The sequence below is a fragment of the Dermacentor albipictus genome, chromosome 6 (assembly GCF_038994185.2).
Source record: "Dermacentor albipictus isolate Rhodes 1998 colony chromosome 6, USDA_Dalb.pri_finalv2, whole genome shotgun sequence".
NCBI lineage: Eukaryota > Metazoa > Arthropoda > Arachnida > Ixodida > Ixodidae > Dermacentor > Dermacentor albipictus.
In genome coordinates this window covers 52,709,617-52,997,974 of record NC_091826.1, presented here as the reverse complement: position 1 = coordinate 52,997,974, position 288,358 = coordinate 52,709,617, and the positions used below count along the sequence as shown (strand labels likewise).

The 288,358-nt window shown below is 44.6% G+C and overlaps 1 protein-coding gene and 1 long non-coding RNA gene across 3 annotated transcripts; one reads left to right on the top strand and one right to left on the bottom strand.

Annotated features, from left to right (window-relative positions):
* Window positions 1–89,369: 89,369 nt before the first annotated feature.
* LOC135911387 (orexin receptor type 2-like) lies at window positions 89,370–234,028 on the top strand. Of its 2 annotated transcripts, XM_070540571.1 has the most exons (6): window positions 89,370–89,682; window positions 221,702–222,174; window positions 224,354–224,546; window positions 225,712–226,006; window positions 229,202–229,314; window positions 230,380–234,028. In XM_070540571.1, exons 2-6 carry the CDS (start codon window positions 221,782–221,784, stop codon window positions 230,484–230,486), a joined length of 1,101 nt encoding a protein of 366 aa, XP_070396672.1. In that variant the 5' UTR covers window positions 89,370–89,682; window positions 221,702–221,781; the 3' UTR covers window positions 230,487–234,028. The 2 variants fall into 2 exon arrangements, with proteins under 2 accessions (XP_070396672.1, XP_065299713.1); XM_065443641.1 differs by lacking the exon at window positions 89,370–89,682 and having other exon boundaries at window positions 221,639–222,174.
* On the bottom strand, window positions 161,565–258,985 carry LOC135911388 (uncharacterized). The gene is made up of 3 exons (XR_010567301.1): window positions 258,385–258,985; window positions 192,812–192,938; window positions 161,565–161,813 (listed from the first exon to the last, which is right to left on the bottom strand). It is a non-coding gene; the product is annotated as an uncharacterized lncRNA (long non-coding RNA).
* Window positions 258,986–288,358: the final 29,373 nt, after the last annotated feature.

The window sequence follows — 288,358 nt, the reverse complement described above, 5'->3', positions numbered from 1 at the left end:
TTTCCCGAGCACATGACACCGATTTGCCGTCGTCACAACAGAGGCAGCTTTATTGCGACAACAGCACCTCGGGCAATACCATCTTCTGTGGCGGCTAGAACTATTTGATGTCACAAAGATCGGTCTCAAAATAGGAGTTGAATTTATCTTGTACAGAAATGTACCCAATCTTCTGTTCGCTTTTCCACTAGCTTCGTATTGCTGGGTGTAGTTTAGCTCTTCTTCTTACTCGTTTTGCTATTCCCTTCGTTCCCGCAAGGGCACCTTGAGATTCAAGGTGATGGTGCTTGGCGCCACCACGGACCCTTAGCCCCCATACCGAAGCTGTAATCCGCACCGTGGCGACAGGTTGTAAGGTGAAGGGTAGAAACCATGAACGGTGGCGGTCGGAGCCATGGTCAAGCCCCGGCCGACGGGCTCCCCGTCTGTTTACCAGGCGGGGGACTCCGGGACCTTCTTGTGTCTATAAGGGTGAAACACAAGTGACACAATAGGAACCCTTAACCCATAGATGCCACATGGATTCTCAATTTCCCCCTCTAAAGAAAAACGATCGGAACCGGAAACGGTACCGCACCGAAGCTATCAAAGTTGCAACTCAGAAATGTGCTGAAAATTTTCCACAGTTCCTGGTTGTCCACGCTGTTGAGCAAAACGCTCCCGTGGCCACTCTATCAGTGTTTGTGATACAGAAATGGCTAGTAGCTAACATAGGCGAAGAATATGAAGCAAAGAAACTGTCCTCAGGAGATCTGCTTGTAGAAGTCAAATCCAAAAAGCAAAGTGATGCGCTACTCGCGCAAAAGAAGCTTGCTGACCTTACCATTACTGTAACCCCTCACAGAAGCCTGAATAGCGTTCAGGGAGTAATTTCTGAGCGGCTGCTAATGACAGAGAACGAAAATGAGCTCCTCGAGAATTTGCGAGACCAAGGAGTAACGTCCCTTCGCCGCATAAATATAAGGCGCAACGGCGAAGAAAAAACAACACCTCACATCGTAATAACATTCGGCAGAACTCGCTTACCCGAGTCTGTCCGGGTTGCATTCATCAGGTGCCCAGTGCGCCCATACATCCCTAACCCCAGGAGATGTTTCAAATGCCAAAGGTATCGGCATGGCAGCAACACATGTAGAGGCAAGGAGACCTGTGCCAAATGCGCCAAAACCGAGCACAATACTGACAACTGCCAAGCAAGTGAAACAAAGTGTGCAAATTGCAACGGTCCACATGCAGCGTACTCACGAACCTGTGAAGTATTCAAAAAAGAAAAAAACAAATAATCAATCTGAAAGTACGAGAAAACATATCTTACCCTGAGGCAAGGAAAAAGTTCACTCAAGAGTCATCCAGGTCATATGTTGACGCCGTGCGCCGGGGGGCCGAGCGGCGTCTGGTGACAGTGGGCACACAGTACACCATTGTTGATGTGTGCCTGCCCCGTCCCCCACCCGAACGGCACTCCGGTGTCGGCACCATTGACATCCCGGAGGTGCACCTGACGGCGGCCTCTGGCGCAACCAAAGTTAGTGGGAGTGGCGACACACCACTCCAACTTCAGGCCACTGCCCAGGCAGGGCCATCCACAAATATGACAGGAGCAGCCAAGGCTGCCATACTACCACACAAGAAAGGCTCACTGGCCCCTGAGCCGGTAGGCCAAAGGGCTTCCCCCCATCGGGAGAAGCCACAAATCCGTACCCCCGCGGGTTCCCCGCGGAAACCCATCACCTCGCTGGAGGCGATGGATATCAGCAGTAGCCCGCCTCCGCAGCAGCGGCGGCGCAACTCCCTTGAATACAAAAAGGGAGGAAAAACTCCAATAACGGGCCCCACAAAACCGGGAGCATAGCTTTTGAAATACATCCATCAAAGTTATTCGATATGGCGTTCCTAATTCACTGGAACTGTCGAGGTATATTAAAAAACTACGGTGACATAAAAGATATTCTTTCGGTATATTCCCCGGTTGTTTTGTGTCTCCAGGAGACAAACTTGGGATCAAAACATAAAAATATTTTAAGTAAATATAAAGTCTTTCGTCACGACCGAGAGCAAGCAAACAGGCTCTCTGGAGGCACCGCCATAGTTGTTCAAAGTAGTGTCGCTACTCGTGAAGTCAAGCTTCAGACTACATTTGAAGCCGTTGCAGTGTCTGTAGTACACTTTAAAACAATTACAGTATGCTCCGTATTTATCCAACCACACCTGACAGTAACACTCCATGACTTAGAAGACCTTTTAAAACAATTACCAGAGCCATATCGGTTAGTCGGCGATTTTAATGCTCACTCCAGTTTGTGGGGAAGCGAACAAACGAACACTAGAGGCCGTATTTTAGAAGATTTTATTCTCTGTAATAATATATGCCTGCTCAACAGGGGCAAACACACATACTGCTCTCCAAGCTCAGGAAAATGGAGCTCCATAGATTTGTCTCTTACATCGCCATCTGTTTTTAACGCTTTTAAATGGGATGTCTTGGACAACCCGTATGGTAGCGATCATTTACCTGTTCTTATCAACCTAACATCATCTCCGCAAATCATTCCTACAAAACCACAACGTTGGAAGCTCCATTTGGCCGACTGGGCGCTGTTTCAAGAAAATGCCAGCTTAGAAAAAATAGATCTACATAATTTAGGTATAGATGAACTTAATGAAATTGTCACACACTACATTATTTCTGCCGCGCTCCTGGCCATACCTCAATCTTCCGGAGCAGTGAAACAAAACCACAAAATTTGGTATACAAAAGAATGTAGATTAGCGAAAAAGAAACAGAACAAAGCATGGGGAAACTTTCGAAGGTACCCCACGCAGAAAAATCTCATAGACTTTAAAAAGGCAAGAGCACAAGCCCGATATATCCGTCGTAGAACCGAAAGGACTTCGTGGCAAAATTACGTGACTTCCATAAATAGCTCAACCACATCAAAAGAAATGTGGGAGAAGGTACGGAAGCTAGATGGTAAATACTCCCCTTTCACACTTCCCTTTCTAACAGCCCCTGGTAAACAGACAAACATTGAAGAACAGGCAGACATTTTAGGTGAATATTTTTCAGCAGTTACCAGCTCATCAAACTACACAGAATCATTTCTTACGTACAAAAACACAGCCGAGAAACAAAGACTCCCTACAAGTGGATATACAAATGAACCACATAATAAATTATTAACAGTTCAAGAAATCAACACAGTCTTGTCCGCTGGTAAACAGACTGCACCCGGCCCTGACAGAATACACTATCAAATGCTGTCCCACCTCTCTGAACCAGCCATAGAAGCACTCTTAAGTTTTTTTAATAAGGTGTGGGTATCGGGTAAACTACCCGAAGCCTGGAAGAAGGCCATCATCGTTCCATTTTTAAAGCCCGAAAAACCACCAACCTCTCCCAGTAGTTACAGGCCCATAGCGCTCACCAGCTGCCTCGCAAAATCCTTTGAGAGTATCGTGAATATGAGATTAACCTTCGTGCTAGAAGTCCGTGAGCTTCTCGATGTCCACCAGTGCGGTTTCAAAAAGGCATGCTCCACAACAGACCACCTGGTTCGTCTTGAGAATACTGTCCGTGAAGCCTTTATACACAAACAACAATGTCTCGCTGTATTTTTCGATTTAGAGAAGGCTTATGACACAACCTGGAGGTACGGAATTCTTCACGATTTGGCTGAACTTGGCATTCGTGGCAGGATGCTGAACTGCCTAAAAGACTTCCTTTCAAACCGTTCATTCCATGTACGCCTCGGTTCAACCCTGTCGAGAATTTTCATTGAAGAAAATGGAGTGCCCCAAGGGAGTGTTTTAAGCACGACCCTTTTTGTTGTTAAAATGAATTCGATCAGTAAAATAATCCCAAGGTCAATTATGTATTCAATCTATGTCGACGATCTTCAGATAGCTTGCACATCCTCAAACATAACAACATGCGAAAGACAACTGCAGTTAACAATAAATAAACTTTCAACGTGGGCTGACCGAAATGGTTTCCGGTTCTCCCCACAGAAAACAGTGGCCATCCTTTTTTCACTCAAACGTGGCCTACAGACAGATCCTAGACTATACCTGAACGAAGCGGAATTGCCAGTAAAAAGTGAACACAAATTTCTGGGCATAACTTTTGACAGAAAACTGACCTTCTTGCCACACATAAAGAACCTGAAGAAGAAAACTTCCCAATCATTAAACATATTAAAGGTGCTTTCACATAAACGCTGGGGGGCTGATAGGACCTGCCTTTTACACATCTACCGCAGTATAGTTCGCTCTCGCCTCGATTACGGGTGCATAGTATACAACTCAGCTCGACCGTCCTACCTGAAGCAACTAGATCCAGTTCATAACTCAGGTCTGCGCCTTGCAAGTGGGGCATACAGGACATCACCCATAAACAGCCTATATGTCGAATGTAATGAACCAGCCCTCGCAGATAGAAGAGCCATGCTCACATGTGCATATGTCCTAAAAACACGCTCACTACCAAAACATCTCTGCTACTCCATAGTTACCAAGTGCCCGTCTAAGCAGCTTTTCAACAATAAACCGAATGCGACGAGACCCCTTATTCTCAGATTTGAAGAAATTTGCCAGGAATTAGGTATTCTAGACACACTACCTGATGTTGCCCAGAGACCCGAACCACTACCACCTTGGCACACCTTTCCTAGTGTAGGTGACTACACACTGACACAATTTCATAAAAAGCAAACTCCACGTGAACATATAATACAAGAATTTTTGGCGCTAGACAAAAAGTACAAAGAACACACAGCATTTTACACTGACGGTTCTAAAACACCACTTTACGTCGGAAGTGCGGTAGTGCAAGATAAATGGGAAAAGGTAGTAAGGTTGCCTCAGTGCGCGTCAATTTTCTCAGCCGAATGTCATGCCATTTCGGTGGCTGTATCAAAAATAGTCGAGATGAACATTCAAAAGAGCATTATGTACACGGACTCGCTAAGTGCAATCACCGCACTGAAAGCTAATAACGTAAGGAAACCTTTATTAGGAAATATAATCCATAACATAATAACTGCTCAAACGCGAGGACACGAAATTAAGCTGTGTTGGGTACCAAGCCATCAAGGAATTAGAGGCAACGAGAGAGCTGACGCGTGCGCCGCTCAAGCCTGCCATAAGGATGTCAGTACTGTAAATATACCCTATGCAGATTGCATGAAGTTAGTAAAAAACAACCTTAAAGAAAAATGGCAGCGTACATGGAATAGAGAACAAAACAACAAACTACATTTAGTAAAACCTATTCTAGGAGAATGGAGATCATGCAGGCATCAGGAACGTTTTATTGAAGTAATTTTATGCCGCCTGCGCATCGGACACACCCACTTAACACACAACTTTCTACTGAAAAAACAAGACAAACCCTTATGTGAGAAATGTGGCAATGAACTCACTGTAAATCACATTTTATTCTCGTGCACACAACTCGAACGGCTAAGGAAAAAACATTTTACTGTATTTTACAATGAACGCATTCCCTTCCATCCCAGTCTGCTTTTAGGAGATAACCCACTAGTAGAAACCTCAGGTCTTCAATTGGTTTGTTGGGCTCCTCAGAGTCCTTGTCTGGACAAGGACCTCGCTAAGGACACCCAACTTTTGAAATAAGTTATACCATGTGTTTGGCGCATGATAGCCTAAGTTGCTTATGCGCCATAAAACCCAATACAATACAATACAATATTCCCTTCGTCTTGAATGATCGTCGTTCTTCTTTAGAACATTGGCTAAATGCTTCACAAAGTTCAGATTTTTCTTATTCTTTAATTGGAAGTCGCTCATAGATAACGCGACCTACTGTGTTCAGTCGATTCCCTTACGCAAGACGCTTCTTTTCAAATTTTACCATTATTACGGAATTTTTCTCTATCACTCGAACAAGATGGTAGACGTCGTTTTTTTTCCCCGAAACTCTACGCAAATGTCAACCACGCGATTTACTTGGAGTCATTTTCCAATTCTATTTCACTACGTTTACTTGGTCGTCCAGTTCACAGCAATGCGGGAAAGCAGCCAGTTTCTAGAAAGTTCTCGGAGACAGAGATTCGAGAACTGTGGTCTTATGGGCGGCGGTCTATGAAAGAAACGCAGGGATTGTTGAAATTTCTGAAATAGACTATCTGCGGCAGCGACCATTCTAAGGGGCAATGGTCAGTTGCGTAGGAGCATGCATCATGTGATCCTTCACTCCTCATTCTGTTTGTATCTTCCGCACCTGCATTCGTCCTGTGGGGGGTAGCACACCGGACCCACTTCTGGTTGACTTGCACAACTGTCTTATATCCCTTATCTCTACACACAACGCTGTCCGAGACCATGAAGCGGAGCGTTCAGAGGCGGAACAGTTTACTGAACGTTCGAAGAATCATAAACTTGAAGAAGGCGATGCTCGTGCCGGAAGGTTCTGTTACGCCGGTGCTGCTCTAACAACTTCGTTCGCTCCGCTTTTTTCCTACGTAGTAGCATCTTCAACACCAACTAACCAAGCTACCACATATCGTGCGAGCACTGACGAAAATTCCCATAAGAAACGCCAAAGCGGATGCTTTCACAGCAGCCAAGGATATTGCTCTCACATACGGTTTCACGTGAGCAGGTCGTTGAGCTCATGCATAACCACGCAAAAGTTCGACACATATTAGCTGAATCGTGAGGTTTAGCGTAACTATGAAGTGGGTTTTGAGGGACGCCTGTGGCGGAAGGCTCCGGATCAAATATTTTAGTACTAGGGTTTCTTTAACCAGCGTGCTTAAGCCCGCGGTGCGCGAACGCTGTGGACGGGAGTGTAAATAGAAAGATGAGTCAATGCCAAAAACACATGCATAAGAACAAAGCAAGAAAAAAAAAGAAGTCAGAATCATGTTCATCGTGATTGCTTAACAGCCGTGGAATTGTGCACCACAAATTTGTACCTTAAAGTCAAAGCGTCAATCAAGCGTTTACGTCCTGTTGTTAACAGCGCAAAATGCTGACAAGAGACGAGACAAGAAGGCTGCGACACGTGATTGCATCACGTGTGGGCAATGGTTATAAGAAGCCGTGTTTATTTCAAAATAAAAGTTGTTGAAAGTCAGCGCCTGTGGTGCCTTCTTGTCTCGTCTCTTGTCTGCATTTTGCGCTGTTAACAGCAGGATGGAAAACCAACAAGCCCAAGCTGCTATTCTAGCGTTTACGTAGGGAATCATGTGCGCCACTGCGCGACCAAATTTGTCGAAACAGGGCGCCTGGATTCTGCAACGCGATCATGCCCCTGCCCACTCTGCGGTGCTAGTGCGTGAGTCTTTGGAACGGAATTCCATGACTGTGCTTGAACGACCTCTCTATACACCAGGTTTAGCTGATTGTGCTACCCGCTCCTCTCGCCTTCCAGTCTCGGCCAAATGCAAACTGGTGCTCTGGGAACGCCACAAATCAAAAAGAAAAAGGACACTGCTGTTGAAAAGTTTAGCAGGAGAGTACCCCCAAGGGTTCTTCAAGCAATACAAGAGGAGGCGCAAGCATTTATACAAACTAATGAGAAGTATTTTGAAGGCTACTACCTTGAAACGTCTGAAAGTTTCAGAAATATTTTTTTTTCAACATACTGCACGAAATTTTGGGGTAGTCGCAGAAGTACATCTGGCTATCATAAATGATGTAATTGGGTGTTCTGATCAACAATGCTGGCAATCAGTGTGTCAGCAGGAATACAGTTCCGTAGACACGTATTGCATTGTAATGGGTAATTTGACCCACCTTCATGCGGCCTTTGGCCGTTTCTGCTATCACTGGCGCTACATTTCAGCTTTACCAGCAAACTTGTATCACAAATGTGTAAAGTTCTGGGAAGTGAGAGCTTGTGGACTGTCAGATGAGGAAACAGTTTCTTTTGAACGTTGGGGCAAATAGTTCGTCGGAAGCTATTAACAAAGGCTTTGTCCCGCCTCAGCTGCTCATTAGTCCAAGCAATGGCTTATACTGTTGGCAAGATCGAGAGAAATAAATGCTTCAAGGTTAAGAGGATCGCATCCAATTTGAAACCATGCACCAAGGGAGGGAAACACAGGAAGAAATGGGGAAAATGAAAAAGAATGACAGATGATGCGCGCACAAGCAATAGTGTTAGCTGCGCAACCACGCTCAAACATCTAGTCGTCCTAAGAAAACAAAAACTGCAACAGGACTGTGGTGACGTTTGCCGCGTGTAACGGGTTTTGGTTAGCAGTATTTTTTTGTCGGTGACCACTCTGTCGTCCCTTAGGCTTAGGGAAGCACGAAGAGTCAGTATATTGTCATCGAAACGAGGGAAGTCGGAGAAGATGTGTCCGAAGTTCTCGTGGCGACCGCAAAAGTGGCACCAAGCAATGTCCGTCACACCGATAAGAGAATAGGAGGACTTTGCAAATGCAACGCACAGCCCTAACTAGCACAGTCAAGTCGAAAGAAGAGCAGTTATTCTTTGCTTCAAGCTTCATGAATTTGGCCCCAAGTTCATATAATATGCCATGGTATACACAACGTAGCAGTGGCATTATTTACGGGATGAAGGTACTAGATATAACTGGGGGCTGCAAAGTGTACGTGAATTTGCTACACTTCAAGAAGTCTTCATGTGTACTCTAGTGGCACATCGTCAAAAAGAAAGCGTAGGAAATTAGGATGAAGTCCCAGGCGCTGTCATTTTACGACACTCTGCGAGCATATGTGAAGCCCCACCATCAGGTGTCCTGTGGTGCTTTCGGTGTGGAAACAAACACTGAGCCTCTTCGATCATCCTGTCCCGGACAGTCCGCTAACCATCTGCGGCTTCCGGCCTGACTAGCCCTAATATAAGGGCACGTCCCAGTCACGGGATTCAGCTTTTGGGGGTTGTTGGACGTTTCGCTCAAAAGCACCATGGACTGAAGTAACTCTCCTGACTGCCGCCATCTGCTCGTAGCTAACCGAAATACCCAGCGAATTCATTAAGGCGGCCTCTGAGATGGTGCCGTCTCGGAGGCAATGTCGCCGACAGAACTGCAAAGCTTGCCCAGTAGAATCGCTTCTCGAGCGCATAGAACGTTTTCACAAAAGGTGTTCACAAAGCTCAGTTTAACGTCGCGCTCACGACCTTCGTGCCGCTTAACCGCTGTACTCAAGCAAGCTCATTGCTTGCACAAAGGCGAAATTCCCATAAGAACGTGAGAAAAATCGCGATCTAGCTCCGTCGCTGTTCGCGCAGAAAGCTCCAGCCGATATACTGAAATCTCGTGAGACAGTCTACGAAACGCCCGTCGAGTATCTAGTACGCATGTTCACCATCTAAAACTCCTGCACGTCAAAACGCGAGTGCTCGAACTTGGCAGCAGAAGGGTTCATCGACGAATCCTCGATTTTGTACCAACCCAGCTACCATCGTAAGATAGCCACTTGCGATACGATATGCTTCCTCGCCCACCAGCCTCGCTCACCTGAAAAGCGAAACCCACCTGTTTACTACACATATAGCAACGAGTATGACAGATTTAGCGAAACGCATCAAGAAAAGCAAGCTTGTGCACCTGATCGCTGTGTTTGTCTCATAAAGAAACACAAAGACTAAAGCTGCAGCACTTTCACGGCTCATGGAAAGGTCGCATGATGGCACACAAAGCATCGATTGCAACAGACGCGATATCTGAGTGCACAATACTTGCCGTCTGGAACGGGCAAGGTGCACTGAAGCAGACGGTGTCTTTCACAACATAGCGGCAAACGCCGTGCGCATCTTTTTCGTACAGCCATCGACTGCTAGCTGTTTGCGCTGGTCCGAGCGAAAATCTGCTGACAGCTTCGAGTTCGCGAATAACGAACGAAATTCTGGCAGCTCTCGGACATGTGGGCGGAGCTTCCGAAGCTGTCCGAGCAAAATAGAATGCGTCACAGCAGCCCCAAGCCGTCCAGGACTGTCAGGGTCTGATAATCGAAGCGGCCCACTGTCAAACGCGTCGGATAAGAATATGAATATTTATAAGGCGAACGTGTGGCGAGAAACACGAAGAAGACTAAAAACATTACGGCAGGATCGAGCACCGCCGTCGGTAGCGAATATGAACTCAATAATTGCCTGCTTGAGCCATTTATACACGTATGACTATACACTTCGGAGCGAGCACTATTGCTGGTGTGGACTAATTGCCAATACGTTTTCGAAATGCAAACGCTCACCGGCCAAATAAAAAACAAAGCACGTGTGGCAATCATGAAATCATCAGCTGCCAGTATACAGTGCGGTGTACAGCCTGTGCTCAAATTTCGCAACAGTGGCCTGCGCCTGGAAGCATATCTAATGGAAGGAAAATAACCAACACAAGAAACGTGATGCAGGTTTAGAACAGAACAAAAATAATAATTTTGTTCCATCACCTCTGACAGAGGTAACTTGGAGCACCATCGATGGCACATAACTGCGCTAACTAGAACTCCATGCAAATGAGGGTCTTTGGGGAACGGGCTTTGGGCAGTCTATACTCCGCCGACTATGAGTGAACAAAGTGAACGAAAACTATGTTACCTATCACGCCCACGCCATGGCGACGTGGGAGCGCAAAGTAATTATGGTGGGTTTGTTGAGCGGGTAGTGGGAAAGTGCTGCGTCTGTGTTTTCTTTATTTAACTCCTGCTTTCGTTAATGTTCATTGCAACGTTTCTAACTGAATTTTTCTCTTCGCTTTTTGTCTAGTTGGCAGCGGCATTTTCAGTTTGTGTTTTCATAAGGCCCTGAAGTATGTTTCAAGATGAGCTGTGATTCTTCAAGTAGCTTTGCAAATTATGTGCGGATTACCCTAATGCGGCGCGCTGTCTAGACGTCGCTTAGATGAAAAGAAGCAGTGGGAAGCTTCTTTCCAAGTTCGATTTTGTTTCTAAATAGGATTTTTAGACGACAAAATATAAGGTGGTAGTTCTGGAACTAAGGGACATACACTGAAGAAGAGAAACAGAAAAGACAGCACTTGCCTTTCATCTTTTTCACGTCCCCCCCCCCCCCGCTGCTTTTCTGTCGGCGCGTTTAATGTCACCGAAACAATGACTCACATATTCTAGTTCCCCAATTACTTCATCTATCGCGATTCGATTGCATAGGATCTCCGTAATTTTCAGAAGAAAACTAATCGAAAAACGTATCGATACTGATTTCTTTTTCTAGTTTTCTTATTCCTTGACGTGGACAGCTGCATGGCACAACCCACGTCAAGATGTCACTGATGACGTCATCGTTGAAAGAGAATGAGAATAGACCTGCCAATTCAGCTATAAAATTTAGTTGTACCTCGAACGACGTGATGAGTCACGACTTGTCTGTTCCTTCTGCAGGGTCGATCACCTGGCGTCGGCGAAACAGAGACACAACAGGGACGCTTGTCGACTCCAGGGGAGGTACACATTATCGATGACGATCTAGTACCAGGATGAAACTCGCACCCGGACGCCATTTTGTTATTTCTCTCCATGTCTTCCTGTATGGAATTCTCGATAGCAAGTGATGAGCATTCCTACTTCCAAGTGCACTTCGACAGCAGACGCTGTTCTTTTTGACTGTTACTGTTTTACCGGATCCTTTGCGTTTTCTCATTAATGAAGCGAACTTTCTTTAACCCTTCCCCTCGCCTCACCCCGATGGTAGCTGTTCACGAGACACGAATCCACTGTTTTGATCGTGAGATAAGTGAACAGTCGAAGGAATGGAGGCAAAGTGGTTCTCCCTTGCCGAATAAGTTCCGTGTGCAAAGGTTGGCGCACAAGGAAATGGTGAAATTTTGTTTGAGACACAGAGCAAATCCTGCTGGTTGTTTACTTCCAACAGGACTCAATCATCAGCGGAGAATGCGACCGTGTTTCACTGACGAAGTTGAGGCAGAATGTCAAGAAACAAACGCCACCAAGTGCTCTGCAAAGGTGTCATTCTGTTGCATTTTGTTGCAGTGTTGTTGGACGTAGACCACTAACAACACTCAATCACCAATGCGCACTCAATCACCAATGCGGAATATGACCATGTTTTACTGACGAAGTTGAAGTGCATGGGCTTAAGAGGCCGCTTATAGTGTCATTGTGTACGGTGTCCCTCCCACACGTACTCAGTGCTTACTCTCTCCCTTTCTTCCTCTTTTTATTCCCCTTTCCCCCACCCCCAGTGTAGGGTAGCAAACCGCATGCTGTTCTGGTTGACCTCCCTGCCTTTCCTACCCTTGCTTTCTCTTTTCTCCCTTGAGGCAGAATGTCAAGAAAAAAATTGGAGGACGCTTAAGCTTCGCCTTCAAGAGTGGAACGCGATAGCGTTATCGCATCCCGTTCGCACCGCCTACTCAAACGCGCGACGCCAGCCAAACTTCGCGATCGGCAGAGATAGCCGGGCCTCGACGCACCATGAAGGCGGACGCGGTCATGGGGCGAGTTACGCGCCACGTGTCGGGGCAGCGCCGTACATTGCGAGGAGGGGGTCTTCTGTGTTTGCCGCAAGATGGCTCTGCGTGTGCGCAGAGCGCAGGAGAAATTCAGCGGAAACGTACTTCGCTACTCGTGAAACTGCGACTTCTGTAAGTTACATGGTCGTAATTACCGATATACACCGCAGTATAAATTTCTACGGCATGTTTCTAAGGCAGCACCACATTCACTAGAGGCGATTGTGTCCCCTTTGAAGGAACGAACTCGTGGCTGAGTGGTAGCGTCTCCGCCTCACACGCCGGAGACCCTGGTTCGATTCGCACGAAGACCTTTTTTTATTTATGAAGTGCCTTCTGGGATTTATCGCTCGCGGCCAACGCCGCTGACGCCGACGACACCGGCTTTTCAGCGACATGAGCTCCTTAACGCTGTCGCGTTAAAACGTGACGAAGTGCTCTCCGAAGGGGTAATTCTGTTGCATACCCAGGGCCTTGTGACACAGTGCAGGTCAAACAATAGCAACAATGACCTGCTCAGGCTTTAAAGCGATGTGTCATTCACGCTGTCGGCCCACCGGGCTCCTTCCTACAATATCTCTTCGCCAATTTCAATGAACACCTACGCGGACAAGGATATGGGTGTTTTAAAAGCAATTAATGCTGCAAATGAGTCTTTACATCAGCTGTGGGAATAATTTTATTTGAAGCGATTTAAGAAGCTGCAGCACACGAGCCGTGAGTGCATTTAGTTCGTGGGGGAATATGTAGAATATCGGGGAAGTTGCAGCTTCCTAGATCAATTTCCTTTCTATGGAAGCTCAATACTTATAAGCAGGCGCTCGTACTCAAAATATATCAACATTATTTTCACTGCTTTTATAATATCTCTTTCTTTTCAAACAGGTGAGTTGCCTTGTAAAAAAAAACCTTTCCAGGAAAGCGTTCATGTATCTCCTTAGTGAATTTTTCTGCTCATCCGCCTTGCTCTTTTTATGCACTTCAATAGAGTGTGTGAAGTGAGGGCCGAGAGGAAGGAGAACAAAACGCATGCCCCGCTTGCCACCCTGTACTGATATGAAAATGAATACAGGGGCAAAAATAGAGATAAAAGGGGTGAGAAAAAGCACTCCACTTCATATCACAACTCGCTTGCAACACTGCCGAATGTACGAGGCGATTACAGGTAATATCCTTGAGCGTCGGAATGTAGTTCCGGGCGTAACTGTCTGATTATTGGTGGGATTAGAGTGCTTTATTTATTTATTTTATTTTTTTATTTAACAATGTCCTTACAGGCCTCGTATGAGGCAATGGGTAAGGGGGGCGTTACAATAAGATTAACAGAGTATATAGAACATATAAAAACATAATAGACATACATTATTAATTGACAGTGAAAAACTATATGCCTGGTACATGGTGCGTTACTGCGACACGTGGCATTTCAAGACCTTTGCGTGTGCACGTCATGTACCACGAATTATGGCGCCGGTGAGCAGACGACATGCTGCGGATGAAGACTTATCCACGGTCATTCGGTCTTCCTGTTGCATAAGGAGTCCTACACCTTCCGCAACGCTGTAAGCAACTTGTGAGGTGAAATATAGTTTCGCGCACACGTAAAGGCGAGAACCTAGCCAGTGATGGTCGCCGGGGAAGGTGAACTTCTGGTACGGCAGCGATGCCCTCACTGCTTTCTGCGACAGCAGTCAGCATGGCCAGATCCGGACGGCTTTGCTTCCGACGTAATCAGTGTACTTATAAAATTACTGTCAGTAACAATTAAGCTCTTCGCATACTTTGACAATCATCTGAAATCATCTGGGTTTATCGAACACTTTTGAGGAGATAGAACACGTGGCGCTGTTGATGTGTTGGTTTTATGCTGGAATCCTCTTCGTAATTTCCGTGGAGGGCGTCACAAGCGTCAGGTTTTCGAGTCAACAAACATCGCAAAACAACACACTCAGCGTGAACGCAACAGCCAGAATCGTCCCCACGCAGCTCCCACTAAGCCGCGTTCCACGACCTCTGTAATAATGCAAATTTTTCATCTGCTTTTGCAAAAGTAATTTTTAGAGTATTGGCAGCTTCGAAAACAAAACCAAGGATTACAAAATACTTTCTTATGAAGCATAGGGTTGGTAATGTAATACTTTTGGTCGTGGAAGTACAAGGCAATTAGATATGTTTTCATTGAGCTTAATGACTTTAAATTTCATGTACGTCGAATTGCAGGAACCACCAGATTCAGACAAATTCTGCGCCGGGAAGCCTAGTCGTAGTTCGTTAGAAGCTTCTACATGGTAGTGTAGTAATGACCAAGCTCAGCGCATGTGGTGCGGTGATGACGATGATGATAGAAAACTTTATTGAAAATCATAAAGGTCTCGGATTACGGGAAAACTGGTGGGGTCCCTTGTCCGCGACACCGTTGGCTAAAGCCGCTCCACGAGCTCTCCCGACGAGGTGAGAAATTGGGGCCGTAGGTCATCCACTTTAACGCAACAGTAGAGACACTATGATAAGCGTAGAGTGATGCACACTAGTCGTAATTCCAGTCTTTATCAATTGTTTAGCCAAATGTGCTGGTGATCGGCGATCAAGGAAAACGGAAGAGAAGCTTCCCATACGTGTACTTGAGGAAGAAAAAGAAAACGCGGTGAGCGTTTGCAATTGCAACGTAGAGAAATAACTGCGCAAGCTCACGTGAAATTCAGAGGTAAGGTTTGTTTGGTTTGTTTTGACACCATTTTAGTGTTTACGCGCAGTAATAAGCATTGCTGACTTGAATCCTACATTTGCTGGTGACGAAGAGAATATAAGGTTGCAACAGCCTGCAAATATTCGGAACCCTCTAAGTTGCACCAGTTTTGCTGCACTGTAAAATGTAGATTGGTAAAGAAATTTTACCCTGAAATGCAAGGGAAAGTTACACAGATGATATCGATGCACATGACGTGTTGCTTTAAAGCTATCGTAAAGAACACGTGCTCACAGCCGAATAGAGGACGAAATACTTTTGCGTTGTAGTATATATTCCCGTTAAAAAGAACTCGACAGTACCGTGAACATCTATTCGTCTAGTCGTTTGCCTTGAAGAAGCGGGTTGGATATCTAAACCTTCATTATTAATGGTGGACGCCAAGAAATCCACGTCGCAAAACAACAAATCGAACATCATTAAAGCCGAAAAGCAGCTATAAGAAACATATATTTATTGCATGTGAAAATGCAAACCTTCGTTTGGAGGATTCACTAATTTCATTTGTTACAAAAATACTGAGTGGTCATTAGCTTACCAGCAGCGAATTTTTATGTAGAGTTAAGCCACTGAGTAAGCGTTGTTCACTGCTACAGTGCAACCGGCGCGCTCTCACAAAAGCAGAGATTCCACCTAGCTTGCTAAAATTCTCCAGGTGCGTTGCCTTGTTCAAAAATGCAAAAAAAGAATGATTCGGGGTGTTATCAACTGCTTTGTGTATTAGCACCACTGGTTCTTGTGGTCATTACGAAGTGTCATAAGCGTAAGGGATTAAACCGCAGATGCACCTCATGAAACTGAAGTGTCAACCATGCAGGTTTTCATGCATACCATCGTCAACGCTGACTTCGCTTTATGTTACTCAGGAAACTGAATTTTCTTGCCGTGTAGCTATCACAATCACCTTATAAAAGGCTGTCAACCCAAGCTTCTCACTGAGCCAATTACCAGGCATCTGCGGCAGCCGCGAACGTTCGCTTTAACCAAATTATTAAACATTAAGGGGTTTTACGTGCCAAAACCACTTTCTGATTATGAGGCACGCCGTAGCGGAGGACTCGGGAAATTTCGGCCACCTGGAGTTCTTTGACGTGCACCTAAATCTAAGCACACGGGTGTTTTCGCATTTCGCCCCCATCGAAATGTGGCCTCGGTGGCCGGGATTCGATCCCGCGACCTCGTGCTCAGCAGCCAAACACCATAGCCACTGAGCAACCACGGCGGGTAAACCAAATTACTGAATCATGTTCATCAAATTTCTTTTGTACTGTCCCTATTGGGAACGAACGAAACGTTCATACAGTATTTCTAATATCTGAAAGTTCATCTTAACCGGGTTAACACCCGGGTGCCGAATACTTGCAACCTGAACATTTTCCGGGGTGACAAACGCACTGATTTCACAACGCGGAGAACGGACATCAAAAAAAAAACCCAAGAATGAAGTTTCTAGCAGTGAGCTGAAGCTCTATGGCCACTATGTAATGTGTGCTCCTGAGTTCGAATCCTACTTGGTTGTACACTGTACGAGTCTGTTCAGCTATGTACTGCAACCTGGAAATACTGGTTAACGACGTCATTCTGCACCATTCGGTAAAAGCTTGTCAGGTGACACACTAAGTAAGAGGACTGACGGAACACGACCCTCTTTATTAGCTTTCTTAGAACACGACTGGTGCCATGCGATAGAGCCTTTACGATCCAATAAACGAGAAACACTGTAATCAACTTTCAGACAGATTGCTGAAACTCGCAGCCCAAGTGTTAGACAAAGGTAAAACAGTGATAAAAAATGGCAACGCCGAAGCGAATACAATTAGGAAGGACCGTACCGGCCGCATCAAAAAGAAAAGATCTCAGAGGCGTTCCTCAACCGCCCGTCTTGACGGGGAAAAAAATTGAGAGCTCCGTCGGAGGTGTTCCCGAGGATAGCTCTAATGCGAGCGGCATGCAAATGAGGGCCCTTGGCAAGAGGGTACTTGCGGCCTCCAGTGTGCCGACGAACCGAATGTAATGAAGTGAAATTACGCTTCACTTCATCACGTCCCCGCCCATTCCCAGTGACGAAGCGAGGTGTAAAAGAGGACCCACTTTCCCGATTGGGCAATTACGGGCTGAAGCGCGCCCACCCTTACATATACATCCCCTGCGGCCATGTGCAACGGAGCAAATGACCTCTTGTTTTATCCTTGCAATTATTTCTCATTCATTCGTCGCCCGCTCTCCTGACCTTAACTCGATTCTTTCTGGACGGTACGGAACTTTTGCCGTTTGTTCAGCCTCTTTTTTTTTCACGCTCTTCGCTAGTGAGATAGCGCTGCGGCTGTTTAAGCTTTGCGCAATGGCTGTGCTTGTCAGCCATCTTGATTCCAGGGCAATGATTATGACACTCATAAAAAGGAGTTGGGACACTCTGTAGAACGTTTCTGGATATACTGGCGTTCTTGCTAAGAAGCCTGCAGAAAATCCATTCGAAGACAGTGGAACAGCGACCTTACATTTTTTTTTGTCGTTGACTAGGGCAACCTTAAGAGCAACTTGTTCTGAAATCTATGCTTAAGAGTAAAGCGCAATGAAATAGACTTGCCAACGCGTTTTGTCCCGGCACCCTATGCACACATTTAATAAAGAAACGCAGCAGTTTACCTTGATTCTAAAGATATGCGATTTCGCAGGCATAAATTTACGTGCAGTGGGCGACATTTCGCAAAGGACGACGAACGTGAGCCTGCGTCAGCGCCTGGGTGCTTCAAAATCCCAGATCGCCTCACTTCCCGTTAGGTGCTTGAGTGTGACAACTCGCATGCATCCTGGTGAATCGGAAAAGTCTAATAAAAGCTCTAAAATTCTCGAGTGTAAACAAACCAACGCAAACAAGACAGATGCTAACACATATGGAGGTTTGTTTCGAGAAACAGGGGTCGAAGAAGAATTTTAGCTGAAGCCACACTGTAAAAAATTTCCGTAATTTTATGGAGGATTTCTGTCATTATACGGAGAACTGCAGATAAAAATACGGAAAGTATGTCATATTTCAAAAATACTGCAAAATCTGCCGTTAATATACGGAAAGTGCTCTCCGTATTCAGCTTTACGGACAATTGAACTGTAATCATATAACGGCTATACACTGTTTTGGACGAAACAGAGAGAATTCCGTATTTTTGTTATGTGAACATCCGTATATTGTGAGAAAATTTAAGCTGTCTGAATGAGCGCTCGTACTCATAAAGTTTCAGCTAACAATACTTTATTGAACACGGAAACTGTACGCATTATGAAGATGCGTACAAAATGTGAGAGCTAGCCTTCTACCAAAAGCTGCAATAACAGATCGTATAAATATATATACGCAGCTTCTATTCCGGTCGCAGTTTGCCGCGCATATGGGCTTAGTAACGCTGATCATATTCGCAAATATATGCGTGTTCTCGCAATGTTCTCAAATTAAGCGCTTCGTACTTAATAACACACCATATATGTTTAAGTGAATGAAGAGCCGGGGACATACGTGCATACGTAAACAAGCTTGCGGCACTCAGGTGCTGGTGCACTGGGAATGACATTGGTGCTCTATGTGCGCACTCTAAATCAGTACCGAAACGCAGGGAGTGGTATAATGACCCTAATTGCGTTTACATTTTGCAACAAATGGTCTCGAAGGGGACTGGCGGCCAATAGATCCAAGTACTACGGTCGGAGGAAATTTTCGAATGCGGCAAGCAATTAACCCAAGTGTCAAAGGGCACTGCTGAACTGCAATGTAGTTGGTTGAACTCATTCCCATGATATTTACAAAATATCTCGTCTCTGACAGTAGCTGCCCATTCATTGAGACAAATCGATTACGCATAATCTTCACTGTCCATCTGCTAATTCTTGCGATAAGATGTAAGCGCAAACATTTGGCGCTTCATCTTGAAACAAGACCGGTAAGCGCGCTCGTTCTTGTACGGTAGAATAAAGAACGCGAACATGCACCGACATGCGTGTAAACTACTGGAAGGTGACTGAAGATGAAGGACCTATTACCGTGCTAGTACTGTGTGTACTGTCAAAAAGAAGAAAATAATACGGAAAGAAAGAATGCCCAGTGCCGAGATGTAACGATTCAAGCTTTATTTCTTTTTGACCTAGGATGCAACACCATTAGTTCCATGTGCTTTATGCATGGGTAATGTTATGACACAACTCATTATTTACCCGTTCATTACATGCACCAACCAGCCCAAATTATCCCTGTACTAGAGCTTATGGACGCATCGCAGTGCACTGCTTTGCATTTCATTGTAGCACAGGGGTTTGCTATCGCCAGTAGCGAATGCTTTGGTTGACCTCTCTGCCTTTCTGCTTTTTGAATTCTCTCTCCCTTTGTATAAAACGCACTAACTTGTGGGAGAGAAAGCGTTTTGCTACTTTAGAATTCAATTAATTGTCAAGCAATTGTTTTGCAGTTCCAGTAACTAAAGCAGAAATGCGAAAACGAAACCGAATCTGTTCTGTTCTCCGCGCTCACAGAGTGCGGCACCAGGGGGCAGCGCGCGCTGCGCGGCCGTTAGGAGTTGCTGACGGAGGTGCAGATGTGTAGGCAGCCGGCATTTTTCGAGTTGTGTTGTAAATGTTGTTAATTCGCCGTAAATATCTCTTGATTTGTGCTCAAGAGTGGAGCAAGACCCCAAGAAAGAGAGATTGACGCATCGGGAGCGAAGAACAGAAACGATGGATGTTTACGCTGCTTGGGTCTCGGCACGTTCGAATTGGCAAAGTTCCGAATTTGTCGCTGTGTTGTGTACGCTTGTGCGCTCGTCATTTGCCGTCATCGTGCGGAGATATTTGCGCTGGATGTCTTTCACTTCGTGTACAAAACTCTGCACGCTGCGGCATCGAAGAAGTTGTGCTGTGTTTGGGTGCACGTATGCGCTTGGACACGGATAGTCTGCTTGCTCTCAACGGGTGTTCAACAGTCTACGCGCGCTCGTAACTTGCTCATGAGGTAAGCCTATTTTAATCTTATTTGGTTTCCATAACGTAGGTGTTAAAATGATGTGTGGTAAGCCGGTGTCGCGAACAGAAATATTGTTTCAAAAGACCACTATGCAACGTCTTAGGGCAAAAATGACGCATGAATGGGGAAAGGGATCACCCTATCTTTTCAGATCGATTCCAGTCGTAGCGCGATTGGCTCGATGGCAATTTCCGTGAGGTACTTCTAACCTTTTGTTCACTCGCGTTAAAAGCGTAGAATAAAACTGCGTTCAGTTGAGCTCTTGTATTGACGCTTGTATTGGCTTGAGAGCATACTGTATCCGATACACGAACTTCTGTTAAAATACGGAAATAAACGTTCGAGGCAATAGCAGTCGCTCACTACCTGTGATCGTTACTTTCTTGCTTGGGTGCACGTTTTAATTGTGACCAGAAAAAAAAGTTCTTTGCTCTGGCTGCCCTGCTGTGTTTCCTCGGTGCAACTTTTTGCGGTGCAGCAAGACGTGTTGCTTCGAATGATGTCTGGGCAGTCAAGGCATTCGTGTCAGTAAGCAAGCAGTAAACGGGGTATCAGTGCGAAAAAATATGGACATACAAGAGAAGCGAATGGTATTATCATAGACTCTTTTATTTGACGAATAATTCAGTTGTATTACTAAAGCGGAGAGTGGATATGCATGAAAGCCAGATTGTATTGATACTCAGCAAAAACAAGGTAACTTATCATTACTAATCAATCCTTTTCTTTTACTGAAAGGCAAGTTGCTGTTGTGCTGGAGCTGAGAAGAGGTCTGCCGCCTCTAATGGGTCCATATCTCTCAAGTTATTGCAGTATTGTAGCTCACAAGGTGAGTGGATTTTTTTTCTCTTAGCTGTTTGCCACCTGAATCATGACCATTTACTTAGCTGTGTAGGTGATCACTGTTAGTGGCATTGGAGTGCTGGTGGACCAGCACTCCTTTATGATTGCAACGCATATGACAGAGTGCAGCTGTGGCAGTATGCAAAGGTGTTAATCTATAAGCCAAATTAGGTTCTTTGAGGTAATATGGTAATATATTGATGACATTGGATTGTGGTCTAGCAGGCAAAAATGCTAAACAAGAAGAAATTTTAATTTGCACTTGGTAAGATGTGCAAGCAATTCAGGCTGTTATGCATGAAATGAGACATTTGTAGATGTCTTCTACAGTGCTGCAGTCCTGAATTGCTTCAGAGTTGAGTGATACCACTATAATTTCTCTGTAGAACATGCAGCACAGTTTAGCATTGGGGGAGGCTGGCATCAACAGGTGTCTACTTACTGTGAAGTTCAAGTGAGGTGTTACTGTTAGGGTGACTATATATAATTTATGGTTTAATTCTAATTTTGTGTCAGGCAGACATAGTTTACCCACTTGGTTAAACAATAGAGATGTAATATCTATGTATACAAGTATTACCCATTCATTTATGCCATTTAGACAATGGCAGAAATGTGTGGGTAATACTTGTGTACATAGACAATACATCACTATTTAACCAAGCGGTGCCCCTGCATGCTAAATTTTATAGGGCTATTATTAAGTAATGTCAGCTTTTGTTGTAACATTAAGGCACCTTTTATATTATTACAGATTACCACCATTGTGCACCATCATAGTGTGATATTTACACTAAATGTATTTGACTTTGCTATAAAACCCTGCACAGCAGTGCATCATGAAATTTTTTTTTTATAGTTTCTGGCCTCGGAATGCATTTCACGTTATATTCTTGTTTGCAACAAGACTATAATGCAGGTTTCTCTCCTTATGTTTTGTGGCACTTCTAACTGCGGCGAGCTAAACCACTGGGCAGCAGTACTGGAATCGCTACTGCGTGTGGAGCTGTCTTCAAACACACACAAGGAATACATCATTGCTTTTTTAGCACAAAACAACGGACACAAGAAAGACGACAGAACAAGGCGCTACTCTCAACTGACATCACTTTATTGCGTCCCTCCTTTGTAGACAGCAGAATCTAGAATTAAATGTGCTGTGAACACCATGTGCAGGAACCACCAACATCTGATCAAAAAAGCACACTCATGCGACAGAATAAAAAAAAACATATTGAGCACTGTACAAGGTTAAAGAAAGCACACTAATGCACTGTGACCCCAATGACTGTATGAAGAAAACTTCCCATAACTCTCTGGCGGTGGTATCACGGCTCTTTTTCAAAATCGTAGTATCATGAAACATTGCGAACCTAAGCGATCCATACCAACAGGCACAGGTTCCCATTTGGCTCAACATTGTGAAATATGGAAGTGCAAAGCCATGTTTTGTGATACTACGATTTTGAAAAAGTGCTGTGATACCACCGCCCGAGAGTTATCGGTAGCTTTCTTCATACAGTCATTGGGGTCACAGTGCATTAGTGTGCCTTCTTTAACCTTGTGCAGTGCTCAATATGGTTTTTTGGATCCCGTCGCATGAGTACGCTCTTGTGATTGGTTGTTGGTGGTCTCTGCACATGGTGCTCACTGCGCATGTTCTAGATTCTACTATTTATAAAGGAGCGACGCAATAGAGTGATGTCAGTTGAGTGTAGCGCCTTGTGCCGGTCGTCTTTCTTGTGTCCATTGTTTTGCGCTTAACAAAGTATTTATGGATTCACACCAACTAGCCCGCCAACACATTGTGTTGCGGGCACTTCTGAAGTACTGTCTGTCCAATAACCTTGGTGGCATGGAAGCGCCGTCCACTTCTATGCGTTGCTTTCTGTTTCATTGTGGCATCACATCACATTAATGTGTATGTACTTTTTCCAAGAGACCCATATTCCTATCCTTTTGTTATATTTGCTGTCGCATTATTTATGTGCAAATGACCAGTGCTCCAAGTTCCATTTTATCGCAAAGTAAACTACTGGTACCTAAACAGTTCTGTATATCAGAAAACCAAAGCTGAACTGCCGCACAGTACCAAGCGGCAGCCTTAGTGCAGTGTCAAGTAGTCAGATTTTATTGGTCATGCAGAGGTGCACAGGATAGCTCTTTATTACTTGCTGAATAAATAAGCTGTGTGAAAACTGAGTATTTATGTAGCTTCAACCACATGCTATTGGCCATTGCTCCTGCCCTCATCAAATGTGGAAGATTATCACGGCATTTCCTATTCTCTTTTTCCTTATTACAGTGGGATTACTGCATGCGTAAGTAGGAAACGGATCACATAGGCAATCAAAAGCCAACAATGTGTAAACTTGGAACATCGTACAGTTTGATGACCCAGAATAAGCAGAAATACACCATAAATGATTGACAATTAACTTTTACTTGACACATGGCTAGAGCATACAGTAAGCATACTGTATGCTCATACAGTGTCACATCAATTTAAATTTTAGGGTAGCTTTACAGTGTACGCTTCTATTGTTGCATTCTGTCAGAGGAATGGTAATGTTTCGCATGTATAGCAACTAGACTGTCTATATACAGTAGTAAAAATGTGTTAACTATTTTTTAATCATTTGATAGAATGTGTAGAACAATAAAGCCATACAATCAATGCACAGTGATGTGACTTTCTCTGCACATGTTGCAGGTTCAAAAAAAGTATGGTGGAAGCTGTTGCCAAGGTTCCGGCCAGAAAAGACAGCCAGTATGAAAGGGTCCACGCCACTGATCTCTACTACAGGGGATGAGCAGCACATCGAGCGCCCTCGACTAAAGCCGGCCTTGTCCCGGAAGTTGGTGCTTCACAACTTTGTGGCACCACTTTGTTGCACGGGTGTGTGGCATTTCTTCCCCTAACATGCCTGCCTGATGTGCCATAAACTACACAAGCAGTGTTTCGAGGTGTCCAGAATTTTTCCATTGTAGTGTCTACAGTGTCGCTAACATAAGTGGCGTGCAATGGAAACACTGGTAAATCAGAAAAAACTTGATGTAAGAGAACACTATCGTATACGGGTTCAGATTGTCATAAAAGCGCTTGCCAGACATGTAGAGACCTCCTAGAATGTGAAAAACCACGAAGAAAAGTTTTTCGGCAGCAATATTATCTGATCGCACGCACTAGTTAGTCCACCATATGCCCTGCTTCCAGGACAAGCGACTGCATGACCTCGCATTTCCACTGGCTACACCTGCATCCGGTGCGGTGTGCTGCATCCAGCGAAACATGTTAGAAATCAGTGGTGCACAGTGTTTTCTGTCCCCTTTCTCGACGCCAACTGAACACATGTTAAACTGTTTCCAAAGCAGAAAAAGAGAGGGAAAGGGCTCTGAACACATTGCATTTTAAAGTGGCTGGTACTGGGTAACGCAAGTACTGTGGCATAATAGATTTGCACCAGGCAACCTGGGCGCCCAAAAAGGCTGCTGTGTACTTGCAAATGGCCAACGTATTGCGAGCATGTTGAAGTTCTTTTTTTATTCTCATCGCTTATTTAGCTAGTGGAGACAGCTTTCACAACTGAAGAAGCCTTGGAAGCATGAAACATTTCACAAAACCAGCTTCAATATATCGTGTCTGCATCACAATTTCATGGCTGCATGAGTGAACCCTGTGGTTAACATGTAAGAGAGTTCATAATGTTTGCCATGCATTATCCACTTTATTTACAGGTCAACCCTATCTTGAGATTTAAGCTGATGTTGCATTTAGAGAAATAATGGCCGAGAGCCAGCTTTTGAGAATACAGATTGAGCTTGACAGATTAAACGCCAGAACAAGTCGTTGAGGATTTCAGATCAAGAATCTTCAAAGGCCAGTTCATTTAGTGGTGTTAATATTCTGCTCGAAGTTGTTGATTGTTACGTTCATATGGTGCCCAAGCATTGCGGTAACAACTTCACTTGGAGTACATAGCAAGGGTGTATTCAATGTAAGCTGCTGGCTTTTTTTCTGTGTTTTCAAAAACTGGTTTCTTGTTCAATTTAAATTTTCAAATTTTGCATTGTTTATTAGGTGTTGTGTCCTGTTTCCTTTTCCTGCAGCTTCTTAGTTAAACATCTGAATAGTGAACACAACTTGACCTTTTGCTTGATTGTCTAGATTGCATGCCCTCGATGCAAAACAATTTCACTTCAAAACTGCTTGTACCATACTGAAAGAATAACTTGAAGCAGCCATAGCCACCAATAACACGCAAGAGATGATTATGAAAATTTTAATATTGTTTTTTGATCTACAGTGTGGCTTAACTATCATGCACCAAGATTTAGAAATATGTAAATGCGATGTAACTAGACAAAATGAAGGTAATCTTTGCCATCGCTTGAAGATACTCTGATTATTTTGTGCATTCTGCCTAATTACATAATTCTTAATTAGTTATTAAATATCTCAAATAATTAAATGAAATGTGTCAATCAAAAGTTGTAGAGCAATATGAAAGCCTCCTCATACACTTTTTTGTTACTGTTACTCATTGTGTGCTACATAAAAGTGTTTTTCCAAGGAATAAGCCTGCGAATACACAAAGTGTCTTGAATGGCCAGTCATGTGTCAGTTTTGTGGTGCAAAGCCACGAATACAACTTAAATGGGTTCTTTTAAGAAAAAGACTTAGCTCAGCACATTATCTTTCTTTGTGCAGCCTGTGGAGACAAGGTTTCTTAGACATGGCCATGGCCCTCAAGGAAGATGCCGAGGCCACAGGCAGTTCCTCCAGTGACCGTGAAAAGGTCCCCTGGGGCACAAGTCTGATTTGGCACCCCCACCTTTCTCCTGCAGCTTTTCTGTCTACTTAGCTAACCAGGTGGGTCAATGATGGCAAAGGGAAAAAAGAATCAACAGCATCAAACACAGAACTTGCTCAAGCTCAATGCATTTTTGGTGTGAAGTTTTTCCCTTATCATTTATCAAAAAACGGGTAATGGTCTTCGTACGGACACCTCTTTCCCACAGAGAATTTGCAGTAAAAAAAGCAGCTTATGAAGGCTTGAATATTAGCTAGGATGATGTGGCATAGATAGAATAATGATTATGAATGTTCCTAATGAAGGTAGTGGTAGTAGAGTGAATAATCAGAGTTTATGTATACATTAAAAGACGTTTCTTTCCAATGCCAGAATTTTAATTCATCCCAAATAATTCTTGTGTTTGATAGTCTATGCACATTGAGTGACAGTGCTATTTGATGCTTGCTTCTTGCTGACATCATTCTTATGCTGCATAATTCACCTGTTATAAGTTCCCTATTTCTCCCGTTCAAGCAACTTTACATTCATCATAAGAAACCTCGTAGATGAGTTCCAGAAAATTGCTGATGAGATTAGGGGGCGGCGTCTACTCCAGGCTTAGATATGCATTCAAGAGCCTCATATCTTGCAAATATTAGAAATACTCCTGCTAAGCAAGTTCTTGGTGTCATACAAGGTTATTTGCAAATACGAGTTTGCCTAAATTTAGAAAACAGTGAATCTAAAACATGTCAAGCGATATCGCTGACGATACACACACATTCCAACTGAACTAAATACAAATAAATATAGCACCAAATGCAGAATCATTGGTATGATGCCATTCTTTCAGTGGAATAAAATCTGTCCTGCGTTGTAAATCTGGAATCCCTTGTAATCCAGACTACTAAATACTTATGAGGGTTGTGACGTAAAATATGCATGTATTTATTCCTCGTTTTTTTACTTTAAGACCCGATAATGCTTAAACAGCAGTGAAAGAACTGAGATCACAGTACCTAATACTTTATATTGCTCCAGAAATCCGTTTCTCTGCCGATCGCAGCATTCGACACTAACAAGAAGGCACATAACACTTAGGTTGGTGCTATTCACTTTGATTGTTTGGGAACGAAACCCATAATGTATATGTTATGGCCCTACGTGTCATTACGTTTGAACAACAAAAAGTTAGGGGGTTTGCATTTTGCAAAACTGCATGGAGGTTTTTACTGTGTGCAATTAAAATTAGGAACCTTCCCAGCTCATACTAAATGCATTCTCCAAAGCTTTAGGTTATACAGGTGCACTGCTTTACACAGAACACACACTTTTCCCTCGTCACGGCCCACACTCTTAGGCAGAGTTACACCCTTTGAAGTGCCCCTTCTTCCGCACATCGATAATTGTCATCTGCCTTTATGCATTTCCTTTCTTTAACGCTGCGAGCCCTGTGCTTTCCAGTAACGAACGGCATGCGCGTTATCAGCATGATAGCATTCCCAACAGCAAAGTAGCGGGCGTGGCGTTTTCAAGAAAGGAAACGCATCAAGGCAGATAACGAATATTGTTGTGTGGCAGAAGGGACACTCCAAAGGGTGTAACTTTGCCTAAGAGTGCAGGTGGTGATTCAGATTCTTCAAAGGTGTTTCATTGTATGGGATGGCACATCGCGCTTCACTTATTTGCAGAATATTGCATTCCAATTGTGTCATATGAGATAAATCCATTAGAGAGCTTTAGCTTCCCCTAAATTTATTACAGCTGTGTACTGGTAAACTGGCCGCAGCTTGCAGTGCTTGTGGAAAAACAATTGTAACTGCCATATTATATGTAACTGCTAGTGCACAGGCATCGGCAACAGCAGTGGTTAGGGTACACTTGTTTCTTCTATTCTAGGGTATGCATCCTCCACCAGAAAGTAGTTTTTTTCGTCTTCCTCTTCTACCATATTGGAATGTGAAATGGGGTGCAATTTGTAGGGTATACTCTTGCACAAACTTCATGAGCATTTATTCTTGTCTGTGCCACAGATCATTGTTGCTACCACTGTAAAAGCAGGGTGCCTGTTTACAGCACCCGTAGGGAACAATCTGTGAATCTTTAACGAACAGTAAGGATAATGAATAATCGAATAATTTTTTGTAATTTTCAACACATTTAGCACTCTTTGCTTTCCACTACGGTGTTTTTCAACCTCTAATGTTGGCACAAGGTTTGACTGCAGGATGTCATTTTGTGTGAAAGAGTGCACTTGTGCGCATAACACCTCATCGTAAAGATTCTGCTGCACAGAATGTCATTAGCTTTCGTATGCATTGGTCACTATCTCACAAACCGGTTGCTCCTTTGTTAGTTGGAATGTAGCATTTATGTAAAGCACATTTGATGTTCTAACAAAAAGCATTGTGCCCTCTTATCCCCTAATTCTCCTCACTTGATGCCTAGTCTTGTAATAGCATGGTTGACACCATGAGAGTCAGTGTGGTGAATAATTGTGTCTGGTGGGGTAGGGGGTGTACGTTAACTTAAGCAACTTTTCCAGACGACTTGAATCAGTATTGTGGAATGCTGTTTTTTTTTTCAATCACTGTTACCAAGTTTCACTTTGTTGTGGCAACAAGTATAATGTAGTTCGCTAGCATTCCTGCCAACACATAATGTGCAGGCATCTGTGTTGAAAAAAAGACCAGCTAATGGTTTGCCAAGAGCTAAGGTCCATTTAGACCAGTGAATTTTGAACTCAAACCGGTGGAAATAACTGGTGAATGAAAGCACACTCAGAACTGGCCATAATATTTTCTTCTATATAACACTGCTGAAACTTTGAACTGCATTTGAACTGGCTTGTTTAAAAAATGACCCATTTCCTTGTTCAAGTAAGACAAAGGTTCCACAGGAAGACAGAAACTTGAAGCTGTCAACAGCAGCATGAATACAAACAGTGCTCGACGTTTTGCAATCTTGCACCTGGTTATATTATCCATCCCATTTTTTTTCCACAGGCTGTTCTTTACTGTTTTATGGTCATACCCAGTTTAATTTTAATGTCCCTATTTTTTAATGTTTGGTTAATATATCTTTTCTTCATCGGCTTTCAACCAAATATATATTCATAATGCGCCTTCATTTACCACTTGCAGTGAGCTTAACCAGATGCATCTTGATACAAAATTTATTTTCCTTAATTCTTCGTTTTCCTTTTCCAAAAGTGCAAACTGTTTATCTTGATACCTATTTTGTCTTCTGGGAAGGTTAGGTCTACTGGATTAATGACTGCTTACATGGGTACATCGTTTTCTGTTTTGGTCACCCCTACTCTTGGCAAGTACTGACAGCATCGCTCATACCCGCTCCATCACAATCACCACTGCTAAACACACCCTTCCTTCCTTTATTTTAACACTTTGGCTTCTCTTGACCTATTATATGCACCAGTTACTTCTCCCCCAATGAGGCTAGGGGCCAGTGAGATATGCAAAATCCAAAACAACAGAGCCAGGGAAAACATTTGCTACCCTAATGACAAGCACCTATGTCGAAATGTTGGCTACAGCAACATCCCTTGTTCCAACAATGTTGATCTACTTACATGTTTTTCTAACACCGAAGTTACTGCTTTGTCGTGTTCTGTGATTATACTTTTTTGCCGCTTTCTTTAGGATGGATCTTCACGAATACTATTTGTTTCTCCTAACAGCAGCAAGTTTATCCTTGCAAGCGTTTGGAGTCAAGAACAACTTTCACCAGGAAGATGTGCGAGACGAGTGATTGAAGAAAATAAAGTTGCTTCTGTGATCTAAGAACTTGAGGACTGAAATGTTGCACCTTTTTGTATATATGCTATGCAGTGCATTCATATCACAAAGTGCAAAGTGTTTTATCTCTGCAGCCATGTCAGTGTGTTGGCAAGACAATTTTCTCAATGGTGACCTGCTGCTTTGACTATGAGCTGCGTTCATGACATTTGCATTAAAGGAGATGTACTATCGTGGACAAAAGTACCCTGGAAGTGCGAGTGATGACCAAATTGCATTTCTGCTCAAGACCGCTGAAAACAGTGGGTCGCAAATGCACATTCTGAACGCAGATGGTGGCACGGCTGATCCCAGCAAATAGCACTCCAATAAAATTCGGTCGACTCTCGTACGTCCTGGGCAATTTTGTCCCCGATGGCACATTCTTCGAATAATGGATATGCTCTGCAAGATGAAATACGGGAAGCACCGGTACTTTAACGGATATAGTACAGATTTAGCATAAGGAGTCTTTCATTTTCTGAATACGGCAAGCACCTGTATTTTAACGGTTATAGTACAGATTCAGCATACAGTGTGTTCTGTTTTCTGAATACGAGAAGCGCTGTACTTTAACGGTCATAGTACAGATTCAGAATACAGAGTCTTCCGTTTTCTAGATACAGAAGCACTCGTATCTTGTATTACGGTCTCTCTTTTATAGTTGTCCGTTCTACGGAAATGACCGTTCTTAATTTACGTTCTGTTTCTGAATACGAGAAGCACCGTACTTTAACGGTCACAGTACAGATTCAAAATACAGAGTCTTCCGTTTTCTAGATACAGAAGCACTCGTATCTTGTATTACGGTCTCTCTTTTACAGTTGTCCGTTCTACGGAAATGACCGTTCTTAATTTACGGAAGAGTGTTCGGTCACAAATTACCAGCAAATTTTCTGTAAAGTAAGGAAAATTTTTTTTACAGTGCAGGCGAACATAGGTATTTCCGTCTGTTGCGTGATATATTGTTACCTGTGCCGAAGCAATTATGCTCATGCTTTTCCGACATTGTCCATTTACGAGGGGCACGCACGATAAGTAATCATGGAACATGCATCGCGCATGTTTTTCTCCACAGAACCAATAGAGTGTGGAACATCAAAACAGGAAAATGCGATTCTTTCAGTTCAGTTTCGTATGCTGCAGTTGGCAGTTCTGTGCCGGAGGCGGCTCTTGGAAAAACTGCAAGTTGAGAATTTCGACAGTTCTTTCGATAAGCGGGCCTGCCAGAAGCGAAATATAAGTTATTGCTTATTACAAATAGTTTGTAGCAGTTCTTTTTCCTGTCTGTATTCGCTTCAAAGAATTTGTTACTTGCATACCGGGGCGCAAAAATCCTTCTGTATGTTTGCAGTGCTACCGAAAAAGACGAATGAACGCTGGTTCTCTAAATATGAAATGGAAATAAACAACCAGATAGGTTGTGTTGCACTGAGCAAAACTATAAAAATACAAACTCGCGCTCTTTCCCTCGGCCAAGCCAAGTGCTACCAGACCAAATCAAACACCTGAACTCCACATCATTTATTTGAAACAAGGAAAAAGAAGCGCCTCAGGCAAAGGTTTTTCGGCGGCCTCGACGTTGCAGAAGTGCCCACTTGGTTCAACTTAGTTTATTTCCGCATTTCGTTCAACCGAAGGAATGCAGTGAGCTGCTAGAAACGGTAGGCTTGCCATACTAGAGATTGACGAGGTTCTCATACCTTTGCCAACAGCTTCCGACAGAAAGCAAACAATGTTGTAGTTCACAAGAATAAAAATAGACAGTACAATATAGCATAAACGTGGGAGCAACATATTTATAATACAATTACATGTATACATTGTTGCTTTCTTTCCTTAAGAATAAGTAGCTGAGGCACTGTGTTGGGCTCTGAAAGTGTACTTTTCTCTGTGTTTGTTACAGGGCTCGACAGCGTTGTTCCACCAAAGCCATATAGGTTTCCTTCGTAGCCTCGTGCCACATTTCAAATGGATGACAATTTTTTACCTTTTAAACTCCTGAAATGAAGGCGTAACGCCCCAAGGCATCTTACCTGCAGTGTATAAGTTAAATAAAGGTTTCTAAAGCGAATTAGCCAAACTGAAACCCTGAAGGAGAAGGAGAACTTGTGTCCCAGGGCAGGTAGGTGTAGTCTAGTCACTTTTGCGTGTGCGCCCAAGGTTTCGCACTCCATCAAGATGAATATGAAAAAAAAGACCTATATCTGCACATTTGGTTTCCCTTTAAAGATTTGGAAGGTGTGTGGAAGGTTAGCAAACAAGCTAAGCGAAGGAAGTGAACAGAGCATAAACAAGTGACGCTTTCAGACACGTCGATTTCTAGAGCAAATTTCGTGTGATGGTCACTTACATTGTTTACATTGCTACGTGGGTAGGCAGGCGAGTGTTCTTCGTATAAAGTGCCCGAAGGTGCGCTGTGACACTGAAACGAATGCCCAAGAATGGCCCTTGAGAAACGTCGCCAGCAATGGCCCAGTCTGCAGGCTGCTTCCTACTAGTTAAAGCCTGACATATTGGTATAAACACTTGTGAGCAGAAGGCACGTGAGATTGGTGAGGCGTTCCTAATCCTCGGGATTTAACATGTACGTGTGTGCTGAGCCATCTCTTATAAGACTGACAACACTTTAAATCTAAAGTGCAATTTGACATTTCAAAATACGGAGCTTTGGAATAAATATCCTGTTTCATTGCATCATCCGTATCGTGCGTGTCATCGCGGCGCATTTGAACTTGTTATCGCTTGTTTAGCCTTTACTGAGCTTGGACTGAAGGTGCTAATAGCCAAAGAAAGTAAGCATGATCCATCGAGACGTTTCTTTAATCGACATTCCGGCCGGAAAACACAGTTTAATAAAGCATGCACATATGAGGTTGCGCTTATAGAGTTCTAGCTGAGGGTGCAGCGAGAACGCGCCATCATTCAGGACTGAGATTGTAATATAAAGGGAAGTGAAAGTACTTACGAGAGCAGTGGAAAACGTGGGGAAAAAAATAGGAAAGATAATCATAGCACAACGTCGAGTAAACAAATACCTCTCAATGGATCATGCTCTGTTTTTTCAATAAGCTGGGAAACGAGCAAGGACGCGTTCTTTCATGACTAGTGTGTGCATATATGTATCCCGTAGGAGCTATAGCGTTTCTATGCTGGGCCAGTCGAAATAATCTCATCAAGGTAGAGCTGCACCTGAGAAGAGCCATTTCTCGGCAGCGGGTCTTACTGCTTCAGACCCAGTGACACTCCCGTCAGCAACAACATTCATTAGTTTGAATGTTAAACTAGGAATGATTAAGCTATAGTAACCTGGTGTATAGGTAGTTGCCGAAAACACCACACGTCAAGCATGTAATATTTTTGCTCTGCTGGTTTTCCAGAAAATGTATACTTTCTGGGAGACGTGCATTTAAATTACCACCAGATAACGCAGCAGTCAGGGATGAAAAGTGAAGGCGAGAGGCCTTCATGTGACGTTAAAACTGCATCGATTCGTTTATAAAAACATAAGACTCCTTTGGGGGAACTGGAGAAAAGGGCTATCCGCATGTAATGCCAGAACGTTGCCGTGTAATCTGATGAATTAAGAGCTTTTCTTCAGAGTTGAAACAGACTGGTTGACAATAAGAACTGGCTTTAAAAGATGTTGCTTCACAAGGATTTTGTAGGGTCTGTGGATGGTGTAGACAGGTGAGAAGTGTTCTTACCACAGAGTGGTTCTTAGCTAGGCACGACTGAGTTTTCTTTTTGAAGTATTGTTATAAAAGCAAGAGAGACGAATGCCACGCAGAGGTGCAAAAAATCCACACAGAAACTCCTCTAGGAGTAGTCTAAGTACGTGTTAGCATTCGGCCACTTATCCATATCTACGCATCCCAGTGTCATTATGAACGCTATGAAACTTGGTCCGACCAGTATAAAGCCTTGTCAGCCCTTATCGGTCGTTATCAACCTTATTGGACTAGATCCAAGTCTTTGAACCCTTACCGGATGGTATCAACCTTATCGCAATGGATTCAATCCTTGTCAACAGTCACCTGTCCATACCAACCTTATCGGACTTGATACAACCATTCTCATGCCCTTATCAGTGATTTAAACTCATCAGAATTGCTCAGACCATAATAAGCCCTAATCGCTCTTTAGCACGTTATCCGTGCACCTCGAACCATTACCAAACGTGATGAAACTCACATAACTCCTCATAACTTCTTATCATCCTTATCAACTCATTGGCAGCTTATCTGCCTGCGTTATGCGCCGTAAAGCGTATGAGCCCTCGGATCGGGTGGAATTTCTGTCGGTGAAGGAACGCCCCAACGGAAAGCGTGTCCAGCGATCACCGAAACGTATCAGCGATATGGCGCGTTTGGCACAAAATGTTTGCAGAATTGTAGTTTTCCTGATGACTGCGATGCTCCGAGACGGCGCTACGTGTTGATGTTTATGTTTTTATTTATCACAGAGAAAAAGGCTCAGGAGGAAGGCAGCACACAAACAGCTTGCCGTGGCCCATAGCCCTGGGTTGATGTTCCAGTTATGTTCGTGCTTCAATGCATAAATAGCATTTTCTTATATTGAAGTAACTGCACCACCAATGCACTTTGTCGGATACCTTGAAAATGAATATCCTGAGACTGGTGCAGCCCTAAGAATTCGGTTCAAGGGGATCCGCCTTGCGAACTCACCAATCATAATTCGTGGATTTATATATGCGTCGTAGGGTTATTAACTAAAAGTCGGTAAGCGTAATTGTGTTAATTATAGAATAAAGCATTTTATATTTTTTCCTGGAACTAATGGCCTCCGCGGCGAGTAATTTAGATCAAGGTTTGGAATTTCGTTACCTGCCACAGGCAATACTGAAAAATTTTGGACCTCAAAATTAACACTTGATATATGCGTATATAATATGCGTAAGTATACCCACAAATATAGCAGCTGAGATACCGACCGAACCAGCAGCGGAAGCAACCAGATAAAATCAATGCTAATGTACGAAGAAAGCTCTGCTTTAAAAACAGACTTCATTCCTCCTATGCTATCACTCGCTTCCACGAAGCTTCTATGGCTTCGATGCCTTGGAGGCAACGAACGCCGAAAGCATCTGTCGGCTTCGAGTGTGTACAACAAAGAGGATTGGTCGAAGCTAGCGATATTTACAAGAATGAAAGGGACCCTGAGCAGTGCGCCTATAAAAGAACCTACGGCAGAAAGCGGTGATGTCCAGTCTGTCTTTCCTCTTGTGAAGTTCGTTTCTCGCCCACAGCGCTGGGAACTTCTCAAATGACCATGCGCAGGCACCGGAAGAAAACGTGATACGTCGTATCGGAGGACCTCCACGCTGTGTCATTGTTCATGGTTCATTCTCAATAGGAGGTCCGCAGAGGACAACATAAAGTTCCCGATTCCACTGTCAGGAAAAAAAATGTAAGAAAAGATAACACATACAAGGCGGCGAACATCCTACGCATCCTGTGATGAAAAGGAGAATGTGACACAGACATTCGAAACTCTCGTGACTGCTGCCCAGCTACGTACGGTTCTCGGGCCCGAGGTTGTTGCGAAACAAATGCTGTGTTTGGATAAGCAATCATTTGAAGATGTCGATCGTTCGTAAGGTATGGTTGACCAGTACACGCGATGAGGAAAATAAGAGAAAAGGACAAAAGGTGTTAACGGTGACATAATCTTTATGTGGCTTCTTTTCCATGTTCGCAGATGTCTGAGTCACTGAACTTCGACGATTCTTCATCTGGGCGAGACGCGAGTCTCCAGTTTCCTCAGAATGACTGCCGAAGACAAAAATAATGTGGTGCTGTCCGAAAACGTTACGTCGGTGTATTAGAGGCACGGAGCAAATTGTAGCCCGGGCCACTCTTTGTCTCTTATGGTGCTGCCGTGGCGAAGGCTGCTTTATCGCCCTGTGTTTTCGGTGTCAATAAGTATCAAGTTGGAGGTTTGCTGTTCCTGAGTGTCATTTTCCTGTCGCCAGAACCGCAATGAATCTAACAAAACTCTATGGGACCAGATTGCTAATAACGTGACAGTTTGCTCTGCGATCTTCCTTTTACGATATTCGGCACTATTCCTGCGTTCACCGCTTGGCATGTTTGGCTGATATTTCACCACTTTGAAATAGGCTTTCTGAAGGAGGCCACTGTAGCAGAAGGCGATTTACATTGCAATACATTGCTTTCCCATGAAGAAGGAGGGGTTTTTTGAGGCAAAAAAAAAGATTTACTATGGCTATAGAAAGACGTTACTTTCAATTCGATGTACATACTTTAGATCTTGTGGTGGGGCTACAAACGTACGAAAAGTATGACGAGGTTTATACATGTAGCATATCTATATTTTGGCTAGTCTATATGGTCGAAGAGAAGCACGCACATCTTCAAGACGGCGCCCCGTAACACTGGACTTCTCCTGTGGGCACCGCGCTGTCACGACGCCAAATAGCCTGTCATCCGACGGAAAGGCCAACTTAACTGAAGACCAAATTTGCCTCCTCACCGAGGCGAAGTACTCGATACAGCCAGTGCCCCTTCTTGACTAATCAAAGGAATCACTATCGCAACTGACGAAAAAGGAACTGTTTCTTCTGAAAAGGGCACACAATATTCGCGGGGAAACTGCACGTTAAACTATCAACAGCGCAGCGCAGATTGGCCAAGTGTTCCCTTGGCGCTGATTTAGATTTTTATATTCATACCATTCATTCATTCATTCATAAGCGTACCTAAGGCGTCTAAAAATACGTTATTGTAGGGAGGTTACATTGCTACAATGTTGACAATAAAAGTGGTAAGCACCAATAAAAAGTAAATAGATGCAAAAAGTGCCACAAGAATAAAAAAAGACATTTAGAGATTTTCTGAAAAACGAAACGAGTAAGAAGACCTGTGCAAGCAAAATCACATGCTCTACAACATATTTTCTACAGTAGTGAAAATATTGAAGGTATCAATTACTTCCAGTGGTAACACGTTCGGTTCGTTATACGTGCGGGTAATAAATGAACTTATTACGCGCCTGATTGCAACACATACATGCACATATATCTACTACGGAAGCTTCTGGTCGAAACATAAAGTAGTGGCTTGAGATGAATATTTTTAGTCACTACCGGTTGGATTACCGTATAGGCACGAAATAGGTATTTCAGGCATAATGCCTTTCTTAGTGAGGCCAGCGGCTTCCAGCGAAGATCACTCCCGATTCGACAGCTTCAGTTATCAAAAATTCAAATTACCGCTGCGGAAAATCTAGCGGAGCACTTTTTAAACCTCCATAATCTGTCTACAGGGGCATCTGTAAGTGGACACCATGACTTACACACATGTTGAACTATCCGCTTTAAAATACTGTAGTGCGGCGTCTCGTTTAACCTACTCTATTTTGTCGCTTGCAACTATTTTGACAGTTTTGCATCCGTGTTCTTGGTAGAGCTCTCGAAGCTGTGTTGGCGAATGGGGCTGTGTAATGACCCAGAGAATAGCATCGAAGGTGGCAGCCCATCAGTGGGCACGGAAAATGGCGGTCGTAAACACAGGCTGACTGCTCATGTATCCAGATGTACCAACGAAACACCGTATTGTCAATGCGCTGGTTTATGCGTCCATTGGAAAGTTGCCGGGCCGACGCTGAGGCAAGGTCTCCCAGAACAACTCACCAAAACAACCGGATTTGCGAAAGAAACACAAGCAATCATTGCTTCGCTTATTGATGCGAGAGTTCGTATTCCTTTTTTTAATACGTACAGTCTTTCTGTAAAAGCTCGCAGAGGGTAACGCGGCAGACTTGCAGGAAACTCGGACGCTGTCACGTAGAACCCAGATGGCAGCGATCCGATTGCCGCGGGGCCCCTCAAAGCGGGGTTGTCCTGAATTAATATTTCAAGACAACCCCGCTTTTTTGAAAGCGGTGGAGGACGCATCGTTCGAGAAATAGCACCGTAGCACGAAGGCAATTACGTGACAACAGTAAGTATTGCCTGTTCCGTTTCTTCAGTTTGACGTACTTGTTTGGAAAGACAGCTTACGAGTGCGCTTTTTTTTTTCTTGCAGGAAGCTTGGGTCTTTCGAAACACGGGATTCGGTGATCCCAGTGTGTTTCGGAACCGATTTATATGCATAGCGAAGAAGAAAGCGTGGGCAAATGACGGGATTCCGGCGGAAGTGCGGAAGCTTCACTCGCTCTCAATGTTTGACAATGGTGTACGGCTAGGAGAATTGAATTCGGAGGAACGCAAGCCGGGGTAGGGAAAAACTCTGTGTTCCTTTCGAACCACTCAATTATGCCACCATAATATCGTTCTTTTTTGTCATCTGGAACTGAATCTTGCCAATTCATGGGCCATCGTCGGGATATGCTAATGGTAATTCTTTGTGCTTGTGAAACATTGAAACGCCATAAATTTTGTATTGTGATGTACCAAGTGCCCGGAAAGATTTATGCTTCTTCTAATTTATTTGTTTTTCCTCCCATACGCAGACTGAAAAGCAAACGCATTAGAGACCCGCAAACTTCATTTGCGACGAATGTTTTTTTACAATGGTAGGAACAACCCTTTCTGTTCATTCCTATAACTGCATGTTATTCGAAGGTTGTAAAAGAGGGAGTTGATTAAAGCAGAAGACAAGACGATGAAATTAGCAACTTTGTGTTGTTTGTATTATTTGCAATAAATTTGAATATGAAATGCAGAAGACTCATTTATCTGCTGTGATACGCGAAAGACAAGGAGCAGCAAAACTCTCCACGCACGCAGGCCGTAGAGAGTAAACTGCGTTTCCTCTTCGGGTTTTGTGTGACTCGGTCGGTCGGTCGGTCGGTCGGTCGGTCGGTCGGTCGGTCGGTCAGAAGAAGAAGAAGCGCCGAGCAGTGCAGACGTGGAAGCATCGGCTCCGTTTCTTTTTCTATGCTCCGCTCGCCAATTTTGAGAGTACAACGAAAAGAAGCATACCACTGGATCCACGAAGCGATGGCGAATCGACTGACACCAAGATTCGAGGTGGGGCTCCTATTTTCACAATTTTACAGAACCTTTTCTGCTCCTAGACGCCGACTTGAGCTTAGCGGAGCTAAGCTTAGTGAGGAGTAGGGCCCTTGTTGGGCCTAGTAAGCCCACCTGCCCGCAGGCATGGCGGATACAAGCATGGAAGATGAAGATGTTTCTGGAAATGAAAGAAACAATGCTCAGGAAGACTTCGGCTGGCAAGTCGTGGCTGGCCGAAGATCACGAGCTAGCACAAAGGCTGTGGATGAAGAGAGCACATTGCCACGCAGTCAGCGAGATCATGGCGCCAAGAAAACCGCCGTCGGTGGAATGATTAAGAATCGGGTTATCAGAGCTTCGAGAATGCCTCAACTGCCTGAGGAGCACAGCAAGATCATTATACGGCCTCGAGGAGGGCTCAATTTGAACAAGGTGAGCACCACCACGATTGGTTCTGCAGTCATTGAGGCGTCCGGCCTAACGGAAGACGAGGCCCGTGAAGATGTTGTCTGCCCAAACTTCACGCAAAATATCATCGTAGTTAGCACACCTAAGCCCGAACATGCTGCGAAGTACGTCAGAATCAAGTCTTTCAAGATCATGGCAGCGGAATACGAGGTAAATGCATACGAAGCGGCACCGCATGCCACATGCAAAGGCGTCATCCGAAGAGTGGACATCAGAGACTCCCAAGCTATGATAACAAGAAATACCGTGCATGACTTGAACCCGCTTGCGCTGGCTGCTAAGCGCATCAAGACGTCGGAATCGGTCATAGTACTTTTCGATGGACTCAAAGTGCCCAATTTTGTCAGGTATGGATCCACACTAGTGAGATGCTACCTTTACAGGAAGCAATTCGACGTCTGCTTCACCTGCGGAAGGGTCGGGCACCGCTCTGATGTGTGTCCAACACCTGACTTTGTTCAGTGCAGAGGTTGTGGAACTCGCAACCCAGGAGATGAACATGTGTGTGTACCTAGGTGTAAATTTTGTGACGGCGATCACCCTACCGGTGACAAATTTTGTAAGAAAAGATTTCAAGTCCCTTACGTCGTACGACTCCGTCGAAGAGAGCGTAACAGGACTCGGTCGTCAACAAGAACGCAGTCGGAGGCGCATCAGCTGGCGCCCAACCATCGCCCCGAGGACAGGGAGCACTCGCGCTCCAGAAGTCGCACCAGATCCAGGCATCGTTCGCTATCCAGGGAGAGAAGGCGCTCCAAGTCAAGGGACGCGCAGGTGCACTTCGTGCAAAGAGACTCAATCCCTGGCGAGAAGACGACGCCAGGAACCACCTGGGCTGACAAAGTCAAAGGTATGGCGAGGGTTGCTGTGGGCGCCTCGGCGACTGGGGGTGATGACAATGATGCCAGAATAGAGCAATTAATTAAAGAAGTAGCCTCTTTAAGGAAAGCTAATGAAGAATTGACCAGGCAGGTAGTAGAGCTTCGTAAAAAAGAGCAGTCAAGCCCTGCTAGTGTAGAGATAGATAGACCTGTGAGCAAGAGCAACGATCCAGGGGAATCCAGCTCCCCTGCCCCTAAAAAGAGAGCGGTGAGTTCCGAGGGTGATTCAGTCTTCTCAGCCCTCAGTGAAATAAAAGAGGCAATTAAAGCGTTAAGAGAGACAGTGGAAACGACCAACTTTAAAGTGGACAAATTGTGGAAATGGAGGCTAACGGCAGAGAAAAGACTTAGGAAAATGGAGGCGCGAGGGGATGACGACGATGAGTATCTGCCATCGGAGGCGGATAGTATAAAGTCCATTCCTGGATTGTCGGGGGCCACCACAAAGAGGAAAATAGCAGGTAATAGAAAGGCATCCTCACCTAATAACAATGGACAGTAATCATGGATTTAACGTGTGGCAATGGAATTGTCGTGGGTTCCAACACAAAAAAGCAGCACTGGAACAGGTGATCAGGTCATCTGAGGCCAGGCCAAATGTAAATATGCTGCAGGAAACCTTAGCGGACAAAATTATGCTCACTGGGTACAAAGTTATATGTAGAGACAAAAGAATGGGGAGGGGGTTGGCGATCCTCATTGACAAAAAGTTGCCGTACATTGAGCATGAGATTCACCTTAGACATTCCAGGTTTGAATTTATTCTAGTTGAGATTATACTTAAAAGAAACAGAGGTAAGACGCAAAGCATTTTCTGCTTGAATATTTACAGCAGTCCTAACGACATGAGACAAAGGTTTAGAGCACTCTTCAACAAGGTGCTTTCGGTTGCCAAAAACTCCCCTCTCATTATTGGAGGGGACTTTAATGCTCCCTATCCTACATGGGGATACGCTTGGAACACAAAGAAGGGAGAGGAGCTATGGAGTCTTGCCATGGATCTGGGATTATGCTTGATTACTGATCCTGCGTATCCCACCCGTTGTGGCACTTCCACAAGCAGGGACTCCACGCCAGATCTTACTTTTGTGAACAATTCAAGAGGAGCCAATTGGGAAAATTCAAACTTGGATCTCGGAAGCGATCATTACATCATACACATAACCATACGCATACCGAGACAGGAAACAAGAATCTTCAAATTCACTGATTGGGATCACTTCAGAAAAATTAGGGCGAACAGAGGGACAGTGGGGCCTCCACATGCCGAGCAGGAGCCCCTTCAGACATGGGTCATCCAGCTCAGAGAGGACGTCAAGGAGGCCACTAAAGAAATCAGGAGAGAGGAAAATATTGAAGCTATGGACAGCAGGCTGGCGCATCTGATTGAGGCCAAACAGGCTATATTACAGAGATGGAAAACGCAGAGAATTAACAGAAGGCTAAGAAAAAAAATAGCGCAATTAAACAGAGAAATTAATGATCATTCGAAGACCCTCGTGAAGCAACAGTGGGATGAGATCTGTAATTCGGCTGATGGTAGACTCAAACATGGAGGTAGCTGGAACCTCCTCAAGCACTTGCTCAACGAGAATGAAACAAGGACAAGCAAGAGAACAGCTATAGCTAAGTTGGTTCATCAGGAAAGGCAAGATAAAACAGAGAAAGATATCATGGATAGTCTCGCAGCCAAATATCTCCCACTTAAACAACCAAACGAAGGAGAGGAGAGCCCCGAGTATACCGGAGGCATATGTGAAGAACTTGACCGGGACTTCACTGAGAGTGAAGTGAGGGCCGCTCTTCACAGTCTTAATGGTAGATCGGCGGCTGGACCTGACGGAATAACTAACAAGATGTTAAGAAATCTAGATGATGCATCAATCTATTATCTAACTGAACACGTCAATGAATGTTGGAGAAAAGGGGTATACTCAGAGGAATGGAGGGTGGACAATACTATCCTCATACCAAAGCCAGGCAAACAACTCACTCTAGACAACCTCCGTCCTATTTCCTTAACGTCATGTCTAGGCAAAGCTATGGAACATGTCATCCTAAATCGACTCACGAAATACGTTGAGCAGAACGAGATCCTCCCATACAACTTGATCGGCTTTCGTCCAGGGCTGTCAACTCAGGATGCTATGCTGCTGATCAAACATCAACTTATACAGGCTAGCCCAGCGCATACGAAAGCTCTTTTGGGGTTGGATGTGGAAAAAGCTTTTGATCGTATAAAGCATAAGGCAATACTTGACGTTCTCTCGGAGATGGGTTTGGGTAAGAGACTTTTTAACATGATTAAGGACTTTCTTAGAAATAGAACTGCACAACTCATGCTGGGTGAGCTTAAATCAGAAGCTAAGAATTTGGGAAATAGGGGCACTCCACAAGGGGCTGTGCTCTCACCCATGCTATTCAATTTAGCAATGTCCAAGGTTGCAAGAAATCTGGAGAAAATTGAGGGTATACGTTATGTGATATATGCCGACGACATAACCATATGGAGTGCCAAGGGCAATATAGGACAGACAGAGAACAGATTACAGGAAAGTTTATACGTTGTAGAGAACACGCTGAAAGCCATGGGGTTGAAATGCTCGGCAGCCAAATCAGAACTCTTAGTCATTAAACATTGCAGAAAAGGCCGTAAACCAAGAGGTTACATTCCGGAAGATGAGCCAAGAGTGTGCTTGTATACTCATGAAGGATCCGCAATCAGGCTAGTTGAAAAAATGAAGGTTCTTGGGTATCACATAGACGCAAACAATACTAACTACAGAACAATACAACATATCTCGAATAAAACAGATGAGGTCATTAGGTTACTAAGGAGAATTACCAATAGACGCAGAGGCCTGGGAGAAGACAGCGCTTTGAGGATAATACATGCCTTTGCTCTCTGTCACTTCACTTATGTGGCTGGATTATTCAAATGGAAGCAGGCAGAACTTAACAAACTTAATGTGATGCTCAGGAAGCTCGTTAAAGTAGCCCTAGGTATACCCAGTAACGCTGCAACCGACAAACTGATGAGTCTAGGGGTGCACAATACAATGCAAGAAATTGCGGAGGCCCAACAGCTAGCGCAGCACGAAAGATTGACAAAGTCACGAGCTGGCAGGAACATATTACAGGCAATAGGTGCAGAACTGAATACATCGAGGAGTCCAATAGAGGCTGAAGTAGAATTAATGACTGAAGTTAGGAGCAAGATCAGAACCAACCCTCTCCCCAGAAACATGCATCCAGAATATAATGCCGAAAGGAGAAAGGCAAGAGCTAAAGCACTCTTGAAGGAAATAGAGCAGCAGAACCAACTGGCAGCTATAGTTGATGCCGCCTGGGTGAACGGTAAAGAAGCCTATACGGCCATTGTATCAAATTATCAAGGGAAGGTGCAAGACGCTCTCACAATTTTTGCCAAGGACCCCACGGTGGCGGAACAAGCGGCAATTGCTCTAGCCATCAGGAGTAATAAGTGGGCCTTCATTTACAGTGATTCAAAAACCGCTGTAAAGTGTTTTCATAAAGGCTACGTAGCTGGAGTTGCAGCGAAACTTTTTGAAAACATTGTGATTATGACAACTGAAATCCGATGGTTTCCTGCGCATATGGGGAAAGTGGACGAGACTCGGGTAAACCTCAATGAGGTTGCTCATGACTTGGCACGAGGACTTGCTAACCGTGACAGTCACAACCGAGCCGTTCACCATCAAGCGAGGGAATCCAGAGATCATTTATTAACATACAATGATGTTACCAAACATTACTATTTAGGACGCTGACAATTCCCATTGCCACATTCAAAACTGAACACGGATCAGGCAGTCTCACTGCGCTTTTTGCAAACGGGTACATATCCCATACCGTACACCATTAATAAAATATATTCAGAGAGGGAGAGTAAGATGGAATGCAATGATTCTAATGGCATCATTGGAATCAGACATATGCTGGTGGGGTGTCCCGCGACTCTCCCCAACCTCGTTGAAGAATGGACACAGTGGGAGAAAAGGATTCAAAGCCCATTGTTTCAGGACCAACTAAGGGCAGTCCAGAGGGCCCATGATGTCGCTGAAAGGCTTGGCCTGACAGTGCCAACGTGGGAGCGGCCCGCCTTGGCTTGAGCAGTCGAGCCTCCGGACCTCAGTACAATAAACGTTTTCACACACACACTGTGTTGGGCTCTGAAAGTGTACTTTTCTCTGTGTTTGTTACAGGGCTCGACAGCGTTGTTCCACCAAACCCATATAGGTTTCCTTTGTAGCCTCGTGCCACATTTCAAATGGATGACCATTTTTTTTCCTTTCAAACTCCTGAAATGAAGGCGTAATGCCACAAGGCATCTTACCTGCAGTGTATAAGTTAAATAAAGGTTTCTAAAACGAATAAGCCAAACTACATACCTTAAAGGAGCACTTGTGTCCCAGGACACGTAGGTGTAGTCTAGTCACTTTCGCGTGTGTGCCAAAGTTTCGCACTCCATCAAGATGACAATGAAAAAAACAACCTATATCTGCACATTTGGTTTCCCTTCAAAGACTTGGAAGCTGTGTGGAAGGTTAGCAAACAAGCTAAGCGAAGGAAGTGAACAGAGCATAAACAAGTGACGCTTTCAGACAATAGGAAAATTTGGTTGCGCTTTCTAGACAATCACATGTAAGAAGACAGGAAAGGCGCAATGTCCTGTCTGTCTTGTCCTGTCTTCTTACATGTGATTGTCTAGAAAGCCCAACCAAATTTTCCTATTACAATGAACCAACTTGCCCAACAACGCATCCTGCTAAGCTTTCAGACACGTCGATTTCTAGAGCAAATTCCGTGTGATGGTCAAATACACTGTTTACATTGCTACGTGGGTAGGAAGGCGAGTGCTCTTCGTAGAAATTGTCCGAAGGCGCGCTATGGAACTGAAACGAATGCCCAAGGTTGGCCCTTGACAAACGCCGCCAGCAATGGCCCGGTCTGCAGGCTGCTTCTTACTCGTCAAAGCCTGACATATTGACATAAACACTTGTGAGCAGAAGGCACGTGAGTTTGGTGAGGCGTTCCTAATCCACGGGATTTAACATGTGTGTGCGGAGCCATCTTTCATAAGGCTGCTTACACTTTAAATTCAAAGTGCAATTTTATATTTCAAGATACGGAGCTTTGAAATAAATACCCTGTTTCATTCTATCATCCGTATCGTGCGTGTCATCGCGGCGCATTTGAACTTGTTATCGCTTGTTTATCCTTTGCTACGCTTGGACTGTAGGTGCTGATAGCCAAAGTAAGTAAGCATGATTCATCGAGACGTTTCTTTAATCGACGTTTCGGCCGGAGACTCAGGTTTAATCAAGCATGCGTATATGAGGTTGCGCTAAACCAATAAGGGACACAAACCTAGTCAAGCCGATTTTATGGCTTTTTGTCTGTGCCCCTGCTATCTGTACGTTGTATAGATACAAATAAAGTTCAAAGTTCAAAGTTCAGAGTTCTAGCTGAGGGTGGGTCGAGAACGCGCCATCATTCAGGCCTGAGATTGTAAAATAAAGGGAGGAGAAAGCGCTCACGAGAGCAGTCGAAAAAGTGGGGGAAAGAGAGGAAAGATAATCAATGCACAACGTCGAGTAAAGAAATACCTCAATGGATCATGCTCCCTTTTTTCAATAAGCTGGGAAGCGAGCAAGGACACGTTCCATCATGACTAGTGGATTTATATATATATATATATATATATATATATATATATATATATATATATATATATATATATATATATATATATATATAGTCCGTAGGAGCTAAAGCGCTTCTACGCTGGGCCAGTCGAACTCATCTCATCAAGGTAGAGCTGCACCTGAGAAGAGCCATTTCTCGGCGGCCGGTCTTGTTACTTCAGACCCAGTGACACCCCGTCAGCAACAGCATTCATTAGTTTGAATGTTAACCTAGGAATGACTAAGCTATAGTAATCTGGTGTATAGCTAGTTGCAGACAACACCACAGGTCAAGCACGTAATATTTTTGTTCTGCTGGTTTTCTAGGAAACGTATACTTTCTGGGAGACGTGCATTTAAATTACCACCAGATAACGCAGCAGTCAAGGATGAAAAGTGAAGGCGAGAAGCCTTCATGTGACGTTAAAACTGCACCTATTCGTTTATAAAAACAGAAGACGGTTTTGGGTGAACTGGGCAAAAGGGCCATCCGTATGTAATGCCAGAACATTCTCGTGTAATCTGACCAATTAAGAGCTTTTCTTCAGAAATGGAACAGATCGGTTGACAGTAAGAACTGGCTTTAAAAGATGTTGCTTCACATGGATTTTGTAGGGTCTGTGGATGGTGTAGCCAGGTGAGAAGTGTTGTTACCACAGAGTGATTCTTAGCTAGGGACGACTGAGTTTTCCTTTTGAAGTATTGTTATAAAAGCAAGAGAGACGAATGCCACGCAGAGGTGCGAAAAAAGTACGCAGAAACTCCTCTGGGAGTAGTCTTAGTACGTGTTAGCATTCGGCCACTTATCCATATCCACGCAGCCCAGTGTCATTATCAACGCTATGAAGCTTGGTCCGACCAGTATAAAGCCTTGTCAGCCCTTATCGGTCGGTATCAGCCTTATTGGACTAGATCCAAGTTTTTCAACCCTTACCGGTGGGTATCAACCTCATCACAATCGATTCAATCCTTGTCAACAGTCACCTGGCTATACCAACCTTATCGGACTTGATCCAACCATTATCATACCCTTATCAGTGATTTAAACTTATCAGAATTGATCAGACCATAAGAAGCCGTAATCGCTCTTTAGCACCTTATCCGTGCCCCTCGAACCATTACCAAGCATGATGAAACCCACCTAACTACTCATAACTTGTTATCATCCTTATCAACTCATTGGCAGCTTATCTGCCTGCGTTGTGCGACGTGAAGCGTATGAGCCCTCAGATCGGGTAGAATTTATGTCGGTGAAAAAACGTCCCAACGGAAAGCGCGTCCCGCGATCACCGAAACGTATCAGCGATGTGGCGTGTCTGGCACAAAATTTTCGCAAAATTGTAGTTTTCCTGATGACTGCGATGCTCCGAAACGGCTCTGCGTGTTGATATGTTTATGTTTTTATTTATCACAGAGAAAAGGGCTCAGGAGGAAGGCAGCACACAAACAGCTTGCCGTGGCCCATAGCCCTGGGTTGATGTTCCAGTTATGTTCGTGCTTTAATGCATAAATAGCATTTTCTTATATTGAAGTACCTGCACCACCAATGCATTTCGTCGGATACCTTGAAAATGAATATCCTGAGACTGGTGCAGCCCTAAGAATTCGGTTCAAGGGGATACGCCTTGCGAACTCACCAATCATATTTCGTGGATTTATATATGCGTCGTATGGTTATTAACTAAAAAGTCGGTAAGCGTAATTATGTTAGTTATACGAAAAAGCATTTTAATTTTTCCTTGAGCTAATGGCCTGCGCGGCGAGTAATTTAGATCAAGGGTTGGAACTGTGTTAGCTGCCACAGGCAATAGTGAAAAATTTTGCACCTAAAAATTAGCACTTGATATAAGCGCATATAACATACGTATAAATATACCCACAAATATAGCAGCTGAGACACCGACCGAACCAGCAGCGGAAGCAACCAGATAAAATCAATGCTAATGTACGAAGAAAGCTCCGCTTTAAAAACAGACTTCATTCCTCGCGTGCTATCAATCGCTTCCACGAAGCTTCTATGGCTTCGATGCCTTGGAGGCAACGAACGCCGAAAGCATCTGTCGGCGTTGAGTATGTACAACAAAGAGGATTGGTCGAAGCTAGCGATGTTTACAAGAAGGAAAGGAACCCTATGCAGTGCGCCTATAAAAGAACCTACGGCAGAAAGCCGTGATGTCCAGTCTGTCTTTCCTCTTGTGAAGTTCGTTTCTCGCCCACAGCGCTGGGAACTTCTCAAATGACCATGCGCAGGCACGGGATGAAAACGTGATACGTCGTATCGGAGGACCCCCACGCTGTGTCATTGTTCATGGTTCATTCTCAATAGGAGGTCCGCAGTGGACAACATAAAGTTCCCGATTCCACCGTCAGGAAAAAAAATGTAAGAAAAGATGACACATACAAAGCGGCGAACATCCTACGCATCCTGTGATGAAAAAGAGAATGTGACACAGACATTCGAAACTCTCGTGACTGCTGCCCAGCTACGTACGGTTCTCGGGCCCGGGGTTGTTGCGAAAGAAATACTGTGTTTGGACAAGCAATCATTTGAAGATATCGATCGTTCGTAAGGTATGGTCGACCAGTACACACGATGAAGAAAATAAGAGATAATGACAAAAGGTGTTATCGGTGACCTAATCTTTATGTGGCTTCTTTTCCATGTTCGCTGATATCTGAGTAGCTGAACTTCGACGATTTTTCATCTGGGCCAGACGCGAGTCTCCAGCTTCCTTAGAATGACTGCCGAGAAGGACAAAAATAAAGTGTTGCTGTTCGAAAACGTTACGCCGGTGTATTAGAGGCACGGAGCAAATTGTAGCTCGGGCCACTAATGGTGGCCCAAGCTACAATTCTTATGGTGTTGCCGTGCCGAAGGATTATTTTTCGCCGTGTGTTTTCGGTGTCAATAAGTATCAAGTTGGAGGTTCGCTGTTCCTGAGTGTCATTTTTCTGTCGCCAGAACCGCAATCTAACGAAATCCTATGGGACCAGATTGCTAATGACGTGACAGTTTGCTCTGCGATCTTCCTTTTTCGATATTCGGAACTTTTCCTGCGTTGGTCTTTTCGCATGTCTGGCTAATATTTAATCACTTTGAAATAGGCTTTCTGAAGGAGGCCGCTGTAGCCAGAAGGTGGTTTACATTACAACACATAGCTTTTCCATGAACAAGGAGGTGTTTTTGAGAAAAAAAAATAGATTTACTATGACTATCAAAAGACGCTACCTTAAGTTCGATATACTTAATTCAGATCTTCTGGTGAGGCTTCAAGCGCATGAAAAGTATGAAAGGTTTGTATATAACAGGTATTTATATTGTGGGCAGTGTAGATGGCCGAAGAGAAGTACGCGCAACTTCAAGCCGGCGCCCTGTAATGCATGACTTCTCTGGCGGGCACATCGCTGTTTCACCGCCAACTAGAGTATCATCCGACGGAAAGGTCACCGCATGGGGTCTTAACTGAAGACCCTATTTGTCTCCTCACCGAGCCGAAGTACTTCATATAACCAGTGCCCCTTCTTGACTAATAAAAGAAATCATTATAGCAAGAGACGAAAAAGGGATTGTTTATTCTGAAAAAGACACATAATATTCACCGAGAAGCTGCACGTTAAACGATCAACAAAACCGCGCGGGATGGTCATGTGTTCCCTTGGCGCTGATTTAGATCTTTATACTCGTACCATTCATTCATTCATTCATTCATTCATTCATTCATTCATTCATTCATTCATTCATTCATTCATTCATTCATTCATTCATTCATTCATTCATTCATTCATTAGCACACCTACGGCGTCTGAAAATGCGCTATTGTAGGGATGTTACATTGCTGCAATGTTGACAATAAAAGTGGTGAGCACCAATAAAATTAAATAAGTACAAAAACGGCCACAAGAATAAAAAATATTAGAGATTGTGTCAAAAACGAAACGAATCAGAAGACCTGTGAAAACAAAATCACATGCTCTACAACATATTTTTTATAACAGTGAAAAGATTGAAGGTATCAACTACCTCCGATGGTAACGCGTTCTGTTCGTTACACGTGCGGGGGAAGAAATGAACTTACTAAGCGTCTAATTGCAACACATATATGCACATATGCCTACTATGGCAGCTTGTGGTCGAAAGATAAAGTAGTGGATCGAGATTAATGTTTGTTTTTTGCCAGTACCGGTTGGATTGCCGTATACGCACGAAACAACGATTTCAGGCATAACGCCTGTCTCAGTCAGGCCAGCGGCTTCCAGTCAGGATCATTTACGATTCGGCAGCTTCAGTTATCAAAAGTTTGAATTACCGCTCCGGAAAATCTAGCGGAGCACTTTTGAAACCTCCCTAATCTGTCTGCAGGGGCATCTGTAAGTGAACACCGTAGCTTACACACATGTTGAACTATCCGCTTTAAAATACTGTAGTGTGGCGTCTCGTTTAACCTACTCTATTTTGTCGCTTGCAACTATTTTGACAGTTTTGCATCCGTGTTCTTGGTAGAGCTCTCGAAGCTGTGCTGGCAAATGGGGCTCTTTAATGACCCAGAGAATAGCATCGAAGGTGGCAGCCCATCAATAGGCGTGAAAAGTGACGGTCGTACACACAGGCTAACTGCTCATGCATCCAGATGTACCAACGAAACACCGTATTGTCGTTGCGCTGGTTTATGCGCCCATTGGAAAGTTGGCGGGCCGACGCTGAGGCAAGGTCTCCCAGAAGAACTCGCCAAAAGAACAGGATTTGCGAGAGAAACGTAAGCAATCATTGATTCGCTTGTTGATGCGAGACGTTTTTTTTAATACGTGCAGTCTTTCTGTAAAAGCTTTGAGAGGGTAATGCGGCAGGCTTGCAGCAAACTCGGACGCTGTCACGTAGAACCCAGATGGCAGCAATCCGATTGCCGCTGGACCCCTCTTGCATTAATATTTCAGGACAACCCCGCTTTTCTGAAAACGGTTCAGGACGCATCGTTCGAGAAATAGCGCCGTAGCACGAAGGCAATTACGTGACAACAGTAAGTATTGCCTGTTCCGCTTCTTCAGTTTGACGTACTTGTTTGGAAAGACAACTTCCGAGTGAGTTTTCTTTTTTTTTCTTGCAGGAAGCTTGGGTCATTCGAAATACGGGATTCGGCGATCGCAGTGCGTTTCGGAACCGATTTATATGCATAGCGAAGAATAAAGCGTGGGCAAATGACTGGATTCCGGCGGAAGTACGGAAGCTTCACTCACTCTCAATGTTTGACAATGGTGTACGGCTAGGAGAATTGAATTCGGAGGAACGCAAGCTGGCGCAGGGAGGAGCTCTGTGTTCTTTTCGAACCACTCAATTATGCCACCATAATAGCGTTCTTTTTTTTTTCATCTGGAACTGAATCTTGCCAATTCACGGGCCATCGTCGGGATATGCTAATGGTAATTCTTTGTGCGTGTGAAACATTAAAACGCCATAAATATTGTATTGTGATGTACCAAGTGCCCGGAAAGCTTTCTGCTTGTTCTTATTTTTTTGTTTTTCCTCCCATACGCAGACTGTAAAGTAAATGCATTAGAGACCCGTAAACTTCATTTGCGACGAAAGTTTGTTGACAATGGTAGGAACAACCCTTTCTGTTTTTCCCTATAACTGCATGTTTTTCGAAGGTGGTATAAGAGGGAGTTCATTAAAGCAGAAGACAAGACGATGAAATTAGCAATTTTGTATTGTTTGTTATATTTGCAGTAAATTTGAATATGAAATGCAGAAGACTCATTTATCTGCTGTGATACGCGAAAGGCAAGGAGCAGCAAAACTCTCCGCGCACGCAGGCCGTAGAGAGTAAGCTGCGTTTCCTCTTCGCGTTTTGTGTGACTCGATCGATCGATCGATCCATCAATCAATCAATCAATCAATCAATCAATCAATCAATCAATCAATCAATCAATCAATCAATCAATCAATCAATCAATCAATCAATCAATCAATAAGTGATGATTGAATCAAACGAAGTGATGTTGATCTAGCCTTTTGCGGTAGTTTTTTAAGGACTAACACTCAGCAAACAAATACTGTGAGCATCGTGGAGGTTGCCCGTATAGTTGTAATGATGCTTGTTTTCTGACAGGTGATAATGATGTGTAGTGTTTAATGGAGAAGGGGATAGCTATGACCAAAGAGCGCCATGACATATGATAATGAATTGTCTTTGTAACATGTATGAAATGTTCAACTGTGTTGCAAATGCAGATGTAATGCGGTTGTAGAGAGGCAGATAAATGGGTCGCTGTAAACAGCGTATAGTAAATAAGCATCAAAATAATCACAATGACTCATGATAAAAAAGGAGCGTAAACAATTCGCTACGAAGAAGGGATATAATAAGATGCATACAAGCACTACTGCCTCCGCAGGGCTGTTGGAGTAAAGGGCTGAGAGGTACGTGGTATAGAACTTATGTCATTGCAGCTACAGCCTCGAAGGCGAGGCTGTGCTACACATGCCGCAGCCTAATTATTCGTAGGATGTTGATTTCATCTAAATAGAGCTAAAACCTGTTTTCAATTAAAAAGCGGATTGCTGCTTAGAAAAAATGCTGGGTGAAGTTGAATAAGCTTGCGACACACAGAGTGAAAGTACTTTTTACGCTCAGTTTCGATTTCCCTGCATTGGATGAGGACATGTAGAACTGCCAGGCTGTCGCCACCCCTTTCACATGATGGAGAACCAGTTGCAGTCAGTAGGTAAAAGCGGGTGCCGAAGGTATGACATATTCTTAATCGACAAACGAGTACTTCTTTGTAGCGTGCTGTTGTCTCCGATACACATTGCCTTTATTTAGGTTTGATCAAGTGCAGTTTGTTGGACGCCTGGAAATCCCTCTGTTTCTGTCAGTGGATGTTCAGCTTATCACGTAAGTATGGTATAAGGTCCATGGCTCAAATGGGTATGTTTGACTAGAAGTTTCTGAGGCAGCATCCTTCTCAGCTGTTTTATTGCCATTTGTGCCACTCTGGCCAAGTACCCAGCATAGGATGACAACTTCTTTGACCATATAAGCTGAGCATAGCAATGCATGTATTTCGTTAAATGCAGTCTTTTTATGCCTTTGTAAACTCTTTTGGGATCGGACTACACTCAATGAGTCTATGAGCACAATGGCCGTATTGAGATTCATTTGCTTTGGGCGTTTAAGTGCAGAAAGGATCTCAATGCTTCGGCCGTAAAATACTTGTATATGTATTCGACGTACCGGATATGAAAAATGATGGTCCCAGAGCTGCGTAAGCAACACCAGCAGGAAACTTCGAACCGTATGTATAAAAATTCAGCAAAGGAATATCTATAGGGAAGTTCGAGGTAATGCGAATGTATGTGTACTTCAGGTGCTTGTTTTTGATATTTGTACGAGAGAAATTCACACTTAATATTCCGCCACTCCCAAGGCGGTGGAAGCCGAGTAGCAGCCATTAGGGCAGATTTTGGAAGAGGGATGCCTATTTCTTCTGACAATGCTTCCAACCTTAGGGACAGAGGAGGCCTAGTGGCTGGGTGGTTTCCGAGCAGCCTGGCTGTGGACAAGTCGTGAATAATTGAATGGCACGGATGATCTACATCTGATTTCAACCTCAAGGCGAAGGAGAAGAGTAAATATACGATTTACAAGTGTAGAGACCATTCGTTGCATTCAACGCACAGGATTTGTACAGAACTTGCCCTGAAGACGCCTGTAGCAAGGCGGATACCTAAGTGATGGATAGGATCTAACATTTTCAAAGCACTACGCGTTGCAGAATTATAAACTATAGTTCTGTAGTCAAGGCGTGATTGTATTAGACAGAGAGAGAGCAAATAAGAAATGAAAGGTAGGGAGTTTAACCAGGACTACCCTACACTGGAGAAAGGGAAAAGGGCACGGAAAGACCTAAAGAAGAAAAAGTCGTCTGGGGATGTCACTTGGGTCACTCAGTTCGGATCAGAGACGGTGACTCAATCCGGTAGGTTTCAAATATCGCAGCAGCGCTTTTGTGGCTTTTTGAAGCTGCGATATGCGAGGCCATGGTCCCAATATCTTGTTGAAGGTGAACAGTTTTCTATATAACTGATTGAGAGCGGTGCACAAGTCAGGTCTCTCGTCTTGAAAAGATGGGCAGTAGCACAGTAGATGTTCTATAGTTTCCTCGACACCGCAGGCAATGCACTCGGCGCTCTCAGCCATTCCAATCAAAAACGTATATGGATTGGTGAATGCGACGCCCAAGCGTAAGCGACACTGCCTTGTTTCCTCTTTTCACTAAAGCCCTGGTAAATATTAGACTTCTATACAAGCTTATGATTAGCTCCTGTCGCTCCCCAAGGACATGCGTTGCAAGAGCTTCTACAGGTTCATAGTCTTTAGGCACTTCGCTTTACGACACTTCAGATGGGAGATAAAGGTTAGTTTATTGTCTAAGATAATAGCTGAGGATTCATGTACGGAGCTCACAGATAGTCGTTCTTCATGAAGGTCTATAACGGGGTCTGGTAGTACACCTCTTTTGTTGGAGAAGAGGACGCATGGACTTTTTCGGGGCTTTAGTTTGAAACCCTCATCTTCCGCCCGCTTAGGCAACTTATTCAAACCAAGCTGTACTTGTGGCTCGCAGATATTACGATGAAATTATTTGTAACCCATTTGGATGTCATTCACATTTACAGAACAAAACATTGTACGTGTCATGACAGCTTCAAGCGGCTTCATTTTCACAGCAAATAAAGTACAGCTCAGCAAACAACCTTGTGTCACACCAACCTCCTCGATAACTGATCGAGACAGGACGCTGCCAACTCTAATATAGAAGGCGCGATAAGAGAGGCAACTTCGAATCCCAATTAGTAAGCTGCCTCGGACTCCCATTCCAGCCAGGCCACGAAGAAATCCAGAACGCCAAGTTGTGTCGTATGCTTTCTCCATATCTAAAAATATTGAGAAGAAAAACTGATTGGGCACAGAGGCATCACGAATATTTGTCCCTATGCAGACAAGGCAATTTTATGTTGATCTACCTTCTCTGAAACCGCACTGTAAGGGATCGAGTATTTTGTTACTTTCAAGGATATGGATGAGGCGCCGGTTAATCCTTTTCTGAAAGAGTTTGCATAGATAAGTTCTCAGAGCTATAGGCCAATGACTACAGGCCGTGGAACAGTCGTTGCCCTTTTTGAGAATGGCTGACAGGTGACTAGAAAAGCTCTGCTGCGATGAGTATCAGCAATTCTGACAAATGCTGATTACTGGCTATAGCTATTGGCACAAAGGCTAGATATGACCAAAGAGTGACTGAGACTGATCGCTATCCCATCGCGTTTATCATTGGATTCTTCTGAATATGTGAGCCGCAAACACAGAGGGACAGAAAGACATATGGAAGGACACTCTTTCCTCATTGAACGTTAAAGCACACACGACACAGGCGTATGAAATAAATGAAAATTATTTTTTGTGTACAAGTAAACAGACACGACACTGAGGCACCTATGACAAATTCCTGCATTTTCTTTCTGCTTACTGACATTTCTGACGAATTCTGCGTACTGCTCTGCTCTGTCTACGCGGAGCAGAGCAGTATGCACTTACAAAGTGTCATGACATTATAGTTAAGCTCTGCAAGGCCCTCCCTGAGGCATATGCCAGTTTGGCTTACGTATAGGCCTTGCCGGGCCCACGCCAAACCAAGTTGCCCCAAGACACGCTCTCCCAAATCAGCGAGAAGGTTACTTGGTACATACTCACGCACCCTACTGTAATGCAGATGTCATGAGCTAGCGTTGCTTTAAAGCAAATTCCATGTTTCATTCCACATTGCTCACGAACGCACGTCCGTCCGGCCCATCAAGGAAGATCATAAAGAAACGGGGACGATGAACAAAAAGTCTGAACATTTCTTTCAAGAAACACGCATAATAATTGCGTACTAAGTGCCGCATTCGGTTACGTCATGTAGGCGCAAACCAGTTTCACTATTTGTGTCTATGCGCGCTTCTCGTCTAATATCTGCGTCGCATTCATCTTTGAACGCCTTGTGGGATGCCGCCCTATTTCGACTGTTGTGTACGGGTGCGTAATCTGTGTTTGCATCTGTGCGTCACCTGTAGGACTGTTCATCTTCGACCGCATCGCAACCTCTTGTGAGCATCCGCAACTCAGTGTACGCGGATGCGTTGGGACTCAGTGTAAGAGTTAGTGCAGTTTGTCCTCGCCTTCGTGTCTGTGTGTTCCAGTCTGTAGCTAAGTGAACTTCATTCACTGTCTTATTTAACTCCACTGTAGATTTTCTGAACCTTTGATGTATCTTCCAATCTTACAATATTTTACGGAATATTGCCATTACGTGAAGGAGAGAGAGAGATAGAGAAGGAAAAAAGGAAAAAAAGGTAGCCATCTGCAATATAGGTGTCTAAGTCTCTTTCTTTTGTTCCCATGTTAATAAACCAAAACAAGTAGCTGATTTCTCTAGCACTCAGCCATTGTTCTGACCTGCACCGCAGTAGATCCTAGAGCTCTCAAAATTGATTGCAAAGCGTTAGCGAGAAAAGCCTGTTGAATACATTACAATGCACTCAAGGCTGCATTACTATGAGACCCGAAGCGCCCTTTTTACATTGCCTCGCTATTACCGCCAATCACGACAAATTCCATTCATTAAAGGGGTAAGGGATGACTGTCTGGTACGCATTCTGCGTATGTTTTTTTTTTACACAGTACGGCAACCCAGTGAACCGTCACGCCTCTTAATAGTGCCGATAGTACTAATAATATAGGCAAATTACTTCGAGTCGGGCAAATTTTCCCTGCATTCGCGGGCTTCTTTCACGCTCGGAAAGACACTTTTATGCACCACGTATTTAGCAAAAGAAGCCTCTTCCGGGAGTTCTCCTTGTTGCTCTACATTTTTCTTATATTCTTTTTAAATATAATTATAACATGTTAGAAGTTGATCAATCATTTAAGAGTAATTATGCAATTACTTGGACTGCAGAAATATAATCTGAGTATCTCCAAGCGACGTCAAACAACATATTGTTGGCTCGGTCCAGGTACGTGGTATTTGCATATTTTGATATCTTGGTGCATGACAGTTGGAACACCCTGTATATAGTCATGATCATAAATCTCAGCAGTCATACGGAGTCATAAGGAATTATCATATATGCCCCCATAAGCACCATTATATATATATGGAGCGCATCGGGTCACGTGTTACAGACACACAAACGAACGGACAGATTTCCAAGGGAATACTTCCCTAGGATGCTTATGCATTGATGCTCCAAGGTACGACTCTATCTGGAAGCGACATTGTACATCTGCACAGCCCCTAGTGGATTATATGCACTGTAGAATAAGCGTCGATATGAGACATGCGAGTATTGTACAGGTAGAGTATCCTTAAGAACTTCCTGACATCTGTAGGTGTTAAAGTGCATAGGGCGTATCCGATTTGCCCCAACTGTGAAATATCTGGCCTCTTGCTCTTTCCAAGGAAGCCGATAAACTTTCGAAGTCTTTCATATAACGCCTCTAAACGAGCCAAAAACGAGGTCTTAGCAATTTTCACAGAAACATTAACTGACACACGCCCTTCAACATTTGCCTGCTTGTTGCCCCTGACAGCTCCTACATTTTTGTCGATACATAAACTTCATGACTCATCTAGTTTTCTTTCAGAAAAAACGCGACATGGGGACAGAGAACGTTTTCGAGCGCATGTAGCTTCACAGCAAAAAAAAAAAAAGAATATTGAGCTTCTATATCAAACCTGGGTACGCAGTTCAAGAACCAGAGATTTTACGGACACGACGTGAGCGAGCGACATGTATCGTTTCTGTACTTGCTGTATTGCCCCCTGACTGCCCCTTTAGATGTTGCCATCGCATGATTTTTTTTATTTCGGCGTTGTTGAAGGTCAGTTCTTGTGACCTTAACAGGAACTCTACTCCAACCTTTTTATCTAACATGTTTAACGCCTACAGCCACTTTCAGACGTCTCTTTCGTTTGAAAAGCCAGTTCATAGCCGCGCTGGCACTTACTGACATCCGGGTTACCTGCTGCACGTAGATTCTCGCTAACGTGCGCAGAACGACACTCAGCGTATGCGATGACGTCAGTGTACATATGCCCGTATGATGAACAGCTTCATAAGCATTCTAAATGCTATGAAGGTAGAGTCAATCTTCGCGCAGTCCAACTTTGCGAGAGAGGTTTATCTTCATGATTCCGCCGTATCTTTTAGATCATCTTAATAAATGGTCACACACACATCCGACGTATCTATAGACACTTCGGTTCTGTTCTAATTCTTGGCATCTTAGCTTACGTAGCTTTTAGAAAACCACATATTGGTGTTCCGAAAAGAATGTCTGAACTAATCGCTTTTTAAATATAAAAGCGGAATCTTTGATCTCATTGTCCATAAGGAGCAAGGCATGCTATTTATGACACTCTCCTAGGCCTGGTATGAAGCCCATATTTCGCACAAAAGACCATACCTCTCCCATTTTTATGCATCACCCAAAAATAGCCTGATCAGATATTGAAAACTAAGAACCTATTCGAAAACGGTATACTGAACTGAAGGAAGTTTTATTCAACAATGAAACGTGTAACACGCAGGTGTAGGAAGCAATATTTTTCCGTTGCTTGGACAGTTCACACTTATACGCACTGTACTTACATATGAAGTTGCATTTCCCCACTGCGCTGCACAGGACACCATGCACTAACACACTTCGTATCAACAATTATCACAAAAAACCAGGCCCAGGAAGGAGGAGGTGCACACTATATTTACTCTCTACCAGAGGACGTTAATAAGGTAGCACTGCGAACTCCAATTTTTCTTCTCTCACTTTGAATATATATTTATGCTGATGCCTCAGAAATTCATCCTCCACATTGGCCACCTTTCTCATTTTCCCCCCTACAACTCTACTACACCTCATCTCGCTTAGTGCGCTTTAAATAACCAATTGCAATATTTTTGTTGGTTGGTTAGTTCGAGCTTGCCATCTAGTGGAATCGAAGCTTGATCAATTCCTAAATGTGGTGCCATTCTGACCATTATTCGCGAAGTTATCCTTCAACGGCAAAATGATTTCTTTACGTTTCCCGCCACACGAGTTTGGCAATACTCCGCAGTCTTCGAATAACAATATTTCTTTTACCTGAAAGCGTGTCCGTACATGTCTCCTCTACATAGGCAATAATGAAACCAATCTTGTCTTCTCGACTCACCCTCCTAATAAAGTTGGCTAATTAGAGACTGAGCGCTGGAACAAAGTTTTAATGAATTTGCTTCTGCGTAAAGGACAATCGGGTGCACTTTCTCAAATATTCGTCCTTGAATGCCAATTTTCCACACCTCTGCTGCTCGTAGGTTTTTTATGGCACAGATGTGGCGCGTGTTAAAAAAATTATTAACGCTTTAGTACAAAGGGAAAAATGCGCTGTAATATATTTACTGAAAGGAGTCAAAAGGTCCATCAGCGCTGTACATTCATTTTCCATTTAACTGGTTCGCGTTTCTCAACGAGGCAGTAAGATAAATCGGGTGTCGATACTTCGCCGACTGCGTACCTGTGCTTGGTGGTTGGTCGATTGATTTTTCGATGCGCCAGGCCACGAGATTTAGCCTACCATGTTTGCGCGAGGCAAGTCAAGCGATGGAAAGGCGCAGAATTGATTACCCTGCAGTTTTGGATATGTTTCTTTCCCTGCTGTGCACGGGACGGTGACTTTGCATAATTTGTAATCGTTTCTAGAACTTTCAGTATGTCGATTTATAGATAGCTGCAATTAGCTACAATGAAAAAAAGAAAGACTGCTGTAGCAGCAACGAATTTTTGACTGGTGAAGGATGACAAGAAAGAATTGGCTGTATCACCTGAAGGGAGGGGCGCTCAAAGTGCTAACAATGTTTAGCGTTATGCTAGATCCCCTCGCAAGGGCTTCTAACAATACGTGGAGGCCACACAGAGTGACGTCGCTACTAACGCACAATGCAAGATATTTACAGACACTTGCGAATACGCGTAGTGATAAAGCGACACATCTGGGCCTTACTTCTAGCACGGAGAAATCAGGAATTATGATCTGTAAATGAAGAGATAAGTAATGACGTGGTATCAATTCAAAAGCAAGTCAAACCCACAGTCGAGCAATAGAAATACCTCGGTGTATATATAGGAAAGAAAGGCCGACCCAAACATCCATCAACATAATCTGAAAGTGAAGGAATAGCACAATGGAGAAAAGATTACACTTAGAGCACTTTGGGGGCTACAATAACTATTACGTGGTGCGAGGAATTCGGAAAGGAGTAATGGTTCCAGCGGTAGCGTTCGCAACTACTATTCCGTGCTTAAAACGAGGCTTCTTGTCGGAGTTGGAAGTGAACCGACGTTAGGTGGGCAATTTTAGTTCACAAACATCTGTACCTCAAAAGCGTGGAGACGCAATGGAGGGAAAGGAGAAGAAAGTAGGCAACCAAAGTACAAAATCATGAAAACGGGAAGGCTAGCCTTAGAAGTGCGCAAGCAATATCCCAGTAGAAGGTTTGCTGAGAGATCTGGGATGGTCGACTTTTCTGGCCGAGGAGGCGGTGGCGTAGGCAGTTTTCCAAGACAGTATTCTTTCGACTTCCTTAAGACAGGACTGCCCGGTGAGTTGGCTTGCGCCTGATGTACGCAGGCCGGAGTGCGAGGTGGACAAGAGGGACGGCAACATTTCGCCGAAGTTATAGCCTACCGATGCGATGCTTGGAAGGGGCAGAGAGCACAGATTCAGTGTGTAAAATGGAGACACTTGACGCAGGAGAGAGCTAAGCAATGCGAGAGATCTTAACTGCCCAAAATGTCCCAAGAAAAGAGCTCGCTTGTTTTATACCGTTTGGAGAAATCAGGCGGCGTATGGGCAGGGAAGCGGTTTTATGGGAACTCGAGTCATAGTTGACGCTTATCAGGAGATAGATGCGGCGAGCTCCGAACGCGGAGGCGGAGGACGAAGTTCACGGCAGATATACAGACCATTTGCGCCACATGCGCGCAGATAGATGATGCAATTGAGCATGTAGTGTTCGAGTGTCCTGGTGCGTACGCAACTGGAATAGCCCCTTCGCAAGCCGCAGCACTACGTTTTTAGTTCGGATCGGTGGGACCGCGACAAGGCAGAGAGAGTATCGAGGAGACGAAGAGGTCGCTCGAGTGTTTGTGGCGGACTAGTGTGCCACATCAGTGGGGAGTGTGGTACCGACCAATGCAGCATTAGTTGTGAAAGCGGTGCCAGGGACCCCTTCACTGGTTTCTTGTTAATTCGTAAGCACTCCTTGGCGAGCACCCCAGGAAAATCTGTCACACACGGCAAAAGTGTAATGCCATGTATCTGCACAAAAATGTGTAATTTAAGAATCATTACATTTCATTATTGTAACAGTGTAAATGTAGATTAGTGGTAGCTTTGTAATCCATAAGGAAAATGAACGAAAAAAATTGACCAGAGAGAATATCCACTGATCCTATTTATGCGTACCGATAGGGATACACTGAGCTCCGTAGGGTATGCATGGGGAAGCCTACAGGAAGGAGCGGCTAACTGACATTTTGGGGTTGGCCAGCGTGAAATTTGGGAGCCGGCCAATTTAAGCTTTGAGGTGGGTCAACTTGAAATTTGAAGGATGGCCAAATTGAATTGAGGGGGAGGGCCAACTTAAGTTTGGGGGGTGGGTCAATTGAAATTAGCGGGTATGCTTACGCATACATGAACTCCAGTGGAATTTCTGCTTTTATTTTACTCCGCCGAGCCGACGCAGTGGTGACCTGATATAAAGGGAATAGCTACAAGCGCCATCCCAAGTCTAAATAGAAAACGAGGAGCCATCAAAACGAAAGAGAGAAGTAGAGATGGTGGATTGAATGCGAAGGAGAAAAAGAAAGGAACCGGGAGATTTACAGCACTGGCAAGATAGAAATTATAAGGGAAAATCTGTACGATGACACGAAAGGCTGTGTGTTGCTACTTGAGGCCCAAGCTTGCTGTCTGAGGACACAAAGAAAGCGTAATAAGTATCCGCAATAGGATGAGGCGTGTGTCTGCTGAAGCAAAAGTCCTGAAACGACTTAGCACATCGTACACTCCCAGCAAGACCTGTAAGATACGTTGACTCTCCAGAAGCACAGAGTTTCAAGCGGATTGAAGTAATAACTGGCCAGGCAGTTGAGATAAGCAAGATGCGCTCAATGTATTGATGTCAAAAAAGCAGGGCAGAGATTAATAGAACCGGAATCGTTACTGCCATGAGCAAATTTAAATGACGAAAGACACAATGAAGGAGAGATAGGTGAAATGCTAGACTGCGATAGATGTAGTAAATCCCGATTAGGTCATGTCCGCTAGGTGACTGTTTGTCGCCACCCCATTTTAAATGGGACGCAAAAAATTTTTTGCTATTGTTGTTGTCATCATCATCATGATCATCATCATCATCGTCGTCGTCGTTGTCGTCGTCCTCACCATCACCACTACCATCATCATCTTCATCATCTCGGCTAGATGTAGTATACATACACAAACACCAACGAAATTAGACAAGTGCGTTCGCCGCAGTAGCTCAATTGGGACAGCATCGCACGCGTGTAATAGAAGAGCTGTGGTGAGGATTGGAGAGCTAACAAGTGAAGTGATAGAAGCCTTCCATTTTAGAAGTCGGTCATCCACGCTTCTGCATCACCGTCAACGGTAGAAATACAGTTCAAAAGCGTTGCGTTTTGGGCGAGTTGGTTGTACATGGTTCTTATTAGACTTTTGCGTGCACAAAGACAGGACGTCAAACGACGCCATGCGGATGTTCTGTGTCCCTTCTTCGTTCGACGTCCTGTCTTTGTGCGCGCAAAAGTCTGTTAATAAGAAGTAGAAATACAACTGCCTGGAAGCCCCTGCGTGCATACAGTATGATGTGCCAATCTTCTTTTACTATACGGGTACATAGCATTTCCGCCTTTCGTAAAACGTATTCCTGAATCAATCGTGCTACCGTAAATTTTGTCTTTTGCCAGCTTCAGCAGCAATTGCATTGTTTGGTGATCGATGGAAAAGCTTTACTTTGAGGTACAGGCTGGCGCTGAAGGTGCTACCCAAAGCAGGAACATACGAAAACCTGCAGGACCATAGGTTTTGGATCTTTAAGCCTTCCCGTGGCACGTGTACTTTTTTTTTGCGTGGCATTCCGCCGGGGTGGACGTCAGTAAGTTCGAGCGGTAGATCAAAAGCTGCCACAGCGCTTCAGCAGGAGAAATGCAAACAATGACGCCGACTTTTTGGTAAACAGCACAAGGGCGTTTCGTCCGCCTTGCGAGGACGTTCGATATGCGCAGACAGCGTAGCTTTTCAACTTATGGCAGACGAAAGTCTTTTTAGCTGGCAGTTCGGACTTCCAGGTCAAAAGACACGGAAGAATTATTCATCTGTCAGATGCAAAGTTAGGCACGACAAATCAGGAGCGAAAGAAAGGAATATAAATTAAAGCTGCCGCCTCAGTAGAGAAACATAGTTAGAGAGACGACGCATTGCTTACGCATCGCTTCGCACGCAGTAAACGTTTGCACTGTTCTCACAGCGATAGCTGTTGAGGGCTCCGAGCTGGTTTTCGTGTTACTCGTAGCTGGGATCAGAGAGTGCCTTACCAGAACTTTCAGACCAAGAAGTTGTGAAGATCCAACGCACGTTTTGGAATCCACATAAAGCTAAGCTTCAACGAACGGTTAATGAAATGTCATACGTCTAACGGCCATGCGTGAAATTCATCCTGTAGAGCTTGTAATAACGTGCGCCGTTTATCCGTTACACAGATGGGAACATTAATATAATGCGCTATTACTTTGTGCACTTCATAGGCTTATAACTTATGCCGAAACATAAGCACAAAATCAGGTGGATGCACTGTCCGAGATAACAATGATAACAGTGAAATAACAATGAATGATAACAATGAAAGGACCATGACAGCATGACGACGGCGAAGCGAAGATTTGAATCCCGCGCCCACAGATGTCTAGCTCTAGGTTATACCATAACACTAGGCCATGTTTCTCGTACACTGCATCTATCCAATATAGCGTAACATGGCATGGGAGCATTGCACAGGCAAAAGGCACGACATCGAATTTCCACGACTACACTCAACTCCGCCGATGCTGCAGCAAAGATGCTGCGCCAGGACAATACAGCACATGGCCTGTTGAGCGCTTGTTGAAATGGTTGGCTGACGCCTGACTGAGTAGCTTATCCATAAGATAGCGCCGAGGTGAAAGAATATAAGTGCAGCCAGTGGCAAGAAACAACAACAACCGGCATCATGTGGCAACAACCGGCCGATCATATGACAAGGTTCAATCTTCGATCACATCAAGGTGTCAGATTGATTTCTGTCTTTCTCCAATGGCCGCCGGGTTGAAAAAATCAACGAAATACGGCATCACAACGATCAATTAGGCCCCGATCAAAAGCATATTGAGTAAAAAACCAGAATCTTGTAGGCTAAAGCCGCGCGAATACTTCTGTCGTGCCAACGCTAACTCGTTCTTTAAGATGACTGCGTGTTTGCGTCATATTACGTAGCATGGTTGTGCAAGAGCACATGCGCATGCGCCACTTTCACTTACGCCAAATACGCAGGAACGAAATGGGCAACGTTGTAGGATTTTAATTCAAAGTCCGATGCAAACTCGTCAGGTGGGGACTGAACATTGTCACGATAACGTGAGTTGCCCCTCGCCTAAGTACAATTATAACATTCGATTAAGCGCTTCAAGAAAGCTTCGCTTCGCATATATTCAAAGGCGTGCGGTGGACGCATTATTCTCGAAGGCAGGCGACCAACCAGAATGCGCAAGAGAATCCCCGTGAATTCAATGCCAGCACATTTGCGTCCTAATATATTTCACGCAACCAGGGGGCCGAATATACAAAGCTTTTCATTCCTAACTACTCTTGGTCACTTGGAGGCTGCATTGGCTAATATTGTGTTCGTCATCAAGATTGGGCCGAATTCTTCTTTTACTAACAATGCTAGCTTAAAGGCATTTTCGCCAATAAGAGTCAAAATTACTTAATTTCCAGAGTAGTGCAGAAAGTGCCAATGTGAATTATGAGTTCAGTGGCTATTCGCAGTCTTCAAGCTGCCGTTATGTAATGCACCGAGGAAACAAAGTAACATCTTTAAAGTGTAGACTTAGTTACAACCCACATGGAAGTACCGAAAAGAGACCGTTTATTTTTGGGGGGTAAGTCTTCGTGTTTCCACGTGCACCTAGCCGAAGATGCCTGGCTTTACCACGTTCTGCCGGTTCCCTTTGATATTCGCTCTGTTCCGGGAAATAAATCGGACTTCGTTTCCAACACTTCTTGATGCCTATCTCATTGATGTTTCCAGAAAAAGTGCGATGGTAGGAGCGAATAAAAAAAACTCTCTGAGTTCCTTTTCTTGCGGCTAAAGCTTAGGAATCAGTGGGGCAGGAAGATGATGAAGTGGAAGAATAGAACGGCGCCTGTCAAATTAGGTTCCTGCCCTCTTGCTTCCATGTCAGTACAGCGGCTCTGTGCAGAGCCACAGCTTTTCAAAAGAAGATTGTCTTTTTTATGACCGGCCCACGCTTTTCGCAATACCTCGCACAGAGATCCGAAGTACCTCCCATGCTTTTCAGTGTGCATGTTAGGGTTGTCTCAGTCTATAGTCACTAAATACCGAAGTATCGCTTCAGACGCGGATAATCACAAAATGACGAACACTCAGTCCAAGTCACGCGTATTCGCGTTATCGGCGATGTCCCTGACATTTGCCTAAAGAAGCACGCACATTTCCTACAGTGGATCTATACCTTTGAACTGAAATATTTTTCACAAGAACAGAAGTGTTTAATTTCCCCAAATGTTAGGAAAGTGGCCGTGTATTTTGTAAGTGTTAGGTGGTCAAACCTAACTGCTTTTTTCTACCCTATAGAATTTACCTTAACACCGCTTTGCACTTATACGGCGTCTTATACGGTGAGACATTCAAGCAGGCTTTTGAGTCACGTTGTTCACGTTAGCTGCAAAGACATCAGCCAAAATGGAATATTTCGTTTGAGAAAGAGAAAACTCAGGCGGCATTTGAAAGAAATCGTGCTCTCTTTTCCAAGGCATTCCAGAGCTGTTTCACACAATTTGAAAAAAAAAATTATCTGTGCAGCTGAGCGCTCACGCTTGTTTAATTTCTCCTAATCGGTTACGCAAGAACTAAAGTTGCCTATACCGCAAATGTATGGTATACAGCGGCAGACATTTCATTCCACCACTGCCTCGCAAATGAACGTCTACTGGAACACAGCGACGCGTACGTCTCGCTTAACAAAAGAACAATTAAAACTAAGACAAAGAAAACAGACAAACATTCTACAGATGAAACGCAAACAAAACCTACGGGAAGCGAAGCTTTCGGGAGGCGGTTAATTAGCTGCTATACATCCCACTCTTTTTTCGCCTACGGCTAGGATTGCCCTTTACAAAGCGTATTGTTTTTCGCATTGGAATGGCCGCTAAAGCTATAACTGTGACAACTTCGGTCGTGAGGAAACCTTTCAACGCGTTCTGAGTGAACATCCACCCACCTATGTACGAAGACAATCACTGTTGCGGGGGGAGAGGGAAAGGGCGAAGGGGAAGGGGCGCGGACACCGTAAGCAAAGAAAACTTCGCTTTCGAATTTATTTTAGGGAAATGTCCCCTAGCCTGCTACCCTGCCTTCAGAGAAGTGGGAGAGGAGAAATAGCAGGTGTGGGGGTGGACGATTCAGAACAGGCTACAGGACACGTGACCGCACGCAACCTCGTATCCGGAAGGCGGGTTCACGGTCGCGAGCGTAAAGTGTCATTGCTAAAAAAAAAAATCAGGAAATGCTTGAATAGCTTGTTTAGTTGATATACAATCTTCCAGCCAAAGGACAAGTAAGGAGTCTTCCATCTGAAGAGGTCTGTTGCCCACGGATAGCGTTAGCAAAGAGGCCAAAGTTTGCCTATATACAACAGACATATTGACACACATACGACAGCTTGCATTTCCTTTCTTGAAAACGTTGCGCTCGCTACTTTCCTGTCGAAAATGCTATGTCATGCTGATAATGCGCGTGCCGTTTGTGACTTGGAAGTACCGGGCTCGCAGCGTTAAAGAAAGGAAACGCGGACAAGCCAGACGACGATTATTGTTGTGTGGCAAGATACGACCCAAGGGGTGTAATTTTGCTTAAGGGTGTACAATTTGCGCATGGGATGTTGCGCGAAATTTTCAATTATTTGTGCGCCCTTTGTACATATTGTATGCGATGCACCGTGGTTCTTCTTTCTTTTTCTTGCATTTTTTTTCTGTGAGCGCAAACGGTGCACCGTGACTGCCAGTCGTATAGCGAAAACGTACCATTCCCAAGCGTTCGCTGACAAATAGGTTCACGTCCGCGACGCTTTCGAGGTGATTTTGTTTATGGGGTTTTACGTGCCAAAACCACTTTCTGGCTATGAGGCACGCCGTAGTGGAGGACTCCGGAAATTTTGACCACCTGAGGTTCTTTAACGTGCACTTAAATCTAAGTACACGGGCGTTTTCGCATTTCACCCCCATCGAAATGCGGCCGCCGTGGCCGGGATTCGATCCCGCGACCTCGTGCTCGGCAGCCCAACACCATAGCCACTGAGCAACCACGGCGGGTGCTTTGACGTGGCGAATGCATTATTTTTTTCTTGTGGCCTAAAACGCGACACCTAATATTACATCCCATTACGTGACGCATGTACATACTTGATTCTTCCATATGTGACGTACTAATTTCCGGTCGGGGACGCGAGTAGAAAGAGAGAGAGAGAGAAGTCTCTCCAGCCTCTGTAGAGTTGCTTGCTGTGCACGAAATACAGCATTGAGCAAGCCTACATAATACTTCTTTTGGGACAATACACGGAGCATGAAGAGAATATTCGTTGAATTCAAAAAAGGGTATCACTCGCTCGGGTACGCAACGAGCACGAAAACTAATATAGACGTTAATTTGTAACTGCATTGCATTGCGAGGCTACACCCCGCTTCAGTCGACAATTGCTTCGTTGTAACGAACACTTAGTTTCAGCGCATTTCTTGCATCTTCAGAATCGTGAAAAATCGTATATTTTCAGAATTAGGTTCCAATTCTTCGTTGAATCTTGTCATACGTACAGAATGTGAACTCCACCCAAGAGCTCTCTACAGGATTATTAGATATGAGAACAGTAGCTGTATCATACGCTTAGCGTTACCTGAGAAGAACACATCCAGCAACCGGACAAGCATGCCTGATGTGAAACATTGTGAAAAGCAGGAAGCGAATCCCGCTGCAAGACGACATGGCCTCACCAAGAGCACACACCGCGCATGTTTACTTCCCTACTTGTTTAACTAAAACAGTTATTCCGTAATCAGGAGTGTACCAATATGTTAGTGGCGGGTCGTGAATATAGATATTTTTATAACGACATTTCGTTTTCTGTTTATGCGTCGTTAGCTTGGCATGCACCATTGCGAACACCGCGCCTAAAGGACTATCAAAACTTAAACGAAGCAGTGACGCTGATATAGCGTTTTTATTGAAATAAAAATACAAAAAAGATTATTGCCATGTAAGGATGACAGCTATTTTTTACCGTAATGTTAATAGTAATAGAAAAAAAGAATATTGTAAACTAAAAAAGTATGATAAAAAATTTTGATGTGGGGTTTTACGTGCAAAAAGCACGATCTGATTATGAGGCCCACCATAGTGGGGGACTCCGGTAATTTGGACCACCTGGGGTTATTTGACAAGCAACTAAACCTAAGTACACGGGCGTTTTCGAATTTCATCCCCATCGAAATGCGGCCATCGTGGCCGGGATTCGATACCGCGACCTCGTGCTCAGCCACCCGGGAACATAGCCTCTAAGCAACAAAGGCGGATCAAAGAAGTATCATCAAAATTCTAGAAAATCCAGAGCGGATTTAGATAACAGACTAAAAGAAGTCCACATTTGACCCTAGAAATAGTATGAGAAAGACAATTTATCTCAGCCTCCTATGCACATTGTCAAATTGAACCCTTGTACTAACTCTCTCATAGTGCCAGAAAGTTAGTTATTCAAAAATTTCCCGACGCAAATATAAAAAAAAAATGTTTCAATTGTGTAGTAAACAGTGACAATAAAGTTTGTGACACGAACGTAACGGTAAGATGCACAGGCTGATTGAAAGCGTAGACACTGAATAGACACTATTGGAAAACTTAGCACTCGTTGAACAAAGCTTTTCATCATTCACGAGAACTGTCTGTGAGATATAACCACCGTTTATGTGAATAACATTCTCACTGGAAAGCTAAAACGGGCAGCAAATGGTTACTGTGAACTGCCCCGGCGTACAAGAACTCGTTTGCAACTGCGAACCGAGGGATTAGAATAGTGCTTAGTGGACACAGAGTTAGACAAGCATTCGTTAAGTAGTTATGCACAGTAGAAATATGAAGTGATGTGCCTATACTTTGTACTGTACACGTACCTAGGACGGGAGCTTGCATTGGGATCCACTATCCACTTACTACGTAGATAACCCGTGGACCACTGTACCACGAACTGTACATTTTATTCGGTTAGCGACATGGGCCGACGTCAATGGAACTCTTTGAGGCGCATCGGTATCTTTATTAGCTTCATTGCCGGTAACCCATGAAATATTTTTTGTATTATTGCTTACTGCTTTGTCTCTAGCTGTATGACGCAGTAAAATTGAGTAGCCGGTGTACTCATTACCTCAATCTCTCCCTACCAACCTAAGTATAACAACATAACTGGCACGTATCATATAAACAACACATCTATGGCAAATTTTTTCAATTGCGTGATGAACGTTCCTCTTATCCTTATGGGCAGTGCCTGTCTGCGTAATTTTCAACTTCCTTTTCTGTCAGTTCGCATAAGATCCCGATGTTCTGGCGTATCCGTCCATCGGCGTGTTGAATTAAGCTTCGCCTCTGTAAGGTTTTTGCTTTGCACGAAACAAGCATTTCATATATTGGAAGTTCTCCGAAAATGAACAGATTAGATTCTGGCCATCAGAAAAGTCCGTCTCTCTAGCAATAACAATGAACATGGAATGTCTTTCCATTCGGCGCAGCTACATATCGATAACCCCGGCTATATCCACCTATCTAATAACATTTTCTGTACCCTCTGGGGTTCAACATTTATTTTCCGCTTGCCCACCTTTTGCATTTTGTCTTCATTCTCAGTGATAGGCGGGGGGCTCTTTCCAATGGGATTTTACAAATACATTTATGTCCACCTGTTATATTTATATTCTGTTGGAGGGTCATGATTAGCTGTGCAATTGCTGCGTCTGGCTGTTTGCAGAGGGAAGCCATGTTGTTCGACGACCAGAGTAATTGAAGATTTTGAATATGTTGGTAACGTCCAATTTTCTCAAAATATTAAATCTATTTATATTTGTTTCTGCACAACGCACTCAAAATGACGCAGTTGCGAGAGTTTATAATTCACGGACGTGATAGTTCTAATGAGCACAGGTAAGCTTACGTGACAAAGCTGCCGCGTGTTGCCGCTCTCGTTTTCGGAATGCACTATTGAATGAGGCATTGGCGATACTGAGGACCCCCTACCTCCCACGCCTTTCCCTGTTATCATCTTGGTCAGCTTTCCTGTAAAAATTGGTCGTTTACGCTAAGAAAACGTGTTGAATGTCTCGCGTTTTCATGGCAATCAACCTGTTGATCTCAATCTGAACTCAGAAAGACGCTTAATGGAGTAAATAAGCCCGAAAGGTGAAGAAACGTTCATGAAAGGGAATACTTGCGTGAACCCAGCCGTAGCGCGAAGCTACAAAGGAAGCCCCTATGAGTTTCTCAGAAAGAAAGCTTCCCAAATCTTCTTCAACTGGGGAGCTTTCTGTCTGAGAAAGCCCTAAGGGTTTTCTTTGGTGTGCTACAGTTACGTGGATAAGAATTTCCCACACAGATACACACGCACACACACATACACCCCACGCACACACGCGCACATGGACACATGAACCCACGCGCACGCATGCACACACGCACACCCGCGTGCGCGCCTATACAAACGTATGCTACAGATGTACAGTCGAGGACAGAATATTATGGACCATGAAATCTAAGAAAAAGCTGAATATCTCCGCAACCTCACAACGCAATCTGGTATTTGCATTTTGGACCTCGACTAGAATATGCTAACAACGTTGTCGTGGGCAGTTTTACTGGTTACTGCGACAGGCTGCTCGGGAATTGAACGTTTTCGGAGATCCCGTGGTCCATTTTATTCTGTCCGCGACTGTACGTATACAGGCACAGCCGCAACCATACACGCACCAACACATACACACACGCGCAGACACATACACGAAACCACATTCAGAATAAACAACACTCGTTAATTTGATTTGGCGATGGGAGGACATATGCCACGGCGTCTAGATGCAGCCAAGTACTCAGGGCGCTACAGCACAAGCGCTTACTGCGCTCCTTAAAGCTGTGACGAAGCCTCAAGGTGTGCACCGGAACCGCGCTGAACAAACAATGTTCTTGAGATTCTTAATTGCCCAAAAGCAGAATAATGTGCACTGCGAGAATTCGATGAGCTTCTACGTAAACAACTTTGTCACGCTGCTATTTGACGTCGCTTTTGGCAAAGACGACGTCGATGCTTTAGGCGTTACATTCAGTCGACGTCCCCGCTCTTCGTGCATCATTCACTGTGGTTGTGTGCCACGTTTGAAGCTCATATTCGTGATCATTATGTAGTCGCGTATTTTGTGCCGTCAACGTTGTTTTCACGAGCCCGACGACAGTGAATTATGCCCCGACCTACCGACATCATGTCAGAATAACATGCAGTACGCGATCCGGATTACGTCATCCTCAACCGTTGCCCTATTGCTTATCGTTGCTGTGGTATAGAACATTTACTCACAGGCACCGTCGCTCTCGGAGTCTATGTGGAGCGCAAGACCACTGAGAGCTGGATAGGTCGTGGAGCGCCTCCGACTGAAACAACCGGAAGTAAGCTTTCTTGTCCCAGAATTCGGCACTTCGGCATTTTGCAGTGGTACTTCGTCTGCACGGGAATTCGGCATTCGTTCTTTTCTCCTCCTAAACATGTGCCTGTTGCACAGTAAGCCACCTATAGGCAGGCCGGAGAAGTTTTTTGGGAAAGAATCTGGAATGTGCCATCTCCACGCCGACAACGTCGCTTACACGAGTATGAGGTGATTGCGGAAACGCTTTATAAAAGAAAAGAACGTAGCATACGGGTTCAGATTATTGTAAAATGCTCTTATTGTACATAAAGAGACAGCGATACGCTCTGAAACGCGATAAAACACGAAGAACATTTGTTACGGCTGCAATATTATCTGATAGCGCACCCTAGTAAGTGCAGCATATACGTCCTACTTCTGGGTAGTGGGGATGGGGGGGTGGTAAACTGTATTGAAAGGGGGAAGGGGAAAGGGGGAGGTGGCTGAGGGAGGGGGCTCAAGTAAGGCCCTGGGCCTGCTTGGCCTTCTTCGCCCAGTCCACCAGTTCAAGATGTCGGTCGACGTCCCCGGACATGAGCCAGGCTGCCCAGTCAGTCGCGCTGCTTCCGGGAGAAGCCGCCGCCCGATGCCGTACTTCCTTCGAAGACTGTCGCAGCAGAACTCGTGCAACACATACAGAGACTTTAGTCTCGTTGTTCCACAAGTTCTGCAGCCACAATCCCCGAAGAATGAACCAACTAGCTCAGTTAGACGCCCTTTTGACAATAATTCCATTGCCTTCACCTGCGCCTGGCTCGGTGAGCGGCGAAGTGGCATCCGGCGAAACATAGTGGTGATCGGTGTGCAAAACCTTGCCCTCAAAATTGACGAGAGCTATTTCTCGATTAACGAGAAGAAGCAGAAAATATAGTGCTGTGGTTGGCGTGCCCGGCTCTCAAGCGCACACCGAAGTGACGCAAATTCGAATCGTAGTGTGGGTAGTTAAAAAAAAAATATATGGGGTTTTACTTGCCTAAGCCAGTTTTTGATTATGAGGCATGCCGTAGTGGAGGACTCCTGACATTTCGACAACCTGGGGTTCTTTAACGTGCACCTAAACCTAAGTGCCACGGGTGTTTTCGCATTTCGCCCCCATTGAAATGCGGCCCCCGTGGCCGGGATTCCATCCGGCGACCTCGTGCTCAGCAGCCCAACACCATAGCCACTGAGCAACCACGGCGGGTGTAGTGTGGGTGGTTGTGGACGAAGTTTCGTTCATCGCAAAAGCAATTACATGGATACCCGAGGCGCGCTCGAACCGTTAGCCCCACTGTCGTCACCGCCGCCGTGCGGTGACGGTATCGATGTACCACGCGCGGTTCACGCATGACGGGTTAGAAAATCTCCAGACTGAAGCACAAAGCTTACGAATTCCTTAATCAGCATCCGAAGAAGGTCTTGCAGTTCTCGGAAATTCATGTATTAGAGCATCCGGCATGGATAAATTAGGTTGATTAATCTACAGCTTAGCTGAGATTAGCACTGAAAAGTAGCACGGGAGCAGTGCTACTTCAGAGCGGTGTAAAAGGCATAAATTTTGCTCACCTTGAGTGCCTCAATGAGCCAAGTTTACAGAATCGTGATGCTACCTACGTTGGTGCTTATTCCGTGAAAAAAAAAACTGTGAGCACGTTACTGATAACTTGCTCCTATAGAATGATGCGAATTTACACGAAGCACTCTTCTTAGACGGAATTATCAAACCAGGACATTACAATACTTCAGCAAAAGATTTGAAAACCTGTAGACGAGCCTAAAATGTTTAATGTTGAGATTCTGCGTTAAGTAAAATAGCCTTTGTTTTATTTATTGTCCACTAGTATCGGCACTTTATTTGCTGCGCTAAACAAGTTGACTTAAGGAGCTTACAATGAAGGCTAGAGACAAAAACGTAATAAGCTTCTCATTTGCCTTGCTTCTAGATAAATGTCGGGCATGCGGAAGAAAAGCTCTTAGCGCTCTCAGAGCGCTCTCAAGCCCTGGCGCTTCATAGACTAATGCGCATTACCGTTCTTGCGACTAACTTTTAAAGACAGCCTAATCAGACGTTTGATTCTGGCTCAGTCTTCCCAGTGTGTAGATGTTTTAGTTATATTTGACGTAAATCCTCATTCTGGCAGAATGTGAAGCGTCGTAATCCTCTTTTGTGAAGTATATCGCGTTGTCATTGCGCAAGTACAAGTGGAAGAAGCGCGCCATAAGCTGACACTTAAAATGCGTACCGGGCTCCATCGTAAGTAATAAGGTAAGCACAGAAAGGATTGGGACTACTGATAACGAGCACGAATGCTTGTATCAGCAGTAAATGTTGGAAGCTTCGTACGGGGATTTAGTGCCCCGTTAGCGGCATTTGTTTGCGCAATCCCATAACATTGTTTCGCCCAGCTTCAATATTTTTGCGCTTAGTTTCTTTCCCTCAAAGTTCTCCATCGTTATCGAGCTAAGACATCACTTTTTCGTGATCATTACCGCGAGGCACACTAAGATTAAACTTACGACGACAGAAACCTGAACGAGTTGGTAAGGATTCATAATGCAAATGTGTCCGTGTCTGCTTGACTTCCCCCTTCTTTGCATTAAGAAGATTATAGCTGCGACCGTTTCTCCATAACACTGCGAAGTTAGATTAGGCACGTATTGCTATCAAGCTTTACATAAGAAATATACTACGACATTAGAGAGAAAGAGTGGGAGAGAGAGATTTGTTATAATAGAATAACTAAAAGCTCGGCCCGCATGAAAGTTCAAACCACCATCTCAAATCTGGAAAAGGCAATGGGAGTAAATGGAGAGAGAAAGAGGGAAAGGTGTTCATGATGAGGACAAAAATGGTGATTTCGATGATGATTAACACCGAAAGATGGATAACAATTAAAATATAACTCGTGCTAGAAAGGTCTGATGAAAGTCCAAAATAACATCTTCAGACAATAGGTAGTTGATTAATATTTCTAAAAGCTTTCACATGATTGCCTTTCAACGACAAGTATCTTATAGTCTCCTGTATATCACTTTACTCGCACTACAAACGCTCTGCGGCTCATGTGTAGGTACAAGCAATGCCGCGCCTTGCCTCAAGTTATACAGAAAGGTTTCGTGAGATTGTGTGTGGGTGTGCGTATATGTGTGTGGTAACTCAAATTGCCTGGATCGAGTCCGTTAAAACGGGGGTGATGGTGACTAGTCGTCGTCCAGCATGTGCGAGTACTTTCACGGAATTGCGCATAAACCAGAGCATTGACGCCATTTGGCGGCCCATGACCGCATCTTGATACTGCTGCTAGCTAGTTGTGTAGGAACTGAGTATGTTGTGAGCGCACGCGATCACACTCATGCACGCTTACATACACATGCACGCACACGCTCACCCAAACAGCACATCCACGCACACAAACATACACACCTGCCACTGAGTGTACATAACGAAAATACCGTGCGCGCCCAATAACGTTAATGCATTCATCAAATTCTCATCATCATCCACAAACTTTGTTATACCCGCAGAGGATGAAGTTCTCTGCTTAAAGGGGTCCGGAACTACCCCTCGAGCTAAGTAAAAAATACAAAACAAAAATATGTCGCTGATAGCATACACTGTCGTGGACATCTCAGCCAAATTTCGCGCTCGATGGAGGCGCCTGGGGCTCACAAGCGGAGCGCGAAGTAACCTTTATTTTCGCAAACACTCTCATTGCAATGGAAGCCGTCTCCTCACCCTTTCGGAGCGGCCACATTTCGTCATATATCGGACCCGTGCACGGCTGCTATTGGCCAACAGCTAACATAACTCAAGAAGCATGAGGCGACTATCGTCTGCTCGAGCTCGGCTGCGCCCGCCCACGTAGAAATGAAACTTATGATCACAATGCTTATCGGAGTGTCGAAGCCCGTGGCGTAGCGAGGGGGAGGCACACCGGGTGCATGTGCCCCCCCCCCCGAAATTTGTCCCTCCCGTTTCCCTTTCCCTCCCCGTCCCTGGTCAAGTAGGTGACGACCACCAAAAAAACATTTCTGCCTACGACATTTGTTGTAGTTGTCGGCTGTCGATAATTTCGATTATTCTGGAACACTCAACTGGAACCCAACTACGCAAAATTTAATAGACAGTTTTAGTTGCATGTACGCAGAGACTTCACGCACGCAAATGTGAAAGCTCCACCTACCATACGCGCACTGCAACTGAAACGCTTTTAGCTACACGTACGTGACGCACGCTAAAAGCGACCATGTATCGCCACCTATCGCCAGGTATAAGCACTGCTGTAGCCATCAACATCCAAGACAAATCAAAGCCGTGCCAGTCGAGTTTAACTGGCACGCAAAACACGTAAAAGTGTGTTCCTGTGCCGATAGGAGCTTCGCAATGCCTAGAAGTACTATACCGCATGTTGTCCTTGAAGGGGTTGCACTCCCTTACGTCTCGCAAGAAATCCAAGTGGTTTTAGGAAAAACGAAGGCGCGGAGCTACCTTTTCCGCGTGTTCTCGCGGGACCGCCGAGCGGAGCTCTCTACCTGCGCAAGGAACGCATGCAAACTCTGGAGTCTCGCATATGGGTCCCGTGAAGAGGGAACCACTTCCATCGACGGCGTCTAAGAAGATGTCGAGCTCGGCTGAATAAAGTTGTTTCTCTCTCTCTCTATCTCTCTCGCGCATACGTCCATGAGACTCACGCAAACCGTTTGCGTTCTGCGCAGGCGCACTGCTCACATGTAAGAGCTCTACGTACGCAAAGCCTTTACGTACGTGAAACTAAAACTGTCTAATGTCGGACCAGACGTACGCTAGTCCTGCCGGGCTTCGCGATTAACTGCGGTTAGCATCCACGAGGGGCGCCCGTCAATGTGCGCTCACTCTCGGGCGCTTCTGGCTCGACGTGTTTAGTATTGAGCTTCGAACAGATAGAACGTTACAAAGTGCGCAATCTGGACACGCCCACTATTCATGTACCTACGCACCACGTAGCACAACCACGCTGTCGCTGCAGCACGCGAGCGCGTATTCCAGCCTTGCCCTGCAGTTCCTTATAGTTGCCCGTAGCCGCGCATAGCTGCGTTTGCTGAGTGGCGTAAACATCGCCGCCGCCACGGAGGTACCGCGACGACCCCGCTCTCCGTAACGCCGTCCCCAGGGTATCGCCATTCCATCGCCACCGGCGCTTCTCTGCTTCTTCGGAACGGAGGACATTGAGGGCGAATGTCAAAGGTTAATACCGCACGCGATGTATCTGCGCTAGTAATAGGTCTTTTCGAATTTTTTTTTTTCGTTTCGGTAATATATTCCTGGGAGGTACCAAACTCGATCAAAGGTGTCTTTGAGGCTTGAAAGAAATGCGCTTTGGGGCCCCCTTAAAGGATCCCAGAACCAATTTCTTTATCAAAGTCGAGAAATACATTTAACGTTAAAATAGGCCATCTAAGAAATACATTGGCGCAATATCTACTGCAATGCGTTTGGCAGAAGCAGAGTTATTTGCAATCAAACGTCCCCTACGCGGTGCTTCCACGCCTTGAATGGCTTGCACTGCGAAGGTGCTACGGCGGAGCGGAATGACGATTGCTCGCAGCGGTCCGCCTCCTGGAACGTCACTGTGGCGCGCGCTCCAAATTTTATTTTCGGTGTTGACGTAGACGGCACCGCTTACGATTTTGGGGCGGCTACGACGCACCCGACACGCTTGTCCTCAGCGAGCCACATTGAGCTCAGCCAGCAGCGCACAGCCCCGTTATCTACGCTACGTTAAACCAAACCGCAGCTACATGCAACTGTAGTAAATATATGCGCAGCGTTTGCTTTGTGCAGGTGGCAGGGCTTGAGCGCGCTCTCATATTATCCAGTAGGGGACGCGCTACGTATTGCGGATCGGCTTTGTTCCCCAACGGCTTCACCGACGGATGGTAGCCACATCCAAGTTGCGCATTTTGAAGCGCCGTCAAAGGTGTTATGTGGTGCAGCGCGAAGCAGGACACAGAGACACGGAAAAGACGAGGATGAGCGCTTTTCTGTCTACTTAGATCCAACTTCACTCTGTACCTCTTAACGTTATGCAAAACCCCAACCAGCCTTTACCACCATCCTTATATATGCTATAAATAGGTCGATACGAAGCGAAGTCTGCCGAGGCATCTAACGAGGAGCGGCCAGGGGCGCGCGCGCGCACCCAACTATGCGCGTTTGACTGACCTGACGTTTCACGGGGTTAGAATGTAGTTGAGTGTTCAAATCTAGTCGAAATTAGCGAGACATGATGGTTACGACACCACTAAGCAGGATGGAAAAAATTTAGTTCCTGCGGGGGTGCCCCCGGCGGAACGTGAACAGGTGATAGTCAGTTTCTTCCGAAAGTCGGTAATTATAACCAAAATTAGAAAGCCGATCTCCTAGTTCAGCCTGTTCATTAAATTGCATCAATAAATAGACACAGTAACACTAGCAAGACGCGCACGGATCCAAACGCCCTCCTTTATCAATGCCGCCTCTAGGCCAATGGCAACCGCATTCGGGGACTCTGTTATATTCATAAATAAAACGTCCAGAAAAGACCGAGTTGCAGGCTTCTGTTGAAAAAGGAGCGTCTGAGAAAAAAAGGCTACTTGGCGCTCAGCGTGCGAGCTCCCCGCGCCGCGCATGGATGAACAATTTGGCTGAGAGGTTCACAGCAGCGTGTGCTATGCGCGGACATTCGCTTCAGCACCCCTTTAAGCATTACGAAACTTAGGATGCACACTGTGCTTGATATTGCAACACGTATCCTACGGCCGCATTGCGCCGACAGATCCTTCTCGCGTTGCAACAAAAGGAGACCAAACCAACAGGAATCTCTAAGGTAAGAAGAGGAGGTCGTGGAGAAAGAGAGGGATTGTTGCTGCATTTTTTCTAGTCGCACGCAAGCAAAAAGACGAGAGGGAAGAAAAAAAAGACAGCGTGCTCTACAGCCGGATGCCACCTCGTTTTTTCGACTGGTAGCATCGCTCCGCAAAGTTGCAGCAAGCACGAGGCGGGTGGTAGCAAAGTGCAGCAGCTGTAGGGATTAGCGGCTGGAAACTTTGTTTCCGGCGACCGCGACATCTCCCCCTGCAACCCATGCCTATAGGCAAGGAAGCCCCACCACGGGTACAGCGGTTTGGCTTCTCTGGAACCTGTAGAAGGATGCGTGATCGGGCTATCAAGGTTCGGTAAACACACCGTGGGGGGCCAAAACAGCAAAGACAAGAATGTGAAGAGCTGTGCCACCAACACGCCAGACCAGGCCTCGCTGAGGCTCGAAGGCGCGCAACATATGCCGGGGCTTTTTGCTGATTGTGGCGTGCACTGGTTGCGTGCTCGGGAAGTTGAGAAGCGATCTACGCGCGGTATAACTGCCGGCAGCTCTCGGGCAGGATTTAATTAACGCCGGAGCCGACAGCGGGGAACATCGGTCTTGTACGCACATCGATCGCGCGGCGATAGTTTGAACGTGGTTGTTTGATCCACAGCCTTCCGGTATTTTATGTTTCTCTCTTATTTTCTTTTTTCCTTGGTTGCGAAGTTAAGGTGGGTATCCAAATTTAGCGAAAGGTATGAAACTTCCAAAACAGGAACGTAGCGATCATCTTATCTGTGTTTTTTTCGTTCTGATTGAACGATCGATGATATTAGTTAAGAGAGAACACCACAAGCTTGTGCGAGCTCGGGGAACCACAGTTAGATTGGAAGGTGTTTCTTTCGAGCATTCGTCCTAAAAAATGCAACTGCACGTATTTAAACCAATACGTTACACGCTGCCTGCCAAATTTATTACCAGGCTCTTTGTATCTTCTCTGAAACAAAATGAAAGCGTTTTAATATGCTGCATTGTTTGCTTCGTACTAGACATTTTACGGTTGCGTCCAGTTTCGTCACATTTCGGGCATCTTCAATAAAAAAAAAAGGTTACCGCAAGTTCGACTGAAAGGCGAAACATTGACAGCGAAACCAAGCTGATGATGCAACAGACTTTTGGAATCTACCTTAAGCGAACATTTGTGGAAATGTTTGAAAAAAATTTTGAGAAAGCTTAAGCTTCGTATTTAGGTGTGCAACGCGATAGCACTGAAAGACCCCTTACTGCTTTTCATGCTTGCCGGCAGCTCCAGCTATATAACCGTAATGTTTACCGGGAAACGCTTGAGGCACGAATACAAGCTTCCTGATAGAAATGCAGCCTCCTACGTGGCTACATTTCCTGTTATTGTTACCAGCTCTTAATATTTCAGTGTGAGAAAAGCTAACATAAAGGATACGCGCTGTCGGTGTTTACTTTTTCATTACCTTTGGTTGTGGGCTGCCGTTTTCAATATTCTGAGGAATAACCTTGTAAAGAATGAAATGCAAGGTGTGAGCAACTTTAGTGGTAGAAGAAGAGCGGTTGGGTATGCGCGGTTTGGAAATTCCATGCGTCGATTCAAGTCCGTCCTTCCTGCAACACTGGGCCCTTAATGCTGTGGCTTTAATAAATGCTACGCGATCCATTTACTTTAGCGATACTTTCGTAGTGCATTCTCAGCCAAACAACGCTCTCTAATAGTTGCGTTTGATGTGCTACTTTAGCTTTCCTCTCTGCGGAAGCGTGATATTTGATTTGCCGATCGGTATTCGCACTATTTCTTTCCCCTCGCTCGTCAGATGTTATAATCATCAATTATAAATACTTTCTCTTATTGATCGTGTTGCTTCTTTTCCTAATTATTTCTTTTGACGTCCCACTCTGTCGCACAGAGAACTTGCCTCCACGTCGTATTAAATGCTTCCACAGAGCTGCAAATGAAAAAAAGGAATAGTCCATGTGCGATGACTTTTAGTACTTTTGTGTGTGTAGGTGCACCGATATGATAGAGAACAGAGGTATATCCTTGTCTCTCAAATGAAGCCTGCTCGGAGAACTACGGCCACTGGGAGCCTAATTCGTACACCTGCAAATGTAGGCTGCACTTCTGTACCCCCTCTCATACTGCTGCTCAAAGTATGCAAGAACTTGGGCCTATCCAAAATAAAAAAAAATCACCGACGATTACTATACTCCCTAATCCGAAAGTTGAGCGCAGATCTATGAGTGTTTTCATTTCGCGCCTGAATATTTCGTATTATGACCATTAGGTACATGGTTTACATAAGCAAGGGGACGCTGTGCGTAGCTGGCGCTGAAAACCTGTCTTCTACAGCACATTGCAAAATGAGCGCATTGTGGCGTGGCTGCCTCGCTAATCGGGAGACCACTAGATACAGAGCGTGGGTTGCGCGTGGGCGCCATTTACGGCAGCCGCCGCAGACAGACCTCGGCTCATTCAGCGCTTTGTTTCCATACAGACGACGCGTGCTACTCTGGAGCCATATCGTAGCAACCGTCGCCGCACAGCCCGTCGGGCACGGCACTACGCTTTTCTTCGCACGCTTTCGTTCCACCAAGAACAAGAGCGCCGTTTGTCGTGTGGAAATTGTGTCACCTGTGTCAGTGGCGACAACACCCAAGGGAGCGTCACATCGAGCCTTACTCGTAGCCGCTCGCTCTGCAGAAGCAGTGATCCTCTTCACACACGCTGGTACCATGAACTGACCTCAGCAGCTGACGCCGAGGACGAGCGTAGCCCTCCCTACCTCACGCCACCTGCCCTACCCCCTCCCTCGGAAGCGCAGATGGAATCGCCCACGCGGCTGCAGATGCCGTGGTCGCCGGCAACTCAGCGCATGCACATGCTGTCTTCCCTCTGCTCCTGCTCCACTTTCCGCCTCATGCTTTCAATGTAGCGACCACCTCCATTTTCCTCCTCGCCCTCTTTTTCGTCTCCTGCTGCGCTCCGCGTTCGGTTTCATCTTTCACTGTGCTCGTTCTCTCGGTTACAGGGTACAACAATTAACGCCGAAGCTCAACACAGGAGCGGGCGCCTGAGGGCTACGCTCTAAAATAAAAGGTAGGGTGTGTTCGGATACCTACATGTATGCACCGTTTCTTTAGTATTAGGAAATGTGTGATCACCAGAATGATGGGATATTGCAGCCATCCAAATTAATTAAAACTGCAGAAAAGAACAGCACAGCTTAATTCAATCGGAATTGCCCGAACAAAGTTCAACAATAACAAAAACTAAAACATGCTCTCCTTTATTTCTGGAAATAGAGAGCCCATGATCTCGCGGCCAGGCTCGGCCTGCTGCGCAATAATCACGTATCTCAGCACTCTCAATAAAGTTTTTCCATCCATCCATCCATTCATCCATTCATCCATCCATCCATCCATCCATCCATACAGTGTATATTTGTACAAATAAAATGCTATTCAAGGTAAAACCTGGTAACTATATAATTAAATTATTTTCTAGTTGCGTTGCTGAAATATCCACGACTGAAAACTCAACCCAGCGTACTAAAACGATGTTGTAGTCCCTACATAAATCTTCACGGGAAAGCGTCTATTTCCCCGTGCGTTAAACTCAGCGTATAGCAGGTGTTTTTTTTTTTTTTTGGTGCAACATACCTTTTTTAATATGTCTTATCTAGAACGCTGCCGTTCTTTCAGAAAGGCTAAACACCTATATGTGGACATTAGCAACAAGAACCATTTTAGCGATAATTTCGCTAATGAATATATATGCTAATTAACAGAAAGTAAACTGATAATTAACAACTATGCGATCTTAAAATGTGCTAGGAAATGCATGGAAGTTTAAGTTAACATTTTTCCCCAAGCTTGCCTCTAACAGTTCGGGAAGCCCTTCATTGAAAAACACATGAATTTTTGGCAGATTTGAGGTCGGTTATATCGAAAGTGGGGCAAGTATGACAATTTCTGCTAATTAGGCATGACTCCAACACTCCTCGGCTTCGATTGCAACATGACCTCTAAAGTTAGTCGCTAACACAAATAGTATTTTTAAGTGAATCAGAGAAACTATTACTGAACGTTTTCTCACCGCTAATGTCCGCCTGCAACCACTAAACCTGTCAGCAAAAACGGCAGGTGTCTAATTATTAAAGCTTCTTTTAAAGATACGTTCTGCACAAAAGTAAGTACCTGGTATAATACGTCAGACATTACAATATTAACCGCACAAAGCTATCTGTAAGATTGAGCTGAGCTAACAACGACCAGTGCTCCGGCACGTTTTGATTCCCCGCTGAACGGTGGCTCGGCAAAGGAAGCTCGGACACGGGTCTGATCTTCGTGACAGTTTTCCGATAGCGAGGGCTAGCGGGTGACAAATCGACCGTTGTCTCCGCAGTGCTGCAGCACGAGGCGGCTTGGTGACCTCACACGTTCTCATCGCCTAACCTATTAATGCATTAGTTATGCTCGACGGCATGAGCGAGGAAATGGATTGATCCTTTGTCCATGTCACAAACGTATGACGGGGCATGAAACGACGTCAGTACGGTCGATGGCGTCGCAACAATAGGACACCGCTGACGGGTTCTGTGCCTGCACACAAATTTTTTCTTGGTAAAACGGAATGTTTGGTGTACCAGCACATAGTTAGGAAACCAAGTAGAAAATAAAGCACGCGGACAAGGAAGCCCACTGTAATAGTGCTGGTTTGCAACTAGTTAACCTTTTTCTGAAAAAAAATGCACCTGTATTAAACGCCGGGACACCCTGACATGTATGTTTCAGAGTAAATGCACTAGGTGCCGAAGCGAACTTGTCCAACTAATGCCATATAACAAAACCCCATAAAAAATGTTGGTTATACACTGTGTATTGCAAACCACTGTTTGGAGAAGCGTGTTGTCACAAGATTATTTTTTGTAATTGGTTTATATTAGGGGAGATAATGAAAGTTGAAATGCCATTTCGCCATGATACCAACATAGACACTCTCGCCCTTTGCATCGGCCAGCGTCCGCAAGTGATAGTTCTCCCTTTACCCTCCGTGGTTGCTTAGTTGCTATGGTGCTGAGCTGGAAAGCACGAGGTCGTGGGATCGAATCCCGGCAACGGTAGCCGCATTTCGACGGGGGCGAAATGCGAAAACACCCTTGCACCAAGATTTAGGTGCACCGTAATGTACCTGAGGTGGTCCAAACTTCCGTAGTCCCTCACGCGGCGTGCCTCTTAAAGAGATTGTGCTTTTGGTACGTAAAACGCCCTAATTGTTTTTCATAGTTCTTTCTTGCTTTCTCTAATACCGCAGCCAAGAGTCCATGTCGTGTTCACATCGAGAGCTCCGGCTTCACCTTTGTTTTATTTTGCTCTACATTTATTGCCGCGCAGCGGACACCCAGTGAAGGTTCTGGCGTTTCGCAGGGAATGACGCACCGAAGTTGAGCGTCGTTACTTGTGACGTACCCGGCAATGCGTCTGACTTAAAAAGCGTTCATGCTCGGGGCCTTCATTATCCAGCACGAAGCGGGGGGGGGGGGGGGGGGGGTCCATTATCCGGCACGAATAGGAAAGGGCGCAGGGTCTTTTTTGTCCGAAAGTTCAGTTGCTTTGGAGCCATGCACCGGTTTGATAACTTGCAGGCCCGATTATAAGCGCGCGGCCTACGCACCTCGCGTCTCAGCTCGTTATGCTGTAACATGGCGAGGGTCCCTTTAAGGGCGACATCATAGTACCACAAACCTCGTTACCGAATCCTGATAGAGGCCCGCATTAGCAACGAGATGCGTCTAATGTAACGTGTGAGCCTGGTGAGTCAAATTTTCCAATGGCGTTACGCATAATACCCTTTGGTATTGAATTCTGGTGTTTTACGTGCGAAAACCGCGATTCGATTATGAGGCATACCATAGAGGGGGATTACGGATTAACGCTGACGACCAGGGGATCTATAACGTGCCCCCATTGCACAAGACACGGGTGTTTTCGCATTTCGCCTCCATCGAAATGCGGCCGCCGCGGCTGGAATCTCATCCCGCGACCTGGTGCTTAGCAGCGCAGCACCACAGCGGTTAAGCCACCGCGGCAGGTTAGCCTTTTTTTTTTATATTCAGGTGTACTAGAGCTCCTGTGGGCTGTCGCTAAAAGGGACTTTTCTCTGTAGATAATGGCTGAGAGATCATTAGACGCTACCGTGCTTTAGCATTAGGACAATTCTTGTCGCACATTATATGCCTAATACAAATCTGAGCGTTAAGCTTCATTTATGCTGGGCTGTGGAAGTTGAAAGTTTATTTTTGCACTTGGTGCTGGAATCAAAGAGAGAAAAAAAAATCATGAGCCGTTCCACTCTGTGAAGGTGGTTGACGAGCGAAGCTGTTTGGCACACGACACGGAGATGGCACATAATTATGAACAAAGGTATGAACTCATTTATTTTCTTGATGCGTGGTCATCGTGGCGATAGGTACGTACACTAATTTATGGTCTTGATAGGTGCTCATTATTTCACTCGCAACTGCAATAATATTCTTTGATAATGTCAAATCGATGCACGTACACCGCTGGATGGTCCGTTAGGCCGGATCGGTGTGGCATCGCCAGAGATATGTCTGCAACGCGCAACGCGTAAACCGCTCTCTTTTCGGTACCGACACATTCACATTGAAATCAACGACAACAGGGGTACCGTCATCGCAGCTGATTCGCGCAAAGTGAGTAGCCATGATCTTTACAGGACTGTGAGTCAAAGCATTTTTGGCTTGCTTCCGGGTGTATGAGTTATTGCTCAAGGGAGCATGAGCGATTGATGATGACAGTTTTCGACATGCTGTTGTGTTAGAAAGAAGTTAAGCGCCATTCGCTTGACTTTGCTGAGTGTTTGTAGTCTCTGCCTTGCGGGGTTATGAGCCATTGCATGTTTTTGCTTGCTTACGGAAGCACGAATGTTTAAGGGGTATGAGCCATTGATGATCATAGTTCTTGTTCATTGAGAACAAAAATGGATAGAATCCTAGCCATATAGAGCTTTGCTGTAAAAATGATGTCCCGCCTTACGTCTATGGCATTGGCGTAACAGAAAAGAATATACAAAGGCTCAGGCATGTCACGCAGAGGGGGGGCTTGACCAAGGACGCCTACTTGGCTGTGAAAGGCGTTAATGGTTTAACGGTGCCACTTGCTTGCATGGCCGAACTACATCACTCAGAAACTGCGTGGAGAAGGAGGAACTTGCTAGCCGTAGGCACGGCTAGATTTCCCCGCAACAGTATGTCAGTGACGCACTGGATTAACGCACTGTTGTTCGTAGTGATTGCAGCAGAGAAATGGCATTCACTTAGAAAAACTTATAAAAGGGGCACGGACACAAGTGGTTCGCGCACGCCTGCACATTTCTCTGGGTTTCTCTCAGGTTCCATGTTCGCTTGTTGCGGCTTGGCAGAAGTGTGTCACATTTCTACTTTCTGCACCGCACGCGCGCACGCCCACATGCGCCCACTCGCACCCACATGCGCCCAAACGCGCACAAACGCGCACAAATGCGCACCTACGCGCACAAATGTGCGCAATCGAGCGCGGGGAGCACACCAGGGTTTCAGAAGGGGTAGGTCTCCAAGCATGCACATCTCATGCGTGCCTGTCACTGTAAATTAGGACGAGGCACCTTTTAGTCATGAATGCGAAAATGTCTTCAGTTTTCCTATAAACACGTGCCCTCTAAAAGTACGAATGAATACAGTACGCTTGGTCAAAATGCACTTCATAATTAGATTAGCGAAACAACGCGAAAGCATCTGCAGTATTGCACTTGGTCAGGCTAGTTTAGGCTAGGTTAGGCGAGACAGCGCGCAAAGCGACTACAATTGCGTACAAAACTAACTTTCTTGGCGAAAGCAACATAACTATCCTTGTACACCCTTGAGTGATGTGACCTGCATAAATAAATCAAATGAATGTAACACTGGACGCTTCCCACGAGACATGGCGCTACGCGAGTGACATGCTGTCATTTCTCCTAACGAGGCCCTTTTCAGCAGAACTGTGGTGAACAGAGTTAGCAGCGCCGACAAAGCATTGTAATATACTGGTAGAAAGTTTCCATTGAGTAGATGAAGTGCTTCCGAAATTGCAGAAAGGGTAGGGCTAAATGAGTTATAATTGTAGCGGTTGGAAGCAGTACACCTATGGCTATTCCAAGCTCTACTTTTGTGCAAAAAATAAATAATATGAAACAAATGTATGCATAATGAGGACGGAAAGGACACTTTCACACGCGCAAACAATAACACCTAGAAGTGTGAAAGAATAAAACGAAGAATACGAAACAACTGTAACAACGAAGGCGAGTCACTGCAGAAAGTCCTCCCTAGTATTTTTGAGCCCGTAGCTAACCCTACAAAAAGGAAAGCACTTAACGGCACTGAAAACTGTTCTTTCAAGACCACCAACTGGCCAATCTACAACTATCGTCCAAAGTCACAATAGGCTTTTTGCCAGAGCCCTAAGTTTTAGGACCAGCTGTTGGATTTGCTGGGCTTGTAGGGAGCGGGGGGGGGGGCGGTGCTGTACAGCAACACGTGGTTTATGTCCTCGCCCACTTCTCCAAAACGTACAGGACTTCGAGAATGCACGATCGATATTAAAGAGAAAGTGCTCTGCGTGGGTCACAGCAAGGGGAAAGCCGTGAAGCAAGGTCTCAATGCCTCGCGGTAGCTGCCACTATGCACCGAATTCCAGCGCAGGGTGAACCGAAACAGTGCGCGCCATGCTGGGGACGTTGCAGAACCACCGCAAAATAGTATGAAACGGCAGCCGGAAACAGCGTCAAGGTACCCAAATCCAATTTATAACGAAAATTACTTAACGCCTTAGACCCGGTTAGCAAACGCGGAGAAGAGCCCAAGTGCTGGTCGATGCGAAGGCTTTATACCTGAGCTAATTTCCATGGCGATTCAACCGATCGCGAAAACGATCGTTCTTCGAATACGAAGCTTGGCGTATGAAAGCCTGTGGCTTGTTGACGATCTCGAAGGCCATTCGAAAAGTCATCTAGTACACTTTTCCGAATACAGGTGGCGCGGCAAACCTGCCCGCAACGTAAGGGAAGTTAAGAGTATTGGTGGAAAAAAAGCCGGCGAAAGAATGATACGACCGGATCCGATACAGCCATAAGTAGCGATACAAGGTACACCAGTTTTGAAGTAAATTAAACATCAGCAAAAAAAAAACTAGAAACAAAAGAAAGCTGCGGAGATTCATAGAAAAACGCTAGAAAAAGAAAACATACACAGCATGCCTGATTAACGCAAGCAGGCTAGGTGACTATTTGTCATCGTCATTTTTCAAAAGGAATGCCAATAAATCATCATCATCATCACGCAAAGTCTGGTGAAGCAGACGCATTGAAAAGGGGAAACAAGGCTAACGCACGCACGTTATGGCCGCAACAAAGCCAGCAAGTTACCTTCGAGAATTTCTCAGTGCCCATGTGCACGACAGCATTCGAGGTGTTCTAAACTTCTAAAAAGTTGTGTGCCGGCGGTGTCGAAAAAAGGACGTGATTGACTGATGGTGTGCCGCAGTTCTGCCTCAGCATGTAGCTGTGATTTATTTTAATGCCAAACAAAGAAAGGAACGTGTAATATATTATCTCTCACGTTCTTATCGATCGGTTATTCACTCTTTAGTTGAAGCAGCCAGCTTTTGAGTGTTCTAGAACCGAGATTTCTTACCTTAGGGACAACTGACGAGTACCCTTTACATTACGCCGCGTGTACGTTTAACATTATTGATATCACTTTTTAAGATTAACTTTTGATCTGCGTTTGCGAGAAATGCTGTTTCAAATGGAGCATCATAGAGGGAGATCGTCGCTCCGTCTGGACGCTCCCGATTGTCCACTGACTGCCCACAGTAAGTTGCTTTCTCCGCACAAAGACGGTACATGCAGAAATGCACCCTTCGCAGGAAGAGCTGCGGCAGCTTTAAGTGCGAGTTGCAGTGGATGTGCGCTACCTAGAAAGAGCAAAAAAGAACAAAGTAATGTCTTTACACTAGAACAGCAGACGTGGTTTGATGGGAAGTGCGCAAACAAAAAAAAAGCGACACGCTACTTGCCTGGTCAAGCGAGGATGCTATCGACGTCTATCTGCACAGGCACCCTAGTTCGCTGCCAATTGCATGCGAACGTTCATCAGGATGTTTTTCCCTCAAACATTCGAAGAAAGAAAAGAGTGGCAATACCGCAAGATCGTTAGAGCACATTAGAAAAAGAACACGCTTGTCAAAAACCTATCCCACGCGGTACACCACTGCACCATACAGTTCCTGCGCTACCACCTTTCCTAGCGTGGAGGAGCAACGTATCACAAACCGTGGCTCGGCGGAGTTGCGTGCACCCCTTCCGAAGCGTGGGCGACGCGCGCCGTGTACTTCGAGCGAAGCAAACTTCGACCCACTGCGCGTCCTGTGACGTCATCACGTCCGCGAAAAAAGAAAGACAGAAAGTAAGCGAAAGCAGTGGAGAGAGTGCGGTGGTGGAAGGAGAAAGCTTTCGAAAGCAAGGAAGCAAGCGCCAACGCAATAGGGAGGAAGAGGGAAGCAACAAAACGTACAAGGAAAAACGGGAGAGCATAGGCTCCGCCTCCCGGGCTTCGGAGACGGCCGTTGAAGCGCGCGCACCCCGGGTTCGCCCCAGAACGGGCTCCAAAGTTGGTCGCGCGCGGCGGTGTCTGCTCTCCCCGGCTCCAAGTTGGCGCGCTCGCCGAACTCTTAATCGAGAGTGAAACTGTACGCTGAAAAGTTTCAAGTTTTGAAAAGTATACGATCGCTTCGTGGGGATTCGGCAGAGAAAAAAAGGAGAAGAAAAAAGAGAGCTGGGAGACAAGCTCGATCTTATTCACTGAGCCATTAGCTTTGCGACTGTTGTTTTTGACTGCATTGTGCGACGATACTAGTGGAGTGTTAGTGTTCCGCCAGCCCGCGCTCAGAGGAAATCGCGCGGCATCGAGAAAGTGCGTGACGGGAGGACAGAGAAAGGTGAGAACATTTTATTTTTAGGAACATTGATATGATTTTCTCTATCTTTAATTTTTTTTATTGGAATGTGTGATGTGCGATGTGGCTTTTCTGAAATAGAAGAGGAGAAAGAATAATAAGCGTGATTTTGGTGCTAAACTCACGAATGCTTAACTTCGTTAAACTAAGAATTGGTTGGGTATGGTAATTTACAGGCGCCGGTTCATACGACTCAGTTTTTGTGCATGATCACCCTTATTGAACAGAAGCTGTATTTATTTTGTTAGATGGGCAAATAGGACACATCTTCTCCCAACGAATGTACCAAAAAGAAAATAAAGAAAACTCATTCTCATTTTATGAGGGATATTCTATAAAATGAAAAACTACTACTCAAAATTTTGCGAGGCTTGTGCGTTACAGTACGGTGAATCGAAAAAAAAGGAAGTTGGTGGTTCAGCAAAAATGTGTTCAAGTTCTACAACTTTAATATTCAGCCCTACGGAACACATTACTGTGGAAACTACACCAGATATTTTACAATACCACCTTATTGCGTTGTGCCTGATAGCACTTAGCGTTGAGTATATATGTTAAATACTTTTTTGGCTGCAATTGATAAAAAGAAAGCAGACCTCCACATTTCAGAAGCTTCACTATCTGTGCATGCAAGTGAAGCATAACCCACACAAGCTGGCCGTTCACAGTTTTTTTTCTTTGTGAGTGAACTGCAACGCATAGATGTGCCCAATTTCGTTTTTGCCAGTATCACCTGTCAAAGACACTACAAGCTCCACGAGAGAGATTAGAAATGGACGGGGCTATGTGCACATAGATAATGCCCACCGCGGTATGTTTTCAATACGCCCATCATGGAATATTTGAACGTTCTCTTTGTACTCTGCCTTTGAGCATGTGTAGACGATGAAACTTCTACCCAATTTTCATTATAAAGACCGCAAACACAATATTGTAAAATTCAAACATATTTTCCTTGGTTAACTTTAAGTGTAGATTCAGCAGTGTTGCCACTAACAAACAAACAAATTATTCGCCATACAAAGGTGGAATAAGTCGAAAATATTTCGCTCGGGAAGGTCAACTACAAAGAAATTAAATGGGGCGAGGGAACCGCAATCTAGTGGGTCGGGGAACACGGTCCAAGAATGTCCATAGCACGCATATTAAAATATAGCCACCGAAACTATAAATAATTTTTACTAAGACTAAAAAAAAAATTTGCCACTCATTTACAACGACCATACTCTTGAAACCCCCATTTGTCTACACAGAAATATATATAACGCATTCTCAGCGCTTCAAGTACTTGCGCTGCAATTTTTCTCAAGAAATAAAAAAGAAAGAAAGAAGGGGGCCCACGAACATAGTTTGAAGGTGAAAGTTTCCCAGAATAGCGTGAGACCAGCGCTATATCCTTGCCGCACAATTAAACTCCGGTGAAATCAGGCAGCCTTGAAAAATTTCTAAGCGCTTAGATCCCGGTCTTTCCACGCAATTTGAAAGGCGTGCTCGCCTTTGTAAATACGCACAAGCAAATTTGAAACTCGCGCCGAAGAAAGTTTAGGTGTATGTAGGATGTCATCAGAATCGACGGCCAAGGAATTATATATCCTGCCGGAAAAAATATTTCTTGTGGAGTAAATTTCCCTTCTCATTCCCAAGTACGTGAAGCGGATAAACGTTTCGCGGTTCAAAGCTGAAGCTGACAGCAACGCATCAAACAAAAATCTTCTTATATGGTGGCGAAACTTCAAGAAATGTTGGAAGACGTTTACTCGAAGGCTGAAGGCTCATTTGGCCAATAGTCTCCTGAAAGGACAACTATTCGAAAACGACTGAAACTGTATTCACATAATCAACCAAAATCACTACCAGTTTGACAAATTGCTCGTTAGCCTAATAGAAATTACTGAAGTACCAGCCCATAAAAAAAATGCAGATTGCGTCTTCTTATGATCAAGCTGTAAGGGAAAATAAGAAAGCTTCGATGAATGCTTTGGCATTTAGATTTGACATCTGTATACAAATGGTATTCTGCTTATTGTGCAGTGTCTCTTGCCTCCCAAAACATATGGCGCTTTATTTTAGAAGCTTACCCTTAGAGATCCCCCCTCAGTGAGGAGGAAACTGGATTGACGCGTAGTGTTTTGTTCTTGGTGTGGTAATGAGTTGAAGCAAATCGCAGCACGAAGTGACGACTGCCAGTTTTAGAGACGCGTTTTGATCTCTAAAATTTGTCCCTGCGCCAAACAATCGGGGTTTTAATGCCCTCAGAGTCCCTCAATCTTCCGCTAGTGCTATAGAAACCACCAGAGGTGCGATGCGCAGAGTCCAAATTATCACCAACACCTTTTTTATGTTGTCCTCATATGTGGTGATTTCTTTAGACGAACGCTAAAGAGAGAAATCGTGTTACATTTATTTGAAAACAACACCTCAACAATACCAAACAAAAGGCTACTCCTATTGTGAGGAGAAAATTTGTCAAGCATGAGGAAGACGGAACAGAAAACCAAGAACGCTTCGCGACGTCGGCTTGAAATTCTGGACCACCTGGCCGTGGTGTCAAACTTTGATGCCGCCTGGCCAGTTCCAGTTACTGTCCTTTTCTATCATTAAAGACATATTGTTCTGCATTCTAGACGAACCAGTCTTTTACTCCGCCGCGACACTTTAAATATGAAAAAAGATTTTGAAATACGTGAGGTCACATGGAAGTACCGGCGCTGAAATTTCAATGCGATTTTCTTCGAGTGTCAATCTACCTTCTTCGAGTGTCAATCTATTACGGAAAAGTTAGAAAAAAACAGTTGCATAGATACTAGTTTATCCAACAGAAGATGCTTAGTTTCTGCCATTAGGGTCTCTTGAAATGGCATTACTCATATAAAGAAGCGTGCGAAAGGGGAGGCGGGGGATGGGGTTATAGCATATAAGTAAATACATACAAGACAATACAGTACATATAATACATGTATTGGGGAATACAATACATGTAAAAGGAGAATTCATTTTTCTCGGCCACCACAGCACCAAATTTGACGAGGTTTGTTGCATTTAAAAGAAAGAGTTAAAATCTAGCGACCGTTTGTTTTGAATTGTCGATTTAGGTCGTAAATTTTTTATTAAAAATTGGCAAAAATTGAAAATTTTCAGAAAACGAAACTATAAAGTTTACAACTCTAACTCAGCAAAGAAAAATGATATCACCATTCCGTGAATTATATGTGATAGTATATATAAGGCGGACTAAATTGTCATGTTACACAAGAGTACAAAAAAATTCGTTAATACGGAATTGAAGCTTTTCCAGAACCCTTGGAAAAAAGATAACAAATTCACGCGAGATGTAAATTGACATATTAAATTTGTCCACTTTGAATGATCTAATGGATGCCGTTTACAGAACCACGATATCTGATCTGGGTGCAGAGCTAATAATTTATAAACTTCGTGCGTGTATATTTTTCGAACTTCCGAATTCTTAAAAATTCTTTTAACAATATTCAGGCCATAAATCGAAATTCCGCTTCCAACAGTCATTAGAGGTTAACTCTCTCTCTCTCAAATGCAACAGATTTGATAAAGATAGGTTCTGAGGTTATCTCAGAAAAGCGTTTTTGCGTTTTACACGTATTGGAATAGGCCGCGTCGGAGTTAGGCCCGAGCTAAAGCTTCCTCTTAAGCTCGCGCAGCAGTTTCAACATCTCCCGTGTAGAAATTGCCCTCCGTTACGCTGTTCAACTTGTTCCGCTTATGTTAAACTAAGTAAATAGAGCATTTTTGCAGAAATGTTCCGCTTAGTGGAATTTATGTGGAGCAAGATTGAGATGGCCTACTAATGCAAGTTAGGTGGAGCGGTATTAAAAGTGACATAGAGCATAACAGTGGCGACAAGTTATATCGAAGGAGGAGCCGACGATCAAAGACGTTGTTTCAACGTAGGCTGCACTTCATTTCTGTGTATGCGTCCCACTTACATAGGGCACATATGAGGAACAAGATAAACTCTGTTAAAATCTATTGTTGAAGCTTTGTTCGTGAAACGAATGAGAGCTCCAAGTGCCGTTGCTAATAGCACAGGAGAATGAAGTTTAGCTTGCTCGGCATATCGTCATCCCTCTCTCACTCGTTTACAACATGACACGAGACTGAAATAGAAAATAAAGTGAACTCACATGTCGAGTCTACGCACGATGCACCATCGCTATAATGTAACATTGGAGAATCAATCCAAGTTCGACATGTTGTGTGTCGCTTTCATCAGAAGGATGGCTTGATAGCAGGCTTTACTAAGCTTCGGATGAGACGTCATTAGTCGCGTTTAACGAGAATACGAGAACGGACACCGCGTAAGCATTACAAAAGAAATGTTCTCCCATGTTCATGCGTTGAGTCTGATGCAGTTGGTGGGAAAAATGTATTTCGCATTACGGCTGTGTGGAACAATTTTTTTCTCCTCTTCTTCGGCGTAACGTTTATTGAAGACACCTGAAACGCGTATTTTTATTTGCTTGTAATTGTTTAGTACGCTCGCAACCTCACAGGTTATACAATTACCTTTACCTTACAGCAGTGAACTTATTCTAAACATGCTCTCTTGGTCACATAATCTTAGATTGTGCTGCTTAAACAGCAGTTAAAAACAGTTGCGCTATTTACACTGTTGTTTGCGTTCCATTGCACGGAAGTGTTCAGTAAGTCAGGACAGGCTGAACGTAATCGACGAGCTAGCTTGACGGCTATGACGTTGCGCTACAAAGCACGAGGTCGTGAGTTTGTACCCAACCACGGCCGTCCCATTCCGATGGGGGTGGAATGGAAAAACTCTCGTGTACCGGGCATTGGGCAAACGTCAGAGAACGCCAGGTGTTTAACCAAATAGACAGTCACTTAAGTATACTTACGTGATGTGAATGCGAACGCATAATGACTTGTATAATTAATCGGTTACGTCCACGATACGTGACGTAATACATTGTCACGTGTCCTTCACGAGTCCACCTTATTACGCCTTGCTTTAATTTGCACCAACGTTATTTCACCTTCATTCACTTTACTTCATCTTGCTTCACCTTACTGTGTTTTGTTCTTACTTTTATTCACTTTACTTCGCTCTACTTCACCTTAATTACCTTTTATTCATTTTAATACAGATAAATACACATCATTACTGCCGGTTGCCGTTGTTATACCATTTACTATCTTCTGTTTTACTAGTGACGTCACACAAGACAATTATAACGTCCGACCGATTTTCGGTACCATTCGTCGCGGACAACAACGCCCGCTTTTCTGCCTCATGGGACGTATTCCGGGTTATCAGTGCTTTCGCAATAATAACCTGGGGCCCCTCATAATCAGATCTATATTTTGGCCTGTAAACTCTAGCATTCAACTTTAAGCATGCCGAAAGCATAAACCCCGAAATTAAACGTGGGCCGAGCCACGTCGTCAATGTTTCAAGCTGCGTTTGCGGTGCGGACGGCACAGAGCAACAAGACCGCCTTTCTTGCGCAAGCTAGAGGCTCATTCTGTAAGGCGCCAGGAAAGAAAAAAAATTGATAAGAAGCTTAAGGCATGTTTTCTTAGTCCCTATCTCGCAGTACCAAAACACCTCCGCGAAACAGATATTTCGTATGAAAGCAATTTTTTTTGCTGTGTTGTTGCGAAGCGTCCTTGCATTCTTCGTTGGCTGCGCCGGCGCTTCTCCATGCGTGTGCTTGAGGCAGCGGCTCCAAGAAACTTTTCTTTTTCGCTTCAGAGGACTGAGCAAAAGAAGACACTTGGGGGGGAGTGAGCAGTGGTCGAGCACACATTCTTATCTCGCCAGGCCTCGCATTTCCTTCTCTCCATCTTGCTTTTGTTTTTTTGTTTGTTTTCGCGTCATTTTTCTTGCAGACACTTCCTTTGCCGCTGTCCAAAAGCCAGTGCCCGCGCACGTTCTGATCGCAAGGCACGGAGGCGCCCACCCTTTTGTGTGCAATGTCATAGCTTTCCGGAGGACGTGTAGGACACATAATTTGAAATGACACGAAAAAGAAAAAAAAAGAAAGAAGGAAAGAAATAAAGAAAGAACGAAAGAAAGAAAGAAAGAAAGAAAGAAAGAAAGAAAGAAAGAAAGAAAGAAAGAAAGAAAGAAAGAAAGAGATGCGGGTCGCATTCTGAGAATGTACAGGTGCGGACAAAAGCAATTGGAACACGGGAGCTGCGGCCAAATAGCGTGCTAGTGCCCTGTAGCAGCCCGGGTGGGAAGGCAGAAATGGGATTACGGATGCGCGCCTGCCGGCGCTGATAGCCGAGTTACCATTTTTCGGTTTGTTTACGCAACCGCGAATTGGAGCGTCGTTCGCAGCTTTCCTGGCCGAGAATTCGCTAGCGCAGTGGCGCTGGTATCGTAGCTACAATCGCCTTGGTCACGGGGTCGTGCATTGCGTTTGCGATATGGCAGGAGCAGGGTAGAACGCTGATGCTATCAGTGCGGTCACGCTATTGAGAAAACCAAGAATAACCCAGCTTCATTATTCAGGAAGTAGACAGAAGAGGTAAGCTCCCAATCCGTGATTCATTTCAGTTATGGAAAAGACGCCCGGCCACGCTCGGCAACAACCGGACGTAATTAGGTAATCAGAGTGCGTATCACTCATTTGTTTACCACGCTGCCTACTTCTTACGTCATTTCGGCTATCTCAATAATGGAATGGCGGAAAATCACGCTGATAGTATAAATAATAATGAAAGAAGAACCAGGTGCTTATCGCAACGTGTCAGAAGTGTCCCGGACGCCGTTAATCCTCAACAAGCAGCATTGGCACATCGCGGGCGTTTAGGAAAAGTCGAGTGGGAACTTGAGCAAACGGCTTTCATTGGGTAACATCGAAGTTTCTCAATCAAGAGACGGTGAAGAAGGAGAAACCAGGATGAAGCTGTTGAGATCGGTGTAAATATTTGTATTTATTTTTGCCAGATCACGCATAGAGAGGCTTCCTTGTTGGCAAAAATGAGGGATGCCGTGGGTGAACATGAAACAACGTAGATTTGAAGCACTAATAAAGTGTTGTCGAGGACCATTACCGTGACAGTGTGCAATATTGCCATAGAATCTGTGAAGGCTGGACGGGCTCTCATGTTTCTTTAGGGATAATATGCCGTTGTAGAAGTGATCTTAGGTCAGTGATTACAAATTACTGCGCTATAGTCATGCATTTAAGTGTGACGTGTAAATCCGCCTAAAAAAAAAGAATGCCCGCTCAAGTGTATACTCCTCTCCTGTAGGTCACATTACAGTCATAGAGCCAACAGCACTTCAGTGAGATATTTATCTCAATTGCCATTGGTTCTAGAACCATATGTCGTTATATCCCAAATGTAGCTCACGTTATCGCATGGTTGGCGATAAAAATAGGTTCGAAAGGACGATAATTAATTGCGAACATCAGCGATACTTTAGGTGCACTCATAATACGCGCCGACTGATTACAATCCGACACTCTATTTTTCTTCCATACTTGAAGCATGAAAAAATTTGGTTACAGGATATTTTGAAAGTAGAATTTGAAAAAGAAAATTACTGAATTGTAGTCCGACAAGATTTTGCACGCCTAATACAAGATACAAGTATCCTTTCTCGGTATACGTGATGACCAATGTCGCGTTAGCCTCGTACTAGTTACAGCTTTATTGAGTGCTTTTATTCGCTGCCTTTGTGCGAACATAGCGTTACATTTACCTTTAACCACGCTTCCAAGTGAACGATGCATAATAAAAACACAATTCTAGATAAATACGACCTTGCTTGCTTTAGCTACGGCGCTCCGCGAAGAAACCAATCTCGTCATGGTTTCAGCCATTTCTCGTTACACTTGCAGTTGTTGTCGCTACAGTCAGGAAGTTCTCTGTGCTTAAATTATCAGCTTGAGTTTATAGAAAAGAAAGCAGGTAACCTGAAATCTATGTCAGCTTAGCAGAGCTCAGCGTGGCTGATCAGGTCTTCACGAAAGACAACGTTTTCCTGCAGAAACCGCTCCTGCTCCCAGCTCGCAACTGCTATGAGGGCACTCTTTGTTTATTTGCATAGTTCCTGCACTTGTGGCTTAGCAAGAACCTCACCAAGTATCATATCACGTGCATTAAACTACAACAAAAACAAAGAAACGACGCAACAGACATACAAACACACCACAAGAAATTAATCAAGCAAAAGACAAGCAAAAGTCGAAACGGCTTGAAGTCGACAGGTTCTTCGACTTTTCTTCTAAGATATAGAGCTCAATATTTTATGCTTGCATCAGGTTGATACAAAGCAAAAAAGGAAGCGGCAGGCATTGCGAACATTCAGTTTCATTGTTATATAAGCACACGAAGAACGACTGCCCTGCATAATGCATCGCAAAACATATATCGGCGGCTTGTCCCAACGCGCGATTTCCCGTCGGTCTCCCTATTGCGTCCCTGCATATATTGCTCAATGCAGCGGCTTCAGCAATGTTTCTTATTGCGCACGTATGACGATAAAGATAACTAAATACGTAAATAAATAAAGGAGAGCGCCCCGTGAAACTGAGGCCGAGTGAAGATTGTAGCCGAACATGGCGAAGCTGCCTCCAAATACATCATTTTCTGTGTGTGCTATTAGATATTCGCTCGCACTTTGTTCATTTTTTTTCGTTTTTGTTTGGACTCGTTCTTAGCTAGAAGTGGTACTCAACCTCATTCCTATGAGTGGCTATGAGTACGCGCATGCGCATACGTTCCCTAGAGATGTAATTTGTCCGGCTGTCGCTTCTACATAAAAAAAAAAGAAAAAAGAACAGGCATAGCGCGCATTTTCTGTCGCGGCTTCGTATGGAGACAAATGTGCCGGACCGACTGAACAAAGCCAAATCTCTACGGAATAAGCAAGCGTCTTCCTTGCGCAACCATTCTTGCTACATACCATATTCCAGTTTTTCGTTTTATGGGCAAACTTTCTTTTCCATGGATGCTGTAACTTCTCACCATGATCTGCTGTGGCGCTGCATGCATTCAATCTTTGTTTGCGCACTTCTTTGTTAAGCGACACATTTGCATGCCTTGTAGAGTTGATATCGACTGGGAAGATAGAGGAATTTTTCACAATGCGAACGGAACAATAAAAAATAAACGCGATAAACGGGAAGTTTTGGTGGTCTTCTTATGCTCTGCGTCCACAATTTTGCTTGCCAAGGTAACACACTAAAAGCAAAATAGCCAACGCCTCCCCTGCCGAAAGATGGCGGTAAGCGAAGCTAGTCCGCCGTGCAGCTGACCTTCGTCACGGTTAAGCAACCCACAGGTGACGGTGCCGGATTGCTTCTGCCTCCCGCTCCCTCAGCTTGGGAGCTTCTTCTCGTTGCTATTGGATTGTCTCGGTTCGTGTGACTCTAACAACTGGATCGGCACGCCGACGGCGAGACCTTTCACGGGCGAGTTCTTCACGACCTGAGAGAGTTGAGCATACCTCAGGTGCCGTCAGCTCCTTTGCAAAGGGAGGGGCGGTATGGGAACGCTGCCATGATGAGCGGCAGTGGAGCCAGTCGTGGAAGGCGATGATGGCGAAGGCTCGAGCAGTGGCACAAGCGCGTTCGCGCGGTTACGCCGAGGGACAGCGACGCTCAACCTTGGAACGGGCGCCTCAGAGCTGCGCTCTAAAAACAAAACTGGGTGTCGTTGTTCTTGGGACATCGTTGTTCTCAGTGACGCCGTCAGTGGGCGCTTTCATTGCTTTCTTTTTTTTGCCAGCCTACTGATTCTTGGGGCATCCTCCGTTGGGAGTATGCACCGTGTTTGAGGCTTTTCATTGTCATGAGCGCCTCTCATATTGTTTTCATGAACATAACAATGAAAAATTGCACGCCAACACACCGGCATCTAGTCAAGAACGTCTTCTATGTGATGCGCACAATTGTCATTCTGGTCTTTTACAGTATTAGCTGTTGCTTTCGAAATACATGTGGTGACTATCAGAGTATAGTTGTGGACTGCAAGACCTTGAACTGTTTGCCTAGCGACGTTGTGTGTCGCGTCTACATTCCATGCATTAAAAAAAAATGTTGAACGATAGCACAGTGATTCGCGCGCACTACCAAGTGCACATTGCTGCAGCGACTCAGTTCGAATCCATTATACTGGTGGTTTTGGACAGAGTTTTCTACATTCATCGGTCTCTGGCGATGGTGAATGTCAGGATAAGGATGAACAACGACGTCGATGATGACAATGGTTGTTGTGAGCGTAACGGAATTCATGAACGAACCACGCGAACCATATTTAGTGCATTCATCTGCTGTCGCAGTAAAAATTGTGCGAGGAGTACGCATTGTGGGCATACGACAAGCTTCGGAGAGAGGGAAAAAAGCATGCGATGTTTGCAGTACACGACAACCAGAATCGCCGAAGTGCACCTAGTGACGCTAGTGCTGTGGGAGAGGGGAGGCCGCGAGGAGAGAAGACTAACATGATGGAACAATACCGTCAACGAATGTCTCACATAATACTTTTTTGGCGCAACCTACAGGATATAAAACACTTGTCTGTATTCAATGGGGACGTAGCTCTTCGGATTGATTACACGTGATGGGTTGGCATGCGATATAAAGCAGCCTGACTTAGGAACATTATTTATAAACCAAGACAACACACCAGATAACCATTAAAGCGTTTACAAAATCAAGAATTCAGAAAACAACAACACTGGAGTTTGGAACCGCTCAGGAAAAGGGGAAGAAGTCACAAAACCTTTTGTCCGTATGACCTATTTGCCATCTGTCGGCCGCCGTCAGACATAATACGCCCCATATTTCGGGTGGCTAGCACCCGGTTATACGAACAGTGGCGAATATCTACAAATACTCAAGTGCTTCTTTAATTCGATACAGCACAACTGAAAAAGAAATACATATCATGAAAACAGTGAGAAAAGGAAACAAAAACTCTCCAATGTTATTGACTGCCTGCTTAGTATTCAAGCTATTGGACTGGGAAGGATAGAAAATGAGGATCGACGGGTAATATCTCAAACCCATCAGTTTTCGGATGACATTCGACCTGTTCAGTCACGCTGATGACGAATTTGTAGCACACGAATGATGACCTTCACCGAGAAGGTGCAAGAGTAGGGCTGAAAATCATTATGCGGAAGGACAAGGTATGGTTCAGAAGACTTGCAAAGGAACAATAAGTATTTATCGGCCGTCATCCTATATAGTCTGCATAGGGGTACGTTTATCTAGGTCAATTATGTACACGGAACCCTCATCACGAGAAAGAAATTTACACAAGAGTTAAAATGGGTTGGAGCACATACGGCAGGCATTACCATATGACTGGGAGCTTAACACTGTCGCCGAAAAGAAAGTAAAATCAATGCATTCTAACGGTGCTAACGTAGTGGGCAGAAACTTGGAGGTTGACAAAGAAGCTCGAGAACATTTTGAGGATTGAGGATGGAGCCAAGAGTGATGGAACGAAAAATCCTAGGCGCAACGCTAAGAGACAGGAAGAAAGCGGCGTGGATCAGAGAGCAAACAGGGATAGCCGATATGTTCGTTGACTTGAGAGTAAGGAATGGAGGGGGCTTGCGATGTATTGCGTAGGATAGATAACCGGTGAACTATTATAGCTGCAGAATGGGCGCCAAGGGAACGGAAGCACAGTTGAGGAGGGCAGAAAATTAGGTGGGGTATTGAAATTACTGAATTTGCGGTCGCAACTCGTTTGGACAAGCCTTCGCCCTGCAGTGAACACAAGTATGGGCTAGTAACAATGTCGATATATTACCTCAAATATCTCCTGGGAGTGTAGTTCGCGAGAGGTGCGTATAAATAGCCGTATTTACATGTGAAAACAAAGCATGATCCTAGGAGCATGCTCGAAGAGCAAATGCATGTGCTGAAAAGAGAATAAAATACAATCGAACGACTGCCTCTAACACAAAAAAAGCTAAACAAGTTGTGTTCTTGCTGACAACAGACATCCTCAAAAGCCATATTACTGTGGGAATATGCTCTGGAGGAAAGCGGATATGTCTAATGCAATGGGACGATAGAAGAGAGAGAATCCTATTTAGATGCGTAATGGCACGCTGTGGCTTATATTAATTCACTGAGACTCCAAACAACTTTCACGAGAAAGAAAGAAAGAACATTAAGTACTTATCTTTATAATCTGATTATTGCGCACGGTTACGGCGTCATCACTTACAACAGCGCAAATTCAAATCCTCTGGGCCATCCTGAAAGCAGTAGTCACCCATAATTTTGAATGTTAAGATGGCGAACTCCAGCTAATGGTTTTGACTTACAAACATCCGAACTATGACAGCAGAGAGCCGTACCAGGCAGACTGAAATTTTATTGCTGGGGAGGGACCGGTTTTAGTCATACCCTGCCTTCTTTACTCCTTTATTCCTTTGTCACTTTTACTGTTTCATTAGTTCTTAGTTTTTCATTTACGATAGTGAGCGAGCGTTATCGCTTTGAGCACTTCCCATCAGACTGCTAAAATGTTGTGTGGTATCGCCAGCCCAAACGCATGTAGGTTATTCAACAGCTCAATTGTTTATGTTTGGAAAGGAACTTGACTTCAATTTCTCTAATGTTGGGTGCTACTTAACCAAATTGACTTCGAGCATCCCATAGATGTGAAGCTACAACCATCCGCAGCTCTTCGACGCATCAGTGCTCTACGCTACTGGTTTGCCTATCCGCAACACCCGTGATGACCACTCCGAAGGAACTTGTGGCAAAAATAAAAGTGCGCTTGTCATGCTTCTCGCGGCCAACAATAGGAGTACCACTGACCACCAGATTTCTTGCCGGCTTCATAGCCTCTATGATTCCGGGGTAGTCAGAAATACGCAAAGAAAACATTTCACTTATAGCTAATAACCTTGTTGGACCGAAAAAGAAAGATCACACAAATAAAAAAAATAAACAGGTGATACGCGGAAATGGGACGGGCAGAAGGAGAATCAATATTATACTAAAAACATCGTGCTATGAGTGAAAGCAAACATGCTGTCTCACAGCCTATGCTTTCTTGACACTCAAGTTTGCGGCATCGCTTTGACGACGTGGTTTAGGCGAACCTGCCGTCCCACGTTTTTGCGTGGCACACTCAGGGCCATCGCGAGAAGGTGTCTTTCGCAACCATCGATGTATCATCGCATTTCAGTTTGCACTTGTTGGCCTTCCATTTCCTAGAAATTCTTTTGCGTCATCTCTCGAAAGCGACCCATTAGAGAAAATTACCTCTGGTCACGCGCTCTATGATGAATCAACCTGCTAGCAGCTTCAACTCCGCAGTGGGCTCGACAGTCTCCCTGCTGTCGCCCATTGCTTCATAGGCTACGCGATACCCAGAAGGCTCCATGCAGCATTCGCTGTCTTTTCGCCGTGCTTTCGGATCACCCCAGTGGCTGCTGTGATTTGTTTCTGAGTGCGAGGTCGGCTCCTATCCATGTTAGCTGTACGAAAAATTGGGGGCCGTACTCAAATACGCTCTTGTATGCCGCGCTTTGAGTGCAGGCAAAGAAGCTGACGTAGCGAAAATTATTCCGATGTCCTGCACTACGCCGTGTTTCGCAGCGCTCTGCTTTGCTTCTGGGTGCTAAACGATAAAACCAGCCTCAGTGCAGTACAGCGAAAAAACGTTTATCAGCCCTGCATGGACCGATGACTGATTGCAGGTTAACTTGACTTGACTGCGTAGGGTAAGGACACTTGAAGAAAAAAAATGGTCTGCTAGGAAGTGCGGGCTAGGCAGGGAACTGCATCAGCCCAGCGGGTGTGCCACAACACGGTGTCAGAACAGCTCGCACGGAACATAGCTGTTACGTTTTATTCAAGTCGTCATGAGATGGTCGCAGCCAAATTTAATCAATGCGACAGCGCTGATTTTAAGGCGATCATCCGATGTATTGATACAGCGACATTTCATTACGTGGACTGTGGCAGAGATGTTGTGTGAGCGATGTTGTGTGAGCCGTCTGTTTCGTGCTACACAAAAACATCAGCAACTTACAAAAAAAAAAACACGTAACACACAGAATTGCTGTGGTTGGCACCTCGAAAATGCCCTGTCTCAATTTTTTCTCCACATGTACCACTACTGGAACACTACATTGACTATAATAGAGATCGGTTCACGGCTAAACTTGTTCTGTATTTTAGGTAACGGAGTCTTCTGGTAACGTAAGTTTTGCAACCAATTTATTTCCGTGTGCTAGTTCCGCGAGAAGGGCTCCTGAACTGTTTACGCTGCCATGGAGAACCGCGAGGGTTTAATCGTGCTTCAAATAACAATCCCAGCCTACCTTCTTTCACAAAAGAGGTACCAGCATTTTCAGCAAATAACAACAAAAATTTGAAAAAGAATGACGAAAGCTGACGACAGCGCGAATATTGCCAACTTCGTTATTTTCGAATGCCACGGCCATATGACACATCACGCAATGCTTTTCTTTCCTCTTGACCCGGTGTAGAGATTCAGCGCGTCAAAAAAAGCAGGATCCCAACGTAAGCAACATTTATTTCTTTTGTCGTGTCCTGCAGAAAGAACAACCGCAAAAAAAAAGAAAGAAACATATCTTGCCGAATTTCTTCGGTGTTGTAGCCAAGGTTGCCCTAGGGGTAGGCTCTCCGGTGCCCGTTCGCAACCCGTCGTGGCGAGCATGGAAAAGTTGGCCCCGGAACACGAACAGCGAAGAGGACGCCTTGAAGTTGCGGTCGAGTGTAGGCCATTATCGAACCTTGGCTCGAGCATGTTACCTTTCTTTCAATATTTTGATAACACGGTCGATTTCTTCTTCAAATTTCTTGCGCCTCCTTGCTTCTTTCCTTTCCTTTTTTCTTGTCGGCCATACATAACCCAGGCCACGTGCGTATCGCTCACTGGTCAGCGAGCGAAGCGTTCTACACGTACCTCGAGGATTCCATGCACGGAGTGGTAGTCTCTGAAGAGGAGCACAAAAATAAAATCCAGTTGGCGCAATGGTTCCCCAGTGGGGCGAAAAATTAAAATGGTTCAGGAAGAAAAATCACTCTCTCGGTATAAAGAAAACTGACTTGCTCTTGATGCAACGCCTACATCGAGTTCAACATGCGAGTTTCCCTGCGTTATTTTCTTTTTCTTTTTTTTTCTTTCGCGGGTGAAGTATAGTACTCCGGGGTGTGATCTTCCTTCCAAGGAGATCTCCGCGGGCGAAGACGTATGTAGGCGGCGTGGCAGGACAGTCTGTTTGCACAGCGCCGTAATTAAGTGAATCAAGCATTTCGTTATTTACTTCTAAACGGTTCGCGCAGCGGTGGGAGTTTCGTTTTTCCACACTTGCTGAGGATCTTTGTGCGCGTGTTTGATTTCTCCCCTGGCGGCCACGCTGCTTGTGATGTTCGGAAACCGTGGCAACGGCGTTTGCCAAGTAGCGGAAAGATGAAGCTGAGCCAAGAACGAGAAAACAACCTCCCCGGCTCGCCAGGCCATGCGTGTGAGGGAGCACCCGGTCCGAATTTATTACGCCAGTCAGTCTTGCTTTCGGGCAGGAATTAAAGTTCGGCGAAGCGTAACATTCTTGAGCTCTTTCCATATTTAGGAGGCGGAGTGGCTGTTGTTTGTTGCTGTGAAATCAAGGCGTAACGACGAAGATAATGATATTATGAATGACGACGACTGAGATGATGTTGATGAAAAGAAAATGAGATCCTTCATCGAGCCCACGGTCCGTACTCAGTATGGAAATTAGCAATGAATCCAGCGGTTGTGCGCGCAGATAATAATTGCAGAAACGAATGACGTTTTTTTTTGTTTTTGTCTTTACTGGAGGCGCATAACACACTGTGGGGAATCAGCCAAGAAGTGCATGACATTAAGAGTAGATCGTCCTTTCTTTTACTTCTTTTTTTTTGTTATCGTTGTAAATACATTTAAATGTTTTGTTGCTGTGGCGGTTAAAACCACAAAAGAACAAATTCGTGACTTGAATTATAGCATGTGCTGTAGTTAGAGACTTGTCTAACCTGATTGTGTAATATGTTCGCGGAGCAATGATCGAACATGCATTCCATAAAATGCATTGTCGTAATGGGAACTTACCTTGTCCTCGAACAATTAAGTGCCATGTACCTTACGCGTACTTTCTTTATTTTACACGGCACTACGAATACTTTGTTTCCAGGAACGCTATGCCACACTGATAACCGCATACTCTTCCTTAGATTAGAGAACCGGGAGCACAGCGTTGAAAAAGCTGAGTGCGCCCAAGACGGAGAACAAATATTGTATGAGGATAAGATAAGGCCCTAAAAAGTCAAATTTTTGTTGGAGTGAATAGAGACGGCAAAGCTTAACCGCGGTAAATGTCGTCGTTACAGCCCGCAGTGAATGCAAGAATACAACTTTACGAACAGGCATTGCTGGCGTCTGGATTGAGGGCTAGCTCCGCGATAACTTATTTGCCCAAACAGATGAGAGCAATAAAAAAAAGCTGACGCAAGCAGAAAAATAGTGATAGAAGTTTCCGGATACAACTTTGTGTGACTCCAGCTTCCCGCGTCTGCTGACGCATTGCAGCCAGCGAATTCTTTGATAGTTTAGGACAGTTTGCGTACATGCAACCACAGAAGGTGCTTGCCCCTAGCCAGTAGTTACGTATAAAGTTAAGCAGATAGACTAATTTCTATCTGTTTAGTGTGAGGATGTCGTAACGTCTGAAGGGATTGCAAGTTATAGAATGACTGCTTCAGATCAACACTATACTCGACTTCGTCGCAAAAGCTCCAAAAGGTTTATTTGTTCGAAAGGCGTTGGGATTTTTTACCTTGGCTCTAAGAATATTTGTGATGGGCATTTCGCGACAGGTACACCAGTAAGTAAAATGCGACAATGTATTTGTAAAGCAAGGAAATTCGCGATGCCATCCCCGCTGACCCTAGAGAGTAATGGTTAGCAGATTCAGGGGGAAATCCTGTTTGTCCTAATCATATAAGTTTTGTTTATTGAAAATGTGCATTATTATTTAGATGCGTCATTATGCAGAAGAACGTTGACGAGAGGTGTGTGTCTGTGCTTGCACAGGAAAGTACAACACATATCTACCGTGTCATCAAGACAAACCGTCAATTTTTTTTTCACATTCAGCCTGACAACAAAGTAACGAAAACAGGTGCACTCATTTTCCCTTTGTCACAACATCATGCAATGACGAACCAAAGGACGATAAACAAATCATGGCTTGCTCATCGACCTGTAGGGAAAGCGGCAGAAGGGCGGCGATATACTTGAAACACTTCGAGCTGGCGAGACACATAAGGAAATTATTGCGTGGTTTGCCTACAAATAAAAGTGCATGTGTGCTGCATTGCCATAACGTTGGAGGCAAGGAAGACACAAGGCACCAGGCAAGGCAGACAGAGTCGTGGATTTGTGATAACGCGTTCGACCCGTGGTTGATCGACTTGCGGCCCCCTCCCATCCCCGACTTCAACCCGTTCGAATACGAAGCGTGGGACGTCATTAAGGCAAAAGTACATGCGAAACACCACCACATCAAGAATTCCTTGATGAAATTCGTAAATACTGTGGTGATGAACTTGGGCAGAGAAGAGGGGAAGCATCCCTGAGACCGTTTCAATGCTAGGCTTGAGAAGGCCGTGGCAGCTAACAGAGGTTACAATACATAGTTTCATTTGACAGGTTTGATATATGACATTTGACAAGTATGACATTTGACAAGAATGACAGTGAGTATGACATTTGACTAGTTTGATTATTGTCTCATTTGAAAACTCTGATCAAAGACTTGTTCGAATAGATTGATTTTCCTTCCATTTCAAATATTCTTTGCACCGTAAATTTTCCAATTTCGCCTTAACTACCATCTGTATGTATTTAGGGCTTGATACCCCTTTTGTCACATCAGTACAACCACTGTGGTGAATTCGCCAACAATCTGCTAATATTCAGTGGCCGAAGTTCCCTATATATATCCACAAATATATCCGGCGAGAAAGGAACGACGATCGCCAGCAACCGAGGAAGAAAGAAATAGAGCTTTGCATAGAAACAAAAGAATAATTGTAATTATGGAGTTTTACGTGCCAAAAGCACTTTCTGATTATCAGGCACGCCGTAGTGGAGGACTCCGGAAACTTCGACCACCTGGGGTTCTTTAACGTGCACCTAAATCTAAGTACACGGGTGTGTTTCGCATTTCGCTCCCATCGAAATGCGGCCGCCATGGCCGGGATTCGATTCAGCGACCTCGTGCTCAGGAAACAAAAGAAAGGAACACTTGTTTGTCGTGTAACTGGTAGAGTAGCCTCCTCAAAATCTGCTCATTTGACCTCCCATTGTGGCGAGAAGCAGGCGTCAGCAGCGACTGCGTTAGTTCTGCCTAACCCAATTCGCGGTTCGTGATAAATGTGCCTCCTTTTTTTTTTTTTTGCACGGGCTATGTGAGAAAACAACCATACTTTCACAAATGCTCATATCGGAAAATGCTGCTTAACTGGATTCGCCTTAATTGCAATCGACTGCATTTCCGCCTGCCAGGTAACCGATTTACAAAAGGTTAAAATTGCCCAGTAATTCGTGATTGCAGCCTAGGTTTTGGATCTGCCATTTAGTAGGAAGAAATTGAGAACGCCATACTTTCACAATATGATATTTCCATATAACAATGAGGCGCCAATTAATTATGTCCATTAAATTTTTTGGCATATCTTGCATCTTCCTAATCCTGAAAAGACTGCAACATCAAAACAAGCTAATTTTGAGTTAATCACTGAGTTTTCTCAAGTTTACAGAATATGGACCCCATGTGAGAACTAGCAACGTTACATGTGAGCACATCTAATATTTCAGGTCTAGCATACAAGGAAGGCGACGAGACAGCCACTTGAAGAAAATATACCAGACGTAAAACTCTTTTACGAACAAGGGAAGAAGTGAAGTCACTACATGCTGTCATACAGTAACTGAAGGCAAACCCCCGGACATCAACCTTCCAATTGTTTTTTAAATCACTTTACGCCTATCATTCAAATTTGCAGCCCTGGTCCAATAAAACGTGTTTCAATATGCATGCGACGTGTCTTCAATGTCAATATTTTCATCGGTGTTCTGTCTAGTGAAGCAGTAATTTCGCGTGCACAAATATAGGCACACCGCGCGACAAAAGGCTATCCCGTGCCTCACGAGGTACCAAATACATTTTATACATAATGCCCCGGACGAGACGCCCGTCACCTGGTCTCTCCGAAGGGCCGCGTTTCGTAGGCCCATATTTTTCTGCACGCCAAATTTACTTACAACGTGCCGAAAGCAAGCAGGAGTATAAGGCCTGCCTGGTGACCAGACACATCTATTTTGTTTAGCTTCCAAACATGTCCAGGATGTCACACTTACTCTGGACCACGAATAACAGAGACAACTATTCATCGGAAAACTATTCCGAACCGTAACCCGGACGCCGCCACCCCTCCCCCCCCCCCCTCTTTTGTTTTCTGCCTATCCAAACTAGTCAGCTCTAAATTCCGGCATTCTATCTGTCTTCCGCTAGGCCTTTTGTCTTCCTTTCACGAAACAGTCAGTGCGTGTTTGCCTGACAGGCATCTGGCAGGAGATAAATCCCAACAAAAAGTGTTAGGGAAGGATGCCCTTCTATAAAACCTCGTGCCCGGGACAAGAATGGAGCGGTGCCGAAGAGGCGCAGATGTAAAACGCATTAGTTACGCCGTTTATCTTCACGCCTACGTTGCCGTTGCGAACAGAGGCGGCACCAGCGCTGTCAAAAACAAACACTGCTACCGTCGCGCAGTTGGAATCCTATGAATTTAAAGTGAGGACAACATTCGTGTGTGCTGTCAATTGTGAATTCTTTTTGGCTTGAGTTCTTTCTGCAACCACGTTAACATGCTTTAACTGGACTGAATTAGCGCGATAATTTGTTTAGCACTCTTGCTAGGTGCACTCTCCGGGTACACAGATTAAAGAGGTTACAGCTCCATCATTCTGGAATGCATGTTCTCGATATTGAATCGGTTTTAGCAAAAAGAAAAAAAGTCTGCCGATACACATTTCCCTGAACCGATCAGATCTGCCATCCATTTGCCCTTTAACAGGAGTCATTTCCTTGCTTCAAGCTATGTTTGAGCATCGCCACATAATTCAATATCCCACCATTTGTGGGTCTTACAAATGCTTATAAGTCTGCGTAGTCTTTGTTGTATAGGTGTAAGTGCCGGAGACAGCTTAAAAACATTTGAAGTGTGACTATACCGCTTTCTAAACCATCTTTGCGATAATACAGGTAGGCACAAGAGAGAGAGAGAGAAACAAAAGAAAGGCAGGGATATTAACCAGTCAAGAGTCTGGTTGGCTAACCTAGGTTGGGGGAAGGGAGAAGGGGGAGAAAGGGAGAAGGGAGAGAGAGGGTCTAGAGACGAGCACGGGCAGTCATCGAGTGAAAGCCGTTCGTGCACGAAGCAAATGACAAAACATGCGCTCTGCTGGTGAAAACTTAATAATGCCAAAGCTTTTCGGATGTACAATGCTTCTTGCTATTAAAGCATGCCAGCCGGCTTTTGAGTTTTTTTGGGGCCACACGTCGAATCGTTGATTGAGTTTTTGTCTGTGCGTGTGCATGTGTGTTTTCGCATTAGTTCGTAATGAATGCGGAGCAGGTGAAAAGAGGACCACATGAGTGGGCCTCCCGTGCTTCTCAGCGAGCCAGTGCATAGCGACCAAACACCTGCGCACCAGCGTAAAAAAAAAAAATTCTAACGCCCCACAATAGATGGCGCCACGTGGAGCACCCCGCTCGATAAAGTTTCTCAGTCGCGGGGCAGCGAGCTTCTAATTCCAAAGAACAACATTTAGCTCCGTGCTCCCGCATTGCGCCCACGTCAACTTCCGGCGATGTTAACGACTGTGTTATGTGTCAGATTATTTTTTTAGAGTGATTCTGGAGGTGGGACGGTTTGCGTTGCACACATGTGAACACGATTTTGATAGCTCTATCTTCGTGAAGTCGAATTTGGTGCTAGCACAATTGCCAAATAAATACTTAAAGACGAGCGGCGCGAGCCATTTCGTTAAGCATTATAGAAATCTTCTTCGCGAGCTAAACATCTTTGTAAAAAGAAATGACATTATGACGATTTAGTTTGCATTTGTCGTCCTTGGTCAGGTCACAAGCTTCATGACGAAGGACACTTACTAGGACTGTTCAATGGTTCTATGTACACTGCCAAGCAGAAATGGCATTTTGACTTTGAATTTGAAATTACATCTTAAAATGAAGCCAAATATAAAAACGAAGGCTAACGTGCACGCGTAATGGGAATGCACAGCTGTGAAATGAAATGATAATTAATAAAACGAACTGTCCAGAACGACCCATATTTAAAAAGTTAATGTTTCACGAAAGAGAAACAAATCCACGTATGGACCATGCTTTGCGAATGCGAAAAGTCTCACATCACACCTGACAGCTCGCAGCGCCCAAAGATGAAGTGTTTCGCGTTGAGTCAAAGATTTCACTCCACCTATAGTATCTCGTCTTCCAGAGCTACAGTAAGTTCACCTGATGCTGTAAGGGTTATACATAGTGAAGCATACCCATCACGAATTTTTTTAAAGCATTTGTTCACTTTTAACTCTCTCTCGAAGGCCCTAGCAGATTTCGCTTAGAGTCCGAGGCATGCGGGAATGCAGACACCGCAACACGAAATGGTCGTATGCAATCGTCTTGGAAGAAAACATGAACATCTCACAGGCTGTGGACTAGCCCGAACTGGTAGACCGTGTGAGAAGGGCAGCTGAGGCCACGGGACTCCTGTACGAATGGGACCACCCACCGAAAAACGCAGGCGCCACCCATACTCGATTTGCTGGCTTGCTGATCTGGATAAAGTTCATTCTCTTTCTTTCTGTCTCACTGTCACGGACCGCGTGATCGTTTATATAGCGACGCCTCAATTGACAAATGCCGCGCCGAGGTTGCCGACCACAGCACAACTCATCGCACACGTGGCGCCAAATTTACGGAGTGCCCAAAAGTGACACGCCTGTAATCACTGGGTTAGTGGCCATCCGAGACTTCGAGAGGGGCGTTAAACGCCACATTGCGATACACTTAGAGGGCAGCTGACAAGGGGACGGTCGTAAGGTGCTGAACAGCACCGCACGACGACGATGCCGGCAAAGCATCAAACCCTGCGACGCAACCTCGTCGTCGGGGAGGTATCGCAGTTTCATTACCGCCGCCACAAGCTGGGTCTAGTTTCTTCCGTCAGGCTTGTCCCACAGTCGCGATCGCAACGTGCCTGACGCCGCAATTTCCGCAGTGTCGTATCATATTCGCGGACCGCGCAGTCACACTGCCCACTCGTCGTCGGGCGCGGCCCTAAAAGATTGATGACGCTGCATAAACGCTGGATATGCCTCGTTGTGGGACAGCCTTCATCTCGCAACGTAGACACGCGGTACGTGCACCTCAGACGCTCAGACGTGCAGAGAAAAAGAAGACGGTTTCTCGGTGGGGTGGTTAGCAAGAACGGTAATGTCATACGGCTCTTTCCCGAGCGTTCCGCGGCGACTCCGCATAGAGAACGGTTGCCAGGAGTAACAGCTTGCGCTGCGTAAGGTTCGACGTCATATAGGTTAATGCACTTTCTTCATGTCTGCGTTTTTTTTCCGAAAAGAATTTCGTATGAAGTGATCAGTTGGATTGGTTGGCACTTAATGAAGTTCAGTGTTTGACGGAAGCCCGTCTGGTCGGGATGAAACATGGTTAAAAGGGTAAACAAAAACCCGGGGCACTTCGCCGACCAAATAAAGATTTAAAAGAAAGGAAGACGTTTCGGCTCCCACACGGGAGCCTTGTTCACAGGTGAAAAAAAAAAAAAAAAGATTTTTTTTTTTACCTGTGAACAAGGCTCCCGTGTGGGAGCCGAAACGTCTTCCTTTTTTTTAAATCTTTATTTGGTCGGCGAAGTGCCCCGGGTTTTTGTTTACCCTTTTAACCATGGTTGGCACTTAGTGCGGAATAAACAGTGCGATGCGCACTCTTGGTGTTGTTCCATGTGGATTTCACTAGACTAGTGCAACATATTCGAAAAAAGAAAGAAAGTTCTACTCACTAAGTGGAACCTGCATTCACTGAATGTCATGGAGTGTCGGCCCTTTGTTCACTCGAGCTCGTTGTCGCTCTTACTGTATCTCACTCTTAATATCAGAGGCCATAAGTTCCAATAGGTAAGTGGAAGATCATAATTTTGTTCGCACACTGCTTTTATTCACCAACTAAGTGGAGAATAACGTTTCACCTACCTACTGGAACTTAAGTAGAACATGCATATTAGTGAAAAAGAGGGTCCGAACTTCAGTAACATTAATGGTGTATTTTTTCCGTGCTGCGAATGAATTTATCACGGGTTATGTCAGACATACCTGTTTAAATGACGACCCCTATATAACGTGATGTTATGTCTTCATAAAATAAATTTTGCTTCATCGCTTGCATAATTGAAACCAGTGCAATGTCTTGAAGTGACGTTCTGTTGGTCCTGTCGCTTCTGTTCATCAACCCCTATGTGTAAGATATGCTAATTACGATATCGTAAACGCGCTGTTTCTAAGGTTGTGGAAGCGTAAATACTGAAGCATTGCTGTTGTTGACCCAGCAAGCAAAGGTGGCAGCCGTAGTTGGTGAAACACTTCACTAAATAAATATTGCAGATGCGCAGATTTACGGTATAACTCAACAATGTGCTACCTCATAGGTGAATCATTATCTACCGCTTTTATTACCTGCTTTCAGATATATTCTTCAATTGAGTGATTAATTTTCCAATATTTTATGACGTTGCTTTGTGTGCGCATCAGGCTTGAGGAAAATAACATAAATAAATTGCTCCTCTAACGTGTGTATTCAGACTGCTACGACATGTATACCTTGAATCTGCGTAATGATTATGTTGTAAGATACAGAGCACGAAAATAATTTGGTTTTTTCACCGCGTAATGTTACTTGATGTTGAACTGTAATGTTTTGTTTCTTGCGGCGAAGAAATCGTGGCGAAATTTGCAAAAATAACCAGACCATATGAAATGGGAACGCTAACCGAGGTACATATTGCTTCAATTTGTGCCCAACAATCACTTTTTAGCAGAAGTGATTGAAAATTTCACTTAAACATTGCCAGTTTTGTCCGAAGGCGAAGCTTTGAGGGCGATAGCAATCTTTAGCCAGTTGAGCGTTGCGCTGAAAGCATCTAAGTACCCAGGCGAAATGAGAACCAATGCTGGCGTCTTACCGCTGTGGCGCATGACATGAGACCAAAGGAAAACCATCTGTGTTTGTGAGCCCCGAAAGAGAGCGTTACAGAGGTTTAGCTTGATGTTTACTGCACGTTCCGTTAAGTCTAATGCATGCGCCGCAGTGAGGTATGCGAACAGTAGTGACTGGCGCACCAGCCAACCCACATCAACGCAAACCAAACAACATAAACTCACACCAAACCGCATCAACCCACACCATATGACATCAACCCAACGCAATCAAACCAGAACCAAACCCATCACCCAAGCGCACCAACCAACCAACCCAACTCAAACCAAACCAGATCAACCCACATTACACCACATCAACTAACATCAGCCAACACCATGCGACATCAACCCAACCCAATCAAACTCAAACCATACCCATCAATTAAACGCACCAACCGACCAACCCAACCCAAACCAAACCAACCAAACAACCCACCTAACCACCACGTAGCTTGAACGGCATCGCGATGTGGCGCAGGCGAATAACAAGTGATTGAACAAATGATTGATTGATTGACATGATTCAACGCCCTAAACCAACACAGGAGCAATGAAAGATGCCGTAATGGACGGCTCCGGATTAAGTTTGATCGTTTGAGGCCACATAACGAGCATACATTATTGCGTACACGAGAGTTTTCGCAATCTGTCCCCATGCATTTGGGAGCATTCCTATGACGTCGCGTACGCCATTTTGTGGTTCTCTGCACGGCTTTCATTGGACTGCTGGCGCTAAGCGAATATAGATAAGGCGCTTTTCGCTTTACTGCTTCTGCTACAATGTGGGCCCTCTATGACGTCATTGCATACTTCCTATACTGCGACCTTAGCTGAAAGTCAAACTCGTGAGTTAGTGCTCAACAGCAGAGTAATGTAGCTACTGAGCAACCACGATAGCTAACGGTTTCCAGTTACTGCCTTGTGTAAAGTGCAACTTGATAGTGTTGAGCTGAAAACAATTCTACTAAATATGTGTAAGGCGTTGGAAAAAAATATTTAACGAAATTAAATGGAAAAATTCTGCTCTATTCTTTCTGCAATTAAATTTTAGCTCATGGCTCGCAATAGGAAAAGATAGAGGCAATAGGCACACTCTTTGCATATATGGGCGACGAAAGGAATGGTTTCGTTTTACAAACATTTGTGCTTGCCACTTTGCAGCGGTGATACAAAGAAAAAAAATTGCCTAGAAAGAAAATCACCTTTGCTATGGGTACATTTACTGAATTTGTCGCTCAGATTATGCACGGGAATCATAACTGTACGACTATGACCGCTAGACGTGGAACGAAAAAAGAAGCGCGAAGTGATGAATGACGAGAAGGACGGTACTTTGCATGGCGGTGACTCATAGTAAGAACAAGAAATAATAAAGAAAAGACACTGTGGTGTTTTTATTACTGCCGTACGAAAAACGTACGTGTCTAAGTGGAATGACTAGATCATAAACGAGGATAGATCACCCCGTCAGCAAAATTTGGATGCTCGCATAGCGATCGAAATAGAGAACTGGAGATGGGTTTCACCCAAGGCACGTAACGAAATGCCGTTGCTCCCCCGGTGACCACTGCGTGGCACTTTCTCGGGAATGTCGTTTCTCGGACAACGACTGGTCTGCATTACGTACTACCAAGTACGCAGGAATGCTTATTCACTTACAACAGGCTGCTCCCAATAAAAAAGTGGCCCTGGTGCAAGCGGGTGACGCATGACAGACCACCCACGCGTCCCTCAAGCGTATCGCCAGAGAAAGCCCTGGCGAAAGCCGCCAGGACGACGTCGCCACGACGTACCTAATGAGCTTCCCCGAGCAACAGTTAATACGATCATATGTTGCGTCACGACGGGACAGATGTAAAGAAAGCATGTAAAAATATGTTATAAGCAGAATACTGTGGCACATGTCGGCATGTTTCCATGTACTCGCAGAAGGTCAGAAGTAGCGAAGACAAGGGGTTTGTTTCAGTGGCGTTGATGATGATGATGATGATATGTGGTGTTTTGTGGCGCAAGGGCCAGGCTTGGCCAAAGAGCGCCATGACAAGTGGTGATGTTGACGATGTATTGTGGAAGATGTGACTTGGCTGTAAAGTGGCCTTAAAATAGTCGCTGTAGAGTGCGTAAAATCTACTTGCTCTAAAATTATGGCGATGACCGATGACGAATGCTATGAAGATTAAAATCCTTCGTAAAAGAATGATGCAGAATAGAAAATATATGAGATGGTAAAAACGCCTGGAGCACTGTTGCCTCGCCAGAGCCCTTGAAATTTCAGTGGCGTGTCAAAAGTGTACAAGCAATGACGTCAAGCCGAAGACTGGCAACAGTGTGGCCTCTCAGCAGCGTCGCCCCCCTCCCCCTTTGTTGAGCCGCTTCAATCACTCTTAATCTCGTTCCGCGCATGATTCAAAATGATCCCAGCACGATGAACTCTCGCGAGAAGCGCGGTTACGTGCGAATGCAACAGCCACTCTAAATCTTAGCGAGCTGCAACGTAAGGGTGAACATTTCTCACGTAACACGAAATGACTCCAACGTCTAACTTGTCGCAAGCGTCTTCGACGAGAGCCACAATCCAGATTCTGAAAGCATTTTATATTCACACAATATGCGCTTGTGGAACTTTTATTCCCATTGCGAGAGCATTTACATGCAATCGCTAATATATGGAAGCCTGATGCGAATAAATGAGTGCCCTGTAAAAAGCGCGCACGCCGACACCGATGCATATTGCATTGCTTCATCTACGGATCAAAACGTACGTTCCGTATATTTTGCATGAGTTCGTATCGTTGACAGTGGAGAAGGAGAAATAACTTGCATGGTGTTCAATAAGACCCAGGCACAGTGTTGACGTCCAGAATTAAAAAAAAAGTATTTTTCTTGTAATGGTACCCGGTTAGTGGATGCACTAATATGTGAGACTACTGAAGCATAATATCGTTTTTCTTTTTTCTTATCGCCGGTGAAAGAAATCTGTTGCAAGCTGCCCGATTTTTGGGCTGGTAACAAAGCGGTGAGCATGTAGATGTTTAGATCACTAAGTCATCGTCATTTGAACCGACACGGCGTGCCGCTGCAATAGTGTGTATCATAGTATGTGCAACACGTACAGGCGCGGTATGGTGCAAGAGGTTCATTTAGAGCGTTTCTTGCACGCGTCTCAAGTGGCTGCCGCCTTGGGAATCACCCCAAAAGGCGGTAGCCAACAGTCGTCATGCATAGATCTCTTTGTAATCATCGAATGAAGCATGCCTTCTTTCAGAAAACGCCTCGTTATTGCAGATTCTGCCCATGATGACTCTGTTTTGTACAAGAACGGTGGCCCGGATGAAATGATCCTTGATAACACGTGTGCAGTAAAGGACAGATATAGAAGAATTGTTTTAAAAAATAAATAATGGAATTTAACATTCCGAAAGTACGATACGGTTATGAGACATGGTGTTGTGGGCCGCTCCGGATAAATTTTGGCCACCTGGGTTACATTACGTTAGCATTTGTACAGTTCACCGCCATCAAAAATGCGGCCACCCCAGCTCGGATCGCACAAGCGAGGAGGAGGAGGAAATTAAGAGAGAAAGCAGCTATGTTAACCAGGAAGGAGTTCGCCTGGCTACCCTACTCTTGGAGAAGGGAAAGAGGGAATAGAAAGATAAGATAAAGAGAAGGAGAGGAGGGGGAGGAAAGCCGCGGTGAGTTCGCGCACGCACGCGGAAGGCCTGAGCGAGTCAAAGGCGTTCGCACAGGTGAGTCGTCCTCATGAAAGAACAAAAGTGCCTTCACAGCAACAGCGATCTCGGAGAAAAGCAACGTAGGGATAAGCGCCGACTGAACAACCGAATTTCTATTGCCAATGAAACTTGACATGTATACTAAAAGTGACAGAAAGTACAACTGGGACACTGCTTGGTGACTTCACCAAAAAAACATTGTGTGATGAGTGGCCGCGTTACCGATTTGCACTGCTCAATTGATTATTTCTGGGAAATGCAGTATCGTTTCTGCCATGTCTGACAAGCTGTACGTAGACCGTGCGCTTACCTATGTTAACTTTTTATTGTATACACCCTGTAAGCCCCTGACAAGAGCTAACAATAAATAAATAAATAAATAAATAAATAAATAAATAAATAAATAAATAAATAAATAAATAAATAAATAAATAAATAAATAAATAAATAAATAAAAAGATAAATAAATAAATAAATAAATTATTTATCAGTATTACAAGTAACAACGAAAAAGAAGAAGCAACAAAGTAGCAAGAACAGCAAAATGAAAAAAATAAATAAATGAGAAGAAGTACACCACAGACACACGCCCGTGGAGTATTCTTAACAAGGACATCTTATGAGGTGCCAAGGGATGCAATATTTGCCTTTGTCATTGCGACATCAGGATGCCTAACACACGAGCGTTTCTGTCTAGAAATCCAAAGTGCTTCAATAATTTACCGCGTGCGCTGGTTATTGTGTCTTGCGATTGTGGCGGTGCTTCAGCAGTCCGGCAAGCGCCCACAGCTAAGATTTTGATGTTGATGTTGAGTTTAATGGCGCATAAGCAACTAAGGCCATCATGCGCCAATCGCAAGGTATAATGTACACTGTAAACAGGTTTGACCCTTTTAGGGAGTTTTGGCCTCGTTGCATAACTCAAGCCCTTAAGGGAGGACAAGATCCTCCCTTCGAACGGAGTTTTTTTTCACCTCCTTGTGTTTGGTGGTTTTATGGGGAATTATGGGAGTTTTTGAATTCTCCTTTAAACACCAACCCCTGAGCGGTTGCAGGAGTCTTTATGGGGAACGTTGGGAGTTTTTCATTCCTCTTTTGGACACCAGCACTATGGAACTTTTTATGAGGAGCTTTGGGAGCTTTTACAAGTTGACATGGGTATTTTATTTTGCTGCTTATGGGAATTTATAGGAGAAACGATGGGAGTCCTTACGTACATTTTCGGAAACGTTTGGCTTCTTAAGGGAGTGTTGAAGGAGACCTTTGGGAAATTATTTTGCCTCCTTCTAGGAGTGCTTAGGTGTAAACATGGGAGCAACTGTTCCCATATTTTGGGAGCTTTGCTTAAGGGAGCAATTATGGTTAATTTTGAGAGTTGAATTTTTGCTTTTTATGGGAATATATAAGAGAATGTTTGGGAGTTAATTTTTACAGCTTTAGGGAGCTGTTTTATTAAGGGAGTTTTAAACAGATGTTTTGGGAGTGCATTTTAGCTTTTTATTAGAGCTTTTACAGGTAGGTCGGGAGTTTATTATGCACCTTTTGGGAATTTTACGAGGTTGAAGGGAGTTTTTTGTGTGTTTAGTAGATTGTGTCTAACGAGGTGCAAAAATTATGACAAAGCAATAAAATGTCTGGAAATTTATTACAGTTCCAGAATCAAATGTGCCAGCATATTACAATCAATGACTATTAGCATAATGAAAGTGAAATAATTCAATAAATTGGATACAAACAAGCAAACCAGTTTGGCAGGAAATTCAAGCATATTGCAAGCTTCAGTGATGTTGAAAATCCACAAGTGCAGCCAAGACTGAAATTGAGTGGCTCAAAACATCATGAGCTATTGGGCAGTCCTTGCAGGCATTAGAACAGGCCACATTTGTTTTTGCACGTAAACAAGCATGCTACAAAAAATGATGCAAAGGAGGCCAGACAGCACCAATGACCTAGAACATAATGAAAGTACTTTTGAATACCTATGCTATTTCTAATAGACATCTACATACAACTTATTCTCTCATGTAACACGCAGCTGCAAAGAAAAGCCGAGGTAGTACCACCCACTCTGAATCAATTTCCTTAGCACTGTGCAGTACCTGAAATTCAAGCTTGCCAGCTAGAGAACATGACAAGTTCACAGCAAAATGGGGCATAATGTGATAACAGTAGTCAAACAGGTGATATCTCAGGCTGAAGTAAATTCAACAAGGGGACTAGTCGTCAGGGAAAGGAAATCCAAGCAAACAATTTCAGCTCACTTACATGCATACACAGATGCCACTACGTAGGTTCTTGTTGTGATGCCCCATGACCAAAGTCAGCATCAAAGAGGTCCATTAAAGAGTGGCACACATGCAGTGGCACACACCCAGTGTACATACACAAGTTTGTGTCAAAAAAGTTCGGTGAAGAGCTGCATCTACCCAGTGGCCCCAAGTGATAACCAATGGCCACAGTGACACACCCATGGTAGCCCCAGGGGGCACGTACTGAATTTCCACAGCTATAAGGAGCTTTTTCAAAGTTTCTTGCCTCAGAAGACGCCTCGCATTATATAACCGACATTGACACAAACAACAAGATCACTCATAGAAATCGGTGTCAGCAACCTCCCAAACTCCCCTACTTCTACACACCTTGCTATCCTAACTAAATCCCCATGTTGAGCATTTAAACTTGCCTCACCCTCCCTATGCACTCAGTCATTTTGATGGATATCCATGAAGTGGAGAAAAGTGAACTATATAAATAATGCCAAGGAAAACAGTTGTTACCCTAACGAAGAAGTCCCCTGCTCAAAAAAATTTCTCCACCTGATATAACGCTTGTTCGACCTCTGCTGACCACCTTCGGCTGAATATTGCATATCGCACAAAGCAGCAATTCAACTAAAATTTTTAGTTTTATAATGAAACAAAAATTTCCAATACAGGAATCCTGAACAGGAAACTAAGTAATAACAATAATACAGGAACCCTTAACAGTATCCATAAGTGTGAAATTTTTACACAGGCAAAGAGGCCAACATTTAGCCACTAGGGCACACACAAGGCATTATTACAAACATTTTCTCTGCAAAAAGCCCTAACACCCCGACGCCAGGTGGTGTCTTGCGTGGAGCCATGCACGCATTTAAAAAAATAGGCATTTTGTATTTTCTTCTTCCGCAAGATCAAGACAGGCAGGCTGTGATGCTGTGCAAGCAGTGGTGGCATTCAAAATGGAAGGAATCCACACAAAAAGCCATGGTACTGTTGAGATGGCAGTGCATGATAGGGAGCATCCTGAAAAACCAAACGTAAATAGATTATGTACTATTGTATTGCAAACTGACACCACATGAATATTTAAACACTGCATCACGAATTATTCAACAGTGCTGGGCCATTCAATGCTATCACGCCAAGTGTATCTTGGCCACCTCAGATTTTAGGAAAAATTACAGCCCATTGTACCTTAGGACAGAAAGCTGATCTAGTTGCTAAGGATTCATTATGCAAAAAAAGTGAGGTGTGCAGACACAAGAGCAGAGAAGTGGACAACACGAACGCATTGTACAGTTGCAGACTGGATGAAGTCGAGAGTATGACAAAAGCCCGTCTGGTCGGGATGATGCATACTAAAAGGAAGAGGTCCAGACACCGACCAATATGGCTTAAAATAGTTATTTACGTTTTGGCTCCATCACGGGAGCCTTGTGAACAAGACTCCCAGGGGGAGCCAAAATGCAAATAACTATTTTAAACTATTTTGGCCAGTGTTCAGACCTCTTCCTTTTATGTTGCAGAACGCACACACAGAATACTTTGTGAAAATTTCACATCGTGTGAGCATCGTTATCTTGTAGACTAAGCCTGAAACATTACGGCACTGACAAAGCTACAAACAAGTGTTTCTATGAATGACCACAAGGCTTTCCAGAATGTTTCATTAATTGAGATTGACCATTAATGTTATGTATCTGCAAAGAGTATCTTCTTATCTGACTTGATTAAATATAATAGACCTTCAAGCAGTTTCTGAAAAGTATTTTCATCCAGCTAGGGTGGTTTGTAGGTACGAATAACCAATTTAGGAACCACTATTTTGTATTGAAGAAAGAGCTTATCATTAAAAGAACCTATAGCTGCATGATTAAAGGTTTCTGAAATTTTGAATCAACTCTATATCTGCAGAAGCTCTTTAATTAGGTATTAGGATGCCTAGCAGTACTAATGAAAGTAAATGACAACACATTAAAAAACTAATAAAATGAATGTGTTCTTGATAATACAATGTGTTGTTTTATTATACACAGATTATACAAAACACCAGCAGTAATGCGCATATCTTCAGAGTGCACACAGTTTACCAACGTAATAAATACAGGTCAACATCATAAAGCGACACAGGTACTGGGGTTTTTCTTTCACATTGGCCTGAAAAACTAATCACTTGAGCATTCAGCCATATTACAAACAGCACCTGCGTGCATGAATTCAAGAAACTTTCAGATGTGCAAAATTGTTTAGGAGCTTTTAAGCAATGGGCATTACACTACTATTATGGGTAATTGGTTGCCTGTAAAAGTGGTAAATTAGGTGAACTGGTAGTTGTCCTTCTGGTGAAGGATATTGCAGAAAATGTGAGGACAAAAACATAGGAGCAATTTGGAACCTATGAATGCTAAGAAAGAAGACAATATGCAATGTTACCATGCTGACAGACAGTCAGATAAAAGATTATACAAAGAAAGTTAAATACAGATTACACAGATGCAAGCATTCTGCTTCTTTATTGCTGCAAAACTCGGCAGTTACAGAAGTGCTTCATCCCCTGAAAAACATTTTAGCAATACGTTCACTATGGAGTTCCATTGAGGATGCATCAGATTTGCATGCTTCAAGTGGTTTGGGCTACTCAGAGACAGACATCTGGCTTCTAAACGCAGGAGCATGACGAAATACTGCAAGTGTTCCAGAAAAATGCTTACATGGTAAGGGAAATGACAAAAACAAGAACGTGGATGAAAAGACCAAACTGCCCCAAAGTCAAATTTTAGCAATGTAAGGTTTTATGAAACATAATTACAGTTCTAAGACAAAACAAAATACCAACATGATGTGCAGAGAATGGGTGCGGGAAATGAAATGACCTCACTAAACAATGACTACATAAATAAAAACGACACATTTGCAGGAAATTTCACAATACACGACATATAAACTGTGATTCATGATGCACCCATGTCATACATCATATTGTTCAAGTAACCAACTTCTTTATTCAAGACCCCTGTAGAAGGTTTGTTAATGCAGTTATTGGTTTCTTGGATGGAAAAGGCCTAGTATGCAAATCTGCACTTCCCTGCCTTATATTTGCAAAGTGCATGTGTACAGTCAAATTTTGGCACAGTTTGGCATCTTTTGCAATGTTTTGCGAGATATCCACATACTGTTACCATCTACATCTGTGCACGATGCTCCTGCAGCCTGCCATTAACACAAATACTGGTTTATCCTACGTAACACTTTCCGCTGAAGGCATTAAATGCACTCAAAGGTGCCCCAAAGACAGGTTGAGCATTCTGCGCAGGTTAGCAAGGTCTGAAAAACTTGCAGGACATTGTAAAAGATGTCAATACATGGCAAAATACAACAGCACAAAATACTCAGAAGATATAAGGCTAAAAGTGTACACTGATATATAAGGGCCTTTCCAGACAAACCGATAAATGCAACAGCACACCTTCTATTGAAATCTCGAATAGAAAAATTGATTACTTGAAAAAGATGTATGGTACACGCAAAATAGAATGAGTGATGTATCTTATATGTCGCGTATAGTCAACTCTTGCTGCAAATGTGAGCCTTTCATGCATGCATATAATCGCACTCATATACTAAAACAAGTTCATGTGCAATGCTCATCTTGTGCATTTCATGTGCTTCATCTTATAGTCAAGTAACTGTTTCCTAATGCCAATAACCAACTCTCCCAGCTTTCAGCAATAGTATGCAAGATTATTTATTCTTAGAAGTATGATAGCATGAAAAAACAAGGAGAAAGACCTATCAACCGGACCAGCACCAACTACAAGCTGATTTTGCTCTTGGATGGAAACGAGTATTACTAACCATAACCATTATCAGTGTTTCAATGAGGGAGTTGGTGAACCCAGAACTTGCATGAAGAATAACTACAGTAGCCATCTGGCTGCACATATGAGCCATGGGTGTTTCCCTATCTTCCAGCCAGCACATAAGGTTAGTTGCAAAGAGCCCTGAAAGAGCTGAGAAGGACGTGATTGAGGTTTTCCACATTAGCAAACAAAGATCGACATGTGTAAAAAAATAATCACCATCTCTTGTCAGATTCGAGTAAATACGGTAGTCACCTAACGCAATGTGTAATGAATCGAGGGTAAATGCTTTATAAAAAATTACATGTTTTTGACGAGAGAGAGAGAGAGTAAAACATCTTTATTAATAATATTTGAATGGCGAGAGCAGTCCTCCCACACTGCTCTCGCCATTCAAATATTATTAATAAAGATGTTTTACTCTCTCTCTCTCATCAAAAACATGTAATTTTTTGTAGAGCATTTACCCTAGATTCATTACACACATTGCGTTAGGTGACTACCATATTTACTCGAATCTAGGCCGACCCCAATTCTAGCCGACCCCCTAAAGTTCGAAGCCAACAAAAAAATATACTACCTCGAATGTAGGCTGAACAAAAAAAGCGAGGACAGCATTCACAAAATGCAAACAGCATTTATTGAATCTGAACGTGCAGAGCTCATTGAACGTTGTCGTCACTGCTAGACTTTTCGCTGTGTCCCTTGTCCCTGTCACCTTCAAACAGTGCACTATCTTCAGTACCGTCAGTGCATTAGATATGCTGCACTATTTAAAGGCGTGCACGATCAATGTGCCTGGGATGTCGTTCCAGGCTGAGCTACCCAGCCCACCAGCTGCGATAGCGATGCACGTTTGATGCGGCCGTTTCCATTAGCATGTGGTCTTCGTCAGTCCACCAGTCCGTGTAATATTTCAGCAGACGATCCTTGAAACGTTTGTTGATGCAGACATCAAGTGGCTGCAACTGGCCCATCATGCTGCCCCGTATGACAGCGAGGTCCGTGTTCGCTTGTGCGAGTGCAGCCTTCACATTGTCGGTCAAGTGCCCACGGTAGGAGTCGACAACAAGGAGCAAGTTCTTTGTCAAAAGGGCTCCTGGACGCCATCGCCACACAATCTTAACCCACTCTTCCACAATCGCACCCGTCATCCATTCTTATTTACCTGCACAATGACATTTCTTGGGAAAGTTTCTTGAGCAGGCATGGTCTTCCTTTTAAATATCATATAAGGAGGGAGTTTATGTCCATCAGCTGTGCAGCACAGCATCACAGTTGCGCACTGCTTGACGTAGCCCGCTGAGCACACCTTCACCTCCTTGGCACCCTTTTCATTCACTGTGTATGCCACTGGCATATCAAAATACACAGCCGCCTGGTGGGCGTTGCCGATTTGCCGAAGGTTGTGGCCTGCCACTTCTCTCTTTCGCAGCACGTAGCACTGGAAAGCTATCAGCTTTTCTTCGAAATCGCTTGGCAGCTTCTGGGTGATTGAAGTGCGACGTCGGAGGCTGAAGCCAAAGCGCTTCATGAATTTCTGAAGCTAGCTCCGGCTAGCTTTGAAATCCTTTGGCATTAGGCCTTGCTCCCTCGAAAGCTCCCTAGCTTTCGCATGGAGCACTTCTGTTGTCACTGGAAGGGCAGCTGCCTCTGCGTCCAGACAAAGTTGGCCAAAACTGTCTCCACTTCGTGGTAATGGCCTTTCTTTGGTCCGCTAAAAGCCATCCTCGTACCGGCGCACACAAAGAGCTGCTGTCGTCCCCTCCAATGACGGACGTTTTTCTCGTCGACGCCGAAGTCCCGCTCGGCTTGAAGGTTTGACGATGCCTCTGCAGCTATCACAACTTTTCGCTTGAAAGCGGCACTGTAGTGTCACCTGCTTGGTGCCATAGCAATAACATCACGCCGCACACTGATACGGCCGACACAACACAGGTCAAAATGGCAACCTCGCTTGTGTACGGCTGGCTACTGGCATGGCTAGTAGCGGCTGCGATACTGACTTTTCTAGATGGCGCTAGCTGTGTACCATATTTAGCAGCTTCAATGAAAAACTGAAGTGTTTTTTTTTCTCTTTAAATCCTTGAATCTAACCCGACCCTAGAGTTAGGAATATGATTATTTGAAAAAAAATAACTATCGGCCTAGATTCGAATAAATACAGTAATTTGTTTTGCTACTTTTCTTAGTGCCCCATACAAGATTAACCTTTTCCATGCCAATTTTATTTTCAGAAAACCAGCGAAATTTCCAAACTATTTTTATGAACTATTCTTTGTGAAGTTTCCTTACTGCAATATTCGCAGTTTGTTTACAACTTTCTGCTGTCTTTTATTAGCTGACTTTCATGTTTCTAGGTTGCAAACAGACAAGGATACAGAAACAGTCTACATGAAGCACATATTTTGGAAGAAAGTCAAGCGTACTTTTTTTTATCCTCCATGAAACATGTTCTTCCAGGAAGATAGGGGGTTAACCGAGGGCCCCGATTTTTATTAGTCATATCATAAAAAGGCAACAAGCACTAACACCAAGGACAACATAGGAGAAATTACTTGAGCTTAATAAATGAAATAACAAAATGATTAATTAATGGAAATGAAAGTGGATAAAAAAACAACTTGCCGAACGTGGGGAACGATCCCACAACCTTTGCATTTCGCGTGCGATTCTCTACCAATAGAGAAGAAATAAATGAGAAGAAAGGGGGTTAATTGCGGGGCCCAATTTTGTTTAGTCATATCATAAGCCAACAAACACTGACACCAAGGACAACATAGGGGAAATTACTTGAGCTTAATAAATGAAATAACGATGCGATAAATCAATCGAAATGAAAGTGGATGAAAAAACAACTTGCCGCAGGTAGGGAACGATCCCATAAGTTGCGGCAAGTTGTTTTTTCATCCACTTTCATTTCCATTAATTTAGCCTTTCGTTATTTCATTTATTAAGCTCAAGTAATTCCTCATATGTTGTCCTTGGTGTCAGTGTTTGTTGGCTTCTTATGATATGACTAATAAAGATTGGGCCCCCAGTTAACCCCCTTTCTCCTCATTTATTACATAACGAGGGTCTCAAATTCGGCAACATTGATGCCATCAAGTAGTATGTGTGGGTATCTTGACCGGTTGCCTTCACCCAAAAAAGATCACGTTCTCGTGACGCCTGCGGCAGAAAGTGTGTTTCACGTCCACCGCCATGGTCTGCGAGTCGTGGCGCTGGATAACACTCGCAGGGTTCTACAAGGAAACATAAATACCCAAGAAAGTGGACGGGAAACGGCGCCACGGTAGCTCTATTGGTAGAGAATCGCACGCAACATGCGAAGGTTGTGGAATCGTTCCTCACCTGCGGCAAGTTGTCTTTTCATCCACTTTCATTTCTATTAATTTATTGTTTCGTTATTTCATTTAACCTGAAGTAAGCTCCCCTATGTTGTTCTTGGTGCAAGTGTTTGTTGGCTTCTTATATGTTATTGCAGGTGCGGCACGATAAGTAAACCGCAGAGTAGTAAGCAAAAAAAGTGTTTTTTTCTAAACAGGTCGCTAGGGGCCCAAATATTGCTCCCAATCATTAGTATTAAGTTGAAGCTTCAAACATGAGTTTTTAGCTTTCCAGCTTCTATTCTTTACTTCAGATGAACAAATACATGACATTTTGATATGATATGGGATTCTTGCACTGGACAGGCAACCTTTGTCACTGCAGCCACCTCACTTTGCACGGTCATTTTTAAAACCCATGGAAACCAACTTCTGCCCAATTTCTGCTCACTGCACCCTCAGATATCATTTTGTTCAGAAATTGGCATCACTCACACCAAGCTGATGAAAACATTGCCGCTTGTACATGGCACTGAGTAGGTAAAATGAAATCACTGGACCAGTCAGACTCATCACTATCCCAAAAAGAGTGAATGTGGCTATAATTGCACTCCCTCCAAGAATAAAATCAGGTGGTACTTGGTGCGAGCACTTTCAATGTGTTTCTTTGTGCCCATTTCTGCACGCTATATGTCTACTAGTATGTCTGACTTAGTAGCTTAAGCAGAAGCTCTGCCATAATATATGTTGTCCACTGTAATGTTATTAGCCCAAACGATGCTGGTAATACAATGTGAGCTATATAACAGGGACATAAAAGTTCTTTGTATCTTTTATATATTTTATCTTTGTCGCATATAGCACACTTCTGCTGGTTCAGGTGGGTTACTAGAAGCGAAGGAAATAGTTTAGCTGAAAAGATGTGTTCTTTGCTCCAAAACAGCAATACTATAACTGATGAATGCCCGTGTAACTTGGCTTTGACTGTTCTGAAGACCAAAGCAATGAATATTGCACAGTGCCATGCAGAAGTATTTACACCATGTCTTGATTTCCCTTCAAGAGCATCTCTTCCAATCACCTGAGGGATGTTTTTAGCACACAAAGTGTCTCCTTGTTGGCTTTTGACTTTTAGCAGTTAGCAGAATGCACATAGAGAACTGGCAAGTGACCAGCCATAACATACCCGCTGTGGGGGCATAGTGGCTATGGTGCGGCGCTACTAAGCCCAAGGGCTTGAATCCCAGCCACAGCGCCGCCACATTTTAATGGGGGCAAAGTGCAAAAATACCTGTGTACCGTGCATTGGGTACATGTTAAGGAACCCCAGATGGTCAAAATTAATCTGAAGTCCCACACTACAGCATGTCTTAAGATCAAATTGTAGTTATGGGATACAAAACCCTTGAATTTAATTTTTATTTCTAAGCCATGACGTGAGTAGCTAGGGATTTGCATTTTTTGTTTTGTGAAGTTGACTCCGGGAGTTCTCAATCAGAGCTTCTACAAGATGATGACATCATTTTGAAAAGTTGGCTGCCAGTATAGAAACATACTGCCCTGTGGTATCATCATGGATTAAAAAGAAGTGCGTAGTGGAGCCAACCCTATGAACGGCAAAGCAGAACTTTATGGTTTTACTTCTGATAGACCCAGCGCAGCCTTAGTTGTAAGGCACAAATTTAAATGACAAGCCTTGCTCATACTCAGTAGGGAAATGGTTAAGTGCATTTCGCTTCCTAGTTTCAAGTTCTGCAACTAAAATATACAATTATGTTCACTTTCCTTTTTTTGGGGCGGGGGCAAAAACTGAGCACAATTAACTAATCCCTTATCTATAATTCAAGCGATGTTTGCCTTTCTCAGTAGTCTATCTAAAGACAGAAAACTAGGCTCAGGTGTTTTTATCTCTAAAAGAAGACAAGCTTTTATATGGCAACCTATCAACTTGAAGCCCACAGTAGTAGTTCAGCTTCTATGCCATCTAGCTGTTGAGCACGAGTCAAATAAAAATTAATGCAAAAGTATTAGTGTTCCATGCTTTTAATGCACGGTAAAGGGACACTAAAGGAAAATAATGAGTTAAGTTAGATTGAAGGTTAGCCTTTCATAATAATAAATTAATCATTTGTAGCAAGAACAGAGCTTTTCTAAGCAAGAAAATTAGAGAACTGGAAAATCAAAGAGCACCAACTAATAAATTGAACCAAATTCTGTAGCTTTATGTGCCAAAACCACAATATGATTATGAGGCATGAAGTACGAGGGAAACTGGATTAATTTTGACCCCCTTGGTTACTCTACTGTGCATACAATGAATGCACAGCACACATGCATTTTTGCATTTAACACCTATCAAAATGCAGCTGACACACCTACAATTTGATCATTCACCCTCAGGCTTGGCAGCGCAACATCAAACAGCACAACTCAGAGCCCATGCTTGCAGGCAACCTTCTGCAGTGAGTGCGTCACTTGGTGCTCATGAGGCAGTACTTCCAGCTGCTTCTGCTGCTTTTAAGTGTGTGCACTGCTGGCTTTTGCTGTTTTAAAGCCCTTAAAGCCCAACTACAACAAAAGTTAGGGCTGCGTAAAAAATGATTCAAACAGTGTAAATACAAAACAGCCTTCTAGCATTCTTGATAGCGAGACTGAAATGAATGCCACAATTACCAGTAACTGGCAGTGAAGCATGATTCAGATTGCAGGGCTCCTTAGTGCGGCCTACGAGATAAGGGACCCAGCTGCCTGCAGTGTGATAAAAAACCTGGAGGTGATGTGGACTTTCGTCATAGCCACTAACCACCAGGTTCATGCGTCATCTGCTAATACACTATTAAAAGAATACCAAAAAGAAAATTAGACAGTTACCAGCCCCGCAGCTTTGCCAAGATCACTACAGTAGTATTTACTACTCATTTATTACCAATTTAGCAAAAGTGAAATTTCTTTGCATTTGGAATTTCAGCTTTTGCAGTAGGGGTATTGAGGTGTGATGATCACAATGCTCATGTGCTTTGTGACATTACATCACTACATATTTGACAAGGCCATGGTTCTAAGCGTTTTTAGATACATCGATATCTTAATTCTTTTACAACCCAACTCCAACATGACACAGGAGAATACAGTAGATTACATTTGAAATCTTTTTAACGGGCATGGAAAAGCACTAACCTTTACACATGAGACACGCATGGCGAAAGCATTGTTAGCAAGGCTCCCACGTGCTTTAGATAATTTTTCACCTTGGTCAGTGTCAGTTCTGTTTTTTCCCTTAACTCTTCCTAACTGGACAAGACTTCGTCAGACTCAACTTCATTAAACCATTGACAATGCACTGCATATCTTAGATAAACATTTGATGGTCATCCTAAAGCATGTTTCCCGAAGTTACCAACCAAGAGCAAAGAATGGTTAGCTACTGTATGAACCAGCCTACACCCATGTTAAACCAACTATTGCCCCAATGTGCCTTGAATAGGCTCTAAAAATGTGTATTCACACAATGCGCAATAGCTTTTGTGCTCAGGTTGGCAGGTTCATAGCAGCTGGCCTCCCTCACTCATTATCGGAATCTCAGAATCCCTACTGCAAAAACTTCAGGAGTTGAAAGCAGCAAAAGACAAAAGCGCGCAGTTTGAAGCAGCCAGAGGCACTGCCTCATGAGCACAGCAGTTGCACTGACTGAAGAAGTTTGATGACAAATATGGGACCCCATTTGTGTTGCTGGTTCTGAATAAGCCATCTAAGCTTTGTTCCCATGTTTGAGTGTAAAAATACAGCTGTTTTTAACAAAAGGCATGCAACACCGTTCATGAATTGTGCCACTTGAATGGTTTACCAAATAACCTCTTACTTCTGGTAAGCTCTACACAAGCAAAACTGGACGCTGCACTGATGAAAGGGCAAGAGAACATTTGCAGAATATAAAAACAAAGGAAGACCAATGTAGGTGAGCATTGTAACACATGCACTTGTCATCCCTCACTTGAAATATATTTTTGGGAGTAGAAACACGAATGCACAACTGATATCATAAGCTCTTAATATCAAAGAGTGGGAGTGACTGTGTAATTATTCATTTTCTTATTTTTTTTCTATTTCTCACAAGTATGTGTATGAATGTTTTTTTGCTTTCGGTTTACAGAGGTTGCTACACCTCAATTTGTTTGACCCTGTTCCCTTCTTTGCAATCCTTCATCCCTCCCCCTCTTTTATGAACTTCCAGAGAGATTATATGAATAGGTCCTGCTTTCTTAGAAAACATGGCACACTGGATTGGCAGTGCCTACCACTGCATGTAAATTCTTTTGTGTTTCTGGTTTTTATCTCAACTCCTGAAAGAAACCAACATGAGTAGCCCCTTTCCTCTCCCCTTCTACCACAACTCAAAACCTCGCCTTGTCAATCCCTTCCATTTACAGCCTGCCTTTTTTTTTCCTTATTTGACATCCACTACTCTCTACACAACAAACTGGCTTATACGGATTTTTGCTCATTTTATGTTGCATCGATTTTTGTTTTAAAAATTTCTGTTCTCATATGTATTGAAGGATGAAGTGGCACAAGCATGTCTAGAAATTTTGGACAATGCACCTTCCGCTATTTGTCTATCTTCACTGCTATGTGTCGTGATCAAGTGACGAGCATACAACACTTTTTTTAAGTGACAACTGTATAATAGGTTACATATGCAATGCATGCAAGGCTACATGCTGGCTTTGCTCGAATGGTCTGGGCCGCTCTCCCAGAGGCATCGTTCCACATCTCACATGATGGTGTACATAGCGCCATCTTGTTGCGGTGGCACACATCTCCCTTGCTTTAGAGTGGCCCCAGTCATAAGTTGAGCTGACTTGGAGCTCTTACTTCTCACGTGCTCTTCGAACTCTTACGTCCACTTCTTCTGAATGCTCCAGGTTGCAATGGCTGCAAATGCTTACTTGTGCATCGAGTGAGACCACTAGCTGTGCTCACCGCATATGAACGTTAAGTGTGAGCTGGCCCAACTACTGTCCCTGTTGCAGCACCGGACAGGATATGGACGGCAGTCTGTGGTTGAATAGGGTCTTTTTCCAAAGTCCTGTGTTGCCAGTCGTATTACTTGCGCTGCTTGACCGTATATGCTTCATTTCTTTTCTTGAATGTCCTAGTGTTCCCCAGTGGCTTCAGCATTCTTGGTGCCACTGGCACATCAGTTCCGAGGCATTTTCCTATGAGTTCAGCAAGTGTGAGCCCTTCTTTGCCTGGAGGTCATGATGAGCAAGCAGAGCCTTTTGAATGTTGGATGACTTCTTGAGCAACTGCTTAGCCATCTGTACAGTTCTTTCTGCAGCACCGTTGCTCTGGTGTAAGTAGGTGCTACTGGTTACATCACATAATTCCCATTGCTTGACGAACATGCTGAATTGTGCCAAAGCGAACTAAGGACCGTTGTCCTGTCATATAATAGCTGGTGTCTCAAAGTGAGCGAAGATCTGGCTCAGTGCTTGAGTTATGTTCTGTGTGGTAGTATGCCTCAACTTCATGTGTTCAAAGAAGCGCGAGTAATAGTCCACCACTACTAGGTAATCTCTCCATTCTCTAAGAGATCAATTCCAATCACTTCCCATGGGTGTTCTGAAAGTGGAGTGTGTATCACAGGCTGTGTCTGGTTTACAGTGCTATTGACAGACAGGACATTTTTACACATAACTCTAGATGTGTTGGTTAATATCTGGCCACCAGACTGACTGAGTGGCTGAAGCCTTACATCTTCCAACAACCTGACGACCAGTATACAAGCGCTAAAGCACATCACTTTGCATATTCAGTGGGATGATAACGTAACTGCCTTCGAGTAAAATTCCATCCACCAGTGTCAGTTCATGGGTAAATTCTGCATACCTCTGCACTTCTGGGGGCAGCAACTTGTTTGGGCCATGACGTACAGTAGTCCCTGATCCTTGCTAAAAGGGGATCATTCATTTGCATGGCCTTTATCCTCTCTAGCAAGTCTTGGGAGGCAGGCGGCAGTTCGATTGTAAGAATTTTGTGTTCTATGATAGCCTCGCTGATGGTACCTCAGCTGCTATTGCCTGTTTCTTTCTGCAGTTTCCTTGAGAGCACGTCAGCAGGGCATATTTCCTTGCCAAAGATGTGGGAAATGGGGTAATCCAGCAGTCTCATTCGGACCCGCTGCAGATGTGGACTCGGTTCACCCAGGCAGTTTGATGACAGCAGCAGCACTAGCAGCTTATGGTCTCTTTCTACATGAAACTGCAGACTTACCAGGTAGCAGCGGAAATGCTTGCAGGCCCATGTAACTGCCAGTGCTTCTTTCTCTATACAAGCATATTATGTCTCTATGTCAGAGAGGGACCTTGAGGCACAGTCAACTACAAGCCTACGATCTTCTGTCTCTTGTAGGACTGCCCCAAGACTGTAGGATGATGCATATGCAGACACAGTGAGAAGACTAACAGTTGTACTGGGTGAGCACCGGTATCGTCGTCAAAGGCTTTTGATGGATTAAGCATCACTGTGAAGCAGATCATGTAATGGTTTTGTGAGCTGTGAGAGCCTTGGAAAAAACAGACCAGGTGGCGGGCCATCCCAAGAAGGACCTCACTTCTACATCCTTCGTCTGTTGGTTCTGCTACCTGACAGCACATTGATCTTTTCAGGGTCAGCAGTGATACCATTTGCCAATACAATGTGTCCAAGGAATTCCACAGACTGCTGGCGAATGAGAAGAAAGGGGGTTAACCAAGGGGCCCGATGTTTAGTAATCATATCATAAGAAGCCAACGAAGACACCAAGGACAACACAGGGGTAATCACTTATACTTACTAAATGAAATAAATTATAAATTAATGGAATTGAAAGTGGACGAAAAAACAGCTTGTCGCAGGTGGGGAACGATTCCACAACCTTCGCATTTTGCGTGCGGTGCTCTACCAATTGAGCTACAGCAGTGCCGTCTTCTCATTCACTTCCTGGGGTATTTATGTGTTACTACTACAACTAACCCTAGGAGTGTTAGCCAGCACCACTGCTCACAAACCTTGGCGATGGATGTGGAACATCCTTTCTGCTGCAGGCGTCACAATTACATGATCTTTTTGGGTGAAGGCAAGCGGTCAGTAAAGCCCCACATGCCAACTGAAGGTTTCAATGTTGCCGGATTCGAGACCCTTGATATGTAATGAACGAGAAGAAAGCAGGTTAACCGAGGGGCCCGATTTTTATTAATCATATCATAAGACACCAACAAACAAAGATACCAAGGACAACACAGAGGAAATTACTTGTACTTACTAATTGAAATAAAGAAATTATAAATTAATGAAATTGAAAGTGGATGAAGAAACAACTTCCCGCAGTTCGGGAACGATTCCACATCTTCACATTGCGTGTGTGATGTTCTACCGATTGAGCTACCATGGCACCATCTTCCCATCCATTTTCTGGGATATTTATGTTACTACTAGAACTAACCCTGGGATTGTTAGCCAGTGCCACGACTCACAAACCTCGGCGGGGGATGTAGAGCATCCTTCCTGCCGCAGGCATCACGAGTATGTGATCTTTTTGGGGGAAGGCAACTGGTCAGTAAACCCACACATGCTACCTGAAGGCACCAATGTTGCCAGATTCGAGAACCTCATTATGTAATGAAGAAGGGGGTTAACGAAGGGGCCCGATTCTTTTACTGCTGGTGTAGTACACACTCTCCTGTGTTTAGGGTGATGCCAGCTTCTTGCAGGCGCTGAAGTACTTTGTGCAGTCATGCATCACGTTCTGCCTTCATGCGGCCAAACACTATTATGTAGTCTTGCAGACATGCTTGGCCGTGCAGGCCTTCTAGCAGTCTTAGCATTTCCCTGTAGAAAAATTCAGTTGCTTTGGAAATTCCGAAGGGCAATCGGAGGAACTTAAATGGCCAATTGGCGTCAGGAAAGTGTTGTACCTCTAGGACACAGGTAACCAGTAACCAGTAACCAATAACCGGCCCTTGCGTCAATTTTGCTAAACCAGGCAGCTCCGGCGAGTTTGGACAGGCAATCATCGACGGTGGGCACTAAGACTCGTTCTCACAGAACGTTCTATTTCAACCTTCCAAAGTCCCTGCAGATTTGAAGCTTGCCTCCTTTATTTTTCGCAACTACCATAGGTGCACGCCACTCTGTGGTCTCTTTGACCTTCATGATGATACCCAGACTTTCCATTCTCTCCAACTCACATTGGACACTCGGCAACATGGGCAGAGGTACTCGCCTCGAGTACATAATAGCACACTGCTTGGCATCAAGAAGTAGCGATATTTTGTAATCGGTCTGTAGCCAGGTAGAGGTAGCGGCATAAAATGTTGGCCGAGTCACTGACCTTGCCTGCTGACTGCTACTTTTAGGAGACTTGGAGGACATTAAAGGACTTGATTGCGGGACGTCAAAAAGTGCGTCATGCAGCTAGTCTATTACATAAATTTCTTCTTGACACAACCAGCCATTTCAGCACAGGGTCGCAGTGAAGTCTAACCGTTGCTATTTTGGTCCAGCCGGGTCCGAGCAGCTGTTCATTTGCTTGCTTCATGTTGCCCATGACTTGTTCGTCGTAGAGGCTTGTTGGCATTACAGTTACATTTGCACCAGTGTTTACCTTGAACTTCACTGGCAAGCCATTGACCATCACATTGATTTTCCATGGCCCAGGATCCTGTTGGTCAGTTAATTGTCCAAGTAAACCTCTTCCAAAACAGCTTGGTATGTGCTTTTTGTTCTGCTTTTTGGAAGCAGAAAAGCATACGGCAGCAGTGTTCCTTTTTACTGCAGGCACTGCATGTTTTGCCATTCGCTGGGCACATAGTGTGTGATGGTTAACCATAGGTGTTCTGTTGAACCGTACCACTTGCATGTCTGCAGTTTGGTCACGCTAGTTTTTTCGATAATTATTTTACTTTCCTTTGCTCTTTGAGAAGCTGTGCATGGTGTCGACAGCTTCAAGTTACTGTAGCTGTGGTCGTAGGTCCTTTTTCTGCTGTTTGATTGTCACCATGTTGTGAGCAGCATTGACAGAGGCTTCCAGAGTAAGCTCGGCGTTATGTTGCAGCTTCTCACTTACCTGTGTGTCTGTAGGACTGACCATGAGTCTATCACAGATCAGTTCCTCTTTCAGGGCACTGTACTCAGAGGCTTCAGCTATTCTGAAGAGTTCAGTGATGAACATATCGGCTGTCTCATGCGCGTCTTGCTTCCGGCTGTTGAACTTTGCCCACTCGTATAACACGTTCATCTGTGGCAGTAAATTTTTTATGAGCACTTGCATTACTGTGTTGTAGTCGAGTTTCTCAGCATCACAGCGCCTGAGCAAGGCTAGGACGTCTTCTGCTTCACGACCCATGGCATAATGAGTGTATTCACCTGCGTCTCGCCGTATTGCTTCTTTAGTCTGGAGATGGCTCTATAGCACTCCCATCTCATGAACCACTGTTTCCACTCCTCGGGTCGCCAAAAATCAAGTTTTTCCGGCAGTTCGATGATGAACGAGTTGAGCGGAGCTGCGTGCTGGGCTGTGGAAACTGTAAGCGAAGCCATGGGTAGCAAAGTTTCGTATTCACTGCACTGCGCTGCATGTGTAGACTTCTACTTGCGTGGTGCACTTCTCACAGCGTTGTGGAGTATCCCACCGTTGCCTCCATGTCGTGGCCGGATGACGAGCATACATAATCGACAAAACATAAGTGCTAACTGGGGACTGTTTACTAGGTCGCATATGCAAAACACGTACGGCTACATGCCGGCTCTGCTTACACAGTCTGGTCCGCTCTCCCCGAGGCATTGTTCTGCATCTTACATGACCGTGTACGAAGCACCATCTCATTGCAGTAGCTCACACGACACAGTGTACCAGGGTAACTCAGTGAGCAGCAACTTCAAAAGAAGTATACTTCGGAAGGCTGCTCAAGTTTAAACTCTCAGTTAACAACGTCAAGACGATTTGCCCTCTCATTAACATGCACATTTATGCCACTAGACCGTAACCTCTTTGCTACATTATAGCACAGTCTTGGTCCGAATTAAAACACTGATATAACACAGCAGAAAAGTTACGAATAAGAGCCATAAATACGCAGAATATTAGAAAGGCGTGCACTCTCATTCTTGCTAACTGATCATTTGTTGAAATTCTGGCAGTCTTCTGAATTATAATTTGTAAACGGGCTGCCCATTGAGTTACGATAATGCATTGCGGTGAAATTTGATAGATGGCCGCAGAGCGAATTCAACTATTCAGTTTCAACCACAGCTAGTTACCCCTATGCTTTTCTTGGCTTCAGTGCCTTTATTATTTATCCTGCACTGCCCGGTGGCGTGCAAGCAGGGGGGTTACAACTTCGAAAAAAACACATCTTCATTCGCACAGCACACTTGGTCACAAGATAATAGATTCCACTCTGTTACAGTTTGGGCAAAAAATGATAGCATAAAGGTCCGTTCTAGTTTGGTATTCTCGAATTTTAAAGTCATGATCTGTTCTCTTAGATACATGGTGCGGTGGTTTAAAATAAGTGTCTATTATTTCCGGTTTTGTTATTATATATGCTAAATAGCAATTTTAGTTGCAGTTTCCATCGGCGAGACGAGAGCGCTTCCCATCCGAGCTCACTTTTCATTGCAGTGCAGCTCTCCTACCGCTTGTATCGCCCATGAACGAACCTTCCCGCTCTGTTTTGTATTCTCTCGATTTGGTCGATCAAGGTTTTCTGATGAGGGTCCCAAACACAACACGCATACTCCAAGATCGGACGAACGAATGAAATATAAGCAGAATTCTTTAGGACAAAAGTTGAAGATTTCAAATTTGGCTGAATAAAATTTAGCACTCTGGCAGTATTTGCAACTACATTACTCACATGTGCGTTCCAAGAACAATCACTTGAAAACATCACACCCAAATATTTATACATATATTGCTGGTCAATAATATCAGTGTTCAAAAAATAACGCGTTTCTATAATTTTCTTTTTTCGTGAAAAACAGATGAACAAATTTTTTTAAATTTAGTTGGATTTTCCACTTCTCACACCATAAGAGAATGTTAGTAAGATCAACGTGCACATCGATGAAGTCCTGTTTATTTCTTATTTTTCTATACACTATACAGTCGTCGGCAAACCAGCGTAAACGCCAAGATATCCCGGCAGGAATATTATTAATATAAACTAAGAACAAAAGCGGCCCTAAAAAAAGACCCTTGAGGAACTCTCGATGTGACCTCGACACAAGAAGTAGCACCGTTCAGTATTATGCATTGCTGATGCTGCGACAAGTAATCGGCAATCCAGTTACACACTCCTTAACATTTGCCTCATGAAGTTTTATGCGAAGCATATTACGAGAGCTCAACCCAGCTCCTCAGGCGCGGCGGTGTCGCCATGAAATCACGTGACACCGTGACGTCACGACAGAGGAGAAGTGGCTTTGGCTCAACTCTTGCAAGACGGGCTGGGTGGGAATCGAACCAGGGTCTCCGGAGTGTGGGACGGAGACGCTACCACTGAGCCACGAGTACGATGCTTCAAAGCGGTACAAAAGCGCCTCTAGTGAATGCGGTGTTGCCTTAGAAACGAGCTGTTTCTAAGGCGTGCGTCTCTTGCTCAGGCGCACATTTCGTTGCCGCGCCGAACGCTGCTTTGCTCGACGCTCACCGCGTCCAATGCGGGGCGCGTAGTCGCTGCCCTGTAGCCCATTGTCTTACACCCCTTGGCGGGTCGACGGGAACGCTGTCGCGTTCCACTCTTGAAGGCGAAGCAGTAATGCATGAGTTGTTTCTTCGTCTAGCCGAACCAAATATAGCCAAGCAACAGCAGTTCACCAGGCTAAACAGTGGTTCAACAACTAAAATAAAGGCTAGTATGCTTCGCATCCTGGGCTTAACCTTACCTAAGCCACAGCCATTTTTTGAAGGAGCAATGAGTGACAAACCATGACAATCGCCTTTCGAAAATCTAAGAAGACACAATGACTTTGCCCGTTCTCATCCACCTGAGCCACTGAGTCGTGATAGAATTCAATTAGCTGTGTTGTACAGGACAGTCCCTTGCGAAAACCATGTTGATTATCAATTAATAATCTATGTTGTAATAAATGTAACATTATTTCTTTGTACAAAATATGCTCTAATATATTACAGGAAATGGATGTTAAAGAGATAGGCCTATAATTGTTTACATATTTTTTTGGACCACCCTTATGAACCGTAACTACATGTGCCATTTTCCAATCATCCGGCAGCACTCCAGTAGAAAGATCTAGTGTAGATTAGGTAGAGGTAAGATGCGATTGGCCAGGTACAGCACTTCAATATGCGGGGAGAAATACCATCTGGGCTGGGGGCATTAGTTTCATCTATACTTTGTAACAATGATTTGATACCACCAACACTGAATTCACAGGTTGCATTAATGGCTCAGCTCTCACATGAAATTTTCCAAAGATTGTTTTGGGCAAGCAATGCAGAATAAAAAAATCATTAAAGCAAGCTACCTTAGCTGTATCATCGGACAGGACCTTATGATGGTGAACAATTTCATTTACTCCCGTTGAGTCAGATCCGCATCCTTTTACGTATTTCCAAAAAAGCTTTGGATTTGTTTTCATGTTATCATTAAGTCGATTGAATACTGACCCTTTCCAATGTGAACTTTAGTTTTATATTCATTAGTTACTTTGACCTGCTTCTTAAACTGATAACTGCTTTGTGTTCTTTTGAATGCGTTATATACTCTTCTTTTCCTTATTAACCTCAGGATACTAGGCTTCACCCATGGTTTCTTAGTTTTTCAGCCCAACTGAATGGACACTCGGTACATACTTTTCTGTCAGTTCTGTAACTTGTTTTAAAAAGAGACTACATTTGTACAACATCAGAATTCTCACAAAGATAATCAAAAACAGATAAATGAGCGAATAATTACTGTGAAATGGCAGAATAATCACCTTTATCAAAGAAAAGCCATAAAAGCCTGAGTGGCTTTATATGGACGTGATTTTTATAAAATGAAAACCATTTTCCTTCTCATTCATTCTTGCGGGGGTCTGAAACCTCATAGCCTTGATGCCTCAAGGTAGCATGCATGGGTTTATTAACCACATGCCTGCTCACTTCAGTTCAGGTGTTACACGACACCATCATGCAAAAAAGGATGTTCCACATCTGCCCACCACGGCTCTAAATGGCGCTGGCTAGCACTCCCAGGGCCACGTATACCACACATAAATACCCAAGTTAGCACAATTGGTAGCGCATCACGTGTGTACTGCAAAGGTTCTGAGTTCAGTCACCACCAGAGACAAGGTCTTTTCGTCTGCTTTCATTACTTTCTTTCAATATATTCTACATTTCAATTTTAACCACAGCTAATTACACCAATGCTTTCCTTGGTTTAATTGCCTGCGACATTTATATAACCAGCAAAAATAAGGTAACAAGAAAATGAAAAGAAATAAGTGGAGGACAGGGTCATCAGTGTTCAAAGAAGCACCTTCCTTTTTGTATCTTTAACCAACACTTGCGCCCAATAGGCAACTCCTCTGCCTGCACATCAAATGACAGTGCAAGAGATGCAGCTGGAACCCACAGTCAAATATATATACAGCATACCAATGCATCTTCTCCGAAGGTAGTGAAGAGCACAGGTGACTGTGGAGCTGCGTGCCACGGTTCCTCTTGCCAACCCATGGAAAGGAGCATATATGTGATACTGTAGAGCTTGCCGCTTCAAGCAGCGTTCAGGTAGCCATTCATTATCCTGCACGTAGTATCCAATGTATTGTAGACATCGAGGCAGCTTCAGTCCTGCAGCAAATAAAGTGATCAGTTCTAACCAAAATGTTGAGATGCAGGCACTTTGGCAGACGGATGCTAACATGCTGAAGTTTCTGGGATGCCAGTCATAATTTCGTTAAACATTATATGGGCCACTCATGCAGGGATGGAAGCAGTCAAAGAAGTTTTGGAGCAGCTCTGAGAGCAGCAAATTTGACACACTGGAGCATGAATTGCCCGTTTTGGAGCAGTAAATACATGTTTACATGAGTAGCTTGGTAAAGGTCAATGAGTGAAATACAGGCATATAAAGAAAAGGTGTTGCTTAGTTTACTTTACAGAGCACTATTTGATTATGGCAGATCAGTTCTGCGGAAGCCTGCAAGGCAAGTAAAATTCATGACAGGAAAAATTTTCATCCACCCTACTTTAGCATGAAGCTAAGAAGGAAACCTGTACATGTTTCTCGAAAACCACCATTAAATTACATACTGGATGTGACAACTGTGGCCAAGAAAAAAATAAATGAGTGCTTTCCGTGAACATCGCCCCCTCTATTTTGATAGGCTTATGTTAGTGCTACTGAAGTTTCTTTTTTTTTTCCGTGGTGAACAAGCAGTTAATATGTAATTGTAACGAATGTTTATTTTCTTACTTATCCAACACAGTGCCAATGCAAAGATTGTGGAATACGCCGAGAAATGACCGATAACAGTGTTACAACGACCTAGGTCAAGTGTGGTCTTTCTTTTTTCCGACAAAAAAAAATACAAAACACGCAAATTTTTCTTTAGTAATTCACGTGACAATGCGCCCCGCATCAGTAATGTAAGTGGTCTCAGACGGAAACATTGCCATCAGCATACTGCATATATTACCAATGTGCAAACCTGGGGCACAGTCTTGTAAAGGTTCACAAAGTGAACGGTTACCACGATTGCGCTACTTCGTATTTGGTAGGGACTGTACTTGCACGCCAAAAACTACTGACATGTCGAGAAAAAACTGCAGCTGCTCATTCCCAGTGCCCCTATTTGGCAAAGTTTGCGGAGAGCTTGATGCAATATTTGGTGCGCAGAAGCGTTGTCATGGTCAGGACAGTTTATTTTCACCTTTTAGTTATTTCACGGGCTTTTTCTCGTTAAAGGAAGTCTTCACAAATCCTAGGCTGTTTTAAATGCTGTTACCGGCCATTTGTAACCACCATACAAAACTTTTTCGCTTCTCATCGATTAGGCAAGTTTAAAAATTTAGCTAATGAAACATGTTCGTGCACACTGAACGAGAAATACTTGCAGTGGCTGCCATGAACAACACTCATCAAGGTACAGTGAACACCATTCGAGTAGTGCCCTCTGGTAATTTTTAATTCTTGGCAACCTGCAGTTGAGATAGCAGAGTATCGCAGAATAAATGTCAAGTGACATACTAGTCATTGCATGTTTGCCAGTATTTTACACAAGTTTTGACACACTGGTTGGAAAAAAGACATGAACGGGCATGCTGATTGCACTTGAGCTGTGGTATACAAGTTTCCCTTGTCGTGCAAGGCATCTACATTAGACAGACGGGAAGGGGTATCAATGATTGCTTGGGCAAGCATAGTTACAACCTTCATAAAAGTTAACGAAGTAGGTCCCTTGCCATGCATTGCAAGACTTGCGGATGCAAACTAGTTTTTTTAAAGAATGTGTCATCATAGGATGCAGTCGCACTCAAGTGATGCGCGAGATTATTGAGGCTAATGCCATTGCCAAATACATTAGGATGTGCGTGAGTACACCCTATCTTTATCAGACAAGGAACTTTACTTTCTAAGTTGGTCGGCACATTTTCAATGAACTGCAGCCATATGCTTCTAGTAAGGTTGTTGTTTCAATTTTTTTCTCATGTGTGCTATGAGTGGCGCATATAATGCGCAGTAGGGTCATGGAATAACACCAGTTGAAAGTTAGCGCTCATCCTCCTGTCACCTGCACATTTTCTTTCATGCTCAAACTGAGTTATGCTAAAGCAAGACAAGAATCCATTCAGACAATTTGTGCCTTCGAACCGGTTCAGTGTCCACAGTGCATGAAGATGCTATTATAGAGGGATATTGAAAATATCGTTTATTTTCTTTGAATAAATAAAGTTTAGTATTAAGTTTCACACTGCATTTTGCAAGTTTTAATTAGCCTAGTATAAATTTGTATTCTAGAACGTGAAGGATGAAAAAAAGCATTTCCAACCTTAGCCATTTCCAATGACATCTAATCACTACAACTTAGAGGAAAGGCGCTACGATCTCAAACAGTCGCAGCTTCTATCCGCGGTTGTTGTGTATAAATGCATTACGTGCCGAGAGAATATGATCAAATCTTAAAGCTAAAACTAAGGTAAAGGCTTGTACCAACACGCTTAAACAAGGGAAAACATATCAAGACACATAGTGCGGATGTAAAAAAAAATAAATCATGGAGTTTTACCTTTTAAAACCACGATCTGATTATGAGGCACGCCATAGTGGGGGGGCTCCGAAATAATTTTGACCACCTCGGGTTCTTTAACGTGAACCTAAATCAAAGTACACGGGTGTTTCCGCATTCCGCCCCCATCAAAATGCGGCCGCCGTGGCCGGGATTCGATCTTACGACCTCGTGCTTAGCAGCCCAGCACCACAGCCACTATAAGCAACCACGGTGGGTATAGTGAAGAGCTGTGAATTTTTTTCCTATACCAGAAATAAGTTTTTGGCCAGAGACTCAATAACCGGGGGAATCGCGCCCTGTCTGGCGTAAGGTCTGGCGCTGCTCACAGTGCCCCCTCAGCAAACCGGGACATTTGCACGCGAGAACGAGAGCACCAAGTCCGGCCATGGCTGGTAAACCATATGACGATACATTAACAAAATATACAGTAACTAAAACAAAAGGACGAGTAAAAACGAGACGGTTCGCTTTTATTTAACTGAAATATTATCTTCGCGCCTTTTCCCCCCTTTACGACATAGAGGTTACGCAGTTCTGCTTATTCCATATCAGTAGTATCGTCACATCATGCATGCGCACTGAGCACATGAATACGTTCTGGATATCGCAGAAGGCGTTGTTCAAATCAGTCAAATGCGATCCTTTTAGAAATAAAGAAAAAAATTGTTTGCCTACGACAAACTTTGCAAACAAGAAATAAAATATAAGCTTACCAAAATGCTTCGTCCAGGTTGGTGGTGGAGTTCGTTGGCGTTCACCGTTGCGCATTACGCTGTGTTGTTAATCACGCCGTCTTCGCTTGTAGGCGTGAGAAGAGCATCAAAGTATTATTATTTTCTGTCAAATACTGCTGCCTCTTAAGTACAAACAGAAAATTGTGAGCTGTCTAGCCTACCCCGGCATACCGGCACACAGCAGCTTCCCGCGCTCAAATCTCGCTGTGGATTCGAATTCGCGCCGGGTGCATTTCGATGAGCTGTTGTGGCGCCACCTAGAAGAGCTTAAATATGGATGGAACGAAACAAAGTTCTAACATATGTCCGTCTAGATTTCTTTATATTTATTTATTTCAGTCTAGATTTCTTTATATTTATTTATTTATTTAAGATATAAAGCACATGCTGTTTAGAAAATACTCACGGCAAACAATGTTTTGGTCTAGTTTCTTTGGCCTCTCCGATTTATGTCCATTGTCAGCTGGCCTGCGGCCTTTAAACGATATTCCTTACATATTGTGGCTCAATATTGAGGGCACTGAACCTGGTTGAATGGGGTTTAAATAGAGGGACAATATTTCGTTCTCTAGAGTATTGCTGCTGGGGATGGAGCGAGTATTAGGCTGCTTCTCGTCGGCAAAAGGAGCCGGACGAGTCACGAAATGCAAGAAAACGAACGGCTTGCATGTACAGTCTCGCTTGGGTGACCAGTGAGAAACAGCATAATTAACAACCTAACAAATACAATGGACAGCCGCCAAATCGTTGGTCAATTAGACATGTCAATGATGAGTCAGATTGGTGATTCTTTCGTGTTTGTCCGTTTGTAAACGTGTTGTGAAAAGCTTCGTTTATTCGATGTTGTGCCCCATTTTGCAGAAAAAGAAAAGCGGCGTGTTTCTGTTGACGCGGCACGCGCACGGATTTATACGGGCAAGCCGCGCGTGTCACGTTCACACATATCGCTCAATAAAGCACTTCGGCGGTATCGACATAACGGCCGCACCACTGGTGGTAACGGCTAGTGGTACCGGTGGTAAGAGGATCCGAAAGGACCCAGAACCACAGGGCACTACAAGAATATATTTCATGGTTTCACACCTGCTTACTGCAAAAGTGTACAAAATACATGCATGGTAGCGCACTGTACTCGTAATGCAAAAATAAACGAATTAAAATTAATTTGTAAACTAAGAAACGAAGGTGAACCTTCAATAATTCACGAACAGGTAGGTTCACACTCAACTGACTCATGAAACAGTATGCTAGCTGTGTCAAGAATCTTAATTAGTCGAGCAATTCAGGGTGGTGATGTGCAATGCCTTGGGGAAATGCATGCAGAAGTAGGACAATATAGCTGTTGCCCTGTTTTTGCTCATTCCCTATCAGCTGATTAATCACTTATTCATTTATTTATTTTTATTTTCACATACTGCAGCCCAATTGGGCTATCACAGGAGTGGGTTTGTACACTGCATATAACAAAATATTCTTCTGCACAAATCAACTTTAGCAACTTAAGGATACCTTCAAAATAAAAGATACAATCAATATAAAAAACACAGCATGAATCAAGTTAACGAAAATTTCTCTAAAAGCAGTGACCAAGTTTCACCTGGGAGTAATTAAGTTCCATTTTTCAATTGTATGAGGAAAGAAGCTATACTTAAATAGGTTAATATGCGGTTGAAATGGTGAAAGGCTAAGTTTGTGGCTATTCCTAGTAGGTTTCAATTTATCAGGACACAGATAGTTGTTCTTTAATGAGTAGCGTGGGGTGTTAATTAGATTATGCAACAATTTAAGGCATTCATGATCACGCTGCTCAGACAGAGGTTGTAAACCGAGTTGTTATTTATTTAAGTCATTATTCCAAAAATTGGAGATTTGGAATTTCCCCTCACAAGGCACTACTGGAAATAAAATCACTTTTAGTGCTTGTCGAATGGTTGCCGCCGTGTTACAGTTGACCTGCAAAGGCGGGGTCGAGCCGTTGCTCAGAAAATGGAAGAGAGGACGGACTCTCTCCAGGCCCGGGTAACTTTGAGCACTGACTGTGCTGATCGGTATACTATGTATTGTACTACCGCACAGTACAACGACATATATTAATGGTTAATACAGTAATAATATGTATATATAATTATGATAATGATTCAGATCTGCATTTCCTTCCTTCATGCCACAAAGAATGTCTATGGAATTCTTGCTGTCAAATCAATAAATATACTTCAGAGCATTGTCGCGTTGTCGTGACAGTGTAGAATAACACACTGGCAACATCACTTCAAAGCATTAACTCTTTATTGGTCAAACCTGTGCCCAAAAAAACATGTGCCACTTAAAAAAGCACAACAACCTAGCGGTGAGCATGGTGTGTCAAGCGCGTCACATGACTTGTCAAAGGTCGTAACATAATCACTGGTGCTATATATATATATATATATATATATATATATATATATATATATATATATATATATATACATATATACCTTCCGCAAAGTACAACACTATTTTCATCTCGCGTTGACTGACATCTTTCAGTTGTTAGTAGGTGAAATGCAATCCACAGAAAAAGGACAAACAATTGTATGCATATGTGTCAGTATAATCACGCCGTATCAGGCTGGGCATCAACTGAACTAATTCTTAATATCTGTAACTGTGATGAGGAAAGCATATGTCGTCTTGAAGAAGACAAGCCCACTTGTTGAAATGTTGGCTCCTGCTTTCACCATGTTCTCGTTTTGCTCATCCTCTTGAATTTCCATCTCCCGCCTTCCCAATGTTTTCCCTTGGTTTGTATACATGGTATTTTAACACACAGCCTAAATGATTGCAGATTCTTCTCCTATATGTATAGTTGGTATATAATTGTGAATCAGCAACAAACTAAAAAAATGTTTTCTTCTAGCATAACACTGAAGCATACAGAGCTGAAAATTTAGTGTGTCTACCTGGGCGTCATTTCACATATTTAAGAGGTGAATCATTTTCCTTTGTGTACATGTGCATTGGGCTAGCTCCCACATCAAACTATATGTCATCAATCTGCACAGTTGGCACAATAGGAATTCACAAGACAGATTTTAGCATAGTGCACCTTGTTTACACTTTTCTGCATTTCTGTATGCAAGATATAACACTACAATTTCCGCTGAAGATACTGTGCTTGTTGTGCAGGCCATGTTCTGATGCTAATGGATGGCACCTCTATAATCATGTAAGACTTTTGTGAATATATTGGCACAGCAGCACCTTCTGTTATTTTGTACGTATATTTCTGACCAGCAACACAACCAAGCAGAGGTATATTGTGCTGTAGGCAATTCAAGTGGCCACTTAGATTTGGCAGCTCTAGATGGGCACATCGCATCTAGTCGTTCCTCAGCCCACTTTAACATGTACATTTCACCAATGGCAAAGGACAATGTTGGTTTCCGTAAAATATCCGATTTCAAATGCACTATGGATGACTGACTTTTGAAAGAACAATTTAGTGATGCCTGGAAACCTGTGTACCAACTTTCTTCCTATATTAGTTACTATTATGCCTTACAATGTGTCTTAAAATTCTTCATATGATGCACCTAAATTTGGTGCTAGAGTGGAGAGGAGTGCAGTAGTTTGACTTGTGTGGCAAAATGCCTCACAACACTGCTACATCAAAGTAGCAGTGTTGCAGCGCTCAACGGTGCCCTTAAAGGCATTCATTTGCGCGCATCACATAGCAGGGGAGGGGGGAGTACAAACATAAATGAGATTACAAAGAAATAGTTACAACAAATAATAGGACAAAGTACAGAACAAAAGTATGCTAACATTGTTTAGGTATTAAGAAACAGAATGTAAGAAATCATAAGAATTGCAAAACGAAAGTTATGCACACAGCAAAATCTAATGTTGAAAATATGCATGCACACATAAACTACGGTATTAATACAGGTATTTATTAGTAACTCACAAAAACAACTAAACAAGAATGTAATATAAAAAAGGCAACTAATTAACAGTGCCTAGCACGTCGTAAAATTTTAGTGTCAGATTCTGTGGCAATATCAGAGGGAAAGCAGTTCCCTTCAATGATGGTACAGGGTATAAAGGAGCATGCATATTGTAACGTGTGGGATGGTGTACGCTTGAATATGAGGCGGTGATCCCGGCATGAAAAGACGACAGGTGGTGACTGAAAGAAATGATTGTGAAGAGAAGTATGATTGTAAAGTTTGTCAAGTAGGCAAAGACGCACTGATTTGTGGTGAAGGGATAGTGCTTGTAAATCAGTACGTGCTTTTAATGATGACACGGAAGTGTAAGATGAATAGTTGGAAAATGTGAAGGTGAGCAGCCCAGTTCTGAACAAATGCAATCTCGTCAACAATGTATACCTGCCAGAGTGCTATTTTAGTGATGCGTATTCGAGCTTTGTGTGGATTAGTGTAGTGTAAGCAAGCTTATGTATGTTGACAAAAGCATGCTTTAGGTTTCATTTGATGATGCCAAGAGAGTGATGAGCTGCTGCAAAGATGGAGTAAATGTGGTGGTTTCATGTTAAGTCGTAATGTAAGTGAAAACCTGGTAGTTGAATGTTAAACTGGGATCTTCGAAACAGTCGACGACTTGTGAATTAATAATGTGTTCCATATGTTTGCGAATTGTACTGGTTAGTGATATTCATTGGTAGTTAAGGGGTAAGAAACACTCGCTGCATTTGTAGAATGGGATTACTTTAGCTACTCACTAGTCTTAGGAATGGACCCAGGGGGGTATGTCGAGACACTGTGACACATTCTTGGGTAGCTTGTTATTAAATTTGCTGTGACCTGATGTAGATGAATTTTTTAATCTGTTTAGTAAGGTAAAAATTCCCGACTCATTAATAACAATTTCAGACATGTCAGATTGCATGGGGAAGTCAGGGCATGCAGTGATCTCTTCGCAGGTGGACACTCAACAAAACATGTCATTTAATGACTGCACACACTATAACTTATGTCAGGCTGTGAATAGGTGTTTATTACGTGCCATAATCACTGTTATTCATAATAAATCATAGCTGTAAACTTGCTGACGTGTGGATTTTAGTAGCATCTGGCATTCTTTGTCACATTATATGCATCTTTGCCATGCCATGTTTTCTTTTTTGTTAAAGATAAGTTAAGCAGACCTACTATAACTGCATGATCAGACAGCCTGTCCAGGTGAGTAATGCCGGAACAGATTAGAGGATCGCTCGTTGAGATGAGGAGGAGGAATAAACATTTATTTTTGAAACAGTATCCGGGTTAAATCCCAGTTCTACTCTCGGTGGGAGGTCTCCTCATTCCAGGAACCCTCTGGCCTTTGCTGCCTCCTTGGCCCTGGCGACGAGGTGTCATTGTTGTTCCAGGCCCTCGGAGACGAGCTTGGCCTTCCACATTTCAATGAGGTCTTCACTTTCTTGTCTGGCATTATATTCTTTCGGTGAAGGCGATGCATCTGTATTTAGATGCCATGGACACTCGAGAATCAGGTGCGCCAAGGTGTCTGGTAAGTCGCACATTGGGCAGTGGTATCCTTGTAGCATTGGGTATAGTCTGTGCATGAGTATTCCGTGGGTGTAAGTGTTACTCTGTAGTCTTCCGAGTGTGGTACTTTCTTCTTTGGTGAGGTTTGGGTGAGGTGGTGGCTACGCCCTGCATTCCACCCTGTGATGTTGAAGGATCGCTGAGTAGGTGACGGGTACGGTCTCTGCTCCTGCTGACGCAGACCGGGCATCTTGAGAGTAGGAAGGGTTGGGCCGGCAGGTGTGGCCTCGGGCCGCGGCATGTGCTGCTTCGTTCCCCTCCAGCCCGTCATGCCCAGGAACCCAGGTCACGCAGGTGTAGGGGATCAGAGTGCTGTTGTGCTTCAATATCTTTAGTGCTTCTGTCAACACGTGACCCTTAGCGTAGTGCCTGACAGCTGCTTCAGAATCAGAAAAAACGATAGCTGCGTCCTTGCACGTGGTAGTTGCTAGGGTGATTGCAGTCTCTTCTGCAGTCTCAGAGTTTTGTGCATGGACTGCGGCAGACGCTAGCTCTCTACCCTGAGAATCTACGACGTTCAGGGCTTAAGCATTTCATTGCGGGTATTTGGCTGCGTCGATGTATCTGGCGTCCGGATCTTGCTTGTGTCTTCGCCGTAGGGCATCCACTCGGGTTTGTCTTCTTGTCTTGTTGTACGTGAGGTGCATGTTGCGTGTGATTGGTGCTTTGCACAGGGATTTGCGGATGTTTGGAGGAATTCTTCCTTTTCGGTCCATGGTGGCTTATAAAGGTTTCACCGCAGCTCGGCCGTTGCAGCACTGATCTCCCGGTGGGCGTGAGGTTAAGTCATTCTACCTGACTGGCTTTATGAGCTTGCTAATTCTTGCCAAGGGTTGTGTACGCCCATCTTGAGAAGTCTCGTAGTCGAAGCCGTAGATGGTAGGCCCAGGGCGATTTTGATGGCTTTGCATATTTGAATGTTAATTTGTCTACCTCTGTTGAGATCTAGAATATTGGCCAATGTACATGATGAACAGGTTGAGAGAGTAATGAGTTGAGGTAATGGGAAGTGTAGACAGGAATGAAGGAAAACGTGCTATTGAGCATGAGCAGCTGCGGCAGATTCTGTTGTCCAGTTAATAACGGAGAAATTAAAATTGCCATAAATGATCAGAGTAGAATGCCAAAATAGCATATGCACTTCATTTAGAATGTTTGAAACTCGCTTGAAAATGCTTAATTTACATCTGGAGGGCAGTAGTATGTGCTTATGATAACATTCTGCTTGAGCATTGAAGTGAAATGAAAATGTGCTCTACGAATGAACGAACGCCAGTTGGAACTGCAAGAAATTATTTTTTTAAAGCTATGAGCATGCCACCTTCTATGCAGTTGCATCATTCACAACAAAAAGTATTGTATGCAGATGTGGAAAGAAAAATTTTATTGGAGATGGTATCGTTTAGCCAAGTCTTGATTAGTACAAGAGATGTCGCGCATGAATCAATGAGTGATGAAAGTGACATATTTTGACATCACACTTCAACCATTTGTAAGAATGACAGGTTTGTAGAAGTGTTATGGGTGTGTGGTTGCATAAACTGTCAGTTTCCACACTTGCAGAAGATGAAGGGTTGGCTTGTCATATTCCAAAGAATGCCGAGACAGATGCACTGCACAGTTTAATTCAGAGTCCCAAACATATGTGTCGTCGTTGACCAAGAGCTTGTTAAAAAGCAAGCAAGCTAAGTGTGATCTGTCTCATAATGAATACAAATTTAAAAAATAATAACAAAATTAGTATATCTGTCCTGATTTGCTGTTCCTAAGTGATGGAGTAGTGCAAAAGTGACATAAATATTTTGTTTGTACATTGTACTCAACCCACCACAACAGTAAAAGAAAAGGAAAGAAAGGAAGGAAAATGTAATTATGTGAAATTATACAGATGGAGCATCCTTTTTTTTTTCATGCTGAAGTAAACAATCAACATATGCACATGTGAATACGATTTATGTGCATGCATTAGAATAACTTTCACCAGTCACATTATGTCAGCAAGACTGCAAGGCGGGCGAATTGCTTAGGATTTATCTTAGTTTTGGTAACAGCTAGCGCAAAGGTCCGATGAGTAGAAAATGTTATTAAATACATGAGCAGGGCTGTTAATGCTTTGCGAACACCTTTCTGTAACGCTATGTGTCATATCCGCGACCGCAGCGACTAGGCCGGTATGGATAAGCGTAGGTTATGATCGAGCTATTCCTTGTCATTTCACGCGCTGATAACCACGACTTATTACAATGCGGCAGTTTCTCGCCGTTTGCTAATCCGGCTTGGGCAAAGCTTCCGTCGTTGTGTGCCGCCTCACGTCCGCCGTGCGCGATGCCGGCCGGGCAATAATAGATAGACTTTTGGATACTATGCTCGCTGCGTGAGGGAAGCCCGCAGGTGAAGGGCGTGGGAAAATAGCCCATTATTACGACGCGGGGTTCGATATATGACCTGTGATTAGCCCGAGGGTTAATTCTTAGATTAACTGCGTAGCTGTTGCGAGGCCCGATGCTTCGCGCTGCCCGATTGTATACAGACGGTGGATATTGTAAATATGTAGTCGAAATGAACATATTTGAATTTCGCTTGCGTTCCGCTCGCGCAAGAACTTTCAGCGACTCGCCGACTTCCCGGCTGTCGCCAGTGAATGTTCCCCGGCTAGACGCTCCTAGGTACAAGCCCGGCCCGGGCCCGAGTAATTGCTTGCCCGCCCCGAGCGTCTTCGGACCGAGTTTGGCATATGCGGCCGACAACGTTTCCTGTGTGGCCAGCGCTAGTCGTAAAATCATGTTTTGTCAACAATTAAGTTAGCGTGTTGACGGTACGTGAAACGTCGGCCGCTTCCGTATCGCAGCTCTGTTAATTGGCATTCGCTTTGTTTTTCTTATTGTGTTACACAGTAGAGGCGATTGCGATCACTTTATTCCGACGGTTATGCTTAAAGCCAATATATATATATTTTCCTGCGACGTCGTCGGCGATAGAGCAGGCAGGCCGGATCGAGGTGCCGTCTTTACGGTGCTGCGCGTACGCTATCACCGATAGGTCGTTTATATGCACGGAAGGTAATAATAACAATGGTAACCCCGAGAAAGGAATCCATGTGATATACTGGCCCTGAATATAGCTTCGTGTATGCCGAATCGCGCCGTATGTATGTATGACTCGGTCGAATTGGCACGTACAGTTGAGAGGCTCTCAAGAGATATATATTTCTCGCCGACGACATGCCGATGAAATGATGTTTAGTATTTTTTACGCACACAACTATAAACGAACTTCCTATTAGCGTGTAGACGAATGATGAGCGCGGCATATATGTACAGTACCGTACATATTGCATATGTGCAAAACATATGTGCATAAGGGACAGGAGTTGGCTCTGTCTGAAACCCACTGATGTCTCCATTATAAACGTAAGCAGCAGTGCTTGTGTTATGCCCTGCTGCTTAATTTCAAAGAGACAAAGAGATAAATGAAAGGCGTCGATAGAAACATTGAGATGAGCATTATTTATGTTCTTTTGCAATATCATGCTGCACTTACCACGAATTATAAACACTGTATTAAACACTGCAATAGTTGTCTCTAGCTTGCTCATTTTAATAACAGTTCCATTCACAGTCTCAACTGAACAGCGTTACACAACATATTAACTTAATTATTTTACTAAAGTCTGAAAGTGTCTTGGTTAGGCATGCATTTACATATACTGGATGAGTGTGAGGCATATCAACACACTCAGTGCTGCTCTCCAACTGAGATTATTCGATCCATTGAGCAACCTGACTTTAGGCCTTCGCAGGTGAATGTTCAAGTCAATTAATGCATATACATTTGCACACATCTACTGTTTGTTCTATATTGATTTCTCTCTTACGAGTAATCGCGGTGGATTATATGGGATATTACAGTTTTAAACATTGAAGGCCACAATAATGAAAATAATATAGCCTTTGAAAACAAGAAGCATAGACAGGCCATCAAAATGACAGCAAAAATGAGAAATAAATTAATTGTTTGTTAAAAAAAAGCCTAATAAACTCGTAACCCAGCATGGAGGAGATACTACCTGTGGTGTCCACAATTTAGCTAGTGGGGAGGCCTGAATGGTCGGCTCAACAAAGAACGCCACTGGTCAGGCATTTTGGAGGCTATACACAAAACTACCACCTTTTCACAGCTGTACTGATGATGAAATGCTTGTACACAGTTTTAATGTGACAATTCCATCTGACTGAGAAAATGCATGATTTAATCACCCATGACATGCCTCATGGCTCTTGAAAGTTGAGCTCCAAGACTGGTATGCTCTGTATATCACCGACCGTAAGCACCAGACTAGCAATACCAGAGTAACAGGGAAATCACCCACTGCAATCACCTCTGAAAATTTAGTCAATGGAGTTAGAGAGCTCTTCTGCATCACCTTTCTAACAGCAGAGTAACACTGTACCATTTTGGAACAATACATTTGTGTTTCTCTGACATGACCCAAATACCTCAAATGGATCCCGGCACATAAGGGAGAAGTAACCATGAATAGCCCTCCCATTCTCACGAGAAGGCCCATCGAGCCGCGCGAGAACTAACTCACTGCGGCTCGGACAGTGACAGCCCAACACCCCGCAGCCCCCAGGGAAAGAGGAAGGACTGCGGGGAGGCGACGACAACAAAGTAGCAATACGAGACAACAGGGACAGACTGGTCAGGTACCACGACATACTGACACACTATATGAAACAAAGAGAAACATACCCACAACACCGCAAACAACTCGACAGGTCTCAAGAAACAGATTGGAGAAGGTTGCAAATCAGAACATTCCAAAACCCAGTACATTTAAACAGATTAAATTCAACACAATACTCAGATACGAGCTGCAAGCTCTGCAAGCACGAACACGCAGACATGGCACACATCTTATGGAAGTGCACACAGATCAGATCAGTATATGTAGAGGACAAGATAGAACCAGGCCTTCTCGAGGAGCAATGGCTAAGCGCTCTGACTAGCTCGGAACTACACAACCAACTATGGGCTATCCAGTGGGCCCGGGCAGCGGTGGAAAGGCTATGCCTCGCCGCACATAATGCCCGGGTGGCCCGAGTCCAGGCTGGCAACCTTGCAGATGCTTCTCTCACTAAAGTTTTTTCCGTATGTCCCTCCCTGGCCAAAAAATTTACCTTCCTAAACGCCAAGTGCATCTTTAGAGGCATGACTTATAAAGATACACTGGCAATTTAATCTCTCCACCATGGATGCTAAAAAGTCTCAAAAGGCAAAATTCTACTTGCTGATAGATGCTCCATTTCAAAGAACATTTGCCCTTTTTACACACAATTCTTTGTTTAAGGTCACATTCAGAGCAAGTGAAAGCACAATTAGGCCTATAATTCCCTGCCTGTAATGAACCTTTGTACAAACTTGCTGTGAAACAGTATTGCATGAAGCTACACTGACTCTCTACAACTGCAGAAGATTACTCTCTTCATTCAGGCAGCAGTGACATTTCTTTCCATTCATAAGTGAGTCAAAATGCCTGCTCTCACATTATTAAAATTACGTATTTCCTGATGATAAATTGCAGTTAAGCATACTGTGTCCTTGACAGTGCTGGCAAAATTGATGCAGCAAAGGCTGTCGAATTTGAGTGTAAAAGCATGTGTCGCATCAGAGCAAACTTTCCGGGGTAGAAAGACGGTAAGTGAGCCTGGCACAAGAGGTGCAGGTAGATACATGTCGTTGATGTTGTTGTGTGCTTTGTTATCTGCCATGGCATTGAAAAGGCCAGAGATGTGTCCCTGTACCTAGTGTAAGCAAGCATTAAAAGTGAGTAGTTGTGAAGCTTGTGTATCCTCTGACAAAGCTATGTGGCTTTACTGTCTTGCTTCAGCTGTTAAGTGACACTCAAGGAATTGGTGTGTGTCTGTATTTGGGCGATGTTTGATAAAAATGAGGCTGCCTCATTGGTGTCATGTGTGACTATCGCGTACCAGCCCTGCTCTGCAGACTCTTTTCATGTATGGTATGAAGCTCAAGTAGAGTTGCAGACATCCATTGTATATTCCTTATTTTTATAAAGACGGTAGTAATCATACTATGCTTCCATCTCCTGTAATAGCAGCGTCTGTACAAAATACATTGGTCCAAAGGAACATCAGTGTACAGCCGTGCCATAGCCTTAAGTCTGTTCTTGCACCCAAGCAATCAGAAGTGACTGCAACATGCAACCTCTTTAATTCACATGCTCATTCCCATTGAATCAGCAACGCTGCCATGGTATTCACCTGGGCATGTTCTTGAGTGAACAGAGGGAGAGCAGCTATTGCCCTCATCCCATTCTGAATAATGATCTCAATCTGGTCCTTCTGCTTCAGTGAGAGCCAGTAAAACTGAGCCTGATAAATAATACGTGGCTGGAGTGCAGACCAAACAGCATTACTGGCTACTTCGGTACATGCCCATCCATATTTTGAAGCAATCCTTCATATCAGCTGGAAGGTTGACATTGGTGTCTTCTTTACTTTGCCTAGCCAATTTTATCGTGTTCCAGATTGGCGAACATTGAGAGCATGGATCTGTACTTCTATTTCTTGTAACAAGGACCAGTGCCGTAGCCAGGAATATTTTTGTACATGTGTTGGGGGGGGGGGGGGGCAAGGAAGGCAGGGGGCAGGTGAGGATTGTCTGCACATCATCTTATGCCAGGTAAACAGAAATTTTGGGTTTGGGGGCAAGAAGTTACGTTCCCGATGTCGAGCATGCTGCAAGGCAATGCCGGTCTAGTCTGGTGTGGTTGGGAATGCCTCTCTCAAACTAATTGCCAAGAGTTGTTAGAAAGCTATACTTGGCTCCATTTCCTTGCAGCAAGGTGTGTATTGTCCAAAATGAGTGATGCACGAATGATGGATGTCGCTGCACCTATTGCTGCCTGCAAACGTGAGCCACCATTCAGGAGCACAGCAGTACTGGGTGGTAATGCTAGTAAATTGACATAAGTAGCAAGGCTTCATTATGCGTGCACTGGAGTTAAATGTATTTTTGATTAAAATGGCTGTGACATATGAGTAGGCTTTGTTTTTTGTGGCTATTATCTGGCTTTCATGCACCCCCTGCATGGGCTGTACTATTCTTGCATCCCTCTGACAATAAACATTTGCTTGTGAGTACTTCTTGCTACCTTCATTATCGATTTTTTTTTTCTTGATACTCAGATCCCCATCTTTGCAATGTGGCCTCTGGCTGTTTAAGTTCTTAGGAATGCAGACTTGTATGATGTTAACATACCTGAAAAGAAGCAGTATACACACTGAATACTAGAATTATAGAAAGCCACTGCTGTAAAATTAATGGTTAGTCTTGAAAAGGGTCAGCTGAATTTGCCACAATGAATAATTTACTGAAGCTATAAAAGCTGCTTGCCTGAATAAATTTTCCAAGACAAATACAGCAATATGTGTGTCATGTTTGAATAGAATTCACAACTACCTGTAACATATTTGCTTTGAGAATTTGTCCCAGGTGCCAGAAGCACACTTATTGCAGAAGCTTAAAAGCAATACAATGACAGCCACACACCTCTACCACGTGGAATAAAAAAAAAACCAGACGGTAGCACACTACTCAGCGAGATAAAAAAACAAACTCATGTTGTCATTTATTGAAACTGCTCTTTATTTTTAAAAGTTCAATTCAGAACAAGTTGCTGCAGAGTGTATTAATGTTTACGTCGGTTTCCATATTACATGCCCTTCTGTGGCAAAAAAATGTTGCACATAAACAATCAATCATGCATGCCCTCCAACAAAGAGTGCATTTTCTGGATGGAAACTGAGTGAATCAAGTGACATGTGGCTCATATGTAATTGCACGTAAACTTGATGGCTGATAGCACTAAGGGCAAGTAGTAGTAGCGGTAGTAGTATAAACTTTATTTCTCTTAGTGGTTTGGGCGGTCGGTGCGTCCCTCAGTCCAGGGCTCCACTGGTCTCTGTGGTTTGCTGGGCTTGATCAAGAAGAGCTCTTTGGCTCTCTGCATCTTCACTAGCAAGCCAAACATTCCATTGTCTGTTACTTGGCACTTGCGTCGTAAGGGGTGAATTGGAATTCGGAGACTGTAGTTTATACATTCATGTTACGTGGGCAAGAGTTGGCGGCTCCCCGCACCAAGAGCACATACTTTCATAGAATGCAGAGTGTATCTTACTGAGTATTTGTAGGCGTAGATATGTGTTAGTCTGTACACAGCACTAATCCCTGGCCTGTTCTCCCATAAGGTTGGGGTGCGGACGCCTGTATTTTTGTCTCTCTTTTTCCTGGTTTTCGAAGGTGTCACGTGGGTCAATGGGGGTTCCTTGAAAGGACCGACTAGTGCTTGGATGCTTATTGCCCGAGCAGTCGGTCTGCCCTCTCATTTCCCTCGAGTCCAGAATGCGCCGGGCACCAAATTACCACCTGGTGCAATTCTGTGAGTTTTGCGTGGGACGGTACCCGTCATTAACGAACAGCATGCTGCCTTAGAGGTACACCATAGCCAATGCAGATTGTTTCTTTTGGGAGCTCTGCCATCCGGAGCTCAGAATATGCACGTCAAACTTAGGCTACCCACTACATGGCCTGCCCAGCTCCACTTATTTTACTTAATGACAATTAGAATATCGGCTGTCCTCGTTTTCTCTCTAATCCATACCGCTATCTTCCTGTCTCTTAACGTTCAGAATATGCACGTCAAACTTAGGCTGTCCAGAGAGCCCACGATGTGGCAGTTAGGCTCGGCCTAACAGTCCCCACGTGGGAGCAGCCCGCAGCTCTGCCCTAGGGCAAAGCTTCTCAGGACCGTGTCATTAAAGTTCTTTGTCTGTCTGTCTGTCTGCACCTCGAAAGGCCAGTGCTATGGCTGCTGCATCCATGGTACAGGTTGAAGGGTTACGAATGGAGGTTGTTATCACTGTGAACCGATTGAAGGCCACTATTGTGAATTTGTCTGCTGCCACTCTACATGCATTTGTGTAGTATATGTCTGGATTTCTTTCATACTTCTTTAGTAAAGCCTTTGATTGCGCTTTCCTGCTTTGGTGGTGTTCCGTGCTCATATTCTTTGGGATTGGTGAAACTAGAATTTTCTCTCTTGTTTGTCTGGGTAGCGAAACTGTTTTTTCCCAGCCATACTGCGCTCTCAGGGGATATATTCCCACCTTTTGCAATAGGGCCTTTCCTTGTTTTGTTGAATTCAGACGTTCTGTCTGAGGCGTGACCACTGCTGTGGCATGTTCTTCATATGTGTTGTGAATACCAAGAGCCTCCAGATTTTTGGCACTTGTGTTTTTGGGAGCCCTAACTGCCCTGATGATGGAGCTCACTTTAGACATGTTCTGCAGATTTTAGTTCTGCTGAACTACTACGTCAAACACTTGTCTTTGCTTCTTGTGTTGTCGACAAATTCGGCGTCGCCCTGCCATCTGCTAGCCGCCTGGTTAGCTCAGATGGTAGAACGGCTGCCCCGGAAAGACGGTGGTCCCGGGTTCGAGTCCCGGACCAGGATGAATTTTTCTTCAACTCTGAGGCTTTTCTTTCGAGGAACCTGTATGGGCTTCCTTTGTAGCAATTGCTATGAACGGGTGGATGTCTGATTTTCCCTTTATTAATTAAGAAAAAGAAGTTGTATGCTGTAACTGCCTGAAATTTATTTCTAATGCACAAACTTCTGTGCATAGACAATTTGGTACAAGAAAGTGCTGGTACAGATTTCCCAGTGAAAATGCATGCATGCAGTTTTAAGCTTATTTCACAAAACTGATAAAATGAACATAATTGTGTGCACACACAGCATGCCTCCATTTAACACAGAAACAGGCTGGCTGTTTGCATTGTTCATGCTGCATAACAGTAATTTGCCGCCTTAGAAATAATGTTGCTGTGACACAAATCACTGTCACAACCTATACCGACACTTAGGGAATGGTTATCAAACACACCTCATGACGAAAATACAACACTCTTTGACCCGCCATGGTTGCTATATGTGTCCTTGGCGTTGTGCTTAGTATTAAGCACGAGGTCGCAGGATCAAATCCTGGCCACGGCGGCCGCACTTCGATGCGGTGGCGTGCAAGAACGCCCGCGTGCCGTGGCTGTGCACGGTAAAGAACCCCAGGAGATCAATATTAATCCGAAGTCCCCAACTGCATGCGGCGTGCCTCGTAATCAGATCGTGGTTCCGGCACGTAAAACGGGAGAAACTGAAAGAAACAAAACAATGTCTCTTTTTCGTGCGGCACTAGCTCCTTGAGTTTTCTTCAGCGGACCGACGGGTCTCAACACCGCAACATAAAAGGTGTGAGCATTATGTGCATTACGCAATGGGTCCGCGCCGCACTCACCACCGCAGCTGAATATATAAGGCCGCGTGAAACATGAGGCAACTGGGCAAGCGGTAATCCGAAACGCGCCGTTTCCAAAGCAGTCCACACCGTACGCGCTCCGATTTTGTGAGGACTGTGGGCGAGGTTTCACTAGCCGCTTTCATATCGTGGCGCAGTAGGGAATGCCCGAGCACGGCCGCGCGAACCACAAAAGTGTATTGTAGTACACAGATCACAAGGCGATGGCTACGCGGTGGCCGATCACCGCCGTGCTGCGCAGGGGGCAGGTATTCTTGTGAGGTTCCACATATTACACGCAACACTCTCCGACGGCCGCCGTAATTCTCTCGTAAGAACGCACATAGACACACGCGCAGAACTACGAAAAGCAAAACAGGTGCCGTCACCGGCGCCGACGACAGTGGCGCTTCGAGGGCTTTGCCTTCAGTTTCACTTTTAGTTGATGGGAAAACAAACAGAAGCGACGACATTCTACGGCCGAAGCCGTCGAAGTTTTGCATGGTTGCGCTTCCGAAGTCAGGTCGTCAGGTGCCGACCGGTGGTTCTGGCAGCGCGACGGGACATTGTGATCAACAAGACGAATAAATCGTCTTTTATATCGCCCTAAATAAGCTGGCTTGCACTCTGGAAATGTATAAATTTGCAGAATTAAAAGAAAGAAAAGCAACCACTTGGACAATATATCTCTCCTTTCTAGTCTCCTTCTCACAGATGTGTATACTAAAATAAAATAACGCATAAAATAAGAAACAGAGAACTCCGTTTACGCTAAAGGGAGGATTCTATCTTCGAAACTCCCTCTTAATAAGGATGTAGAATTGAGGTACTTTCTCCTTCTTTCATCCCCATTTTGCGAGGGAGCGAAATGGAGGACGCTGAACATTTCTGCACCACTGTAAGGGAGCACGGTTTTCAGGCACGTAGTCTCAAGGGAGGTGACATCCCTTAATATGCCCTTTTCGGCTCATTTGCGTTTACAGTGTAGGAAGAAAGCTGGGTAACCTCTAAAGGTCCTTTTCCAACAACTAAGAACATTACTGGACAGATAAGAGGCCGGTATACCTTTCGGCGTGTTAGAGAGTTTTAGTTTATCCGTACACGCCTTACTGCTCGCAAATCTGCCGCGTTATCGGAGTCGGTAAAGGCAGACGATGATTATGATGATAACGACAGTGCATTCGCCCATTGATTGGGGCGTCTCGTAGAAGTGCATATCATGCATATCACAGCCTAACAAGAAATAAAGAAAGAAGGAAAAAGAAAACACACAAGTGCCTAGTGGGCGGAAGGCATACATGTACACATCATTTGTGTCCCGGCCGTGACAAAGCTGGTAGCGACGTCCTGTGAAGCTATTCCCAAGTACAATGTGTTCCGAGAAACTTTGTATTGCGGAGATAACATTAAACATCGTCGAAGTAAGATCATAACCGCACTGCACGGTAACGATTATAGTCGTTACCAACGCTTTACAGCAATTCACTGTGGTTTCTGGTCGCTGCATTACTCGCCTTGTGTGCTCGCTGCTTGAACTTTGCGTCACATGATGTCATCAACAGCGTTCTTGCCGCAGGCCACCCCTCTCGTAACCTTGTACTCTGTTAACGCTGATAGGCCCATAATGACAAGTTGAAGCATCTCATTTTCCTGTTCGGGTAAAACAAACGTTGACACAGCCTTCCCACCTACCCGATGTACACTATGACGCAGGAGAGTGACAACTTTTACACTAAACCACAATGACATTCAGAATACCGGTTATCGCTGGTAGAGAATCAACTGGAACCTGTCCTAGAACGATTCCTGACCACGTTTTACCACATTTATACTACTCTCGTTCTGCGCGAAAACACTCAGCAGCAGCTCATATCTTGCGGAAGTATACGTTGAAATGCAAAGTCCGCATAAGTGTCATTATTATGCGTCACCGAGGCCGTGCTTCTCTCTCAGTACAGACTTCCCGACACCGACGTCGTCTGCACGAGTTAAATTGCGCACCGTGATTCGCGCAAGACCGAATTATTTATAGGTTACGTTGCATTTTTGATTAGTCACGTAGCTTATCTTACGAATTTGCTGTAGGATGGCAACAAAGCGTAACACACAAAGTGTAAAAAATGCCCAAAAATATGGAATCCTAATTTGGTGAACGACTGCAGTGACCAGACGACTTTTTCCGCGTATATATGTTTTCTAAAGTTTGATCTGCAGATGTTCTCGCCGACTGTCAATCTGCAAGTGTGTAAGCTGCCTGGTTAGGCTACGCAGGGTAAAAAATAGTAATTTAACGTTTGCTGATAAACAGATAGCTCATAGGAAAAAACACACTCACACAAGGTAAAAAGGCAAGAAACATGTTTAATCGTGTTTTGTGATAGGACTCAGACAAAAAGCCGGCGATATAACTTCTGGCCGTATCACTTTGCGCGACTAAAGCAACCCTGACCTTTCAGCGCTTCACAAATAGGTTTTGTTAACAGCCTCCTAACGTTGGTGCAAGGTAATTTAAACTTACGACTCGGGACTATTTTGATTGTTCAGAGCTTGCGGATGAAGGCGGCTGCCGTAGCAAACAAGGGCGTAAAATTGGTTTCCGAGCCGTCCTTCTAAGCCGCAATTTAGTTTGTATCTGTACTAAACCGATTCTTGTAGTTCAGCGATGCTCTTGTTCTTTTTCTTTTACTGTGTGGACATATTTTGCTTCGCTGGACTTCGCGCGGCTCTAGTAACGTAAAAAAGAGCATCTGGAGGAACCAACGTCCTATCGACAATAATTGAAGCGATGAAACTGGAAAATACATTGCGGTTCTGTGCTTAGAAACTGTCTGGTGCTTTCAGAAATACATTTAGGCCACGCAATAAGTTACACAGGACGGCAAACAATAATAAAAAAAATATCGCCCACAAGACGGGCAGAAGGCATGCTGAAATAGGCGCTGCTTTTCCCAAGCAGCCGCTGCCCAGTACAACGAATAGGTGGCCTGCATTGAAACACTGAACGAATGTGAGAACTGTTTCCATGTCTCTCTTTGAACGAATAGAAATCTTACAAAGAAAGATTTGCAAAAAAATTAACATAATAAAATGTTGACTTTGCTATAGTTGAGGAAACGTTTTATATAATCAATTCAGAAGCAGTAGACGATGTTCCTTTTTGCGCAAGGCACACGCAGATATGTTTTTGGTGCTGGCGAAATCCAGCGAATTGAATGGCGCGTATCTTTTTTGAGCTCATCACACAAAGTTTCTCACCAAGCACCCAAGCCATCGTTTCAATGACATTACCTTTTATCAGTGATTTTTCTGAGATATTCTACTGCTAAAATTCTACGAAATACTAGCGCCGACATACGTACGTAGACCAGTGAAAAGTTAGCACAGCTAGTTTGTTGGGCGCCGAGAAGCTGGGGCTACAAATTTTCTTATTTTGAATCGCGTAGGCACGATGCAGCATCCTAGCGCCCCGAAAAACAATGAGTCTCAGCTGGTGAATTGTACTTTATTTGACATTTACTATAGACTGTCACAAAAGTCCCGAAGTCAAAGCGCTTGTGACCAGCGCTCGAACAAATAAAACTTGTGCTGGTTCCACAATCGCCTGCACTGATATGACTTCAGTGTATATTTTCCTCACGCCCAAACACTACTCAGGGACATAATTGCTTTTCCCGTCGCTTTTCATTACCATGGCAACCAATATATATTACGAATGTGCAAAAAAAAACAAACAATTCTGACAGAAGTCGTTACGATGACCATCCAAGTATGCGAATAGCCTTCTTCTGAGGCGAAAACGAATTCATCACCTCACTGAAGGGGTCACGCCGCCGAAGTCAGGGCGTGGCCTTCGAGATGCGTGGCGCGTTTGCGCATGCGCACACTGAGAAATGATGTCTCCATCGTGGAGGGGAATTAGGGGCTGCAGCGCGAAAGGCATTAGAATTCCGCTCTCGAGAGAACTGTGACATGCGTGTTTAATACCACTAAAGAAATTTTACAAAGATTAGTTTTTTTTTCATTCAGCGCAGTTTTCCTTATCAACGCAGTTAGGCACATTCTTTCTTTTTCGTTTTTTTTTTAGACTTAACTGCCTTGGTGAGCGGTGCATATTTTCTGACAGCAGTATACACGGGATCAGATTCCCATTTTTGGTTAGATAGTTAGACAGCCAAAAAGAAAGCTGGTCTGACAATGCCGAGATTGCCATTCGTGTTGAAACCCAATTTTTACTTAATATCCCCATCAAAGGATGAATGCTCGATCCTCCTCCAATTTAGTGAAGAATTTAACCGCCTCCCCACAATCCTTGTCCTAACACTCGTTGGTATTGACGCTAATACCGAGATGAAAACGTGGCATCGTGCCATATGTTGCCACGTTGAAGCTAAATGCTGATCTTTCGGGTCAACTCACGTTACCCAAAATGCACTTAGCAGGTGTTCCTCGTCATCCGTGACGACGCAATAGACTATAGTTGAAATTAGTGTTAATTTAAGCAAGTGCTGACGGTGACATTGTGCTTTAAAAAATCTTTCATGCAATTCTGCATGAATCCTACATTATATGCGAATGAATACGTTAAATATTCGTTTCCGACTTGATCTTGAAAAGGAATGCAAGATAACCAGCTGGTTAGCCAGCTGCGGTTACAGAATGGATGCCAAGGGAAGGGAACCACACAGGAAGACAGCCGAGAATGAGGCGGTGTGATAAAATTAGAAAATTCGAAGGCGCAACTTAGAATCAGCTACCGCAAGACAGGAGAAATGGGAGATCACTGGCAGAGGCCTTCGTCCTGTTTTAGGGGACATAGAGATGGTCTGGAAACAATGAAGATGATGATAATTATGTCTTTTTGACATGGCTTCGGTATGAATTGATCAGGGGTTGGGAAAAATAAGGCAGCGCCGGCAGCCAACATTCTTGTGGAAAAATGACTTGCGCTTGCTATTACTGTCCATCTGGAAACATTAGCCACTGACAAAGAGCACTTGTATTCTGGGAAAATTTATATTGCGTGAACACTATATTTTTGTGAAGATTCACCTGGTGTGAGCATTCATATGGTGTGAATAGTTATATCTAATGAACGCGAACATTGCATACGCCAACGCCCTTTGTTTTCTTTCTAATCTTTCTATTTATTACGACCACTACGAGCACAATCACCATGTCAGAGAAGTGGGGTGTAGATAGGTGGTTTGGTTGGAAACTCTCCCTTCTTACACAGTACTGAAACTAACATACAACCGACTGAACAAGCGCTTACCTCGTCCTTTTTTGGTAGTGAGTTAGTTCGTACGCTATGCAAAATAATATGGAGTAGGGAGCGCCACACAAAGGCCCCCTAAATACAATTAATGAAAAAATAATTAGCCCTTTGCTGAAGCTTGCCACGTGCTGCCGCCGCTAATCGTATCGAGGCCCTATCTCTGTGTGACGTCTGTCTGTCTCGTTCTGTGTCAGCGAGGTTCGCGGAACAACCAACAGGCACCCGTGGGCTCAAGACCGTTATCGAAGAGGCAACTCTATACAGGCATCTCAATATGTTCAGGGAGGAGATTAAAGTTCAGGTTTAATTTCGGCGTATATTTGGAATGGCAATGATTCTTAGAAGTAACTTTACAAAAAAATTAGCCCACGAAAGATGTAGCATACGTAGATATTAAGCCCGTTGGATACAGACACACTTAAGTCTGTATAGGAAGGAAGCGCTCTGGAAGCTGCGTGTTCCCAAACTCCCACGTTACAACTGCGAAACATACTTTTTCCAATACATCAAGACATAAGTGCCTGCTGTACGAAGTTTCTACCAGAAAACGAACGCCTGCTTACTCCTCGGTCCCACCGAGACTTTCTTTCATTGCAAACGTAACGAAAGAAGGCAATTAGGCTCTTGCGGTGTCGCAAGCTTTTGATGAGACTACGTTCGGGATCTCGATTCTCGAGAGGCCACGCCACATGCATAGTCTCCCGAGACGCTATTCGAGCAACTTGCAAGTGTTGTCGACCTCTTGATAAGTGGAGCACGTGGCAAGTCCCTCGTATGAATGAGGTCGTGTCACCGTTCGCTGATACGTTTGATAGCACTCAATTCGTAGCGTGCCTCTTGAGTTACCACCCAGCCTTAATTGGCTTCAGATGAGACTTATATCGACCGTAATGTCTAAGGCAAAGAAGTACACTAGTCAGCCATCTTCTTGCTATCCTCCTGTATACCGTGTCACAAGTGCAACGCAGGCAGACGCTTTCCACATGCCGGGATTGTGGGCGATGGATGTTGAACCAAATGTAGAACGTTACTACATTGAGAGGTGACCCAACTCTATTGCTCGAGAGGAAGCTTTAGCTCGGGTGCTCCTATGAAAATTCATGTAAAAGGAGAATTCGTTTTTATTGGCAACCACTGTACGAAATTTGACGAGGTTTGTTGCATTTATCATACAAACTTAAAATGTAGTACTGTTGGCTGCGAATTTTCGATTTGGATTGTCAACTTTTTATAAAAAAATGGCAAAAATCGAAAATTTTCAGAAAATGAAGCTATCAAGCTTACAGCTCTATAACTCAGCAACGAAAAATGACATCACAGTTATGTGAATTGCCTCTAATAGTAAATCTAAGGTGGACAAAATCGATATGTTACACATGAATCTAAAAGAATTTGTAATGTGGAAATACAGGTTTTGTATAACCCTTGTACACAAGGTGACGAATTATTGTACGATATAAATTGACAAATCGAATTTGTCCGCTTCAAATGATCTAATGGACGCCGTTTACAGAACCGCGATATCTGTCCTTGATGCAGAGCTATTCATTTGAAAACTTCATGCTTCTGCTTCTTTTTTTCGAACTTTTGCATTTTTGGAAATTCTTTTAACAAAATTGAGGCCCTAAATAGAAATTCCGCTTCAAACGTTCACTAGAATTTACCTTACTCTCTCAAATGCAGCAAATTTTATTAAAATCGGTCCAGGCGTTATCTCACAAAAGCTTTTCTGCGTTTTGCATGTATTTGAATAGGCTGCGTCGGAGTTCTGCCCGAGCAAAAGCTTCCTCTTAATTTCGCTTCCTTTTGGCAAGTCCGCTGCGCTTGGGAAACGGTTGGCTGCAGCACCGTAATTGTACCCGGGCCAGGAATCTGTCGCGTGAAAGACATTCAATCTAAAGTCGCAGAATCGCCGTTGTGAAACAGGTGCACAAAACTATACGTGTATACCCATGCCACCTGATCATAAGTTAAAGAATAGCTGAGACCATATGTGCACAAACGTTTCTTCCACGCTCTTTTTTTAAAGAAAGCACCTGTTTATTTTATTTCTTTTCTGACCTGCGTAAGATGCCTGTAGACACTGGTTCATGAGATGTACTTGGTCTAGTATATTCAGAGTTCATGAGCAATAGGAAGAACAGTACTATCAGGAGACTTACTACCTACGGACTTTCAACGACAGCTATGCGTAAACCCGTATGTCCACCAAATGATGAGTCATTATTGAAAGCAAAGCCATATGAAGGACAAAAAGAAACGGGAGACAAATACGCATTTGTTAAAAAAGAAGCGAAACTGTGCGGGTCGTAGCCTCACCGCAAGTACAACAAAATATGAAGCAACAAGGAAGTGCGACAATGACTGATTGTCCCAATTGTATCTAGCAGTCATTACTCTTTTAGTCGGTAGAGAATACGCAGAAAAAAGCAAGTGGCTTTATTTTTTGGAGAGAGACTATGTTTACGAACGAAAAGTGAGAAAGTTTGAAGTGGGAAAGTGGCTTCACGGGAAAGAAGCCTTTACTGTCTTATACAATATAGAAATGGTTACACCCTTACCGCTAGAGCCTTGTAAAAATGTATAGAGGCCGACAGCGGAGCTGCAACTAAACGTGCGATGACAAAAGACGTAGTTGAAAACCATGTAATCATTCTGACAGCCTTGGGTGCACAGTACTATCGGACAAAAGAATTTCACGGGGAGAAATATGAAACTCTGCTGTTGGATATTTCTGCGGGCCCAAGGCTGTAAGGTTGATTACATAGTTTTCAACTACGTCTTTTGTGATAGCACGTCTAGTTAGAGCTCCACTGTCGGGTTCTATAAATTTTTGTAAGCCTCTAACGGTAATGGTGTTACCAGTCTAACAAAAAACACTCTTAAGGGTGTAGAGAGAGAGAGAGAGAGAGGCCGGGAGGTTAACCAAGGCAACCTTAAGGGTGTAAACATTTTTACAGTGTAAGGTGGTAAGACACTACGGAAAATAAGGAGACATTAAGATCAGCCAAACGAAGTGCACACTACAGATTCCGGGGAGCTTTACCATTCTTGACCAGGAAGGCTGTTTTTACGAGCCGCCGCATTGCCAAAAGAGTGACCGCGATGTTTCCTGTTACAACCGAGCAGCCCCTCGAGAAGCGTGGTAAGGCAAACCAGCGGAAGACTGCAAATGCACTTAGCCACTTTCGAACCAAACTCTCCCCACGCAGCGATAATGAAACAATCCCGCGGGACCATGGAGCACGACTCGCCTGCTTCCAACTTTCAGTATGCAGGGCATTAAGTGACTATGTTGAGTACAATGCTTACAGCGGTAGCGTCCACTGGGTCCAGACCGTATACATCTCTTCCCCCGGGCCCTGCGGGAGTTTGGTTGAAAGGTTCCGCGTGGAAAACTCCCGAAACATGCCCGGACACAATTTGCGTATTGAGTTGGGAAGAGCCTTAGATGCTATAGCTTCCTTAACCGGGCGATGTTGGCTGCCGATTCAAGAATACGTGACCAGGCGAAGTTGTCGCGACGCTGTATTATCTTCGGGGCTCGGGCATTTCGCTTCGAGGAAGGCAGAGGGAGCCCTATGCAAGTGTATTCGTGAATGACCCCCACCCCCCAACGGGATGCAAAAGGGCGCACGCTGATTAAGCCTGAAGCGTTTCATTTGTGCGTTTCTTTGGTGCACCCCTCTCCCCACCCATGACGCCGCCGGGGACATGTTTGCGCTATCTAATAACTTGTGGAGGGAGCGTTCGAAACGGCGACTCGATAAGGCGGTCTGAGAGGCCGATGTGTATGCGGCAGTAGCTACTGGACTGGGTAGGCGGGATGGGAAGTGCGCGGCTTTCGAACTATACCATTCTCTCTGAGAACAATGCCTCGAGGAAGCTTTTTTGGTCCGTGCTCGCGTCCAGAGGGATAATGCTTTCGGGGAAGCATCCCACGCTTTCGCATCGCGGGACAGACTTAAGTAGTTTTTCGCGCCTGAGGGGTGTAGCGCACCGGCGAGGAGGCGGAGAATGGGCTTAATCGAAGTGTTTAAGATCGGCTTGCATGACCAAGTTAATGCATGCCGTAAGGGAAGTAAACATCAACTGCTCACATTAATTTTATTTCGAGCAATATTACCACTTGCTGGACTACACGATTTACATCCATGTGTGAGAGCGCATGGGAAACAAAATGTGCGCCATTTGACATTACATTTCCTTCAGAGATACTATTTTTGGCATCAGTGTCCCCTAATCCATCATGCATGGGAAATTATGGGTATAGCATTAATTACGAGTAAATTGCTAAGCTCCGCATGTTTGAATTCTTGTATGAAATTTTCGTTTGCGGATATATGTTGGGACTTGTCTGCCCAGTTTTCTATTCTGTTTGTCGCCCTATTTCTCTAAATATGCAGCATACTCAATTGTTTCTGCACCTACGTCCTACCATGTGTCAAATGGAATCAACTCAAATGACAGGATGCGAGGCGATTCGAATGAAAGGGATATCGAATCATTCATACTAGATAAAGGAATCAAGGACCTACAATAGGCTGCATTTTGTGGCATCGGATGTTTGTTCTCTATAATTCTTACGTGTCAGATTTCTATTTTTCGGAGAGTTTTATGAATTATTGATACGCAGGTTGTGTAAGCAACGTTAGCAAACCTAAGGTGTATCGAGTGACAACTTGTGTTGCAAACCTTGAGCACTATGCAGTAAATTCCGTACTCTCTTGTACTCAAAGGTTCCACGTAAATTTATCTTAAACATTCTGCCACAAAACTGAAGAAACTAACGGCAACGTTATAACCATTTATTGACTGGTGTTGCTATGTGCAAACACCGCAGAAATTTTTTTTCCAGCTTAGTTTCGGTATTTAGTGTGAAGTTCCAGTCTAAATGTTCCCGGACAACATTGAAAGCCGGGCAGCAAGCGTCATTTGTTGGTTCAGAGCTGGAACACAGGACGACGAAGAAGAAACTTCGCATGCGACTCGCTTTCTTTTGAAAGCGCAGTCAGAGGAGACAGGCTGACGCACGATCTCCGGCTGCAGTGACGTCCTACACCTGATGTAAAGCAAACAAATTGACCTCCACGGTTCAAATATCACGACGACTGCCTGAACAAATTCTAAATGGAGGCACAGCTGGCTTGAGGTGAAGTACATTTTCTAGTTTTATACCTCGTGTTGTGCCCCCTACTGTTGAAAGGGTTTCCACAAAAATTTTTTTTTAAATTACACTTATTCTCAATTTGTTCCTCACATTTATATTTTTTAAAAGATAACCGATTTCTTCTGATATTATTATGTACAGATGTCAAAGAGATGCAGGAAGAAAACGATGTAATCGTCAAACATAAATTTCACCAGTGGTCACTAAAGGCGGTACTGATTGCTCGTTTGCGAACGTTTGCATTTCCACCATTTTGAACAGCCGATTCTTTGCTTTAGAAAAGACGCTATCCATAAAGCCTCTGTAGCGATAATAAATCTATAACTAAAAGCGGCAGATTAATTGCTCATTACAAGCGTTTACTGTCCCGTACAAACCTGTGAACCTCATGCTGTTTGAAGCACTCCCACATTTTCGGTTTAGATGTAAATTCGTTGCTTCTGCGATCAGTCAGCTTCAAAGGGCTTACGCCGTACCCGAAAGCTGCCCAGAATCTGCCCTCGCTGCAGAACTTATAATCTAGCATGCGCAGTTTTAATGAGAAGGTTACTTTTTTTTATCTCTAAAATACTTTAGCGGAGAAGTGCCTATCGCTTGAGAACGACACAGGTTTGCTCTCTCAAATTTATAGCACTGAAATCTCGTTTCAAGAGTCAAATCTTTTTTTGCAGTAACATCTTGCCTCAGACAGTCCAGAACTGTAGAATTTGTTTGGTGAGCTGTCTTGAAAAGCGGAGCTGTACTGCCAGCCCAGCCTTACGTAAATTTACGTATGTGTCATTCCTTAGCAAAACAGAGAATTTGCGTGTAGAGAAGAGGTGGAGCTGCGTTAAAATATATTTTTTTTCGAATGAGCCTTTCCTTTCTCGCAAAATTTACTGCTTGTCGCTCGAACCACTGAGATTACTGGCGCGTGTACAGGCCCCTATTTTTTCTACCTTGATGAATCTCTCTCAGTAGTTAACGCTCGCACCGGCGCCCATGACTAGAAAAAAAAAGTGCGCACATCACTCGAATCTGTCCTGCGATTCTTAATGAGTCCATTTAAATATCTAATTGCTTCCGACACGAGCATCAGCAGGAGGTTTAAAATTAACTGCCAGTTAAGGCTTCTTCTGGCAATCTCTCCGTTGCAGAGGTAACGCATGAAAGCTCACTTCAGCAAACGCTGCTGTCGAACGTAGAGATTTTATTTCTCGCTCTATCCGGACGGAGAATAATTGGGCACTCACGCTTTAATTTCAGTTGTTCGAAAACAGTCTTTGAAGTCCTGCAACGCCACGAACAGCGAGAACAGATCGAGATAGTTGTACTCTAGCAGATATATCGCCGCTCCAGATGACCATTCGCATGCATGAGGATGGGCCCTTACGTGAGGCTCCATTTTATGTGTTTTTTGCTTTTGTGAAACTCACCTGACGTAGACTCTATACCATTCGTTTTAGGGACGCCCTTATTAGCGCCATCCTTCTGCCGTAAAAAAATCTGGGCTATCTTAAACGGTGACGTTGAACGAATCTCCGCAATTATTCGTCAGCCGTGATTAAACCTAGTGCGTAGGCAATTAAAAGTGATAACGTTTGGTTGCCAAGTGAACATCTTCTACGAGTAATGTGGGTGGTTTATCATGACTAGCACAAGATAAAATAGAATTGCGCCAATATTGCATGCAAGTGATTTATAGAAGCAAACTAAGCTGAAGGACTGGTGCGTCAAGAAAAGTTATAAAATATATTTCTCAGTTCTTGAAGGAAAATTTGAAGGAAAGCTCGGTATTAAGAGAGCGAGTGAGGGAAATGAAATGCGACATTCCGGGTGGTGGACAAACAAACGGTTTTCTACCCTACGGTATTGTAAGCGTCAGGGGTAAGAGAAAAGCGGGAATGAAAGTGGAGAAGGGAAGCACACGCGCATACAAAAAGAGAGACGAACACACCCACAAAGAAATTTGTTTCTGGGTGTGCCTGTCTGTGTTTTCTCCTTTGTTCGATTGTTAACAATCGAACAAACAAGCAAATAAACACGCATATAAAGAACGCTATAGTAATATAGATCACCGACTATACTAGCTAGCCTTTGTGTTCCAGTGCAGTGCTAAACGCCGGAGGAGAATACAAGGTGAGTTGCGCGTAAACGTACCCACGGCGGTAGCGCAGTGTGTGTGACCCAGTTAGTCAAAATTAACCCCGAGTACTGCCCTATGGTGTGCTCGCAATGAGATGGTGGCGTCAGCAAATGAACCCCAGACTTCCATTTACTTTATTTTTTTTTAAATTTAGGGTAAGAACGTTTGTATCGCATTCGTCGCGTTTGTTGCGGCCGTCGGTCACGTTAATTGCTTGGTGTAGGAAGGTTACACCTATCCTACACAATACTAATGCCCTGCCTCGAACAAACGAACGAAAAAACAAAAAAAACCTACAAGGGCTCTTAGAAGGATGTAGTATTAGGAACAGGATTGAAAGCTCTACGTCCAATACGTATAATAATAAAGGGTCTGACGAGGATGCTAGAAAAGGAAGTCGAAAATTTGCACTTGCCACAATGTAACTGTCCTACAGTATGCGAACGCCTATGAATGGCGACCAACGAAAAGGAAATGATAATATAAACCGCAGCTTTAGTTTTTAGTCTCATAACAGTTCCTTCCCGCAAATCTGAGCCGCTATATAACCACCTTGCCAGTTCTTTGTCATATTTTGAAAATGTCTCTGCAGCCAGTTGAAGCCGGAAAACAATGTTCCGAAATGCTGTCTTAAGTGCTGTAGGAATTGCAATGGGCAAATATATTATATGCTCTCAAGTATCATTGATAAAAAAATAATTTTCACGCTCGTGATTCATTACTCAACGGGGGTAAAGAGTCTAAATTTAAGGAGTGTCTATAGAATTTTTTCTTGTTTTGTTTCCCGCGGAATTATGCGCTAACTTCATTATTCAGCCACCACTGACCTCATAGAGTTTACATCAAAACTTTATGGACCATTGAATCTCCGAAAGCACTGAATCGCCGAGCAGGTTGTAGCTAGTAAAACGTTACAATAATATGGTCTTCACATTTACTGGTACAGGCTCGACATCCAATTACTAGACGACACACCCTTTGGCGGAAAAACGTTTTTTTTTAACTCTCAGATTCCTCAATGCAAACCTTTTAAAGCCGGTGGTACGTCTTGCGCTTTAAATCTGCAAACACGTCAATATGTCGGCGGCTTATCGACTCAAACGTAGCTTATAAGATGTTACACGCACTTGCGCGGCTTCGATATGGATATTGTATCCAAAACCTTGAATGCGAAGTTGATGATCGCATGAATAAATTACTCGTGCCACTTGTAGCATGAAGGGACTCATCCGAATATGCATTTACGTGAAACCCTTTCGTCGCCCTATTACGGCATTCCTTTACTATTACGGCATGCGTCACAAGTCGATATAAAGGCTCATATGAACTAAAACAATGCCATCCCTATTTTGATGAAATGCTCTGTACAGGTGTCGATATTAATCTGCGAATGTAATCTTGTGTATTTATGTTTTCTTTTACAGTGCAGCTGTTAGTACCTCTCTGGATTTCTGGGGGAGCGAGAACCGAGCTGGGGGAGAGAGCGTTGAGAGAGAGTGAGAGCAGGGTATAAAAATAGCATCACGCACTATAGCGAGGCGGCGAGGGAGGATGGAACCTAGCGGGGGAGAGGGTGCGAGACGCACACGAGCGAGGAACGCGGTCATGATGCGTGCCCTCTCCTGTGGCGCACGAGGCAGAGGGATCAGGCGAGGGAGGAGGGGCGTTCTTCTCCGGCGGCTGCTAGGGTGCCTCAATGTCCTCCTCGCACAGCGCTCCGTATACAGTGGAGACAACCGCGGCGGCAACTCAGGCGTTGACCACGCAAGTCGAAGACGCCGTAGTAGACGCCGTAGTAGACGCCTTTGGCCGACAACCGTAGGGACGCGTTGCCGGCGCTCGTGGGTCTTGTGTGTGGTTTGGTACTATACTCGCGGACAACTTTCTGTGGAAACGAAGGGACAGCTATGGGCGCGTGGTTGTTGCATATGTGTTAAGGCGCCAAGTAGTCCGCCGGCGTTTGACAGTGCTATTAATTGCTCAGAACAGGAGCTGATTCAACGCAGCTTCACGTGCGAAGGTTTTGCGTTTGCCCAGACGCGGAAGGGAAAAGCCACAAAATAAGTGAACTTTTACTTTCAGTGGAGTGTTTACCTTATTTAACTGCTACTTTTAAAGTATTTATGTTTTCTCTTCCCCAGCTTAAACTAAAGTGGATGAAAGCACGGGACTCTTTTCAGAAGCGCTCTCACTTGTGCGCACTTTGCCTTTGTAGCTTTCCCTTCATTGCCAGAGAAAGTTGTCCGCGATTTATATTTTACTGGCATTCCCCCAGCTCCGCTGGTCTCTGGTGTTTGCGATAGCAGAGCCATGCATAACCTTTTCTTCGTTTTTTTTAATAAACATGTTTCCAACGCCGTCACAATAATCCTTGACATTTATCTTGACAAAGCTGAGAAATGCCTTGAATTGTACGGAGAGAGGGAAGAAAAAAAAGAAGAAACTGATGAAAACTTGAGAAAGAATTGCTAGGGGTGACCGACAGACTTCAGCCCCATGTACATACCATTTTCTTCGCAGAGTAACAACAACGCCCATATTGTTGTGTGGTTAAAACAAAAAAACACAACGAACAATGTAGCGCGCTGTGCCGCTTTTGTTTTCTGAATAGAACGACGCGCTATTGTCACGCACAGTAAATTATCACTTGAAATTTGTCTCAGAGCTTCGCATTGTTAGTACCAACACCCTTATCTCTCTTCCGCTTCTGCGCAATTAAGAACAAACGATGTACCGGCTGTACTGCACAGTACCCTTCCCGTACTTGTGTCAAACTTTCAGCACACTGCTTAACTAATATCTGTGTGAGCAGTCACCTAGCCAAATTCTGATGAACGAAAGAACGTCGAACGAAACAAAAGCAAACAAACAAACAAGCCTGAGAACCGCTCCTGCGAAGTTGTTCTTGTTGACTAAAAAATTGTATTATTAACATATAGCGACAAAAAAAAGTGAACAGAAGTCGAACGAAGAAAAGTTCTGGGAACATATAAATTAGCCCAAACATCTACAATAAGAGTTGTCTTCACGACCGTAACAACCGTTTTCGCGGTAACGTTTGTATACAAACGCAATATCTTATATATACACAGGACGTTGGAACGAAATGTTTTTCGTTCCGGTTCTGCTCAGGAACAAAAGGAAATGTTCGGTAACGGTTCAAACCGGTTTAGGTTCACATGCAAAAATTTTCGAAACAAGATAAGCATAAGGACATTTATTTTTCTTAAGTTGATTACACACTGAGGTCATGCTCAGTGCCTTAAGTCAAGGCACTGAGCATTATCTCAGAAGCAGCGCGTCATTGAGTGCACTCGCCGAAATGCGACACCGTTGCTCCGTAAAACGAACTTAAACGAACAATAAGACTTCGTTAACGAAGCGTTGTACACGTATAAAACCAAACTATAAGCGCTTCAACGCGCAAGGCCTGGGTTTTGCTGCGATGCTGGATTTCTAGTACACCGAGTGACAGGATTAGATTAGTAGAGCGCTCGACCAGCTATCGCACGCACTATCCCTGCTTGGGATAGTATGCGCTAAGTCTGACGTTGCCTGATGTAGTTTGTTTCGGATCGCCGATTTTCTCCTTGAAGCGAGAAACGATCGAAAATATTTCGGTTTCAGTTCGAAACAAAATAATAAATAACGTTCCGGTTACGCTTTCGTTCTGGGAAAAATATCGTGTTCTTGTGTTTTGGTTATCGTTCCGCTCTGACTAATATATATATATACGTTGGTCATGGTGGCCCCAGAAACGAGAAGACTATTACAAGCTAATTACAAGATAGTAATATGGGTGTCAGGAAATTAGAAGTGCGATATTAAGGGTCTATTTTGCCAGGCCACTTATGCAAATCAAATTGTGGCGTAGCCCGTCCTGAAGGCACGGAAGACAGGCGCCACCTCTCATAAACTTCACCGCTCCGAATTAAGTTCGAGCACCCGTAGTTCCTTTGAAGTTCACCTTAATCTAAGTGCAAGTACAGTTTTTGCGTGTCACGTTTATCAATATGCACCCGCACTATGGCCGGCAGTCGAACAGGCAACCTCAGCAGCAGAACGCCCTTTCCACTGAGCCAGCATGGTTAGCCCATATCGCTAGGAACAAGGACGCGATGACAAGAAGGCGTGACGTGTTATACACTGTGGAAAAAAGGATGTTCCGGCGAAACGGGGACGGTGACAACGGCGAAAACACCAACGGCCAAAATGCAGTAACATATGTGGAGGAAAGAAGCAACTGGGAGGGAGCGTTACGGGATTAAATCGAAGCTATAGAAAATAAAAAGAAGTGAGCCTAAACACGACCGGTCATGTCACGGTAGGTTTTATTTTCTCTTCCACCGCCACTCCCTGAAAGCTCGTGGCGCTCGTCCGAAATGACAACGGGCCTGACAGCCACGTGCCACTGGCAACACTGGCATGTTTGAATGCAGAGGGTAAACGTATACACGTTGCATTGAACGCGCGAAGTTGATCGAGTATATGCGTGGACAAATAATGTACTGCAAAGAGCGGTTGATCCCAACACCCGAACATCTGCTGATCGGTTAATGTCTACCAGGAACAAAAAAGAAGAGTATAGGCCGAGCACTGGGTAGCGTGTTTAGTCCACAAATGGGGCTCGAAAAAAAAAAGGAGAATATGCTTTCGAAGGGTCGCGTGATAATGCAATGCACTCTCGTAGTTTATTTCCGGCCTCCACTACGAACAACAGGGACAACAATTAAAGCAACAACAGCAAGTAAATAAAATACGTATGCATAAAGAAGAAACAGGAGTATAATGCGCTATAATACAACAGTCTGTATTGGTGAATGCAGTGAAAACAAACTAAATAATAATCAATTTGCAAGGACGCGAACGTGGAAATAAAAATATAAAAACAACAACAACAAGAGAAATGTGTTTCAAACTTTACGTTCTTTCAAAACGCAGATCACGTTCACAGCTCGGAAAAGTCCTTCAGCTCCGGGCCAGAAAACTATAACCGTAAAACTTCCCGAAAACTGCGACTGGCTATGGCTATAGCCTGACGGCTACGGTCGTTACTGCTAAGGGCTGCTTTCCACGAGCGAATCACTTTAGGCTGATATATAAAGCAAACGGTTTACGCAGCGGACTGCGATACACAGAAATCGGAGCTTGCGTGTGGGTTTCCTGTTGTTCGTAGAAGTGCGCTATCAGCTTCATAAGCGGGTCGGTAATAACCTATACTCGTATATTACAAAGCTTCCCCTTTGAAGCAGCAAAACGCTTTTACAAAAAGTGCTCGCTGCGTAGCTCACCATATAGATTTGAAGAATGATCAAATTTTTGAAGAAACCAAATATTGCCACTGTCTTTCGACGTACTGAGATGGCGGTCGTACTGTGCTTCACGGTCGATAAATATGCAAATATGAATGGTGCCTGTGTGCGTGCGTAGGTGCACGTGTGCACGCACTGAACATTTTACCCTCACGTTAAGGGGTAACAGGTTTAACACCCCCATGTTCAAGTGGTGAGATCAAATTGTTGTTGGGAATCAATGAAGGTATCTTGTTTGAAGATTTTTTTTAACAAGCAGAAATGATGTTAGCTAGGTCAGACGGCACGAAAAGTGCACTAATCAAGCTTCCGAAGATATAGCTGTCAAATTCTATTGTCAGATATTTCTGTGCGCCCAAGGCTGCCAGAATTATTGCATAGCTTTCAACGAGGCCTTTACTGATCACACGTCTAGTTAGGGATCGTTGTCATGCGCTATAAAATTTTGAAAGCCCTCACACTTGAGGGTGGTACCCATGGAACAACATCTTTCCGGGTGTAAATGTTTTGGTCTGTATGTAATAAATAATAAATTATGGTGTTTCACATGCTGAAAACCACGATCACATACGAGACACACCGTAGTGAGAGACTCCGGAATATTTTTGACCTTGTGGGATTGTTTAACATGCACCAGATCAACATTACGCGGGTGCATTTCGCCCCCATCGTAATGCGGCTGCCGTGGCTGGGATTTGATCCCACGTCCCCGTGCTTTGCACGAGGTCGCGGTCACCCCGAAGGCAGTGCCGCGCAAGTCCGTAACACAAGTCATTGCAATCAATCAATCAATCAATCAATCAATCAATCAATCAATCAATCAATCAATCAATCAATCAATCAATCAATCAATCAATCAATCAATCAATCAATCAATCAATCAATCAATCAATCAATCAATCAATCAAAGTTATATTTCATCTCTCAACAAAGAGACAAAGGGGGTGGCGGTAAAAATCTGCATTACTGCAGCTTGACTAAGCCCGGCCTCCTATGGTACAATTCGACAGTGTGCAGCAGTAGCATTGGTACACAACAACGTAAGTCAAGGCACTTTAGAGGAAATGTGAATAAAAAAAGTGATTACATGGCCGTACAGGCAGTAAATTTTTTTTGTGCATAACAAAAAAACGAAGAAAAGAGAGGTACATACGAAATAATTTTAGAAAGTAAGCTGTGACAATGAAGCAAAGAAATGAAAAAAATAGGTAGACAATTAATTATTTATTTATGAATTAATTCATGCATGCACACACACGCACACACACACACACACACACACATAAATGCGTGCATTTATGTATGTATGCCCTGCCTTCGAGATTGACAATCATCTTTCGTCTGCCGGACACCTATACAAAGCGTGGGAGTTCCGCATATAAGGCCATCGCATTGAAATGACACCGTCGTGTGGATAAGTCAGTGTCTCTAGAGAGGCTCACGCGTAGTTTAGTTTGAAGTTGGTTTGAAAGGTGTCGTGTTTAAAGCAATGCTCTGCGTTGGTAATCAACCTGTTTTTGTTGAAGCGAACGGAAGTGTGTGCAGTGAAAGAGAAGTGCTAACAATAACGAAAGAGAAAGGTGCGGGTCTAAATTGCCGCACGAACGTGTACCTGTAGTAATTACTGCATCCATTTGATGGATCTCAGGATTTCGTGCAATTGTCGCCGTACATTTTGCATGTGTTCACCGATTACTATGAAAACTAAACCAAACTTCGAACCGAATTAACAAACGCCGCTTTGTTTGTAGAAACCTAAGGCGTGCGTAAGTGAAAATGATATATGTCCGAGACATTCTACTAATATCCATGTCTCACAAAATTGGTGATTTTCTAGTATTGCGCTTAATTTTAGGTTTTCCATGCCCGTACGCCACATAGACGGCCACTAAAAGATGCGACCCTTCACGAAAAACTTTTTTGTTCAGAGAAACTAAGGGATAGTTTTGTACAAGATGATATTAAGTTCAGGCAGCGTAGTTGAACGTTCTTTTTTTTTCATTTTGCTTCGAATACGAACGCCAGAAAAAACAACTTTAGCACAGGGTTTTAAACACTTAGAATACTCTGCGGAAATCTGGCGATAAAGTCATTGTGGGCCTCCATTACGGAAGCTCAGCTAACGAGTAAAGTGTGATTTCTAATCGTACTGGCGAGCTATCTTGCACATTTTGATGCTGACCACATCTACGAAGTTTTATCATCATAAGTTCTTTTATGTCAAGTCCCGCCCTATATTTTATCAATCGGAGAGAGCCTTCACAAAACACATCATAGAATGCTGAGAGCGATATCGTATTTAGCCAACTTCGGAGTGAACAGTTGGGGCTGTCCATTCTGTGCGCCTATTGGAGTAATCCTATCGAAGACACACCACTGTGTTATCAAATCCAGTCAGCCTGAATAAACGTCAGTATCAGGACAGATAAGTGGAATAGGAGGGGTAAATTAAAGACGGCTTAGCGATTTACCGTTGTTCATTCGATCCTTTGCAATGAAACTTTCCTCAGTTAAGATTTTGCAGGACCAGCGCATACACGAAATGCTATAGAAGAACGACGCACCCATTGCGCTGGCTAGCAGTCGTGCGCGTTTATTGGGCTTTGCCTGGAAATTTACAGCCAAAACGAAAATTCGCGGAGAACCAACTCAAGTCCTGGCTACGCCGCCGTACTCGTACAGTCGCTAGTCAGCGCAGTGTGTTTTATCTTTACCTCGTGCTTCGTCTGGGCTCATAGCCCCCTGCAATGCCTGAAGCATTCTACACCAAAAGGCTCAATTCTGCACATTATTGATCTTTGCAATATTTGCAGCTGCCTGACAGTTGAGCCGCTGTAGTGTGGCATTCTTTGTCGCTATAGCCTCAAGGCCCGATATCCGGCGACACTGGCATTTATTTCCTGTAGGTCGAAAATTGTATCAACTACACAACGCATTCGCCAAAATGCTTATAACAAAAATATACCCTTTTCTCTACACAGCGCTGCTCAAAAGCTCGAAGTTATATCGTAGACTACGAGTGAGAAATTAACCTAACGAAAATTCTGAGCCTTAGCATTTAGCGTACGAACCGCTTGACGCTCTTGCTTGTGATGCAGATTCAAGGAAATGTGTCTTCAAAGCAAAACTCAAAATCACAATCAAGATTCACTGGAAGATAACAAAATCAAAGCAACGCGGGATCCCATATTTAGAAATCCGTTAGACTCAAGTTGGCTGCGTGTCTCCTCCAACCTATCTCAGCGGCGGTTCTTCAGGCGTGGTATTTTGTCCGAGACAGCCGGGTCAGGCGATTCACCGAGCAAACGATAGAGTCGCCTCCGAAGTGCGACACAAAGCCCGAGCGATGTAGGCAAAGCACTCAGCCACTCGCTACGATGTACCCCGCGAGCTCGAACTCTGGAGAGACGGTGTGCTTCGGCCGAACTGTTCCCCAAGTTACACTTTGCGAGCCTTCAACTGAATGTTTTAGCTAGATTAGAGCCAAAGTTAGTCCGGCTGATCACTATCGTTTTGTGGCTTGTGGATGTTTCGTGAAAGTTGCGGGAACGTAGTTGTACGGAAGCTGTAAGGCGGCTGTGTTGACGAAAGAGAACCGTTAATCGAAACAAAACTTTAGCACACGCGTCCGCATGAAGTTTCGTTGTGCATAGTACCGCCTCTTTTCCCAGTTTCTTTAACGATCGAAGGGAGAACTTTTGCGATAGCGTTTGTGAACATGTGCCATTGTATAGCGACCAGTGAGTCCTTTATGGAAACAGCTTCGTGTTTGTGTCTTGCTTGCTAGAGAGAGCCTCGGAGAATGAAACTAACGTGCTGTCGATACCCGACTAGGGATCATTGAAAACCGGAAATAGACGAGACATGCGACGCGCCAATTCTTCCGCGTACCGTAGCTGCTGGAAAGAGCAAGTCGCCCAAAGGGACAATATCGACTCTTGAACAATGCCTTTGCAAGCGGGAACACTGATGTCGGCAAATATTCAGGGTTGGCCGATTCTTTTCAGTGCCACCATGCGTGCGAATGTGCAGTGAATACGCTAAACGCGCGAAATAACCATACTAGTTTTGGTACTAGTTCTGTAATCGTAACTTAGGTGAAGGCGCGACAATGGAGGAGGTGGACACGACTATTCGATTCTCTTTGAATATTTACAAGGATGGCATTGATGAATAAGTACTGGGAGCTTTCACATTTATCTGCAGTCCAGTCTCGGAAGTGGCCTTATACATAGCGCAAAAAAAAATGTTTAACGTTGTCAGGGATTCCATGACAAGCAACAATAAAAACGCACTTGCCTTCTTGTCTCAATGTTGGCATCAGACGGAGGTTTTCTTTGTGTATCCACTGTTGTTATCAAGTCATGTTTCTTTCTCTCTGCGACCCCTCTGTCCCACTTGAAGAACGTCAGTGCAAAACAATCCGTATCATTCGCAGCAGAATATTTGGTCCACAGTTAGCGGTATTTATGAAACGAAACAGCCATGACATAGACGTACAGTTGGACTGAAGGAATCATCAGTCTCAGCAAATTAGATAACGGCTGGAAATGAACTCGTTATTGGAAGCTCTGCCATGAGGTAACTAAAGCGGACGTACTTAAAGAATGAAAATAATAATAATAATAATAGAAATAACCAACAGAAAGTAAAGTCGTTTAATCCCTCATGAGCATGGCCACTCAAAGCAGCGTCTAACAATAGTGAAATAGTATCGCTAAACTTCACGGTGATACAATGATCATTTAGGAAGTTTTCTAGTTTGCTGTAAGACATCATTCATCGAAAATTTTCACAGAGAAAACTATGGTAACAAAACACATTTTGCTTCTTGCCTCCCGCAGTATAGGGTAACAAATCAAGAGTAACTTCTCCCTTTTCTTTCTCTCTGTAGTTCCTCGCTGTATAATACTAGTTGAATTCCACGTAAGTTAGCATGATAAGACGCGGATAAGTAATATAAGGAACATTTGAGAGGCGAAGTAAGCGATTATGCCCACGTTTCGTTTCGCGCAGTTTATTGTAACTGCGTACGTTTCCTACTACCCATCCCTTGCGTAGAATTTTCTGATAAATAATTTATGAAATTTTATATACCGAACTGGACTGCAGTTCTCTTTGGTGGCTTTACAGCGGTTTACGTGTTTAGCAGGAATTCAAAACTCTGAACTTAACGGTGCGCATAGAGAAACTTCAATGTCAGCACAACTTCCGGTAACCTGCCGAATTCCGTCCTTCTATATTAGCTTACTCAGCAAGTGATGTTGAAGTCCTTTGAAAAGAAAAGTGTGCATTTTCTATTCTTACGAATGGACAGGCTCCTTGAGGAGGCCATGCAAGCACTCTTAAACGATTCCAACGAAAACTTTTACGTACTGACTAAATTAGGCACTCCTGTTTTGATCCTTTCTTTCCCTTACCTGCACACGGAATAACGTTTCCGAAAGGAACGCTCCAAAATACGGAAACGCTAAGATTGGCGAAATAACTTACCTTCATGGTTCTGGAAGGGATTGTACGGCACAGCGGGTTTGTCTCCTTCTATTTGGATATGTATTTTATGCCGTGGGACTCCAGGATGTAGTAGGCAACGCAGAAGGGTGGCGAATGGATCAAAAACTTTTGCACTTAAAGGTATACCCGTAGCCCGAGACTGCTTATGCATCAATAGTCGTTTTCTCGAAACATGCTGCACCGGTAATTACAATCTTCGGTAGCCATCTTTTTCAAGTCGAAATTAGCCGTCAGAAAACATCCGTATCAAGTGTAAGCTGAGCTAAAGTACTGTCGGTCCTCTTACTTTTGACGTCACTGAGCCTCAGCATTCGAGCGCTCCATTTCTACTGTGGAGAATATAGTTTCTCTCATTCAAATCGAGCTCAGCACTACGACACGTAGTCTATATTCAAGGCAGATTTCATTATCGACCCTCCAGAACATAACGAGGAACTTGCGTGTACGGAGACAATTCTACATTGATACATCGTCTACTCACAGAGAGATAGAAAAGAAAATGAAAGAACACACACGCACGCAACAGAGAGATAGAAAAGAAAAAGAAAGTACAGAAACGCACGCAGACAGACACCGCGGGAGCCTTGCAGTCATTAAGCTAGGTCATTTGAACCTAGGAATTTCAGTGGCGCCTTCGTCGCCTTGTGGTGTGTCGATCCCATTATGCAGCATTCCAAGAAAGCAAGGTGTTATCGAGGCCCGGTATCGCTTTCGGGAATGAACGTCTCTGTGCTTTACGGAGGACAGTGACAAAAAACCTGGCTTGACGGTTGCCGCGCTGCCGCAGTCGACACAAGCAACACTGTCATCAATTCCATGTTTCTCCGCGTTCTCTCTTTCCGCATCTTTCTGTCTACCCCTTAGCTCTCCCTCCAGTGTCGGGTAGCAAGTCATATGTTTGTCTTCCGGCTAACCTCGCCGCCTTTCTCATCTCGTTTCGCTTTCTCTCGCTTTCTGCCAAAATGTTCCTTTCAGGTTGCGGATAACGCGCCGTAACCGGACGTAGTAAGAAAATATGGATCTGTTTGTGCACTATAGGTACCGCGTTGCGTAGTGCAAGGACACGTCCATCGGGTGTTTCCGCAAGCATGGCTTATGTTTTCACGACATGGAGGACGATACGCTTTGCAGAACGCAACCAAGCTCGAAACACGAAAGGGTGAATACGAGAGGCTTCGATGTCTCTTCTTACCGTCCATTTAACGAGCGTTCCGTAACCGGGGCCCGTGTTTCCTATGTTACATTCATGAACGACAACAAACTGCTGTTCGCGATGTTAAAAGCGCACTATGGTCTCGCAAGTATATACCACAAAGTTGACTTCGTAAAATGACTGCTGTCATCACCTACGACAGGCTCTCTCTTAAGGGAGCAATTGCTATTAGCTGCTCTCAGTGAAAAATGTGCCTATAGGTCTTGACCGTCTGAGAAGTGTCGAGATGGATGGATGGATGGATGCGAAACTTTAATAAGGTCCTGAGGCACGCGACTCAGCGCGCTGCGGGCCGCTCCCACGTTGGGACAGTCAGGCCTTGCCCGACCGCCGCATCGTGGGCCCTCTGGACAGCCCATAGTTGCACCCCGGCATCAGGGCTCTTGATAGCGGAGAGCCACTTGTCTTCATTGATTTCTTCTGTGCCTCGTAACGAGGGGCAACGCCAGAGCATATGATCTAGGCTAGCGATGTCATTGCAATGCCTGCAAGAACTAGTGGCATAGGTGTCGGGATAAATTTTGTGGAATAAAGCCGGGCTGAGCCTGTTTGCAGTAATCTGAAGGTCAATGCCTGCGCTCTATTTAACTTCTTGTGTGGAAGGGGGAACTCTCTCCTGCCGAGATAAAAGTGCTGCGCAATTTCGTTATATGTGGTCGGTTGATCTCTATTCTCCACCGCTGCGGGCCGGCGTTGGAGTTCTCCATGGTCGCGGAAAGTGAGACCTCGCGCCTTGGAGTGGGCCAGCTCGTTGAGGTTTGTGGGGCCTCCCGTGATGGATCCCATGTGAGCGGGGAACCACGTGAGAGTGTGGGTGGTTATACTTTTGCCGTCGAGGATGCGACAGGCTTCCTTACACACGGCGCCGACGCTGAAGGCGCGGATGGCTGCCCTGGAGTCGCTGAAGATATTGGCATGTCCGTCATCCAGGAGGGCCAAGGCAATGGCCACTTGCTCCGCCGCACGCGACGACGTGCTTCGTACCGAAGCCGCGTTAACGGTCAAGCCCCTGTGGTTGATTGACACCACCGTGAAATTGTCGCTGTTGCCATACTGGGCCGCGTCAACGAAGCAGCTGCCTCCAGGGAGTTCTGTTGCGCGGCGTAGGAGCGCCACCGCTCTGGCCTTCCTTCTTTCTACGTTGCGCTGGGGATTCATATTGCGCGGGGCGGGCGATATGATGATGTTATCTTTCTGCTCTTTCGGTAGGCCTTGGTAGGCGTCTTCGACAGTGGCAGGAGGGACGCCCTGGTGTCCTGGAGTCGTCTGCCCGCCCTGGTGCCGGAGAGCCTGAGAATCTGTGCCCTTTCTTGTGCTTCTGCAATCTCTTCCAGGGTATTATGAATACCCAACTGCAGGAGTCGGTCGGTGCGTGTGTAGTTTGGTAGTCCGAGCGCGCTTTTGATCCCCCTCCTTATCATGGCATTTAGTTTGTCTCGCTCGGCCCTCTTCCAGACGTGCATGGCCGCTACGTACGTAAAATGGCACAACAAGAAAGCGTGGACTAGCCTTAACAGATTCTCTTCGCTCAGGCCTCTCCTTCTATTAGCTACCCGCCTGATGAGACCGATGACGCTATCCGTCTTCTTTGCTAATTTGTGAATGGTGATGCTATTTGTGCCTGTCCCTTCGAGTGTCATTCCCAAGATTCGAATGGACGCGACTTTGGGAATGGGATCTCCGCAACTCGTGTAGAGATTAATGTCAATTTCATTGGGGGGTTTCCAGTTCTCTGGCTTGCGGCCCTTTCTACTTGGGCTGTAGAGAAGGAGCTCCGATTTATTTGGGGAGCACCGGAGTCCCGTGTTGGTTAAAAAGCGCTCTGTAGTGTCGACAGCTTCCTGGAGAGCGGCTTCGACTTGTCCGTCACTGCCACCCGCGCACCAGACAGTGATGTCATCCGCGTAGATCGTGTGACCGATACCCTGGACCTTGCCTAGACACCTTGAGAGGTCAACCATTGCGATGTTGAAGAGGAGTGGTGAGATGACTGATCCCTGGGGGGTGCCTCTTCTGCTCAGCTCCATTGTCTCCGATTCCAAATCTCCAGCCTTGAGGATGGCGCATCGTTTGCTCAAGAAAGACCTGACGAAGGCATGGAAGGACGAGCCCAGGTCGAGCTTGGAGATGGCGTCGAGGACGAACTCGTGACGGATGTTATCAAAGGCCTTCTCCAGGTCCAAACCAAGGATGGCTCTCGTGTCCCGAGTGCAGCGTTCCAGGATTTGGATCTTGATAAGCTTCATGGCGTCCTGAGTGGAGAGGCCTGGCCTGAATCCTATCATGTTGTGAGGGAAAAGGTCGTTGGTCTCGATATACTCGGCAATTCTGTTATGGATGGCGTGCTCGGCCACCTTCCCTACACATGACGTCAGTGAGATTGGGCGGAGGTTGTCCAGGCTCGGCGGTTTACCGGGCTTTGGGATTAGTATGACCTTCGCCAACTTCCATTCTTCAGGTACAATTCCCTGCTCCCAAATCCGATTTATCTCATCTGTAAGAAACTCGATCGATGCGTCCTCTAGGTTTCTGAGAGCCTTGTTGTTAATGTGATCCGGGCCGGGTGCTGACCTACCATTGAGGTCGTGTAGGGCGCGGCGGATTTCACTGATTTTGAAAGGCTCGTCCAGCGCGGAGTTCGGCTTCCCTTTGTATACCGGGTATGCCGCCTCATCGGCCACAGTTTTGAGCGGCAGGTACTTCTTAGCCAACAATTCCAGCATGTCCTTTTCCGAAGACGACTTCTTGGCTTCGTGGAGCGCTTTAGCGAGGACACTTCTCTGGTTTGACTTGGTGCCGGAGTCGTCGAGCAAGTGTTTGAGAAGATTCCACTTCCCTCCCGTGCGCATCTGCCCGTCGATTGAATTGCAAATTTCGTCCCATTGTTGCCTAGACAGGGCTTGGCAGTGCTCGTTGATCTGCTTGTTGATCTGGGCTATCTTTTTTCTGAGCTTGCGATTCAAGCGTTGGCTTTTCCACCTCTCGAGAAGTGATTGCTTAGCCTCGAGAAGGTGTGCTAGCCTGCTATCCATTTTGTCTGTCTGTAGATCCGTCTCTATGGTTTTGGTGGTGGAGCAGACATCTTGCAGAATTAGTGCGCACCACTGGACGAGACTCTCTGGCTTTTCTCCACGGGCGGCGCGGGCCTTGCGAACCTCTCGGAATTTGTCCCAGTCAGGCACCGAGAACGCCTTCTTTCTTTTCTGCTCCACTTGTAAGCTGGTGACCGTGATGTAGTGATCACTACCGAGGTCTATGAGCAGATTCGACCACATGGCTGAGCCAGCGTTTTTAACAAAGGCGAGATCCGGGACAGAGTCCCTGGTCGAGGAGGTGCCCCGTCTGGTGGGAAAGGCTGGGTCCGTCAATAGAGAGAGTCCCGCATCTCCCGCCTCCTGCCACAGGCTTCTGCCCTTGACCGTGTCGTGCGTGTAGTTCCACGCGTGAAAGGGGGCGTTGAAATCGCCGGCCACAACCAGGGGAGAGTTTCCGGCGAGTTTCGTTGCCCTAGTGATGATGGTTTTGAAACGTTGTCTGTGATCGCTCGGGCTGCTATATACGTTAAGTATAAAAATGCTAGAGGTATTGGATTGGCTTGGGATGACTTCTACTAGGGAGGTCTCCGTCTTGCTAGGTCGGACCCCTAGATCGTGTGCGACGAAAGTGAACTTGTTGCTGACTAATGTGCAGATTCCTCTGCCATCCCCACGGAGAGTAAGAACTTTGTATCCCTGGAGTGAAACCTGATCAGTCATCGTTTCTTGCAATAATATAACATGTGGCTTTTCTTTGTGAGTGCGAACAAACTGCTGCAGGGTGCATCTTTTATGGCGGAATCCCCTGCAGTTCCACTGCCAAATCCTAAATTGGGTGTGTGGCGCCATCCTTGCTGTATAGAGCGCCTTCCGGCGTTGCTACTAGGGTCTCGAGGAAGGTGGTTCTATTAATCGGTCCGGGAATGTGCAGTGGTGGCGGCGTAGGTACCAACGCGCCATCCGTGAAGTAAACTGGACGTACGTGGGATGACGTCATGATGTCCATTTGCTGCACCTTGGACTCTATCTCTGGCATTCTGTTTTCTAAGCATTGAATTTTGAGATTTTGTGCGTCTAACTTCTGATCCACGACCAAGAGTCGCTGATCCACTGCAGATAGTCGTTCGGTAATCTTCTTGATCTCGTAGCAGATTGAATTCAACATTTCTCTGACTTCGGACTTGGCTTTAGCCGGTACATTTTCGGGCATGCTGGGAACGGCCTTTCTTTTGGCTGGGTTGCCCGAGTGGCTCGCATCCACAACCATGGGAACGTCTGCGGTTTGGGGAGAGGGGCTCCCCGAAGGGGATGAACTAGGGACTGGAACGGCGTGAGGTCCCCGAGGGGTTTGGGGAGAGGGGGTCGCCGAAGGGATTCCTGAAGGGGTTGAACTAGGGACTGGGACGTGGTGAGGTTGATTAGCCTTTCTTAGCTCTGCTATTTCAGCTCGCATTGACTCGATTATGCTGCGCATCTCGGCATTTTCTTTTCTAAGCTGAGCTATTTCCGACGAACCATGCTCTGGCGTCGCACCCCCAGTTACCTTTACGGCAGTTCTTCCTCCACTCCGCACCCTGTCTGCCCAAGTGGCGCCTTGTTTCCCAGCACCGGCTGGCTCCTCGAACCGGACCCTGTTCTGTGGGCCCCGGGAGTTGCTTCCCGATCTGGAGCGGCCGCGGGACCTGGACCTGGAACGGCTCCTGGACCTGGACCGGGAACAGCTGGACCTCGAGCGGCTTCTCGAGCGGGAGCGCCTGCTCGATGTTCTAGCTGGTTCGCTGTCGGCGCTTGTCTGCGCTGGTGACGGGTCTCGCTTCCTGGATTCCGCATTTCTTTCCCTTCTCCTCCGCCGAACGATGTACGGGAGTTGGAACCTTTGCTTGCAAATCTTGTCCGCTGTGGCGTGCGGGCCCCCGCAGAGGCTGCAAGTAGGCGAGCAGGTGTGGTTGTCGTCGGGGTTGTTGGCCCCACATTTCCTGCATAGCTTGTCCTCCGGCGCTGGGCAGACGTCGGCTCTGTGGCCTAGTCTACCACAGGCATAGCAGCAGTCGTGCTGCCTGAGGTACAAGGAACACTTGACTAGCGCCGAGCCGTAGAATACGAAGTTGGGGACTTTGTAGCCGTCGAAAACGATGACTACCGTTTCGCTATTCTTGATTCGCTTGGCTCCCAGGGCTAACGGGTTTCTCTCGTTGAGAATGCTTCTGTCCAGGTCGGCCTGGCTCTCCGACACATCAATTTGACGTATGACACCCTTACACGTGGCGTGCGGTGCGGCTTCGTAAGTGCTGAGTTCTTACTGCTTGATGCCCAGGTTGATGCAATTCATTTTTAGATAAGCATCTGCGTTATCGCGAGACGCGGTGCTGAGGACGATAATATTTTGTGTTGCGTTGGGGCAGACGATGTCATGGCTAGCTTGCTCGGACGTGAGTCCTGCCGCGGCGGCGACGGCCCGACCAAGCCGAGCGGAGCCCGTTTTCTGAACATCCAGACCACCCCTGGGGCGGGCGATAATCTTCCAGTGTTCCTTCGGGAGCTGAGGCATTCGCGACGACTTGATGATCTTGTGCTTGAGGCTAATGGGCTTTCTGCTGCCATTGAGACGTTCGCGGTGCCCCTGGCTGCTTGCCGCTTCACGGGTGCTGTCGCGACGAGAGACGCACAGGGCGTTTTTCTTGAGTGTCGAGAACGATAAATATATTAGACGAAGGAACCAGCCAATCTCAAGCTCACATAAGGAGTTTGTGGATGGTGGAAAGTATAACATTGTTACAAGAAATGTACAGGGAACAATGTAGGAACATGCATGCCTGAATGCGTTCTCACTTGTGCGCCCGCGCGCATTACATGTTTGCGCATAAATCTGAAAGCACGTGTCCAGCTCTCTCGTTCTGTATGCAAATGCATGTTTCCGTGCGTGCGCGTGTGCGTCAGCATAATTCAAGAGGGATCGAATCTATACACAATACTTTGAAAGACCTGCTGACACGTAGTGGCAGTGTGTGCGATGCATGTTTGTTGCATGCAAGGTGCTTAAAGAAAACAAATTGTTCGCGTTAACAGATGCTGCGCGCGCCTTATTAGGGCGTTTCGCTTTATATATATATATATATATATATATATATATATATATATATATATATATATATATATATATATATATGTATATTTCTGATGTCGACAGGGTACGATAGCTTGACCCTATTTTCTCAGCTAAATTTATGTAAGAGGTGGACTAGTCGCGGTACAAATAAATTGAATATTCCGCGAAAAGCAATATTTTATTTGTAAAATTGATAGGTAACGGCTTTCATGGCATACGTCAGAATTTAAAAACTGGAGCCTGTGCATTCGAAAGGCGTATCCAGTTAAATGAGATTATCAGACTGGCACCAGTTTCGAGCTGGGAGCTTACAAAATGTGCGACGAGACTCATCAGCGTTGCAGCTAATTTGCCTCTCGCAGTGCTGGAGAATGAACTTCTATAAAAGAGGAGATAGGACCACAGTGATTGCGCTCACCCTAAAAGCGGATACTTAATTCGTAATTTGTTCCAAGTTCAAGTGCCTCGAGAACTTAAGAGCTTGAATTCCTGAATGACATGATGTACCACAGACTGATTAGTTGAAAATAAGCTGAATTAATCAATGATACGTTCAAATTTCTTGGGCAAGTTACGTCGGCATCTAGGGGTAATTCAATTGAAGGTATTTCAATTGAAGGTATCAACCCACAGGTATTTTTGTTAATCCCTTAAAAGTCTACTAAATACAGGCACTAAATTAGGAACGGGTTCTATGAAAAGTTGATTTTTTGTACACTATAGTTGACTGTTGAACCCATTGGTGCACCATGTTACAAGCTAATAGATTGAATATTAGAGAAGGAAGTAAGGGTCAAAGATTTAAGTTTCTTTCTCCGATTTCACGCCACGTTTACAGAGCTGGAACGTCAATGTGACATCAGAGATGTTAGGCTAGGTTATGAAAGATTTGGTTAGGCTAGGCAAGTATTTTTCCCCTATCTAGGACGTCGTGGCTTCGTAAACACTCCTAAATCTTGCGAATTCCAGTCTTTCGCTCTCTTAGAATACAATGTAATCCATCGTTACCGATAAAAAATCATCAAGCTCGAGCAGACGCTCTCAGAATTCATGACGTAACATCGAGATAGTGCGGGAACTGCACGGTGCTATCGCCACCAGTCTGCCGTTTTTTTTCGTCTGTTCTCACTTGTTCCGTCTGTTCCGTTTTCCCCGTAAGAGCAGCTTTTTTTCTTTCTTTGCGATATGCAGGGCTATTGCCCATTGCAGCTCAAATTATAATTATTTTTTTCGCTTCAGCGACCTTTCATTATACAAAAGCCACCTGTGACGCTGAGAAAACCGGGGCGTATGCGTAAGTTATAAGGGGGCCGAAGAGCGGGTCATCCTGAAGAGAGAAACGAAGGAGAGTAAGGAAAACGTACACGGAAATTATGATGACGGAGAACGACAAAGATAAACAACGAATCCCCTCTGACTACGCACTTCGATGAAGTCGTCGCTGGGGACGCAATGCCCACGGCGGGTCCAGAAACGCCTTGCCGAGGTCATCGGGGATGCAAAGAAAGATATGCCTCCCCCCTCCCCCCCCCTGCAAATAAGATTATTGGCCAAAAACAAAACGATGCCCCGCTTGGGGTTCTGGGTACGAGCGCCCACTCGCTGGCTGCCGTCTGGAAGCGGGCACTTCGATCGACATATGCATTCTGTTAGCCACGCCACAGCGCTCAGAGAGAAAGAGAGAGAGAGGAAAGGCAGGGAGGTTAACCAGATATCAGTCTCCGGTTTGCTACCCTGCACTGGAGACGGGAGATAGGAGTTAGACGGATGACATAGAGAAAAACGCTAAAAAAAAGAACAACACGCACACCGCTCAGGGCGTCACTGGGAATTTTGCGAAGCCCGTACGTGTCCCTCGACGCGACAGGCAACCGTTCGAAGGCTGCGGCGTCACTTACTTGTACGACGAGGCCAGTGTATGGGCTGGAGAGCTTTCCTTGTCTTATGTCCATGTGCCGTCGGGGAAATCGTTTTGCGTGGCGTCCAACCCGGTCCCGGGGCCTAACTTGGTCACGCTTGTTGCGCCTAAAAGGCAACGCGAAAATATGCGGACTGTGTAGAGCGGATTGTTTTGTTTGCGGCCTCAAATTTTTGACGGACATTGTTCAATATGGCAAAATTAAATATAGTCAGGGCGTTTCAGCCAACACGATCGAAAATATGGAAAAATAGTCTGTGGCTGATCGTAGTTCTTGCCCATGAGATGATCTACTCGAACTAGGTGAATATTACTCGCAAAAAAAATTACCGACGATTACGTTACTTCCTAATGCGAAATTTGAGCGCAGCAAATAAGCTGTTTCACCTTTTCGATAGATTGAGGCAAAGAAATCGAGCAACACATGTATGCGCTATCACAGAATTTTTTTTTATTTTTCACACGTATTCCTTTAACAAAGACTCCACTAACAGTTCTTGACAGTCATGAAGGAAGCTTTGTGGTCGGAGAAATAGGCTGATATATGTTCGACTTGGTACACCAATGCTTGATTCTCAAAGACGAGATCTATACAAGTGCCTCGCGAGGTTGTCACAGCCGTGGGACGCGTTACGAGCGAGAGGAACGGGATGTTCTCCCGCATTCTCCCACAACCCGAGACTCGCAGGAAGAGGGGGGAGGGGGGCGGCGTGTACACCCAGCGGCAAACGATGGGGGCAGAAGCGCGCGCAGCAAGCGGACAACACGATAAAGGGAGGAGGGAAGAGATAGCAGCGACTGACTGATGCCGCTGACGCCGATAGTGAGTCAACCCCTATCCGCCACACAAGAACAGGGGGGGGGGGGGACCCTTTCCTCCTCTTTCTGCATGGCGGCGACGGTGTTCTATGCAGTCACGTTATCTTGAATCTCTAGCAGCGTCAGCGGCATCCAGCGGTATCAGTCGGTCGCTGCTAGCGCTGGGGGGATGAAAGGGGGGCGGAGCTGGTTACGAGGCCGACGACGACGACGACGCGAAACCCAGGAACGGACGCCAAAGAGCTGCGCTCTAAAAATGTAATGCATAATTGACTAACATGAATGCACTTATTGAAACTAATTTCTTTATGACACGTATTGCAACAATTCTAGAGAGTGAGACTGCAAGGCATATCCACTTAAAAATAGTTTTGTGTATGACACCATTTAGGAAATATGCGCCGTCAAACTTGCGGTAAAGGTTGACTTGCGTTTCGCTTGTTTTCTTAACAAACTGTCGTTTTATGCACTGAAGCACTAAAATAACTGGAACACCAATGCATTTTCCCGTAAGTTACAGAAATTAATATATCGAAACTGGCGTCATCCTGAGAATTTTTTCCAAGTGGATCCGTCCAGCTATCTACCCGGCTATAATTCGTAATCGATATATGTGCCAAACGTCATTAGTTAAAAAGTTGATTAGGTAATGTTTGTCAATTAGTCGACTGCACGTATCAATTTTTTATGCAAGTAATGTGTGCTTCTTCGAGTAGACCAGCTTCGCACTTCCGCAAAGCTGTCGTAGGCATCATAAACTATCATTCTGCTGCAAGTTTAATAAACGTACTAAAACATTATTTGCATTAATTGAAAACGCAATTTCCGGAATAACTAGCGTTTGACTGCTTCTTTTCAGTGCAACAAACTTCATCAATTCAGTTCAGTGGTTGCTGAGGAAAGAAAATAATTTCTACGTTCCATTGTATTTAGATAAGAACAACCGAGGTTACATTTCCGTTTAAGGCGTATTCAACTCAAGCGCGCCGAAAATTGCACTTATTCTTTCGCATTTATTTGTAGTGTACATAAACGCCCAAATTCTTGCCCTAACGTTTCTGCAAGCAGCTTTATTTTGGGATGACTCAGAGGGCCAACCCTCATGCCCCAAGTTACATAAAAAATGGCCAAAGACAGCTGAACTGTGAGCTGTGTTGAACTCATGGCCGTCATTATGCCACGCTCATTGTATTCTGTCAGCACCTGTCTGTACAATTGCTTGTCACATGGGAATTTGATAACTCTTCATGACATTCATAAGTGAGCTGGAAGTCTGTGTCAATGTTTTTTTTTTCCGAAGCTCCGCGCATTTTAACTTTGGAGCACTATGATTGAACATGCAATAAAAGGTGACACAAAGCGCACTGGTAAGCTTTGAAGCACGATTTTATCAAAGTGTGTCTCATGGAAGTGGAAATAGTGTCCAAAAGTGTAGGAGCTGAAGTGCATCTGCCAAACATGTAGTTAGTGAGAGTTTACCTGAAATTGCTATGGCCTATCCTTCTTTTACAATATCTTGCAGAACAAAAAACCACTTAAGCTTACATTCTTTATTTACCTTTTTTAAATTATTTATAATAATAATGCTGATGTTATAATACCTGTAGTAGTATTGATAATACAAAGACAATATTATTGATACGGGCAATAAGATAAATCTACTGATAATTACTCGCGAATAAATACTGATAAGCATAGGCTCGTTGCTCGTTTACACTAAATTTGTGAAGGCTTCAACGTCCGACAACGCGCTCAAGACCAGACAGCAACAAAGGGCCCACACGTGAGGGAAACTTACCGCTTGTCTTTACTATAACTGAAGATGGTTAATGTTACTCGGGCATTCTCAACCTTTTATCAACTAGTTATGATCATTGCAACCCCAACACGAGCTTCAAATATTGCGTATCTCATCTCAACCTTACCGGCTCCCTCTATTCCGTAATTACCCTGCGTATCAGCTTATAGCTTGGCCCACAGATATATTTAAACTGTCCGCTCTGAGGCGTCATATACACCAACAGCGTTAAGCGCAAGGACGGTTTTCCTGGGACAATGCTGCCTTGCGAAGTAAGATTCACCTAAGCTCCTATTATATATTCAATCCGACCCGCCGTGGTGGCATAATGACTAGGGCTTTGCGCTGTTAAGTCCGAGAGCATGGGATCGAATACCGGCAGCGCTGGCTGCATGTCGGTAGGATCGAAATGCAAAAAGAAAGAAAAAAGGTAAAAAAAGGAAAAGAAGAAAAAATACACCTGTCTACCATGCATTTGGAGCACGGTAAAGAACCTCAAGTGGTCAAAATAATTCTGGCGTCCCCGGCTACAACGTGGCTCATAAATATTTCGAGATACTAGCGCGTAAAATCCCCGAATGCAGTTCTAACATATCCATTTCCTCAGGTCAACATGCCAGGTAGATAAAACCACGCGAACTATTTTTCACTAGACTTCTTACGCAGTGAGTCACTCCAACCGATTCAACGGATGTCCGGTAACACGAAAGTTTTAAATTGTTTCCATTCGAAACTATGCCATTGCTTCTATCGCCACTGCTCCTCCTGCCGTAACAAGTGTGGCTTCCGCGCTTCTTCCGACGGCTACAACGTCGGCCAACACTGCGCTTAACTAAACTGCACGTAGGCGAAGGTCAAATGTTCCACAAGGCTTATTCGGTACAAGAAACCCGCGAGGGGTGGGTTCGGCGGTGGTGAGAGGGAAAGGGAGGGGGCGAGCCAAGATACGCCTGCTCGTTATCACGTCCACTTTGGGATCAGTTTCACGGTGCCTAACACGCTCTACGCTGGTGCTCGGCCAATGGCATCTCGGTGGGGAACGACGGAGGCACCTATACAGCTCACGTTTACAGGGCTGGGATGTCCCGCGGGTAATCAGCGCCGCTGTGTGGGCCCTCGCGAATCAGCGTGCTATACTTTGCTTCGCAGTGTCATCTGACTTCGTTTTTTCTCTCTCTCTCTCTGTGTGTGTGTGTGTGTGTGTGTGTGTGTGTGTGTGTGTGTGTGTGTGTGTGTGTGTGTGTGTGTGTGTGTGTGTGTGTGTGTGTGTGTGTGTGTGTGTGTGTGTGTGTGTGTGTGTGTGTGTGTGTGTGTGTGTGTGTGTGTGTGTGTGTGTGTGTGTGTGTGTGTGTGTGTGTGTGTGTGTGTGTGTGTGTGTGTGTGTGTGTGTGTGTGTGTGTGTGTGTGTGTGTGTGTGTGTGTGTGTGTGTGTGTGTGTGTGTGTGTGTGTGTGTGTGTGTGTGTGTGTGTGTGTGTGTGTGTGTGTGTGTGTGTGTGTGTGTGTGTGTGTGTGTGTGTGTGTGTGTGTGTGTGTGTGTGTGTGTGTGTGTGTGTGTGTGTGTGTGTGTGTGTGTGTGTGTGTGTGTGTGTGTGTGTGTGTGTGTGTGTGTGTGTGTGTGTGTGTGTGTGTGTGTGTGTGTGTGTGTGTGTGTGTGTGTGTGTGTGTGTGTGTGTGTGTGTGTGTGTGTGTGTGTGTGTGTGTGTGTGTGTGTGTGTGTGTGTGTGTGTGTGTGTGTGTGTGTGTGTGTGTGTGTGTGTGTGTGTGTGTGTGTGTGTGTGTGTGTGTGTGTGTGTGTGTGTGTGTGTGTGTGTGTGTGTGTGTGTGTGTGTGTGTGTGTGTGTGTGTGTGTGTGTGTGTGTGTGTGTGTGTGTGTGTGTGTGTGTGTGTGTGTGTGTGTGTGTGTGTGTGTGTGTGTGTGTGTGTGTGTGTGTGTGTGTGTGTGTGTGTGTGTGTGTGTGTGTGTGTGTGTGTGTGTGTGTGTGTGTGTGTGTGTGTGTGTGTGTGTGTGTGTGTGTGTGTGTGTGTGTGTGTGTGTGTGTGTGTGTGTGTGTGTGTGTGTGTGTGTGTGTGTGTGTGTGTGTGTGTGTGTGTGTGTGTGTGTGTGTGTGTGTGTGTGTGTGTGTGTGTGTGTGTGTGTGTGTGTGTGTGTGTGTGTGTGTGTGTGTGTGTGTGTGTGTGTGTGTGTGTGTGTGTGTGTGTGTGTGTGTGTGTGTGTGTGTGTGTGTGTGTGTGTGTGTGTGTGTGTGTGTGTGTGTGTGTGTGTGTGTGTGTGTGTGTGTGTGTGTGTGTGTGTGTGTGTGTGTGTGTGTGTGTGTGTGTGTGTGTGTGTGTGTGTGTGTGTGTGTGTGTGTGTGTGTGTGTGTGTGTGTGTGTGTGTGTGTGTGTGTGTGTGTGTGTGTGTGTGTGTGTGTGTGTGTGTGTGTGTGTGTGTGTGTGTGTGTGTGTGTGTGTGTGTGTGTGTGTGTGTGTGTGTGTGTGTGTGTGTGTGTGTGTGTGTGTGTGTGTGTGTGTGTGTGTGTGTGTGTGTGTGTGTGTGTGTGTGTGTGTGTGTGTGTGTGTGTGTGTGTGTGTGTGTGTGTGTGTGTGTGTGTGTGTGTGTGTGTGTGTGTGTGTGTGTGTGTGTGTGTGTGTGTGTGTGTGTGTGTGTGTGTGTGTGTGTGTGTGTGTGTGTGTGTGTGTGTGTGTGTGTGTGTGTGTGTGTGTGTGTGTGTGTGTGTGTGTGTGTGTGTGTGTGTGTGTTTGGCCTGGTGGTGAAAAACTGAGGAACTTTGAAAAAGCCTCGGGTACGGTGAAATGAAAGCCTTTTCAGTTTTTGAAAGGCGACCAAACCACCGCCAGTCAGAGTCTTAAGAAAAAGATAAATGAAGAAAGAAAACGTCGCATTTTTATTACCGGGTATTTCTGAAGCCACGTCGGAAATGAGCCGGAAATTAATAAGCGAAAGAAGTGTGAGTGACTGGGGGAGATTTGGGACCCTGTGTGGTGACCGCAGGAGAGTGTCGAAATTTTGTAATGCTAGAAGTTCCCGACAGCTTCTGGCGGAAAATTTATTACCTGCCGCCCGTGTTTGACGCTTTTAAATGTGTGTCGATCAAAAGAAAACGTCGAGGTCGTGTTCAGTTGTTCGTTCACTGGTGGGCGCCACTTTCCTCCTGACCGTGCAGTTTCACGTCGCGTAATAACGTTATAGAAATGCGAAAGTACAGTAATACTGCCCCGAGAGTTATAACAATAGATTAAACGAAAAGAAACCAGCGAGATTCAGTTCCACCTAAACGAAACCAACACATCGTGCTCATTTGTGCGCTTCGACGGAGGCACGTGAATCCATCAATGCCTGCTACGCGTCATAAGGCGTTGAAGGTACTTACGGAGGGACAAAAATATACCGCGTGCGCAAACCCCAATGCGAACAAAAGTTCGTGCGCTTCGATCTCACCGTAATGCATGACATTTCCGCGGTGGCTATAGTGTTACCTTCCATTGTGATCCGGCGAGGACAGCTCTGGCTATAGTTCTGGCACTTAGTGGATCGAAACGGCTGACGGCCACGCGAGGTATTGGGAAAAAAAAGAAAGAAACACCATTGCAGCACAACCAACGCAAGCACCACCACCGACCCCATGTAGAGTTTTCTTTTTTTTCTGTTTGTTCCCCCCTACACTCCCGTCTCTATATGTTCTGACGCACAGCTTGGCGTTTGGTACTTTGCGTTCGGCAGCCGTCGTGTTGGGCGTCTGATAATCACAAGCTTCGTCGAAGGTACGTACTCGCGTTCGACATTCTTGAAGTCCCATATAAAGGGCAAGAAATCCTTCCTTTCTCTTCTCGAAAAAAGAATGCACCCCGGCTACGCCGACAGGACCGCAATCAGCGTCAGTCGCGTTTATAGTGCCCTTCACGAGATGTCACGAGATATATTAGTGGCTTTCCTGCGATAAAAGTTTAATTAAACAGCCTGCCGACGTCTTTTTCTTCTGCCCAGTTAGTCTACGAGTTAGCTTTAGACATCGTGCGCACTTATTTATGGCTTGGCACTTGTACACCGGAGCTGTTCAAGGCAACTTTCACGGCCATTCTCGAGCGGCAGTGAGTTTCCTGGTATCCGGCAGTAGAACAGGCAGCAAGGCAAACTGTATTGGAGTGCTAGATATCTTTTTTAATCACATTTATCAATTATTATAAAATTAACGTTACCGTGCCTGTATCGCATTCCAATAGACAATGACTTCTCCACGCGGTTCACTCTAGCCAGTGACCCACATTTCTTTTTCTCACGTTGGGTTTCACTGGCGCCGCGTTGGAGGTGGGCTAGGAGTTTGTACGGCTCGGGCTGTGAATACTGACGACGTGGTCCAGGAAAGCAACTTGCAGTGGAGGTCCCGAAGGGGCAGTGTGACCAGGCCATTGGTGATGGAACACGAAGAAGAACCGCTATAGTAAAGAACATTGCTGGTAACCACTAGTACTTCCAAAGGGCGCGAGAACCAATTTATACAGCTTCACCATCTTTTGCGTGACATTTGCTCCATACATGTGGGATGGTTTTATCTTTTTTTTCTGGCGACTAATGTTAAGCTGGCTTATGATTACGTCTCCCCATCGTGCGAGTAGAAAGGGAGTTTCTTTATCAAGCCGTGACTTCTCTCGTCTCATGTTCGCTGGATAATAAGGCGTAATAGGCACTCAGAGACGTCTGTTAAGGGAGCGAAACTATCATTTTGTGGCAGTTCGGATTCAATTTCCATGAGGTAATTGGCCACAGTCCATTACGCTGCCGAAATTAGCAGCGTCAGCGTCTGGCATGACTGAAAACATTTATGGAGTCCCAACGAACAAAGGGCTTCACGTCGTCCATGAGGATCGATCTTTATAATGTATTTGGTAATTGGTTAATTGCTTAACTTGGCTACGTACCCGGATTTTTTTTGTTAATTATCAAATCTTGACGATTTTTATGACATTCCGAATGCATTTCCTGCAACGCCCTGTATCAGAATTTTGAGACGAGGCAACGCGTTGTTTTCGATTAGAAATGGCCAAGTAATTATGTGATAAGAGGTGCATTTAGGCTCCTTGTTAAGGCAGAGAATGAAACTGGCGACAAGAAATCAAGACAGGAGCGTGTCACTGTATATTGCACGCATTGCAATGCAAAAGAGTTCGAATAGTTCACTACTGGAAACAAAGCATTTGCTGGGCTTAAGCACACTCAACTTGACGTTCGAAAGCCAAAATACCATACGTTCTTCTTGCATTCCATACGTTAGAGGCATAGCTTGAAAGAGCTAGTCGGTCGAGGACAAGTCGTACCACAGCGCCCCCCTTTCGCCGCCACATATATAGCCAGGTAGTTATCGGATATGCGAGAATATACGTCAGCATTTTTCCTCACTGATGTCATGGTTCGCACCGACACGGCATATATAGCGAAGGAGCTGCGACTTTCGTTTACCGTCTCCCGTCTGGGCCTTAGCATGATCTCATCTTGGGGCTATAGCTGTGGATGACGTAATACGCGGGTTGCTCTTCCGACTTCGGCTCGCACCAGCTGTATATGTGTACCCCGAGAGCCAAATAAAACTATCCCAAAGTGGCGTCACCTTCTCATAGCCATTATTCTGAAAGGTGATCTGCGGCTATGCGGAGAAATATGAGCCCACGAGTGGCTATGGGTACGAGTTGCAACACGTATAGATGGAACAGTTCTCGACGCATGAGTGCCGCTTTGCCACTGTGATCCTGAGCACCGCACTGCGTAGTGGCTTGTTCTGGTTGATTTATTATATTTCTTCTGTCAGCTGAAGAGTCGGAAGACGATACGAGCTTCCCACAAAACCAGCAAACGTCTGAGTAAGTTATACTGAGCCATTTGTCATCGTGAGCCATCTCCCCCTCCCGTGAGTACGCGAAATAAGAAGTGGCTTCTTCATACCGTAAAGGTGTAGATGTTACATATTTCTTAATATGTCATGAACACTGTCATGTAATGGTACGTTTAACCACCGCCAATGCTTGTCGCTTCACTGTTCTTGTTTGACCGAGTAGGTTTCTGTTGATTAGGGTTTCTTTGATTGCTTGTTCGGTTGGTAGGTTGATCGGCTTGTTGGTTATTTGAGTAATTGGTTGCTCGTTTTCTTTTTTTCAGCTTTATTCGCTTCCTGGTTGATTTTTCTTTACTGATGGTGTAAATTCACTGTGGGAGATTTTCGAGTTGTCGGATGGCATTAGAAAAGACGTTAGTCAGACCGGCCCTGTGACAATGAAATGTTGAAGGTAGGTGTCTGAAAAAGTAATGATCACTCCAACCTTATTTTCATCCTTCTCTCCGCTGTTCAGAAGTAACGCTGGTTTTGAAAACGTGGGGACGTTTATATGCCACAACAAACAAGACTCAAAACAATTGTTGGATTTTTTTTAAGAGTCGCGACTACGAAAGGTTTTGGAAGTCGCTTTAGGATCCGCAGAGCTTGTGCACGGACGCGTCCTTTTCTCGCCATTTCAGTGCGCTTTTCTCAAGGTTTACGTATTTCTCGCGGCACAAAACAGCCGAACTGTTCTAAGGCATGGTTGACCGCTTTTTCTTTTATAACATTTTATTGCAATAGCAATAAAATTGCGAATGTTTGCCGTGTGACACCGGCGTCGCCGTGATGTTCGGTATGAAATCCATGTCCGATAAGGTGTCATTCCGAGGGCCATATTCTTCGGGCGCGAGGAAAAGCATGCGAGGGTGAGCTGAAGCGCATGGCGGCTTGCTGCGCGCTGTTTTCCCGCGCGCCTAATGTTGAAGATTACCTTATCAAGCGCGCGTGTTAGGGGGGGGGGGGGGCAGGTGAGTGCGCGTATACACCCCAAGACCGGCCGTGGCTGCGCATGGCGTGTCTGAGGGCTCACGTGACCCGCACCCGTATCTTGTAGGTGATTCGCTGTGGGCGTAGCTGGTCAGTTCGTGTGCAGTTTGTTGGGCACCCGCGGCTCGCCTGATGCTCGCGCACCTCTGTTGTTGGGGATCACGAGTCTAATGTTTCGCAGACGCGCCGCAGCGAAATGCAGAACAAGGGGAGGGAAAGAGGAAAGCAGAAGGCAGGGAGCTCAACCAGAATAACGTCTGGTTGGCTACCCTACACCAGGGGTATTGGAAAAGAGAAAACAAAGATGACAGCAAGGGAGAGCAGGGAAGGAAAGAAGGAAATTAAAATGCAGAACAAAGCGTTCGCTACGCGCTACCCGCAATCTTTAGCATACATGACAGCGTGGTGACGGCGAGTGTTCACGGTGTTCGAGTGAGACAAGTTCATTTCGGCCTGTGCACCCGTGACACCGTGCCTGTTCATTCAGTTAGCGAATGTTTACGGAAATTTACACTGCCGATAGATCTACGAACATTGATTCGTGTATGAAATGACGCGACGCAGTAGTGACAAGAATACTGAAGGTTTATTGCTCCGCACTTGAGCTTTGGATAACAGAGAACCACGTGAGTAGTGACTCCCCACTGCGGCTGAGTGCATCCTTTCTTGCTGACGCCTGATAAGGAACTCGGAAGCGCTAGTGAGCTTTATCGACGACGCTGCAGTGAAGTTGTGTAATACCTTGATATCGGTGTCAATACTTCGCTTGTCGGGTATTTTGAGCAAAACTGCGACATTGTTTTTGTTCTCTTGCTTTCCTGGCGTTAAGAGAAAACATGCCGACTTTTTTGATATGCATGAAAGTGTTGAGAAGTCGTTAGGTGTTACGCCTGTCGATGAACGCATGCTTAGTTAGAAACAGTGAAATCTGCGTTTACAGTAACAGGCAGAACTTCGGGATCTGGCGTATGCAGCAGGCAAAGTGCCTCACGCGATACGAAACTTGCGAGTAAGCCCCCAAGCGTTCATTGCCTAAGAGAGAAAGTGAGATGATAAATTCTTTTGCGAAATTGCAGAAATGTCAGTATAGCGTTGACTATTTTAGCCTGCTACTCTGCACAGTGAAAAGAGAAGGGAAGGAAAATAGAGATATGAATGATGATTATGTGGACGTGGGGCGTGAGTAAATAACCCGTCCGATGGACTTTTCCCAGTCGTGATTCAAAGCTTGCGTGATGTAGGAATAAAAAAAGAAGTGCGCGAAGTGCTCGGCAACTGTGTATATTTTTGGTACAGCCAGTGTGTCACGGCAGTACGCCCTCTGCAAGCTGTGATTGTCGATTTCAGAGAGAGAATCAGCCAGAATCTCACGTTCGTGGACATGCAACTATCACATTTGGGAGAACTGGCACGTGGAAGGAGATCCATATAACGTTTGGGAAATGGCACACGCTATTCTAGCATGTCAGCAACGTTCGCATAACTTGGCTGGAGACGATGCGACGCTCGAAATGACGTAGTAGAGTGGAGTCTGTCAAGGTGGCTGGTTAAGTCACCTTAGGCAGGGTTCATGGTTCAGAACCATGCAGTTTGACCCCCCTGTAAGTCTAAAGTGTTGATCTGATGGCATGTCATAGTAGGTGGGCCAGTAGATTCTGGTAGAGATGACCCAAAGTTGCTTGCAGATATTACAAGAACAACAGGTCGTACAAGCTCGTATTTGTTAATCGTCACTGGGTGAGCAGATGAGGTACAAGAATGTTGTTCTGCCGAAACATTTTTAGGAGTGCGTTATGTTATCTTTGCGGAATAACTGGCACTTCGGTTGCCGACACTCTCAGGGACACCTTTAGTAAGCGAAGCCAGTTATACCCGCTATGTTCTGTAAGCTCAGCGTAGTGAACCCTACGATCTGCAGCGTAGAATATTACGCGTTTGAGTGCTCACTTTACACATGACTTGTATGAGGTCGAATGATTAATCGAGACTCTTAAATAATGCCTGATTTGGTAAAACAGACAAACAGCTATAGTACAGCTCCACGTGCATCTTAATCCAGCTGGTTTCGTCCTACGAATCTGCTCTCCAGAGCCTACAGATGTCTGACAACACGAAAGACCAAGCTCGAAGCTTCTCTCGTGGCAGAGATATAACCAGAAACTGCGGAAGCCTTAAGTGTAGGATTTCCGTAGCAACGGTACTGCCTTTTGCTGACGAGATTTCACAACAGAGCGGTACCCAGCTGAGATGTGAGAACAATGTCTGCAATAAAGGAGCAAAGGGTGGTAGGCAAAATGGCGCTAATCAAGAGTCGATTGTTCTGGTGCTTGAAAACTGTAGATTTCAAAACGTTCTCGCACGTTCAAGAAACAAGAATGCACTTGCTGAAAAAAAAGAACGCCAGAAAGGTGACGCGACACAGTGAATATACTGCACTCTGGAAAAAAAAATCACGATACACATATATATATACGCTATACAAGAGCATTTAGAAAACTGCGAGTCCTCCTTAAACGCGCTGTCACCACATTCGTTCAACTCCAGAAGCAGTGCTGATTTTTATCCTGTCGGGCGCCCCCGGGGCGTCAACTTCGCGCACGAGCGACCCGACATTGATAAATCGCAGCGCCGCGTCGGAGATCCAAGCGAACGTCGCTGCAAACAAGCCGTTTTCCGGAGTACAGGACTGCGCAGTGTTTATCCAGAACGTATATAGGGTCTCTTCCTGCGATTATTTTTTTACGCGCCTCCGGAGAGCCATCCGGAGGACTTACGTTCTCGGAACAAAAGACGGGAAGTCAACGGCGAACTCTGCTTTGCTTTACGGGGACAACACTGAAGTAGTAGATGTTGACGTGACGTGTAGTTTTACTTATTATTTAGGACAACACCTTCGCCGGTCGGAAATTGCGCAAAACGATTCTCTTCTTCAGGGAAAAGTGAACAAATAACTCGTTTCTGGAGAAAAGAAAGATTGTGATTGTCTTCCTTTCGTTCATTTTTTTACCTTGTAGCCTTAACTCTTTATGTCTTTTACTCGATCAGGGTTAGGCGTTCCCGGAGTTTGCTTTGTCTCTTGCGGAAGTTTAGAAAGTGCGCTGTCTTTCAGGATTGAGAAGACGAGGTTTGTCCTCGGTTGCGTCACGCCAAGGCACGTCACATAGCGGTGATTGGCAGCGAAAACATTAACCCAGCCTGAACGAAAAAAGAATCTCGATTAACTACGTTCTTGCTATTTCATAAAAGAGAGTACGCTCGTACATTACGGTCACGCTGAAACGCACCGTACCGATAGGCTCAAGATTTTCTGAAAGCCTTCCCGTGAGATAAAGATGGTCGGATCAGCACGAGAGCTTGTAAAGAAAAGTGCGCTGTTTAAACCAATGAAATCGCTGAAGCATCCGTGCGCCTTTGGCATTTCATATAGCTGCTTCTTCTAAAGTAAACTATAACGTCGCGCTTCAAAAAGAAAAGAATACCATGTCCCCGACGTTAAGAAATACGTAAGTTTTTTATTCTAACGGTTCATCATACGACAAAAAAAAATAAAACTCAGAAGTACGCCTCTCTCCGCCTCCCCCCTCATTACGCAATGCCCACAAGGGTCTTTATGCTATCTGAACAAAGAAGAATCGATCATAGACAGTACGAAGTTGTGGGAACATGGAGATGCTTCTTGGCTATTAAAAGGTAATATGTATAATGACGTTCAGTATAGTGAGATGTGCTTCGGTCGAAATATACCGAAATGTATACTTTCGTCATAGTTGTCGCATACAGTGGAAGAGTGGGTTTCTAGTTTATTCAAAATAATGCAAACGCTGCGTAAGAATATAACTGCCTAACAACTCTTTCTCTCGATTTTGAGCGCATACGTCAGCCTATGTTGGCTGCATTTTACGGGTGAATAATTTTCTTTCTGTTCAACTACACATAATTGTGGATGCAATGTATTTGCCGCTACAAATGTACTCAAAAGATTTTCAGTTCATGGTCGTTTCCCCTCTATTTTTCCATGATGATGTTACCGAAAATCATTTCCACATGATACGTTTCGAATGGACACGTCGATAGTGGGAAATTGATAGTGTCCGAATTGGGCGTGCACATTGTTACTTGTAGTTTCTTCTTCTTCTTGCACTAGAGACACTGGATGTCGCTGTTATTAATTTCTCTTCCCTGTGTAACCAATCTACATTTCAGTTAGTTAGAATTGCTGATGGCGGGCATCATGAAATCGAGGCTTTAATTGCCGTGATCGCGGATTTTGTCAGTGCGCATTTAAGAAGACAGTGACGGTGTGACATGGGCTCAAGTGCATCGAGCAGGCAACCTATAGGCGCACTCAACATAATTCGAAATAAACTTTGTCGCATGACACGTCGAAATTAGTACATGGAAATTCTCGTCACAGCTCTGAACCTCCTCACCATTGAAGAAGCGGAACGACCCGTTTCTGCGACCAACGGCGGCAACGTGGCGCTCGGACTGGCAACTCAAGCATAGCACGTCACATACGTGGAACATAAGTTGGTGCACAAATCGCACGTGACGTGACGTATAACCTGACGTCATGAAGTGTAGTAATGTGTGATAAAGGGAATGCATGAGAGAACTTTAATGGCAGGAACGTAGAGAGGTCGGCCGGAGAAGACTGGCTCTGGTCTACTACTCCACAATGGAGAAGAGATTAAGGGTGCAACGGATATAAAATGGGGAGGAGGAAGGAAGGGTCGGGGTACGCCGAAGCCGCTGATTGATGATGAGAGCCGACCGGCTTACTGTTTCTATGCGATGTGTACGTGCGCACTTCACAGCACACTAATTCTACGCGGGTTGAGATAGAGGTTACTGCAGTGTACGTGGGAGACTGTCTTTACCTTGCAACATTTTTGCAGCTGTTAGCGCCACTGGCGTATTTAAACCAGTGAGTGGCTGCCGCAGGGCGTCGATTATCTGTTGCAGCATGGCTTTGATGAGAAAATCCGACGGCGATTTTTCGTTGCACTACCGTTGCTCGAGCTGATATCCCCAGGCCCACGTCCGTGGCGCGAAAGGTGGCCATACATTACTTTGCGGGCTTGCGCTGTTCACTTAGAACAATGGCTCAAAAGGGTTCATCGACACCACTTCAACTACTTTCGGCTAGAGTGGTGGAAATGAAGTGAGGGAGCTTTTATCTAGACCTACGGAATGCAGAGGTCGAGACAACGCGGTCGCCTCCTCTGTTGCTGCAATGACGTTGCCGCCTCGTTTCGTGACGTACACGTTTTGCTCGTTTGGTTCGGCATTTTTATCTCCTTTTTTCTCTTCTGGACAGTCCTTGGAATGGGCCTCGTGTTTTCCATCGCAATTCCAACTCTGCATTTCTTTTGCTCTGCATAAATAAACGTTGCGGCTGCCTGCAAATCGGCTTCTGCCACCAACATGAAAGTCGTCGACCGCCATTGCTTCGTCCGCTCGAGAAGCTTGAAGCTTCTTTTCGAGGGAGACACACTGCCTGACGTAACGAAGGTACTCCGTAAAAAGCAATCGAGTCATCATTTTTGAACTGTTGGTATATAAAGTGCAGTTATAGCAAATTGTCGAACTTTCCACCCTATTAAGAGTGTAGTCTGCGACTTCATGTGCAATTGTTGGGGCCATTGATCAAATCGGATGGACCGCACGGCAGGTGCTTATCGCATAGTGTTTCCTCATCTTAATTTCTCAACCTCCTCCGCTTTCTTGCTTTCCCCTTTCTCATGTGCCAGGTGCAGAGCAGAAGGCCAGAGAAACGCTGCCATGCAGCCATCCTCTCCGATTTTTTTTCTTTCATTAAACCTTCCGCCCTATGGCTCCGACTAAAGCGGCCAGTACTCAGCGGTGCCTTATCGTCGGTAAAAGGGGGACACCCATACAACGAGCCATGGCAACGCCACACTTCACTGGCGAGCCCTTCGAGTGGCCTCGGGAATGACAGGTCCTCGTTTTCGAGGGGCTTGGGAAATTGGATTCGGATGCGAGCGTCGGCCGGTGAGCGCTGGAGCTATTATTCGCCAATGCCGCACGACAAAGAATAAACAGCGTATAAGAATAATAGCGAATAAGAAGCGTATAGGTGTCAGACAGGTACACGAACGCGAACTGCCCGCAAAGGGTTTATCTGTGCCATATTAGTTTGGTGCGAGGGCGTCTTTTACCCCCCTCGAGGGCACGCGTAGATCACCTTATGCACTGAGGTAGACTCGGACGGGTTGGTTAATTGACCATCTGGAATAGTGACAGGGCACTGTATACAGAAACGCCCTCGTACTAAATTCACGTTTGCAGCTGGTGTACCAAGGATGTTATCACTCTTACTGTGGACTACCGCGAACTCAAATATTTATTTTCTGCGCAGACACTTCAAGAGAACTCAAACTATTTATAAAAGCCGTACAACAGCACCAATACCTAACCATCCAACCTATCTGACAGCCTATATAGATTGGGAGGCAAAAGCTTGTGCACGAAAAACATTATTATATGGGAGCTCGTCTTGTCTGTTCTCTGCGTAAATGTGTTAAGTTGCGCCCCTCATTTAAGAGTTACGTTTTCACCAACCATAGCAGCAATAAAAACTGCTGAAATACTTTAGTCTATTGTTTGTTCTTGCTGTGTTTGTCTTAGTTTGCCATCAAAGCGAACTCGAATATATTCGAAAAGCAAGCAACGTGATACATTTGCCGAACTTCAATGTCCGAATTATATTTGACGCATGTCTCCCTTTCTTTCTATCTCCCACTTCCACTCTGTTTCTTTTTTAATCCCCCTTAACCCTTTCCCCTGCGCACGGTAACCAACCGAAACTACCTCTTGTTAACCTCCCTGCCTTTCTCTGAATTATTTTCTCTCTCTCTCTCTACTGCCTAGAATGACCTGCCGAGAGATATGCATCAAGTATTTTCTCGGAGGACAGTGCGTGAGAGCAGATCATTACGCCTTCCCTCGGCACTGAACCACTAGGCTGCCACTCATGATGCTGATGGTTACGTGGTCGTTATGTTTAGCGCAACGCCCAATAGCTGTGATCACAAATGCTACAGTGGGTATATTGCTGGATAGAACTATATTGTTCGGCATAATAATGCATCTTCAATGCGTTCATGTCACTTTTACATGATGATTTTTCGCACTTTTTTAAAGTCGCGTGACAGACAGACGAAGCACAGGCAGCCTAAAGAACTTTGATTAATAGCGCGGGGCTCACGACAAAAGAGGCGTAATATCGTAGGTTTTTTTCTTCTCTTGTATGACCTAATAATGCATAACCAGTGTGTACATGTATCAAACAAGACTATCTTGCGGATTTCGTGACTTCGCCTGAAAGACAGGCGAAGTGAGGGTGGCCCGAAGAAATTTTGATCCAATCGCAGACTGCAAGTGGCAGAAATGAATTAGAAACAGATTGAAATAGCTTTACCTTATAGTGCCCCCTACAATCAACCGTAGGGTCGTCTCCTTGATAGACTTAGGCAGGGGCCTGCTACCAGTGATGACAATGTCACAGTTTGGTCAAGACTTTCGTAACAAAGGAAAACTTAATTTTACTGCAGAAATATCAATCTGACTTTCCTCGCACTGAAATTTACAGATACATCACTGACAAGTTCTACTCACCATAATACACTACTGAGCAGGCAGGTACATCGCACTTTATCCACATACACACTGCGCAGGAATGATGGGGTATAATTCACTCCAACACGGCATGTTACACGTACTCACATGGACAGCAGGTTTGTGCTCGTGCGTACACTGCAAACATGCACACACACCTATATCACAGCTATCTTATTGCACATAACCTCCATGTAGCAGAGTGTACACTTCTTACACACATTTAGGCTCACACAAGGCGCGGCATGAATTCACAAAATAAAACCGCATATACATATTAGCACATGTGCCTGCAAACAACGACACTGCCGGCTATGCCTGCGCCATCTTGCGGGATAGCTGACTGGTTGTTCATTACGCAGGGCAGCTTCCAACCCTATCCTCCGTTCTCCTGTAAATCCTGCCTTCTAACTGGCTTGACACAAGCATAAAAACAGGACGAGCGAGTAAAGAGCATAGGACAAAGCGCTGTGTTGCATAAAATATCTAAACTAGCGATGCTTATTTATTTTTTGAAGTAACGGAAATTCGCAAGACGAGGACTTTTTTTCCTTTAGATAGATTTTGGGGCTGTCGACCTTGCGCCAACCGCAAGTCTCCCAGTTTGATTGGGGTTTAATGGCTTCTATTTTTACCCGCGGCCAGCGTAAGTTTCACTCTTAAGTATCACTCTTAATCTTGTTGTGCAGTTAAGAAAGTAGCACGTAGTTGCAAATATTCTCCACTTACTATGCGGGATCTATACGAAGCCCAGATAAGTAAGAGATACATACGTACAATTGCATTGAACCTACTGCAACCTGCATGCTCAGGCGCTACCGAAACTTGTGACACTATTGTTCGACCGCGAAATCCATTAAAATTTAATTTATGCATTTTCCGGGCCGTCTGCTGCAGATGTCATCATGCTTGCCCGGCGCAAAAAAAAAAGAAAGAAGAAAGGTTGCTATAAATGAGACCATCAAGTATTCATCAACAGTTCTGTCTTGCCCCTTAAAGACGAGGGCGCGAAATATTTTGATGCATAGCATTGGAAGTGGCGACTTCTCGGTGATGCGGGATAAAGGCATTCACCAGTCGAAGCATACACGGAACAAGAAATTTCAGTGGCAGAAAGGCAGCCACTAATAAAAGGATGAAGCTACGCAAGCTGCACTGAACTAACGTTCACGTTCTCGATGGCAAATTAGGTTACCGAAACCCATATGGAAGATGAGGATGATGATAATTCGTTAAAGGTGATCAGTGTCTATTAAGAAATATAATTGCACTCACTTACCCGCCGTGGTTGCTTAGTGGCTATGGTAATGCACTGCTAAGCACGAGGTCACTGGGTCAAATCCCGGCCACGGCGGCCGCATTTCGATGAGGGCGAAATGCAAGAACACCCGTGTACTTAGATTTAGGGGCACCTGAAAGAACCTCAGGCCGTCAAGAGCAATCCGGAAGTCCTCCACTATGGCGTGCCTCATTATTAAATCGTGGTTGTGGCACGTAAAACAATATAATTTAATTTTTTTAATTGCATAGAAAGATTTGGTGATAACAACTCGTGAAACGAGGCTTCCAAACAATGCGTAAGAGAATACCGCGTCGTGCGAAACGTGTGGCAGGTGATCCAGTGAAAAAACTATTTTGGCTACATGAAGCTCCACTCGCTATGTCTTCAGTTTCCATCATGGGCACCTAAAAACTGCTCAATTATTCCTACTGAGTCTACGTACCAAGACTGCTTCCCATTAAAGAAAAATAAGAATAACCGTACAATGCGTAAGCGGGTCACACCTGGTCCCTAGTATAAATACGTCGAGGCCCTGCAAAACTCACTTCATCCATCGATGAACAAGATTTATCTTCCCGAAGTTTACTAAGCTCTCACACCTAGTCGACTGCAGTAAATGATTAATCGTCCTGTCCAACACGGCCCTTTCGGTAATCGGAAGGTGGCGTTGGCTGAACGAGTGAACTTAGATCGAGGCTTTGAAGCAGGTTGACCCCCTGCGACGGAATTCCCGTGATCCCAACTACGGGCCAGTTAAGCCCATGATTACCGGCTCGGCAATTTTGGCCTGGCTGTGCTTTGAACGAACACTAGAGCTGAGACGAAGACATCCTAATGCAGCGTGACTATGGATCCGAACATTTAATGACAAAACCTCTTTTCTTTTTTTTTAGTTTGGGGGCGCAGTCTGGTTTTAAAATACGGTATATAGTCTGTGCAATAACGTAATATGGGGGAAGTTTTTATTTCTCCAATATTTGAAGGCGCGTCATTTATACCATGAAAGAGAGCATGCATATTATATATGCATTGGTAATGTCTTCGTGTTAAGACCCACTGGTTACGGAGATATTGAATAGAACCGTTCATCTTCTGAAATCATTAAACACCAACATTGTCGTTCTTTTTTGTTCGATTTTTGTCATTAACTAGACGTGTAGAAAAGTTTGTAGCTACAGTGACGTTTCAAAAATTGCAAGAACTGGGCTCCCACGTCGGCTTCAACCTTAAACGGGCCGTGGTGCGGAGGTCATGTATAAATGATTTAAGTTTGCGCCACAGTTGACGCTGTCTTGACCTGGTTTCGAATATCGAATAATACAGCAATCAAGCTGTTCGGTGAGAGGACTTGTATTAAGAGTTTTCATTAAAAAAAAGGTGCTAAAGACGAACGAACGCACACGGCTGGCTTTAAGTACGAAGGACTGGCGTATGTTTCCCTTCGTCTTCACCTTCGTCTTTAGCGCTTCTTTATGAAAACTGTCAAGATGATCCAACTCGCCCCAATCAAGGTGTAGCACTTGTCTTAGCCACGGCCGTCAATTACTTGCTCTTTGAGACGTTGGCAACGAACTAAGCGCACAATAGCGAATAAAAAAAGTGATATATTGCAATCTGGGCCCTCCTTGCTGAACTGAGCAGAGGTTTGATTCCGCGTTGCGCCAGACCCCTAGTCCATATGGTAATATCCTCCCGAACACTTGCTGGCTCGCGTTATTCGCCCCACATAGCGTACCGATTGTGCTCACAACTTGCATATTCAATGAGGATAGCTATATAGAGGCTTGTTGGTACGGCATATCTTATTTTGTTGTAGCGCGAGCTGAACGAGGACAACAGAAAGACACATCTGACACACACAACGCTAACTTTCAACAATAGATTGATTTGCAGTGCTCGTCACTCTATTTACGCCCTCGAAATGTCAGGCAACACGCGCAAAATTTCGGTAACGATGAACAACAACAACAACAAGAAAAAAAAACACAAGGAATCACACGCAGCACATTTTTGCTTGACAGATTCGCAGACATGTACGCTTTCAACGCGAACAAAGATAATCGAGCTCTGCTGAGGGTAATGAAATGGAAGGTTTACTGACGCATGCGTCACCAAAGCTTGATATGTGTCTAGCTTCTATTATCAAGCGCGTCATCTCACGCCTGCTTCTACTGATGATGTCTGTTTCTTTAAATCTGGGTTTGCATTTGCATCTCTGGCAATGGTTGACAAGAAAGCTGTGCTAGACACATATGAACATATCGTGACGCATGCGTCAGTACGCCTAGCTTCCATTTCATTATCCTCAAGAGACCTCGAGATTCTTTGTTCGCGTTGAACGCGTACATGTCTGAATCAGTGAGGCAAAAAAGTGCTGTATAAACGCGTTGTGTGACGTTCCAAGGATGTATGTATAGCGACGAGAACTGGAAATAAATCTATTGTTACCATTGTTAGCGCTGTGTGTCCGATGTGCTTGTCTATTGTCCTTGTTCAGCTTGCGCTACAACAAAATAAGATTAGCATATTCCAACAATGTATCACGAATAAGGAAACTGTATTGCATAAACTTGTACGTTAAGATACCTTCGCGATCGTGAAAGTAACATTAGTGAGTACTATAGTGAGGCATATGAAAGTGAAAAGCGCGGCACGCTGCGGCGGGCTTAAAATCTATGGGCATTTTGCTGAGCTAAACTGCGAGAAGCGAAAGCCTATCCATGACTGCCTCTGTTTCGGTTGTCCCAACTATTCTGCGAACAGACGCCGCCGTGGTCGCTAGCACGGGATGCAATCACAGCCACATTGCTGCAAGGTTTGTCGCTGATGTGCGCGCACTCCCACGCGCATCTCCGCGCTCTCCCACTCGCCCGCTCGCACAGCGCTACTGACATGGCCCCTCCTCTCCTTACTCCCCTTGCCGTTGATCGCCGCTTTCCTGCGTCCACCAGGAACTGCGCCCGGACACTCATGAGCCACTAAAGGCTTGCGCCTTAATATAAAGGGCGTTCCACGCAACTAGCGCTAAAATTAGAAAAAAATATGATGTACGCGAGCGCCACGTAGACGGACAGAACCGAGGTAACACGCCGCAGTTGCTTAGTGGCTATGGTTTTGGACTGCTGAGCCCGAGGTCGCAGGCTCCAATCCCGGCCACGGTATCCTCATTCCGATGGGGACGAAATGCGAAAGCACCAGCGCACTTAGATTTAGGTGCCCATTAAAGAACCCCACCTGGTCCAAATTTCCCGAGACCCCCACAACGGCGTACCTCATAATCCGATCGTGGTTTTGGCACGTAAAAGCGCATGATTTAATTAAGAACCGAGGTAATGTTTGCCGTCGCTTCGCGCAAGTCACAGGATTTTTGTATTTAGGTTAATTATAGATTAAGTTAATTATTATTATTTAGCCTTCCAAATATTAAAATGAAAGGAACATTGTCAATCCCGAAATTGTAGAACATCATGAAAAATTTTATATCCATGTTTCGGTTGCTCTATGCGTGCTACATAAAAGTTTTTTGTTTCTCGAAGCCTGAAATGAGCCCGCAAAAGCATGTGGCAAGTGCCCCACCACGAATCGCGCGGCACATTTTTGTACTTTGCGGGCCTTTTTTAAGGCTTGGCAAACGCTTATGTAGCAAGTAGTGAGCAATTCTGCGTAATTGCTGATTCTGTGCCATGTATTTGTGCCAGTGGTTGTTCATCTAAACGTGATCGGGTTCACCGCATTCTACTTACTTTTCTAGAGTCAACTAACTTAGGTTCACGTTTGTAGTGTCGAAACTGTTCTTTTCAACATTCTGTAGTTGCGTGACCTTCAGTGACCGGCCCTATTGTGTGTGATCTGTACTGTGTTATACTTCATTCTTTAGATTTGTCCTGTTGCTCTTCCTTTTTTTTTCTTTCCTCCCCTCCTTCCTATCTTCCATTTCTGTGTTGCTGTCGCCTCCCTTCTGAAGAGTAGGCAGGCGTGGTGCCCCTTCCCGTTGCAGTTGCCAGCCTGCTCCTCGCTTTCCCTTTCGTGCTAATTGTGTATATGTGTTCAAAACAAAACAAATAATATGTACGTGTACACTGATAAATGTTCGTTTGTGCTATAGATTGCATTCATGCAAAAATGAACCTGAGCATCTCCAAGCGACGATAAAAAACGCAGCTACGTCTCATTTGCATATTTTTAAGTCTTGGTGCGTGATAGTTCGCACAACCTAAATATACACGTGCATTCGTGCCACCGTAAGGTTTTCATAACAGCAATGGGTAGAAGAGGTCTAATTCATTAATGAAGGAAATAAACACGCCGATCACAGGCGCAGTCCTGGTCCCTTATTGCGAATAGTCTGAATCTCCTTCTAAAAAAACTTTTCCTTCTGTTTTGTGCCCTATTATCAAGAAACCGAGGCTCGAAATTTCAAGCGATACAATACGTTGATATGTGCACGTTACCATTATTATTTAGAAATCACTTATTAATGACTCAGGAAAATAGACTAGAAATATACTGCTTACAGATTTGATTAACTTGCGGCCAAATGTTCCTGCGATGAGCGACCGAATACTGTGTCCACGTGCACTCATAGGTTTACAATAGGTGAGGTTTTGGCCTATGAATAAGCTGGTTGAAGACAAGGGCCGGTTCTACAATCTTCCCTAAGGCGGTGTCGTAGCTTCGTGCTAATCTGTATCCATTAGGCCGCAATGTATGTATGTATATATATATATATATATATATATATATATATATATATATATATATATATATATATATATATATATATATATATAGAGAGAGAGAGAGAGAGAGAGAGTTGCGCATTAAATTTCCAGTTGTGGTGCTTCAGAGTCATCGAGCGGAGAACGGGTCAGTAAACAAAGCCTCACAGGCTGCGCTCTAGGTGTCGAAATTTTTTGCCCGTCGTTCGGTGAGGTTGCCTTGCTTGCAAGGCACATAAAAAATTCCCAAGGCACGCTAGTATTGCCGTCACATGTCTTCCTACTTTACTGGCCGCTTGTCTCGCAGCGCACATAGAGGCATGCGGCGAGCGGGAAAAGCAAGCGCATTTACCTCAGGCTAAGGGGTATTAGCTTGTTTTCCGCCGTTAAACTCCTGCATTTCCTTTGTCTTTGTTGGTTTGGTTGTCGAGCCACAGTGTTTGCGGGGAGGGGGGGGGCGCCGTACGTTACAATCCAGAACGCTGACCTCGGGGAACAGCCGTAAATCCTGACTGCATGACACTAAGAACGAAACCTCTCGGGGACGAAGAGAAATCGCACGCAGTGCTTTGAGCCCCATCACCGGATCAGCAACATTAATCTGCTCAACCGCAGACGGCGGTGCAACGTCCTCGCGTTGCGACAGCAGTGATTGCGGTCACGTGGTATGTGCCTCTAAGATTGTAAACGTTACACGGCGGTACTGGTTAATCCTGTAGTAAAGAACATGTTTTTTTTCATTTGTTGTCACAAACTAACATTTAGCGGAGCGAAACTGCGAGCGTAGCATGTGATAAAGAACAAGTATATACGCCCCTGAACAGGCAGTTACAAAGAAGCGCAATAATATTTGTTATTTTAACTCGCTGACGGCCAGAATGCCGGCTTATACAGTTTTATGAAGACGACCTACTATAAAGCGCGACGGTGGTGGTTAGGATTAAGTAAACATCAGAGCTGTATTTATGTGCGCGTAGTATAACATTGGCGTTTGTATGAGAGTCGTTTTTCTTAAAAATAAATTTCGTTATGGTGTTACTGTGTTCAGAGAAAACGGAACTGAGTTTAACCCCCTCACGTACGTAAGCCATTCCATCGAGAAATCGTCGATCTATTGTATATTTCCCTCTATTTGGGCCTTCCAAACAGTAACGGAACGCTTTTTCAAAATATATTTGCTATAGCTTATGCGTTACTCCCTAGAACGTTTGTCCCTATGTACCTCAAGGGAACCGAACATTTACGTGGGTTTCTTAGCTGCCTCCAATGCGAGACTCCTTGAAACAATTTCGTCCGATAGAGAAAGCATGACTGAACATCGCAAATGCAAGTGCCTCGACCGGCCAGTGGCGCGGCAATCGTGCGGTCATACGCGGGCTTCTTTCACGCTCGGAAAAACAATTTTGCATAGCACGTGTTGAGCAGGAGAAAACTGTGTCGGGAGTTTTTCGTTTTACTCTAAAATCGTCTCATTGACGCTTTTTACATACCTATAATATTCGATAAGTTGATTAATCAATTATATAATTATGCGGAATGAAGAAAAAATGATCGATTACCTCCAGGCGACGACAAACACCGTTACCCCGGTTCTGTCCAGCTACGTGGCATTCGCATAACTTTAAATCTTGGCGCATGATAGTTGGGGACACCCTGTATAGTGAATAGTTGGGAATACTCTTTCATTCGGACTTGAAACAATACGGGCCGAACAAATGGGACTAAAGGCACAGAGCTTTGGATGATGAAGGCTCGGGTCCATTCGGCCAACTGGTACATTCAATATAAGTGATACAATATTCCGACACACCAATGCGAGGCGGCTGCCTCGGATTTGCAAGCATAGTGATGCACAGTAAGAGCAAAAACTTCAAATCATTACCATAATGTTACTATAAACAGTATAAAAACTATTATTTCATTAGACATTTATAATATGTTAAGAAATTATGCGTAATCAGACACGCTTTGTGAGATTATGAGCATCATTGTGCGTTGTCAGCATACTTGGGAGGGAGTGCAGCTCTGAACGCTGACCGCTGACTCCTATTTCAATATTAAAACACATGCAAAAGGCAAAAAGTAAAGCTCTCGTTACACAACTGCTGGGCCGAATTGAATGAAATTTGTTGCACCTCTGAGGTGTAAAAAACGTCGGCGGCTCTGAGCAGCAAAATTTAGATGTATGGCTAGGAAATGTTTGCAATTTTTTCCGAGAACTGTTAATTTAAATAAAAATTAAAGAACTAAGTTTATCGTACCGTAAAACAGATATAACAAATGTGAAAACTACACTTGTTAGAACATCTTACGTTAACAAAGTTGATATATCAATTTACAGATTACGTAATACTGTTTATGTTTACGAGGGCTTTGCATGAGTCTTACTCACAACCTAGTAGAATATTTGAGAGGGCTGTATAAATATATCTTGGTTGCTTTACATGTATAATTAGATGCAGGTTACAACATTGTCATATCCTTTTTATTACCGAGTAACAGGGTTCTAAACATGCTACTTCATTTTTTCTTTCAATTTAGATATTTTCAACCATTTTTTAAGAGTTGATGCCATAAATATAAATAAAGAAACGTTTTTTACAGATTGTAATCACCCATAAATACTGGTTGCCTCGAAGAATAGTAGCAGGACACTTGCTGTCGCAGCCACCGTGTATAATTAGAGGAAGCTGTAGCTCGGAGCCTTCTATCTAAATGCATAGCAACGGAGAAATTGTTTTCCTCTGCTACGATTGGAATGAAGTTGCTCGGTCTTGTTGTATTTGAAAGGAGCCGAAGCCTAGAAACTGTAAGACAGAAAAAGCACTTTGTTTGCACCCATACTCTCTGACGGGTACAAATAAAGTGATTTTTCTCTCTTAAAGTTTCTAGGCTTTAGCTCCTTTAAAATGCAACAAGAGAGAGCTAACTCCATTCCAATTGTAGGAGTGAAAAACAATTTCTCCGTTGCTATGCATTTAGATAGAAGGCCCCGAGCTAAAGTTTCCTCTAATTATACATGGTGACTGCGGCAGCAAGTGTCCTGCCACTATTCTTCGAGGCAACGACTATTTAAAGGTGATCAGGATGAGACATCAGAATTTTCACTCTAGGCGTTTTATAAACGCCCAACCGAACCCAACACAGCTCCACAGAGGTTGAATGGCGGCGTAAATTATCGCTCGTCGAGCTCAGTTCAGTGTTATTTGGCTGAAGGCGCCTGTGCTAGTGCATTATATAGGAAGTGGGGTTACATTGTGGCTGCTCTTGCTGTGAAAGGTCGGTTAGCTTCTTCGAAAACGCCGAGTGAAAGTGATTGATGGAACTTGAGGGGGGAGGGCAATCCAGTCTGATGCTACTTGGAAGAAAAACGATGCTATGAAAGTGACTGTTGGGAAGGCGCGTGAAAGACACGGAAATGGATTGTCGGCCCGTCGCGAAGTGCGCTTCCAGCGTAAAATATATGCATCGTGCAACGAACCGCACGAACATTGTGCCGTTTGGTGTTTGGTTCAACCTCGCGTTAAGTTTAGCGTTAAGTTAACGTTGCGCTGCAGCTCCTCAGAGGGTATTCCAAGAGAACGCGGAGGGCGGGGGGGGTTGTGTGACACAGCATGCGAGGCAACTGCTGCTGCGCCGCAGAAACAGCACCCTGGCATCTAGCAGGCGCCTCAGAACGCTGCGTGCTTGCGACGAACACCGAGCTTCATAGCCTGAAGTTCGTTCCGCTCGGACCGCTGCTTGATCCATGGTGTCGTATACACGCACAGCTGCTCAGCGAGAATGCTATTATAGTGTTTGATCGCACAGCGCTCATGCTTGCACGGTTAGGAAGAACTGTGCTAGGCTCTACTGCAGAGCCGACCGATTGGAGAACAAGGGGGGGGGGGGGGGGGCGTTCCACTTGGCCTACTTGTTCTTATGCGCTAGTGTTAGGAGTGTCAACATGGGAAAAAAGAGTGTATATGTGGTTGAAGTACGGGAAACTGGTCACGTGGTAAAGGTATAGAGGGGATGGGAGAGCTTAGAATAGAGTGCACGTGGATGTGTGTAAGTGTGTATACACACGTTTAGAGCGGCTGACGGCCGTCTGCTCAGGGCCACCGTCAGTTGCGCTTCGCTCCTCGAATAGGCACGACGTTTGTCGAGCGAGCTCCTGAGGAGCACTTTGCAATGCGACGTACGAACACGGCTTAAATGATGGATCCGCTGCTTCGAAGAAGACAGATGTAACGCCACTACGCGTTTCGCTTGCATTTACCAATAAAGTGCCAGGGAATGTTTTAGCAGCCAGGCACGCTGCGTGTATTTTACGCCTCTGGAGACGTCTCTGGAGACAACACGTACCCGCGCTGACGTCACATCGTATAATTGCTATTACAATAAAGCACACGGAAGGGACAGAGGCTGGCAAACACGATGACGCCTCGCGCGTGGAGCCATTTGGACTCGCAGAACACCGCTAATTGATTTTCTGTGTTTGACCACCACCCTCGTTTTTTTCCTTTTCGTCTTTAGCTTTAAATGCGTTGTGCATTGTGCTCAAGCACGTAAAATGCATTAGCCTGTCTGCACAGAGTCGAGCTGATAAGCCACTGCGCATGCTTGCGAATGCGTATAAGCTCGAACAGCGCTGCGATACGACCTGGTCGTAAGTGACACATTGCAGAGGGCCACCAAAGGCGCACACGCTACACATTGAAATGAACGACCGACAATGGCACGTGACCTTCAATTTCCGTGGAACCGCGCCGGTCGTTCATAAATAGCACATAATTATTATCACCTCTGTTGTATTATTACATAGGAAACTGCGCAAATGTTAATCTTCATTCAAGAAGATCGCACAACTAGAGACTAAAATCTAGAACTAGATGAAAGAAGAGATTTATTCTCCTATACGACAAGCACAGACGAATGGAGAACAACAATGTTTTGCACTACGCATATATATTGACTACAAACATTAAAAGAACAATTAAATTATGGGAATTTACGTGCGAAAACCCCGATCTGATTACAAGGCACGCTGTTGTGGGGGGCTCCAGAAATTTCGACCACCTGGAGTTCTTTAACGTGCATCGAAATCTAAGTGCACGGGTGTTTTTCGCATTTCGCCCCCCAACGAAATGCGGTCGCCGTGGCCATGATTCGATCCCACGACCACGGGACTACCAACGCTAAACCGCATGTTGCTTGAATAGTGAATAAGTAATGAATAGGTAACATAATTATCAGTTATTTTTTATTAACTGCAAGGCTAATTCTTTTTTTTTGTAAATATATTGTTCCTTGCAATTTACTTTTTGTGTTAACGGTGTACTCTTGCACTACGACTACATTTTTACTGTAACATGTCTTTTTATTTTCTTTTTGCAGTGTACCCAGAGGATTCCTAATTATCTGCTGGCTGTGTTCTTTTCCACTTCCTCGGTTGTTTTGGGTGTACTTATATCATTTTCTCATTTCTATTTGTATAGATTGCTGCTGTGTCCTGCTTTGTCTGCCAGGCATGGCCAGTTGCATTGTCAACCTGCCACTACGGCAGCTTTAACTTCGGATCAAGATCATAATGCTTAACGAGATTTACAATAAACAGCAAAAAGAGAAAGAAATCATAAATTTCTCTCGGAGCAATAGGATGCGACTGACGGCGATAGCAAAGTTTATTGCTAATCAAATCCCCGGAGATTTTGGTTCTCGCACATATTTGCCTCGACTAAAGCGTCTTGCGACGTTTCGCTTCTATCGCCGCAGGTCCCAAAGAACGTGCCATGCGTACCGGCAGGGGCCGAACACAGCGGTAGGGCGGCGACGGTGACGTCACACTTGCAACCATGGACGACTTGGACCCGTCGCCCCTGAACGAGACCGACGGAGTCGGCCTCTCCGTGCAGGCGAATGTGTCGTCGTGCGTCAACGAACTGTGCGTGTCCGAGGCCGAGTACCTGGACCTGCTGGAGGAGTACATCTTCCCTTCGTCGTACGAGTGGGGACTCATCGGCCTCCACGTGGCCGTGTTCGTGGTGGGGCTGGTGGGGAACTGCCTGGTGTGCGTCGCGGTCTACCGGAACCAGACCATGCGCACGGTGACCAACTACTTCATCGTGAACCTGGCCGTGGCGGATTTTCTCGTCATCTTGGTCTGCCTGCCGCCGACTGTCCTTTGGGACGTGACGGAGACCTGGTTTTTCGGGGCGGCGCTGTGCAAGATCGTCCTTTACCTACAGGTGCGGTGAACATCGGGAACTCTCTAGAAATGCGCAAAAAGAGAAAGCGTTTATGCTGCAGCTACTTTTCATGCCGTCTTTGATAATGTCTCATTTTCGTCGCTTGTGTTGTGTTGTCTTTCGTTTCAGTGTGTTCTGGCTACCATGCGACGTTACTTATGCATGGGAGCCGATTGTCTGGAAATAACTTTCTGGTGTACAAAGCCTCAGGCGGAATATTTTTAATAGAAGACGTGAAAAATTTAAGAGACTGTTTCAGTCTGCAGATATTTTTTCATTATTGTGATGTACGTAGTTTGGAGTGTTTTTACACGAAGAAGGCAGAGAGAGCAGACTTGAACGGATGATTAGTCTTAAAGCAGCCGATCGTTTTTAGATGATTCGATCACTATGCTCCCTTTGAATAATACGAAGTGATACGTGTCACATACAATAATTTGTTCTGATCAGGTACGACTTGAGAGCAAAATATTTGCTCAAGGTTTCATAGAATGGAGGCGGGGCGGGGGGGGGGGGGGGGGCGGTGCAAGCATGTGAATTAGCGGTATGGCGCATAAGGGCCTCGTACATGGGGCCTTCTCTAGCGCTGAAGGACTTCTTCAAAGGGGCCCTTAACCACTCTTTATTGAAGTCGAGCAATGCATTTGAAGTTAAATTAGACTGCTTCAGAAATACTTCGTCGCAAAAAGTACTTAAATGCGCTCAGCAGAAAGAACAGTTATCGGAAATAAAGCCTCTTCTCACGCGGTGCTTCAGCTCTTTCTTCAGTGACTTGCACTGCGAAAGCTACAGCGAAGCACTCCGCCTACTGGACGTCACCGTGGTGATGTCACTATTTCCGTGGGACGTCACCGTGGTGACGTCACCGTAGACGCCACTATTTCCGATTCGGGCACCTACGACGTGCCAAATATGGTTCTCCCGATTGTCCTCAGGAAGCCGCAGTGCGTTCAGCCAGCGGACTCATCGCGGCATCCCGCGACAGAAATGCCACGACAGGGAGCAGGCCGCAAGGAGCAGGCCGTAGGGAGCAGGCCGTAGGGAGCAGGCCGCAGGGAGCAGGCCGCAGCTACGTGCAACTGTAGTGCGCATGCGCAGCGTTTGGTTTGTGCGTGACAGGTCTTGGGTCCACGCTCACGCTCATGTAGTCCAGTCAGGCCGTGCTACGTGGGGCGGAGCGGCTTTGTCCTGCACCAGCTTGACCGACGGATAGCATATACTATCCGTCGGTCAAGCTATAGCTGTGCACATCCAAACTGGGAACTCTTCCCGGGCGTCTAACAAGTAGCGGCCAGAAGCGAGCGTGGGTGGGCAAGCGTGCGTGTAGTCTGACCGCAAGTTCTCCGTGGCTCGAGGCTTGTTCAGTGTACAAAAGCAGTCGAAATTGGCATGACCCGACGGCGACCACACGGATACACAGGGTAGGAAAATTTTAATTTATACGTGGTTGGCCGCGCCAGGCTTGAGCAGAGGACAACCGGATCCTTCCGAAAGTGCGCAATTATGGAAATTCGAAAGCAGATTTTTGCTTACTTAAGTCTGTTTAACTGCGTCGATAAATGTATGGGGTAACAGTAGGAAGAAGTGCACTGATCCAACCACCCTTCTTGATTGATGTCAGTGATTGGCCAATAGCACCTGCGTACGGGAATCCGCTGCATTTCGAAATAAAGCGTCCAAACAAGTAGCAGGCTTCCTTTGCCTGCGATATTTAGGCATATCATTGTTGGATTGCATTAGATGATTCACCGCGACGCTGTAGTGGTTCGTAACTGCACTACATTATAAATCTCGAGTCTGCAGCATTAAAGGGCGTATTTTCACATTGTATCAGAATACGTGTTTACGATAAAAGCGCTTTTATTGCACCAAGAACAGTGGCCACGCGCTGTGATGCATCCGCACTCCCTAATGCATCCCCTTGCATTCGCACTCCCTAATGCGCGTGCGATCTACAAGCACGGCGTCGTGTCCTTGTTACCTTGCTAACAAAGCCGCTGTACTTTTACGCTGTCGACAATGGGCTCCGGAGGAGCCACGACAAGTGAACTAGAAGGCGACACTATCGGCTTTCTTTGCTCGTCCTTAGGAAGAGTCCCTCCTGGGCGACGTTTCGACTTCGTCACCCCGACTGCCATCGTCGTCATCGTCGGCCATTATTTGTTTTACCTCTCCGCAGTGCGTGTCCGTGTCCGTCTCGGTGCTGACGCTCACGTTCATCTCCCTCGACCGGTGGCGCGCCATCTGCCGGCCACTGCGCTCCCAAGGATCCACGGGACCCCGCGTCGCCATAGGCGCTATTTGGGTTGTCTCGTGCCTCGTGATGCTGCCGGAACTCGTGGTGCTGGACACGCGGCGAGGTCCAGTCGCAGGTAACTGGTCACGTCATTGCGTTAGTGAGGGGAGAAAGTTTGCCGCGGGTGTTGGGAAATATCGTATTAACGATAGCGAGACAATTCATGTATAGAGAAAAGGAGGGGGGGGGCAAAAGTGGACGTGGTAAAGATCAGAAATCGCGCGTAGCTGTGCAGTTATACTCGTAAAGGTGTGATTACATGCAGGCGAACGGTTAGTAGACGGTTATAGTAGACCGCTTATTTGAATCTTTCAAAGTGGACGTTGAAAAAGATATAGATATATGCAGGGAGACAGGAGCTTGAGTCCCTGAAACCTATGTAACCTACCACTATCTATTAATCTTGTATCGAGGTTAGTTTAAAACGTCTGGGAATCGCGGCGTTGCTACAGAATGTGCAACACTCATCTTGAGCAGAAAAAACGTCTGTTCTAAAGCCTTCTTGAATCCTACCCTCCTGCACCTAATTTAGAAGCAGTCAAGGAGAACGACTACCCTGCGAAGCGCAGTGCATGTCAAGCCCAAACAGTTGCAGCGACGTTCTCTTTTCAGCAAAGCGAGAGGTGAGGGACCTAAAATTGTACAACCAACCGCAAAGAGGCAATGATAAAGTTTCCTAGAAGCAAACAGTTTCCTTCGCTACTGAAGGGAAGAAAAATCTAATGTCACCATTTATTTAAGTCCTAATAGGGGACGTGCCATCGAGACAGTGCAGAGATAGCAATGGTTCCGCTTTCCTTGAATACGGCTCGGTCGCAAGCATGGCCATATATATCTGCAAATGCCGTAGTTCTCCTGCTTCATGCCCTGGCTTAAACTTTTTTTTTATATATGACGCGCAAAAATCTATTGTGGTGACTGAGTAACCTTGGCGTTTTGCTGCTCAACACCAACGTTTCGGGTTGGATCCCTGCTTTGACGGGCGCAGTATACAGTGACCATTACGATAGATGAAACAGTCCATCAAACGCGTCGTCGCGAAGACCTGGCCCTCCTATAAAGATGCCACTCCGAAGCCCCAATAACTTAGCATTCTCACGCATACAATAGCTCCACGCCACCGCTTTTCCATCTAGGTCACCGGAAAAAAATCTATGCCCGTAACTTACTATTCTTAGTTATTAACTAGACCTAACCATACCAACACACCATATCTTCTTTTGCATCGTCCTGCGACGCAGGTGCTGTCTACCTGACGGACTGCGCGTACACGTGGCCCGTGGGTTACACGTCCGTGTACCAGCTGTGCCTGGTGGTGTTCCTGTACGTGGTGCCCTGCCTGCTCATGTCGGCCGCCTACTACCAGATGGCGCGGGTGCTGTGGCGCATGCCCGCGCTGCACGAAACCGGCTCGCTCACCGGCACCCAGCCACCGCCGCAGACGCTGGCGCGGCGCAAGGCGGCCAAGATGCTCATCGCCGTGGTCAGCCTGTTCGGCCTGTGCTACTTGCCCGTGCACACGCTCAACCTGCTCAGGTGCGACCTCGCAAGAGTGCGTGGACTGTAGTGTACGCGTTTCAAAACGCGATCTGAATTCGAGTGCCTGAGATAACTTATTGCCACTCGCTCCACCTTCCCTATACGCTTCGTCTATAAGTTCGTTGTCCCCTTGAAATACGATGACGTCTGTAACCACTTAGGTTAGTGTGACATGAGCTGACTACATTGCACGGTTCATGGTTCGATGGCGCATTTATCAACTCGCGTGCCTTCCTCGTTAATGGCATGCAGCATCACGTGCGACACCCGTTAATACGAGGATAGGGGGACCCAGCTTCTTGAGATCCGCCCGCAATGTAATGTTTGGAGGCAAGTGGCGCACACAGTTCTTCATCGACTCGACAATCTTTCACTGTCCTCAAAGTAAGACCATGCAGGAATCTACATATGCACCGCTGAAGTTCTTAAGGTCCGCGGTCCTAGATAACAGACCGTGAGAACCGTGCTTGCTACCACTAAATTGTGCACTTCGAGCTTTAGATAGTTTCTGAACTTCTCTCTTTCTATTTCTTTCTGTCCCCTTACTTTTCCCCTCTTGCAGGGTAGTCAACCAGAACCACATCTGGTTAACCTCTGTCTTTCTATACAATTATTTATCTCATACGAAGGGCACATGGAAATACACATTTAGACGTGGCACTCTGGAGGGTCTGCAAACATCATGTTTTCGTCAGTCTAGTGACGCAGTTTATTGCATTGAGATTTGTTAAGCCTCTAGCTGTGCGACTAGCTTTGAGGGACAAATTGAAACTTCTTTTAAGAAGGAAGCGAGAAGACGGGATAAGGCTGCGCAGGTTAGAAAGAAAACGTGCGGAGCTGATATGCTAGTCGAGACACTGGAGACTCGTGAATTGCGACGAGTCTAGAGATGCCGCGGGCAAAAGCACGCTAACGGTCACACGCTAACAGTCACACGCTCTCCGAATTCGAAGACCTCGGGGCAGCATTTCTGCGTTAAGTCCCTGCTCGACGTGTTACTGACAATGAACGCTGAAAGCGATGAGACAACTACATTTTTTTTATGGTTAGGGAGTATGGGGGGGGAGGGGGGGGAGGATGGCGCTTTTTTTTAACGCTATCTGCAAGCGCCAGTGTGAGGTGTGACGTGAACTGGAGAATGAGCTTCAAGAAAACGCGTGCGATAACTCTTGAAGTAACTCTACTTAGCATAAACTCGTCTTATTATTATTGGTGCCGCACGCTTTGCTAACCTTGTGCACGCTCGTTTATAGAAAGCCATACCATGCGTCGCTTTCTTAAAAAAGCCTAACATAACAGTACTCGTTATATTATAGTATAATGTTTGTTCAGCTAATTATTTATGCCTAAGTTTTATTAGGGCGAAAGCCTTAGACGGGTGATAGGACGAGATATTTGATGTCTGGCGTTACGCCATCCGGCATTATGACAATAAAACTCATGGCACCAAAATTCACACGGAGTCGAGCCCTCGACCTTTGGTAAGAGTCAAACTCAATACCTGTGGTGTTAATTATCGCAATGTGAATTAAGGCACAGTTTATTAAGATGGCGTTAATAAAGCCACTCCAATCCACGACTTTTGGTGTGAGTCGGGCCCACGACCTTTGGTGCTATATTATCACGAAGTTAAATAAGGGAAGTTAATAAGGATATGGGTAATTCAAGCATTCGAACGGACGGCCATTAGTAGGAGTTAGTGAACCCTCGAACTTTAGTGGCAGTCAAACCCACTTGGAGGTATGGGCCAACCGGCCATATCTCCAAGTTGGATTTTAATTGGCACCATGAATGTCGAGAGTCAAACCCACTATCTTTGGTGTTAATTAAGGTGACGTGAATTAGGGCACAGTTAATTATGGTAGAGTTAACTAAGGCACTGGAACCCGTGACCTTTGATGAGAGTCGAACTCACTTGGAGATAAAGGCGAACCGACGATATCTCCAACTCGGATTCTAACGGACATCGCGAATGTCGAGAGTCGAGCCCGCTACCTGTAGTGTCAGTCAGGGCGAAGTTAATTAGGACAAAGGTAATTAATGCATAGTTAATTAGGGCAATCGAACCGAAGACATTTAGTGGGAGAAAACAAGTAATAGGAAATAGCGACGCATTAGAATGAAAATGTCGAGTAATGTAATGATTGTCTTGTGAGCGCGCAGGACTTCGGCTCTGTCTTCGTTAGGGTATACTAAAGTGACTGCCACCATATTTATTTATAACAACTTTTTAAATTTTTTTGAAGTAGAGCGTATTGAAATGCAGAAGTCGGAACACTTTCTTCCTCTTTCTTTCCACAGCAACGTAGTAAATTTTTTTTTCCCGCTGATAAGCAAATTTCCGTCTAGGCATTAGCCTCAAGGCCCTTAGATATATCTAGGTCGATAAACTCATCTGATATTAGACAGAAAAGTGTATCCTCAAGTAAACCCCACCCTTTGTTCCCCCAATTGTAGACAGGTACCGAGAGAACGTTAGACCAGTGACCAAAGTTATTAAAAACGCCAAGTAGTTAATGCCTCGCTCTTCTTAAATTGATGCGAATTCACATCTTCCGGCCATAAACAAAGCGGAATTTCAGCCAAATTCAGGAACAATTCTTCCCTATTGCCGAGCTTCCCGCCAAGTGGCTACTTATCCATTCTTGTTGTTTTACAGTAAAGAATTGCAATAACAGGCTTACAATTCGACAATATGTACTACATGTAGAAAGTTGCCGGTGTATATTCCTGCAATGCAGCCAACGACGACTACAGGAGACACGAGCCAGCTTGAGTGCGTTGTCAAAGTAATAAACGAACCCCAACGATTGCCTCTTCTCTGGGGAGTTTTCAACAGGAGGATTGAAATTTAGCGATACATTTGTTGCATTCAAACTCTACAGCTTGTAAAAAGTAGCGGTGGCTTGACATGCCAGCCAACACCATTACTGGGTGCACATCTTGTACTTACCGAAGTGTATCTTATGAGCTGCGGCAGACAGGCAGTCATGGCTGTGACTAATAGAAAAACCGAGGCCCTCGGAGGCCCTTATTCTCCTCACTCATGGCATGCTACATGAGTCACGTAAGCCTAATTTAAGCCACACGGAGTTGTACAACTTGACCACTGGAAATTTATGTTTTAATACTGGGTTAAATGTAGCTGTGCGGTCCAACGACGTATGGTAACATTGCTTGTCTAAAACGCAGGTACACGACGGAACTTCCCCAGACGCCCCTTATGAGCGTCGCATCGCTGATATCGCACTGGCTCTGCTACTTCAACTCGGCAATCAACCCGATCGTCTACAACTTCATGAGTGGTGAGACGGCTTTTTGAACTAGAAGACGCCTGCGAAAGGTCCGGTCTGCTAGATGCACCAATATGTTAACCGAGGTTCATAAACGGGACCTTCAGCTTGCATACAACGTTTGTGACTTCTCGGCTTTATTCACATAGCATGGTTCTAGAAGCAGCGGATGATCAAACTGTGAACATTTTATTAATGTTTGGGCAGCATACATTGATTATTATATGTTGATCATTTTAGGATCGCACGCTTCTATGAGTCATTTGTCTTGTACGAACATCATGCCCCACATAAATACAAGTGTAGGCCGATATTTAATGTTTTGTTTGTTGTGGCAGATAAACTTCAAATAATGCACACGTGTTAGTTATTCAACTAAAGTAACTGCGTGCGCCTTCCAACAGTTTGACATTGGCTTAGCTAAAGAAATTTGGAGGCCGCTCAAGCTTCGCCTTTAAAAGGGGAACGCGACAGATTTAAAGATCCTTGACAGCTTGTCATGCTTCCCAGCAACCGCAGCTTTCTTGCGGTTGCGCGGAATTGAGCGCGACGATGATGTTGTAAGAAACAGAGCGAGCCACGCTTCTCGAAAAAGGGGTTCCTATTTGAGTTTCTGCCTAACAGAATTTCTATATTCTGGTATATTCAAATTGAACTTCGACGCTGTCATGTCTGTAGGTTGTGTTTAGGTCGTACTTTACAAATTTTCTAACATACTTTACATTAAGCAATTCAATTAGTTCACTAACGCATCTGCACCTCGCGGAGGGCCTGCGCGGTTGTGGTTCGGATTGATTTTTCGCCCAAGTGAAGTCCGACGCCGACATCAGATTTTTTGCGACACGGGGCCCGCGTTGAAGGTGAACACGCCTTAAAGGAGCGCCTGAAACAGCCGTGCTATCTATGGCCGTCCTTCCTTGCCCTTCCTTAAAATGGATTCTTGAATGTGCCTGTCGTAAATGTGCCATAACTTGCATTACCGGACCGATCCTTATCCATTCTTCGACGTTGAAGGGATCGGTTCCGCATTTTCTTAAGCGTTTCCTTTTTTTTCTTTTTGTTTTTCCCTGCTAATAGGCAAATTCCGCAAGGAGTACAACAAGTCCTTCCGATGGCTGCTGAAGCGCGTCCTCCTCTGTGGAATCGGCCGAAGAAAGGCGGCCACCAACACGTGCGAGCTATAGCATACAGCTGGCCGCCTTCGAATGGACTCGAGGCTGGCCAAGATAAACCACAGTACGCGGCAGCGTTCGACGAGGCAGACCTCCTGGAAGAGCACCTCGGCCTGCACCGTCTGCGAACTCTAGTCGATGACGTCTTCCGCAGGGCAAAGGAAGACAGCGAGACGAAGGATTTCATATCAGCACGCTCGTCCGTCGCCATTGCGGTTTCGGACACGCCGGCAGCTGGGAGCTGTCGAGGAAGTCGTGCGTGACAGAGTGGCTGTGGAATTGCGTCTTTGGTCGTTGTGATTGACTGTTTGTGTGCTTCTTCATTTTTTCAAGTGATAGTGTACGTTGTATCGCCGGTGAAATATTGTATATTACCGCCTCTCTTATGAGAATGCTATAGACGTCAATATCAACCCAGAGCTCTACTTAGGCAGAAGAGCGCTGAGGGCTGTGCCGTTGTGTGTTCCGAATGTCTGCGATCTTTGTGAGCTGTGAGCGTTCGTTGTATGCGCGATGTTGCCGCTACTTAGCGATATCGCAGCTAAAATCGGCAACGTCGTCGCGATTTTTCTCGTGCTAGAACGTTCCAAACACCAGCCCTATCGACCATGTGCCACTTGTACTACGCCGGACATGGACCACCATAACGCAAAACAACGGGAGCAGGAGACCTTGAAAATCAAGGTCTTTTGCTCAAGGAGACGTTGAATCAAGGAAACTTGAAATCAGGGAGACCTAGAAAATGTTGCCTCTCTCATGCTGAGGTGGTGTACTAACTTGTAATGCAGCTCTGTGAGTGACCGTCACCTACATTAAGTCGCATATGCTAAGGATACGCGGAAAAAACAAATGCGCATGGTTTCGGAGAATAGCCGCCTTGTTATAGTAAACACTGTCCTATAAACATGCTGGTCCTTTGGTTATACAGAGCGGGCGTTAGTTGAACGGCTGTGAGATCAGAACATCATTTGCCACGTCGTAGCCAGCACCTTGGCGTTGACTCTGTAGCCAATCGTGTAAGTAGATCATCATAAAACCGCCACGTAACAAGTTACCGGAAGCGGACAGAAGCAAAAGTGTCCTTTCTACCTGACATGGGTAATTGACCGAGCGTTATTCGAATCCGCAATCAGAATGTGAGCCATACTTAACTTCAGTGAAAGTAGACTTTAGTCAGAGCCATTATTGTGCTTGTGTAAAAAAAGTATAATATTTGTGCGCACATTAAGAAATGGCATTCAGATCAGTACTAGCATGATCTAGATTCATTAATACAGGTGCCGCATTAGTTTAATTAACGGTCACCTCGAGCTCTATTCTATGACTCAGTATTAGGGCTGCTAGAACACGAGTTTATTTTAGTACTTATTCCTGTGGCGGCTGCTGTCCTACAAGAATGCTGATCAGGAAATTCGCCTCACGTTTCCAACTAAGCAGTATTATTACACCTATTACATTCCAGGCACATTTTTTTCCTATTCACTATTTTGTTCCGAACAATACCGTCAAGGAAGTCTATGGATAAGCGGACAGAGTTCTTCAGAAAGGAGACGCCATAAACATGGTCCTGGTTTTTGTAAGGCAGCATGGTATACTACGCACACCAGATAATGTAGTCACTGCGCTCTGGTTTGCCATAGTAGAGCTTTCGAGATATCGTAAAAGAACGTCACTGCCATGAGCCCACAACTGTATAGAAGCGAGAATGCGGTCAAAGTGTGCCTGTGAACTAACCTAATGTTATAAAACTGTGTAAAACTCGATATTGATCAACATTTCAGGTAAGCACAAAAAGCCTTGTAAGGGAGCACTAAGCCAAGTTTTCAGATAGCGGACTTTTAGGGTCACCTTGTAGGCGTTGGTTATTGCACGTCTTGTCAAAATTCTAGCAGTGTTCGCAGGCGTTCATTGTTTACCATGCCGTTAATCACTTAAGCGGGCATTTGTAAGATCCCAGCATTGGTGGAGGAGCGTGGGTTATTTGCGGTGTACGAAAATGACCCAGCAGGCGGCGCCGTTGATTGATGTGTCCCTGGTACATTCCTTTAGGTTATAAAATAGAAGAAAAAATACAAACAAAAAGGTAACCCCTTCAACATCAGGAGCTCTTTAAGTAGTATGAGGAGTGACAGAGCAGGCGGCGCCGTTGATTGATGCTTCCCTGATACATCCCTTTTGTTTATAAAAAAAACACTGAAACAAAAAATACAAACGAAAAGGTAGCCCCCTCAGCATCAAGAGATTTTAATTAGTATGAGTATTTAAGTTAAATCAAAATAAAAACACGCACTCCTATGAGGACAACACTGGCGCGTCTGAAAACCCAGCCGAACTAGCCCACCGAATAAGCGCTTGGCAGAAATCGTTTTTCCTACTTTGTCCGGCTATAACAGCCAATGATAAGTACAGTTGTGGCAAGAAACTAAGTTGAAACGAAATGTAGCGATTTGGAAGCTAACTACGAAGTGCATCACATGCACATTGTCACGATCCCTGAAATTGGCGAGCATAATAAGCTTGCATTGAAAGAAATACTTATGAATTAAATATAACAATACCAACTGACCAAGTTCACCGTTCTCCTAAATACTCGTGCTTGGTATTTAGGGGAAACTGCGTTAAGCGGTTTACCTATGAGCACTGTTCGTAGTAAGTAAAATAACTATAATTAGGTAAGAAGCTGGTTTGAAGTGGTCGGCATAATGGGCTACAAATTGTAAGGGGCCAACCCAAAAAGATTAAGCGTGCACAGCAAGACCGCGTAGTTTTGCAGCGCGTCTCCCAGATATTGCTTCGTGTTTCCAATACGGCAAGATAGACGACCTGCACTGCAAGTATAGTAATGACAAATTGACAAACGTGACAAGCAGGGTCACCACTTTTCGGCAGAGTTGCGCTTCACTCTAAACAAAACAAAAATACGATGGTTGTCCTGCTTTCACAAAGTTACAACAAAAAGGTGCACACACTAACGGGCAGCTTTAAGCTCTTCACCTGTGCACTACGAGCGTGTCGGTGAGAGGCGTGTTAGTTAGCTGCGTTGATGCAACGCAGCTTAACTACAGCTTAATGGCGAATACTCTGGATAAATGTACACTGTATTTGTATATTCTCGCTAAACAGTCACGAGCAGTATACCGACGTACACGGCGAGGACTCTGATGTGGTAGTGCCAATAACTGTGTCGACAGTCTCAGGCATTCTTCCTTGAATTGCTAATAAACATTATTACGTAGAGATATCACCGTGAGTATACAGTACTCTTTTTGTGATTGCATTAGTCTTCTGTCCCGCAAAGAAAAAGATGTGCTGCACTCTTTTTTCTGTCAATAATTTCAAGTGTGAAAAACGGTCACTTGTTTGTTTACCACCACTAAACCAATTAGGCTGGGTAATATAGGTAGCAGTGAAGTAGATCCCCTAAAGCTGCTCTACTTTAAGAACTTCCCCTGTATAACGTTGAAGGTTCCTGTGCTGACACTTACCTGTTAGAAAGTTTTATATGTATTAATTTCTGGTGAGGATGTGAAAGTTGAAACAGGGTCACTTGTTCTACGTGCTTCGTTATTCTAGTAAAATAAAACCCATACATTTGATGTCAGTGTTCTTCCAAGGTAACTCTACTGGTCACTTTTCTTAAACTTTAATAGAGTACTGAAAGGCCACATCAATCTAGGGTGAAAAGCGAGACTTGCGTTCGCCATTTCTTACCACCGGATAGGAAATAATTCTGACCTTGTAAAATACAGTCCTGTCTCAGCAAAGTGAATCGAAAGATTTATTTTTGAACAGTGTCGGCTCCAAGTACTGTACTTTTTAACGGCATTTGCTTACTGAAGAACATGCTTACACGCTCATATAGTGGCAGAATCTGCAGTCATGTTTATGAAGATTATTCAACATCCTATTCAGTAGAATTGAAACTACAAAGGAAAGATAATCTGGAAAACCAAAAAAAATATACGTAGGCAAAATCATTGTCGCAGAGGCAAAGCGCGCCGTATTGTTGTGTCAGCGCACCACTTGTGTAGATCTAACGCTAGGCAGAAAATCCAACAACGAGAACCTCTTCCCAGGCTTTTGGTTACTACGGAATTATCGGCAAAATACTAACCAGTAGCTATAGGACTGCTCGGGTTCTTCAATGGTACTACGTGTTCCACTACGAGGAAGTGCTGTATATTAATTCTGGGATTTAAAGGATCTGTATTATAAGTGGCACGGCTTCTGAGGCTCTATTATCTTTGCAAAGGCTGTAGCAGATCTGCCCCAATCAAGTACGTTATTCTAGGGCCTTCCAGCCGACAGTGTCCTGTGGCCCTCCCTAACCCTATAGGGGCTCTTCGGTTCTTTATAACAGAGAAAAAAGGCCGTTCGAAAGCGTGGTATGTGGTTACATTGTTACGTGATGCTGACGTCATGAACTGCTCTGGCGTCACAGAGCGCCTGAATCAAGTACGATGTGTGTAACAAATAGTGAGATCCACATAAACGCCTTTCTTGGGACGTCTTGTTCGAGTTTTCCTCACGGCTGTTTTGTTTCCTCATTCAAGTACGCTGCGGCTGCTTCTATGCTTCTGTAAAAATGGGACAAAAATGATTTCGCATGCTAAACTTATTATAGTACTCGAAATTCATAATATTCAGATTTCTAACGGATTACTCTTTTAGACACTAAAATAATAATTATATAATTGGTGCGCTGGCAGTATTCTTTGCATAAGTTTGGCTCATAATATTATGTAAAAGAAGAGAGAGTATATGCGGGATACTTCCGCGAGGTGGTCTCAGATGTACAAAGCCAGACAAATACAATCATTTGTTTAGATGGCACATAATTGTCGGTGACGGTAGCGAGAAAGAGGGAGATAATAACTTTAAAAAAATTAAATTATGGGGTTTTATGAGCCAAAACCACTTTCTGATTATGAGGCATGCCGTAGTGGAGGACTCCGGAAATTTCGACCACCTGGGGTTCTCTAACGTGCACCTAAATCTAAGTACACGGGTGTTTTCGCATTTTGCCCCCTTCGAAATGCGGCCGCCGCGGCCGGGATTCGATCCCGTGACCTCGTGCTCAGCAGCCCAACACCAGGGGATAATAACTTCGCCTAATACAAGAAGAAACCCATATTTACCTCAATAAACATTAGTTTGTTCATTCAAGTATCTAGACGAGACATGGTGGGAAAAGGATCTGTGATTAAACATAGACACCTTCTCCTATGCTTGTGCAGAGACCTTCTGCGCACGCCTTCATCATTCCTGAAGTGGAATTTCTTCGCATTTGTGGCGCCCGCAGAACCATCGAATGGTTTAAAGGATTCTCTTTGGTGAGTGCGAATCTGTCTACACTGGAGAAAATGAAAACTTCTGAAAACAACGAAAAATGAACAAAAACGTTGTTGCTAAGAACCACGTGGTGTCAAATCTCACGGCAGAGCCCGTTCAAAGTACACACTGAACAACATAATGGGATGAGGCAAATGACATAAATGAAAGGAACATACCAGCCAGCCTACACGTGGAATAACTTGTTTTTTGAACACCAGGTAGCAGAATAACAAGACACAAGAAAATCTGGAAAACATGTATTCTCGAACCCTGGGATGAATGATCACAAACAAAAAAGAAGCATAAACACATTGCGTGATGTTTCGCTCATTACGAACTAGGGTCTTTAAAGGTAAGGTTTTAGACAAGGACATACATTGGTCACTGACATGTTCATTTCACTTCATGAATAAAAGCATTGATTTCATATTCTGAAATGAACTAATATGAACGCTCAACATATATAAAAAAAATTTCGAATGATCGGCAGCCTACCAACAAAGTCTCAACCAAGACCCTGAAAGGTTGTTTTATTTTCAAAAATGCTCAATGACCTGTTCATTTGCTACATTACACGAATGAATGAATCGTTCATTTGAGTTCACGAAATGAGTGGTCAAGCATATGTAAAGAAATTTTTTCACGGCCATCTTATTGTGAAGGACGGTTCAAGTTTAATTGTTTTGCATTGTTCAGGAACTAATGACAAGATATGTAAGTCTAAATAAGCAAGACACTGTGCTGTAAAGTTAAAAAAGAAGCTGCTACTCAACGTGACTAGCCAAGGAGAATATAAAAACATAAAATCGCACAAAATCTACAAATTATACGACATTTATTGGGGAACTGAACGGAACCTGAGAGGTCGTATTGAATTGAAAGTTGCCCATATGATCTACCTCAGTGCTGCATGTTGTGCCAAAAATTTAACAATGAAAGAAAATTAATGATTTAGTTCTTTCCCGCATATCCTCAGAAACATGCACAAGTAATCTGCGCATTCTGTGGTAGAGTGACACAGCGAGAGGCGCGGACTCTTTTGACATTTTTACAGAAACTGAAAATGTCATTTTCAAAATATCATGATATCTTCAGAGAAGCTGAAATTGTCAGCGCGGCTGATCACCATGCATGCTATTTGGGGCACTGGGTGATAACGTAATATAATGAGCAACGAGAAAAAAAAAACAGCATATGCACTCACAAACACTAGTACTCATTAAGGTCCGTGTAGACGCTTGAAAAAATAACCAGCAGCAATGTTGTAGAGCGGCAATGTTGCTTCCCGTAGAGCTCAGAGTCGCCTGCTGTGGTAAGTTGCGCTGTAAGACGACCAGTGCGATATGTAAGCCCCAATTTTTTCACACCTCAGCACGACCTGCTAGTCGTGCTAGGCGTTGTGGGTGAAGGAGCGAAAGAAAAAGTTGAGACAACGGCCGCCACTATTTTACTAAGTGCACCAACTACTCCCACACCGCTGAAATAAACTTGAGCTGGTTGATGAACCTGAACCGAGGTAGCGGTGCTAGCACTAACGTTCGCGAACACCATCCTGTGCTTAAAATCAGAAATATCGCCATCGTTATCATCGTTACCAAAGGGCAGTGGGCCGACTGACGTTGATGGTATTACGGTAGAACCATGAATATCTGTACATCACTATCATCGATGTGAAACGGAGGAAGAGGTCGGAAAGGTTTGCAACTAAAGGAGTTCATTGGAAGTGTAAACAGACGAGGAGGAGTCACCAAAAAAGAAAAGGAGAGAGAGCGAACTGGTAAATAAACACGAAAGATAAAACAGTAAGCAAGAAATGTTGAAAGGGGAATACAGGAGATAGTGTCGTGCTACTTAAGAATAGAGAGCTGATTGTCTTACGACGAAAATTTGGGAGAAGATGGCCGAAGCAAGAAATGATGCATGTGCGTGTTGGGGAAAAAAATCCAGATGTCTTGACACATCGTAATAGAATGCCAATAAATTAACCCGTCCAAAACCGAAGAGGACCTCTGCCTTCCAAAATCGCTAGGTTCCAAAGTTGTTGGCAGCGCTAACCAAGCAGCGGCTGAGATAAGCAAATCATGTTTGCAGCATTCGTTGAGAAAAATGCAGTGAAGGGATGGTGCTAGGGTGGGCAGAGGTATGGGGAACATTAAAAGAAAGATAAATGTTTTATCTGAGAGAAAGAATATAAAGTCGAGATAGGAAAAACGTTAAGACTACAACAGATATAGTTAAAGATGAATACCTCAAGCAGGCTAAACAACTATTTATCGCCCACTGCTAAAAAAAAGAGTGGCATTACAAATTGTCATTATCAGCAGCAGCTCTACGAGGTGGAGGGCCAGCGCTGCGGTGCTAGAGCTTCGAGTGTGTTACATTATGTTCACGCCGCATCTGTATTTGCAGTTATTTTTTTTTTTTTTTGCGTATGGCAGCAAAAGTATCGAAGCCTTCGTAAGACTCCGTATCATACGTGGTGCCTTGCTATGTAACTGTTGTGTGCCGCTGTGAGGCACAACCGTAAGGACAGGTTACACTTTCCAGTACCAAGCGCTTCGTGGTGACTGAACAGCTTGGCGAAGCGTGTTTGATAACGTTTCTCGACAAGGTACACAGGCACAAAAGGATGCAGGTAACCCGCCGTGGTTGCTCAGTGGCTATGGTGTTAGGCTGCTGAGCACGAGGTCGCGGGATCGAATCCTGGCTACGGCGGCCGCATTTCGATGGGGGCGAAATGCGAAAACACCCGTGTACTTAGATTTAGGTGCACGTTAAAGAACCCCAGGTGGTCAAAATTTCCGGAGTCCTCCACTACGGCGTGCCTCATAATCAGAAAGTGGTTTTGGCACGTAAAACCCCATAAATTAAAGGATGCAGGTAAGAGCCCTGTCGGAAGTCCAAGATTTTTGCTTCCCTTGAGTGGTCACGATTATAAAAGGAAAACGAAGCTGATGATACCGATTTCAAGTGTAATCATGTATTTAAGCATTCAGCTTGTCAAACGGAGTGTTTTTTTTTTCGGTATCGTTTCAGTTTGGGATCATGCCTTTGGTTTGGTTCAGGTTCAGCTCCGCAGAAAGAATTATAATGGTTCAAATCGGCTCGTTCACAGCTTCATGAAGTGGGTGAACTCAGCTTTAAGATTAAAGTAGGTACACCTTCATCGCACTTGTACGATGGTGTCGGCGACCGGCGAGGTGTTCTTACGTGCTCCGATGACATTTATAACAAGGTTCAAATTATTCCACGTGTTTGACAAATTGAGGAGACAACCAAAATCACTCGCAGCCAAGCAGGCCTGTAGAAACGGCAGCCAGAACATGACAATATCATGGAGCACCTCAAAGACTGAAAACAAGCTTGAGACTTTGAGTCCTCGAATTTTGGTAATTCAATATATTCTTTGAAGTTGTCAGAAATTACTGGAAGAGCCAGCGACTAAAGGTAATGGGTAGATGATAGTGGTTCCGTAATTCACACAGTAACAGGAGTAAAACGCGTACAGTAAAATACTAAACTCTTGAAGTACAATATCACCGTTGCATTCGTTAATGATTATTTTCTGCTCATGAGGATGACCAACTGTGCTACAGGCCATTTCTGCGGGTGTGACGAGGCAATCAGGTAACCTGTATTCTACTTTCACCTGTATTCAACCTGTATCGTTGGGAGCTACACGCTTGTATGATAGACCGCTCTCGGTGGAAAAAATGCTAAGAACTTCGCGTAAGCACTCCTGCATCAATGAATGAAGGAATGTGTGTGGTTTAGTGGCACAAGGGCCAGATATGGCCTAAGAGCGCCAAGACAGTGTTAGTGATTTCGCGGTGATGATGATGAGTTCTGTGAAGATGTGACTTGGCTGTAAAAGGGAATAAAAATAGTCGCTGTAAAGTGCGTAAAATCTACGTGCTATAAAATGATGGCGATGACTAATGACTAATGCTATGAACATTGAAATCCATCGTAGAAGAATGATGCATTATTTAAAATATGCGAGATGTTAAATTGCTTACAGCACTACTGCCTCGCCAGAGCCCTTGAACCACAAGGGCCTAGAGGCATGTGCTATTCAAAATAATTATCACAGCGGCATCCTCTGAAGCCTGCATCAACTAAGCAACACGAACCTTAGTGCGTTGCAAGAAGACGACTGCACTGCGCCAACGTTTGCGACAGTCAGCGAAAGTTCACTTGCGTGCGACTGTACCCCCCCATGACTGCGTTTTCATTCGTTTTCTCATCTTTCCTTCTTTTTCATCCATGTCTCCATCCCGAAATGTAGGGTAGTAAATCGAGCACGGCCGGCCTTTGGTTAAACTTCCTATAATTACTTCGTCTTGGCCACTCTCTCTTACAGTAAAAAATAATCAAGAAAACAGGAGATACCAATTGTTACGGTTTACACACAAATATATCAATGGTTTCGGCAGTGATGCTAACAATGTTATGCGAACTTTTACGCTCGACCTGCAAAGGCTGGCGATCTTCGGGGAAGCAACAGTCCCCAACCGAACAGCGCCATCATATCTACTTCGGCGACTCGCTCTGAAAGGACGACAATACGACAGTCCCCAGCCCGTCGGCGCCCCCATATCTAGGCGCGGTTGGCGGACCAATTACTGCGAAAGGATTTCCCGTCACCGTCACGGTTGGTTTGAAGCGGTGGAACTGCTGGAAGAAGGTGTGTTGCGGTGCCATCTCACGGGTCTTAGAAGTCGCCAGTCAATAGACAAAGGCGGCGGCCACTGTCTGCGGGGTCAACTCTGGGACCAAGAGGCGCCTGCTCAGGACAAGACCCGTGTCTGCCAGAACCCTCTCACCTCGGTGTGGTTAGTGAAACGTGTGCTGAAGTGAGTGTGTAAACCCTCCCCCTCAAAGGCGGGTCGGTTACGATGACTTTGGACGCTCCGAATTACTCGACGGTTGAACGGCCGTTTTCCCTCACCTAGGGATCTAGGGAGGACAGAGTGTTTATAAGCAGCCGTGGCGCGGCTGCTGAGTGTGCATTCTCTTTCAGTCATGCTAGACTGATGAACAGTAACGTTCTGATGTGGATACTGTAAATAAATCACATATTCCTCTTTCTCGATGAGAACAACTCTCTCCCTTCGACAACGTCCCAAGCGTGGATAGGTTGGACGACGGCATGGGCCAGCTACCATCTATGTCATGCCCGACCACAAACATTACAGAACCAAGGTACAGTCAATAAATCTAACTTTGCAAAATATACAAGAAAAAAAACATGTGCAGGTATATTTCATATGCAGATACTGACTGAGCAAACAACGCTAATTGCGTCGTTGTCTAACATACAAGGAAAAAAAAACACGCGCAGAATTATTTTGACCACCTGGGGTTCTTTAACATGTACCCACTGCAGGTAACCTAAAGTAACGGGCCGTTAAGACGACTGTTAGTTTATTGCTTGAAAAAGTGTAACACCCAAACACAGCATGCGCATGCCAGTGATTGTAGCACAGCGCTGCCGCATTTAGTTACAGGAGAAGGAAGTGGCTACAAAAAAAAAACTGTTTGTAATAGTCTCACACACCAGTGGACACCTCAACCGCGACGTTGGAGGAAGCGAAAGGACAAAGAGTAGACGTAGAGGCGGTGCGGCCCTAGCGTGTTGGGCTTAAAAGTACCGCTTCTGCGGTGTGACCATATATGCGACGGTGGAAAGCTTTCAAGCTAACTCGTAATCACCTCAGTGCGGTCGCAGTTGAGCCGTAATGATGATGGGGACACAGATGTAGGTGGTGCTCACTTGAATGAAACGCCTCAAAACGGGTCATTACCGTCATCAACCGTCATCAGCCACGAAAAGGTTCTTCACGGGTCGTTTTCCTGGCATTCCGCGTGCTTCATTTTCGGCAGTGCAGAGCGTGGTAGTGAGCGTTTCGCCGTAACTTTTCAGCGCGCTCACAATGAAGGGCACCCTGCGGCAGAAGAGGGAGGTGGTAAGGGGGAGGGGCTTTGTGTGTCATCGGTGTTTGTCGTCGTTTGCGTCATTTTAGGCGGATGGGACCGACTGAGGTAAAAAAAAAAAGAGGACCGTCTCGAACAGTATGCGCGAGCGTCGTGAAGCGCTAGGAGGTGCGCCGCCTATTGTTCACGTTTGTGATGTTTGTCTTGCGAAACGACCGTTATGGCGAATCACACCGACACGCTCGCGTAATGAGGCTTCATTTCTGAGATGCACTCGCCTTCGTGATTTTCCCTCTTTTCTTCTTTCCCAAATGTTTTGTAGGTTGAAGTGTTACCAACGGGCCTTGGAATTCAAGCTTTATTTTATGAAGGTGAATTTCTTGCCAATGACATCCAGTTTAGTGGGCATGCTTATCTTAAAGCGAAGATTTCTTTCCCACTTTTCGAAGAGATTGGCCCTCCTCGGCGTCTATTCGCCTGGTCGACAACTTGGATTATTTATTACTTTCATTTAGGTACGCGCGAATGCGTACGGATCCACATAGATGACTTAGACCATGCACTTTCCATCTGATCATTCTCGGCCAATCGCCCAGATGTGGGCCAGGAAGGTGAGATCGGGTGTCATATCTCGACTGAACGAATTAGCGGATTTGGTGTGAAGCCTTGGGTCTGTGACGAGTATTAAGCCGAGCGCTGGAGCGTTGAAGGCCAAGTTCGTTCGTTTTGCACTTTTGTAACTGTGCCCCCCATACTGTATAAGGGTGCGTTAAAGTCACTCGCAACAACGAGAGGCGCGCTTCTCGCCGCCCTAGACGTGGAGCGTAGTAATGTTTTGAAGTCTCTTTTCCTTTGCGATGGCGCGCTGTACACGCTGAGAATGAAAATGTTAGAATTGATTCTTCTGTTGGGTACGATCTCTAATAAATGGGCCTCGAGGCCCGCTTTGTACGAGCGGACGTCGCGCTCAACGAACGAGATGCTCTTTCTGACTGGGGTAACCAAACCTTTGCCCTTTTCTCTCCTGTATGTTACCGTGCGGTACCCCGAGAGGGAAGTTTCTGCTGTACATAGCGTTTTCTGTAACAATATACCTTGCGGCTTGTCCGCAATAGACCTGAGAAGCTGTTCCGATGGGGCCTTGCGTCTCTGAGAACTTGCGCAGTTCCACTGCCAGATTTTCAGATTGTTGCTATTCGCGTTCGCCATTTTGCCTACTGAGAATGATCAATTAGCCCTTTAGCCCCACCCTCGGGATTCGGATTTGCCTGATTCTGCACTGTCAATACCGTAAGCCTGCCTTTGGCTTGGGCCTTGGGTCTCTCTAGTTGAGTTCACCTCGTCTCCATCCCGGGGAGCATTTACATCATGCATCCTAGGGTCTTTCCTATGGCAGCTAGCTTGCCTATACTGTTTATTTTGGCAGGATGATCGGCGGCGGTAGCTGCGGCTTCACTCGGCTCAGCTATCTCATCCTCCTCTTCTGTATCCTCCTCTTCTGTTCTGGGTTGGGAGCTTCACGACTGGATTCGCCAGCAAGTGGGCCTAGCGCTTTAACTTTGTCCTCATCGCGGAACAGTTTATCAAATGATATAGTAAATGTGTTAAATGGTGAACTATTCTATTCTATGCTGTGACAGCGGTCTTATAAACAGCTGTAGGTGTTATATATCCTGAAAATCTGTTTGTTTCACCTTACTTGCATGTCTTTCTCGAAATGCTATTGTAGTGCTTCTGTTTGTGAGTATATCTGTGCAAAAGCTTTTCTGTTTTACTGGTTGTGTTTTGTTCCCCTCTGCATAATGCCTTTATGGCGAGGTAGGTACTGCGCAAATAAATAAAATAAGGCGCCAGAAACAAACGCGTGCCTTTTTGAACAGTCTTTATTAAAGCCAGAGAGACCATGTCCCATGGTATGCTTAATTAAATTACAGGGCGTGATCATTTATTACGGTAACGTGAAAATGGTACCCTTAAATAAGGATTTCCGGCGCATTTTTTTTTTCACTCACTGGTTCAGTCTAGATTACGCCACGCCCTACCGACCAAAAGTAGAAACTGAAAGCAACTAGTGGACACTTTGTAAAACAAAAAAAAATGTAGCTAAAGCTGTGTAAAGTTCACTAGTGTCTCACCACAGTTCTAAAATTTGCCATGTTGAATATAGAAAAGGACTGCAGATACGTAAAAGTATATAGGGGGAATGAAAACAGTGCAACGAGATTTCAATAGTCATATTTGTCGAGCGAAAATACAATCGCACGGTGTGTCCTGTCGAATGGAAGATGGGAGTATTAGACACTTCGAGCCACACATGGAAAATATAGGCCCGGAAGGAAAGCCGATGGGAAAACCGAAGATTCCGCAATACGGTCCACGTATTGTAACATCGAATTGACATAAGCACTATGGACAGCATTTGTGCGATTAATGGCGTTTTCTTTGGTGAGGAAATAGAATCCCTCACTGAAGAACCGATATCGCTAAATAGCTGCTCTGAAGTGGGATTAACATTTTCTTCGACTTGAACGAGATGTTCCCATCTCCTATTGGAGAGGGTTCCAAAAGAAACCTTTCATTCCGCTCTCATTATCTCGGTTCCTGTACATTCATGTTGGAAACGTGTTCTTCTAGAACGAATCCGCTTCATACTGCTTTCGTAATAACACAAACCATAAAAACGAAGCACCGTGAATGTTCATGACACATTTAAACAGGACGATAAAATGATTTCGAAAGCGAAGCTTTCCCCGCGGAAGCCCCCGATGTGTGTAGTGGCTGCTGCTGTGTTCGTCGGTATTTTTCTGGATACGTTTGGACATATATATATATCCTCATACGGCCTGATATTTTCCTCCTATATGCACACTAGTAAAAAAAAGTGCTGGTCAGCACACCTTCGTGTTCAAATAACAAATACCGACATAGAATGTGTAGACAAGTCGTCTGACAGGCATCTGTAAAGCACACAGACCTGCCTTTTTTTATTTACTCGCTACTTTGCCGATCCCCAAGAACCAGATTGCGCTACCGCGACAAAAGAGTTGTACAGTCCTAAAATGCATTTGCATATTTCCTCATTCTTCTTTGACCCTACATATATGTCATCGCCAATATTGCCTCGACAAGCACACTCCATCACCTTCGTCCTCGTCCCATCGTAGCGTATATATGAACCACTCGGGCTGTTCGCCTACACCTGAATCGTGGTTCGCATTTCAGCATAGCTACAGAAATGGTCTGGTGCACGAATATAAATTTCTTTGCGTGAAACTAAAGCTGTGAGCTTAGCGGTGCGTAAAATATTAATTTCATGGGATCGCAATACATGGATCGTTGGCTGTCCCAACGTGGGAGCGGCCCGCAGCGCGCTGAGTCGCGTACCTCAGGACCTTATTAAAGTTTCGCATCCATCCATCCGTGGGATCGCATCTTTGCCCAGGGTGAAAATAAACACAACTGTAGGCTTCGTCTTATTTTGTGTTATTGATATTAGACGCTGCGTCTCTAGTACGGCTATGTCGTCCCACTCATTCTGGTTTCTGCCACCCATGTTCCCACTCGCCCTTCTGGCTTTGTTCTGCATTCCGCATAAGAAAAAAAAAACTCATTTGTGCGCGGCGCTCATTCCAATCCTGTCGAGCGGCTTCTCCTAATTGCACCCGGTTATCGATTTATGCCCTGTTAGAGTAGTATAGAGGGCCCTGGAGTATTTAACTGCTTCGTTTCGCTTAACTGGGAATGTACTTTTTCCTTTTTTTTATTTATAGACACGGAGCACACGTCCTAGTCGAGCTAATTATTATATTAGTGCCTCGAATAGCCCGCATTTTCGCTTGAAGAGTGACTGCAACAGACAACGTAATCGACGAATCAGTTAGGAACCTGCGCGCTGAATTTTATTCCAAAGCAAGCAACAACGTTTGAAAGACAGCACTTTTATGGCTTTGCTAAAGCAGCGCCTAATGGTGGAAACTGAGGGGTGATATCCGCTTGAGGGTTATTCAGCTAACAAACCACATGGTCTAAAAGGCGGTGATACAGTATCGGTTTCGATCAGCTGAAGTTATGTCGCTACGAAGATAATAAATCACAAAAAGACGCACAACATTTAATCACTGGGTGTATTAATGAAATCTATAATTCAGAGATTTTATCCTCAAATGATCCCATAAAGGTAATTTAGTGTTCATTTACCCAAGTCTTGGCACACGTTTGTTTATTTATTTATATAATACTTTACATGCCCGTGGCGGTAGCACGGAGTAGAAGATTAAAAGATAATGTGCCAGTATTACAAAAAGAGCACTAACACAACTGTAAGCATATGAATATATGTACTTAACTGTATCTATAGGAAGAACGTAACATCAATACAATATAGAGAGATCAAGGAATACACTTGCAAGCACTGTTACATTACCCTACAACAAGAAGAAACAGTGCCAGCAGCAAAAGAAGGACTCATCGCACATCATAAAACATATTTATGAAAGCATGCACGCCTACAACTTTTCACGACGGGCTGTTTCGTCGAGTACTTAAACGGGTATGCCTAGAACACTCTTTCAAAGGTGCATAGCACGAGACGACGGAGATGAATTACAGGTAAAGTAACGATGGCGCACGGCTCCTTGAAATGTTTCAGCGATATTCCGTCTTTTTTGTTTCATAATTGTTATTTTTGTCGCTTTAAAAGATTTCTCATATATAGCCTGTGGAAGAAAGTGCAATATCGCCGTTCCATAGATTAACCTGAGTAGATCGGCCTTGTTCATGTGGTACAACGCACACGGCGTGCAGTTAAATACTAGAGAAAATGTAACCTTGGACATTTTGTTCGATAATACTTGGGCGATTTTTTTAAACTCGAGGATTGAAGCCGGTTTGTGCAAAATGTGTTCTAGTTTAGTAAGAAAATATATATATATATATACATATATACATATCTTGAGGCTAGGCCCTAGACTCTCGTTTCTCTCTAAAGCTCGCGTACTATACCGGGTGCCTGAAGTTAAATGAGTGTTTCCAATCCGACACACTGGCCACTAGTGGCGCTGGCTAACCTCTCACTCTTTCCTTCCTCTTCTTCTCTCTCTCAAAGGCCCATAAATGCCGCATAAAATTGGATAGGGAGCGGTCACTGTAGCTCCTTCAGTAAGAGCACTGGACCTACGGCTGCGCATGTGGTGTGAGCTCCAAGGAGGGGCAAGTTGTCCTGCACCCAGTTTCACGAGAGCAGCACAAAATAAAAAAAAATGGGAAGTAGAGATGCCGATGTTGTTTTCAGTGTGAGCCATCCATAGAGCTGCATCATGTTTGCTTGCTGCCCCAGATCCTAACTATGCCGGCAGAGAATGTTGCACCAATATGTAAGAAGAATAAACATAAATTACAGTAATTGTAAGGAAGAAGATCGGCAGTCTAGAAAGCGCCGTCATCGTCACGTGTCTCGCAGCCAGTTCGCCTATCCTGGTGAGCAACAAAAAATTTAGAGAAAGCAGTTGTTAGTAATTTCAAAACAGCTTAACTCGTCTATTTCGCTCCGTCTCGCTTATTACATGCCAATATTTTTTGCTGAATTTGTAGCAATGATTCTGGCTACGAGAAAATTGGTTTCATAGAAATCTTAAGCCATAATGGTTACAGATGCGCTTTCGTTCTTTACACATTCAACTTCTAATAATCGGTCGCACTGGCCAAATATGTTGTCGACTCTTGCCCTGCGCGATTTTTCTGAAGTCCGCTTTGTCTGGGTCCCCGGACATAGTAGAATCCTTTATAGGGAATTTGTTTATGGCTAGGTTCTGCCGCATATCGTGCCGAAGTTAGTGCAATGCCGGGCCGGTCCATGGCGGAAGTGAAGTAGGCGTTCAGCACTCCCCATACGTGGGCCAAACCCGAACATAGTGCGACCGCAGGCCAACCCGCGGCGGAGTTGAAGCAGGCGTTAAGCATTCCACACATGTGGGCCGACCTCGAAGTTAGTCAAATGCCGGTCCGCCCCGAGGCGGAGGCGAAGCAGGTGTTGAAGAACCCGAAGATAGTGCAATACCGGGCCGACCCGCGGCGGAGGTAAAGTTCACCATTAAGGGGCCCACATTCACAGCTTCGCTTGTCATCCTTGTTCACAGAGTGGAAGGGCACTGAATTTTTTAAATCAATCATCTTTCTCGCTCGCATCGCCGTCACTAAATGGTCCGGTATCAATTGTACTTCCTCAGCTCTCTTTTATAACAGGAGCTAGATTTAAGCACTTTTCATTTCGAAATTGTAATGAGTCTATCCTACTTTCCACAGATGCGTTTCCACATGTAAAATTTCGGTGGAACACGAGCAAGTGCCTTTCACGACTATGCCAGGTAACGTTAGCAAGTTTCTGTTCCCCGCCTAAAGTTTTAGCTCCATTGATGTCGTTATCTACAACTAATCTGTGCTCTTTTTTACAGCGACGCTGCTCATGGCTACGGTTCCGTAAAATTTTCATGTGAGCGAGCAAAAAACTATCATCATCAGCAATGGCTCGCACCACTGCTCGCGCGTTCCTTGTCCTCCTCTTCCACAGCTGACTTTCGCTGCCGCTCATCGTGCCAACGTTCCCATACTGCCCCTCCCTCTGCGAAGGCGCTGAAGCCACTGGCTCACTGCCAGTCAGTGCGGTTATTTTGGTCTGAAATTCTTTTCCACAATATATCGCGCAATGAAAGCACGAATGTACATAACGAAAGTCTGTAGCGAATGCATACCACGAATTAACGCGTGTGTATAAATTAAATGTGCGTATGTGTACCTTCTGTTGCTATGACCACCGATCAAAGCCATAAATGTGTCCGCATCTTTGTTCGAAATTCTGTGTCACCTCTTTGTCGTGTGCTGCACAGCTTCACTGCTCATCCACCTCCACAGAGTGGAGAGACTCGTGATTTTTAATGAACCAAAAACTATTGGCCATTCTTTTCTTCCTTGCCTCCGCTTCTCCTCCCTCCGCTGAATGCTCCTCATATTTCGAATTGGTAATCTGGCTTTACCTCCGACAACACCAAACATTTTTTCCTTCGGTGCCTGTCAATTAGGCACAAACCACGGGTCGATGATTGCTGTTTAGACATGTGAAGCATTGGATGCATAATTTTCATAAACAAGTGATTTGCGCCGCGAGATGTAGTAGCGCTTCAATCGCGCGACCATATCTGATGTCGCTGCTCATTGGCTTGATACCGAATTTAAGCCTCGCATTCCCAACCATGTGAATTGACCTTGCATCATCTTCCTCGGCGCGCCCTCGCAGGCTTTCCCTTGCCCGCACAGCAAACGGCGCGGAAAGATTAAGATTATCGCAGAGGGACTTTTAACCAAAGCTCACGGCGGCGCCGACAATTCGTATCAAGCGACCACATAAATGATATCGCAATAAATTTAACAATTCTTACGTCAGAACATTACAAGTGCCGGCAGGAGCAGGTCGGACTTTATAGCTACATAGAGCAAACAGCGTGGCCCTGCGATTGAACTAACTCTCCGGGAACTTTGCCGTGAAGTAGCCGATCCGTCTGATAGCGTGGGCACGGCTGCGTGCCACAACAAATGACGGTCAGGATAAAAAAAAAAAACAATAAACGAAAAGAATCGTTCAAAACGTAGGTTATGGCTGCTCGCGCGAAATTATATTCTATAATATTACTATCTAGCTGACATTATTAAACAGGAAGCAACTTTTAGTTTTATAGTTGTAAAATTTCACATTAACATTTCATTTCGGTGATTTAGCAGAGATATGTTGGAGAAGACTTCATTTTCTTGTTTTACACGAAAGCTCATTGAAGCGTCCGCAAGCTTACGCTGCTGGGGTACCAACCCTGGGACACTTTATTCATTTTTGTTTTTTTTCTTAAGTTTATGTATTGGTTCTCTAAATGTTGTGTTATCATTTAGTTACCGAATGCTTCATTTTCGACGTTCGCCTTTACCCTTTTGGTGTTTTGTTTGGTATATTTGCAATCAATCCAGTGTGGCCAATACCGCTCGTGGGTGTGAACCATGTTTATAGGCAACAACAACAGCAACAAGAACAACAGCTGTGCCACGGCTACTGCCACTGTGTTTCTGGCTGTCGCTCGACGACTCCAACAAGCATCGTCACGTAATAACCATTCGGACCTACACCCTCTTTCGCTTGCCATTTACATTGTCAAGAATATTCCCTTTATACTATGTTGCATTCTTATTTATAAATAACGCTACAGTTCATGCAGTAAAGCTGATCAATTGAGCCAGACGATAATAAATTAATCAAAGAGTTCAGAGCTAAGCGGTTCGGCTCGGCTCTATATAATTTACGACAGGGTTTCACTTCGGTCGATGCATCTACAGAGTATAGGGCCTATGCCACTCCATCTACTGTGCTCTCTGCAAATTATCTCCGAATCGCTTTGACTGCCGACTAATGAGAGGATTTAGACATTTCCCCCGTGTTTCTAGCGAGAGGGCCGAAGTTAATTGAATGCGCCTCTTCGCAACGAACATAGCGAGGCTCCAGTGTGCCTCTTTGCATCGAACAGAGACGGTTTGAAAAAAAAAAGGATGCATAGAAAGGCAGGGAGGTTAACCATAGGTAGTTCCGCTTGATTTCCCGGGACAGGAGAAGGGCTTCTGAATAGAGGTGCACTTATATTTCTCAAAATAAGCATCAGCCTAGTCTGTTTTCGGACAGATAACCTACAACTGAGGAATGCAGTGCAATCTTTCCAATGGCAAGTCTGAAGTGCAGCCTTTCAGTTTCCGGGTGCATGTCAAGGAATGGAGGAAACTCAGTTCTCTCGCAGAACTCCCGGCCCACACACTTTCCGTCACTGGCGTACATGCCGAAAAGATTTCAGCCCACCCATATGCGATGAATTTCTTCAAAAAATAATAATCGCAGCCAAGTAAGAACCACAGCGCAGGTGAAAGCGAAGTCGTTCGTAGCCAAACAACGTGCCATTCGCTCCGCAACATCAGACGCATTGAGGAGGATATAAATTCTACGCAGTCACAGAATTGAGTAAACACGAGGCTTGGTACGGTGATATGAGAAGCCTGGTCGCTGCTGGCGAACAGCTGTATGACGATAATCCTGGAGCAGGTCCCGCTATGACGCCGAAAATGTCGGTGGGCCGCCTTGGCCCGGTAGAGGTCACGATGCAAAGGTTCGACACATCACCGCATGGTCGCTCCTTAACAGTGGGACTTGATCGTCTCAATTTAGAGGTGGTAAATTCTCATGGCGTTCTTGTTTAAAGAAGTTCCCTTAAGAAGCTGTAAGATATGTTAATCGAATAAAGGCCTGCTGCGCGTCTAGACGGTCCACGTTCTCCGAAATATGTCACACAAAACTATGAACAATGAAGCTGACTGGGTTCAGCTGTTTGGAACACCGGAAAAAAACTAGTAAAACACGAGAAAGCACTCTATAAACTGAAATGTGATCTGTGAAGGCGCGGAAAAATAAACTCGTAGAGCCAACTGTGTACAAACTCAAAACATGCAGCAAGAACAGGGGAACAGAGGACGAACGATATGCCGGTTCACTTATACCGAAGAATGCTAGATGACAGCTAAAAGTGCCGCTATGTATGCCTCATGTAGCATCTGTTCTTTAAAAAACTTGAACATCGTTGGCCATAGTGCTATCATATACGCAGGACGAAGGCTCGAGTTCATGGCATTAGATATTCTGCAGGATGACCGACTTTACGTGAGTGTTTCGGGCAAAGAGGACACTCTGCTCTGCAACTTCCGGTACCACGACAGCGCAGCTACAAGGCAATGTACAAGGCCTTGCACACTATCTGTGAAATTTACAATCAAATTTTGAGTGGAAAAAAATTAACAACGCAGTCACGCAGAAACGCAGTCGCGCAACGCCTGCTGCTTGCACACTGGCGACGAATTCTGTTTCCGACGCGAACACGCTGGCTCCATATATAAGATGCTCACTCGTATTATCCTTTTTCCGCATAGCTGTCAAGTTCTCACGTTGGACTACGATGATTGCTTCCGCTTTGTGTGTTTTCACCAAGCCATGTAAGCCTGGCCGGGCGGAATTAGAGAGCGTGAAATACCACGGCCGCGTTGCTTGCGATCTGACTGACTCCCACAGCCGCGATACGACCCCCGGGCCCTCTCCCCCTTCGAGCGCTCGTGACGGAACCAGACTGGCGGGTATTGCGTATGTCTCAGAGAAACATCGGCAATGTCCGATGACACAGAGACCCACGTGACGAAAGCACAGCATCGGCGCTTGTGACGTCGCTCTCAGTATCCCGTCGTACCCGTCATGGTCGTTGTGTGGCTGTGGCGTTTTTGTTGCCAAGCACGATGTCATTGGCTCGATTGGCTGTGCAGTTAAAGAAAGAAAGAAATTGTGGAGCTGAACGTCCAAACAGAGAGAGAGAGAGAGAGAGGCGGGAAGATTAAAAGGAATAAACAGCGTTTGCTACCCTGCACTGTGGGTCATAATTAGGAACGCTGTACAGCGAAAGGCTCAGGAATAATTTTGACCACCTGGGGCTCTTTATAACGCACGCTTAATCTGCGGTACGTGAACGTTCTTGCACGGTCGCCACCATCGAAACGCGGTCGCCAGTGTCGGTTACTGAAGCCGCGACCTGGCGCTCAACAACGCAGCGCCACGGTCGCTGAGTCCCCGTGGCGGATGCAGGCCGATCGCCGGTTCATTTCCGATACGGGTAGAATGCGAAAGCGCTCTTATGTCTACATGTACAGGTGCACGTTTAGGCAGTAGACGAAGACAGAATTACTTCCGAGTCACCCCCCTCCCCCTTTTTGCCTCCTCCAATATTCCATTAATGTGCCTGCAATTGTCACACGATACTTTTCAGCGGGAAGACAAGTCATAAAGCTCGTCATTCAATCCTTCAAATAAAGAATAATTCAATCAGATATAAATCGGGCGTTCTCATAATTTTTTTTTCATTCTGGGCTTTTACATGACATAAGCACGATATGATTATGAGGCACGCAGTGGTGGGGTACTCGGGATTAATTTGCACAACCTAGAGTATCTTGTTAAATACCTGCACCCAGTGCATGGTGCACGGGTGTTTTTCGAATTTCGTCCACAGCGAAATGAAGCCCGCGCTGCTGTGATTTGATTTCGCGATTTTGGAATTAGCAGCGTCGCATTTCCTTACGACTATTGTAAAATGTAGTCTGCAAACAACATTTATATAAGCGCGTGTTGGTAGCCTAATGTCGTTCAACTTTGACCAGACAATGTGAATCGTTTCTGTCTTGTTGCTTATTTTTTGCAGTCTGATGTTCTTTTTTTTCCCTGATGTGTCGCTGTGAAGTCTTAATTTTGGTAATCCAGCATCTCAGAGCATTTCTAAGCCTAGGCAACACTGTGTAAATAAATAAATAAATCAAATCTCCCAACTCAATGCATAGCATGCTTTGATACCTTGGAGGGAAGCTCCCCCCCTCCCCTTCCCTCCCACCCCAAGTTGTGGAAAGTTCGTCAAACTGATTAATAATACTAAATTACCAAATAAATAACCTAAAATCAATTAGCCATTCAGGGTCTTTCTCTACGAATGTAGTCTCATCGGCCAGAAATATATGTGAACAAGGCATTTCATTTTTTGTGGAAAGGTTTTCAGGCTGTCTAGAGTTAAGACGTAAGCTAGTGCAAACGAGAGGCATAAGCATAGCTACTAGTTGTAAGTCTACATTAGCAAATTATACACAGGCAACGGGATAGTTATAAACGACACGGAAACAAAAGGAACTTTGCCATGCTGTCGCATATATTCCAAATTTCCTTCAGAATCTCAGAAGGCCTCCTTTATTTTTTCAAGTACAATTGGTGGCAAAATCAGTTAGGTCTATCTCTGCGTGTAATATTACTTGGGGCAAATATCTTGGGCAAACATGGCACTTGTAATTACTGTCTGTAGGACATTCCGTGCTTAGTACGGGAGGTACAACCCTGCCAATTTCTTTAATGAAATGTCCTTCCGGGCAGGTCGTGTTGAGAACCGTGCAAGAATAAACGTACGTAGAAACCATGTAGAAGAAACGCACATGTGTGCCGTGTAACGTCGATACGTGTATATTTGCATTGCAGTTGCATGCTGTTGCACCAAGTAGAACGCCATGTAGCAGATGCACAGGTACGATGTAGTTAAAGAAGGTTTGAGGAAGAAATAGAACTTTAAGGAGATGTATACGAGAATGCTAGAAAAAACAGATTGTGTACCTGATTAAATCAAGCTGGTAGGTGGCTATATCACTGCCGCGCTTAAAAGTGTATGCCAATAAATTATCATCATCATTAGCATCGCATCATTCCACTTGCTGCGTGATGCGAGATGCGCGCCGCGCAGCGTCTATAGGTGCGTCTTTTGCATTGCATGCATTTGCGTTCTATTACACCAGCTGCAGGCCATGTAGCAAGTGCATAGGTAGCAGTATAAGGTGGATAGAAAACTCTTGAGAAAGAAAAGGACGACTATGGAGATATATGTATCTTGAGGTAATGAAAAGCATCCATGGCCTACCTGAATAATTCAAGCAGGCTGGGTAACTATTTGTCACATACCGTTTCAAAGGAAAGCCATTAAACAATCATTATCATCATTACGATAGTATTGTGCCATTCCACGATGACATGCGATGTGTCATGCGTACCGCGTAGCGTCGATACGTAGAAACTTGGCATGGCAGTTCCGTTATATTTCACCAGGTGTCCCGATATGTAGCAGTTGCATATACAGCAGTTGCATGCTGCATGTAGATGGAGCTGGATAACTGAAGCAGGCTAGGTGACTATTTGTCACCACACCGTTCCAAAGGCGGTCCCAACAAACCATCATTATTGTCGTCATTAGCAACGGCAACGCGCCGTGCCACAGGTGAAGGGATGTGGCACGTGCGCCACACAGTGTGGATATCCGTACTCACTCTTCGGTACGCGTTAAGCTGCGTCCTCGCAAGGTAGGAACCGCCGCTGAAGGAGCGAATCGCAGAGGTATGCGCGCGGCTGCAACCAGGCAATATCGCGCTCCTCAGACTGCTGTGCAGAGAGCGGGACAAGCCGCAGAAAAGCCACAGCACAAGCCACAGGACAAGCCACAGGAAAAGCCGCAGCACAAGCCGCAGCTCGCCGGCCACGTCGGCCGGACAGTTCAGATCGAACGAAGCGAAGAGACTTCGCTGCTTAGAGTCTATAGTGCACGTTACCGAAAATGCAGCGCCTGTGGAGCCCTCCTCCGCGCTTACGTTTTGACTGTGCTGCTTGTGCCGCGTAGGCCAGTGACTTTATTTATCTTTTCTGATCACTATTCAGTTTTAAACTATAAGCATGCCGTATACTTCAGTTGTCAAGGCTGTAACAAGCTATCTGAAACTAGCCTTCTTACGCGGTTAAATAATTTGTTGCAGTTGGCTTTCAATATAGCGGACTAATAATAAGACGACTTCTTTTGAAACCTTCACTGTAGTTTATCGCGCTGTGTTGATTTTCAAACACTTCGTGAAGTCAGAGGCCTTCTGGTGAACCACCTCAAATAATCTTGGAAAGTGCTCCGCTCGTGTCCCTCATATCTAGCGCCAAGTCGTTGTCCGACTCTTTTGTCCGGTGTGTATAGGGAACGCGCGAACGCGAAGGCTTCACATGCCGTGGTAATATGCATCAGCGCCAAGAATTTGAGCAAAATAAAATGGAAAGGGGCCATGCTTAAGTGAAGAGAAGCCAAGCTGAAGCTGCGTAGTTTACTGACCACTGACCATAGCGCCACACGGGGTACCAAATAGTACTACACAGAAGACATTGCCGGATCCTGGTCACCAGAAATTCCTGCCTTTATTAGACGCAAGTCTGCGCAGAGGGCGAGCGGCCTCCTCGGGGATGGCGGTTTGGATCGTCGACAGCGGAATTGTTTGGGGATGTCCCCTCGGGGCAATGATCGTTCCTCGGTGATTCTGCGAACGGTTCTACGAGAACAGAGCAAATAAGAAATAAAAAAGCACTGATGGCGCCCTCGCTTAACGGACAATGGGAGTGGTGGCGTAGACCTAGCATGACTTATCGATCATTTTCACATTTTAACCACGCAAGAGAAGTTGAGCGTGTGCGTTCACTTAACGAAAAAAAACGAACTAGTTTATGGAACGAAATCGGGGGTATAGCGCATGCCGCGACTGTGTTGAGTACACATGCTCAAACATTTCCGAGAAAATGGGCATGGGGAACAAAGGCCGCCATCGTGAGGCTCAACCAAAGTTTCGGGGTAAACACTCCGTTCCATTCCCCACTTCATGCCGGAGAGTAGGGGATTACCCACATATCCGCTTGTTTTATAACTGCTCGGTATTGTGAGAGTTGGACCATTTCCATTCCCAGGAATGCTTGAACTGATACTTTGCGTTCTGTTCTTTTTTTTTGTGCCTAATTTCAGTAAACGAGCAGTTGCTCTGTGATTGTAGACTACTTGCGCTTGTATGCCTGCACTAATTGAAAACCTATTTTTAGAAGTCTTAAGAACGCTACAGTGTCACGTCGAATTTTCGCGCTCAAGTGGCATCCGCTGTGGCCTCTTATCTCTGCAGCGCGTTTTCTGTAATATATCTAGCATCTACTTCTTAACAAAAAGGACCTCTTGTCAATTTCGAATTCGGTCGAAAATCCATCTGCCTATTTGCTGCGAAAGCGATCGTGAGCCCTCAAAAGAAGCATTACGATAAATCTCGTATGGTAGAGCACATGCCTTCTCACGGTAGAGCACCAGGCCTGGTGAACGCAGTACCAATACTTGAGAAACCGTATATTTCGCAAACACGCACACACAAACGAGTATTCAAGACAATTACACTTGTAATCGGACTAGACAAAGAAATACATAAAATATAATTACATAATCTTTTTCTTGCTTGTCAAGTAGCGTAAACGAACATAGCTGCCCGCGCTAGAAGTCATGAATATGTGACGTAACTGTAAAATATTTTGACTTCTTTGGATCAAAACATCTTGCAAACGCATGAATTTGTGAGGACAGCCTTCCATTTGCTAACCTAATATGAAGTGGATTCCACCGTTTGTTCGGTTAGAAAAATATAGCTTCTAAAACTAAAAAATTTTAGCTTTTGATTTTTAACAAAAGTAATCTTGTAGCCAAGAACTTCAAGGAACTAACGGAAATAATATGCGATCAGAATGAAGGGCTTGAACAATCCTGGGAAGAAGTTTATTTCTATAACATTTTTTAATAAAACATTCTCTATATCTGCGAATAATGAGCAAAAATAATCTATATAACAAAAGAAACTGGTTAATCACACTGGATTGCTAAAAATGCTTGGCCGAAGCTTCACATACATGTTTGCACATACATGTTTCTAATATATGCCCAAACACCACTAGGGCCACAGACATGGTGATCAGTAAAAATTGGTACAATCACATGTCAACTACAAGTCCTTTAAACGCAGATAGAGATCCAGACGGAATGAATGAATGAATGCTGTGGTTTTGCGTCCCAAAACCACGATTTGATTATGAGGCAGGCTGTAGGGGTGGGCTCCGGAATGAATTTTGACCACCTGTGGATCTTTAACGTGCCCCCAATGCACGGGACACGGGCATTCTCGCATAGGAATACACCCCCCCCCCACTTGTTCCAAAAGCAAACTGATATTCAGCCACGAAATCTGGCTGAAATGAACGAACCTTACCAAAGTGTCCGCAGCTATAACTACAATGTCTTTTCAAAAACTTGATAGAAGTAGGTACGAGCTTGTTTCTGGTAGAATTTCTGACATGTTATGATGCGCGAGCTCACAAACACTTAAATAAGGGAGAATCCAAGAAGCCTTACTTGCGGTGACTGATTCACATCTGTCCGTGCTTTGATCCACTCAATTAATGTAGGGACGATGAAGACCACCCCGTATCTAGGCTTTGCTTGCTAACGTCAACACCCCATGAAAGCCTGTCAAAGTGCCTTACAAACAAAGAGCAGTCCAATTTCTGTGGTGAGCAGTAATTTCCGATGAGATAGCTACAATGATGACGTGATGGAATACCCCCCGAATGCATTCTTCCCAAGATGTAGCATGGGGCCTTCGGCATGCTTTCACCTTTTTCAGTACGGCATCGGGTTCGGCGGAAAACTACGTAATCTTTAGCGAAATAACCTTTTTCAACCAATCACGGCACAGCCACGTTTCTCTAAGGCAAACTATGTCAAAACATGTTCCTATTAGGCTGCACAAAAATTCATCAGCCTTCTCTGGCAGTCGGCGAACATTGCGGTGGTCTACTTTAATTTTACTGTCTGTCACCTTCAGAACCGAGATAGAGTTCAGAAATGCGAAGCCTTTTGAGTCTGCCGGAAATTCATTGAAATATGAATACCGCTGGCCCAAGCTCAGGACACTTCAGTTCCTCTACAATACTTCCTCGTCCCCACTCATATGGGAAGAGGCGTACTATGTTAACTTCGTCCGAAGTTAACATAGTACACCGTTTTACCCTCAGTAAATGGCTTGACTGTTTAGAGAACGTCCTGGAGAGTAGTGTTTGGGTTATGTCGAGAACTGAACACGACTTTGGCGTTACGAGGCAAACTGTTTACCTTACCTTCTTTTGAAGTCCCTTTGAAGCATGTTTTTGGCATCCGGATTTCCACGCTGCAAACTCATATCCGTCAATTTCCAACGACGTCCCGATAACAGCGCCAGCATCAAAGTTCCCGTTGTGAAAAGCACAGCTGCTCTTGGCGTCTGCGACTTCAGCTGGAGTCTTCCACGAACCAAGGCATAGCGAAGCGTTAGAACCTGAAGTAGTCAGATGTTGTTGGTGCGCCGCGTTCGTCGTAGCAGGTGGCACGGTCGCACTTGCCGCAGGAAAAGGCGAGAAAAGTGGGCGTGTCACATTCGACAAGGACGATGCGCTTGCCGCATTATTGTGTATAGTCGCGATAGTTCCAAGAGTAAGAAGCTATTTTTCTGTTTTCACACGTTTTACTTCCGTCGTGAGCAAATCCGGTTGCTTTCGAACTCAGGAAGATGCGCACAATTTCCGACGAAAGAATGCCACCGTTCGGTGCTGACTCGCTGAAATTCTTCGCTGTTAGGTTTGCTGGGCCTGCAGCCCTGTCATATTCACGTTGCTTGGATGACCGCCGAATAAAGAAGGGCGCACTCAAAAGGGGTCACTCCCGTTTCCACAAAAAAAGTTTTATTCGTCAGGGTGTACGCTGATGCACTTGCAATGAAACTCCTTTTTTCAGACGCCAGAACAGCTTTTTTGCCGAAAGCGCGAGTCGAGCAAGAGCCGTATGCACCGTATGCCGTATGCCCGGGCACAAGAACAAGCTCGTGCAGCCAAGCGCAAGCAGCAACTACGTACCGATGATCCGGCAGCCTACCAAGCTGTCGTTTAATGAACCGTTGCGATTAACGTTGTGATAAACACCGGTGCCGCAAGTTTCATATTCGCTCGTTCACTATCTGTACGGAGTGCTTGGGCGGTGTTTTTTTTTAATTTAGATGAATATTGCACACATTTAGCACTCATATCCATCCTAACACCCGAAATAATAGGGGTTTGTGTAAAAATATTACCGCACTAACACTCTTTAATCGCCATCAACACCCTTGAAGCACACTGTATGCAGAGCGTTTATTTGCACGCTATACGCAATGTGTTCTTGTATCCACTAGCGTGCTCTCTGCGGTTGAAATTCGTTCTTGAAGCTATCAGGATGTCAAACAGACTCCAAGCATGACAAATGTATTCTCTGCGACGGATGACGGGTTTCGATGGAAACTTTCTTGCGAAATGGAGCGCCACGAGTTTCTATACACATGCATACAGATAACAATGTTTGATAAGCTGTAACTTGGCTGCCGTATGGCGAAGTGGATTGGTGCTTGTCTTTCACGGGGAGTTTATGGGTCAGAATCCGCCTGCGCAATTTCTTGCACAACCTATTTGTTGATAAATTGTTTGTCCTTGGGTTTCGTTCACACGGTAATATTTAAAGAAATTGTCCACAAACAATCGAAGATGGTTGTCAACGCAAGCGAATAGCGCGAGTGAACGAACGAACGCTTTTCCCGACGATAGCGACTACCGGCCATCGGCCAACTGCGAAAACAGGTGGAAGGGCCAAACAATGTTACTCCCTTTAAAAGATCATATACCATGGAAAGAATGTAACGTGTGCGATGGCATCATTGACATCAGACACATGCTGGCGGGCTGTCCCGCGACTCTCGCCGACCCCGAAGAAAATGGCTTTACTGGCACAAGTTGATAACAAGCTCTTCATATCAAGATCAGCTACGGGCTGTGCAGAGGGTCCACGATGACGCCATAAGGCTCGGCCTGGCGGTGCCGACGTGGACGCGGCCCGCCTCGGTCTGAAAAGACCGGGCTTCAGGACACTAATAAAGTTTTGTGAATGAATGAATGGAAAGTACCACGATCGCTGGACATGATGTTTCTTTCTTTCATTCATTTAGCTCCTAGTTCGGCCGAATTAAAAAGGTGCTAATCTAAGAAACCGAGAACACCAAAAAGAATCTGATAAGCTGTGAACGTGAAAGCATTAATGACCAATTGAACGCGGCCGAATGGTCCTTCGAATTGTCAACTCCTCGCAGCCAAGCGAGCAGGCCACCAAATCGAGGTGCTCCAAATTATTTTGTAGCCTCTCACTACAGCGTGCCGCATAATGAGATCGTGGGTATGGCACATAAAACCTCACTATATATATATATATATATATATATATATATATATATATATATATATATATACAGTGTGTTTCAGCGAACACTTTCAAAAATTTTTAAAGGTAGCCTGTGGTAGGTAGCTCAATTCTAGTTGATAAGCCGTTCTACCCGACTGTGTGTGCGCGTGTGTGCGTGCGTGCGTGCATGTGCGTGCGTGCGTGCGTGCGTGCGTGCGTGTGCGTGTGTGCGCGCATATGTGTGTGCGCGCGTATGTGTATGTGTGTATGTGTGTAGGTGCGTGTGTGTGTGTGTGTGTGTGTGTGTGTGTGTGTGTGTGTGTGTGTGTGTGTGCTTGCTTGCGTGCGTGAGTGCGTGCGTGCGTGCATGTGTGTGTGTGTGTTATAACGTAAAACTTCCAGTCTCTTTTAATTCCAAATCGGCCGTTAGTCCTCCGTGATAGGCCTAAATGGCTCGGGTTCTGCTAACATGGGTGTGGCGCTCGCCCATTTGGGCTGAACCCGAACCATTCTGACCTACCAAGGCGGGCTAATGGCCGATTTGCAATCAAGAAAGATTGGAATAGTTTTACGTTAAAGGGCCCCAGGACACACGCGCAATCGAAATGAAGGAACGCTCCTCCCGTCTTACGGACGGTGCTTGTGTCGCGTGCTCAAACCTACTTAAACAAGCACTTATATATATATATATATATATATATATATATATATATATATATATATATATATATATATATATATATATATATATATATATATATATATATATATATATATATATATATATATATATATATATATTGTGCTCTTGTGAACAATGCTTCCGTATGGAAGTCGAAAGGTCTTGCCTTTAGAAGTTCCATTTGGTCGGTGTACGTCTTTCTTGTCAGGGGTTGTCGAATTTAGCATATTTAACGTTAAGGGTGCTCGCATGGCGACAAACTGATTTGCACCCTCAATAATCTTAATTTGTCGAGTGCGTATATGTATGTTTCTGGAGCCACATGTAAGACATTGGTCTTTTTTTTTTTCTTTTTGATCTAGTGGTTTCTTAAGTGCCCGTTTATAAATGGCATGCACGTTCAGAAACAAAATTATGGGACGCCAGCCAAGAGTGTGCCTTCCTTTTATCCTCGTTGCGATCGGCGCTATTCAACGCACAACGGGGTCAGCCAAGAAGGGGCAAACTCCAAGGACGCCACTATACGCGTTCACCTTCAATCACAAGTCATCGTGCTGTATATAACCCAGAATGCGTCGTTCTCATCGGGAAAAACCTCAACGAGACGGAAACGAAAGGTCCTCGTCGGAAACCGTTCCACCCAACCTATACGTTCGCTTCTTGCCGGTCGTCGATCGACCGCACCTCCATACCGCGAGCGTGGGCCAATCTTCCGAAGCGGGGCATCTTCCGCGAACGAGGCAATTGCGCGGGTTTCGCGTTCCCGGCGAATGGCGGGCAGAGACCGCGATAACAGCTGCCCCGACCACTCCGCTTCCACGGCGAGGAAAGTAACGGCAAAGGCTGCCGTTAGTGGACTGTGAGCCCGGGCCAGCCGGCGAAGAGCACAACAGTTCTTCTCGCACGTTTCCCGGAGATGCATTAGCGGCTCGACCGAGGCGATCAATTGGCTGGTGTATTGAATAAGGCGCGTTCGGGCAGGTTTCTCTCGCACGTGCAGTTAGAGATGAGAGAAGTCCGCAGGCGAAGATTCCTTTTCACTTGCTTTGTATTTCTTTTTTCGGAGTAGCTGGTGGGTCAGTGTTTGAAAGATTGAGTGAAACTCCTATCGCTTGAAGTAGGCTTTGGCATGCAGCGCTCGAAGCAAAGCGGCTTTGCAGGCGTAGCTGCGAGAAAAAAAAAGTCCTTTAACGGGTTTGTATATGCAGCAAAAAGTATCGTTGCATTGGCAGTGGGACAAGCACAGCGACACGACGAAAACAATGAGGCGAAGGAAGAAGAAAGACTTTACTGCAACTGTGATATTTCCTATAAAATTCGTGAAAGCAAAAGCTTCCGCCTTACGGCAAGGTGGCCGCCAGGTGGAGATAAATTCTACCGCCTGCACCTAACTTACGGAGCTATTCAAGACGCTGGTCATTTATTTATATTTTTTCATGTCAAGCTGTGTACAGCAATCTTCATCGGAATTTACGAAATCGCATCCATAGGAACGATGCTATATACGATAAATGTGTGCGCGGCCTACCGAAAACTACTATCTCATGTGCGTGTGTGATCCTCTTTTTGTGTCTCTTCCGTGTCTGCAATGTACACACACAAAAAAAGAAGATATGTCCTGGAGGCAGCACAGAAGCGTGCAATTTTCATCTAACGAAGCCAAGATGCTGTGACTAATTACTAAATCAAGTAATATAAGGACATTCTAACAATAGGTCGGAAAAAATGCAGCTGGGCAGGTCATGTAATACGTTGACGGAATAACTGGTGCTCCATACAAGAGGAACAGATTGGGTGCCAGAGGGGAAGCGCAGTAGAGGATGGGAGTTAATTAGATGGTGTGACCAAATTTGGATATTTACGAGCATAAGACAGGGCCACATGTCGTAGGACAGGCGTAATTGGAGATCACTAGGAGAAGCCACTATGCAGCAGTGGGCATAAATAGGCTGATGAAGACTTAAAGGACAATGACGAACGCAAATAGATGGAATTAGAAGAAGACACTAACGAGACGTGGTGGTAGTGCACTTGAGCATCTCATTCAGGTTCGTTTCAACAGTGACGGTAAGAGATGGGGGAAGGGAGGGGAGCGAGCTCTAGTTTGATTTTTGAGCACTTTGCGTTCTTCTAGTTACCTAAAACGTGCGCAAAAGCTCGTTTGCACGCCTCTGCCAGTGCTCGAACCAGCGACCTCCTAATCTCGATTTGTGTTGCGATCTCATTCTTCACAACTTGCGGCAGACTACAGCGCAAACAAGCGATCACGATAACAATTCTCAATAAGCATTATTTCAAAAACACGCACACAATTACAAGAGAAAAGATATGAAAACACAAATGCCATTCTCGTTCTACGTGCGTCTGAGTTTGCCCATGCCGCCTTTTCATGCAATGAATTCCTGCCAAGTCGTTCAGTTCCCCTTATTAAATCTTCCTTTGGCTTCCAGTAGTCGTCAGATTCAAACACCGCATGTTGCTTAACCGTGGACGATCTGTACTAAAATACATAATGTCGTTCCAGGAGTGGCTGATACTGCTTATGACGAGTGTACAGGCCCATCTATAGCAGTAACGAACCTCCAATTTAAGACGAGCTGTCTTTTTATTTCTGAGCTATCAGAGTCCCGTCTTCGGGCATAGAGATGGAACGACGCACTGGCGATTGGAGGTTCTTCAAAACGAAGTCAGATACATCTGCGTAGGAATATTCTGGGACAGGACGAAACATATTTGTTGCGTATACTTAGACTGCTTGGATACCCTTATAGTTTTACGTTCGAGAGGCACCTTACGTGCAAGAAAAGGGGGTGCGCGAACTAAATGGAAGCGCTTCACGTAATACAAAACGAGAAGGCGCGTATTAGTGACACATCTACATTGTTGCGCAGCAAGGAACAAAATTGTTTCGCAGGAACTACATGGTTTGCTTGTATGTATGCAGCGTGACTACGATTACTAAGGTTGCTAGTTGGACACGCTGCTGTGTCATTAGTACGTGTTAACGTTGCGCGTAAGAGATACAGAGGCAAGCAAGAGTGTACGTTCGTTTCTCGCTTCTTTCCGTGTCTTTTACGCACGACGTTACACGTACTAACGACTACGATGTTCGTGAACTCTAACGCGCGGTGTGGTTGGTGCACTTTTCCTGTACTTAGCACCTGTCTCTTGCCTACCTTCTTGTGCCCCATGCAACGCGTACGGTCGTTAAAGCTGTAGCTACGAACCAACTAGCCTGGCAACGTGTCCTATTAATAATGGGTAACCCTAGTTTTGCGAGCCGTTGTTTCTCAATCACTCCTGTTTCCAGACTGCTGTTGATGGGAAAGTTTCCTTGAACCTCCTTACCTGAACTTGGGTTGTGCGTTCGGCAAAGTCCTTCTCTCTGTTTCCTCAAACTCTCGAAGAGTCGAGGAGTACTTTCACGCACGTAACTTCTTCACCCAGTTGTTTGCCCACCTGCTTTACCGACCAAATGAGCTCTTGCAGCTCCGCGAAGTAAATTGGGCTGCGCTAACCAAAGAAATCTCCGCACTTAATCTGAGATCTCGCTCCGCCTTTTTTTTCCGGCCCCTGACGAAAGCCCCAGCAAACTACTGAATGTCCTCGTGATAGAGTCAAGAGAGAGAGAGAGATTATATAGAAGTTATAAAAAAAGAGTGAAGGTCCTTTTCATTTGCTCGGTTTCCTAAAGACAAGTGGGAAATTCTTGCTTCGGAGCAAAAGGCTGGCAGTGCTCTTAGTGGTGGGCGGTGCTCTTAATCACCTGGATGGAGTCTCGTTAGGCGCCGAATTAAAAGTGCATGGCGGAGTGGTTGAACCCCTTGTAATGACCCTCTTAGTACGGCAGGAGCGCAGCCCAATGATATTCAGCAAGGTGCAAAGTTGGAAAAGTTGTTTCTATTTTCTAAAGATATAGGCGAAAGGCATGCGGCCAGAAAACAGTAGTCATAAATATAACCAGTTTTCTTTTTTGCTGTGCCTGCGCAATAAATAATAGCAGTAGCAAAAACGATAGGGAAAAGAAAACTTAAGAAAGCAAGAAAAAACAAAAGGTACGAAAGATATACGCGAAGCGAAATACACCCGAATTAAAGCACTGGAAAGCACTGCTTGCGTTTCTCATGAACTATGCTCCGTTTGATGCATAGCGGGCTGCGCTATGAACGCCACAGCGACTTCCCTCACTGTCCGTATTCGCGGAAAACAACAGTGCACTACTTATGCAACAAGCAAACAAAAAATATGTGCATCCCACGCACCATGAGAATCAATGTAAGCGACGCTATGTATGCTGTTTGCTTTGGTTGACGATAATTGCGGTAAATATGCAATTTCTTCAGCGTTTAGTCCAATAAGAGAGTGGCAAGTTAATGTTAAAGGTTACCTCGCACGCACCACTGCTGTTTTTCTGCGTAGTCCATGGAGCACACAAGGAGACCTGTTTGCTTGAGGCGTTCTTGTGCGTCACTGTTCAGAATTGATGAGAGGGTTGAGCATTGGTATCGACTCACGTGACGCATCGCATCATGGCAGAAGTGTTAAACAATAATAGAATTATGGATCTGCAGCTATTTCAATTAAATAAATACAATCGTGTGTATACATTGTAAACATACACTTGCGGTCTGCACTACGTTTCGCTGCGTCGCGAAGACGTTCTTGTTCCGCGCGACGCTTCTTTCGGGCCTGGGTCTCCTCGGCACTGAGTGCACGCTTCTCAGCCATTTTTTTCTGGCACGTGTTTACTTCCTCCTTCTGCGTATGGGGCCAGCACGCTCCAAGCGCTATAAGAAGCCAGCTCCAAGCGCTATAGACGATTGTAACGTTTACGCCATAAGAGATCAGCACGCGACCTCCACAGCCCAACGCCTGCATTTTCGTCGCATAGGAAGGCAAAGCACAGGCCGTGCCATAGCCGCCAAGTGCGAAACGCTGCCGCAACGGCGCCGGTTATGATGCGCGGAGGTTAACCCAGGCCACCTGGTAATGTTGCCAGAAACTCAGCAGCGCGAATTTGGATGGATGGATGTTATTATGCGTAGCATATTGCAATCACTCAGTTCAGCCCTTGGGCGCGGCCGCGCAGCCACCATTGAGGGTATGAGCCATACCATTGAGGGTATGTGCCACTGTTCAATGCTGCGCGTCTCATATTCATTGCTGCGCGTCTCGTATGTGGGTCTATTCTCTTTTAAGTTTGCTATGTTTGTTATTAGGTTGCTTCTATTTTTATGTGTTGCATATTGCAATCACTCAGTTTAGCCCTTGGGCGCGGCCGGGCAGCCACCATTGACCTTTAGCGCAACCACGTGACGTGACGTCACGACAGCCGGAGGAAAAGCTGGGCCCCAACTCGCGCAATATGCAGCGCATTCTTGGCTTAACCAAGCTAAGCCTGGCCATTTTTGCTTCAACGGGACGGTCGGTTGCGACACCAAGCTCTCGCTATTATACTGCTGAATGTCCTACCTACATTAAAGAAGAAAAAAAAGAAAGAAGAGGAAAAAGCCCACGATGAATTTCCATAACCCAATTTCCCGACCCCCTATTGTGAACTTTGTTTTTGCATGTCTCCGCTTTTCTTGTCGTTTCCCTACTTTTCTTCCACCAAGCTTCCAGTCGCCTAATGTTAACCTTTATGTATATAACAAACACGCTCCTAATAGTAGTAAATTGAGAACACAATTCATCCCGCAAGGTTATGTCTACATCGCGCGAATAAGACCCGGAGGCGTGCGCCATCTGATGGTGTTGCAAGAAACCCAGCACGCAGAAAAAACCCAGAACATCGCAGCAGCAGCGCCCGACAAGTCTGGGAAAAGGGGCAAAAAAAGCTTGACTTTAAAAAAATGCATAACTATCTGTCATAAAATTTGATGTAAGATTAGGTTTTGTTGGTTAGTTCGTTAGTTATCTAGTTACGTAAGGATATTGTGGCTCAAAAGCAACTGAAGCTATGATGCGCCAACCACCATCAGGTTTCGTACTCGTTTTTTTGTACCAGAGTATCGACTACTTATTACGTGAAAAGCATCGCAGATCTAAACTTACTTGCAGCCGAAAGAGCGGAGTGATACGTTTCTGCGGCAAGCGGACACGGCGTACTGCTTGGTCTCGCAACTATAACATAGTGCGTCGCATACGGGCAACAAAAAGGCACGCAAATCATGTCTGTTTCGACTAGAACTTACATCAAAAAGTTGTGCGTGGGACATATGCAATAGTCATTCAATTGAAAAGCGTCGCATATCAAACACAACAGCACTGCAAAACGAGCGGAGCTACACTTGTACGAGCGCACTACTTGCCTGGAATCCACAGTGTTGCCTGTGAAGTGTGCAATGGTGCATACGCTGGCAAATGGAACGGGCAACAAATTAAGACTAACCGGAGCGGCTTCATTTGGTTATACTTCGACACTCCGCGCAATGCAGACATAACCTTGTGTGATGAATTGTGTTCTCAAATGACTGCTGTTAGGAGCCCGTTTCGTAAGTACTTTCCCGTTTGCGTTTCATTTGTTCACGATGACATGCGTGCAGCCCCCTTCTTTGCTATACGTTGGGCGTCTTCGCTACGGCGAGCGGGAGCATATTGTGAGGAGCCATGATGGGGGCGCCGATGATGGCCACCGTATTATTAGATAAGTGTGTGTTTTTTTATCCACAATATGTAGACAAGTTGAGCGTTGCTAAAGGCAAACATCACAAGTATTTCATTAAATACTTGTTCTGTTTACCTTGTAGTGTCGCTCAAGTTCTCGACATTTGAAAGGTAGCTTGGAGAATTCATCTTTACCAACACACACACACACACACAGACACATACACAGTATATATACAAATATATATATATATATATATATATATATATATATATATATATATATATATATATATATTTATATATATATATATCATAAGAAGCCAACAAACACTGACACCAAGGGCAACATAGGGGAAATTACTTGTGCACAATTTCCCCTATGTTGTCCTTAGTGTGAGTTTTTCTTGGCTTCTTATGATGTGACTAATAAAAATCGGCCCCTCGGTTAGCCCCCTTTCTTCTCGTTTATATATATGTATATATATATATATATATATATATATATATATATATATATATATATATATATATATATATATATATATATATATATATATATATATATATACACGCCTCTCTAGGTACTCTACTCAAGGTGAAGAGCTATGCTATTTGCCAGAGACAATTATATATATATATATACGATCATGCGAAACAAATTTACAGAATAAAATTAGGTTGGGGTACATACACTAGGCATTACCAAATCCAGAGTAGCAGCCCATTACTGTCCTTGAAAAGAAGCGTATGACCATTGCGCTCTGCCAGTGTAAACATATGGTGCAACAACTTGGAGGTTAACAGTGGAGCTCGAGAACAAGTTAAGGACCGCGCCAAAAGCGATGGAACGAAAATGTGAGGCGCGACGTTACGAGAAAGGACGAGGGCGGTGTGGATCAGAGAGCAAACGGGTATAGACGATATTCTAACTGACATTAAGAGAAAAAAAGATAGACCTAGGCAGGCCATTTAATGGGCAGGGCAGATAATCGGCGGACCATTAGAGTTACAGAGTGGGTGCCAAGGGAAGGTAAGCGCAGTCGAATCCGCAGAAAATTCGGTGGGGCAATAAAATCAGGAAATTCCCGGGCCGCAGGCCACAACTCGCTCCGCATGCAGCGACCGTCAAGGAGGAGGAAGTTAGCTCCCGGCCGCGCAGCGTACGCAGTGCAATATAAGAAATAAAAACAAAACAGTTCAAAACCGAACGCTGCCGGAGCAGGGTCTTCCTCGCATTAGCTCCGACAAGCTCCTTGAAGTATTTCAGGAGCAAAACGTAATTAAGGTACAAAGCATCGCACTACGACGCAAGCGCATCATATCGCCGCGAAGTATGTGATATGGAAATTTGGTACCAGCACTGTACGCAGGCCACTTGACGCAGGATATTTGAAAATCAGCCTCCGACCGTACATACCAAAATCGAGGCGCTGCTTCTGGTGCCAGAAGTTCGGGCATGGAAATGTTAAACACATCTGTAAATAAGTAAATGAACAAGTAAATAAATAAATCACCCTTAAAACACGTAAGCACCCGTTTGTTATCTATCTATCTATCTATCTATCTATCTATCTATCTATCTATCTATCTATCTATCTATCTATCTATCTATCTATCTATCTATCTATCTATCTATCTATCTATCTATCTATCTATCTATCTATCTATCTATCTATCTATCTATCTATCTATCTATCTATCTATCTATCTATCTATCTATCTATCTATCTATCTATCTATCTATCTATCTATCTATCTATCTATCTATCTATCTATCCCTTTCGATATGTCTATCTAAACAGTAGCAATCGTCAGAGTTAGTCTAGTTAATGCTGAGCAATTTATATATATATATATATATATATATATATATATATAAGGTATTGAAATGCATTATTAGATAAGAAACAATTTATGAATTTAGGAATTCGTTTGATGGTACACATTGACATTAAGAAATTATGTTGACTGGCTGATGCTGGCCATATTTTTATTGCTGTGCTGGGCAACTTATTTTAGTGCTACAAATAAAAAAGCGGCGGCTATTAGTTGGCATTGGTGCTTTTACCTTTACACTCTTTACAGTTTTGGCATCTACAAATGAATTGTTCGCAGCGTCAATATATATAAGTGAAAGGACATCCTGAAGGAAAGGTTCGGTTGCCGAAAGATGATATCGACGGTGCATTACCAACACGTTAGTTAAAGGAGGCCCATAAGAAAATGTTCTAGTCGAAGAGAGATGACATCAAGAGTGCACCATCAGTGACTGCATTGAGAAATTCAAGACACCATAGCTCATGTTCGCCAATTCAGTGAAATATCAAGTATTCGCCAAAAGGCTCAAGCGTAACGACAAAGGCTGTGTCATAAAAAAAAATTATCCCAGCCTTTTAAAGGTTTTCTGCCAGCCATTTCTAAAAAGTGCTTTGTCTCCTTATAGTGTTTTCTGTTTGGCGACATGAATATGTAGGAACACGGGCCCCGATACCAAGCCGTATTTAATATAAATAAAACATTGAAGCTCCGTTGGCGCAAGTCTATAGGTATATTCTTTGAGCTGGGGACCACGCTCGGCAAAGCAAGATAGATGCGACAGGATATCTATGAGGATAGGCCAACCGTAGCTCTTCAATCACACAAAGTGGAAGACAAGCTTGCTATATATAGGGCCATGTTTCGGAACGCCAGCACGCTGATTGCAGAAATTCATGCGCGTTCGCTAAATGTCACGGCCGCTTTCGCAGTGCGACCACTAGAAGGAATGATTAGATAGATGAAGGCAGTGTGACTCGCGACATCATCCCTCGCGCCATGACATCGACAAATGAGTGGAGAAGTACAGCCGGTCACACCAACCCACAAGATTTTTTTTTGTTTACCAGTAACTGAATCTTAAATTACAATACGTGGCTCCGTGCTGCCATTTATACTGTTTTACGTCATGACACGAAGATCGTGCTCTAAGGAGCAAGCTCGAGTACTGATGTGTGGGAGTCTTTTTTTTTATACGATGGCAGCAGGTCAAAGCTGAATTTCACAAGAGTGTTATATCCAGCGACCGGGCACGCATAATCCTTTTTGGCCGCTAACGACGCGCGAAGTGATGTTGCAAGTGCACAGTTTCAAAAAGAAGTCTTGAATTGATAGACTGAAAGAGAATTTTTTTCAAGTTCCTACATGTGAACACATTACAAGGTGGCCGGCATGTTTGCGTAGTGGTGACGTCACGCCTCCAAAGCCCCAGATAGCACTACTTCTTAATGTTCTTGTATGTCAACACTGACTCACATCCACTATGGCTGACTGGCCAAAACGGAGGTGGCTTTAGAAATGTTTTGAATGAGATTGTAACCAGAATAAAACTAGAAATTTTAGAGCTTGAGTGAGATAAAGAAAATGTTGCGTAAGGAAAACGGCTATAATGAATTTTGAGGCAGAAATGCTCTAAATCAAAATAAATTGACATATTCAATATATTCGGCCTACAACTCACCAGACCAATACATTTTTAACGGAAGTATCGCCAGCAGTATCCGCCTTATAAGCCACCATGTACATTTTTCAAAACCAAATAGCAAGGTTTCTGTTCTTTACAAAATACAGCGTCTGCCATATGTGCCATTACATCAGTATTCTTCTCGCTTCGAGCAAAATATCGTGCAACTTTTTTAAGCGCTCACGTTGCGGGCATTCTTCTTCAGTAAGATTTATCGACTTACACGAGGAACCTCTGCATTACAAGAGCCCCAATATTCCTTTCAACCCAATATTTCTGGAGTCGCGTCGTTCCGAGAGAAAAAAAAATCAAGCTGCACTTCGGCTAAACAGCAGCAAGCAGCCGAAACGTCCTTCCGAGAGCAAGACTCGCGCGGATACTTAGTTCGAACCTTGTACGAACTCGGATTACTTGTGACGTCACACGCGAGAGGGCGCCACTGCAACCTCTCTGCTACACCGCCGTCTCGCCTATGCCACTCTGAAGCCTACCGTCGTAACGACATGCATGAGTGACGGTTGCGCAAACGCCAGAAAAGAATTGCCACTTAAAATGGCCACATAAAAGTTGAAAAATTGCCACAGACTACAAATTCGGTGGACTTTGCGACGCCATCAGAAACGTGAAGTTGCCATATGTTGTATTTCTGGACCAAAGCAGGGTTCCGGGACAAAATCGCTTTTCAACTCAGTTCTTATTAATTACTGGCATGTTAACGGTGTAATAGCCAAACACAGTTCCACATCGATGAAGACTGGAACAACGATTTCATCGTTAGTACTGGACATTTTTACAAAGAAAAGATGCTGAGTTATACCTTAAATAGCATAGTATTAGTAACTGCTTTGTTGAACAGACCACAACATATCACAGACGCCAGTATGCCCTTCTCGGTAACGCTCTCGTGCCGAAATTAGCATTTTAGGGCATCAAACTTCGCGTATTTGATAGATTTGGTATTACATCGCAATGACCCGCAGTGCTACCTGTGATAGTGAGGAAATAATCGAACATGACCTCTGTCATTGTCCTCGCTACAGCTCCAAGAGACAGTCGCTCGTGACGGCGTTGGCATGCCTCGATGACCAGCCGCTTTCTGAGCAGGTCTTCAAGTGCCGGCTGATGCGACCTTCACACCAGAAGGCGCTGAAGGCGCTACTGAGGTTTCTCCCATCATGCGACCTGCTTGAACGACTTTGACACTCCTGAGTTCATTTGTGTGTGTGCGTGCGCGCACGCGCACGTGTGCGTGTGTGTGTGTGTGCGTGTGCGTGTGTGTGTGCACGTGCATGTGTTTGAAAGTTTTCCCCTCTCCCACTCTTTTCATGTGTGTGTATTTTTTAAAGATCCTTCTGTCTCCCCTTACTCCTTCCCCAGTGCAGGGTAGAAAACTGGGTATCTATATTCCGGTTAACCTTCCTGCCTTTCTCATCGCTTTTAGCTCTCTCTCTACATGGGGGATAACTGAAAAAGCAAGAGGTCATTTTTTTGTTAAAAGTTTACCAGTGTCAGATCCGCCCATCACCGGACCAACCGCCGAGCAGTGGGAGGCCCAGCTGACAAGAGCAAGCCCTGACCAGCATCGCCTTGTGAGCAGAGCAAAGCTATCGGCTCAGGCCCACTGCATCCTGGACTAGGGACGCCGCCCACCTCGGACAATATTACCGACGGCTCATTTGTACTAATAAAGTTTATACCTCCTCCTTCCTATTGCAGAAACGGTTTATATATGCTTGAACACCGAGGCGAAGACGTGGCATCGGATTTTGAGCTGGCAGGCTGACGATGCACACTGTATTTTCACGTGATATTGGAGTACTTGCAACGCACTCCATGGGTCATTTTAGTCGTCGGAGGCGAAGCAAGAGTCTATTTAATATAACTACCTTACAGGCCCGTTGGGAATCTGTGCCCGTAAGGCACCGATCAAATTAAGGTCTCCTTTCTCAAACGCTGACGGGAAAAGTGTGACTAAACCACTTGCATACAGTCCCGCATGCCCCTTTGCACTGAAATTTAATTCACAACGATAAAAACGGAAAATGGGTGCAGATCAGTCTATAACTCCCACCTTTAGACCCTTGTTGGGTGTAAGCGTCGGAGTTACTGGCCAATTTACACCCTTTTTCACTTCTGTAAGGGTGTAAAATACTTTCCAGTGCGACTTCACATTTGTAACGGTTACGTACGTAATCGCTTCAGAGCTATTTTTGGAGAATGATTGAAGGAGACGTGCAGTTTGATGTTACGACGGGTCTAGGGAGGATACCCTGTCAGGTGCCGGAAGAGGACATAATCTCCAAAAGGTGTTGGGAAGAGGAGCTCCGGCGTAAAGCCCCCTGCGTAGTTATCAGTGCGTGCTTATGTTGACAGCGAGTGCCGCAATTTCCCTGCATCTCTTCTCCCTTTGCGTTTCTCTCTCTCTCTCTCTCTCTCCCCAGTCGTGCTCCAGCGAGCGCGTTTGCGACGCGAGAACGGCGCGCTGTCGGAACCATCGGGAGGCCGCATTTAATTAACAATGGCTGCGGCAGGGCCTGTACGGCGTGCCTAGAGCCTGCGTAGATCAGCCTGCGACGCGTTCTAGGGGGAGGCTGTGACCCACCAGGCGTAAAGTTTCCCTTACGAAAGGCGAAAACAAAGAAAGAAGCATGGTCTAGCTCCTGACTTTCCCCGTAACGACGAGATGATAACGGCGTCGAATGTTTACACCTCGGGATTGCTCGCGATCGCTGAAATCACGCCACCTTCGTTATTTTCTTTTTTCCTTCTAGTACGTTTTTTTTAATTTTTTGCCTTTTGGGAAAGAGGTCGTAGTCATTGTGGTGGCGATGTATGCATTTTTTTTCGAGCTATCGTTCGGGTTATACACGATCAGGGACGCTCTATTATCTCTTTTATGCGAATGTTTCGAAACAAGGTTGCGAAAGTGCCAGAGTTTGCTTCATATAATGCGCTTCTTCTCGGAGTTAGTGAGGTTGTTCATGTTGACGATGTCGTCTTCAGTCGCTTGATATGCTGTCATCAGGTTTCGTTGATGCTTATAAGATTGTTCCTTTGAGGATCTCGCTGTGGGGGCAAAAGCTATTGGTACTAACTTTAGTGTTCCCTTACAAAAAGCACGATGTTTCCTAGTGGCTTATTGTGGCCTGGTCCCTCTGTATTACTTGGCGTACTTAGGAATGGGTACGGTGGAAAGACTTTCTCCTGTTGCCATTTTATTCGCTTTCATTGTTCGACTTGGCTCGCCAAGCACATTTCCATGTTGGGCTCCTGCTGCATATGATACCACACAGAAGTCTCAGAGTTATGACTGAGTCTTCTTAAGGCCTCAATATTTTTATGATATTCTAGGAATACGGCGCAAGCTTTATATGTGTAAATTTTACACCTGCAGCGAAATAATTGAATGACTTCTGTAAAATCATCCTACCTGAAAAAATAGTTATGATTATGAAGTTTTACAAAGATGCGTTATATCATGAAAAGAGTTTAGATATTCCTTACAAGCAGATGTAGTGGTCACTGTTAATTTGAGGCTCTTCCGATCCAAGAAAAGAAAGGAACCTAAATAGCAATAGTGATTAAAAACACGTTCAACTTTTCGTCTTACATGTAGGTGCACCTCTTTTATCACTTGCGTATTGCATTACTCTCTGTATTAAAGTGAGTCAAAACATAATTTTATCTTGTTGATGGTAATGTATCATGCTCATATTGCTGCGGAGGGTTTTTCAAGCGAAGCTTGTATTGGCTCACAAGTTTCGGTGGCGATGTCGTCACGCAATAACCCACTTGCTCGCAGAGCAGACCGGATACGGGAAAGGGTGGTATGATGAGTTGACAGCTGTGCCAGCGCCGGAGCGTGACTCATCAGCAAGGATTCAAGCTGCATAGGCGCGCTCACGCCACGCGAGCAACCAATAAGCCGTTCGGCTTCCGCCGGAAAGGGAAAGGGCGAGAAAGGGCTTTGCGCATGCTGCGCCGGCTTCGTTTACATTCAATTTATTTTCGGAAAACCAATGGGACGGCCACGCGTTGTGCGCGCCCCCGAGGAACTGGTAGCCTTCGACGAGCGACGGTGACAACTCGAACGTGAAAGGGCTCACCATCGGCGTGCCAATCCGGCCGCTAGAACCACCCGAGCCCAGACAATTCGACAGCAACGAGAAGATACCGCGCTGTGGGAGTGGGAGGCCGAAGCAATCTGGCACCGCTACCTGTCGGTTATGTAACCGTGACGAAGGTCATGTGCACGCAGGAGAAACTTCGCTTAGCCCCATTTTCCGGCAGGGGAATGGTGGGTCATTTTTTGTCGAGGTATTCTGTTGACTTTCGCTTCGGGGAAACTACGTCATCGCCCGACCTAGAGCGCATGCTCAGGCCTAATCATAAATTTCTGATGGCCGGTGACTTCAATCTACCTAGCGTTGATTGGGAACAGTTATCAATAACTGGTTCTCATGATACTGACATTGCACACGTTCTTCTTCATTCTACGTTCCTTCATCAGCCTAAACAGGTTGTACTAAATCCCACACGTGTCCCAAAGCTGACCCAATCAATTCTAGATATTATATTTATCAAAGGCTTGTCCGAAAATCCTAGTGTTGTCTTAACTGAAGGTATAGCTGACCATGGGCTTGTACATGTGAACTTCGATATAGAAAAAGTGTCCGAGTTACACCCATCGCGCAGTCCCTTCTAAATTTTCCATCGGCTTATGACGAATCCGTCTTGGATTGCTTGCACCTTTCCCTTGACGAATTTAAACGTGATGGTGACGTCACGCTTCTCTGGGACAAGTTTAACTCGGTTGTTAAGTATTGTATTGATAAATTCGTGCCAACGCATAGAAAGAAAACTAAACGTCATAATTCATGGATCACTCATGAAATCATTCATCTCAAAGGTACAATAAAGCACAAATGCAAATATAAGCTAACTAAAAGTACCGAATTACGCTCAAGGGATGCTTTACTCATCAAACTACGTAAAGTCCTGACAAATTTCATAACCAGGCTATGATTACATTCTTAAAAAACTCCCCAGACAAGTTTTGGTGCTTCCTGTCCGACTCTAATCGAAGTATTCAGCAGTTAAGAATAAACAACAGCGTAAATTCTAATCTTAGTGATATCGTCAATGAACTAAATGACACATTTCACAAAGCATTCACTCGGCCTTCAGTTCTCAGCGCCCATGATAAATCACATACGTCATCTGCATCTCAATCAATTCCTGACGTTTCAATCAGTCGCGAAGGAATTCTTTCTCTGTTGCTTGATATTGACGTAAAAAAATCGCCTGGAGCTGAAGGTTTGCCTAACAACTTTCTTCGACGCTACTCAGAACTAACTGCTGAATTCCCATACATTATTTTAATGCATCCCTTAAACAGAGCTCAGTACCAAAAGACTGGCTTCACAGCCAAGGTAATACCAGTGTTTCAATCAGGTGATAAATTTATTCCTTACAATTACAGACCTATTTCCCTCATAAGCGCATGTTTTAAGCTTTGGAGCATAATATCACTAATCACGTATCTAACCACTTGGGAGCGAATAATTTTTTTCTTTATTGTCAGCACGGCTTTCGTGGGATGTTCTCAACCACAACTCAATTGTTATCCAGTGTACATGACTTTGCCAGCGCTATAGATGACCGCGCGCAGATTGATGCAATATTTCTAGACTTATCAAAGTCATTTGACCGTGTGCCACATGCAAATCTAATTGCAATTCTTAAATCACTTGGACTACCAGAAAATATAGTGCATTAGATTCAAACTTATTTAGCGAATCGTGTTCAGTTTGTGGAACTCGATGGAGTGAAATCTAATAGCCTGCCTGTCTTATCCGGTCTACCACAGGGGTCAGTGTTGGGACCCCTGTTGTTTCTTATCTATGTAAGTGATATAGCTAAAAATTTGGATCCTAATGTCAAGGTGAAATTGTTTGCTGATGATTGTGTCATTTATTCTGCTGTCAGGAGTTCTTCATGCCAGGACACACTTAAATAGTCTTTGTAAACTTGCGGATTGATGCGACAGAGGAATGCGAATAAACTTTTCCAAAACAGTGTCAATGACAATAACATTAAAACGAAAACCACTACTTTATACTTACCACATTGGCAATCGGAACCTTGAATCTATTACCTCTGTGAAAAGTTTACGCATAAGAATTAACAGTAACCTCAAATGGGACACCCACATTAACAACATATGCAGCACAGCCTTCAAAAAACTGCTTTCTACGTAGAAAGCTAAAAAGTCACCTTCATCTGTCAAGCTGCAAGCTTATAATTCTTTCGAACGCCCAGTCCTGGAGTATGCTTCCATAGTGTGGGACCCGTTCAATAATAAGGAAATCGATACACTTGAATGAATTCAGCGCCTTGCAATGTGTATTTTCTTCGATTACAAAACATCTTCATCAGTTTCGGCCATGTTAGGCCAACTTGAACTGGATCCGCTCCACGTGCGCCATAAGATCGCCAAATTGAATTTTTTTAGCCGTTGTTTTATATTCAAACAGGCTTAGCAAACGCCACATATATAACCCATGCTCCACAAAGGTCCTAGCGTATTTTTCATTCTAAAGAAGTTCAGTCATTCTTTGCCCGCACTAAAATCTTTCAGAAATAATTTTTTTCCACTTACGAGCGAAGAATGGAATCATTTACCGGAATGTGTTGAATGCTCGTCTGAAGTTCCATTTGAAAATGTGTTGAAAAAGCATCTTTTGTAAACCCTCTCCTTCCTAGGCAGCAATGCTGCCTGGAGTATTGTGTAAATAAATAAATAAATAAATAAATAACACAGAACATCATACAAGACCGATCCAAATAGGACGCAAAGTATCGGGCGAAAATCACTTCAGAACCAAATATCAATGACACCAGTAAAGGTGGTTACGACAGCAGACGTTGAAGCGCGACTATGTGAGGAGGGAACAATCATTAGGAACGAAGAAACTTTTTTTTAAGATTTAAGACATAGGTAGGTTGATTCATTCAACACAAATAAAATTTCAGGTCAATTCTATATACGCGTGGTGATGAAATAAAAAGATTACTTTCTTTTACTAAATCATTAACAATAACACGCAACTCTTCTTTAGCGCCCATTAAAAAAAGGGGGCGTTGACACCGCTATCATTTGTACTGGAATGCAGCTCTCGAAGTGTGCCGAAAGGCGTGCTCCTAAAGTTCACTTGTTACAACACGCCCACATCACACGCTGTGTTGTATTGCTTACCAATGATTGCCTGAATTGTCGCGGCGCGGATGGTTTCATCGTTTCGTAATGTCCTCTGTCAAACGCAGTGAGTTACGACCGCCACATAATTGTGTAATTTAACTGTCTTAGTGGTGCTACGCTGGCCCGTGGGCTTCGCGTCTGACAATGCGACCAGCACTCTACACTCAAAGCCTTGCTCGGCCTGCGAAGAAACGATGTTCGCGCAGGCATCCGATTTCGACATCTTGCGCGGGTGACCATTTGCAGCGTTGCTTTCCGGCTTGAAAGCTCGAAACGCTCATCAAGTCGAATTGCGGGGCGTTTGGAAATACAACTCTGACGGCAGGCCACCAAAACAAATTTCGCGCCTGTGAGAACAAAAATTGCGTCACTTCTGCTTTGAACGAATTTGTCGTTAAATTATTTTTTTCTTCCGCCTGAACCGTTGCCTAGTCACACAGATTGCTGGAAGCCCCATGAACATGGAGGAAGGAAAAGCTGAGAAGCCCTGACGTCGCTCTTCGCGAAATTCAGTGACACCGGAAGTTTTCGTTACTCCGCCACCTTATCGGAGGTACATTCTTTTCTATCGTTTACATTTCTCGTCTTCGGTCAACGCCTCATAGATAGCTGGGCCTGTGCATTCCGATTCATGACGTTAAGCTGCTTGGACCGAAATTTCTGCTGCCGGCGTGATGAAAGCGGTGACGTAAAAATAGCCGCTGCTTACTCGGGTGCATACCTCGTTAGATTCTATGGCACTCGGCCAAGAGTAGCCTGACGTCATGGATTTAAGTGCACAGGCCTTGCGCTATCAAGGAGGCGTTGATACGGCACTCAACCACGTCGGTCTGCGCAGACGTTCGCGCGACGTAGTGGTCCGACCAATGGATCAAATCGCGGTTGATGCCATCCCAGATACCATTGCCCCCCCCCCCCCCAAGGTAACTTCGTCCGAGTATTGTGCTCTAGCGCTGAAAGGAGTTCATAATGAGCTCTGTGAGTTGGACTGCAAGGCCAGTCCTCCGCTACATTTGCCGGATTTCTTTTTTTTTAAATAAATCTGAGCACTCTCGTTGCAATGCGAAGAATTCGCAGGCGATGACCGGTAGCACACTTTACGCACAATCCCGACCTATGGCCAGCCCGTCGGCAGTTCATCTGAACAAACACGTAAGCTGATCGTGACTTTATAGGAATCGTTTTACTCTGTATAACAAGTTTCAGGCGGCCGCGCTCCGCGTAGATGTGACGAGCCACAGCTCGCCGATGAAGAGGCGTGAAGAGGAGAACGTCGTTACGTGCTTAAACACACCGACTGCGGCCCGAGGTATATGTTCTTTAAATTTAGAATACTAATGTAGTACTTGGAATAAGATGTACGCTAGAGAAGCACGGGCAGTCAAAATTAGTACTGTATGGCATTCCTCATTAAGCCACTAAGCCAGTTTCGGGATTTTAAACTCCACGATTTAATTTCGTGCACCGAGATGTTGAGGGCCACTAAAGAGAGAAAAACAGTATTTTAGCTGTGTTAGGAGATTACCATTATACAATACCAAAAAAAGTGAAAAGTAAACCGACCTTAAAAATGAAAGACGCCTTCGTAAACCAGTAAGGACGTACATGCATGAGACAGGTGGCACTGGTGGCGACGCTGCTGTGACACGTTAGCGCACCAGCGTGCCGTGACGTTATGGACTGATGCCGTCTGCTAAGGAGCCTATTCAATCTCTTGCTGGAAAATGGGAGCTACACTGTATACAAATGGTGCCCAAAAAGTGAATTTTTTTAAGTTTCGATAATTTTTTCAGCGCCAAAGCTTGAGGAAGTAGTACTTTTAAATTAGTGACGACAGAGTTACGTACCAGCGCTTGACTTTCGGCGTGAAGTTAAGAAAAAATGAGACTTCCAACTCCATTTCTTTAGCCATGTAATAATAAACCCGTGGTCGTTAACGAAAGTAACGTTTTGAAAGTCCATTTCATGAGTATAAACATATTTAGCGTTTGTCGCTAATGTTCCTCAAGGCACACCCGCGTGGTCAAAGTAATTCCCGACTGTGCCGCAGAAGAATCACGTAAAAAACGTCCTTGATATGTTATATACAGGAACAACTAAGATACAAGTTTTAAGACTGACAGACAATGGCTAGGGCTTCCCCAAAGTGAAGAGTAATGACGCATAACATGCTTGATTGTAAAAACAGTCCTTCAGAAATAGCCATTGTCGAATTGAATCGACTCTAGGTTTACCATTCAGCTTGGGACTACCGATGTTGCAACAGCGGCCACTGCACTCATATTGCGATAAAATACCAAGAAATTCATGTTAGTTTCACCTGGTGAAAATTGCATATGTATGTGCAGTACATATGCAGACACTGTATGCATTTTTCTCTCATGTCACATTTTCTAAAGAATAATATTAACTTTATTCGCGTCGCGCGAATATAGTTAACATAAAAATCCACAAGCATTGAAATTTGTGCTTACAGAAAGAAAAAGAATGCATTCAACTTTTAGGGCGTCGTGTTGCAATTACCTGAAGTAGGAACCGCATACATTCAAATTTCAAGACACCATGCATATATCCAAAAAAGTCCACAATAAACAAACAGAAGTAAATGCATTACCAAAGATAAATCCACATAAAAGCTTGACTCAAAATAGAGAGCGTAACTCCGCCAACAAACTACGTCGCATTGTAATAAAAATAAAGCAAATGGAAGATTAGCGAGATGATTTCATGTTTTTTTTTCTAATAGCTAAAGTAGTCGGGACGTTTCTTGAACGTAATGTCCTCAGGTTCAATGTTTCCTTAGGCAATGTGTTTGCCAATCGCGGTAGCCGGTGTTTTCTTTTTTTTTTCTTCATTTGTACACCATATGTTGTCCTACATGTGTACCCTTCCCGTCACTCAGACGCTCGTGTGTTAAATGTGGTAGCGTGTTTTTTTAGGCTTGCTAACTGGCGCAGGAAACAAGTATTAATCTTCATATCTTGTTCAGATCGTTTGCTTAGGCGGTAACCATAAGCCTTTGTAATAGGTAATACATTATACTTGAGAAATAAAGGTTCCCTGGGATAGTCCATGGGGACATTTGCAACAGCACTGAGAAACTTTTTTTTGTAGAAAACTAACTTTATGTAGATTGTTTTGTGTCGTAGAGGCCCAAACTCAATAGCAATAATTAGGTCTCGAACAAAATGAGATGTTATAGAGTAACACCCTTACATTACGTAAGAGTAAACTTGCATTTCGATATATGAGTCCAGCTGCTTGCGAAAGTGTTATTGTTAAGCAGTTTATATATGCATCCCAAGACATGGCATTATGCAGTACACCTAATGTTTTAATACACCGGACGATTTCAACTGGGGTGAATTTCAGCAGCACATTTTCATTTATTGTTATGTTTTTATTTCTAGCATGAAATAACACTGCCTTTGTTTTTGTATGTTAGTTTTAGGTCGTTTTTCTCCGTGCATTTTTCTAGCTTAGCTAGAATTTCGTTCGAATGACGAATAACTATCTTTTGCTGACGAAAATATACTTGTGCCATCCGCGTAAATAACGAATTTTATTTCTGGAGCTATACTTACATTATCATTTATGTGGAGATTAAAAATAAAACGCTCGAAAATACTGCCTTGTGGCAAGCCGCAGTAAACTGCTAATGGATCTGAGTAACAGCCTTCTATATATACAATTTGCTTCCTATTTTATGAACATGAGCGGGCCAGCGAGGTAGCCATATCCCGAAAACCATACCTTTCTAGCTTTCTGATTAGCAGGTCATGATTGAAAAGGTCAAAGGCCCTTGAGAAATCTATGAATATGACTTGTATCACACCTTTTTTTTCGATACGGTCTAAAATGTACTCTTCTTCTGCAAGATGTGCCGACTCAGTGCTAAAGCCTTTACGAAAACCATATTGGCAATCAACTATGATGTTATGTTCCTGTTCAAATTTTGAAGATCGGTTGGGAACGAGTTCTTTGAATACCTTTGATAGCACGGGTAATATGGCAACAGGTCTGTAATTACCCATATCGCTCTCGTCACCTTTCTTACAGAGTACTTTTACACGAGCAACTTGCATTTGCTGTGGAAATACCGCTTGTTCAAGACAAGCATTGAATGCGTGACTTATACACGGTGCAAGGAAAGAGATAACATGTATCAAAGGCTTCACTTGTATCCTATTAATATCAATAGAGCTGCTGCTATTTAGACTTCTCGTTACCTCTGAACCTTCGGCTTCACTGACAGGATCAAGAAAAAGTGAGCTGCAGTTGTAATAGATATTATCTAAATTATTACGTAATGTCACTTGGCCACTGGTCTTCACAATATCGGTATTAAAAGCATTGGCTAACGCTTTACTTTACAACTGGATGCCACTGTTTTTTTTTTTTTACGAACTGACTCATTCTTAACATTATAGTTCAGCAGTGAGTGTAGATTTTTCCACTTATCATTTCTGCATCCAGAATAAAAGGTAAATAAACTATTAAAGTATTGTTTCCGTACTTTCTTCAGTTTTTTTTTTGTGTGTAAGCGATTTCAGTAAGTTCTAAATTTCTTCAATCCATCTGAATCTTTCTTCTTAACAAATCTGCTAAACATGGCATTTCTCTTCTGTATTTTTGCAGCTAGGTCGAGTGTTCTCCTTGGTTTAGAGAAATCTGTGTTTTGTTTGAATCGTGCAAATTGAAAACAGTTGTTATATATAGGTTTAAGGGTATTATGTTTTTCTTTATAAGCTGCGCAAGCATCTGTTTTATTATACGCACTATCCTATGATGCTATAGAACTTGCTTCTAGAATGAGGGGAGTCCTTGCCGTGTCAGACGCTGTACTAAATGTACAGGCGAGTTTTACTTTGTGTTCACCTTCTTGTTGCAGCACAAGAAGATGGGTAAATGATCACTGAGCTGAGCCGTAATTACCCCTCCTCTGAATCTCTATGGCGTTATATTTGTAACGAAAATATCGATTAACATTGACGTACTCGGTATGACTCTTGTTGGAAGAGTAATGACATTTGCCAGGCCATTCGCTCTCAACAGAATATCCAGTTTAACTTTTGAGGAATCAATGCTTATCACGTTTATATGGACTTCACGATCAGAAGTGATATCAAAATGATACTCATTTGCAAATGCAAATAAATCTGCTAATTAATCTAAAAATGGTGTCATAATTTCTTTCGGGGTTCAGTAACTCAGTAACCAACCGCAAGTACAGTGTTTTGTATTTCCCGCGACATAAGCTCACTAACTTCCATTTATGCAGAAATTTTTTACTAGCTCACACATGAACATATTTTTTATCAAGAGGTACATTCCACCACCACGACCACTAGCCAGATTGACATAGAACGGAAGGCCAACGAAAGACAATTCCGTTATCTGCGTTCCATGTTTCTGTGAGCAATATCAGGTCAAATATGTTATCGAGCTGCTGAGAAAAGAGACGAAGTTCAGGTTCTTTATGCTGTACTGATCGTATGTTTGAAGTGCTTTCACTGAAGTGAAAGCACTTCAGTGATTTCACATATGCTACTCCTAGGTGACTTTCAAGGCTGTGCAGCAGTACATAACCTTCACCAACGGCGCCTGCCATAATTATCAGTTAATCATCTGAGAAACCGCCATGCTTCTTACCTTAGCTTATACAAGTCGCAAGAATTGAAGTAGCTATAGCCTTCTCTGCTTTAGCTTTGTGCACGAGGACTCGCCGATTGTGGTGCTACACAAACGTGAAGCCATTTTACCATCACCCAGTTTTTCACTTCTTAAAAAACTGCTCGAGTTCGCTTTGTTACATTTCCCTGCAGGATCACTTAGTCATCAGCACTGCTCAGCTCTTTGTTTCGCTACCATTCATCCCGCTTTAACTGTTTCGCAAAACGACATATTATGCATGGCGTTTTCTTTTTCTTTCTTTGCTGGCAATCGGTGAATCACCACAATATCATCTTGCAGGAGTTCTTGAAGGATGGCCATATCTGCATGGTACTTATAGCGCTTATGACATCAATATGGTGTCATTTGTCGTGCATTTATTTGCAATGTCAGTTTCTGTATCTGTACCGCATCTGTAGCGTTTGTGATACTTATAACATGAAATTTGATAGTGCCTCTCTGAAGTGTGTGATATTGCGTGATGCATTTTCATGTCACTCATCTGAAACGGAGTATCCGACAACATTCGTTGCTGCTCACACATTTCTTCAGAAAAAAAAACACAAATAAAAAACGCCAGTCACACTATATCAGGCCGAGTACCATGTCATCGCCCTTGTATGCAAATGACTCCTGTTTCAGCGAGTGTGATCCCTCTTCGCTCTTCCATAGCCCCAGGAAAGTTATTACGCCAGTTTCTGGTATTAAGTATTACGCCCGCTTCTGGTGCGTTTTAGAGATGACACCTCGCATAAATTTTAAAACTTTAGTGGCCTTGTTATGACGAAAGTCAAGTCCGGTTGCGTCAGTATGAAGGTGGATAACATGCACTAACCGCGAGGTACGTAATGTCAGTGACGAGAACATAATTTAAGGTTTTGAAATGCACAAAAACAGCCTTCACTGTGCGGTTCCACGGCGACTAATTAGTGTGGGGCCGACGTGCCTTAACAGACGGGCCTCGACTTGTTCTAACAGACGCCAGCGTACGTGAGAAGCCTCTGGTTAGTAATGTGATTACGAAAGACACTAGACTGGGACCTTCTCGAAGCCAGCGAGGACCCCCAGACTTGATGGCGCCACAGAAACAGCAAGTAGTGAAAGTTCACCGAGGTGACTTCACAGAGGCGTGGCCTTGTCGTCCCAAAATGATTGAGTATATAGGTCGACGACCGCGGCTGTGTCTGACAGGCTCGGTGAATGATTCGCTTTTTCTTCTGTTCATTTTAACATCTCTTAACTACTTTAGTATACTGTACGCTGCAAGCAGCCATGGTAAACTGCATGCATTGTTAAAGCTTTAGGCGTTCTCTTTCTCATTACGTGAACTACTACTTTTAGAGCGTAGCTCTTAATAGCCCGTTCCAGCGGCGAACGTCAGCGGCGTCCGCGTAACCGAGCGAAAGAGTGCCACGAAGAATGAAAGTGAACGTGGAGCGCAGAGGCAGATGAAAGAAAGGTCATAGCGAAGAGAGGAGGACGAACGCGAAAGAGGAGGGTGCAGCGGATCCATGAGGCGGAAAGCTGAGAAGGAGCGGAGGGGAGTCGTCCTGCGCATGTGCAGAGTTGCCGGCAGCCACAGTATTCGCGGCCATGTGGCCGATCTCATCTGCGTTTTAGAGGGGTGGCCAGGGTGCCGTGATGTTGGGGGGGCTACGCTCGGCCGTGTCGTCAGCTGGTGAGTTAAGTTCGCGGTACCGGCATGTGTGACGGGGATCACTGCTGCTGCAAGGGGAATGGCATGCCGCTACGAGTAAGGCTCGATGTGACGCTCCCTTGGGTGTTGTCGCCGCTGACGCTGGTGGCACGACTTCCCGGTGACGAAGGGCCACTGTCGTCATTGGTGGAACAAAAGCGTGAGAAGAAAAGCGTAGTGCCGCGCAAGACGGGCTGTGCGGTGACGATTGCTACAATATGGCGCTAGAGTAGTGTCCGTCGTCTGTATAGAAGCAAGGCACTGCATGAGTGGAGGTCCGTCTGAGGCGGCTGCTGTGAATCGCACCCACCCACGCACTGCCTCGCGCGATCTCCCGATTAGCCAGGCAGACGCGCCACACTCCGCGCCGTTTTGAACGTGCCTCAAGAGACAGATGGTCGATGCCGGCCGACAAATCGCAAAAAGAAAGCACATATAGAGCTGCACTTGCCCTGTGTTACAGTATTTTAACCGAAAAGAAGACTGGACGAAGGCCATCACAGACCCGAAACAAGACGTCCAGCGCCTGGCTGTCCAGAGGGTCCATGAACGAGCGGTGAAGCATGTCCTCTCTGTTCCTACATGGGACTAGCCAATGGCTGGGTACGGACCTGCAGGCCCCCGCTTAGCTCCTCAGGACCACAATAAAGTCGTTTGCTGCTGCTGCGGCGCTCAATTTTCGCAACAGATATCGGTGAGTTTTCTTTTATTTTCAATCTTCACTTTTTGCATCACTGTAAGAGTTACCAAAAGTCGAGTTCATGCTTGAAGAGGATAGCGCTACCATACCTGAAAGACATTCACGATGTCAGCGGACAAGAGGAACGTGGACAAAGGAGAGGGACAAGATGAAGTTGTCTTGCAATCTTATTCTTATTGCAGGCACACGAAATTCTACGCTCCCGAAGTGACGGTCACTTTCTCTCTTGCACACAAACGCGCACGCTCTTGTATTTGCGTTCTACCGATGTCTGATTTGAAAGCTCTGATTATTTTCAATCCAAGCGGTCACATGGAATAAATTACCATCGTAGTTGTTTCATGCCCTGTGTTATTAAATTGTTTGTGGTTTCCTCGTCTCACATATTCCAAATATAGTGACCTTGCCACGTGGCGTAATTTTCTTTCTGTACTTGCTTCCAATGTACTGGTGATATATTGAACACTCGCGTCCCCTCCGTTGAAAAGAAGCCATGCGAACAAAGCAGCTTCAAGCGAATTGTAATTGAAGATTATACATAAAAATGAAGAAACCAGAAAGCAAGAAAATATCCTTGTACTGCAGCGGCTCGGTATTGAGTGCCAGAAAACAGACTACTCGCCGCCCCTGCACCGTGCGTGCGCTGTTCTAAATTGCTCTGGATATAGTTGTAACAATTTTAAGAAGATGCCTCATCAGCGAACACTTCCAGACATTGCTGGCCATGGCTGCGGCTGCTGTTTCGCCGAATGGTTCACACACAACACAGCACACACATAACGAATCAGCTCATCAGGGTAGCTCAAAAATAAACCAAATCCCATTCATATGAAGATCGCATGAACCAGCCTTAGTGTAACCACTAATGACCTTTAGCTCCAGTTGACTCCGGTGTCCCGCAAGGGTCCATGCTCCGTTCTTTATTATTCCCAATTGATAATAATGACTTGCCCACTTACGTTTCCTTGAGCATTGGTCGGTTTGCGGATGACTGCGTCTAAGATCATAAAATAACTAACCTCTAAGATATTATAGCAATTCAGGAGGATCTCAATAACAGTACTTAGTGGTATCATACGTGGCGCGTGGAATTAAACATTAAAAGTGTAATATTATGAGGATTTCTCGTACTAACGTGATCTGTCCCACCTATACGCTTAATAGTATCCCACTACAATGTGCAACATCATGCCAATACTTCGGGGTTCACATTGCCATTAACCTATCCTGCAAAAATTATTGTGGCCACATAACCTCTAAAGCCAGTCGTACACTGGGATACTTTCGCCGTAAATTTTCCCTAGCGTCATCAACGCTAAAAATATTCTCGTATAGAACTTGCATTCGTCACACAGCTTGAGTGTGCATCATCAGTATGGGGCCCTGGACATGACGTTCTCAAACAGTCCCTAGAGGCAATATAGAATCAATCAGTCCATTTCATCGTAAACAACTACCAAAGGACTGCTAGTGTTGATAACATGAAAGCTCTTCTACACTTTCCGCTGTTATCAGCCCGCAGAAAACTACTTCGAATATGCCTCTTTTCCATAATATCGATCACAACTCATATTTACGTTCTTCCTTTGTTTAGGCACCACCGTACATTTCATATCAAACTACTTACGGCCAAAATGTAAGAATTCCGCACTGCCAACACCGTGGGCATTTAATATAAATTTCTTCCCCATACGAACACAGACTGGAATAACTAACCCACATCACCAACAAGCAT

What these genes read in the sequence shown, in the direction of transcription:
- LOC135911387 (XM_070540571.1), top strand. Translation starts at nt 221,782, where the DNA reads ATGGACGACTTGGACCCGTCGCCCCTGAACGAGACCGACGGAGTCGGC. An exon ending in GCGGCGAGGTCCAGTCGCAG is followed by an intron (nt 224,547 to 225,711) that starts GTAACTGGTCAC and finishes CCTGCGACGCAG; the next exon opens with GTGCTGTCTACCTGACGGAC. An exon ending in CGTCTACAACTTCATGAGTG is followed by an intron (nt 229,315 to 230,379) that starts GTGAGACGGCTT and finishes CCCTGCTAATAG; the next exon opens with GCAAATTCCGCAAGGAGTAC.